This window comes from Notamacropus eugenii, chromosome 3, assembly GCF_028372415.1.
Source record: "Notamacropus eugenii isolate mMacEug1 chromosome 3, mMacEug1.pri_v2, whole genome shotgun sequence".
Taxonomy (NCBI): Eukaryota; Metazoa; Chordata; class Mammalia; order Diprotodontia; family Macropodidae; genus Notamacropus; species Notamacropus eugenii.
In genome coordinates this window covers 330,382,389-330,670,746 of record NC_092874.1, presented here as the reverse complement: position 1 = coordinate 330,670,746, position 288,358 = coordinate 330,382,389, and the positions used below count along the sequence as shown (strand labels likewise).

At 37.3% G+C, this 288,358-nt stretch overlaps 1 protein-coding gene and 1 pseudogene across 8 annotated transcripts; one reads left to right on the top strand and one right to left on the bottom strand.

The window, feature by feature from the left end:
* The first annotated feature begins 49,257 nt into the window (after positions 1-49,257).
* On the top strand, positions 49,258-281,916 carry DAPK1 (death associated protein kinase 1). 8 transcript variants are annotated; one of them, XM_072596954.1, is made up of 27 exons: positions 49,324-49,486; positions 49,824-49,926; positions 50,941-51,114; positions 169,194-169,415; positions 210,549-210,687; positions 211,378-211,507; positions 211,694-211,742; positions 211,832-211,858; positions 212,393-212,545; positions 213,153-213,198; positions 214,129-214,218; positions 215,961-216,053; positions 219,140-219,259; positions 219,758-219,856; positions 221,050-221,148; positions 222,767-222,865; positions 223,893-224,090; positions 225,688-225,885; positions 232,544-232,642; positions 239,467-239,544; positions 257,774-257,996; positions 268,875-269,063; positions 271,026-271,223; positions 273,576-273,714; positions 273,950-274,070; positions 275,409-275,597; positions 279,352-281,916. In XM_072596954.1, exons 3-27 carry the CDS (start codon positions 51,053-51,055, stop codon positions 280,576-280,578), a joined length of 4,287 nt encoding a protein of 1,428 aa, XP_072453055.1. In that variant the 5' UTR covers positions 49,324-49,486; positions 49,824-49,926; positions 50,941-51,052; the 3' UTR covers positions 280,579-281,916. The 8 variants fall into 8 exon arrangements, with proteins under 8 accessions (XP_072453057.1, XP_072453055.1, XP_072453054.1 ...); XM_072596956.1 differs by lacking the exon at positions 49,824-49,926 and having other exon boundaries at positions 49,258-49,486; XM_072596953.1 differs by lacking the exon at positions 49,324-49,486 and having other exon boundaries at positions 49,561-49,926.
* LOC140531130 (dihydropteridine reductase pseudogene) lies at positions 70,959-168,774 on the bottom strand (annotated as a pseudogene).
* Positions 281,917-288,358: the final 6,442 nt, after the last annotated feature.

Here is a 288,358-nt window from a genome sequence, read left to right as displayed (position 1 = left end):
TAATTTCTATATGGCAAGACAATATTTGTAAATCTTAAAAACATCATTACTAAAAGAGCAATTAGAAGGAATAGATGTAGATAGAGGATATAAGGTGACTGTGATGAGATGGTACCCCCCAAAACAAAATAAAGTAGTGAGAAAGAAAATTGCACTGAAAGAAGGAGGGTGGACATTGAATGGGGTAAATTGTCCCACACAATAGCATGAGAGATCTATTAGAGGGAGAAGGGGATGTTGGGCAAAGCTTAAATGTTACCATCATCAAAATTTGCTCAAAGAGGGGGTAATATACACACTCAGTTGGATATAGAAATTTATCTTGCCCTATAATGAAGTAAAAAGGTATGAGGATAATAAAGGGAGAGGAAGGGATTTCATAAAAGGACAATAGATTGGAAAAAATGATCATCAGAAGTAAAACACTTGTGAGGAGAGAAGGGGGGGTAAATGAGAAAAGTAGCATTGAAGGAAATACAGTTATAGCTATAAATGTGAATGGGATGAACTCACCCATAAAACAAATAGACGGCAGAATAGATTAAAAGCCAGAATCCTACAATATGTTGTTTATAAGAAACACATTTGAAGCAGAGAAATACACATATGATAAAGGTAAGAGGGTGGAGCAGAATCTATTATGCTTCAGCTGAAGCTAAAAAAGAAGGAGGGGTAGCAATCATGATCTAAGGCAAAGTAAAAAGAAAATTAGATATAATTAAAAAAGATAAAGAAGGAAGCTACATCTTGCTGAAAGATATCATAGATAACAAAGTCATATCAATATTAAGCATATATGCACCAAATGGTATAGCATCTAAATTTTTGAGGTGAAGTTGAACGAGTTGCAGGAGAAAATCGATAATAAAACTGTAGTAGTGGGGAATCTCAACTTTCCCCTTTCAGAACAAATCTAACTAAAAAATAAACAAGAAAGAAGTTAAGGGGATGCATATAATTCTGTAAAAGTTAGATATAATAGATCTCTGTAGAAAATTGAATGACAATAGAAAAGAATATACCTTTTCCTCAGCAGTATATGGCACCTAGACAAAAACTGACCATGTATTAGGAGATTAAAAACCTCACAACCAAATGCAGAAAAGTAGAAATAGCAAATGCATCCTTTTCAGATCGTAATGTAATAAAAATCACATTCAATAATGGACAATGGAAAGAGAGATTAAAAATTAATCGGGAATTAAATAATCTAATCCTAAAAATCAAATGGGTTAAACAACAAATCACAGAAACAATCAATAATTTCATTAAAGAAATAACAACAATGTGACTTCATACCAAAATTTATGGGAGGCAGCCAAAGCGGTATTTAGTGGAAAATTTATATCACTAATTGCTTATATCAATAAAAATTTTTTTAAAAAGTAGATCAGTGAACTGGGCATGCAACTAAAAAATACTAGAAAAAAAACAAGTTAAAAATCCCCAATTAAAAGCCAAATTGGAAATCAAAGGAGAGATTAATAAAATTGTAAGAAAACCACTGAACTAATAAATAAAAGCAAAATCTGGTTTTATGGGGAGGGGACAATAAAATAGCTGAACCATTGGTTAATTTGGTTTTTAAAAAATTAAGAAAATAGAATTACTAGTATCAAAAATGAAGGGGGTTAATTCATCACCAATGAAGAGGAAATTAAGACAATTCTTAGGAGTTATTGTGGCCAGTTATATGCCAATAAATTTGACAATCTAAATTAAATGGATGAATATCTACAAAAATATAAGTTATCCAGATTAAAAGGAAAAAAAGAAAATAACTCAATCTTAGAAAAAGAAATTGGACAAGTCATCAATGAGCTTCCTAAGAAAATAATCCCAGGACCAAATGTATTTATAAGCAAATTCTACCAAAAAATTAAAGAACATTTAATCCCAATACCAGGTAAACTATTTAGAAAAATAGGCAAAGGAGTCCTGTCAAATTCCTTGTATGACACAACTATTATGCTGATAATCAAACCTAGAAGAGCTAAAACAAAGAAAGAAAATTATAGACCAATTTTCTGAATGAATATTTATATAAAAATTTTAAATCACAAGAATCATATGCTATGACCAGGGATAATTTACAGCAGTAATTCAGGGCTGGTTCAAAATTAGGAAAACTACCAGCATAATTGACTATATCAATAACAAAATCAACAGAAATCTTATGGTTATCTCAATAGATGTAGAAAAAACCTTTGACAAAATATAGCACCCACTCTTATTAAAAGTCCTAGAGAGCTTAGGAATAAATGGAGATTACCTTAAAATGATAAGCAATATTTTATCTAAAACCATCAGCAAACATTAACTCTAATGGAGATAATGCAGACACCTTCCCAATAAAATCAGGAGAGAAGAATGGATGCCCATTAAGACCTCTATTATTTAATACTGTACTAGAAATGTTAGCTATAGCAATAAGAGAAGAAAAAGAAATTAAAGAAATTAGAATAGGCAATGAGGAAGCAAAACTATCACTCTTTGCAGATGATATGTTATAGTTGGAAAATCCTAGAGTATGAACTAAAAATCTACTTGAAATTATTAACAACTATAGAAAAGTTGCAGTATGCAGAATAAACCCACATAAATCATCAGCATTTTTATATATCACCAACAAAATCCAGCAGCAAGAGATAGAAAGAGAAATTTCATTTAAAATAACTAGAAAATATGAAATATTTGGGAGTCTATTTGCCAAGAGAAATCCAGGTACTATATGAAAATAACTGTAAAACATTTTTCAGACAAATAAAGTCAGATCTAAACAATCGAGAAAATATTAGTTGCTCATGAGTAGGCCAAGCCAATATAATAAAAATGACAGTTCTACCTAAATCTATTCAGTGCCATATCAATCAAACTATCAAAAATTATTTTACAGAGCTGGGAAAAAATAATAACGAAATTCATCTGGAAAAACAAAAGCTCAAGGATATCAAGGGAATCAATTTAAAAATGCAAAGGAAAATGTTCTATTCATATCAGATCTTAAACTATATTATAAAGCAGTAATTACCAAAACAATCTGGTACTGGCTAAGAAATAGAGTAGTACATCAATGGAATGGATTAGATAACATTACAGTACAAAAAAATGACCATAGTAATCTAATATATGATAAACCCTAAGATCCAAGCTTTTGGAACAAAACCTTAATATTTGATAAAAACTGCTGGGAAAACTGGAAAACAATATGACAGAAACTAGGTATAGAACAACATCTTTCAATTGTATACCAAGACAAGGTCAAAATGGGTACATGATTTACACATAAAGGGTGATACTACAAGCAAATTAAGATGGTATGGAGTAGTTTATCTGTCAGTTTTATGGATAAGGAAAAATTTAGGATGAAAAGATATAGAGAATGTTGCAAAATGTAAAATAAATAATTTTGATTATATAAAATTATAAAGTTTCCCTATCAACAAAACCAATGCAACTAAAATCATAAGGAAAGCAGAAAACTGGTGCAAGGGAGATTTGCAACAAATATGTCTGATAAAGGCCTCATTTCTAAACTATATAGAGAGCTGAGTCAAATTATTAAAATCATTATTAAATCATTCCCCAATTGACAATGGTCAAGGACATGAACAGGCAGTTTTCAGACAAAGTAATCAAAGCTATCTATAGTTATATAAAAAACCCTCTAAATCACTATTGATCAAAGGAATGCAAATTAATACAATTCTGAGGTACCACCTCATAACTGTCAGAGTGACTAATATGAACCAAAATATGCAAAATGTTGGGTGTTGGAGGGGAGGTGGGAAAATGGACAATAATGCACTGTTGGTAGAGTTGTGAACTGATCCAGCCATTCTGGAGAGAAATTTAGAACTATGCCCAAAGAGCTATAAAATTGTGCGTGCCCTTTGATCCAACAATACCAGTGCTAGGTCTATATCCCAAAGACATCCAAAAAAATTAAAATGGATGTTTTGTGCAAAAATATTTATAGTAGCTCTTTTTGTGGTAGCTAAGAATTGGAAATCAAAGGGATGCCCAACAGCTGAGAAAGGGCTAAACAAGCTGTGGTATATGATTGTGATGGAGTATTATTGTGATCTAAAAAATCATGAGCAGGAGGATTTCAGAAAAACTTGGAAATACTTACATGTACAGTGAAGTGAACAGAACTAGGAGAACATTGTACTCAGTAATAGCAATACTGTTCAATGAAGAATTGTGAATGACTTAGCTATTCTCTGCAACACAATGATCCAAGGCTGAATGGTGACACATATAATCTGCCTCCAGAAAAAGAACAGATATTGATTGAATACAGACTGAAGCATGCTCTTTTTCACTTTCTTTCATTTGTTTTTCTTTTATTCAAGTCTTCTTGTACAAAATGACCAACATGGAAATGTTTTACTCAACTGCACATATAAAATCTGTATCTGATTGCTTACTGGCCCCGGGAGGGGAAAGGGAAGGAAAGGATATAATTTGTGTCTCAAAACTTAAAAAAATAAAAAAGCCTAATAGGCTTTTAAAAAATTAATTGTCTTGAGAAGAAAGAAAAAAAATAATGAAGAATGAGCAGCAACCATAGTACAGATAATACTGTAACATATGGTTATCCCTCGCTGATGACACATGATCAGTCCACCTCCTTTTGTGGTCAGCCATCTCTCTAATGACATCCTTTATGCTATTTTTCTTGCCCAATTCTTGGTTGATAAAGTGTTGCAGCCGCCTCCCACCCACTGTGGGCTTCTCTGTTACCTTTTGGAAATCCCTTAACTTTTATTCTTTGGAGATTGTGGCATCCCATGACTCACAGTTATATAACATCACTGACATAAATACAGGTAATTATAATATGCATTACATAAGTGCATTAGAGATAGCAAAATGATGTGTAAAGTTGTAAAGGAGAGTTATTGCAAGGGGAAGAGAGGCTTGCTCGAAGATGTGGGGTTTGAATTGTGTTTTAAAGATGGTTCAGAATTCAAGAGAAAAAGAAGAGGAGGCAGTACATATAGAACAGAAACAGAGAACAACATGAGAAAAGGCATGTAAAGAGGAAAGCCTAGCAAATATTTAGGTGACAAAATCATAGAGTCCATGGAGAACAATGTGAAAGGAGTTTGGAAAGGGAAGGTGATGCAGGATTGTGATAGGCTCTGAATATTCAATAAATAAGTATGAACTCTACCCAAAAAACAATAGGAACCCACTGAGGACTGAACTAACCATCTCTGCTATGAAGGAGATTAGTCTAACAGTAGCAGGAAGTAAGTATTAGAGAGGAGACGTTGTGTTACCATGGCCTTAGACTGGCAAATAAAGTGGACTTTCTCTGCCCAAATCTTATGAAGATTTTCAAACATGAATAATGGGGTCCTGGTGAAAGAAAGAAAGGAAGTTTCAACTAAAATAGGTAACTGAAAGCACAAAGAAATTACAGACCTCTGTTGCTATTTACTGAGTGCTACCAGCTATGTACAAATTAATTATAACATGTTCCTGGAGCTTTCTGAATGCTTTGTAGGGGGGAACGTAGGCCTACTGCACTTCCACCTTAGAGAATCAAGACAATGTCAAAATTGGAAACCTGGATGTTATTGTTGCGTTTAAGTCTAAAATTTCCAGGAATTTTCATGTCAAATCAAATACTTTACCTAAAATGAACCTAGTTTCATATCTTTCAATGTGCCAACTAGAAATTAAATCAAAGAAGTGTGTCTGTTGTTTGGTCAAGAACCATTCTCAAATGGAATTTAAGGCCATTTTTGAAATAGAATCGTGAAAGGCTAGATCTGTAAAGAGGCTTTGAAATCATCTAGTCTGGCTCCCTCATTTTATCAATGAGGAAACCAGTTTTCAGGAGGGTAAACTGCCCAAGGTCACCAAACTACTTAGGAACAGACATAGGAATGTAACCCATGTCTTCTGATTTCCCATTCTCTTTCCACCATTTTGTACTTTGGAACAAAAGTTTTGACTTGGTCAATGAGTATAATTCACTTACTGCCATTCTTTGCACATAACACTCTGTCCTTCAACCCCAGATATTTTCATTGGCTATTCCCTATACCTGAAATTCTTTCACTTCATCTCTGCCTCCTATCAACTTCTACTTCCTATAAGTCTCCACTGAAGTCCCATTTTCCACAAGAGTCCTTTCCTCCTCCTGCTTAAACTTGATACCTTCCTTTTCCAGCGTATCTTGTTTGTGCATAGTTGTTTAGGTGTTGTCTCCATTAGACTTTGAGCTACATGAGAGCAAGGACTGTTTCTTTGCTTTCCTTTGTTATCAGCAGCGCTTAACACAGTGTCTGGCACGTAGTAGGAGCTTAATAATGACTTAATTTGAGGTAGTGAACAAATTAATATGTTTCTAATATAAAATTATATTTATTAGTCAGGTCAAATGTTCAATGAAAGTGACATAAAATGAAGTATATAAACACAGGACTGAACCAATGATGTCCTAGTTATGATGTGTGGTTGTGAATCTTAGAACACTACAATCTCTTTAAAAATCAACATTACAGATGATCCAAAGATCAAAATAACAAAAATGACAACTCTACCCAAATTAATCTGTTTACTCAGTGTGATATCAAACTATCAAAAATTATTTTATACAACTAGAAAAAATAATGAAATTCATCTGGAAGAACAAAGCTCAAAGACATCTAGAGAATCAAAGAAAAAATGCAAAAGAAGTTGGTCTAGTCATACTAGATCCCAAACTCTACTATAATACAGTAATTATCAAGAGAGTCTGGTACTGGCTAAGAAATAGAGTGGTAGATCAATGGAACAGATTAGGTACACATTACATTATAGTAGTAAGTGAATATAGTAATCTAGTATATAATAAACACAGTGATCCAAGCTTTTGGAACAAAAATTCAATATTTGACAAAAATCACCGGGAAAACTGGAAAACAGTATGACGGAAATGAGATATAGATCAAAATCTCACAATGTTTTCCAAGATAAGGTCAAAATGGGCACATGATTTACACAAAAAAGGTGATACCATAAGCAAATTAAGAGAGCATTGAATCATTTATCTGTCAGATTTATAGATAAAGGAAGAATTTCAAGCTGAGAAGTCTTTGGTACACATCTGATAATGAAATGTATATCTGCCAAAAACCCATAGAGCTAAGCGTGGAGGGAGTTATCACCAAGTTGATTACAGGGTGTTGAAACTTTATAACCACAGGAACTCTCCAAGACCTCTATGAAAACGTATAATAAACCTTGAAGTGCTATGTACAAATCTGATTTTTTTATGTGCATGAACAGATGGGATGCTTTCATTGACAGAATCACCTCTCCATGCCCCAAATATATGTATTTCTTTTTGTTCTTGCTCTCTCTACTCTGTGCAACATCCTTAATACTGAACCACCCAAGAATGAGAATCTGCTCCTGTAGCCACTCTGGGCTTTGCTAGTCTAGCTTTAGCCTTAGTTTCTTCCTTGATACCTCCAATCAATGCTGTTGCTTATTTACTTTCATGCTCCTCTCAGTTCCCATTTATGAGTCATCCTCCCCAGTTAAATGTATGCTCTCCGAAGGCAAGAACTGACTTCTTTGCTTTTATTTATATCACCAGAACTTAACACAATGTTTGGAGCATAATACTTTTTTATTGTTCAATTGTTTTTCAGTCATGTCCAATTCTTCATGTCCCCATTTGGGGTTTTCTTGGCAAAGATACTGGAATAGTTTGTGCCCTCTCCTTTTTCAGCTCATTTTACAGAGGAAGAAACTAAGGTAAACAGAGTTAAGTGACTTGCCCAGGGTCACACAACTAGTAAGTAGCTGGGGCCAGATTTGAACTCAGGAAGATGAGTCTTCCTGACTCCAGGCCTGGAACTCTATCCACTGTGCCACTGATGTACCTATTGTAAGTGATTGATAAATATACTCTATCATCTAGCTAGCTAGTTTTATTTTTAATGATAATAAGCTCTAGCATGTCTATGGCAATTTACATGTAAACTCATTTGATCCTCATGACTACTCTGTGAGGCACGTGCTATTATTATTCTCATTTTACGTATGAGGAAACTCAGGCACAGAGTAGCAAAGTGACTTGCCAAGGGTCATATAACCCACTGGCCATATAGCTGTCTGCCTAGCTATCTATCCATTCAACTCTTCCCTTTGAAAATAAAAATCTGACAAAATATATGAATTTCTTATTCATTTTAAGTCCCAATAATGCACATAATAAAGCCCTGGGTAAATGTATGTTGAATTTGAATAATGTATCCAAGTGTACCAAAGTGACTCAGTACCCCATGGCAAGTAGACCTCCTAGAGAACATTCCACCTTCTTTCAAGTAAGTTATGAAGGAAATCAAGAATCAAGACCAGGAACATAGGTGGTCCTAATTATAGGATCAGAATCAGCAGTAGGAGAAGAGGACACTATGAAGGAGATGGGAAGATACCTCCTTAAGAAAGATATCATTACTCTACTTTTTGACAGTTCTGAACTCTGAGTACAATGGACCTGTTTCCTTATGAACTGATATCAGAACTGATAAAAGCTGGTATTTGTAGAGGGAGTAACACATGGAAACCAAGTGTAGTACCAGCACATCCATTCTGAGGACCACATGGGAGTACTTATTTTTTTTTTTTAATAATTAAATTTATTTATTTAACTTTTAACATTCATTTTCACAAAATTTTGGGTTACAAATTTTCTCCCCTTTTATCCCTTCCCCCCCCAAACACCAAGCATTCTAATTGCCCCTGTGACCAATCTGCTCTCTCTTCTATCATCCCTCTCTGCCCTTGTCTCCATCTTCTCTTTTGTCCTGTAGGGCCAGATAGCTTTCTATACCCCTTTACCTGTATTTCTTATTTCCTAGTGGTAAGAACATTACAGTTGATCCTAACACTTTGAGTACCAACTTCTTTACCTCCCTCCCTCTCCACCCCTTCCCTTTGGAAGGCAAGCAATTCAATATAGGCCAAATCTGTGTAGTTTTGCAAATGACTTCCATAATAGTTGTGTTGTATACCACTAACTATATTTCCCTCCATCCTATCCTGTCCCCCATTACTTCTATTCTCTTTTGATCCTATCCCTCCCCATGAGTGTCAACCTCGAGTTGCATTCTCCTCCCCATGCCCTCCCTTCTATCATCCCCCCCACCCTGCTTGTCCCCTTGTCCCCCACTTTCCTGTATTGTGAGATAGGTTTTCCTACCAAAATGAGTGTGCATTTTATTCTTTCCTTTAGTGGAATGTGATGAGAGTAGACTTCATGTTTTTCTCTCACCTCCCCTCTTTATCCCTCCACTAATGAGTCTTTTGCTTGCCTCTTTTATGAGAGATAATTTGCCCCATTCAATTTCTCCCTTTCTCCTCCCAATATCTTTCTCTCTCACTGCTTGATTTCATTTTTTTTTAAAGATATGATCCCATCCTCTTCAATTCACTCTGTGCACTCTGTCTCTATGTATGTGTGCGTGTGTGCGTGTGTATGTGTGTACTCCCACCCAGTTCCCAGATACTGAAATGTTTCAAGAGTTACAAATATTGTCTTTCCATGTAGGAATGTAAACAGTTCAGCTTTAGTAAGTCCCTTATGACTTCTCCTTGCTGTTCACCTTTTCATGGTTCTCTTCATTCTTGTGTTTGAAAGTCAAATTTTCTTTTCAGCTCTGGTCTTTTCATCAAGAATGCTTGAAAATCCTCTATTTCATTGAAAGACCACTTTTTCTCCTGAAGTATTATACTCAGTTTTGCTGGGTAGGTGATTCTTGGTTTTAGTCCTAGTTCCTTTGACTTCTGGAATATCCTATTCCATGCCCTTCGATCCCTTAATGTAGAGGCTGCTAGATCTTGTGTTATCCTGATTGTATTTCCACAATACTTGAATTGTTTCTTTCTAGCTGCTTGCAATATTTTCTCCTTGACCTGGGAACTCTGGGATTTGGCCACAATGTTCCTAGGAGTTTCTCTTTTTGGATCTGTTTCCTGCGGTGTTCTGTGGATTCCTTGAATATTTATTTTGCCCTCTGGTTCTAGAATCTCAGGGCAGTTTTCCTTGATAATTTCATGAAAGATGATGTCTAGGCTCTTCTTTTGATCATGGCTTTCAGGTAGTCCCAAAATTTTTAAATTGTCTCTCCTGAATCTATTTTCCAGGTCTGTTGTTTTTCCAATGAGATATTTCACATTATCTTCCATTTTTCCATTCTTTTGGTTTTGTATTGTGATATCATGCTTTCTCACAAAGTCCTTAGCCTCCATCTGTGCCATTCTAGTTTTGAAAGAACTATTTTCTTCAGTGAGCTTTTGAGTCTCCTTTTCCATTTGGCTAATTCTGCTTTTGAAAGCATTCTTCTCCTCATTGGCTTTTTGAACCTCTTTTGCCAATTGAGTTAGGCTAGTTTTCAAGGTGTTAATTTCTTCAACATTTTTTTGGGTCTCCTTTAGCAGGGAGCTGCTTTGCTGTTCATGCTTTGACTTCATGTCTCTCATTTCTCTTCCCAGCTTTTCCTCTACCTCTCTAACTTGATTTTCAAAATTCTTTTTGAGCTCTTCCATGGCCTGAGCCCATTGGGTGGGCTGGGACACAGAAGCCTTGGTTTCTGTGTCTTTGCCTGATGGTAAGCATTGTTCTTCCTCATCAGAAAGGAAGGGAGGAAATGCCTGTTCTCCAAGAAAGTAGCCTTCAATAGTCTTATTTCTTTTCCCTTTTCTGGGCATTTTCCCAGCCAGTGACTTGACCTCTGAATATTCTCCTCACACCCACCTCGCCTCCTGGTCCTCCCAGCCAGAGTTTGGGGACTGAGATTCAAATGCTGCTTTCAGCCTTAGGGCTTTTGGCGGGGGCAGGGCTGCTATTCAGTGTGAGAATTAAGTTCAGATGGTCAGGTCTGGGCAGGGCCACCTCTCAGGCTCAGTTCCCTCAGGGGGTTTATGCACAGACCTTCCACAATGGATCCAGGCTCCCGCCCGCTTGGGGAGCCCCTGTCTTCAGCCGCCTCTCAGCTTCTACCTCCCGGGGGGGCCCGAATCATGGGGGCACCCCACTCCCCTCTCGACCCACCAAAGAGACTCTTTCACCGACCCCCGTCACCTGTGGGCAGAGGAACTTGTGCGGCCGCTGGAGATCCCGTCCCTGAAGCCTGCTCAGGTCTGTTTCTCTTGGTGCTGTGGCCGCAGCAGGGCTGCACTCAGCTCCCAGTCCGCAGCGCGACGGACCCTCCGTGAGAGGTTTGCAGGTCCCTCCGGAACAGAAATCTCCCTCCCTCCAATATTCCGTGGCCTCTGGGTGCAGAATTCGCCGTGAGTTACTCCCCTGTAGCCGTTCTATGGGTTGTGGGTTCGGAGCTATGTGTATGTGCATCTTTCTACTCCGCCATCTTGCCACATGGGAGTACTTAAAGAGAGTAGAAGCACAATTAAGTAAGAAGACTACTACTTTTGTAGTTCAAAGACCTCCATTGGAAGCCCAGCACCCTGAGACCTTAGACAACTCATTTCTATTTCTAGCCTCTTAATAGTTAATTAGTTAATTAATTAATAATAGTTAATTAATTAGTCTCTTAATCAGCAAATTAAGAAGATTGGGCTAAATGAACTCTAAGGTCCCTTGCATTTCTACATCTTTCATTCTCTGATAAACAACCATATGTAGCCATCCTAATGAAAGGGAGGTAGGAAATGCCAATCTGTTTAGTGTCCCTGAAGATAAGAGGCAGATTGGGAATGGAATAGGATTAGGCAAACCTACAAGTAGTGTCATATTATTAAAAATTATTGTTCAGACTTCTTCCTTAACTTGAACTAAAATGCTTACAAATGGAGAATTAATACATATTTGACATGGAAAAGGACACCAGTGGAAACAAATGTAATTAAACTCCTAAAATGTAATTCAGGACATTTGTGCTTTAAGGTATCCCTGGAATAAAAGTTATGATTCTTTTTTTTTGGTCTTTAAAAGTTTCACAGATCTCAGACTAACATGTCAACTCAATGTGTTCAGTCTGATCAAATTAATCTTTCTGAATAATTTGTCAATTGAAATTAATCAAGAAATTCAGAATAATTTTGTTAAAGTATGAAAAATCATGTGGAATAAGTAGGAAATTAAAAACAAAAAATTTTTGTTTTCTTATAAGAAACTGAACTAAAAAATGCCCAAGTATTTAGACAATAAACATAAATCCAACTAATAACATAATAAGTGCTCTCTTGGATCTTTGGGATACATTGGTTTCATTCAAAGTTTTGCATTTAGGCCTTAATTATGTTACTTTTAGATAGGAGAATTTCTCATTCAAGTTATTTCCCTGATCTTAAAGTCCTGTGCTCTTAGTTCTAAGATTCTTTTGCTAGTAAAAATATTTTTGGTTAATAAAATAAGTATAATATTAAAAAAAATATTTCTCCATATAATACATTTTCCATGCTTTTAACAATTTATATTATTTTTCTGTGGACATTCCCCAACTTATGATATTTGAAAAAAATGTAAGATCACATTTTCCAAACCCACAGTTTTTTTAGATTATACTTTCTGGATGCCTGTAGCGTTTTTTCCTTCACATGACAGTTCTGGAATTTAGCAACAATATTTCTTGGGGTTTTTAGTTTGGGATCCCTTTCAGGAGGTGAATAGTGGGTTCTTTCAATGACTACTTTGCCCTCTGGATCTAGGACTTCTGGGTAGCTTTCCTTGATGATTTCTTGGAAGATATCATCCAGATTCTTTTTTTAATCATGGCTTTCTGGTAGGCCAATAATTCTTAAATTTTCTCTCCTGGATCTATTTTCCAGGTCAGTTGTTTTTGCAGTTAGATATTTTACATTTTCTTCTATCTTTTCATTCTTTAGATTTTGTTTGACTGTTTCTTGATGTCTCATAGAGTCATTAGTTTCTACTTGCCCAATTCTAATTTTCATCAAATTGTTTTCTTCAGTTAACTTTTGCATCTCCTTTTCCATCTGTCCAATTATTCCTTTTAAGGAATTATTTTCTCCAGGTAGTTTTTGTACTTCCTTTTCCATTTATCCAATTTCCCCAGATAGGTTTTGTGTTTCCTTTTCCATTTGTTCAATTTTCCTTTTTAAAGAACTGTTCTCTTCACCAAATTCTTTTTTTCAAACTTTTAAAATCATTGCTCAGTTTTTCTTCTATTTCCTTCTTCAGCTGTTCCAGGAGAGCTGTTTAGACATGCAAACAGTTCATACTCCCTTCTGAAGTTTCAGATGGGAGTACAGTCTTAATACTGACCTCTTTGGTATTCATATTTTGGTCTTTTTCCCCATAGAAATATTCTATGTTTTTTTTCACCCTTGCTTTGCTTTTTCTTGCTCATGATGGTGAGGTTTTGTGTGTTGTGGCCTCTGGTTCTTTCAGTTAGAAGCTGAAGAGCTTGGTGTTGAGCTGACTGGTGTGAAAAAGCTAAGGGCAGGTGCCTTTTTTTCTTTTTGTTTTGTGTTTCCCTGAATCAGCCTTGGAGCTAGCTTATTAAGTGTGGGGAAGGAGTAGTCTGGTCCTGGGAGATCTCCTCAGCTGAGCTGAGGCATAGGCAAGCTCAGGAGTTGGTGATCAAGGTTGCCCTATTGTCTTCCCATTTCCCCTGGAGTGCTGAGGCAAACCTGGGTCCTAGTGAGAGTTTCCACCACCCTGGGGCCACTCTCCTTCCAGTTCACCTCTGTCACAGTAAGAGGAATCTCCCTTAGCTATTTTTCTAGCATCAGGTATTATAAGACTGTTTGCCCCTTCTGCTGCTCCCACTGATCCAGGATTTTTCTGGGGAAACATTTTATGGTTCTTTCGAGGTTGACAAGGGTGGGGGGGGGAAGACCATTTACCAATCTCCACCATTTTGGCTCCCAGAAGTTCAAATATGTGACTTACAGACGTTCAATCTGCGAGCTGAAAGTCTCAGAAGCTACTGCGGCTAATACTCAGGGCTCAGCAGCTGTTACTTGCTTGGCTCTACTGGTGTCCTGCACTGGGCTGCCACTCTGCTCTTCCATGCTGCCACTGGCTCAGGCTTTCCCAGGGCTTTCCTGCTCAGCCATGGTGTACAGGCTGCACTGTGTGCTCTGGGCTCACCCCTGAGGAACAGATCCGTCCTGCCGACCATCCAGTCTGTCCTGGGCTGTGAATCTGCCTCAGTCTGTCTCCTATTGGATTCTACACCACCAAAATTTGGTCAGATTCTCTTTTTAGAAGTATCTGAAGGAGTTTGTCTAAGAGTTTAGGTGAGTTGTTGCTCTCACTCCACCATCTTGGCTCTGCCTCCCCAACTTGTTATTCTTTCACATATGTACTTGAAGTTTCCCCTTATCCCTTTCTTCATTTAAGAAGCCTCCATTATTTTAGTTTTAATAATTATTAGTTTTAGTTAACTAAGGGATTTCCAGACCTTCCTGACAAAAAGGTCAGAACTCAATAGAAAATTCGATCTTCAAATGCAGGTCTCAAGAGAAGCATAAAAAGGTAAATGTGGGGAAAAAAACAACTTGTTACTCAATTTGGACAAACTGTTTACCTCTCTATAAGGGAAGATGATACTTGTTCATCTTGAGAATTGTACATCTATTATGAAATATAAAAAGGATATACATAGAGGGAACGAGTATAAAGTAAATGATGTGATGATAAAAACATGATTTAAGCATGCAAAGGGACTGTAACAGGAGATGTGCAAAGGAGGAAGCAGAAAATAGTAAATTACATGGCAGGAAGAAGTACAAAATTATAGTAGAGGGAAAGAGGGGAGGGAAATGAGCATTGTTTGAGAGGTACTCTCATCTGATTTGATTCAAGGAGGGAACAATAAACTTAGGTATATAAACCTAACTAGCTCTATAGGCAGTAGGAGGGGAAGAGGTAAGAAAGGAGATGGGAAGCTAAAAGGGAGGGAAGAAGTAGTAAGGGTAAAAGGGAGTAAAAGGGAGGGGGGCTGAAAGAAGGAAGGGAAGACTTCAGGAGGTGGTGATGAAAAGTGAAAACTCTATTGAGGAGGGAAAGGGAGACAGTAGAACTAAAAGCACAAACTGTGGGAAAGAGGATGGAGAGAAAGACACAGATTATAATCATAACTGTGAATGTGAATGGAATGAACTCTCCCATAAAACAGAAACAGATAACAGAATGGACTAAAAGTCACAATCCAACAATATGTTGTTTACAAGAAACACATTTGAAATAGGGGAATACAAACAGGGTAAAGGTAAAAGGTTGGAGCAGAATATATTGTCCTTCAGCTGATGTAAGAAAAGCAGGGGCAGTAATCCTAATCTCACACAAAGCAAAAGCAGAAGTGAATCTAATCAAAAGAGATAAGAAAAGAAACTATATCCTGCTAAAAGGCACCATAGACAATGAAGCAACACCATTACTAAACATGTGTGCTCCAAGTGGTATAGCATCCAAATGCTTGGAGAAGAGGTTGGGGGAGTTGATGGAAGAAATAGACAGCAAAACTATATTAGTGGGGGACCTCAACCTCTCTGAACTTGATGAACCTAACCTCAAAATAAACAAGAAAGAGGTTAAGGAGGTAATCTGGATAAGGTAGATATGATAGATCTATGGAGAAAATTGAATGAGAATAGAAAGGAATTTACCTTTTCCTCTGTAATACATGGCACATATACAAAAATTGACCATGTTGTAGGGCATAAAAACCTTACAATCCAGTGCAGAAAGGCAGAGATAGTTGATACATCCTTCTCATATCATAATGCAATAAAAATTATATGCAATAGAAGGTCATGGAAAAATAAACCAAAATTTAATTGGAAACTAAATAATCTAATCCTAAGGTAGGAGTGAGTTAAACAACAAATCATAGAAACAATTAACAATGTCATTCAAGAGAATGACAGTAATGAGACAACCTATCAAATCTTATGGGATACTGTAAAAGCAGTTCTTAGGGGAAGTTTTATGCCTTTGAATGCCTACATGAATAAAATAGAGAAAGAGAAGATCAATGACTTGGGCATGCAGCTGAAAAAACTAGAGAAAGAACAAATTGAAAATCCTCAAGTAAATAACAAATTAGAAATACTGAAAACCAAAGGACAGGTTAATAAAAATTGAAATTAAGAAAACTATTGAACTAATAAATAAAACCAAGAGGTGGTTTTATGAAAAACTAATAAAATTGATAAACTTTTGGTCAATTTGATTAAAAAAAAGAAAGAAGAAAACCAAATTACAAATATCAAAAATGAAAGGGGTGAACTCACCTCTACTGAGGGGAAATTAAAACAATAATTAGAAATTATTTTACCCAACTCTACTCCCATAAATTCGACAATCTAAATGAGATGGATGAGTATTTTAAAAAATACAAATTTCCCAGATTAACAGAAGAGGAAGTTTAATACTTAAACAACCCCATCTCAGAAAAAGAAATTGAACAAACCATCAATGAACTCCCTAGGAAAAAATCTCCAGGGCCAGATGGATTTACAAGTGAATTCCATCAAACATTCAAAGAACAGTTATTTCCAATACTATATAGACTATTTTTGAAAGTTGGGGCAGAAGGAGTCCTCCCAAATTCTTTTTATGATACAAATATGGTTTTGATACCTAAACCAGGAAGAGACAAAACAGAGAAAGAAAATTATAGAGCAATTTCTCTAATGAATATAGATGCAAAAATTTAAAATAAGATTTTAGCAAAAGAATACAGCATGTTATCACGAGAATAATTCGTTATGATCAAGTAGGATTCATACCAGGAATGCAGGGTTGGATAGCATTATCAATCATATCAAAAATATAACTAACAGGAACCATGTGATTACCACAATAGGTACAGAAAAAGTTTTTGACAAAATACAACACCCATTCCTATTAAAAACACTGGAAAACATAGGAATAAAGAGAACTTTCCATAAAATAATAAGCAGTATCTACCTATAACCTTCAGCAAGCATTACATGCAATGGAGATAAGCTAGATGCATTTCCAAGATCAGGGATGAAACAAGGATGTCCACTATTATTCAATATGGTACTAGAAATGTTAGCTGTAGCAATTAGACAAGATAAGGAAATTGAAGGAATTAGAATAAGTAAAGAAGAAACTAAGTTATCACTCTTTGCAGATGATATGATGATATACTTAGAGAATCCCAGAGATTCAAGTGAAAAACTACTTGAAATAATAAACAACTTTGGCAAAGTTGAAGGTTACAAAATAAACCCCTCACAAATCTTCTACATTCCTATATATTAGCAACAAAGTCCAACAGCAAGAGATAGAAAAAGAAATCTCATTTAAAGCTAGGGTGGACACTACAAAATATTTGGGAGTTTACTTTCCACAACAAACCCAGCGACTATATGAACATGAACACAAGACACTTTCTGCCCAAATAAATTCAGATCTAAATAGGAGGGAAATCATCAGTTGCTTGTGGGTAGGCCGAGCCAATATAACAAAAATGACAATTATATCTAAATTAATTTACTTATTTAGTGCCATACCAATTAAACTATCAGATAATTCTTTTCTAGAGCTGGATAAAATAACATCAAAATTCATCTGGAAGAACAAAAGGTCCAGGATATCAAAGGAACTAATGAAAAGAAATGCTAGGGAAGGTGGCCTAGTGCTACCAGATCTCAAATGGTATTATAAAGCAGCAATTATCAAAACCACTTGATACTGGCTAAGAGCCAGAAGGGTAGACAAGCGAAATATGCTAGGTACTCAAGACACAGTTGTCAATGAATATAGCAATGTACTGTTTGATAAACCCAAGGACCCTAGCTTCTAGGATAAGTATTCACTGTTTGACAAAAATTGCTGGGAAATACTGGATAACAGTGTGGTGGAAACTAGGCATAGACCCATGCCTGACACTGTACACAAGAATAAAGTCCAAATGGGTACAAGATCTAGGTATAAATATTGATACTATGAACAAATTGGTGGAGCAAGGAATAGCGTATTTATCAGATTTATGGAGAAGGGAGGAATTTTTGACTTAAGAAGAGATATAAAGCATTGTGAAGTGCAAGATGGATAATTTTGATTGCATTAAACTGAAAAGTTTTTGTACAACGAAACACAATGCAGCCAAAATTTGGAGGAATGTAGAAAACTGAGAAAGAATTTTTAGAGCCAAAGTCAGAGATAAAGGCCTCATTTCTAGAAAAAAATGACAAGTTGTACATAAGTTAGGCCAAATGAAAGGAAATGGACAAGTTAAAATGGAAGAGATTTTGGTAGAGCATTAACAAGAAATTCTAGGCTGTCCATCAGAGCAATAAGATACTCAAGGAAGGTTGTGGTTGTGATGTGTCAACCTTTAGAGTTGTGAAGAAAAGAATAGATAACTTATTTACCCAAATGGTTTACTCATTTTCCAATATTGTGATGGATCTGTGATTTTATGTTTTTAGGCATTCCCTTCATGAATGAACTTACTCATGCCTACCAATCCTTTGTACCTCTTCTCATCCATGTCCTCTCGTAAATTCACAATGTTTGGGGTGAGGAGAGTGTGGAAGGGAATGGAGTCTACAATGTGCAGGATGCAGCCTTCCTTAAATTTTCTTCATGTAATTTGAATATCACTGGAGCAATGGATTTTCCATCACTCTTACCATGTGATAGATCCATCACATTTGTCACTCATATAATTCTTTAAAGACATCTTTTACACCACTTTTCATTAATTCTGTTCATTCTCATCTTGTACCTCTTTTTTCCATTGTATATGCCAAAATATTCATAGTGAAACTTTTTGTGATAGTAAAAAATCTGAAACCAAGATGAGTGCCCATCCATGAGGAAATGGTTAAACAAATTGTAGTGCATGAATTGAATATCACTGAGCAGCAAGAAATAAGGAATATGGGGAATTCAGGGAAATATGAGTAGATTTGAATGAACTGATTCACAGTAAAGTGAACAGAAGTAGGATAACAACATATGTAATAACTATAATAATGTAAACCAACAAAGATATTAAAAATAAAACCTAATTCTAACTAACTGATTCTAATTGACCATCATAATCAACTTTGGCCCAGGAGAAGAGATGATGAAATGCACATTCTTCCTTTTGCTACAGCAGTAGAAGATTGTGGGCACAGAATGTTACGTACACCATTGCCATGTAAGTTAGTTTTGTTTAATAGTTATCCAATGTTAAAAGGGCTTGGGGAGGAAGGCATGTCTAGACATGCTTGGGAAGTAAAACTGCAGGACATTAACAGTACTTTTTTAAAGGATGATCTTTGTTCAGAGAGAAACTTGGGCATATTAAAAGAATTATGCAATTTCCTAAATGCAGTCTTGTCCATTCTCCTCCCCTTATTCAATTGTGTACCCAGTTCCTTGTCCAGCCATGGTGTATGTTCTAGAAATATACAATGATAGACCAATCCTAAAGGCTATCCATCCAGGTGCCTCTCACATTCAGGACACCTATTCAGCCCCACAGAGTCACCACTAGAACATTGACAGAGAACAGTAGTCATCCACACAATGGAGACCCATCCTGTAAGTACCAATATGAATTCAGGAGGTAGCCATAGAGGGGATCCTATATTTAAACATATTATATTTCAGACCTATCACCAATAGCATGGATAATATCATTTTTCATCTTTGTATGCCCAGCAACTAGCACATTGCTTTATACATAATAGTGTTTTAGAAATATTTATTCAATTCAATTAAATTCAATGAATAACATATGTCTATATGTTTTGGTTATTGATAGGAAAAAGTATATAAGCATAGCATATTCAACCTACATAACAAATAATAATATTAGTTAGCTTCTTTTAAATGAAGCATTTTCTTGGCTTCCTCCTGGCTGTATACTTGGAGTAAAAACGAAATGTATGCTCTAAACCTTACCTTCTTATTCTTACAGTAAAAAACACAAATTTTAGTCTAATTTTGAAGAGAAATTAAAAGGCTTTTTTTCTTCCCCATTCTGAGATGCTTCTACCCAACTTTATATTTACTCTCTGATGGTCATTTTTTCCACTCTGAAACCAGAGCATACAGGAAATTTGTTCTATTTTCACTTTAGGTTGAAATTTGAATTTATCTTCATTTTGCAAAACGATGTATATTATTTGCCAAATTGATAGTTGTCAATAAATGTTAAGCTTTTATTACATACCAGGCAGCTAGTGGATAAAGTGCCTGCCAGGCCCGCTGTCAGGAGTTTGACCTCAGATACTAACAAGCTATGTGACCCTGGGCAAGGGTTTGGGGGGGGAGTTGTTGTTTTTACCTCAGTTTACTTATCTATACAATGAGCTGGCAAAGGAAACAGTAGACCACTCCAGTACCTTTGCCAAGAAAACTCCTAATGAGGTTAGACATGACCAAAATGACTGACCAGTAAGAACATGTGCCAGGAACTGTGTTAAGTGCTGGGGATATAATGAAAATACGTAATGACAGTTTCTACTGTCAGAGGATCTCACCATCTAAGAGAGAGAGAGGAAGGCAGAGAGAGTTATAAACAAATGAGTACAAACAATGTATATAGAACAATAATGCCTTTTATTTTAATACTAATTCCACATATTTGCTTATCATATTTTGATCTCTCCATGAATCAATGATCTAATCAATATGTGTCCTCCTTCCAGTGTTGCAGATAAACTTCATAGAGTGTGATTCTTTCCCCCCAATTAATATTTCATTTTTTCACCAAATACATGTAAAGATAGTTTTCAACATTCACTTTTATAAGGTTTTGCGTTCCAAATTTTTTTCTCTCCCTCCCCTTCCCTTTCCCAAGACAACAAACAATTTGATATTGATTATACATGTACAAGTATGTTAAACATATTAGTCATGCAATGAAAAAAGAATCAGAACAAAAGGGGAAAAAAAAACCACAAGAAAGAAAAAAACAAAAAAACTGAAAATGGTATGCTTCCATCTGCATTCAAGACTCCATAGTTCTTTCTCTGGATGTGGTTAGCATTTTCCATCATGAGTCTTTTAGAATTGTCTCGTATCACTGTATTGCTGAGAAGAGCTAAGGCTGTCATAGTTGATCATCATACAATGTTGCTGTTACCATGTACAATGTTCTCCTGGTTCTGTTCGCTTCACTCAGCATCAGTTCATGTCAGTCTTCCCAGGTTTTTCTGAAATCATCCTGCTCATCATTTCTTATAGCACAGTAGTATTCCATCACAATTATATATCACAGTTTGTTCAGCCACTCCCCAACTGATGGGCAGTCCGTAAGTTTCTAATTCTTTGCCATCACAAAAAGAGCTGTTATGAATATTTTTGTACATGTGGGCCCTTTTTATATCTCATTGGGATACAGACATAATAGTGATATTGCTGGATCAAAGGGTATGCACAGTTTTATAACCCTGTCGGATTAGTTTCAAATTGCTCTCCAGAATGGTTGGACCATACTTTGTGATTCTTGACCAAATCCTTCCATCTGTCTTCCATGGGATCAACCAAATTTTTGTGGGGCTTCCTCTACATTGCTTGACATTTCATGAATACAGATGGAGCACAAAGAATGTCCATTTGTAATCTGTCATTCTTTCTACTTAACTAGCCCATCTCCTTTTTCAGTCATTACATCTCCTGATGATATCTTTTACACCACTTCTCTTGCACAATATTTCATGAGTAATACATTGAAGCTTATTCATCATATGCCTCTCCATTGCCCTTTGAGTGAACCACAACTTCAAAGACTATAACATTTCATCTTTCAAAGTATATTTTTATGATTTTCATATAGATATGGGAGACATTTTGTAGGAGGACAGCCCTGAGGTGTAATTTTACTCTACTATACCAATTTTTTTATACTCAGAAAGCATTAAGTACAATCAGGTGCATTCTCTATGGTGTTCATTCAATTTTTTGATCTTGAAAATGTGGTCTCAGGGTGTCAAAGGTTATTTGTGAAAGTCTGCCTATTCTCTTCCCATACCTTCATCAAGGATGTCCTCAAAGGGGTGCTTAACTTGTTTGGTTGACAAAATCAACTGTTCCCTTTTTGACTCAATCAAAGAGATTCATACTTCATAAGGAGATCACAGGGCATACACTATCTTATTTACACATTTAAAACTTCATCTTGCCCTTACTCTGAGGTAAGTGATATGAAACCACTTTGAGAGAAATGATTATTAATAACCAATGATTTGAGGGATTTAGATTTCCCTCCTTTCTTCATCCTCATTTCAAGTCCTCAGTCTCTGAAGTTATCTTTTTCCTCTATGTGGACCCCACCCAGGTGGGGTAGTCACTGTGTTCTGCTCAGACTTGGGTTGGGCATGAATTCTTTGAATAGATTGCTCCTGGCTGAGTGGGGGGAGGAGGCAATTTAAAGTGGATGACATAATAAAAGTTCAGGTCCAGTCTCTTACTGTAATATTCATTCTCTTAATAGTTGTTAACCAATCTCAGTTGATCGCCATATTGGGAAACACCTACTCTTCAAAGAGCATAAAAACTGTGAACCCACCACCACGATTATCTTTGATCTAAGAGAGAGATTGCCAAATGACCATCCTTTTATTAAAATGCTAGCATTTTTAATAAAATGATTAAATCACCCAGAAATTATCTCATATCTTTTATAATGCCACACTTTGGTGAACTTATGGGAAAAAGTGTAAAAACCATCAAACAGGATGGCCAAGGACAGATATGTGATGATTCACATCACTGGAGGAAACATCTGGTTTTGTTTATTTTGCCAATGTAATGACATTCTGGAGTATAGAGGTCATAGATAATTTTTTCTATTTCCTTATCATCTACAGCAGAGGCTGGCCCTTAAGTCACAGCCATCATCATGGTAGTCCTTTTGTTAATGCTTATTAGCCACGTAATGTGCAAAGCACTTGAATTCCCTGGATATCACTGTTCTTTTTGTAAAAAGAGGTTGACCTAAATGGCCTATGAGGTGCCCTCCAAATCTTGCTCTATGATCCTATGATCATGATGAATGAGATCAATTTGTCCCACAAAATTGTTTCTTGTTACCTTTAGATGCTTAATAAAGCTGATTCTACCACATACTCCCCCCAAGAAAGGTCCCCTGAGCTTTCTTTCCCTTTAGCTATAGCTTGCTTACGTTTTATGGTTCCATTAATAGCAAGAATGTCAATAGATCACTCAATAAACATCTATTAATTACCTAGTATGTACCAGATGTAATCCTAGGCAAAGAGAAAATATAGTAAAAAATAAGTAATCCCTGCTCTCAAGAAGTTCAGTAGAATGTGCCCGTGTGTCACTGGACAATATTCTCACACAGAGTTGTTATTGTTTCGTTGCTTCATTGTTTCAGTGGTGTCCAACTCTTCATGACCCTGTTTGGGGTATTCTTGGCAAAGATGCTGGAGAGGTTTGCCATTTCCTCCTCCAGCTCATTTTACAGATGAAAAACTGAGGCAAACAGGGTTAAGTACCCAGGATCACCTAGCTACTAAGTGTCTGAGGCCAGATTTGAACTCAGGAAGATGAGTCTTCCTGACCCCAGATCTAGCACTCTAGCCACTGTGCCATCTAGCTGCCCTCCACACATAGAGTATCAGCAACTAAATAAATGTTTATGGATGTTCAAAAAACTTTGTAATTCCTAGCATCCTCTGCTTTACTTCCTGCCATTCTGCAACTGCCAATACCCAAGTAGAAGATGCTCAGGACTAAAGGTAATCTCGAATTTTTTGTTGCATTATCAGTTGCCATGAGCAGGTAATCCATCACCAAGTGGCAAGTTTTCAGGAAACTCCTCAGAAAACACACATAAGTTCTTCTGGGTCTGTGCTCAAAGCCTTTCAAGCACAATAGATTGGAATGGGTTACATAAAAATTTTATTGAGTTTTTAGTATATTCCTGGTGCTGTGCTAAGTCCTGGGAATACAACTACAAAGGAAGGCTAGTCTCTGCCCTCAAAAAGCTTATATTCAAATGGAGGAAGACAAGACAAAAAAGGGAACTGAAAGGGAGGATGGAAGCTGTAAATGTAGTCCTGCAGAGTCAATTTAGTCCTGGCTGAGTGAGTTTAGAGGAGAGCATGTCTGGAATAAGTGCCTCTTTAAAAGGAGGTTCTGAAGAGGAACTCATCAATTGGCTGAAAAGGTTGCAGAGGGAGAAACATCTCCATGATGAGAAGGCCATGGAAGAGAGTGGGAAAAGTAATCTGGAGAGTCAGGGACTGAGATATATTAGGGGAACCTAATATTAGAGGAGCCTGACAGAGCTTGTGCTTCACTGGCCCAGCCCTTAAGACTCCAAGGTAATCTCATTGTCCCAGTGACCCATTGGAAAAAGGCTTTGTGGGTGTTCTCCATCATATGATCACAAATTTTTTTATTTATTAACAAAATGATTTTAATTTCCCTCCTGTCATCCTCTTTCATTATTATAATCTATCTCTATAATACTAAGCAGACATTCTTCATTTCATATTGCTCTTGATGGCCATGAGATAACATTTTAATAATGGAAACTCCATTTATACATTAATATTTTTAGAATCTGGATTTACAATTTCATTGGCATAAGAGCTTCCTGGTAAGGAAACTCCCTCTGCCCTTTACTAGTTGGCAGTGGTTCTGCAGCTTAAACACCTTCATTAACGTTTCAGCAAGGAACCTACCATACACAGGAGGGCCTGCTGTCCAGGTTCCCAGATCTGCTTTTCTAAAAGGAAAGCAACTTTTGAGGGGTCAGCAATCATTTTAGTAAAGCACATATATCATTCACTTAGTTCAGAGGGAAAAGTCATCACCCTGAGCTTCACAGAAAATACAGAGAAACAAAGATTGTCTGACTATAAGCAATACATACATCACAGATCAACAGACAAATAACTGTCTGACCATACATACATAGTTACCAAATAGACAAGCACCAATATTTGGGTTTTCAAAGCCAGGGGCCTCCTTAGTGGCTACCCAGAGTCTCATCTGGTCAAATTCTTCCAATGAGTAAGCCCCAAAGTAAAACCTCACCTCAGAGTATTTATATACTTTTCAGAGCCAGGGGGTATCACAACCCTTGAGAACCAGTGCCTCATTAGAAATCAAGAAAAAGTGTGGGCCTCCCCTAATCAAGCTTCCCTTAACAGGCAGGCCCATCACTGGGTGGGGAAGATCTTTAATTCTCCTTAGTATTACAATAACCTACCCTCCTCATCTTTCCTGTCTTCTTATACCTTATATTGCTGCACCCCAGATACTTTGTGACACAGTGACACTGGTCTTCTTCCTGTCTCTCACACAAGACACTCCATTACGTGACTCTGGGCTTTTTCACTGGCTGTATTCTCTACCTGGAATCCTTTCCCTCTTCATCTGTGCCTCTTCCCTGCCTTCTTTCCAGTTCCCAACTAAAACCTCATGTTCTACAAGAAGGCTTTCCCAATCTCTTTTAATTATAGTGTCTTCCCTTTGAAAGAAGTAGCTACTGTATCTTCAATTTATCCTGTCTGTATCATATTTGTAAATAGTTATATTGTCTGTGAGCTCCTCGAGGCTGGGAACTATCTTTTGACTTTCTTTGTATCCCCAGCATTTAGCACAGTGCCTGGCACATACATACTGGGCACTTACTAAATGTTTACTGACTGAATGACTGACTAAAGAATTTCTTGGGTCTTTGAGAAATTAAGTAATTAATTATTATATTATAATTATTAATTAATTAAATATTTAATTAATTTGATTATAATTGGTTATAATAATTAATAAATTAATTAGTTTTCAGACCATTACAAAGTCAGTGTCTGCCAGAGACAGGATTTGAACCCAAGTGTCCTGATTCTGAGGCTGGTCATATCTATTGCTTCATTGTGATTAAAGAATAATAACATGAATTATTAACATAGCACACTTTGTCTGGATAGCTTAAAACAAATTTATGAACTTCATCTCATTAATCCCAACAATATTCTTATGAGCCAGAATAAATGAACAGAAACATGCCAAGGAAAATATTTTAAATGCATTAGATCATTTCTTTATTTATCAATACATACTCTGGGGAACAATGAAATAAGACTTAGAAAATAATGGTAGTTTGAATAGTATGTACACCCTGGTTACAATTATGAGGGAGCAAGTGAGGTATTTAATTCAGTCCTTTAAAGGATTAAAAATAATTGTGTAACATACTAAATTGAACTTAGTGGCAAAAAGAAAAGCAGTATACTTGAAGAAGTTCTTTTTATTTATTTATTTACAATTCTTAAAAAATACAAGCGAGTTTTTCCTATATTCTCTTAACTGGAAATCTCAACTGACACTTCCTCACTTCCCTAATAAAATGATAACTGAAATTCATAATGATGAACCTAGGACACTGCAAGATTTTGAAATATCCTCTGAATCATCAAGGAAAAGAAGAGATTATGGTAAGTATAATTTTCATTTTAAATATCTTTTTTTCACAAAAGTCCTACCTTAGTTTTCAAAGGCTATGTACAGGATCTAAAAAGTTTTACCAAGCTAGAAACGCTTTGAACAAGGGCCTGACCCAAGTTGGTTGTATGTCAGTTGAGAATTAGCTTCCTTAAATTTGAGAAGTTTCGTTACCACAAGGCTAGACAATGGTATTGATTGGTTCGTTCTTGTTTCTGTTGCTGAATAGTTTCAGTCCTGTCTGACTCCTCATGACCCAATTCGGGTTTTTTTTCCCAAAGGTACAGGAGTGATTTGCCATTACCTTCTCCAGATCACTTCATGAGGAACTGAGACAAATACGGTTAAGTGACTTGCCCCAGGGTCACATAGCTAGTAAATGTCGGAGGCCAGATTTCAACTCAGGAAGATGAGCCTTCCTGACTCCAGGCCTGGCATTCAATTCACTGAACCACCTAGCTGCTCATCATCATCATCATTGCCAGAGCACTTATGAAATTGTCCACTAGAAAACGAAAAGTTGTTATTTGGAGGAGGAGGGAATACTCACTCTGGTGAAATCAGGTATCTTTGGAAGACGAATATTTTATCATATTCTAATTCTTTGGAAATTAGTAATTTTTAAAGAATCAAAATGATACCAGCTTAACTAGCTCCCAGTTCTAAGCACAATGCACAATAACACTATTTCTAGAGAACTTCTACCCAGCATAGTAAGAATATTCCTAACAACTGAATGTTCTAATTAAAAGAGAAAAACTTTATTATGGAGCTGCACCTAATCACTTAATCTCCACTCTGGTGCACAGTCATGTGTGAGCTCAGTAGCAACTAAAACATGACCTGGAAGCCCTAAATTCTCATTAACACCCCCACACCACAATGATATCACAAGGGGAGGAAACGCAGAAACAAACATGTCACACCACACCTCTTACTGTCAACTGGTGTTTCCTCCAAAGGCTCCCCACCAGCTTCACCACAGCATCCACCAGATGCTTTTTTTTTTTTTTAGTCACTAGAATTCTTATACTCAAACATGTACTGATTTGCATGATTATCAAGCCACATATACCACATACAGTTGCCTTTCTACCCTACCATATTCTAAATTTACCCTTGAAATGTTGGAGCAAACAACTTTTTCCTTTCCCATTGCTGTAGAAGTGCTTGAGGCAACTCCTTCCCCTTCATTCCTCTTCATGTCTTAGTCCCAGTCTCCTCTCACTACCAGCCATCCTCCCCCAAAAAGGCACCTGCATTAATGTCAGAATTTCCTTATGGGAGGGGTTTTTAACCACATTTCTAAAAAAGTTCATTGCCCCTAGCACTGAATTTTGTGCATAATCTTCATCTCTGAAGCTGAATAAATTATTAGTCAAATATCACTGATAACACTGAACAGTTGAGCAAACTATGTCTTTTCTCATATGATGAAAATTGTGATTTTTAAATAACAGAATGATATTTCAATTAGCTTCCAAATGATGCTTGGAGAAGTGATGTCATGGGAGCAGTGGATCAGGAGTCAGGAAACCTAGGTTCAAATCCTCACTATGACATTTACTGCTGTATAACTGGGGAACTAGTCACTTCTGATTTTTCTGAATTTCATGGAGAAAATAGAATGACCTACTTTACAGAGGTATTGGAAGGAAAATGCTTTATATGTGTTAAAGCACTAAGAAAATATGTGTGGACTTGATACAAAGAAGATGATGTCCAAGAGCTGTAGAGTGTTCTAGAATGCTAGAAAACTTTTTGTGACAAAGTAATCATGCCAAGATTTAAATAGGAAAGGATACTGGAAATTTTCATATGTCTTGTAGGAAGAAGTCTTGCTCAAGTTTGATTAAATTTCAAGTACTTTTTATCTTCAGATTGGCTCCTGTTCCTGCTCCCAGCATGGTGTCACGTCCATCCCTAATGGATCTGTTATTGCAGTATAGAGCTGTAGAGCCCTGGACATTGTCCAGAACATTGAGGAAAAAGAAAAGTCTCCTGATTCCCACTGTGCTTTTATTTTTTTTTTTCATATTTTTTTGAATTAATTGATTTGTGTTTAGTTTCCACAGGATTTTAAATTCCAAATTTTTTCCCTATCTCTTTCCTCCCCCCACCCCAAGACATCATGTATTCTGATTACCCTTCCCCCAATCTGTCCTCCCTTCTATCACATCCCTCCCTTCCTTTATCCCCATCTCCTCTATTTTCTTGGAGGGTAAGATAGATTTCTAAACCCCATTACCTGTATTTCTTGTTTCCCAGTTGAATGTAAAAGCAATTTTTAACATTTGGTTTTAAAACTTTGAGTTCCAACTTCTCTCCCTTCCTCCCTCCCCACCCATCCCCACTAAGAAGGCAAGCAATTCATTATAGGTTATACATGTGTAGTTATGCAAAAGACTTCCATAAAAGTCATGTTGTGAAAGACTTATTATATTTCCCTCTATCCTATCCTGCCCCCCATTTATTCTATTCTCTCTTTTGACCTTGTCCCTCCCTAAAAGTGGCTACTTCTAATTACCCCCTCCTCCCATTTACCCTCCCTTGTATCATCCTCCTCAAACCCACTTTTCCCCTTCTTCCCTATTTTCCTGTAGTGTAAAATAGATTTTCATACCAGATTGAATGTGCATGTTATTCCCTCCTTAAGTCAAATGTGATGAGAGTAAGCTTCACTTTTCCCCTCTCAACTTCCCCTCTGTTGAAAAAGCTTTTTCTTGCCTGTTTTATGAGAGATAATTTGCCCCATTCCATTTCACCCTTTCTCCTCCCAATATATTCCTCTCCCACCCCTTAATTTTATTTTTTTAGATATCATTCCTTCATATTCAACTCATCTGTACCTTCTGTCTATATGTATATAATCCCTCCAACTACCCAAATACTGAGAAAAGTCTTAAGAGTTACAAATATTATCTTTCCATGTAGGAATGTAAACAATTCAATTTTAGTAAGTCCCTTATGATTTCTATTTCCTGTTTACCTTTTCATGCTTCTCTTGATTCTTGTGTTTGAAAGTCAAATTTTCTTTTCAGCTCTGGTCTTTTCATCAAGAATGCTTGAAAGTCCTCTATTTCATTGAATGACTATTTTTTTCCCCTGAAGTGTTATACTCAGTTTTGCTGGGTAGGTGATTCTTGGTTTTAATCCTAGTTCCTTTGACTTCCGGAATATCATTTTCCAAGCCCTTCAATCCCTTAATGTAGAAGCTGCTAGATCTTGTGTTATCCTGATTGTATTTCCACAATACTTGAATTATTCCTTTCTAGCTGATTGCCTTTTTTTCTCCTTGACCTGGGAACTCTGAAATTTGGCTACAATATTCCTAGTTTTTCTTTTTGAATCTCTTTCAGTAGGTGATTGGTGGATTCTTTCAATATTTATTTTGCCCTCTGGTTCTAGAATATCAGGGCAGTTTTCCTTGATAATTTCATGAAAGATGACGATGTCTAGGCTCTTTTTTTTTAAATCATGGCTTTCAGGTAGTCCCATAGTTTTAAAATTGTCTCTCCTGGAACTATTTTCCAGGTCAGTTGTTTTACCAATGAGATATTTCACAATGTCTGCTATTTTTTCGTTCCTTTGGTTTTGTTTTATAATTTCTTGATTTTTCATAAAGTTGTTAGCTTCCATCTCCTCCATTCCAATCTTTGAGGAGTTATTTTTTTTAGTGAGCTTTTGGTTCTCCTTTACCATCTGGTCAATTCCGCTTTTTAGGGCATTCTTTTCCTCATTGGCTTTTTGGATCTCTTTTATCATTTGGGTTAGTCTATTTTTCAAAGTGTTATTTTCTTCAGCATTTTTTTGGGTCTCCTTTAGCAAACAATTGACTTGTATTTCATGATTTTCTTGCACCACTCTCATTTCTCTTCCCAATTTTTGCTCAACTTCTCTTACTTGATTTTCAAAATCCCTTTTGGACTCTTCCATGGCCTGAGACCAATTCGTACTTTTTCTTGGAGGCTTTGGATGGAGGTGCTTTGACTTTGTTGTCTTCTGTTTGCATGCTTTGGTCTTCCTTGTCACCAAAGTAAGATTCTATTGTCTGATTCTTTTTCTGGTTTTTGCTCATTTCCCCAGCCTTTTACTTGACTTTTGAGTTCTTTGTCAAGGTAATTCTCTGCTTCCAATGGGAGTGGGTGGTGTACTGTCAACTTCTCAATACCCCCACAATCTGTGTGCCTAGAGCTCCAGAAACAGTTACTGTCTCTGCCCCTGCTGCTCCTGTGGCTTCCTTCATCCCCTCCCCACTCTGCTGCCCTGGGGTTGGGGCCAGACCACTCCACTCTCCCACACTGGTCCCACAGGCTTTTCCCACTGACTTTCAAATTTGTCCTTGTCATTTTGGGGTCCTGAAGTCTGGAAACACAGGTGTGAGAGATTCAGTCTCCCCAAGTTCTGCTTAGGTCCTGTCTGTGCCAGCACGACACACGCTAGACTGTGTCCTGCCCCCTGCATGGTGCAACTGACACTTCCCAGGGACCTTCCAGGCTGTCTTGGCCTGAAGATTTGCTTCATTCCCTCCTCCTGTGGGTTCTGCAGCTCCAGAATTTGTTTAGAGCCATTTTTCTACAGGTACTGGCTGGGCTTGGGGGCAGCACTCTAGAAAGTGTGTGCTGTTACTCCACCATCTTGACTCCGCCCCTGTGCTTTTATTTTTCTATGAACCTCCTTCCTAGATTCTGTAAAATCAGGCTTAGCAAGTTTTCTTTTTAATAGTTACTAGAGGCATGACCAAACTTTAACCAGTCAATTCCTTTAGGAAGAACTGGCTTGCATTTTGTAAACCTTGTTTAACACACAACCCCATGAATAACTCAATCTCTCCATTACCTGCTCCCACTCTGTGGTTTTAACAAATGGATTTATGAAATACAACTGATCAAGGACAAATGGCCCAACCCTGGTAGTAATGAGTTTTATATTCTAAATGGCTGTTACCATTTAGGTGCTACATCTTTCAACTTGGGAAGGAGATCAACTGTTTGTTGACTTAGATAATTTTTCCTTATAATAATTGTCTTATATAGAATAAACTTCTGTTAGGAATGGTGATTATTATTCTGGATAACAACTTAGTACTATGCCTGAAAGACTATAAAATTGTGTAAGCCCTTTGACCCAGCTAGACCACTACTAGCTCTGTATCATGAAGAGACTTTTTTTTTTTTAAGTAAAGCTAACTTGTATATGTAAGAATATCTTTAGAAGCTCTTTTTTTGTGTGGAGTCAATGAACTGAAAATTTAAAGGATCAATTGAGGAAAAGCTGAACAAGTTGTGGTATATAATTGTGATGGAATATTATTGGGCTATAAGAAATAATAAGCAGAATGCTTTCAGAAAAAACCAGGAAAGATACATGAACTGACACAAAATGAAGTGAGCAGAACCAGGAGAACATTGTTCATAGTTACAGCAATATTGTACTATGATGAATTGTAAATGACTTAGCTATTCTCAGTAAAACAAGGATCCAAGACAATTTGGGGGGATGTATGATGAAAAATACCATCCATCTCCAGAGAAAGAATTGATGGAGTTTGAATACAGATTGAAGCATAGTTTTTTAAATTTTATTTTTCTTGGGGTTTTTTTGGTCTATATTTTATTTTGCAACATGACTAATATGTAAACATATTTTGTACGACTCCATATATACAATCGATATAAAATTGCTTGCCTTCTCAAAGAGGAGGGAGAGAAAGGAGGGAGAGATTTTGGAACCCAAATTTTTTTTTTAAATGTTAAAAATTGTTTTTACATGTAATTTGAAAAAATAAAATATATTTTTTGCAAATAAAAGAAATGGTGATAATTTGTTTAAATGTCTGTTTTATCAATTTACCATTTTTGTGTCAATATCTTTTGAAATAGCTTGAGTTGAATTGCCTCAATTGCTCTTTTTTCATCTGGTTTTGTTCATTGGTCTAACAAGTTGAAAAATCTTACTGTATGCCCTGAAAGTTGGAGAGGACCTCAGCAACCATCTAGTTCAACTTATACCTGAAAGTAATGCCCAATATTAGATAACTGATAGTCATCCAGCCTCTTCCTGAAGACCTGGAGAGGTAGGGATCGAATACCCGACATCTATCACATCAGCCCATCCCACTTTTGGATAATCTAGTTGTTAGGAAGAGTCTCTTAACATCAACTCTCAATTTAAAGCATATTACTCTTGCTTCTGCCTCCTGGGGCCAAACTGAACAAAGCTAATCCTTTCCCCACATGTTAGCTCTTGGTATATTTGAAGGCAATAATCTTGTTCCCCTTGAATCTTCTCTTTTCTTGCTAAACATCCCCCCATTCCTTCAACTGACATAAACTCAAGGCCCTTCACCATTCTAGTTCCCTTCTATAGCCATGCTCTAATACCCTTTTTGAATGGTGGCACATGAGACTGAACAAACAGTTCCAGATGAAGTTAGATCAGGGCAGAGTATCATAGAACTATCACCTAATTCAGCCCAATATGGCATTGGCTTTTTCTGACCATCATATCACACTACTAACTCCTATTGAGTTTAAGATCACTCATGAAAACATTCAGATTATTTTCAGACAAAGTACTGTCTAGCCATGCCCCCTCCAACCTTGTACTACTGAAACTGATTTTTATATTTGATGTAATATTTTGCATTTGTTGTTTTTGAATTTGATCTTACTGGATTTAGTTCAGTGATCTAACCCATCTAGATCTCTCTGACTCCTAATTCTATCATTCCACTGTGCTAGGTATCCTTTCCAGCTTAGTGTCATTTGTAAATACGATGAGCATCCTATCTCTGCCTTGATATATGTTATTGACAAAATATTAAACAATAAAAATTCAATTATGAATCCTTAGGTTAGTCTACTGGAGATTTGTCATGTGGACATTGAATCACTAACAATTACTCCATAAGGCTGGCCATCTGACCAAGTCTGAATCTATTTAGAATGTCATCATTTAGTCTATATCTCTCCATTTTCTCCATGAGAATACTGTAAGCTATTTAGTTAAAAGTATAGCAAAAATTTCATTAAACTATATTGCTGGCATTACTTTCAGCTACCAATTTAGTAACTCTATCCAAACAGGGTTAGCCTATAATGATTTATTCTTTATGCCATCATGGAATTTCTTTGTAATCATCTTACCCCTCTTATGACTTCTGGTGAGTAGAAGGACACACTCCCTGGTACTTCCTTTTATCTAATTATTTTTAATGACTAGGTGTTTAGTTCAATTTTTTTTCTATGCTGCTAAAGGGCTGCAATTGTTGTTAATACTCTCTAAATTTTGGAACCTTGGAAAAGCCCTGATTTTCTTATTTTCAATTTGGTTCATAGATCCTTGAAGTAGAAGAAAAAATAACTACAAATTTGAATACAATTATTCTAATTAAGAAGAAAAATAAATAAAAAAGTATATTAAGCACTTACCATATGGCAACTATTATGATAAGTGCTAGAAATGCAAATAATAAAGTAAAGCATTCCAAAAGTTCACATTCTTATTGGAGGAAAAAATATATATTATGAAGGTTCACCTGAAAGTTGAATGGAAGAACCCAGAGGTCCCTTTGACCCTTGAGTCAGATTGTAAGGCCTAATGGTCCTTCATCTCACCAGAAGAACTGTAATTGATGACTCTCTACTCTTTCGAGCATTGCTAGACACCACTCTGTTGGCAGGAAGTGTCTGACCTATGAATACCAGAAAATGGGAAGTAGACACAAAGGTTGGAGTAGAGTGTGTTTCTGGGTTACCTCTCATGGGGTTGGGAAAGAGCAAGGAGCATTGACATAAAATTTGGGGAGAAGAGGTTCCCACAGCAATTGATCTCTTCAGCCGTTTGGCACCCAGTGGGTTCTGGGCAGCAGCTGGGCTAAGATGGAGGAATAAAATGTTCTGATGGTCTCTCCTACTTAAAGTAGGTAGATTCTTAATATATTTCTATTCTATTGCCATGATACTTTCCCAAACTAATGCCTTCTTGTAGTGGAGAAAACTGGCACTCCATTTCTTATAACAATTAAAGGAAAGAAGGAGGGAGGGAAGTGGGAAAGAGGAAAAGCATTGATTAAGCACTTCATATGTGCAAAGCACTGTGCTAAGCACCTGGGCTACAAATAGAAAAGTAAGACAGTCCCTGCTCTCAAGGAAATGATGAAATGAGAAAGCTTTCAGCTCTGGAAAATTTTCAAATGGAAAATTTTCCGTGGTTCTTAGGGTACAATGGCAAAGCAAATGGTAATGCCTCTTCCTTAATGTCATTGCCACTGATAAAATCAGATCATTTTCTATTGCTGAAGCATTTTAAAATGCCAAGAATTTTGGTGACAACAACTTCCTTTTCTGAATTTTCAGTAGCAGTGGCTATAGGATCTATGGAAGCAGTCTCCAGACTACATCTCCTCAGGAAATCATCTTCCCAGGATGATGACTGCATGCACTGGGCTGGAAGTTTTGTGATTCCCAAGATTCTTGAGGTCAAGGTTCTGGGCTGTTTCCATCAGGGTCTAGGGAGAGGTAGTTATAGCGATAGTAGGGGTAGTGGTTTAATTCGCCTGGAATAGGCTGCCTCCCGTCTCTCCAACAGGATGCCTTTCAGCTTCAATTCTGATATGCTTCCTACTCTGTGGTGGCAATTGTGAAGATGGCCGATCCCTTCTCCACAGGAATTGTTTCCTTACATGATGGCAAGGAATGTTGGGATGGAATCAGCTGCTGCTGCTCCCAGGGTTCCTGTGCTTATCTGCCTATTAGGAGTAGTTGATCAGTAGTTGTTGCTATTGGTGAGGAAAAAGGAGAATCTCTTTTCCACAATAATCTCTCCCCTCAGTGATGGCTGCAGGAGCTGGGCTGGAATCAGGTCTGGTGGTTTGGAGAGCACTGCTACTCCCAAGGTTCTTGAGTTCGGGGTCCCAGACTGTCTCTATCACGGTGCGATAACAGTCAAATTGGAAAAGAGGGTGTTTTGACTTGCCTGGCACACACTACCTCCTCTTTCTCCCTTAGGATTTCTTTTTGCTTCAACTAGATTGGTTTGCCTGTCCTGTTGGTGACAATTCTATGACAAGTTTTTGCTAGTTAAGATTTGAAAGAGTTATTCTATTTGGAGGATTTAATGTAGGATTCTGCTGGGAAAAGTCTTCACCTGCTAGGGTAGATATCCCACTAGCTCATCAATGGGTTTAAAGACTGTAGGCTACTCTCAACCTGGGTTAAGCCCATCTGTTGAGATGGTTATACCAGAGAGTGGCTGTTGCTCATGCCACAGTTTCTTGGAGTCACAGATAAGAGTTGGGTGAAGGTGCACACCACAGGTAGATGAGCAGCCCAGAAAAGGGCTCAGGAAGCCCTCTCACCAGGGATGGTAGTCCTTCCTGAACACCTATTCAGACATTACACTCCCCTTTAGGATTGTGCATTCCATTATTTTTATGGACATTACATTCTCTTAAGGATAGATGAAAATGATTAGAAGTAGATTTTTCAAGCTATAGAAAATTTTATATTCAATTAGATGATGACTAAAGTTGAGGAAATATTATGCATATATTTTCAGAAGTAGAATATAGAGAAAAGAATAATCTATTGTTGTACTAATGTAAAATATTAGTGGTGTTAGGGTTCAGAGTAAGAATTCTTAACTACAGAACAGAAAAAGGCAAGCAACAGAAAAACGGTACTCTAAACGCAAAAATCTAAATCCGTCAAAGAACTCACTTGGCAAGGGAAAATTTAAAGTGTTTGCTTCCCCCCCTCATCCAAGAAATGTCATTAATCCTACTAAAGTACAGCTTCATAAGACTATAAATCATTTGACTGGTTTAGGTAATAGGACTTTATTTCATAATACCTTGCCAAAAACAACAAAACAAAATTAAAGGCTTTTAGTGACACTGAATTTTCAATAATACCAAGTACTTAAAAAAAAAGAAACTCAAAGAATTATTCTGTTATTGCCTGGAAAAGTTATTTACTAACTACTTGATAAGGGGAAATAAAAATAAATCAATGGCATAGAGTTTGATGGTTGAAAAAATTTATTATTCACACAGCATAGCTTCAAGTCAACAGAATTATTTTACTTAGAGCTGCATTCAGATGATACAAGGAAATAAATCTATTAATTATTCCAGAATGATTATTAATTCTACCATTCCTTGTGAATAATTTTAAATATTTTATCTTTGATGAATTTTATTCAGTTATGCTTCTGGCTTATTTGACAAACAGAAACTCTTCTGAATGTTCTACTCTGTTTCCTAACTATATCCAAATGTCGTCATAGGAAAATGTTGTGGCCCACAGTATTCCAGTATCCTGACAATAAAAAAAGAATAGCAGGTGAACCTTAAATAAAAGGAAATGTTGACATTTTCCCACTATTAAACTTTCACCCAGTAGATAACAAGAGTAGCTGAAACAGCACAGATAGAGAAAAGGCATTTAGTTTGAGACTTACTGACCTTCTGCATGAATGGAAAAGCAATTATTAAACACATAGAGCTAAACACTGGAGGTATAAATATCAAAGTGGGATAGTCCCTGCCCTTGACAAGTTAACTTACAAATGGGGATGGGGGAGCCAACACTAAGGGAGTGATAAACAGGGAGCTGAGACAAGGGAGGGAGTAGACAGAGAAGGAAGTTTCCATCTGGGGAGTCACAGAAATTGTGAGTGCAGCCATAGGAGAGTTGAGTATCACACCCTTTCCAGAAACAACAGTGGTATTAGTTTGACTAATGTTCCCAGAGCAAGACATAGAAAACAAGCAGTGGGGAAAGAGTCTGAGTTCTGCGCCAATACAGATTCCATATGAGAGACAGGTGGATGTGAAATATGATCTGGAGATGGCCAGAGATGGTGATTTAGGTGAGTTTGTACTAATTCACCAGTAGGATACTTCAAACTATGGACAGAATTTCTGACTCTGAGGCATGAGTTCCATAACTTAATAGATTAACTGGTGTACAGATAGGGGCCTGGTCCCTAGAGGAATGGTCTCCAAACCTTTTTTGATTGTATTCCTTTTTAAATTTAAAAAAAATGAGTATCAGGCCAATCCAGTGATTCTGGATCAGGATTGAAATACAACGAAACTTCCCTGGACTGTATACAATTCAAATAAAAATAAGTTTACTTAACAAATCCTCTAAAAGGATACAATCACTACTTCAAGCAAATGTTGTTCCCCATTACTCAATGCTGAGTCAGAAAGACACCACACACAGCAGTGGGAATTCTGCCAAACCTTAGGACCAGCAACTCCCCATAGACGAGATGAAAAGAAAGCCTTGTCCTGGTTCAGGCCTCCCACCAATCAAATCCTCCTTGCCGGCTTGAAGGGAACCTAGTCTATGGAAACAAATACCATTGGCGGATAAAGTGCTAGTCCTAGTGTCAAGAAAAACCTTAATTCAAATCTGGCCAAATCACTGAACTTCTGTCTGCCTCAGTGACCTAATTTGCAAAATGGAGATAATGGCGAGTATTTCCAGTGAAGGTTAAATGAGATAACATTTATGAAGTGATCTGTAAACATTTAAAGCATTATGTAGATGCTAACTATTAACAATAATAATTATGATGAAGATAAATTATACCCCTTGGTGGTAAAGTCTCCAAAATTTTCTAGGCAAACTGTCATCGTTTGAATTGCATAAGGACATTGCTAAACAAGTCTGACCTCAGGGATCAAGGAAGAAATCTAACATTGGCAAACCTGGAGGAGAAGCTAAGTAAAGATATATGAGAATTTTAAAACATCAAACCACGTATGTTATTTTTCAGTTGTTTCAGGAGTGACTTCTTCATGACCTCGTTTAGGGTTTTATTTGCAGAGACACTGGAATGGTTTGCCATTTCCTTCTCCAGTTCATTTTACAGATGAGAAAACCGGAGCAAATAAGGTTAAATGACTTGCCTAGGGTCACATAGCTAGTAAATGTCTGAGGTCACATTTGAACTGAGGTCTTTCTGACTCCAGGACCAATTTTCTATCCCCTGTGCCACTTAGCTACCTTCTACATCCTGTAAAAAGTACAATCTATACAGTGAGGGTGATATTAGGGGATCTCCACAAGAGATGTCCCAAAGTAAGACACTGATAACGAACATGATCAACACCAGGGTCACAGTACAAATAATGATACCTCGAATACAGTCACTGATTCCATTACAGGTCAGGATCATCCATAGCAAGGTAGCTAAGAAGACATTAGCCTCTTATGAGCAGTTTCTTCAAGGTACTCAGCCAATACTGAGATTTAGTCCTTAACAACCCACTCAGTGTTTTCCAGCCCATGCGTCAAAGCTCTCAACCACTGGGTGATAATATGAAATCTTTCCCTTTTTAGAGAGCAGAATTAAGGCTCTCATCATCCTCATCTAGGAACTCCAGATTTTCACTGAGTTGTCTAAGGGATCTCCTCTCTTCTAAGTGAGCTCACATTCCCTATAATTATTCAAAGACAGTTTCACCTCCCCATGCCATAAGAAAGCAAAACCTTTCCCAACAATTTCACCCCTTGGTTTCCTGAGCCATTCCAAGGAAAAGGAACCCTGACAAAAGGGGGTTAAGAAACATTTCCCTCGAACGTTTCCCCAGAACCTTCAGTGGACGAGAGTAGAAACCTTAAGGCTTAATGACTTTATGCAGGGAGTAAAATAAGGAAGAATGAGAGCCGGTCACCTAGGACTATATATATACTCATACAAATTTACATACATACATAACTTATCCTTATCAGGTAATTCGACTTGGAGGGTGAATTCAAGAAACTGCTGTACCAGAAGAACCTCCCACTACCCTTACTAGACTAGTGATGTTAGTCACAGCTAGAGGGGGAGAAAATAAGTATTTACGTAGCAGCTACTATGTGTCAGATACCATGCTAAGCTCTTTTCAAACATTATTATTTGATCTTTGCCATAATTCTGAGTTATGGTGCTTTTATTATCCCATTTTACACTTGAGGAAACAGGCAAATAGGATAAGAGGGTTAAGTGCCCATGGTCACAAAGCTAGTAGGTATCTGAGGCCAGATTTGAACTCAGGTCTTCCTGACTCTAGGCCCAACACTCTAGGAACTGCATCACCTAGCTGGAACTGTGAAATAACAAAGTTATTATTTTCAATCCGTTCCAGCATTGAACAATGCCCCTGAATAAGGACAGAGTTTTCTACCTCAATTTCCAACTTGGTAAATGTGACCTCCTTCATATCAAAATGCATACCTTGGTCAGAAAGGGTGGAACAGAGGAAGTTCATAAAGATGAAGGATATGTTCTGTGAAAGCACCGAGGATGGCTACCATCATGACAGACATGACTTACACTGCAATGCCATAGACTGAATAAATATCAGTTGTAATAAGGGTAAACCTCTTGTTCTGAGGGCCAATATGATCAATTATGAATTGGAGACAGATCAGGAACAATGAGGGATCACGATATCCTGCTCCTTCAAAAGTAGACATTGATTGGAATAAAGATCATTGTTGAATAGAAGTACCTGTCTCTTCTTCAGTTAAAGAGATCTTATGTTGCCATGTCTACTCACATAGCATCATAGCCCACATGTCCATATTGAGGATGGTCCTAGTCCCCTGTCTCTGCTATTTTCATATTGCATATCAATCTATTTATTCAGTTAAATATAGGGCATAAAATATCTCTGATGGGCATAATATATCCTACAAACTATTGTTTGTTGTAGGAGACATTAATGAAATTTCTCCACTGGGCTGCAAATACAATTACCAGAACTTTTTATTGCCCACGCCTATTCTCTGCAAGCCCTTGGCCACTCAGCCTGACCCATGATTATTATTCAGAAAACTGCACAGATGAAAATATTATCTGTCCTGTATTATAAGATTCTCTCACACACTAGTCATACAGATCATAACTTGACCCATTGGATAGGTTTGCAATTTCTCTTATTTCTCAGACATTACTGAATTGTCACAGTCTGGTTGCACATTTCTTTCTTGTAATAGGCAGAACTGTTGATGAACCAGGCAAACAGAGTTCCTCAAAGGCCAAGATTTCACAAGTAGTCTTCCATTAGTTTAATAGAAAAGACAAAGCATTGACATTGAGATTTGAAGGTTCAGATGCTAACAGAATCTTATGCCATTCAAAAGGGCATTATCACCTAAATCACCTTGGGAAAGCACCATCTTAAATATGGCATTTATGCTTCACAATGGAAGCCTCCTTTGTGCCATGCCCTTCTTGTCAAAAGATCTATTTAGCCACCCCCAATACATAATAGTGCAATACTGGATAAAGGTAGACAATTATCCTGTATCATCTGTTCAGTAGTAACAAGGTCTCAGTAACAGGCAAGTATCTACTTTTCGTAAGTCATATTATGAATGACCACTGTGGGAAGTCTGTGACTCCAGAAAATTAAAAGTCATTTAATCTGGCTAGCCCTTGGTACGTGCCAGATACTTTACTCAGTCTGACCCTTATGGATAGAGTTAGAGTCAAAGGGTGGGGAATCTATGGCCTCAAGACCCTTAAAAAAAGGATGCAGGAGGAAAGAATGCTGAATGAACTTTGTTGTTGAGTCCTTTTCAGTTCTGTCTGACGCTTTGTGACCCCATTTGACATTTTCTTGGCAAAAATACTGGAATGGTTTGCCATTTCCTTTTCCAGCTCATTTTACTGATGAGGAAACGGAGGCAAATAGGTTTAAGTAACTTGCCCAGGTTCACATAACTAGTAAGTGTCTGAGGCCAGATTTGAACTCATGAAAATGAGTCTTCCTGACTCCACACCCTATGTTCTATTTGCTGTGCCACCTAGCTGCCCTAAATGAACTACTTTAGGTCTTTCAGGGTTATGATCTGTTCCCAGTCCCATTTAGAAGAAAGGGACTTATAGATGCCTAATTAATGGGGACCATCAAAATATCCAGGTTGAGAATATGGGTTCTACAGAATCCAGAGTCCAATAAGCCTCCAAGCTTAGTTTTTAGACTATGAGGCAGTGAGTATCATTAGTTTACACTTCCAGTCTCCTAGGCCATTGTCAACTTCTCATTTCTACTTACTCCATTATTCCAATTGGTTGCCAAGTCATGTCATTTCTACATCCACAAAACCTTTCATATATGCCCCCTTCTCTCCAATCAACCACTCCAACAGCCACTGCCCTGTTGCAGACCCTCATCTCCCTGTACCTGGAAATTGCAATAGTCTTCTGGTTGACCTCCCTGCTTGAAGTCTTTCTCCACTTTAGCCCATTTCCACTCAGATGTCAAAATGATTTTCCTAAAATGTAGGTCTGCTCATGTCAACCCTCAACTAAAGGAACTCCAGCAGGTCCCTATTGGTCCCATTTGAACTTCCTAGATTAAATAGAAAATCTTCTATTTGGCTTTCAAAGCACTTCGCAACCTGGCTCCTTACCTTTCCAGTCTTCTTATACTTTACTCCCCTTCGCATACTCCATGATCCCAAAAAAATGATGTTTCAGCATAATGACCACATTACTGTTGCTCCCACAAGATACTTCACCTCCTGAATGTGCCTTTTCACTGGCTGCCTCCCATGCCTAAGATGTTCTTTCTTCTGCTTCCTAGATTCCCTGGCTTTCTTGAAATCTCCATTCAAATCCCACTTTCTTCAAGAGGCCTTTCCCGTGATGTCGGAAAAACCTGGGAAGACTTACATGAACTGAAGCAAAGTGAAGTGAGCAACACCAGGAGAACATTGTGCATTGTACAATGTAATGTAATGTACAATGTAACATTGTAATAGCAACATTGTGAGATGATCAACTGTGAATGTTCTTCTCAGCAAGACAACAATCCAAGACAATTCCAAAAGACTCATGATGAAAAATGCTATCTAGCTCTAGAAGAGAATTGATAGAGTTCAAATGCAGATGGAAGCAACAACAATAACAACAAAAACTTTATTATTCTTGTTTGTTCATTTTGGTCTGTGTTTTCTTTCACAATATGACTAATATGGAAATAAGTCTGCATGATTACACTTGTATAAACTATATCAAATTGCTTGTCTTTTCACTAAGAGGGATGGGAGGGGAGGAGAGAGAGGGAGAGACTTTGAAACTCAAAATTTTAAAAAATGTTAAAAATTGTTTTTACATGTAATTGGGGAAAATATCATTTTTTAAAAATGTGGCCTTTCCTGGTCCCCCTCAATGCTAGTGACTTTCCTCTGAGATTAATTTCATTTACATTGTATACACATTGTATGTATATGGTTATTTTCGTACAGTCTCCCCCATTAGAGTAAGAACTTCTCTCGGACAGGGACTTTGTATCAGTAGGATCTAACACATCATAACCAATGAAGAAATTTTTCTTGACTTGATTTAAGTTGTTCCTAGTACATGGTATTTCCTCTTCTAACATAATGCCTTTTCAATGGCCATTCCCCACACCAGAAATATTCTCTATCTTTGTCTTTGTTTCTTGGTTTCCCGGATCACCTTCAAGGCTTAGCTCAAATTTAACTTCTCCAAGAGGCCCTTCACTCACATCCCTACTACTGGATCTTCCCTCTAATATCACCCTCTCTTTATCTTATGTAGCATTTCATATATATATATATGTATATATATATATACACATATATATATATACTCCTACACATACATATACACATACATACACATACACACATGTATGTATACATGTATGAATATGTGTACATATACAGACACATATACATATATAGAATATAAAATGTTTTTGTATATTATATATTTTACATAATAAATCTACATCTATTAAAGGTTGTCATTAAAACAGTCTCGGCTTTTGCCCTAAGTGGACTCATACTAAGAGTTCCTGCATACTAAGACTTAGGTAGCTCATAATTACCAATGAGGAAGGTGTTCTCAGGGATGTCCTAAAATTATTTATAATGCACATACATGTACTACTATATTAATATATTTTATATTATGAAACAAATACATTAAAATAAAAAAGGATAAGATAGAAGTGAAATAAACAATATTTGTATATTTTGTATGACGGAATAAAATTCTGGAATAGTATTTCTAGTAAGGGCCATGTAATTGAATATTCTTCAATTAGTTTTCAAAAACCCCTGAGTATGTCCTGGAGAATAGGACAGAATTATGAATAATAATGTTTGGTAATTACTCTGTTAATTTGATCAGTGTAGTTAGCCAAGCAGGTAAATCTGTTTTTTGTAGTTTTAGTTTCATGGAAAGATACAAGCAAACAATAGGTCATAAGAGTGATTGAACATAACAGCTTTTCAGTAGGAGTCATGTTTCTCTTTATGTAGATAGTCATCATACACAATGCAAAAATAATGAGCAAAAGTGAATTCAATCAAGCAGAAAGTTTTCAGAATAATCCATGCCTCTTTCTTTGAGTAGTTCTTCTTAATGGATGGTATATCTCAATATCTTATGCATGCTTGGATATTTTAGTTGTGGTTTTTTGTGAGTTTGGGGAACAGGAAGAAAGCCACTTAACTGTACCTTAAAGTGCAGGAAAGAAGTAATATATAATGAGAATGGAAAATTACACTGGGGCCAGGTCATGAAGAGGACTCAAAGTCAAAAAGAGGAGCTTATTTCTGATTCTACAACCAATAGGTAGCCAGTGGAATTTGCTGGGGGGGGGGGGGGTGACATCATATGACCTATATTTTAGGCAGAGGTGGTGAGGACTTTGGCAGGTGTAGAGTATGAAAAAAGTAGGGAGAGAGTTGAAGCAAGGAATCAAGGTGTGGAGATACAGAAAAAATTCAGGTGAGAGGTGATGAGGAGCTGAATTCCTCTATCACATCCTCTGACACAGTCTATCAGTTGTGAGTAGAGGTGAGAATTGTACAAGTGGCAAAAGCAATCAGGAAAGGCTTCTTATAAGAAGTGGCATTTGAATTGAGCTTTGTTGGAAGCCAAAAATTCTAAGAAGCAGAGGTGAAAAGGGAATGCATTCCAGATTTGATGGGGAGAGACTGTGTCAGGGCACGGAAGCGGGAATTACAATATCATACATAGGGAACAGGAAGACCAGTTTAATTGTGTTGTAGAGTATGGGAAAGGGAATAATGTTTAATAAGAATGCAAAGATAGATTGCAAGAAAGTTGTGAATTGCTTTAAATGCTAAAAAGGAGCTCATATCCAATGCTGGAGGAGATAAGAAGCTACTAGAGTTTATTGGTAGGGAATATTATAGGGTCTGGATGACTTTGGCAGATCTTTGGAAGTAATGGATGGAAAGGATATTTTGGAAAGAGAAGAAACTTTACCCAGGGAGCTCAATGAGGAGACTATTACAATAGTTCAGGTGAGACATGGTGAGGACCTGGATGAGAGTGGGGGCTGTGAAATGGACAGAGGTGTGAAGAGTTATAGAAGGAGAACACAAAAAACTTGACAACTGATTGGATACGTGGGGTGTAGGAGAGTTGAGGATTATTCCAAGTTTGTGGGCATGAATATCTGAAGGAATAACAGTGATTGAATTACAGAGAATTGGATTTCAACTTAACGTTGAACAATTAGAGTGACTGGAAAATGGAATGAGTTATTTTGAGGTAGAATATTCCCTCAAAAAAAAAATACTCAAAAGGGATGAAGTGGCTACCCAATAGGGACATTATAAATAGTATTCCTGTGGCCTGAGAAGTTAGACTGAATGACTTCTTAAGCCTCTTCCATCTTCCACCTTTTTCATTTAACTTAAATGAAAGTAAGAAAATCTTTCATTTAGGATTCTATAGAAATTAGTCTAGCCTCCATAGATATGTACGTGACCTAAATGGAAGAAAGTGTACCTAAAATATAAAATCAAAATGCAACAGGCCAGCACTTTAAGATAAAGATTATTTCTGCTAGAGACAGTATGGTATAATGGTAGATGAGGAGCTGACTTCACATAGCCAAGAAGATCTGGATTCAAGTCTCATGATACATAAAGACTGTGTAATCCTGGTCAAGTCATTTAAGCTCTCAACGCTCTAGGAAACTCTAAGACTATGAATTGCAGAGAAGGTAATGACATACTGATAGAGGGAGTTTTCTTACTTAGGAGCTCCTTCAGTTCAATCATTTTTCAGTTATGTCCAACTCTTCATGACCCCATTTGGGGTTTTCTTGGCAAAGATGCTGGAGTGGTTTGCCATTTCCTTCTCTATCTCATTTTACAGATGAGGAAACTGTATCAAACAGGGTCTCACCATGATCACACAGCTGGTAAGTGTCTGAGGCCAGACCTGAACTCAGGAAAATGTCTTCCTGACTCCAGGCCTGACTCTCTCTCTCACTCCACTGTGCCTCTAGTGCCAACGAAATCATAGGTCTAATCCCTATCCTCTTATTGTATCATTAATATTTTGAATTTAAACAAAAAATGTATATCTTGAGGATCTATAGTATCTCAGAAATCTAGCTACTTCCATTATAATGTAGAACTTATGTTAACAAAGTCAAAATTAATGAATATTCCTTTTTCCCTTTTAATCATGTTTCCCTAAAAGGGTAATCCATACCGATGACACTTACGGTAGGAGGTTGAGAAACCTAGGGTGTTATTCCTCTTGTCAACCCAGTGATAGTAATGCCATATGCATAGTGATAGAGTCAACGCAGTGAAAATATGGAGCCCTTGGACATCCCAACATCAGTTCCTACTGTTCAACTTGTTTCCTAGGTTCCTTAGTTAAGAAAGAAAGCTGATAAACTGGAAGCATCAAGAGGAGGTTAACCATAATGGGACCTTGGCCCAAGTCCAGATCACATGAGGAATATTTGAAGGAACTCAGAAGGTTTAACTTGAAGGGCAGAAGTCTTAGGAAGGACACCACAACTTCGTTTAAGTATTGAAGCACTGTCTTGTGAAAGAGAAGTTAGGCTTCTTCTGTTTGATCCTAAGAGCAATAAGTAGATATTGTCAAGAGGTAAATTTAGGCTAAACATCAGGTTGCTAGGATGAAGAGGCTGAAAAGTTCTAGGAAGAATCTCATTAAGATTTTCCAGTCTAAATGAACAGACACGTGTATGGTGACTTCAATGCAAATTTGGAAAAAATTGAGTATCAAGAGAAATACATATGAAACATGGGAAAGCATAGTTCAGGGGAAAAAGGAATGAGGGAGGCCAATGGAGATTATATCATGAAGCCTTTCTTTGAGGAAAAATGGGGGGTTCCCAGACATAGCAAACACCAAATTATGTTGCAAAAACAAATGAAACAAAATCCATAATATATTCTTTTTTCACAGACAGGAAAATACTTGCCTAATACTAATATGACAGTTTTACCTGAATCATCTATGTGTAACAGATAACTAATGTACCTGAGTTGAGAGCAGAATTATTAAAAACCAAAAGAATAATGAGGGGGAAAAAAAGTATACAGTTCTAACAACTCAGTCCTAAACTCTTTAAACAAGCAATTGACCATCAAAAATAGGAGACGGACAACAGATGACTGGCACTAATTATAATATTTTTATTCAGCAGTTAACTAATAGAAATTAATTGCCACAATGAAGAAACCAAGAGAGTCCAGAGAGTGCCTACTTGGCAAATAGAGAGAAATGAATACCAAAGACATCATGGAATCCAAGCTGAAGGGACATTTCCTGTGGGTGGTGATGCCCTGATGCTCCTTTTTGTCGATGATATTGTACAAATTATATCAACCAGCAAAATATTACAGGGTCTCCTGAAGGAGAAAATGTAATTATTTAGAGAATTTGAGTCTGATCATCCACATGGAAAAGACCAAGTTGATGAATATCTATTGCCTACCCTATGACATGTATTTGAATGGCTACCCTGTAGATACTGTCATCAGCATGGATGTATACATGTATACAACCTGGGTAGACAATAGAGATGGACAATGAGCTTGGGTGAGAGTTGAAGAAGAAAACAGCAGGATTGGTTGCTTTTAGGAAAACACAAAGCTCCTTTGATCCCCAGTTGTCCTGGGAAAAGACCCATATTTTTCATATCAATATTCTACTGATGTGGTTATATGGTGGTGAAATATGGAATACAAGTTTCTGAATAATTAAAAAAGGATATCACACAATGGAAAGGTGAATGCTGTGTGTGAGGACACTGCAACGATAATTGAGAGAACTTCAAACAACAGAAATTAAAGATGTCTTCAAGGAATGCTAGAAAGAAAAGATCAGGTTACATCACAAAGGCAAAGACTGACAAGTATATGACCAAAGAGTTCCTCTGGTACCTTCATTATGTCAGGAGAAAATGAGGAAGACCTCTAGTACAGTGGGGTATATACCTCTTTGAAGAACTTGTGGGAGAACAGGGACAAAAGTCATACAAGATGCACAAATATAAATGAGATGTGATTAGAATGGTTGAAGTGAACTTCCAAACTGATGAGATCATAGATCCATTTGAGTACTTGAGTCTGGAAAATTTTTTTAATAATTGGAGTTATCCAAAAGTGGGCTGTCTGGAGAGATAGTGAATTTCAATTCATTGGAGTTCTTCTGGCAGAAGATAGATGACCACTTGAGTATAGTGGGGGATTCCTTTTGAATAATAAATTGGATTAAAAAGCTCTTTACTAAAGTTCTATGATTCAATGACTCTAGGCCTTGCCTATTTTTATATCCCAGCATCAGGGAATCTCTTCTGCTCAGGCTCAGTCAGTCTTTATTCTGTGATTCAGAGTCTATTATATCTCCTAAAAAATGCCTCTGAGTCACTGTCCACTATTGCTGTCCTAAGGTCAAATGGACTTAGCACTTCTGTATTGTGACATTCCCTCTGGGTCATATTCCCTAACCCCCTGTAAATTTGCGTGGACCCTTGTAGAAGGTACCTAGATTTCACAAAATCAGGGTGAGGCTTCTACTTTCCTGCCCTAGTTTAAAGCGGTTCCAGTGTGATGAATAAAAAAAAAAATCATTCTTTTGGGGGAACATAAAGGCACTTTGGTCCAAACCTTTAAACAGGCACTGTCTGTTGAGTTGTCTTGAAGAGCACATTCACATGTACTTTCCAAAGGCATGACCGCTTTCTTACTTTCCAACTGACTCCTAAACATCTGTGTTAGATTATTTTCCAGCAAAGTCATTTGCATTTCTCTCAGATGAATCATATTTGTTATTTTCTGCTCATGTTTCTCACCTCTTGAGATCCTTTTGTATTAGTTCTGAAACCCATTACTGATATCCACACCACCTCTCAATTTAGAACCATCAGCAGATTGCATCTACCCGGCTTCTTACAGACCATTAAACAAAGTAACTAGACCAGGCCTAACACTAGACCTGGGCTACACTTCTGTTACTTCTCCCTCAAATGGAGGAAAATGCACAGAGAAGCACCATTTCTTCAGCTTGAGGGACTTATTTCAAAATTCCAGAGTGCTCTAGTTTTCAAGGCTGAATAAGTTGAAGAAGTGCTTTCATTGTGTTTTAGAACACCAGAGATTTGCCAGTGCTGGATAGGACTGCGGGTCTGAAATCCTGAAACAGAGCCTAGCGTTTGTATCTCAGTGCCACATCCCTACACGTGAACTATGGAGTGCACCCTCTTCACTGGGGTTTGTCATCACAGCATCCTTTTCTGTTTGGGGGTATCTCTCAGTAAGGCCATGACAGACATCCATTTTCCCCCAAAGGAAATCCTTGCAATCCAGTGCAGAACTGAGATTTGTGGATGGTAGGAGTGGGAGGCAAAGGTGGTTAAGAGTGGCTCTGAAAGCAGAAATTCTGAGTGTTCAGTTGATGGAGTGATATTCACGGGAGCCCCCATACCTCCCAGACTTCACTGGGCCAGTAAGTGCCGGGCCTGGGTCTCTCCTAGTCACCCTCCCCCCGCCCCGCCCCTATTCAGGGCGATACTTTTAGGAACCTGGAGAGAAGAGCCACGAAGACAGCTAAAGTCTGCAATCGCAAGACGTGCAACCATTTCCAAGCAGCGCTCCCACGGAGCCCAGGGCGTGGGCGTCTGTGTGTGCGTGGGGATGCCTGCCTGAGTGGGTGGCTAGGAGTTGGAGAGCGAGAACAGAACAGAACCGTCCCTCCATAGGCACGGGCAGGTTCAGCACTCTGGAGCTGGAGGGGAAGGTAAGTGTGGAGGTGGGTGGGTCGCTGCAAGTGGTGTTCCCTTATTGGCTGGCTGCCGGACTCCCCCTTGTGGGAGGCTGGGCGGGCGGGGGCCCCGAGTGCTGCCGCAGCTGGCTCGGCTCGAGTCCCCGATTCCACGCCGGGGACATTGTTTGCGCCGCCGGTTCCCTTCGCCAGGACCTGGAGCCGAAGGGGAAGGGCAGCAGCTGCCGGAGCGGCCGCCGCGGCGGGAGGAGGAAGCCGTGGGGGAGGAGAGGAGGTGGCGGCGAGGGATCCTCGCTCTCCCTTTTTCTCTCCGTCCCTCCTTCTCCCCCTCCCCACCCTCTTTTCCCTCTAGTCTCTGCGCTGCCCGAGCCTATGGTTGGCTTCCGAGAGCAACTCCGGAGAATTCCGGAGGCTTCCCCCGCCCCAGGCTCCCCCTCCAGCTGCAGAGTTTGGGGGTAAGTGTTCCCTGGCCCCCGCCCTCCCCCCGCCGGCTGTTTGTTTTGCTTTGGTTGATCGGCTTGCTGGATTCTCCCGGGCAGCGCCTCCGGGGAATGGGGGAAGGCCCTGGCTTCTCGGAAACTCAGCCAGGAGAGTGGGGTCGGGCCGGCGTTGGTGGGGACGGAGCCTCCCCTACCTAGCCTGCTCCTCCTCCCCTCGGTCCCGGCGTCGGCCCGGGCTGGGTCGGAAACAGGTGGATTGGGGCGGGGGCGTGCCGAGGGGCCCGGGGAGGGAGGAGGTGGGCGTCTTGGCTGGGCTGGCCTCTTCTCTCCCCCTGCCGCGGTGCGGTGCGGTGCGTGTTTGCGGGGCCGTATTGTGTCAGTGCGATGGATGGGGCTGCTTCTGCTGCTGCCAGCTGCACGTCCTAGTTGACCCGGTAACGGAGGGGAAGGCATTGTGGAATGTGCCGCCACTGGAAATTGCCTTCCGCGGATCTGGGTTAAATGGGATCGCTGGGGAAGGAAGGTATACGGAGGGAGGGGTCACAAGGTGACCGTCGTGGCAGGGGCTTGACTAGAAACCGTACCTTCCTTAGCTGCTTTTGCCTCCGAAACATTTTCCTTCTTTGAAGAGACGCATTCCGCCCCCTGGTCCGGGTACGTTTCATTCTTAGACTGAGAATGGAGGAGACTGGTGCGTGTGCGTGTGTGGAGAGAAAGGAAAGGAGGAAGCTTGGCTGGGTCCTGTTCTCTCCCTGAGCTGATCTGGGAGGACAAAACACCTTTTAAACGAACAAACCGTCATTTAGATTCCGTGTGTACATAGCCACACACGGCAGGGATAGGTTCGGGACCAGATGTAAGTTGTTGGGTTTTTTTTTTTTTTCCAGCAGTCAGTGCTTAACAAAGGCGGTTTCTCTCCCCAGATGCAAGGTGCAAATGTTGCCCCGAAATAGCATGCAAAGCATTTTTGTTGTGTGATTGTAAAGACGATAAGGGGACAATCTGTTTCTTTTGTATTTTCTTTTAAAGGCTGGAAAAATAATGCATGAGGTGCCCACGAAGCCTTCGAAGATATGGTGATAACAGGTTTGGGAAGTGGAGCTGAAGTCGGTGGGGCTTTGGTGAGGACTGACAGCTTATCATGACGGTGTTCAGGCAGGAGAACCTGGATGATTACTATGACACGGGGGAGGAGCTTGGCAGGTACGGTAGGCACTGGGACTCCTGTTTCTCTGTTGAGGGGATGATGAGTAATACTGGGGGCCTTGGGGTTGGGAACGTGTGAGGCAGGCTAATGTAAGCTGGAGTACAATACACACCCTAGCTGAGGTTTCTCTAATAGCAGCTCTGCCCCCGTCCTTTCTAAAAGGGAGAATTGTTAGAAAAGAGATTTACTAGTCACAAAAAGGGTGGTTGGAGTTAGAGATAAGTGGCACAGTCTGCAGGAAACTGTCTAGTACAAGGTCACTCAGAAATTCATTGTTACATTTTGATGCAAAGTGTATTGACCAGTCCAGGACAAGTGCCCATCTAATTCCCAGTTTTAACATTCTGTCGTGTTTTGCCCATCTGCGACAGTAGGAAAGATTCTGAGGCAATTGCAGGTGGAGAATGCTATTATGTATGATTTAAACAGATTGCTATTAAATAATAGAGTGACTAACAAATAGTAGGTTAGCATTAAATAATTCTAATTAGTTGGATTTTTAAATATTTAATTTTATCCAGAGTTTGGACTTTGATTCCAGGAGCTGTGATTCTTCATGTAAAAATCTTTCTGGTTCAGTTTTTAAATTGCTTTCTTTTTAGGCATTTGTGTACTGGTATTTTCTTGAAGCTGATAAATCATCATCTGCATAGTAATGATGGGTGCAAACATCTGTTGATGGAGTTCGTTGATTTTTAACTTCTTCAAAGCAATTTGAAAATTCGGTTGTTGTGGTGTTTTCATTTGTCTCATTTGTGCAGCTATGTTTCAGGCAATCCAATAAAAAGCCCAATATCATCTTTTTATTCACACGCAGTTTGGATTTTGATTCACGGGGCTGTGATTCTTGATGTAAAATCTTTCTGGTTCAGTTTTTAAAATGAATTGATTTAGGGGTGTTTGTGTATGGTTATTTTTTTTTTTTTTACGTTGTTTAATCACCAGCCTTATAAGGGCCATAAGCTTTTGGGAGCTTTTGCCTTCACCTGGGTAAATAGGTAACCTTTGTATTTTGCACAAAGTTTAGGAAAGATTGTACATATTGTATCTCATTTGATCTTCACAATTACCCTGGAGGTTGGTGCAGTTTATTATTCTCATTTTACAGGTAAGGAAACTGAGGCACAGCAAGGTTAAATGATTTGCCCAGGGTCATAGAGCTAGCAGTGTCTGAGGCTAGATTTGAACTCAGGTCTTCCCAACTCCAAACCCAGCACTTTCCCACTGCATCATCTGTTGCTATCATGCATTTGGCAGAAAACCTCTTTCACCCTTTAAAATGAAGTCAAAAGAAGGTGCCAATGGTGTATGTGATGTGAGTAAAGAGAATGGAAGGAACTGTAAACTAAAAAAAAAACAAACTTGTATGTATAGTCATATATGTATTCATACACAACTCGACACTCAAAGTGAGTTTCCTTTATTTTCTGCAAGAGAATTGTAACCACACCTAGTCTAAACTACTTCAATGTAATTTCCCAAATTTACCTTTTTAATTAAAAAATGAAAAATAAAAGTAATCTATATAACCTTCCATAACCTTCTATGACTGCATGATCTGTAAATAACATGAAATTTTGTAGCCACACAATGTGGCAAACATTTATTAAGACATTCTTATATGTTTCTGAGAGTATGTTGCTAAATGTCATAAAACTTAGTGATCTAGGTTTGGAGCCTTAGACACAGGAAATCGATTTAAATAACTTTTTGTGAATACATTTATCAGTATTCTGTTCTGTGGGACTGAAGTATGCATGTGTATGGCATTGTAGGGATATGTGGTCAAAATATTTGGTTTGGCTTAAATAAAGTCATTTGATTCCTGTGGTTTTGCAGCAAGACTTGTGGTATTTTGGAGTGGTCCTTTGGGACTAAAAGGAGGTGAAAAAATGTGGCATTAGCTCATTTTGGTTAAAATGGCCTAATTTATAGGGACTTCTGTATTTGAAAGATATGACTTAAAAGCAGTTGAAAGCACAGTTTAGTAAAGATAAGTCTACTTCCACATTCTTTACGAAACCTGAATTTCCTGGAGACCTTTTGGTCATTTTTTTGAAAAAGTAAAAAAATGAGGCCCACCTATTAAGAGAAGTTTTATAATCTGTGAAAATGTATATGCTTACAGTTTTTTCTCATTTTTATGATGTGGTCATTTGTACTTCATCTTAACTCTGGAGAGTGTTTTTTGCATGTCTGCTGTGTGGGGCGTGTGGTTCAAAAGAATTTTAATTCAATAATTTTACTTTTGAGAGTAAAGTGAATGAATCTGTTGATTTACATGTACTGGATAGAATTCTGGGGCTTGGAGTCAAGAAGATGTAGACTCAAAACCTGCTTATGTTACTAGTGTCAATGAGGCAAGTAATTTAATCTTACCTTTGAAATGCAGTTAATAACTCTGGTACCTACCTCACAGACTTATTGAGAGGCTCAAATGACATCGTATGAAAATATATTTTGCTAACTTTACAATTCTATACGAATGTCAGTTAATAATAAAAATAATGACTGAAGTAGGGGGTTTAGAAAGCTATGCATTGGATCTGTTTTGGAATGGTAGACTAGCCTGGAGGTAAAGTGATGGGCCAGATGACCTTTGATGGCTCTTTCAAACCCTGTAATTTTTTATGTCTGCACTGCAAATAACTACTTGCCCAAAGCAAGAAAAGATTTATTCTAAATGTGTAAGAAAGCATATTGGTTTCATAACTGTGTACTTCAATGGAAGGCAGAAAGACATAAGTTGGGGGTAGAGGAGGCAAGGTAGAACAGTAGGAAAAAAATTACAGGTATTAGTGGATTGCTAGTGTTGGCAAGTCTGTTTTAAGTTGCATATTATGAGTTGCTTGTTCATAATCTAAACGTGAGCATGTAGCTACAATAAAGTCATGTGAACAATAATTGCCTTCAAAATGCTCTCCCTTCTTCCAGCTACATAGCTATATCTTACCTGTCTTTTGATGCTGCACTTTTACTCATAAATCCACTTGATTCTATGGTGATTTCTACATGCAGCCATGAGGTATCATTTCTGCATTATTTAATTCTTGTATTGATCAATTTTATGTGTGATCTTCTACCAAGAAGATAAATAGTTTAGGGATAAAACCTGTTTGTTTGTTTTTTTAAAGGCTAAAGGCTAGGCCAATGTAACAAGCCCTGGAAGATATTACTATGTTGAAAAGACTTTGAATATTGTTGCTCAGTTGTATTCTGTTGTATCTCTTTGTGACTCAGTTGAGTTTCTTTTGGCAAAGTTACTAGAGTGACTTGGCATTTCCTTCTCCAGCTCAATTTACAGATGAGGAAACTAAGGCAAACAGGGGTAAGTGACTTGCCCAGTATCATAGTTAGAAAGTGTCTCTGGCAGGATTTGATCTCAGGAAGATGAGCCTGACTCCAGGCTCAGCACTCTGTCAGCGCCACCTAGCTGCGCATTAACACAAGCTTTGAAAGATATTACTACCTTGAAAAGACTTTGAGTATGGACTCAGTGACACCTTCCTAACTAAGTTAGAAGGTTGGCTGACCACCAGGTAGTGGATTTCTTTGATTACAGTAATTCATGCATAGTCTACAAAACCATAGAGAACTTCTCATTTTCATCAGGGGAGGATGTTCCCTTCCCCAATAGAACTGTGCATCCTTGAAGGATTCACTGAAGTAATTTTGTATCCTTTTCTCCTCAGATATAAATTCCTCCCAAATTCTATGTTGGCATTTGCATCCTCCATCCTGTGCTTTGTACATAACTCTCACTCAGCAGATGAATGCATGGGTAAACATTGATGGATCCTGTAGTACTTTACCTTTACAAAACTCATAGATCCCTTCTTTCCAAAACTTTGGAGATAGTTGTTTTTAATGATGGTAACAAACTTAGAGAATTATCACAGCTTTACTTCTTTTCTAGATTCATTTTTCTTTTGGAGGTTATATGGTTAGACTAATGAAAATACAAAAAAAAAAGACCTTTTTAAGCAAAAGAAATTGTTTATTGACAAAAATCTTCTATTAGTGAGATATAAAACTGAAACTAATAACTCAAGTTTAAAATCTTAGTTTGACATAGATTTTATAAGCATTTTAAGTAAGTGACAGTCATTTAAGGTAGCTAGGTGGCACAGTAGATAGAATGCTGGGCCTGTGGAATTAGGAAGACCTGAGTTCAGATTTTGCCTCAGATGCTTATTAGCGGTGTGAATCTAGGAATCACTTAACTTCTGTCTGCTTTAGTTTCCTCATCTGTAAATAGGAATAAGAATAGCAGCTACATTCTAGGGTGGTTATGAATCAAATGAAATGATATTTGCAAAGCACTTTGTAAATTTTAAAGCACCATATAAGTAAAAATTTAAAGAGCTATATAAGTAGTAGTAGTTGTAGCAGTAGTAGTAGTAGTAGTAATAGTAGTAGTAGTAGTAGTATTATGGTATTATACCATGTCAGCAACTAAGTAACATTTTTCAGTTTGTTTTAAATCCTATTTCTGATACTTATTATCTGTATGACCTTGAGCAAGTTATTTAAACTTCTCTGAGCTTCTTCATCTGTAAAATGGGGATAATGAGAGCCCCTATCTCGCAGGGTTGTTTTGAGGATCAGAGGAAATAGTTGTAAAACACTTTGAAAATCTTAGGATGTCGTGCCACTTGTTAGCATTTTATGCTCAACTGACAGGATTGTAGATTTAGAGCTGAGAAGGACCTCAGAAGTAATGTATTCTATCTCTCTCCTTTTAAATATAAGAAAACTGAATCCTTCAGAAGTGTCATACAATAATGAGTGGAAGAGAGTAGGTTTGAACTCAGAGCCTCTGGTTCTTTCCATTATACTGCATTGCCCCTAAATGTACACTATTACTTGTATTAGAGGGGTGTGTGTGCATATGTGTGTGTGTGTGTGTGTGTGTGTGTGTGTGTGTGTGCAGAGTCTTCAAAGAGTTCGACTCAGATGTGTTGTCTAATCTAGGCAAATACCATTTCAATTATTTTTAAATGCTGCTAGTACCATCACACTTTAATAATAGTTTTCAGGTATGTACAAGGATAATATAAGGCTGTCAATGAATAACAGTTTTTTTGATAACCAGATGGGAAGGAACGGGCTTGAACTGTATTGGAGGAGAGGTTGTGGATCATTGAAAAGTATTTATTAAGCACCCACATACCTTTAGGCTGCACAGGGTGCTGAATAGTCTCTTCATTAGGTACTCTCTCTCCTTCATAGGAAATTAAAATCTGATGCATCATTGGGTACACATGTCAAGATGTAAAAGGATAAATAGTGCAAAAACATTGCATGAATACTTACGTTCCATAAATAAATATTTACATTTGGGAAAAATTTTTTTCTCTCACATGTTGATTTCATGTATTGTATTTTTAGCTCCTTAGGAACAGAGACTATGCCTATCAGTAATAATAATAATAATATATAGCAGATGCTCAATAAATCCCATAATCACAGAACGTCAGAATTGGAAAGGACCTCAGAGGCTATCCAGTGAGACTACTGTAACAGTAATCCCTCTCTACATTAGCCATGTCAGATGTTCATATAACCTTTTCATTAAAGAGCTTGGGTGAGGGGGAACCCATGAGCTCCTGGAGCAGCCCACTCCATTTTTGGATAATTGTTAGGAAGTATTTCATTTTGGTGAGCAAAATTTTCTCTTCAGCTTTCATTGATCATTCTTGGATGTGTTCTGATGTTAAGCAGAACAATCTAACCCTTCTTCAACATGAGTTTTTTAAATATTTGAAAAAAAGTTATTATCTGACTCTTATCCCTGGCACCCTCTCTCAAGGTTGTCACGAGAATGAATTTTGTTGTTCAGCCATTTCAGACACGTCTGACTCTTTGTGTCCCCATTTGGGCTTTTTTGGTAGAGGTACTAGAGTGGTTTGCCATTTTCTTCTCCAGCACTTTTTGCTGATGAGGATACCAAAGCAAACAGGGTTAAGTAACTTGCCCAGCATCACATAGCTAGAAAGTTTCTGAGACTGGATTTGAACTCAGGTCTTCCTAACTCTAGGATGGGTGCCTAAATGAGATAATAATTGTCAAGCATTTAGCACAGTGTCTGACACCTATTATGTGCCATGGAAATGTTTATCCTTCTCCTTCTCCTCCTCATTAACCTTATTCCCCACCCTTGCCCCCAATCTTTTCTCCTATTCCTTCAGCCAGTCCTCATATGGCATGACATTGAGCCCTTTCTGCACTGTCCTGCTCACTGCTCTCACTTTCAGTTCTACCAATTGCTATTATTTCTCCTATGATTTCACATTTTATACTTGTTAATTAAATGATGATAGTAGTAACACAAAAGCTGAGGATTCTGCATTCCGCATGTGGAGCAGTTCAATTCAGAAATGCTTGTGAAGATCCTCTAGTGGCTTTCACAGTTGTAGACTTACATTTCTAACCCCAGGTGAAAATGTGGGCTTGGTAAGACTAGATGCGAGTTCAGTTTATATTTATTCCTGTAAATATAAAAATGGATAAAAGCATATGCTGTCAATAAGGGGTCAGTGTGTTATCTTTGTAGATGAACTGCAGTTCTATCTTTTCACTTTTTGACCTGAATGTTCCATTATTCATCGAGAAACTCAACATGTCAGAAATAGAGCTCATTATCTTTTCTTCATACCCTCTCCTCATCTGAACTTCTCTGTTAATATTCAGGGCACAAACCTTTTCCATGTTTGTTGTTCAGTTGTTTCAGTCATGTCATGACCCTGTTTGGGCTTTTCTTGGCAAAGATGCTGGAGTGATTTGCCATTTCCTTCTCAAGCTCATTCTCTCTACGTTTTCCATGTTACCCAGGCTTCAAGCCTCAATGTCATCCTTAGCTCCTCGCTCCCACTTGTTCCACATATCCAATCTGTTGCCAAATCTCTTTGTTTTCTGGCATCACAATATCTTTCATATATGTATGTCACCTTCACACAATCATTTCCCTAGGTCAGGACGTCATCAACCTTTGCTTGTGTTATTGCAGCAGCCTTCTCATTACGCTCTCCTCTCTAATCCACCCTCCATTCAGATGCCAAAGTGATTTTCCTAAATCATAGGTCTGCTTATTTCAACTCACTATTCAAAAAGCTTTGGTGTCTCCCTGTTACCTCTCAGTAAAATATAAAGTCCTCATTACTACCTGTCCCCTTGCTAAACTTTTAGTCTTCTTATACTTTATTTTCCTTCACATACTGAATAATCCAGCTGTGCTTTTCTACTCTCTGTGCCTTTTACATAATGCTTCTCTCATCTCTATTTCCAAACTTGCTTTTCAGCTCCCTTAAAAATTCAGCTCAGATCCCATCTTCTGTAGGAGGCTTTTCCCAGTCCCCTCCACCTCCTAGTACCTTCCACTGTAAGATTACCTTCAGTCAATCTTGTATATAGCTATTATCTCTGCCATATTTTTTTAATCTTTATATCTCTAGCTCTTAGCATAGTGCCTTTGCATATACATAATACACATACTAGGTGTTTAATAAATGCTAGCTGACTGATTGACTTTACCAAAAAGGGAGCTTCTTGAAGGCATAGTCATTTTTGCTTTTCTTTGTATCCCTTGTACTTAGCACAGTGCCTGGAACATAGTAGGTGCTTAGTAAATGCCTCTTGATTCACTTGATGACTGAATTGTAGAACTTAAGAATTGGAAAGGATTTCAGAGATGGTCCAATCCAATCTGTTTATTTTGTGAGTGAGTAACCTCAGGACCAGAGAGATTAAGGGTCTCATCTAAAGTAACACAACTAGGTACTATAAGCAAAACCTAAAGCCAGGTCTTACGGTTTTCAACATTAGGCTCCTTTTTATTGTACTACTCTAAAAAAATTATATTCATATACATATATATGTTTAGTTTTTAAAACATATCTCCTTGCTTTTCCATAATTCTGTGATTTTTATCTTTAGTCAAAAGCCGAAATAAAATTGATCTTTCACCTAATGCAGCCCCTGATTGCCCCTGCTATGATAGTTACTGTGGGAAATAAATAGGAGCCAGCATACCTGCAGCTTTTAATTTTCTCTCTTGTTGAAGGTGGTGTGACTTGGCATTTTAAGCAGACTATTTCACAAATCCTTTACTACAATTTTGCCCTTCCTCCCTTTTCCCAAAGGGCTTGTTTCCTGCAGTTTTAAATGGTATTAGTATGCAGCATGCATTGCATGATCTGACTCCTGAAGTTAATATCTTAACTTAAAATAAAAATATGCCTTTTGTAATTATTTAACCTTTGAATACCAATAATCAGTTAGGCTTAAAATGCATAATTAGAAATGGTCTCTGCCCAACTGGCCTCTCTTCTAAATAATTAACAGTTCTCATTTTATTTTATTTTATTACAGAGACATCAGGATACATATTCTAGGCTTCATGTGAATTTTTTTTAAAAGTGGAGACTAATATCTAACTTTGCTTTGTAATGTAGTGGTAAATCATCAAAATAAGATTCAACAGATTTCTTCCCTCATAAAAATAGAGTGGGAGTGAATTTTATTACATAGCATTTTAAGTTTTTGAATTCAATTTATCACTTTATTAAAAGTCTTATTTCTAGAATCTTAGAGATGGTTAGGACCTCAGAGGCCATATGGTGCAACCAAAGTCTTCTTTATGATATGCCTGACAAGGAAGTGACTACTTGTACCCTTTTTTTGAGACCTCAGAGAAGGGGAAATCTGTAGGTAACTGAACAAGCCTTACCACTAGAAGGACTTAAGAGTGTCAATTGATGCAGCAGTTGGTTTGGTCTTTTAAGATATTTTTTAAATTCTGGCCTTTTCATTATTATCAGTCATTCATAGGAACTGCTATGGATGTGATTCTGGGGAATAAATAGGAACCACTTTATTTGCAGCTTCTCACTTTTATATCAACTGTGTGGTAGATGCAATATGTACTGGGGCCACTGTCAAGGACACTGTTACACTTCCTTTCTGTTAAATGTTATATGATTGACGTCTTTCTGATTTTGTTGCAGCCCTAAGCCTGAACAACCAGGCCAAGTAGAGACAAACTTCACCCTGAACACTAACCAGCACTTCTTAAACCCTATGGGGCTTGACCCACAGTTTAAGAAGCACCAAAGAAGTCGTGAGTGGAAAAAGTTTAAGAAGCTTTGAACTCGACCATTTTATTTTTAAATAGCTAATTGTTAGTAAAATTTTCCTTATATCAAGGTTAAATTTGTCTTTCTACAACTTATACTCCCTCTTCTTAGTTGTGACCTCTGGGGCAAAGCAGACTAAATCTGATTGTTCTTCCATATGACAGGTCTTCACAAAACTGAAGACAGATATACTATCCCTTCTATTTTCTTCCCCAGTCCAGTTTCTTTAACTTGTCCTCATGGAGTAGAAACTGAAAGCTCAGAACCATGATGATGGCTCTCTATTGAATACTCTTCAGCTTATTAGTGTCATTCCCAAAATGTCATGTCCACCATTGGACACAATCCTTCAGATGTGATCTAACAGTTACAGTATAGTGGGACTATTGTCTGAATGCTATACATCTCTCAATTTGCTATAGAATTAGCTTACTTGGGTGCCATATCATCATATCATATTGACCCACAAGATCTTTTTCAGGTGAACTTTTGTATAGCCACACCTTCCCTATCTACTACTTGAGAGTTTATGTTTTTCTTAAATCACACATGAGACTTTTTATTTATACTTGTTAATTTTTTTTCTAATTGCATATGAGCCAATAATCTAGAGTCTGAGTATATTTCTGAATCCTGACTTTATCATCCAGCTTGTGAGGTATCCCTCTAAACTTTGTGTCATCTGCAGATTTCATAAGCATCTCATTGAAGTCTTTCACCAAGTCATTGATAAGAATACTAAAGAGCACAGGGAGAAGCATGGAGTCCTGCAGCACTCACATAGAGACCTCCTTTCAAGTTAATATCCAACCATTAATGCCTATTCTGTGGATGTGACCAGTTAGGACAATTCTGAGTCCACTCAGCTGTGCATCTTTCCAACCAGTGGCATTATCCTGATCTACCAGTAGAGTAAAACTGTCAACAAAGACAATTGATTTGACATGACCTATTCATGATAAAGCTGTGCTGATTTTTGGTATCAGGTTTCCTTTTCTAGACGTCTGCTAACACTTAATAATATGTACCAGGAACTGAATTCAGCCTCATTGGTTTAGGGTGTGTACCTTCCATTTTTTTCCCCTTTCTGAAAATCAGGGCAGCATTTTCCTTTCTCCCATCCAGCAGTGTCTCTCCAATTCTCCATGATCTTTCAAAGATCAGTGACAGTGGCTCAACACTCACATGTGCCAGTTCTTTTAGTTCCTTATATTTTCTGTACTTCATCTAGGCCAGTCAATCAAATAGATTTTATTTTAATTAGGAGAGAATCTGAATGATCCTTCTAACTGTTACTTTTCAGTCATGTCTGACTCTTTGTGACTCCATGCACTGTACTATTCATGGGCTTTTCTTGGCAAAGGTACTGGAGTGTTTTGATATTTACTTCTCCAGTGGATTAAGGCAAGTAGAGTTTAAGTGACTTACCCAAGATCATACAGCTGATAAGTGTCTGAGGCTGAATTTGAACTTAGATCTTCCTGACTCCAGGCCCAGCACTCCATCTATTGTGATATGTCACTGTCTCAACTAGAATTTATTAAGTGTGTATTATGTAACAGTCAATTTGCTAAGTACCACAATTGCAAAAAAAAGGCAAAAAAACAAAACAAAACAAAAACAATACTTGTACTCACTGAACTCAGTCTAATAGAAGAGACAACGTGCAAGTAAGAAATATATAGAGTAAATTAGGTGTAATCTTAGAGGGAAGGCATTAGCATTGAAGGACCAAGAATTGCTTCTTGCAGAAGGTAGGACTTTAAATGAGACTTGAAAGAAGCCAAGGGAGCTAAGAATGAAAGCATTTCGTGCCAATGAAAATTCATGATATCAGGAGAGAGGGTGTCTTGGTCAAGAAACAACAAGGAAACCAATGTTGCTGGATCAGAGAGTCCATGGAGGAGAATCCAACGAAAGAACAAGAATGGAAAAGTTGAAAAGGGCCAGGTTATGAAGGATTTTGAAAGCCAAACAGAGGATTTAATATTTGATCTTGGAGGTGATAGGGAAGCACTGGAATTTATTGAACAGCAAAAAGGGGAGTGTGTATACGATATAGTCACATAGATTAAATCTAGGCCAGATAATCATGTATATTTAATTCTGTATTAGCCATTTTTTGTTTAGGCTTTTTCTGGATGAAAAATAGCAAAGAAAAGTTGAGCAAATATAATTTCACTCCATTCTTTGGTTAGTGTAATTCTGCATGCCAGGAACTTTAGCTGTATCCCTTTGTTTCTCCTTTTTTCTTCTGTATAATTTAAAAGCAACCCTGTCTATGTTTCTTATCCTTAGTTTTCCGTACTCAAGAGAAAGTGTGAATGGAAAGGTCAAATGCTGTAGAACTATTAAGGACACCTAAGACTTTGAAAAGTCCTCCAGATATAACAGTTTGGAGGTCATTGATGACCCTAGAAGTGATGATTTTGTGGAATAGTGGCATCAGAATTAAGATTACCAGGGGTTGAAGCAGTAAATGAGTGGTGAGAAAGCAGAGGCAATTCTAATAGCTCTGTGATGATGAGAGATATAGGATTATCGTTTTGGAGAATGGCGAGGTCAAAAGAAGAATTTTTTTAAAGAAAAGGGGATGACCTGAGCATATTTGCTGGCAGTGAGAAAGGAGATAATAGAGGTAGATTGAAGATGAGGGAGGGGGAATAATTCAAAGGGTAAACTCCTAGAGTAATGGGATGGAATAGGATCAATGGACAGTTAGTCTTCTCAAGTGGAAGGACCACAGTCATCCTCCAAGACTGGAGCAAATGAGGTGATGATTGGTGAAAAGAAAGAGGTTTTAAGATGTGAGGATTTAGAAATGAGAGATTGTGATCAACATAATGGCTTCTAAATAAAGTGGTAAGACCATGTGCTGAGGGAGTGAAAGGTGGAATTTACTCCCTTGAGAAGAGAAAAATGTACTTGTGAAATAATTTATTACAATCAATTTTTTTCCTGAATAAAATAAATATGCAGGCTCCAATCAAGTTATGCATTTATTGTAGAAAATAGGTTTTTTTATATTGGAAAAGAATTGAATCTTAAACTTAATGTCTTATTTTTTGATCTAGTCAAAACCATGTAATGTATTCATAACTTCCACTTTTATAGGTGACATTCAATAATAGTTTTCATGTTGTAAATCATACTTTTGGTGTTTTAATTTAATTTCATTTTTATTCAGACCTTAGTGGGCATTTCTGTCTGTATCATAGGAGAGGATTATATATGAAACTGCAAATATCTGTTTTAGGTAACATTTTCTTCTAAAATTTATAGTAATTTTTAAAGCTGTCTTGTCTGTGATTCCTTCTGTTCTTCCTTTTTTGTGAGTGGGGGGAGTATAACTACCTCTTTCCTTTCCCAACTCCCTTTTCAAAATGGAAAATAAAACAAAATTCTTGTAACCAATTTGCATAGTCAAGCAAAACTTATCCTTATCCAAAAATATATATCTCATTATGCATCTTTAATCTAGCAGCCCTCTGTCTGGAGATGGGTAAAATACTTTATCATTGGTACTCTGGAATTGTGGTTGGTCATTGAATTAATCAGAATTCTTAAGTCTTTAAAATTGTTTGTCTTTACAATGTTTGTTGTTATTGTATAAGTTGCTTTCTTGGATCTTCTCACATGACTGAATAATTTCATATAAAACTTGCCAGGTTTCTCTGAAGATTTTCCTTTCATACACCACAATTTATTCAACCATTCTCCACTAGATGTGTATCTCCTTTGTTTCCAATTCTCTGATTCCACAAAAATGTATTAGAAATATTTTTATATGTGAGTTCTTTTCCTCTTTCTTTGATGTCTTTGGGGTATGGATCTCGCAGTGGTGTGCTGGGTCACATTGGCATAATTTACTGCCTTTTGGAACAATTTCAAATTGCTTTGGAAGGACCAATTCACAACTCTGCCAGCAGTGCATTGATACGCCTGTTTTCCCATCACCCCTCCAACATTTGTCATTTTCCTTTTATCATCATCTCCCCCCAATAATGAAGGGTATGAGGAGGTCCTTCAGAGTTGTTTTAATTTGCATTTGATCATACTTTTTTTCTTTAAAATGAGTAAATAAAGTATTATTTCCCTTCTGCATGGAGAAAGAAGAATGAGAAGTTAGGTATGATGGCACATGCCTGTAAATCTAGCTCTGGAGTGACTGAGGGTAGTGGATCTCTTGAGCTAAAGAGTTCTGGACTATAGCGGGATAAGTTCATTGAGTGTTCAAATTAGACATTAATTAGTATGGTAAGCCTTCTGGGAACAGGGGTGGATTTTGGGGCATGGAGAGAGAGGCACCAAGTTGCCAAAAAAGCTCTTGTGCTGATTAGAGTGGGGCAGTTCCCAAAGTAACCCAGAGCATGATAGGGAGATGTAGTCTTTAAAAGGAAAAAAAAAGGAGAAAAGGAAAAGACAAGTGCTAAAAAGGGTAGTTTCTAGAGAGTTGATACAGATTTATTGCTTCATCTCCTATTCCAATCTGAGAAATGGTGCGTTTCATTTATCCATTCTATGGAAATTCAGTACCCTCTGTTTTTCCCCAATCAGTTGGGAGTACTCTGGTAAAGGGGGAGGTGGGGAGAGAAAAGAAAAAGCTTTTTTTAATTCAATATTTTATTTTCCCCAGTTACATGTAAAAACAATTTTTAACATTCATTTTTAAAACTTTGAGTTCCAAATTCACTCCCTTTCTCCCTCTTCACCCCCCTCTTTGAGAAGGCAAGAAATTTGTTAGGTTATACATGTGTAGTCATGCAAAACATTTCCATAAGTCATGTTGTGAAAGAAAACATAGGTGACCCTCCCCCAAAAATACCTCAAGAAAAATACATTTTAAAAAAGTGTGTTTCAATCTGTATTCAGACAACATCAGTTCTTTCTCTGGAGATGGATAGCATTTAAAATAAAAAGCTTTTTGAATGGAGAAAAGCAAACTTTTAGGGGAAATGCTTAATGGACTTAGAAGTTTCAAGCTGATTTTACTTTGCTGAAGGGCAAAGATGAATTGTGATTATATACATGTAGTGGAAAGGTTAGTTTGTTTTTTAATAATGATAATAGAATTTTGAAATATTTGATTATATAAGATCCAGAGTCCAGATGTCCTTGAAAATTCTGTAAACTCAAAAAGTACTCAGCAGCTGTTTCCTGAAACTGAAAACAAAACTAGCAAGTCATGAAATACCAGAGTCACAAAGGACCCATATTTTATTGGTCTCCTTTAAATTGGCATAATTAAAAGCATAGCCTGCTGGGTGTTTCCACTGTAAATGTGAGAAACTTCCATAAATTTAAGCAATTCAGGAGGTGTACCTTTAGGTAGGGATCATGCTACAGTCCTTCTCAGACACTCTAAACACAAATAACCAGTCCATGTATTAGTGTTAGCAGTCAATGGAAACCTTTCAGGCATTGGTTTCTCTAATTGCAGATAAAGACTTTATTTCCCTAAATTTGTTGTTTGTCTTCAGTTGTTTCAGTTGTATCTGACTCTTAGTGACCCCATTTGGGGTTCTCTTGCCAAAAATAATGGAATGGTATGCCATTTCCTTCTCCAGCTCATTTTTACAGTTGAGGAAACTGAGGTTATTAAGTGTCTAAGGCTGGATTTGAGCTCAGGTCTTCCTGACTCCAGGCCCTGTGTTCTATTCATTTTACCACCTAGCGTCCCATTTTTCTAAATGGTATACTTTAAAGACTATATATTCTTTTTTAAAAAATTTATTTATTTTTAGTTTTTAACATTCATTTACATAAGTTTTAAGTTTTCTCTCCCTCTCTCCCCAAGACAGCATGCAATCTGACATTGCCCTACATATACATTCCTGCTAAACACATTTTCATATTAGTCATGTTGCATAAAAGAATTATAGTGAATGGGAGAGACCATGAGAAAGAAAAAATAACACAACAAAAAAGAAAATAGTCTGCTTCAATTTGCATTCTGACTCCATAGTTCTTTCTCTGGATGTGGATGGCATTTACCATCAATGAATCCTTTGTTTGGAATTGTTTTAGGTCCTTGCATTGTTGAGAAGGGCTAAGTCTATCAAAACCAAGGAATATGTATTCTAAAGATGGCAAAACTGCTATACATAATAGAATTATAGATATAGATCTGGGCAGAGACCTTAGAGGCCATTAATTTCAACTCATTTTACAGATGAGTAAACTGAGGCTAAGAGAGGTTAAATGACCAACCACTAGACAGTCACGTAACTATTAACTGAAATAGCAAGGAATGTTGTGATTTTTAAAAGATGGCAGTTATTTTTAGTAGCAGTTAGTAATAAGTTGGAATTCTTGTCCAAAACAAATTTGAAGCTACACTTGTAAAATGGTGATATGCAATGTAATGCTCAACTGAAAAAATGTGTGTGCATGCTCATGCATACACACACACACACACACACATATGCATATGTAAATTGTAGTTACTTGACTCTACTAAAACCATACCTTGGTGTCCCTGGATTCTCAAAGGTGATAACCAACTGTGAATGTTACTTCAGATACATCCTCCCAAACTGGAAGGGTTCTGAGTATGAGCTAAGCAACAGACTCTATTTTTATTTCTTTTGTCTGAGGGCTGACTTAGCCATCCAGAATTTAGAAAAGTTCATCTATGGAAGGTTAGAGGCCAGATGATTTGAATCTTTTTAACCACATCAATTCATGTTGAACATTAAATCATTTACTAAGGTATTGGTGGGGAAAAAATGTATCCCTAGCAACAAAGTCCCCAGGTGGAAGATATTTTGAAATGCTGTCATTCAAAGTTCATGAGACACCATCATCTTATTTTCTATCCTACTTTATAAATTATATTAAGAGCACTAAAAGACAGAGGTATGAGGGAATCAACTAGGACAATGGGAATATTTTCTAGTGTGGAACGGTGCAATAGAAAGGGAAAATAGAATATGAGCTTAAATTTATTTTCCCTTGATGTTTATGAAGGCCATGAGAATCTATTAATGAATAAGGGGGACCAAAAAAATTTAGTGTAAGTGATTTCATTCTTCTAGGTTTGATTCCACCAGACATCTAAGTAGTACCATGGATAGAGTGCTGAATTTGGAGTCAGGAAAGCCTGAATTCAAATCCTGCCTCAGAAACTTTTTGGATTTGTGAACATGGGCAAGGCATTTAAAATCTCTCAACCTCAGTTTCCCTTAACTGTAAAAAGGGAAAATAATAGCACCTGCCTCACAGAATTGTTTTAAGGATCAAATGACATATAGTGCTTTGCAAATCTTAAAATACCATATGAACACTAACTCATTTATTGATCTGAAAAGGTGTTTGTACCATTTGTGAGGAATAATATTAAGATAATTTCTTGTAGGCTTAATCATTTGAGATTTGATTAGGACTCTGTTTTTAAATTATTGAACACAGAAGAGAACTTGCATCACGTGCTTTTGATTTATACTTGACATGACCATACCCACACTCAGCCCTACTACTTGGAATGCTACCCATAGCATCTCTTTTTTTAAAGTTTTCTTGATGAGTTGTTTTTACATTGTATACATGTACAGGTTACTCCCTAACAAAAAACTAGTAATGCCATGATCTTCTATGGCCTTCCTCTCCAACAATTTTCTCTCTTTGTTTTACATGAAATCAATTTTTTTTCTTCTTTCACCCCTCGCCATCTTGGAAAAAAAAGAAAAGAAAAAACACATTTCTTTTTAAACTTTGCATAGCCAAATAAAACAAATTCTCTCAGAGACTACCTACAAAATTGGGTGTCTCATCCTGCATTCTAAATGTGTCAGATCTCTTTAATGGACAGTATATTTCATCATCAGTGCCTTGTAATCACAAATGGTCATTGCATTGACCATAGTTCTTACAGCTTTCAAAGTTGTTTCTTTTTCCAGTGTTGTTGTTATATAAACTCTTTTCCTGGTTCTTTTTATTCTCATCAATTTACAGAAGTTCTCAAAATTGTTTGTTTTTATATTATTGGTGTTATAAATAGGTCTTCTGATTCTGCTTACTTCATTCTGCCTCAGTTCATTAAAGTCTTTCTGTATGTTTGTCAAATCATTTATTCCCTCATTTCTTACAGCACAGTAGTAATCCATCATATTCATATACCACAGTTTTTTCAGCCATTCCTTAATTGTTCTCTTTTCTTTCCTTTCTTTTTCCTTCCATATGTGGTGTATCCTAATAAAAGCCCCCATTTGCTTTCTCCCCCTCAAATCTGTTTGGTTTATTCTGCTAAGTACACCTACTGCTGATTTCGACTCTATCTCTTTCCTAATCTTTTGGTACATGTCCATAGAATTCAGCTCCTTTTACCTTTTGTACTCTGCCATACCTTGCATTACCCAAACTGACCCTGTTTTATAGATTATTCTTAAGTCAGCATCAATAAGAAATAATTAATTGTTTTGGCATCTTGATGGACTGTGGATTGATTCTGACACTAATTCTATTTTGGTTGCCTGTAGGGGAACTAGGTGGCTTAGTGGATAGAGAACCAAATTTGAAGTCAAATCTGGTTTAGGATCTAGAGGTTTAGGGATCTAGATATAAGGGAATGAGTTTAGAATTAACCTGCTTATCTTTCAATGAAGGCAGCTTCAGACCAGGACAGGTCTGAAGGTTGAATGGATTAGTTTCCCTAGGATTGGAGGACAGGGTCCCTGAAGGTCCAGGTTAGAAGGTTCATTGTGGGGAAAGATGGGCAGTGTCAGGACATATGAGAAGATACCCACACTATATAGAAGATGACATCTGAATTCAGCCAAGAAGGAATTAAGGATTCCAGCTTCTAAGAGGGGGAAAGGTAGGAAGGGAATACATTCTAGGAATGGAGCTAGGTGGCTCAACGGAGAGAGCTCTGGACTAAGACTCAGGAAGACCTGAGCTCAACCTTCCTCAGACATTTAGTATCTTTGTCCCTCAGCAAGTCACTTATTTTCTCTCAGCCTGAGTTTCCTCATTTATAATTGGGAGATCATAGCACTCACCTCATAGAATTGTTATGAGCATATGAGCAAATGAGATAGCATATTAAAGCACTTTGTAAGTCTAAAAGTGCTTTATAAATTCTAGATATTGTTGTGAAGAGCTTAAATATAGAAAGAATGTGAAGGTGGAAGGTAAAGTTTGATGGTGATCCCATTGGATGGACTATGTACTCTTAGTTCCTGTTTTATGTGACTTGAGGTATTTGGGAAGATATTCAGAGAAGACAATGAGACTGTTATACTAAGTTGGCTGCTTGATCCTGTGAATAATTCTTTCCAACCAATCCAGAGAAACTTCCACAATTGTGCTGCAAGCTAGCGTACCCCAAGGCACCTTGGTCTAATCATCAGGGACTGAATTTTTAATCATGGGGAGAATATAGAGGATATATTTAGGCATTACCCCTTGGTCTAGGTGTGAAACTCCCTCTATACAGTAGCAAAATCTTATTGCCCACTGATGAAAACTTTGTTCTGGCATTGATGCTGGTTTCTTAACAAAGTAGGTAATTCCATTGAAAAGCTGACTCTCTTTATCCAGGGTGTCACTCAGCTAACCTCAAGTTGATGGTAAAGTTCTTGGTTACTTACTGCCTAGTTGATACATTGTTACTGATGAAGCTAACACCTAAGCTCATCCTTGGACTTAAATTTTAAAGTGAGCGGACTCTCTGCAACTTTTTCAGGAAAGTTCTCCCAGAGGTAGGAACAATGGAGAAGAAATGGTAGTGTGATGAATGATCTCCTGCACCAGACAGGAGCCAGAGCAAAAGGATAGGACCGTGTTGTGGAAGGAGCAACATTAGACCCTGCTCTTCACTAATGTGGAGAGGTTTTTGTACCAGACTGGCCCAGAGGAGTGGTGGTTTACTCTAAGAACCCTCAAGGCATTTTCTATTTTGGGAAAAGGATTTTTAGAAAAGGACAGTATAATAAATGAAGAGGACTGTGCAGGTCATTAGGAAGGTAGGGATCACCTGAAGGAAGGATTTTTGGTTTTACTTGATTCATTAACAGCATTTAGAATTTTTTCATTACTGCAAGTCTGCAGGATTCTACACATTTGGGAAAGAGGGGTAGTTTGCAGTGTGTGTAAAATATCTAAAATCTACCTACTGACATTTTATAGATGATAGATGTTATTTTCACAGTAAATCATGCGTTCTATTCTGATGAAAGCATTCAAAATTGTAAACTAAGCATTAATTAAGGGCCAGATATGCCATGTGATGATAACTGCCACTACTTCCCTTGTAGCAAAGACATCCAGCCCTCCCTCCCTCATCCAGCAGAGATCTGCAGCCAAGAGCCATCCCTCACCTTCACTGCTAATGAACATTTAAGGCAATTTAAATCAGGACTGCAACAATTAATCCCATTACACAAATACTGGATCAAACAGTATCTTGACAATAAAAAAAATGACCAATGCACACATCACTTGGGTAGTCAAGAAGAGAAGGTACTGCAAGGAACTGGACAGAAAAGATGCAAAGCACATGTTATGACCAGAACACTAGAGGACACCAAACGGTGTCCCTGGATGACATCTCTGAGCAAACCCCATCCTTGGGGGGGGGGGGGTGTCTTTACCTAGTAATCCTCCTTTATTTCTTTCCAATGAACATTTCATACTTTTGAAAAGGATACAGAAGCACATTAAATGAATGAGAAATACTGATCACTACCTGGCACTATTAAGGGGCATTACAGGTTTACTGGAAAACATGGGGCTATAGGAAAACTGCACTGAGCACTAGGATTCTGTGCTCTTTCATCTGGTGCTGCAATCTTAGATGACTTATTAAAAGTAAGTGGTGTCAGCTCAGTCTTTCCTCCTGGGGTTACTGGATTAGGCTTCTGGAGCTTGGCCTGTTTTTTCCTGTGATCCAGTTGTGAAAGTTTTCAACAAGGAGTTCTAGTGGGTTTCAGGCACCCAAGACTGAGTCAGGCATTAGTTTCCTGTTCATTGGTATATCCAGGGTTACTGGAAGCATAGCAGTGGTGGTGGAACCTGGGGGCATGCCGCTGTTTTCCCCAGTCAGTCTCTGTGACTGCTCCTTTGGCCATGCCATAGTCAGTCATTTCTGGAGTTCCATCTAAAGCAGCCTTAGTCACAGCCAAGGTCAGAAGGCCTCCATTCTTCATTCTTGAGGTGTTTGGTTGCAAGGTGACTGGAGATGGTTGAGGTCCACAAGTTCTGTTTCTACTTCAAATCAGTTTTTATAGAGAGATGTAGCTTTGGCACTACCTCCTGCCCATCCTCCAGCCAAAAAAAAGAGTTGCATCCACCTTCTTATCGCCCAAAAGCTTCCCCACGTTAGCAGTCACCTGGTTGACTAGCTCAGTGAAGGAGTTGGTCATTTTAACTACCATACTGGCTTTAGCTTTTTCATTTTCTAACATGTCAATACTGATGACCCACCAGGTTTTGGCTTAGAAAGCCTCCATGCGTTTGATGGCCACAGTGCCTTTGCCTCCATACACCAGCACATGTGCACATCCCCCACCCCACAGCTGCCATTATTCCCATCAGCCTGCATTGCTCCTCTGGCCTGTGAGTCTGTTTTCTTCTCTGGAAGTAAAGCTAAGACATCTATCTATCTATCTTTCTATCTAAATCTATCTAGATATAGATGTATGCTAAATTCTAATGTTTCTGAGTTGAGAGTGGAGAACAAAATGAGGAAAATTCCAATATTCTTAGGAGCATGATCCAAAGAATATGATTATTGAGATTCCCCCAGCATTGATCTTGATCCATAGGGAGAAGGGAGCAGAAAGAATTTATTTACTGCTAGCCAGTCACAATGATACTCAACTATATTCCACATGTGAACCTAGAGGTATAGTTTTTTTTTATTATTTTATTTATTTTCAGTGCTTCACAATCACTTCCATATAACCTAGATTTTTTCCCCCTCCCTCTCTGCTCTCTCCCCAAGATGGCATCTATATAGGTTCTACACATACATTCTTATTAAATACATTTTCACCTTAGTCATGTTGCATGGAAGAATTAAAATGAATGGGAGAAATCATAAAACAAACCAAAATGTAATAGAAAAGCAAATGATCTGCTACACTCTGTGATTGAATTCCATAGTTCTTTCTCTGGATGTGGAAGGCATTTTTACCTTAAAAGTCCATGGGGAATTTTTTAAGCTGTTGCATTGCAATGAAGTTCTAAGTCTACCAGAAAAAATCTTGCACACTGTGGTTGTTGCTGTGTACAAAGGTCTCTTGGTTCTGCTCCTTTCATTCAGCATGAGATCATTAGAGCTGTAGTTTAAACATTTAAAAGTTTCTAACTAAGGTAGTTGATCTCTAAGGTTCTTTCTACTAGGTATAATTTTATTTTAATGGCTAGTACTACAAAAAGTCTGAAGCATTCTTTCAGTTGGGAAGTAGATTTACAATGCTGTTAACATAGCAGTGGTAAGTAAGCTTTCTGATGTCATTCATTTATAGAATCATAGATATAGAGATGGAAAGGACCTCAGAGGATTGTAGTCCACCACTCTCATTTTACAGCTGAACATGAAGATATTGTGTAGCACCATTGTGAATCTAAGTAAACACAGTCACATATACTAAGAGACTTTTTACTCAAAATCCTGCATCTAGTCTCAACCAGACTAAACCATTCCTGCTTTACTTCATAACCAGAAACTTGGTTAAGCAGCTCAATGAGAGATCCAGGGATTGAAGAGTGTTTTAAAACATTTCATTTACATCCTCTCTTTTCCCTCAGCTTTCAGTCTATAGACACTTTGCTGGCTGTCATCCATGCCTGGAAATCCCTTCTTTCTTACCTCAGCCTGCTGGCTACTCTGCTTAGCTCACAGCATCCATTCTTCAGGGAAGCCTTTCCTGGTCCCCCACTCCCACCAACCCCAGTAATAGTGCTGTCCCTCAGCGCTTGCCTTCCATTTATGCTGTATATGTCTTAGATGTACATGATTACTGCCATGTTGTTTGTCTCTATGCCTTTGAATGAGTTCTCTAAGGGTGGGTACAGTGCTTTTGCTTCTCTCTAGCCATAGTAAGTAACAAATGTTTGTTGACTGACCTATGTCAGAGCTTGGAGTCCATAGCACAGTTATATTTGTTTGAAAATGAAAGACATAAAGTGGTGTTGAGCTATTTCTGACATATACTAATTTAAGTTATAACAAAAAAAGAATATTTTGCCAAGCATTTTCGTTGGCTGGCTGACCTCAGAATTTGTGATACATGGAATGTGCTCACTTCTTGTGGGTAAATTCATGGCAACATATTTACTTGGCCAATCTTTGTTTCCTTCAGCTATAATTTAGTTTGTTGAAGGAACTCTGTCACCTGAGTGAAGTATACTTTAAAAATGTTTCATTATACTAAAGCACCTATTAGATTACTTTTTCTTAACAAATCAGACAGACATCAAAAAGTAAGCTCTGTAACAAATTCAGAAATTCAGTTTCTGTGACATTGTAGCAAGAGAAGTTGTCAGGATGAGAAAATGCTCAAAGAAGTTAGTTACAGGATTAGGGAGACTTTCATCAAGAAATAACATGATTTGATCTAGAGTATTTTATGCTCATTTCTTTTAAAAATTCTTTTGAAAATGGTTGAACTAAATGCTGTGATTTTCAAAAGATTTGTGGTTGCTTTTCAAGGGGTGAAAAAACATGATCCATGATAGACAGCTACATTACGAAAACAATAGGAGTTCATCAGTGTAATTGTTTTCCAACTTGAGGCTTAAGATACTCTTTAATTACAATGGAAAATTTTAAATTATATACTGGAATGAAAACTATAATAATTCACATTTATAGAGCATTAAAAGATTAGCAAAGCATGGCCCAGCGGGATCAGTGGATTTGGTGTGGGAAGATTTGGATTTGAATACTGCTTCTGCTGATTGCTGTTGTGTGTGACTTTGAATAAATTATTAAACTTCTGTGGCCCTCAGTTTCCTCATTATAACGTGAGGAATTTGGACCAGATGATCTTTAAGATCCCTTTCAATTCAAAGTCTATGATTCTATGAAGATAAGTATTGCAAGCAAATTCAGAATCACTGAATCACAAAACCTCAAGAGGTCTTCTAGTCCAGCCTGTGACTATAAAGGGATCCACTGTAGAACACACTTGACAGGTGGTTATCCTACAAGAGTAGTAATAATTTTATTGGTGAGTTATTTTCAGTCATGTCTGACTCTTTTGACCCTATCTGGGGTTTCCCTGGCAAAGATACTGAAGTGGTTTGGCACGTCCCTCCCTCTTCCCTTTTTTTCATCTTTGACAGATGAGGAAGCAGAAGTAAACATGATTAAGTGAGTTGCCCAGGGTCACACAGCTAGAAAATGTCAGAGTCTGAATTTGAACTCAGAAACCCTTCCTGACTCCTGGTCCTGCAATTTATCCACTGTGCCACCTAGTTGTAAGAATAATAGTATTTACTCACATAGCCCTTTAAGACCTGTAAAAAGCACTTCACAGAAATTACAGCCACAACCACCCTAGGAAGCACGTGTGGTTATCACCCCTATTTTACAGATGAGGAAACTGATACAGACATTGATGAAAGGACTTGCCCAGGATCCCATAGCTAGTAAGTGATGGAGGTTGGATTTGAACTTAGGTCTTCCTGACTTCTGGGTCCTGCACCCTGTGCGCTCTCTTGCTTTGAAGAACACCAATGAGAGAGAACTGGCTACCTCCAAAGGTAGCCCTTTGAACTTTTATATAGTTCTAATTGTTGGCAAATTCCTCCTTTTATCAAACCTAAAATTGTCTCTATGAAGTGCGTCACCCTTCTTCATAAATCAAGCTTTAATATATACATTTTGGAAAGTTTTTTCTGACTAATCCCACTTTATCTGATGACTCCTAACTACTTTAACTCCTCAATACGTATGTGAAGTTTTACATACAACCATGCGTTGCTCTCTGTATTACTGTTGTATATTTTTCATGAGTGTGTGCTTTTTTTTCCCTGTTTAATTCTGAACTCCTAAAAGATGGTTTCCTGCTTTCAGTGTCTTTTATACCTTCCTCCCTGATCCTAGTGCAGTGCTCTGTGGAAAGTTTGCTGTAAATATTTGCTGACTCAATGGGAGGTAGCAGAAAGGGTCTGAGTATGCAAGGAGGCCATGGTATGTGAAAGCAAAGATTAGCTCTAATCCTTATCGATCTATGGGCCAACTTTCACATGTGATCGTCCCCGCAGCCATTTTTCTCCATCCATAAGATTTGTAAAAGATAATTACAGATGACTAGATTTGTAGCATCTCATACTGGATGAATTCAGTACTTTGTGATGAGTCAAAAAAGTACTAGTTTTTGGTGACATGACTAAGTTTTCCTGATTCCAAGTCCAGCAGTCTTTTCACCATGCGATGCTTCTGCTCAAGAAAGTTACTCAAAATGCACTGAAGTACTTCTTCATCCAAGGCTGCAAGGTAGAGTGTTCCTCTTTTGCAGAATAGCACTAAAGAACAAGATAGGCTTTAGGAAGAAGTAGTTACTAGGGGCATCTAGGTGGTACAGTGGGTAGAGTTGTTCAGTCATATTTCAGTCATGTCCAACTCTTTGTGACCCTATTTGAAATTTTCTTGGCAAAGATACTGGATACTGGTTTACCATTTTCTTCTCCAGCTCATTTGACAGATGAGGAAACTGAGGCAAACAAGGTCAAGTGACTTGCCCAGGGTCACACAGCTAATAAGTGTCTGAGGCTGGATTTGAGCTCATGTGTGAAGGTCAGCTATTTTCGGCAAGTCAGTCACAAACTAGGACATATCCAGGAAAAATCTCAACTTTAGAACTAGGATAGTGTTGTTTTAGTAGGGGAGCAGGGTAAAGACAGCAAGGTCAAGATAAAGACCTCATCAGCATAGCACTCGCTTCCAGATATCTTCACTCCTGGGAGCAGAACTTGGGGGTCAGCAAAAAAAAGAGATGGCAGTTTTTAATTTCAAAATGAGAACAGACTGATTTTTAAAATCTTTCAAATAAACTTGAAAGATAAGCCAGGATGAAATGAATTGGTAATGAATTTCTGTACTTGAATGAGAGAAGTAAAAAAATGGAATTTACTAAGGAGAGGAACGATGATAACTTAGAGAAAATAAACGTTTTACTTTACAGGACATTAAAGAAAAGAAACCACTGTAGAATTGAAGACTCAAAGTCAAAGTCTAGCTTGTCTCAGGTGAGAAATCTTTCTCAGAAAGGAAAAGATACTTTCACCTCAGAGCTAAGCAACCCAGGTGAACAGTAAAACAACGGAATGGATGGAGGGACTTGAGTTTTTGTTCAGTCATTTCAGTCATATCCAACCCTTCATGACCCCATTTGGAGCTTTCTTGACAGAGATACTCAAGTAGTTTGTCTTTTCCTTCTCCAGCTCATTTTACAGATGAGGAAGGTGAGGCAAACAGGGTCAAGTGACTTGCCATGGGTCCCACAGTTATCCCACATAGCACAATGGGGATAGAATAACTGGTCAATGATTGACATCCCCTTTCCTCTCCATGCTCAGATTACTTTCTCTGCATGCTCTTCTTGGTGTGAGTAGATGACTTTTCACTTTATCTATTGCTAAGAGAAAAGGACTTTCCCCAAAGTCATGTTGTCACATTTTTAAAATATGAAATTCACAAAATTTAGGGTTGGAAGGGACCTCAGAAATTATCTAGTCCAAGCCCTTCTTTTTGCAGATGAGAACACTGAGGCAGAGGAGTGAAATAATTTACCCTAGGTCATAGAATATAAATTCTCTGATATACATTGAGACTTGGATAAGGAGGGGGAGTAATGTCTTTCCTCTCCCCTCATTTAGCATATCTTTTAAATAAAAGTAGTTGAGGTAAGGGAAGTATAAATTGAGTGCAGTATCCTGGAAGTAAGGCATTTTTTCAGAGGTATGAAAAGTGTTTTTAGCATTTTCCCTGTATCATGCAGATCCTAGACTACAGACATTTTTAGATTTGGAAGAAATCCCATTCTAAGAAAATATCACCAATCAACTATTGGTATTCACTGTCATGAGAGGAAATGCTGGCCAAAGAATTTTATTTTAAATAAACTGCCAAGATTGTAGAGCCCTTACTGAGGAAGTTGAGTAAGATAAACTGTTAGGAAGAAAATGGGCAGTCTTCTCTGGCACAGAAAGGAAGGTAGAGTTTATTTGTTTACACTGACCTAAGAGATATTGTTATTGCAAATCATATATTCATGCATATGTACGCATACATATTCTGTATCTATCTACATATATACATATAGGCATATGTATTTATGTGCATGATGTATATGTTCTTGGACTTGAGGATACTCTGTTTATGGATACATATACAAATGATTGATTGGTTGAAGTGGCCTCCCCTAGAACCATGGAGAATTTTCAATTTGCTGTGAATCTCTTGGTATCCATTTTGCTCTGTATTTAGTATCAAAGGAACCACTGAGTTTGCTGTAGCTCCAGATTTCCTTCTTTCTTATGTTCTCTAACTTGGGGGTGGTGGTGATGGTTAACGTGTTCCATTGATACATTCCTTTTTGATTAGACATAACAGAATGCATTGACATTGTAGTTTCGAAGTATTCTCAGGTCTAACCACCATTTATAATACTGTTTCTTCTCTATGAGGGCAAGTTCTCACTCATTTTTGTTATCTTCCATAGTATCTCATTTAGTGCTTTGTCCATAGTAGGCACTCCATTATTACTTGTTGAATAAATTAACGAATGAAAAAATTAAAATGGGCTGTGAGTTCCAAACATCAGATTTACAAGTGAACTTTTCTGAACTACTTCTTCTGTAAGTTGGGCATTGCCTGTATGTCAGTTGTTACTATAAGTAGCAAGATGAGAGTTTTAAGGATATGTTTGCACTTTAAGTGATAGTTAAAAAAAAGGTTTATGGATTAAAAAAAATCAATTTTTTGAAATGTTAAAATGAATGCTACAATGACATGGTCTGATAGATATTAAATTGTGAGTATTATTTATTTACCAACTAGTAGCTTGTAAAGTCTTAAACTTTGGCTTTTTAAAAAAGTGAGTGTCACATGAATAGTTTGGGAGAGGCATGGCTATGTAGCCATTTATCAGGACAAAAAAAAATCTGGTTTTAGTAGCCTGCATGCTCAATATAAGTCACTAGTGTGATGTGGCATCCAAAAATAGGCGATCGAAACTTAAGTTCATTAAGAGAGGCATAGTATCTAGGACTTTCAGTTGTTTCAGTCTTGCCCAACCCTCTGTGACCTCATTTTTGGGGTTTTCTTGGCAGAGATATTGGAGTGATTTACCATTTCCTTCTCCAGTTCATTTTACAGTTGAGAAAACTGAGGCAAACAGAGTTAGGTACTTGTCCAAGGTCACACATCTATCTTCTAAGTATCTGGTCTAATTTGAACTCATAAAAATGGGTCTTCCTGCCTTTAAGCCAAATGCTCTGTCCACTGCACCACCTAGCTGCCCTTGGGGTCAAGGATTGGAAGGTGATAATTCTTTTGTACTCTTCCCCTATTAGACCACATCTAGGTTATATCCTGTTCAATTTTGGGAAGGATGCTTATAAAATGGAAGGTTACTGGAATAGCAAAGGGGCTTCAGATACTTGAAGACCACATTCATGCTTTCCATAACTTCAGGCTAGATGTAATAGAAAACTTATAACAATTAAAGCTATTCAGAAATGGAGTAGACTGCCTTGGGAAATAGATATTCCTATCATGAACAGTCTTCAAGAAAAGAATGGAGGAGATTTTCTCAAGTATGTTGTAAAAGGATATTCTTGTTCACACAAGTATTGAGCTCATTGGCTAGTGCACTGTTAGTTGTGAACTGGTCTGGAAAAGCAATTCTGGAACTGATTCTGGAAAGTGATTTGGAACTGTACTCAGAAAGTTAACAGACTATGGACCTTTTGTTCTGGGATATGTTTATTTAGTAATAATGTTTTTCAGGATGAAGCGTTATTTTTGACAGTACTTAAAAAGCACCATTTATAGCAATACACTGAATAAATTCTTTTTGGTGATAGTGACAAAAAGATTTTCTCAAACGTTCCTTGGTGCTAGTAATTAATTTAGTTTTCACTTGTTTATTTCATATCAAGGGTTCTTAATCTTTCATGTGACTTGGACTTCTTTGGCAATCTGGTGAAACCTATAAAGCCTTTCTCCTTATGATGCTTATAAAAATTAAAATACATATGATTAGCAACAGAATCAATTATGTTGAAATACAGTTATTCAAAATATTTTTCAGGAAATTCACAGACATACTCCCTGAAATTTATCCACTTTCACCTTGAGATTCATTGATCCCAAGTTAAGAAGTGCTCTACAATAATTGGATAAATGTTTTTGTGTAGAGATCAATTAGAGATACAAAGATACATTCTGAAAAACTCTGGATGTTCACATGGCTAAAGGAAACCCACTAGAAGGTATTTAGATAAGAAATCCTTCCTGTTAGAATAGTAGAAAAGGGGAGGCAGATTGAGAAGAGTGCAAAAGAGATGAGAGGAGAGAGTCTGACATCTATTCTTGGTCAGAAATTGAATTGGATTTACTCCCAGTTCTATGACTGTGTAGCTTAAGGTCAATTTTAAACTACTCTATATGTTTGTTTGTTTTTTTCTCCAGTTACAGGGAGGCAGTGTGATTCAGTAGACCTGGGCTATGATAATAGCCCTGTCACTAATTAGTTCAATGACCTTGGACAAATTGCTTCAATTCAGAACCTTCCCTAATCTACAAAATGAAAGGTTTGGGTAGATGATCTCCAGAAAGAAGGTGGTATTATGCAAGGAAATGAGTGGTGGATTTGGAGGTAGAGTCCTCAGGTTCAAAACTTGTCCCTGCTGTTTTCTTATTTCTTATTTTTCTTTACACGCACACACACACATGCATATATGTGTGTATATGTGTATGTGTACAAATATGTGTATATATACACATAATTATATATATATACACATATAAGTATGCATGTGAGTATATATTGCTTTAAGTTTTTGCAAAGCATTTTACAAATATAGTTTTTTATCCTCACAACAAGTTTGAGAAGTAGGTGCTATTATTATCCATCATTTTACAGAGGAGGAAACTAAGGCAGATAGAGGTTAAGTGACTGGAAGGCTACAGAGCTAGTAAGTGTCTAAAGCTGAATTTGAACTAAAGTCTTCCTGAGTCCAGGTCCAGTGCTCCATCCACTGTTTAACCTAACTACTGCTTAGTGTCTGTGTCACCTTGGGTTAGTAACCTATACTTTCTGGGCCTCAGTTTATTTATCTGTAAAATGTTGAGTTTGGACTAGATGGGCCTCCTGGTCACTTCCAGCCACAAATCTGTTATCCCAAGGTCCTTTCCAGCTTTAAAATTGTCTGACTCAATTCTCTAAGGATATGATGACATGCTAGGCATTCTGTTCTCACTACTACCATTGGTCAGCTCACAGAGTTCAAAAATATAAAGTAGTTCACTTACAGAGTAACTATCCTATTCTTCCAAGACAGCCACTAAACAAACAGTAGTTGATCATGTGTTTGGGTTATGAGTAAAAGAGAAAGTATTGTCCCTCTTTATCCTGGGTTGGGGACAAGTAGGTTGGGGAGAGTTTTGTAATAGGTGCTGTGAACCTTAACAGGGAACTTTTCCCTCTGGGTCATGGATCAAAGGAGCTGTCCCTTCCCATCCCCCCAACCCATTCTGGACCGTTGGATTTAACTGAGACTGCCTTGGCATTTTTGTCATATATTTTTACAAAATGCATTTTCTTTTATAATGTGATTTTTAACAATCATCAGCAATCCCAGACCTTTCAGATTATAAAGGAGAACGGGAATGGTGACTGTTTAAGAAACTGTGAACCATTAAATATAGCTTATTTTTTTAAGGAAATTTGTATGTATACACTTTGTGTATGTGTGAAATTTTACAAGGTAGTAACAAAATTGCTCTACTTATGTCTCCTCATGAACTTCTTTTCCTAAGTCTTTAAAAATTATTTACTACAGATGTATGGTACTTTCTGCATTTGCAAGCAAGCTAATTGGAGCCAAACCTAATGTTTTCTTTGAATAAATTGCTGATTGTCAAATACTTCTGAATTTATCTAACGTGGTCATTCCTTGGAAGAATCTTTTCCTTATAATAAATATTTTTTAAAAAAGTTACAACGTAAAACATACATTATTAAGAGGAAAGGCTCTAAGGAAGTGCCAGAATGGCCAGATGAAAATAATCAATCTCCTCATTTTCAAACCTAGATTTTATATCATCCAGAGAAGGACATTCTATGCTTTTCTTTGGTGATGTATTCCAGTATCTTTGGAAATGGACCTCAAAACTACAAAAGCAATTATAACAACATTTATGTAGCATAAGGTTTGATACTGTTCATCTATAAATCTTTGAGCTACAGTCAAACCATATGTGTTGTTTCTAGTTTATGTAGATGATAGTTCTTTTTTATAAATATGTTATGAACAGTATCCTGTTAAAGAAACTTAATGAGTTGTCAGAATTGCTGTTCTATATCCAAATTTCTTACTCTTGTTTCTTTACATAAACTTCATTTAAAATCTTACATTGTATTTACAGAGTATCAGAAAAGAGGAATGGTTCTGAAGCAACCATGCTTGAGAATAAAAACATTTCTCTTTCTATACCCCTTCTGTTACAACTTTATTTGAATAATGTGAGACATTCTTAATGAAATTTTGATCTTTTTCCCCCAGAATATTGTGTTTATGATTTAGGAATTTTTAACATATGCACAAACACCCCCCACACATTTATCTGCCATTGTCAACTCTGAAGTTCATTGAGTTATTTTGTTAATTACAACAACTAAAGTAATTTGGTGATGAATATTTCATACAGCTAGGCCATAGGATTTAGAACGAGATGCTACCTTGTATTTTATAAATGAGGAAATTTAGGTCCAGGGAAAGGAGGTTGACTTCCTGAAGGTCACACAGGTAGATACTGTCCTATCCAAACCCAGATTTCCTGACAATTCATTTCCTTTACTACCAGTGCTTTGTAAAACATTTTAGTAGTTTGTGTATAGGTCAGACTGTGTGGAGCACACTGTCATAGAAATGAACACAGTGTCTGACATACAGTAAGCTTAGTAATAAATGCTTGTTTTTTCCTCCTACAGAACCAAAATAATTCAGGCAAATGTATTCAGCCCCAATTCAGCTCACACTGGGGGTGGGAGGGAGATGTTGAGTCAAGCTTCCTTTGACCTAGTGATAGAGAGTGTCGGAGGGTGGAATTGATTAAACCAAACTGGAATATCTTATAAATCTTGACCAATGCACCTATCCTCTGCTTAGCCTTCCTTTGTCTCTTTCTGTTGGAATCTATAACATAAGCAACTTCCTGTGTTCATTTGATGTACTAAGATCTTTTAAAAATTTCCTTATACTATTGATATGAAGAAGAACAAGAAGGATAAAGAAGATATCTTTAGAAATATGGGTGATGCCAATGCTGGTTTTGTACAATATCTATAATTTACTTGGATTTAATATTTTTTAATAAAAAATATCAAGGTCTTTTCCAACTCTAAAACTGACTGAATTCTCTGAGGATATGATGATACATAGGACATTCTACTCTCACTACTATTATTGGACAACTTGCAGAGTTCAAAAATGCTTGCAAAGTTTGTGTAGGAGATTCTACATGTCCAAGTATGGTTGACTCATTTTCTTGCATATCATAGTACAGTGCTGTGCTTTTGTTCTGTTATTTGGTATCCCCAAAACACATACACACACACACACGCACACGCACACACACACACACACACACACACACACACACACAGTCTTTCTCATTCTTGAATTTTGTCTAGCATATGTTATGTAAGCACTTAAGAGCTCTGTAATGTCATTAGAGTGAGTACTCCCTCCATTTACACCTCTTCTCCCTCCAGTAAATAGTCTTCAGTAGTTTCTGTGACCTGCTGCCCCCTGCAAATCACCTGTGTCCAATCTGGTGACAAGCATCCCTCAGCTTATCTATTCTGGTTCTTGGATAACAGAAACATAGAAAATTGTTATGCCTTTCTAGCTTGGTGGAACTGGGTGCCTGTTATTCAAGAATTAAACTGTCTAAGTTGAGAGGATTGTTAACAGATTTTGTTTTGCTATTGAAGCCACAGAGGCTCAATTCCTTGCCGTAATGAGGCATTTTCTGTAAGACTGGTGTGGAGAACATATGCCTTATACCAACAATATATATTTGTTTGAACTTGAGATCTTAGATGAAATCCTAAGGGAGTGTGTTTCCCATCTTGTCTGAAGTATATGTTAGATAATTAAATACTATTTTTAGGAATTGTGCTTTTGTATCACTTTGAATTTGTAGAGTACTTACTGCCTACCTTTGTTATTATGCTTCATCTCTATCATCTTATTCTCTATATTCTTCAGTTACCTCTTCATATAGAGGTGAGCCTGAACTCTGGAAGGTTTTTCAAGCTGACTACAGACTCAGACAAGTCTACCAAATTAGAAGGATTCTGAGTATCGACCTGGTAATGGATTGTTTATCACTTGAGGTCCAGACTACCTAATTGTGGAGAGAGAGCATCAGAACTTTGGCCACATGGAATTCATGAAAAGTGGTCCACCCTGTGTTGGTGAATGGAGTATTCACACCCAATGATATCATACATTTTTGTTGTAATGAAGAAAAATTAATCTTGACAACAAATTCTCAGGTTCATCTCTTAATTTGTGCATTTAATCATCAAAATATAGCTTTATGGTTATATACTATCACCAATAATATTCAGTCACATTTCTAATACCTGAAAGGAATGGAGATCCTATTGGATGAAAACTTGATTTCATTGAGATTGTATACAATATAGACAGTCTCCAACTTATGACCACTTTTCAGGCTTATGCATAAAAGAAACTCATATTTAACCCTGAGCAATGAATGTTTTGCTCATTTTTTTTAAATGAGGAGACAGTTAATCTGTCTAAATAAAATCCTCTTTAGTTATAGTAAATAAAACTTGATACTGGATAGAATGTGTTAATCATTTTGGTTGACTTCGTTTTGTGCTGATTCTTTTTTTCTTCTGTTTTTGGTTGGCATATATGAATAGAGTACAAAGAGGAGAGACCCCTGTGGGGGCTCTTCCAGGGTCAGTTTCGTTCAAATGACTAAGCCCCAAAGTGATAATTGTCCTGTATTGATCTCTTTTTAAAAGAACTGTCTTTTGAAAGCTGTCTGTTCCCCAGGAAGTCTAAGCAGGTATGGGCAAGGGAGTAGCACTAGGAGTATTAAAATATCAGCTGCTAAATTTGTGAAATGTATTCCCTCTGAACACTGTGCTAGGAGACCATATATATACACAGATATACATACATATAAAACTTTATATGAGGTTTTTTTAAGACTAGGTATTTTTGTAGTGTGGATCTTTCCACTACCTAGTGTGTTTTTTGTAAATATGTGTGCACACTGTGCAAAAATACTTTCCTCAGTTATCCTCTTTCAAAATTATCTTCCCTAGTTTACCCTTTGTCTGCATGACTATTCATGCTGCCAACCTTCTGCCTCTTGTTTCAGTCTGAAAGTGCTGCTTCCCACACATCTTGGCCTCCTGTCCTTCCCCATTGCAGGTGGCAGTGCTCTGGCAGTGACCGCAGAGAAAGTGGATTGAGGCTACATTGTATCATCAGTCAGTCTTTATCTAGTACTATGCTGGTCAGAGAACTTATATTCAACTCGGACCTTTTAGGTGTTAAAACCAAACTTAACTTGGTTATCTCACCTTTTCCTTTTTGTGTGTATATTCTCACGTTATATTTATGAGGCAGGAAAATTCTTTGAGTTTTAACTGAAAATGAGTATTTACACTTCTGTAGGTTTTCTGAGGTTTTTATAAGGACACATTCCATGAGTCAAATGTAATTTCTTTTTAAAAAAATGTTTTATTAATTATTTTATTTGTTTTCAGTTTTCTACAATCACTTCCAAGCATCTTAGATATTTTTCCCCCTCCCTGAGATGATGTACAATCTTATATGGGTTCCACATGTATATATATTCCTATTAAATACATTTTCACCTTAGACACGTTGCATAGAAAAATTAAAATGAATGGGAGAAACCATAAAACAAAACATAACACAAGAGAAAATGGTCTGCTTTATTCCATGAGCCAATTCCATAGTTCTTTCTCTGGATGTAGATGGCATTTTGCCTCAAGACCTGATATCCCCCCCCAAAAAAAAATTATCATGTGCAGAAACAGATCTTACCTCTTGCTAATAAAAACACTAAAGAAATACAATTAAGGGAGGGGATGTTTATATGGACTATACTCTAAGCCCTCACATGAGAATATGCCGAATACTGTGTATATTAGATGATAAACCCCTGCCAAAATATTGACACAAAAAAGAGATAATTAATTAAAAGGACAAATAAGGCACAGCAGGAAAGTAGATGGTATGAGTTAATATGAAGAAATAGATACTGAAAAAAAAATTGAACTCTCAGAAGAATCTTGTGCTTTCCTTCTCTCATGTTCTTCACTTGCCAGTTCTTGGAGAGCAAAATGTTTCTTTTTAAAACAATAATTGAGTTGTGGTAGCAAGCAGAACTTAAACCAGCACATCACTGTTAACCATAATTCAGGAAAAGAAGCTGAGAATTATAATTTATAAAAGAAGATTGTAATTTATAAGAGGAGAGATTATCTATAAAGAGAAATTCCTGTATGGTTCCCTGGGTTAATGGTATGCCTTTCCTCTGCAAACTGCACTATATTTTGCCTTTTGTATGGCAGTGATTTATTAAAATTAAAGTGTTATGCAGGATTTAGTGCTTTAGTAGGTTAGTCTCCCTGGCTTTAGCCCAATTTAGAAGAGGATTGCTGTAGGTTTGTATTAAAACATTGATCTTACTCTGTTGATAACCATGTCATTCAACAATGAATCGCTGTCAGCCACCTGCTGGAATCCAGTGGTTTACTATAATGGGATGTAGAGCAAGTGGCCATCTTCCTGTGATCCATTTGTGTTTAGTCTCAGAATTATGGTGTATCCTAATAGGGCTTATGCCTCTATGTGGGGAAATTTTTTAATTTTTAAAAGAAATGGAGAAATTTAGAAAGCTTTTGAGTTATAACTAAAGTCTGGGTTAAGAATTTTATTTTGTTTTTCTTTTGATAAAAATGAAGGGAAAGGAAACATACACATAGAAATAAAAGAAGCAAGAGAAAGTAGCCAAGCTACAGTAGGAAGCATTCAGAACTTGGAATCAGAGAACCTGGGTTCAAATCCTATCTCTGATGCTTACTACCTTGGCCTAGTGATTTAACTTTCCTGGGCCTTGGTTTCCTCATCTGTAAAATGAGAGTTGAATTAGATGTCCTCTGAGGTCCCTTCTAGTTCCTAATCTGTATGATAAGATGATCCCAAATTATCAGACTGACACTTCTTTACCTGGATCCTTGATCTCATTGATATGGACTCTTTCCTGGGATAAGATTGAACTGGATCAGATAAAGCATTTAACAAATGCTTACTATGCACCAGGGGGCAGCTAGGTGGTGCAGTGGATAGAGCATCAGTGCAGGAGTCAGGAGGACCTGAGTTCAAATCTCACCTCAGACACTTGACACTCACTAGCTGTGTGACCTTGGACAAGCCACTGAACCTCAATTGCCTCATCCTGCGTCATCTCCAGTCATCCTGATAAATATCTGGTCACTGGATTCAGATGACTCTGGAGGATAGGTGAGGCTGGTGACCTGCACAGCCCTCCCTCACTCAAAACAAAGTGCAAGTCATATCATCATTTCTCTGATGGCATGGTCTTCTTCAGCAACGAAGAACGAACACACTATGCACCAGGCACTGCACTAAGCTCTGGGAGTATAAACACAGGCAAAAAAAAAATAGTTTCTAATGGGGGAAGATAACACACAAAAGGGAACTGAAAAATTCAGAGTCATGTGTAGAGTGTGGTTAGAACTGAGCATGGGTGACCCAGGCACTTCCTCAGAGGTTCTGGGTAGAACCTCACCAATGGGAGGAGAGGGCTACAGGGCTGGGGTTATCACCAGTGTTTGAAGGCAGCTGGGAAAGGAGTGGAGAAGTCCAGAGAATCGAGAGTAGGCCTGTTCCAGTTTGTTAATATTCCATCTAAAAGGTAGCACTCAGCCTGGTTCACAGTATTCAAAATGCAGTCTATCCAGGGCAGATTGAAATTCTCCTTCCTACAAGATATTTTACTTCTATTAATGCAACCTAAGACTGAGGGTATGTGTTGTTTTTTGGGGAGGGGGGGGTCTTGGGGGAATGGCTGCCATATCTTAGTCTTGACTTAAATTGAGATTCAGGTTTACTCTTACATCTTTTTTATAGGAATTTCCTAGGCATTTTACATTTATTAATCCATATCCTATACTTAAAATTTTGAACTCAAGTGCCAGACTTTACATTTATTCTTGCTAAATTTTGTACTTCATTCTACAATCCCAAATTTTTTGGATCTCTGTTCTGTCTGAAATTTTAATAAACTCATCATGTGTATCTTCATCAAAGTCATAAATAATTCACTTCTACAAACATTAATGTGGAGCAGAATGGAACTTGGGACAAACTACAGGTTGATATCAAATACTAATTATTAATTTTGAGTATTGTCAGCTAGTTATGAGCTCATTTAACTGTACCAAGTGATTGTAATACTGTATCTTGGCCCTAAATGAACTTAAGTCAGATGGCTCTGATAAATTATAAGATGCTAGAATGTGAAGATGTCATGGGATGTGATTGCTTTATCAGAGTTGATGATCTTTAAGAGGCCAAAAAGTATGGGAAAGTAGGTGTAGGGGCCATGTGCTGGATGTGAAGAAATAGTTGATTTTCAAGAAGGGGAAGAAGGCAAGTGCTTCAGACAGCTAGGATAGCCAGGTGATTCAATGGATAAAACATAGAGCTTAGAGTCAGGAAGACCTACCTGCATTCAATTTCTGCATCAAACATTTATTAGTTGTATGACCCTGGGTAAGTCACTTCAACTTGTTTGCCTCATTTTCCTCATCTATAAAAATAAGGATGACAATAGCACCTACCTCATAGGGGTGAGGATCAAATGAGTTTACATTTGCAAAGTTTTGCAACCTTAAAGCTCCATTTAATGCTAGCATTATTATCTTCATCACCATAATTATTATTTAAATTATAGGCCAGAGATTGAGCTAGATTCTTAGCAAAAATCTAGAATAAGTTATTTAAATGATGCTGTGGGAGTTCTTAAGGGAAATGATTTTCCCCATTAGTGAGTCTGGAGATCCATTATGCTGTACTAATTTTATTATTTCCTCTTTTTTTCCTGGCCTGAGTCAACCTGGGTAGATAAATACCAAAGATATAGTGATAGCTGCAGTTCAGCAAAGTCTTTCATAGTATAGTTCAGTAAAACATGGAAACATATAGTTTGGATAATATTACAGTTTTAGGCAAAACACAATAGAACAATACAGATCTCAGAGTGAGCATTTGTTGATTGATGTTAGCATGGGAAAAGGTTTTTTCTATTGGAATATACCAGAGTTCTATCCTAGGCTGTTCTTTGGACCATGATAAGCTGGAATATGCTCAACAGAGAGCAATCACAGTGGTGAGAGCATTATTTGAAGGAACTAGGAATTTTTAATCTGGAAAAGCAAAGCCTTAAATCAGATATGATTTTAGTCTTAACATATATGAAGAGTTATGTGGAAAAGGGCTTAAACCTATTTTGCTTATCCTGAATGGGTAGAAATAGAAACAATAGGTGGACATTATCGAGAGGCAGATTTCAACTCTCATGGAAAATCTTTCTACCTATTAGAGGTTACTACAAACATCCTTGCTTCAGGAGGTAGTGACTTCCACATTCCTGCAGGTCTCTAAGTAACGGTTGACCAATGATTGGTGATGTCGGAGCATATTAACACATGCTTTAGCTTATGGTTTAATAATAATCATGACAACCAGTATTTATATAGGACCTTAAGGTTTACAAATACTTTTGATTTTTCTAAACATAGGACTCTATGATTCTACTTCCATTAAATGCTCACAGAATATCATGTGATATTTTGTAAAGTGACTGCCTGAATTCTAAAATCCAGTGTTCATGGAATTCTTTTTTTTTTTAATTTAACTTTTAACATTCATTTTCACAAAATTTTGGGTTACAAATTTTCTCCCCTTTTATCCCCTCCCCCCCCAAACACCAAGCATTCTGATTGCCCCTATGACCAATCTGCTCTCTCTTCTATCATCCCTCTCTGCCCTTGTCTCCGTCTTCTCTTTTGTCCTGTAGGGCCAGATAGCTTTCTATACCCCTTTACCTGTATTTCGTATTTCCTAGTGGCAAGAACATTACTCGACAGTTGATCCTAACACTTTGAGTTCCAACCTCCCTCCCTCTCCACCCCTTCCCTTTGGAAGGCAAGCAATTCAATATAGGCCAAATCTGTGTAGTTTTGCAAATGACTTCCATAATAGTTGTGTTGTATAGGACTAACTATATTTCCCTCCATCCTATCCTGTCCCTCATTACTTCTATTCTCTTTTGATCCTATCCCTCCCCATGAGTGTCAACCTTGAATTGCATTCTCGTCCCCATGCCCTCCCTTCTATCATCCCCCCCACCCTGCTTATCCCTATCCCCCACTTTCCTGTATTGCAAGATAGGTTTTCATACCGAAATGCATGTGCATTTTATTCTTTCCTTTAGTGGAATGTGATGAGAGTAGACTTCATGTTTTTCTCTCACCTCCCCTCTTTATCCCTCCACTAATGAGTCTTTTGCTTGCCTCTTTTATGAGAGATAATTTGCCCCATTCAATTTCTCCCTTTCTCCTCCCAATATCTTTCTCTCTCACTGCTTGATTTCATTTTTTTTAAAGATATGATCCCATACTCTTCAATTCACTCTGTGCACTCTGTCTCTTTGTATGTGTGCGTGTGTGCATGTGTGTGTGTGTGTGTGTAATCCCACCCAGTACCCAGATACTGAAATGTTTCAAGAGTTACAAATATTGTCTTTCCATGTAGGAATGTAAACAGTTCAACTTTAGTAAGTCCCTTATGACTTCTTGCTGTTCACCTTTTCATGGTTCTCTTCATTCTTGTGTTTGGAAGTCAAATTTTCTTTTCAGCTCTGGTCTTTTCATCAAGAATGCTTGAAAATCCTCTATTTCATTGAAAGACCACTTTTTCCCCTGAAGTATTATACTCAGTTTTGCTGGGTAGGTGATTCTTGGTTTTAGTCCTAGTTCCTTTGACTTCTGGAATATCCTATTCCATGCCCTTCAATCCCTTAATGTAGAAGCTGCTAGATCTTGTGTTATCCTGATTGTATTTCCACAGTATTTGAATTGTTTCTTTCTAGCTGCTTGCAATATTTTCTCCTTGACCTGGGAACTCTGGAATTTGGCCACAGTGTTCCTAGGAGTTTCTCTTTTTGGATCTGTTTCCTGCGGTGTTCTGTGGATTCCTTGAATATTTATTTTGCCCTCTGGTTCTAGAATCTCAGGGCAGTTTTCCTTGATAATTTCATGAAAGATGATGTCTAGGCTCTTCTTTTGATCATGGCTTTCAGGTAGTCCCATAATTTTTAAATTGTCTCTCCTGGATCTATTTTCCAGGTCAGTTGTTTTTCCAATGAGATATTTCACATTATCTTCCATTTTTCCATTCTTCTGGCTTTGTTCTGTGATTTCTTGCTTTCTCATAAAGTCCTTAGCCTCCATCTGTGCCATTCTAATTTTGAAAGAACTATTTTCTTCAGTGAGCTTTTGAATCTCCTTTTCCATTTGGCTAATTCTGCCTTTGAAAGCATTCTTCTCCTCATTGGCTTTTTGAACCTCTTTTGCCAATTGAGTTAGCCTATTTTTCAAGGTGTTATTTTCTTCAGCATTTTTTTGGGTCTCCTTTAGCAGGGAGCTGATTTGCTGTTCATGCTTTGACTTCATGTCTCTCATTTCTCTTCCCAGCTTTTCCTCCACCTCTCTAACTTGATTTTCAAAATTCTTTTTGAGCTCTTCCATGGCCTGAGCCCACTGAGTGGGCTGGGACACAGAAGCCTTGGTTTCTGTGTCTTTGCCTGATGGTAAGCATTGTTCTTCCTCATCAGAAAGGAAGGGAGGAAATGCCTGTTCACCAAGAAAGTAACCTTCTATAGTCTTATTTCTTTTCCCTTTTCTGGGCATTTTCCCAGCCAGTGACTTGACCTCTGCATATTCTCCTCACACCCACTTTGCCTCCTGATCCTCCCAGCCAGCGTTTGGGGTCTGAGATTCAAATGCTGCTTCCAGCCTCAGGGCTTTTGGCTGGGGCAGGGCTGCTATTCAGTGTGAGATTAAGTTCAGGTGGTCAGGTCTGGGCAGGGCCGCCTCTCAGGCTCAGTTCCCTCAGGGGGTTTATGCACAGACCTTCAACAATGGATCCAGGCTCCTGCCTGCTTGGGGAGCCCCTGTCTGCCGCGGCCCCTCAGCTTCTGTCTCCCGAGGGGGCCCGAGCCATGGGGGCACCCCACTCCCCCCTTGACCCGCCAAAGAGACTCTCTCACCGACCCCCGTCACCTGTGGGTAGAGGGACTTGTGCGGCTGCTGGAGATCCCGTCCCTGAAGCCTGCTCAGATCTGTTCATCTCGGTGCCGCGGCCGTGGCAGGGCTGTACTCAGCTCCCAGTCCCGGCGCCCAGTCCGCAGTGCAAAGGACCTTTTGTGAGAGGTTTGCAGGTCTCTCTGGAACAGAAATCTCCCTCGCTCCAATGTTCTGTGGCCTCTGGGTGCAGAATTCGCCGTGAGTTACTTCTTTGTAGTTGTTTTATGGGTTGTGGGTTCGGAGCTATGTGTATGTGCGTCTTTCTACTCCGCCATCTTGGCTCCTCCCTGTGTTCATGGAATTCTTGAAGAAAAGCATCAGAAGTTTATATTTAGCAGCTATCTTTGCCCTTCCCTTCCTCCAAGTCCCTAAAGCCCCTTCCTCCAATAGAATTCACCAGTACTTTGCTTGCATCGTTCTTTTGTGTGCAATATCAGTCAACAAGAAGTGTCTACCATGTGCCAAACATGGTTGTTATAAACACTAAGAATGAAATAGACTTTCAAGCCAAAAAAATGCATTATTTTGTATTATAGTTATTTGTGTCTGTTTTATTCCCATACCACAGTGTAAGTTCACTGCTAATTTTCCTAGTTGGTACTAGGCATCTAACTTAAATGAAGATCTAACTCTTGATTCCTTCCCTACCTCCAAGCAAAAAAGATATGGGTTAGACTAGATGGCAAGGTTCTGAAATTCTGTGAAAATCCTTTTGTTCCATCTTCTTTCAGACCTGACTAAAGCTCCCCCAGCATTTGATCCTGTTTTTTTTCCTTTTCCTCCAATCTCATAACTTTTATGTAAAACTGATTTAGAAGTATTTTATTTAATTTTTGTTGGTTTATAAAACAAGTAAAATATTTAATTCTTTTGTAATTTGAGTTAAGTGATAAGGTTTTTTTTGCTTTTTTTTGGAGGTTTATAATTTTTTAAATTTTGTTTTCATTGTTCTACAATCACTTCCATATAACTTAGATTTTTTTCACCTTCTTCCCCCTTTCCCCCCTCTACCTCTTCCCTCCCTCCCTTAGACAGCATACAGTTTTATATAGGTTCTACACATACTTTCCTATTAAATACATTTTCACCTTAGTCATGTTGCATAGGAGAATTAAAATGAATGGGAGAAATCATAAAACAAATCAAAACATAATACAAAATAAAATGTTCTGCTACCTTCTGCAATCGAATTCCATAGTTTTTTCTCTGGATGTGGAAGGCATTTTGCCTTAAGAGACCACTGGGAATTTTTTAAATCCTTGCATTGCAATGAAGTACTAAGTCTACCAGAAGAAATCCTCACACACTGTGGTTGTTGCTTTGTACAAAGTTCTCCTGATTCTTCTCCTTTCACTCAGCATCAGTTCATATACGTGTTTCCAGGACTCTCTGATGTCTTCCTGTTCATCATTATAGCACAATAGTATTCTATTACATCCATATACCACAGTTTATTCAGCCATTCCCCAACTGATGGACATCCCCTTGATTTCCAGTTTTTGGTCACCACAAAGAGAGCTGCTATAAATATTGTTGTACATGTGGGACCCTTTTCCATTTCTTTGATCTCTTTGGGATACAGTCCCAGAAGCAATATTACTGGGTTGAAGGGTATACACATTTTTGTAGCCCTTTGGGCCTAGTTCCAAATTGCCCTCCAGAATGGTTGGATCAACTCACAGCTCCACCAATAATGAATTAGTGTTCTAACTCTCCACATCTTCTCCAACATTTATCATCATCCTGTTTTGTCGTGTTAGCCAATCTGATAGATGTGATGTGATATCTCAGAGTTGTTTTGATTTGCATCTCTCTAAGCAATAGTGATTTAGAGCATTTTATAGCTTTAATTTCTTCCTCTGAAAACTGCCTGTTCGTATCCTTTGACCATTTATCAATTGGGGAATGACTTGTATTAAGTGATAACTTTTTTTTTTTTTTTTTTATTAATTTTTTTATTTTTTTTAATGTTTAACAATCACTGCCATACAATTGCGATTTTATCCCTCCCCACCCACCCCCCACTACCTCCCTCCCTCCCCACGACTGCATACAATTCTGTATAGATTCTACATATACTTTCCTATTGAGTATATTTTCACTATCGTCATGCTATGTAGTCAGACTAAGATAAATGAAAGAATCCGTATAACAAATCAGAACATGATACACAAACAGATACACATACACAAACATGATCTGCTACATTATGTGAGTGACTTCCATATTTCTCTCTCTGAGTGTGGAAGGCTTTTTGCCTTGAGGTCCACCATTGGGATTTTTTTTTTTTTCAGAAGTTCTTGTGTTATTACAAAAATCTAAGTCTACCAGAAAAAACTCTCACACACTGTGGTTGTTGCTTTGCATAAAGTTCTCCTGGTTCTGCTCCTTTCACTCAGCATCAGGTCATATAAGTCCTTCCAGGCCTCTCTGAAGTCTTCTTGTTCATCATTTCTTATGGCACAATAGTACTCCATTACATTCATATACCATAATTTATTCAGCCATTCCCCAATTGATGGACATCCCCTTGACTTCCAGTTTTTGGCAACTACATAGAGTGCTGCTATAAATATTTTTGTACATGTGGGACCCTTTCCCATTTTTATGATCTCTTGGGGATATAGTCCTAGTAGCGATATTGCTGGGTCAAAGGGTATGCACATTTTTGTGGCCCTTTGGGCATAGTTCCAAATTGCTCTCCAGAATGGTTAGATGCGCTCACAGCTCCACCAACAATGAATTAGTGTTCCAACTCTCCCACATCCTCTCCAGCATTTATCATTTTCTTGTTCTGTCATGTTTGCCAATCTTATAGGTGTGATGTGGTACCTCAGAGTTGTTTTGATTTGCATCTCTCTAACCAATAGTGATTTAGAGCATTTTTTCATATGATTATAGATAGCTTTAATTTCTTCCTCTGAAAATTGCCTGTTCATATCCTTTGACCATTTATCAATTGGGGAATGAATTAAGTGATAACTTTTTAAGCTTTGTAAAAAAATAGCTATGGCCTTTTTTTTTTTTTTGAGAACAGTACACTGGAATTATACAAAAATTCTCTGTAATTAATTTTTATAGCACCTTGGGCATTTTATAAGTTTAGACACACCTATGGAAAATCAAGCAGAGTTTAGTTAATCTCTGCTCAGAGTTGTATGTGAAGTTATCCTTTTCAAGTTGACTACTTAATTTTCTTTTAATGAATTACACTGTATATGTGGTTGGATTTTCCTTGGGGGGGGAGGGGAGAAGAGCAACGCTGTATTGTTGTTCAGGTCCATTTAAATGTCATGTAGTCTTAGAACTTTTTATTTCCCTTTCCATCAGGAAATATAGCTCAGCAGATCTTGGGAAGAAATGATTGAAGAGATAGCTAAAATATATAAACTTTTTAAAAAAAACATTTATTTTGAGAAAGTTTGCACTTTATGGAACCCACATCTCAGAAATTCCTAGAGGCAAGTCACCAACTGTGTGTGCTTTGGGATGCTCAGGTTAGGAGCTGAGTGGTTGGTTTCTGTGCAAAATATTATCTGAGTTTTGCTCATCTAATGTCTGAGAGAACTATGTCGATGTCAGTTACCATCATCATCATCATCATCGTCTTCAGTCAATAGTGTTTACTTAGCAGAATATAAAATCTCTTTGTCGTCAAAATCTTCTATAGTAAGGCTCCTTTCCTTGAGAAGACAAAGAGGAACCTTACTGCATTTTTAAACTTCTTTTCATCTTCATTTTAAAGGTGACATTATTTTTGAAAAAGATTTCCAAGTAGTGTACTTGGCCTCAAAGAACAAAGTTGTAGTTGTTACCACAGTTATATCTTAATCCTAAACCAGGGCCCCACAGAGCGAGAGAAATAACAGACACATCATTGTTTTAGAGCTTGGAAGTCAGCTTTAAATCATCAGAACCTTTTTGGTTTGTTATTAGTACCCTATAGCACAGAGAAGTTGACTTTGGGGTGTCCCTGAAAATAGACTTTCCAGGTAAGTTATGATTGAGTAGAGGGAGATTCCCCTCCCTAATGCAGAATACATATTTAATTGAGTACTTGTCATTCTTTTTGTTAAACCGTGCAAATAAGAATTTGGTTTAATTAGTTATGAATTCTGCTGGCTGAGTTTGATTAAAAAGAGAGCAAATCAACAATGCACCTCGAAGATGCAAAAAATGTTCTTTAGGCTAACGAATGAATGGGTAATGCTGGAAAAATAAAGCCCAATTTACATTTCTATCTCAGAGTAAGAGCCATATATAAAATTGTTTCTAACTTCTATTAGTAGTACTAATAATATCCTATTTATTTCTTAGTATTTCCTCACTGCTCAGGGGCTCTAGTGTAGTGGTTGGTGGGGAAGCAAAGTATTGTCCCTTGACTTCATTCTCAGATTTGTGCTTTGGACTCAAAGATTCTGATTCATTCTAGGCTAACTTTGGAGTTATTCTCATCCAGGTGAGAGCCTTGGTTCTCATGGTCTTGACTGATTTCTGAGAAACCGTCACCTGCCAAGGTGGTCATGAACTCAAAGAACAAAGGTGTCAAAGTTTATTCAAGAAATATATATTGGATAATTGTTCTTTAACCTGATTGATTTCTTCTACCGCTTCCATGCTCCTATCCCCATGTCCAGTGTAGTTATAGAAGACAAGCTTCACATAGCAAAGGTAATGAGATGTTAAAATGTTAATAAAGTGTGGATACCTTATTATCCCGTTACCTAGTAGGAACTCTTTTCCGTGTTTGAATCAGAAGAGTCAATACTATATGCTTCTGAAAACTGGCCATTCCCTTTAGCTTTAAATAGCCAAGCCTCCCAGTCAAAAAGGCAGTTTAAGAAACTCTAGGCCTTGTGGAAGAAAATGTGACTTAAACCTAAAACCTTGGTGTCCTTGGTGGGAGCTATTTGAGTTAATTGAGAGAAACAATTTCCCCTCTGCATATAATCTTAATGTCTTCATAATGAAAACATCATTATTAAATCAATTAACCAATCACAGGCATTTCACTTAGGTACAATAAGATGTCTATTGAGATTGGTAGAGCAGATGTACTCATATGTGGCGAGGCATAAATCAAACTGATAAGCTAGCTTAGAACCAGAAATTTAAGCATCTATCAGCATAAAGGTAGATTTTGACAGATTTTAAATGCTAAATAGAAGAACTATATTTTATTCTAGAGACAGTAGGGAGTTCTGGAGACTCTTGAGAAGAAGTTTTATAGGAGACTGCTTCAGTGATCCAAGTTAGAGGTGATGAAAGTCTGAACCAGAGTGGTAGTCATATGAGTAGAGAGAAAGGGACTGATAGGAAAGATGTTGCAGTAGAACTTGGTTGTTGTCCTTTGTCTTCGAAGAGGACCAAAATGACATCACCATTGTAAAGTGAAATTTCAGGGTGTCCGACTGTGGTTGATCAGACTAAAATGAGCTCAGAATGCTCTGCCACAGGTTGGGCACAGATAGTCCGTGTGAATATTTGGGGTGGATATCCCAAATTTGCGCATCCTGCATAGAATTTAGCAACTGATTAGATATGGGAAATGAGAGAATTGGGGAATCAGGAATAACTTTGGGGTTTTGCAGATGAAGGGCTGAAGGATGTGTGAGAATCCTTGAAAGGTAGAGAAAATGGGAATGTGGGTGGGGTTGAGGGAAAGGTAAGTTCTGTTTTGAATGTGTCAGATTTGAGATAACTATGGGACATCCTGTTGGAAATGACTAATAGGCATATAGGTATGTTAGGCTAGAGGTCAAAAGAGAGAGAGAATAGACTGAATATGATATTTGATTGACTTGTCAGTGATTTGGCAGGAGTGACCAGCTTCAACACACACACACACACACACACACACACACACACACACACACACACACACACACACACATACACACTCAAGGCATTAGGAAGTATTTAAACACAATTCAATGTAATTTTTTTTAAAATTCAGGTTTTTTTTTAAACATAAAATCACATCAACATGAGAAGTTCTGTGAACATTCTGCTTGAGGAACTTCTATCTGGGAAACTCACCCTACCCTTACAAACCATTTCCAACTTAATAGCTAAGTTCTTTGCAGTTGCCTAAAATGGAATTATTATACAAGCACTAATTTTTAGAAATGATTTTACTCTTCTCAGTATAATTATACACAGTTTGTTTATGGTTATCGTAGTCCTCAGCTACCTACAGCAGTCCATAAGTATTCCTTAAGCAACTAATATGCCAGCTAGGTGCTGAAAATACTTGATTAAACCAAACTCAAAAAATTATTATCCTCAGTATTTCCTCAGCTCCCAACCCATCTACTCAGTATGTTTTCCAAAGAGGCAAATTGAAACAAAATCAATTTATGTAATGGATTTCTACGAAGAAAAGCTATCTGCAAACTATGCCCCAAGTTTAGGATAGATTCAGTCAAATGTCTTAAACATGCAAGGCTATATAGTGATCTTCACAATTATTAGCCTGATTTGCTGGAAGATCATGAGTCATCAAAGATACCAAATTATATGGTATTTACTTACTGCATACAGAGCTATATACATATATATATACAGAAAATATATAATTTTATATAATAATTACTAAGAGGAAAGTATACCAATAGTTTTAGAAGGGTTGATAGCAACACTGCACCTAAATCTAAACCTTGGCTAGCTAGGAGACTGAGTTACCCAGCATATGTATATTTCCAAGTTATTCTAGTTAATTGAAGTTTTAAAAAATGTTAATTCTCTGTTAAACAATCTGATAGTGTTTGGTTCCAGTTTATTAAGTGTTATTATGCTTTGATTATTTTGAATCCTGGGCTATACTATTCTAACAAAGAGTTGGATAGTAAAATTTTCCACATTTTACTTAATAGTGGGTTTTTTTTTAAAGAATTTGTGGATCTCTGGATATATAAAAAAATTCAGAATTTTTGGTTTGGGCTTGTGGTTTCATTGACATAAGTGAATTCATTTATTGTGTATTGTGTTGTGTGTTGCTTAGTTTTGAAAGTTAAATGATTTGTTTGTCCATATATACAGACATAAGATGTATGATGTAGGTTGCAAATTGAGGTTTTCCTAGTGTAATGGGGATAATCTAGTTACTTCCCCCCTGATTCCCCATGCCTGCTCTGGCAATAGCATACTACTTTAGGTAGACTTATATGGGTATCTGGCCAGGAAGATGTTTTTGAGTCAGAAGAAATGGTGACTTTTAGGACATTCGGCCATCTGTCAAGTATGAGAAGCTCTAACTCTTCATAGGTTAGCCTTCTTCATGCCCTAGGCAAATGGAAAGCCCAAGCAATGACTTCAGCCTTAGTCTTTGCATTTATCAAGCCTCCAAGACAGCTTCCTTTTTCCTTTCTTTCTTTTCTCTCTTTCTTTCTCTCTTTTTTCCTCCCTCCCTCCCTCCCTCTTTCCCTCCCTCCCTCCTTCCCTCCCTCCTTTCCTTCCTTCCTTCCTTCCTTCCTTCCTTCCTTCCTTCCTTCCTTCCTTCCTTCCTTCCTTCCTTCCTTCCTTCCTTCCTTCCTTCCTTCCTTCCTTCCTTCCTTCCTTTCTCTAATTCAACTTAAATAGCAATGACCCTAGTACAGGTTGCCCCCTCTCATACCTGGTCATTTCAACAGATAATGGTTTTGTGATTTGATAAGTTTTAGTGATAAATGTTTCTGGTTATTAGATAAATGCATTAAGATATTTAATTCAGTAGATGAATCAAAAAACACTGTAAAGCTTATCCTTCTCAGAAAAAAATTTTTTCATACACTCATTCATTCTTAGTGTTTATATTAGTGTTTATTATTGTTTGATTAAGCAGCATTTTATCGAGGACTAAAGAATTTTGTTTGGATGAATCATTCGAAGTTAAAATGTTTAAAAGTTTGATTTTTAATTTTTTGTATCTCAGAAGAAATGCCAGGCAAGTGCTGATGTCATGAAATTGTATAGACTAGATTAGTTAGAAAATCTTATAAACTAATCTAAATTGCACTTTCATTTCTATGGGGCAATCCCTTAATTGATCTATGAGTTTCACTTATCATTCCATACAGCTTCTATTCTAAATGCTGATTTCTCTGCTCAAAGGTCTAAGTTCATTCCCTTATTTCTTGCTCTCAGCACATGCCCTTATGTATTAGATCTTTAGTTGATCAAAACCTTCAGTTGTGGGCTTCCCTTTCGACAAGTCACTTAATTTTCCCAAACATATTTCCTCATTAGTCTCTTGGAGTCATGACTAGTTATTGGATTGTTCAGAATTCTTAATTGTCTTTCTAAGTGGTTTCCCTTTACATTGTTGTAATCATTGTATAATTTTTTCTTGTCCTACTTATTTCACCTTATTTCATTTCATATAAATCTTTCTAGATTTTTCTGAATTCACCCCTTAAATTGTTGCTTCTAATCCAATAATATCTCATCTATTCAACCGATTGTATCCATTTTGTTTCTGTTTCTTTGATACAGCAAAAAAAAATGTTGCTATAAATATTTTTGTACATATGGATCCTTTCTTTTCACCTTTAATCTCTTTGGTTATTCATTGGGATAGCTAAGTGGTACAGTGGATAGAGCACTGGGCTTAAAATCATGAATACTGTTCTCTTGAGTTTAAATTTGGCCTCAGATACTTACAAGTTGTGCAAGTCACTTCACCCTGTTTGCCTCATTTTCATCAGTTCACCATTTGCCTCAGTTCCTTCACCTGTAAAATGAGCCAGAGAAGGAAATGGCAAACCACTCCAGTATCTTTGCCAAGAAAACCTCACATGGGGCCACACAAAGTAGGACATTACTTAAACAATTCTGCAACATTAACAAGTGATGTCATTGGGTAAAAAGATATGAACAGCCTAATAATTTTTAAACAGTAATTCAAATTGCTTTCCAGAATGATTGAATCAGTTCATATCTTGACCATTAGTGTATTAATGTACTTGCCCTCTAGTAGCTCCTCTAACAATTATCACTTTTAATTTTTGTTATCTTTGTCTGTTAAGGTGTGGGGAAGAGCCGCAGGATTGCCTTAATTTGAATTTCTATTAGTAGTGATTTTGAAATTTTTTTTAGTATAGTTGATTGAGGTATAGCTTGTGTTCTTATAGAGCAGACCTGCACAACTTGGCAGTAGGTAGAGGCCAGAAATAAAATAAGTTAAATCTCTCTGAGCCACAGATAGGTTTTTAGCAACTCACTTTCCAAGTAAAGGTATAATTAATGATTAAACTATTTTGCAAATAAATCATATTTTTTAAAAAGAGATTTCAGTTAATATCAATTAATTGCACTTATTACTTAAGACTTTGATTTATCATGAAATCACATTAATGTTAAAAAAAATACTTTGCTAATCAGGACAAGTTTTAATACATTTTTCAGGTTTTCTTGCTGCTTACATTTAGTAATGACACAAAACACTGAAGAGATGTAACTCTTGCTCCTCAGACTAGAGACAGACTGACAATGATTGTTTACTGCGCATCACGTAGCAAACAGGAGAGAGTGTGCAGTGGCAACTCACCACCAAGTTTCATAATGGGCACAATAGTACCTAATGGAAGGCAGGTTAAGCAGGGCATGAACAAAGTACTTGTTACATCTTTACTTTCTTTTATGTCCTCTACCTATTTCATAGGCTGCCTGAAATGCTTTGGCAGGCTGCATGTTGTACAGGCTTGTTATAGAGGAAGAGAAACTGGACTTGGGATTTCATTTGTACAGAAAACTCCCCAATAAGGAAATTCACTTTACCCTTACAGATTGCTACTTTTTCTGCAACATTATGTCTTATGGTGTTGCCTCCTACAGAAAGAACTTAAGTGCTTTGTCCTGAGTCATGTGGTATGTATCAGGCAACAACTGAACTTAGTCCTTCCTGACTAAGGTTAATTTTCTATTCACTATTCTCAATTCTCGGTATATTTTGTGTATCAGACCTTTGTTAGAGAAATTTGCTTCAGAGATGTTTTCCCAGTTGTTTCCCTTCTAATTCTAATTACATTGATTTTATGTTAAAACTTTTCAGTTTTGTGTGGTCAAAATTGTCCATTTTTATTGCACTGTGGCCAGTACAGGCAGTATTTACATTTTTTCTTTTCTACATTTGTTCATGATTTTTTGTTCTGACAAATGGTTATTTTTGTACAGGTGCCATGAACATCTGAGACATATGTATTCTTTGTTTTTCTATTTGGTGATTGGCAGAGATCTATCACATCTATCTTTTCAAAAATTCTATTCAAGTCTTTATTTCTTGTTTATTTCTGTTAATTTTTTCCAGCCCTAAAAGGGGCACAATGAAGTCCCTCTTACAGTTTGAGTATCAGTTTTTCTTGCAATTTGTTTAGCTTTTCATTTAATTATTAGGTGCCATGCCATTTGGTGCATTTTTATTAGGTATTGATATTATTTCATTGCCTAAAGTGCCTTTAAGAATATTATAATTTCCATGCTTATATCCTTTAACTATGTCTATTTTTACCATTGCCTTGTTTGTCTTAAATTTACCTGAAGTATAATAACTTCGGTTACAACCCTTTATTTCAACTCTATGAATCTTTGTTTTTCTTGTTAATGATAGATTGTTGGATTTGGCTTTCTTCCATCATTCCCTATTTTATTGCGAGATGAATCCATTCATGTCAATGGTTATGATCCTGAGTTGTGTTTTTACTTTAATTATGACCTCTTACAATTTTTCCTCTTTCCCTCCAAATTTCTTCTTTATAAACAAGAAGATAGGGAAGGACAGAATGAGATCACCATTATTAATATATAATTGAGGGAATCTGATCTTCTGTCTCTTTCCACCAAGCCTAGATTTCATCACTAATTCTTATGCTTTCTTTCTTTTCTTTTAATATACTTTCTTTACTATCTCCCCTCCAAACATGAAGTTTGTTTTGCTTTTGAGTATTGCCTTCCTAACTCTGCCCTTTCTCTTAACCCCCACCCCTACCCCATGTCGGTCTGTTTCCCTGTTTGAGTATTCAGCCTTCCTTTGCCATGTATGAGTGAAGTCCATGAAATGCCAATCCCTTTCTTACTCCACTTTAATGTTTGTATATTCTTGTACATCTCAAGTATTCACAACTGTAGTTCTTTCCCCTTCTTCCCCATTTCTTCCCTTCTATATTCTTTTTTTCCCTCTCTGTATTCTTTCCTCTTTTAAATGAAAAAAAAAAGAAGAAGAAGAAGAAGATAAACAGAACAAAACTACTGCCAGCCCTTAGTTTCTTAACTCCTTCTGGGAGCTTTGTATAGAGTGGATTTCTAAAAGGACATTGGGTTTTTTTTTCCTATTAGAATGCAAACACTTAATAGTTCTTTAGACCTTTCCAGTTGCTTAAATGTATTTCACTTTCTTGGTTTGTTTTGTTCCTATATTTATGTTTCAGAGATTTTTATCCATTTCTGGACTTCTCAACAGAAATGCTTGAAATAATACTATTTATTTTAAAACCATTTTACATGTATACAATATAATTATTCATGTATATACGTACACACACAAATAATTTCTATTAAGGTTTTTTTTCCCTTATAGTGGTATTTTCAGGATTAATTTTTCTAGATTCTTTTTCTTTTGCCTTTTGGAATTTTGTATTTCAAGATATTTTTCTCTCTTCTATAATTGTTGCACCATCATCAGGTTTGATCTTTACTCTGCTTCCTTGGGACTTGAATTCTTTGTTTTGGGTTGCTTTTCTTTGAGTTGGGAGCACTAGGTTTGGGCTACGACATTCCTGGGTATTTTCAGTTTTGAGTTTCTGTCAGGATATATTGGTAGCTTCTTTCTATTTCAGTTTGCTCTCTGAGCAATTTTCCTGAATGACTTCAATATTAGCTCTTTTTTGGATAATGAATTTTAGGGAATCTAATGATTCCTGAATCATCTTTCCTTGACCAGTTTTCCAGATCAGTTTCTTTTCTTTTAATAGTAGATGTTTCACATCTTCTAGTTTTTCAGTCTTTTGACTTTATTTTAATATTTCTTCATGTCTCCTGGAAACATTGAGTGCTATTTGCTCCACTTTGTCTTTCACAAAGTCTGTTACTTGAGTGGGGTTTTCCACTGTCAGTTGTAAGCTGTTTATTCTCCTTCCCTTTTTCTGTCCCCAAGAACTCTCATTTTACTTTTTAAAAAATCTCATATCATCCATCTATCTTTGGAGTTCTTATAACCAAGATAATTTGTTCTCCTATCTGTCCTTATTCTAGAGTTACTTGCTTATTATTTCTTCATTATATTCAGAATTTTCTTCTCTAGCTTTATTTCCTCAATTGGAAACTTTCAGACCCTACCACCCTACTTCTCCCACCCCCAAATCTCTATTCTTCTGAATGAGGTAGCAGCCTTCATTAGGTCCTGACCCCTTATGTAGTCTGGATGCTAATACCACTGTAATTTAGGTTGGTGTGGCTGAGACTGACCTTTCCCTGTTCTACAGGTATTTTTGCCTTAGTGTTCATAAACTTGATTTTCACAATTTTTTTAATAATTGTATTTCAGTATAATTGGATTCCTTTGTGATTGTATGTATTTTATTGTATACATTTAAAAACATTCTGAGAGAGGGTTTATAGGCTTTCTTAGGCTGCCAAGGAGTCCAGTCCATGAAACAAACAAAAATAGCCTGTTCTGTTGCAGTCTTTGGCTTTTACCTCAGTCTACTAGTGTGAATAAGACTTAATACAAAATGAGTTGTTTGAGTCATGTGTTCTCTATGCATATGCTTCATATTCTTAACATACTCTAAGTATGTGCCCATTTTTTCCTAAGAATTTTATGTGCATATGTGTCTACCACTTTTACGAGGAGGATATTTTTTTCTACTTACTGTTATCTATACTTATTATGCCATCCTTAATAAATGTGTTGGGTTTTTTTTTGAGATAAGTGTGTTTACTGACTGACTATGAAGATAAGCACTTAGGTGGGGGTTTGTGAACTTTAGAAGTACTGATACGTAGAATACTCTTAAACCTGTGAGTAACTGCCAGCCTTATCCCCAGTAAAGAACTTAATTGCAAACCTGTCAGTTCTGGGATGTGGAGGTAGCTCCCAGAGGGTATGCTATGTTACATTTAAAATATAGGTTCAACCATTATTTTAATGTCTTACTATGGAATATATTCTTGGCTCAGAAGTCATGCTACTTGTTCCTTTCCCCTGAAATAAAAGATTTATACGATTTTTTTAAAGACAGTAATACTAGATCTGAGTTATGTAAGTAAAATAAGAGAATCCATAGAATAAGACCTTTCATTAGTAATTAACTTCCCCTAGCACTATCAATGGGTTTTCTTGATGCATTGCTTAAAAAACAAATCTTTTTGAATCTGGCTGCTAAGCTGTATTTACTCACTTTCTCTTTCTGTCTTGCTGCCAAATAAAAACTTAGTTGAAAACAAAACTCATGTTCATACATTTAGAAATTGAAATGAATTACTCTTGGTTTTGTTCAATTTAATATTACAATTGAGAATGTACTTTCTTGGAGAAGAAAGAAACAATAATTTACATCAACATTCATAGCCTTTTGAAATAGAAAAATGCATCTTAGTTCTCCTTTTTTGTAATTTCTTTTCTAAGAGCTGTATTTCTGAGCCAATACTTATTCAAATTATTTTTTATTGCTTAACTGGGAATAATGTCATTAATTTTACTATGGCTGAAAAAATGTCCTGAAGGTTTTAATATATTCTTCAGTTGAGGGTTTTTAATAGCAGGGTTTTCCTTATTTGTGTTCAGAATTCTGTTTTGTTAATGTTGTTATCAGAATTAGAGCCCCAATCTTTTTTTTTCTATTCAGAAGGGATGTGAGTTTTATACATATCACTTCTCCCCCCCATCCCCTCCACACTCTTGAGTATAATTGATTTTTTTATATGCTGGCTGATTTTCATGAACTACACAAATGCTTAAGAATAGATGTCTGTGAAATAATAGAAAAACTACTATTGCATCCAATTTTTAGATTGAAATTTTGCTGAATATAGATACATTTTAGAAACATTTTCCAAATAAAAGTATCTATTCTCCTTAAAGTCTTAGAAAACATTTCAACGTAGTTAAAATTGCTTTTAGGGCACATTGTTAGAAACCTCTGGTTTTCCTTTTAGTACCTCTGTGGTTTGGTGGAAAGAGCACTAGGCTTCGAACTGGGAAATATTTGGACTGAATCTAATTCTCTGATTCTGACTAGTTGGGTGGCCACGTGGGCAAATTACTTTCTCTCTGAACCTCAATGTCTTCTGTAGGATAGACACAGTAATGTTTGGAAGTGCTTACTTCTATCGATTTTTATGAGATTTGAAAGACATGATGGGCAGGAAGCATTTTGGTAACCTCAAAGTACTATTTAAGTGTCAAAAATTACTATTCTGAAATAATTTTTTTAGCATTTAATTTTCATTTCAATTCAATCATAAATAATAGAGTCCTTAGGCTCTGTGGACAGCTAGGAGGTGTAGTGGAGAGAGCACTAGGCTTTGAATCAGGAAGACTCATCTTCATAAGTTCAAATCTAGCCTCAGACACTTACTAGTTGTGTGACCCTAGGCAAGTCACTTAACCCTTTTTCCTTATCTGTAAAAAATGAGCTGGAGAAGAAAATGGCAAAGTTATTCCTGTATCTCTTCCAAGAAAACTCCAAAATGGTGTCATGAAGTCAGACATGAGTGAAACAACTTAATCAATGACCCTAAACTTTAAAGAAATCAAGGTTGTGGTTAAGTTTAAAATTTTAATTAAAATTTTATAATTAGAGCATTGAATTCCAATAGAATTGTTGGTAAGTCCAGTTGGAAAAATATAAGTATTAAGTTTCATCTTTAAAGTAGTGTTAACCTTTGGCATATAAAACCCTAAAGTAACAAGATGGCAAATATGTGTACTGAAACAGTATCTTAAAAATCATATATAAATTTTAGTGACTTACCTAAAGCTACAGAGGAAGGAGTTTGTATCAGGGAAATCCAGGTCTAAAAGCCAAGTTTCCCAATTCATATTTTAGTTCCTTTTCCATCACTGCATGTTGCCGAAAACTAATCTCACCTCAAAATGATTTAAAGGGGGAAAAAGGAGGAAAAAAAACCATTAGGATTTAATAATGAATTATAATTAAAATCTAAGTAAATTCCTTTATAAAACTTAAAGCTCCATAAACGTATGACCATTTTTTTCTGTTTAGTATGTTATTTTTCTCCAGTTACACGTAAAAATAATCTTTGTGACATTCATTTTTAAAACTTTGAGTCACAAATTCTCCCCTGTCCTTCCATACTCCCTCCCCCATTGAGAAGGCAGGCAGTTCCATATAGGTTATACATGTGTAGTCATGCAAAGTCATGTTGTGAAAGAAAACATAGACAAATACCTCAAGAAAAATAAAGTTTTTGAAAAAGTATAATTCAATCTGTATTCAGACACCACCAGTTCTTTCTCTGGAGATGGATTAGCATTTTTCATCATAAGTCCTTCAGAATTGTCTTGAATCATTATATTACTGAGAATAGCTAAGTCATTCACAGCTGATCATCTTAAAATATTGCTGTTACTTTGTACACAGTACATTTCACTTTGCAGCCACTCATATAAATCTTTCCAGGTTTTTCTGAAAGCATCCTGCTCATCATTTCTCATAGTACAATAATATTCCATCACAATTACATACCACAGTTTATTCAGCTATTTCCCAATTGATATGTATCTCCTCAATTTCTATTTCTTTGCCCCAAGAAAAGAGCTGCTATAAATATATATTTTTTTACATAAAGGTCCTTTTTCTTTTTGTTTTTTTATCTCTTTCAGGATATAGATCTAACACTGGTATTGCTGAGTCAAAGGGTATATATGGTTTTACAGCCCTTTAGGCATAGTTCAAAATTGTTCTACTGAATGGTTGATTCAGTTCACAACTCCACCAACAATTCACTAATGTCTCAGTGTGATCAATTTTTATAGGACTTAAATATCCCTTGCAGTCTGGAGCATGTCCATACAAGTAAATACATCCATAATCCCCAGTGAATCCAAGCTCTGATTTGATTACAGCAAGCCAGTCTTTCTTGATCTTAAGTATGACAGTAGTGCCTTGACCTCTTCCTTTCATACTCTTTATCTTTTGTAAGAAGGGTTATAACTATATGGATTCTGGTATATTGGACAAAATGTGTGTGTGTGTGTGTGTGTGTGTGTGTGTGTGTGTGTGTGTGTGTGTGTGTGTGTGTAGACAAAGACTCCTTAAGGCTGCTGCTAAAGAGGATGGAATATGTTCCTACCATCACTGATTATAAATATCCAGTGTAGCACACAGGACCCCAGGCCTGGATGTAGAAAATGAACGTTCCATCTCAATTAGATGTAGTTATGCTGGTATAATAATGAGGTTGAGGGGGAAGAGGGAAGGGACATGATGTCTTTGAGACCCTGAGAAACTGATGGCCTTGGTGGTAAGGAAATGGGATTTGATCATGTGGGGTTGATATGGAACTGGTGGAGGACTCGGAGGCATGGAGGATCTCTTTAATGAGGAAGTGTGCTTCCCCTACTCCTCCCTCTCCCATATTGTCACGCTAGGGCAAAGCCCAGGTCAGTCCATGATAGTTTTGGTTCTTTGTAGTTTCCCAACAATGTTTGGTAAATAGTAAGTACCTTTTTTTGATGTATATATCCTTGTGTTCTGAGTTTTTGCACTGTCACTAATTGTGGTAGAGTAGTGGAGGTAAAGAGAGAGGGAAAGAAAAGCTGTAATGTGGGATGTGGATGGATTAACTGCTTTGGTTTGTCCCTGGCAAGTTGAAATACATATTATGGATTGAATAAGCTTGGATAGTGCTACTTCCAAATTTTTAGATTCCATTAAGATGTAAAAATATACAAGTAAAAATTAGGGTTGTGAGACCTTACAATATGTAGAATTATATCTTCAGTTCAATTGCATATATCCATACAAAGGTACTGGTCCAGCATGTGATATTCACATTTTTAAAACCCAGTGTGGTATTGGTATTCTGTTAAGCCAATATGAGTAAATTTAAAAGAAAACACATCAGTGTAGTGTTAGAACAGTCATTTTACACGTTTTTATTGTTATCTTGGGGTGAAGGGTTTCTATACCTCCTTCATTTTTAAAAGATTTGGGGTTATGATTAAAAAAATCATTCACTGAAAATGATTATCTCATCTGAAAGCAGCATAACATAAACATCTAGCTTATCAGAACAGAATATTAGAATAGAATAGAGCTTATCATCTTCCAGAGAAACTAGTTTAAGAAGAAATGTTTGGGACTGAGCTAAGATTTCAGGGTGACAGAGTTGAAGGGAGCGAGATTTTTCACCCTTCCAAAAAGAGTTGTTTAAAAAGCACAAAGAAAAAAAAAAGAAAGAAAATTTAAAATCAGCAAATCAAAAAAGAATATCAATAAAACTTAAAGCATACTCTAGAATAGCCAAATCAGGTGAAATATCTGAAGTAAAGCAACTAGAAAAAGAAACTGTATGAAACATCCCAAGAGAGATCCTCAGGTGGATAAATGACCCACTGAAAGAAAATTAGCAAGAACTGGCAATGCTAAGAAAATCACAAGACCAGATAAAAGAAGAGCTTGTAAGTAGAAAAATCAGGTGAGGAAATTAAATGAGGTTTCAAGACATAAGAGGAAAAAGGATGAAAGGAATTAATGAAGAAAATAACCTGTACATAGTGAGAACTCAATCTAAATCTCAGAAAATTAATAGAAGCCACAAACAGTAGCCATGCCATGGGAGTAAATTGAATAAAATATAGTGCAGACCCATTGGAAACCAACTGTTAACAAGTCCAAGAAAAGAGAGCAAGCCCAAGTAGATAAAAGAAAAAATGAGGAATGTGAGGTCCCAAGGGTGAAAAGACTTCAAGATATTTGTCTGTTATTACTGAGGTGCAGTTATTCTATACATGGTGTCCCCAAATCTTAGTGTAGTTTTAAACTCCTGAACTTTAAGCACTAGTTCACTTTGGGGACATTGTATTTTCAGAACCTAAAAGAATAGGTCATCCATCTATGCATTTGTTAGGCATCTACTATGATCTCAACATTTTGCTAAACCCTCGAGATAGAAAGGCAAAGATGAAAACAGCCCCTGCCTTCAAGGAGCTTACATTCTGTTTGGGAGGAGTAACGTGTACTCCAGTTTATCCTTTACGCCAACAGTGTCTAACTCAAATAGAAATAGATGTCTCCTGACTGAGAAAACCACAAATGAATGTTATCTGTACTCTTATTTATTTTGTTAAACATTTCCCAATTACCTTTTAATCTGCTTCAATCTCAGGAATTTTGCAGATTCTGATTTTGACACTTCTGCACTACACAAATAACAAAAAATGATTTTCCCAAAGTGCAATTCTGACCATATCATCCCTCTATTTAGTAAACTCCAGTGGCTCCCTTATTACTTCTAGAATCAAATGCAAACTTCTCTTGTCATTTAAAAGTCTTCATAACATGCAAACAAGTATGTATAAACAAGATGTGTACAGGAAAATAAACCAGGAGTAATCTCAGAGGGAAGATTTGAACCCAGGTCTTCCTGACTCCAGGCTCAGTGCTCTATCCACTATGCTGCCACCTCACTGAATAAGGTATAAAAAGACTGGAATGGTGGTGATGGTGATGATGACAATGCCATTCACGTAGTACTTACTATGTGTCAGGCACTGTGCTAAGCATTTTTACAGTTATTGTCTCATTTGATCCTCATAACAACCCTGGGAGGTAGTTGTTAATATTATCCCAGTTTTTCAGATGAAGAAATTGGGGTGAATAGAGGCTAAATGACTTTCCCATCATCACAGAAATAGTATCTGAGGTGAGATTTGAACTCTGGTGTTACTTATTCTGGGTCCAGCATTCTACGGTACTTAGCAAGCAGGTTATCAAGGGCTTTGCCCACCAAGCAGAGGATTTTATATTTGATCCTGGAGATAATGAGTCAGTGGATTTTATTGGCAGCTAGGTGCCATAGTGGATAGAGTGCCAGGCCTGGGGTCAGGAAGACCTGGGTGCAAATCCAACCTCAGACTTATTAGCTGTGTGACCTTGGGCAAGTAACTTAATCCTGTTTGCCTCAGTTTCCTGCTCTATAAAATGAGTTGGAGAAGGAAATGGCAAACCACTCTAGTGTCTTTGCCAAGAAAACTCCAAACAGGGTCACAAAGAGTCAGAAATGATTGAACAACACAACGAGGTTTGTTTAATAGAGATGGTACCATATGGTTAAAGAGAACCAGCTACTTCGTGAATCATGTGAGGAAATGTGGAAAGACACTATTATATGAGAGAATACAGATCGAAATCTTTAGATCCAGAACTGTGTACACCTTGACTCCAGCTATATTTTTTTATAAAGGAAGAAAAACAGGGCCAAAAGGAGAATAATTTTAAACAGTCCTGGAAAAGGACACAGAAGAAAAACATCTTAATTGATCGTGTAATTTAATTTTGCCTTATTAAAGCCTAGGGAAGCTAGGTAAGATTTTGTACTTTGCTTTGTATATTTGTTGTGTTTACAGTAATTCCATAATTAAAATGAAACTTTTTTGAAAAACATTTTTACAAGATATACTTATAAATTAAACAAGCCAAGATTATCAGCCATAGAAGCCTTCATTGTGAAACGTAATTATACAAGCTTGAGGAGACCATGCAGGAAACCCTTGTCTGGCCACTCCTAACTTTTTCTTTTTTGTATTTGATGAACATAAAGTTACCGAGAAACTTTCATTTCCAAAAATTGTATTTGTAAGAATGATTACAAATGAGAAGTTGTTTGGATTTTTGAGGACTACAGTGCCTGAGTTCCCCCTTTTGAATGTAGGAAACTTCCTTATTCCCAATATTTGTAGTCCCAGAAGACACAGTTCCTTATTCCTCACCACATCCTTCCCCATTGCCCCATATTTTACATTCCATATTCTTATAATTTAAATTAGGCAGAAACATTTTGCTTAATTTTTAAAAGGTTTTGCCTTAATATCTTTCACCCTTCACTAATATGCCTAATGCCTAGGGCAACTGGTACATATTCCCCCAAATTAACCTCCAAATATCTTGATACCTAATAAGTGTTGTGTACATTCATATAAATTCACACTAGTGAAAAAATTCTGTTTAACTTAGAGATTTGTAAATTACTTATCAAAATAACTAAACACTACAAGGGAAAGTCAGCAGGTGAAGAAATGGAATGACTCAAATTCAAGCTGCTGTTATGGGCAGTTTGACCATTAGAAGTCAAGTCGTACATACATATACCCCAAAATAAATAAATGAATGTATGAAATAGTTGTGGAGAGAATAAGGCAAGAGACATGAAGAACATCATAGCTAGCATTCATCACTGAGGTATCACTCACCTCATACCCACTGTTTTGTCAAAGACACCAAAAGATGGAAATAGTCCATGTTGGAGGGGCTACGTGAAGGGGAGGATGTGATGAGACGCAGTGTGAGGGGCGCTGTTGTCAACAATGTAGCAAAAACAAGAGGGAAATTAGGCTTGGGTATTTCTTATAATAATATTATTATTATTGCTAATAATAAAATCAATTTTCTGGAATTTGTAAGGGACAACTTTAAAAAATATTTAAAAACAGTACATTGTGTGGAGGATGGGGATATTGAGGAGAAGGTTATGGTTCTAAACTCAAATTAATTTCCCCTGCATCCATCTCCTCATTCCTCCTAATAGATAGGATGTAGGAGGGTAAAAGTAGAGTGAATTGTCACAGTGCTGTGGACACGGCACCCCTGCCCTGACAGCAGCTAGGTAGTAGAACAGCAGAAGAATAAGACTGAACAGGGGACAGAGATCACAGTGGACAATTTGTTCCTCATCTGGATGTAAATTTCTTGCTTGTGAAAGAAAAAAAAAGTCTCAATTTATCCTCTTTTCTGAGAAACTTTACATGTAGAGTAATTCAAGAATGCTTAGAGTTGGATTTGGCTTTTTTTTTCTTGATACGTGGGATACAGGACTGAAAGAAACCTTAGACATCTAATGGTCTAGCCCTCTTAATTTACACATGAGGAAACTGAGGCTCAGAAAAATTATGCCACTATTAAATGTCTTACATAAATTTTGAAACTGAGTCTTCTTCCTCCAAATCCAATAATATACTTTCTAAAATATCAGGATAATCAACAAAAGACTTTGTTGTTGCTGTGAAGACCATTTCTAAGAAAGAAAACTTAGGAAGTTTTTAAAAATAAGTTTTACTGATACCGTCACTGTCATTTTCAGATACAGTTTCTCTGCCCAAACTACCTCTGCCTGGAATTCAACCCTCCCTCATAAACATAGGAAAGGTTAAATAAACAATACCTGCCTTGACAAGGTCTGACAGTGTATACAACATTCTTCAACTTGTAACCTTCTGCTCTGTCAAGGGGGAGAGAATGTATTTCATTATCAGCTCTCTAGAATGTTATTTTTCAGTTACTCAAAGGTTGCCTTCCTTTCGGTGATCTTTTTCATTTGTGTTGTTATGGCCATTGGGTATGAAATCTTATAATGTTGAAGTAAAACCTGTTATAGTATCCAGTCAATGGTGTTCCTTTTGGTCAAAGTAATTTTAATAGTCCTTTAATATTAAGTTTCCTCATCTTTTTCTCACTTCCTCACTGCCTAATTACAAAAACTGGAGGGCCACATTCCAACATCTTGGCTTGCGTTAACAGAGCAGAAATCAGACTGTTTGATCTTGTTCCTCCAAAGGCAGTTTTGCTCTTAAATGTCTGTTCCTGAATTTCACAGAGGCTTGTTTCTTATCTCTGCTATGTGTTTCCTAACCTTTTAATACCCACACTCCTTGAAACGTCACAGAAAGGTATTGAAATGACCAGAAAGGATTAGCTGTGAGCTTTATCTGGTACCATGACCACTCTGTTGTGCAACATGCAAGATCATGAGTTCAACCAGAGAGAAAAATAAAATTTTTTAAAAGCTAAAAAGTCAAGGGTCATTGCAACAACCTCAAATTTGTTATGATAGCTAGCATTTACATGGTGCTTTAAGGTTTGCAAATCACTTTGCAAATGTTAACTTACTGTATTCTCATGACAACTCTGGGAGCTAGGTGCTCTTATTATCCCCATTTTATGGATGAGGAAACTTGATAGTATTTAGCACAAATACTAATCTTATCAGCATTATTGTAAATCCTGTATTTATTACTCATTTATGACCCTTTTGAGGGACACAGGTATTTCATAGGTGGCAGAGCTGATCCTTGATCCCTCCTTTTTTTAAAAATTAAAGCAGAAACATTGCTATTATCATAGAAGAAAAGCGCTGTGGTGATACCAATAGCAAGCTTCATTTTCTGAATCTTAATCATTAAGTAAATGAACAGACCAGGGATTTTAAAGTCCCCAATATACCTAAGCTGTGAGGTCACAAACCAGACTTAACCCAGCTTGGTCCCATGAGTGTTTCACTCAGTGTGCTGAAATGTCACAAGGTTTAAAACTCCCTGGAGCTGGATTGTTAATAGGCCAGTAAAGTAAGTCCCATGGGAGAAGGAACTGCTGCTGGACATTTGTTTGCTCCATTCCAGATGAAAGCTCACAGTAAACAGACAGTTCTATGGAGTGTGCTGTTTTAAGGAGAGTCATGAATCATGTCATTCTTTTATTCTTTATCCAATGAATAAATGCTTATTGAGTGATGGGTATGGTATTAGAGAAAGTAGAAGGTGGAACAGCAATCAACCTTTATTAAGCTCCTGCTGTTTGCAGCATACTGTGCAAGATCCTGGTGGAGATAATCCAAAGACCTTTCTTTCTTAGTCTTTCAAAGCCATTCTTTTAATGGTTTTCATGGCCATAGTTGAGTAGGGGGATAAGGCATACCACAGATGGCTGTGTTATACAATATTATGTGACAAGTTTATTAGAGAATTTTGAAACAAATTGTTAGATCTTAAGTTTAGAGAAGTTCATATAAAAATTAGTGCAGCAATCCTTGACTATAATGAGCTTACAGTATAGTGTGGGATAAGTACAGATATGATTATGAAACAAGGCATCAAATAAAATGATAAGTCCCACACAAGAGAGACAAGGAGAGATTACAGCTAGTTGGAGTAACAAGTAAGGCTTATAGACAAGATACCATGTGAGAAAGACCCTGAAAGATGGGTAAACTTGAATAGGCAATAGAGATGGGTGGAAGATATTCCTTTCCTCACTCAGAATTTTTAAGGTTTTATTTTGGAACTGCTTTCCCAAAAGACCTACCCTCTCTTGGTGTGGTGGTAAACAGCAATCTGGACTGCTATGCCAGTGGACCATAAGCTCTGGGATTCCCTTCCAAGCTGTCAAGTCTTTGATTAGTCGTTGTGACAGACTGTGTCTGCTGTCCAAGGACCAGGATTATTTTGGAAGATACATTATTGGTTGATTAATTTTTTTGAACATAGATAAAATAGATAAAAATAAAAATGGCCCTCAGTCTTGTACAGTTCCATCCTGCTTACAAAATAGTAACAGAATGGGGTAAAGTGAAGGGAGATAAGAATTACGGTTTTTAGTTTATATACAAATGTTAATTTAACTGTTGGTGAAATGTATAATATTTATCCAGTGATAAACTTGAAGATATACTACAATGGAAATAAAATCATATCTGCATTGACATTTTCTCTATAAATGAAAGCCCAAGACATAAAGAAGTGAGTAAATTCATTTGAGTTATTGGCTTCTTCCTGTGCACAAAGACATCAAGACACATCGTTTCATGGGACACTTGGTCATTTGACCTTGCAGTATTCTTACTGAGTTTATAATAAGGCAGAAACTCATGAAGAGCATGACACTTTTTAAAACTCTAAGGTCCATTGTAGGATATAAAGAAATTGTATAGATAACCCAACAAAATCCTCCAAACTAAGTCATGCTTTACTTTGATGTAGTGTGAAACGTCATTGTGATGATGAGTATGAGGGAGGATGATGAAAAATGTTAGAAAACATAGTAAAGGATAAAAAATGGAGGTGGCAGTAGACTTTTAGTTTTTTCAGTTTCCTCATGACTCTCTATCATGAATGCTTTCTTCAAGATGAGAGTCAGAAGGTCCTGGACGTGATATGCACAAAGCAACATTACACAGAGAGAAATTTTTATCTAAAAAGATAAGAAATGACTGCTGATTTACTTGCCTGTGTGCAATCAGATACACTGAGCAGCTGGAACAAAGAACAAATGAAAAGAAGAAATAAATGGGAGGAAAGTCACTGAATTTAATATTTTTGTTCAAGCAAAGTATTTTTTCTGAAAACTTCAAAGAAGACAAAATTAAGATTTTGATGCTGATACAGTCCCTCTAAAAAGTCTAAGTAATGTGTGATAGTTGCCACAATAAAGAGGCCAAAGAACCCATACCCCACCTCGACCAGCAAACACTTGCTTTCCTTGCCAAGTAGAGAGTTGTGGCAGCCAAAGACAATCAGAGTTGAGACGATAACATCGTTTGCAAAATATTACAGAGAAGGAAGAGTATAGATGATTATGAGAAGTATCATTACAAAATAGCAGGAAGCATTTGAGGGGGAAACAGATTTGCAGAGAAGTGAGCCTAAGATCCAGCTAAGCCAGACCACCCCCAAGCTAACACCTTCAGGTCCATGATGCTTGTAAGAGAAAGCAGGATGTAATAAAAGGAACACAAAATTTGGAGTTAGATGACCTGGGTTTAAATTCCAGGTTCTGCGATTTACCATGGCATCACTGCATCATGATTCTCATTTTTCATACCCATTTGCCAGTTTTACAGGGGTTTTTGTTGAAATTGGGCTAGTAAATTTCCATCTTCCCCTCATGTGAATTGATTTTTCTTGCAAACTAATCAGAAAGTTCCACTTTAAAATTTTTAACCATTGGCTTCAAAACTCACTGAAACTCTTCATTTGAAATATTTTTGAACAGGTTTCAAAATTCTGGTGCTAAGCTTTTTGTAAGTGTGCAGAGATGAGAGTTATGAGGGTGATACAGATGATCATTTTGGCAATAAAAGCTCACTTTTTAAAATGTCTCGCTTATCATAATGGCTTTATATTAGTAGTTAATACAAGGCAGAGGCAAAACTAGGAAGAAGTTGGTCTTTAAAGATAGTGAATATAAATCCATACTTTAAATGATCTTGATACTTTCAGGATGGGGAGGGGGGCTTGTTAGATGACCTTAGATCATCATTGTTTTGACTTCAATGTGGCTGATAAAGTGCTTGTACTAGGAGTAGAGGAAGTACTCCCTCTGCCATTTTGTTGTTGACTTATGCTCACATAGTATTTTCTTAAATCTGCTGGGTTTTTTGTAGAACACTTTTTGAGCCCTTTGTCCATATTGTGAGGTATGGTGTAGATAATATAATCTATAAATCCACTTAACCCAGCACACAGAAATTTCAGTGTGTTGTAGGACATTGAAATCCAACAAAAACAAAAAAATCCCATTGACAGCCCCCTCTGTATTGTGAATTATCTCTCTCCCTTCAGGATATGTGGCATATGATCATCTGACCCAGGGACAGAGGGAGATTACCAAAGTCAATCCAAATGTTAAATATTAGTAAAACCTTAATTCTTTTTTAAACATAAAAAATAAATATAAAGTGAAGTTCTAATAGTTTCTTCCTATGATTCAGTACCTCTGTCCTTCCCCTGGGGTTCATGTCCTCCATTTTGTAGACAAGTGTCTTATTGGATTATACAGATTTATATCTTTACTTGTGGGCCATGGATATCTTCCTTTCAATAATACTGTACATTAATTTTTTTATTTTTAATACACACCCAGGTGCTAACACGGATGCTGTGTCAAAAATCCTTTGACACATTATCCTCTAGGGTTGAGTGGGAGGAATCTGTAGTCACTTCTGTTGAAGCCCAAGAAATAAGTTCTCCTCTGGTGAAATATTATAATTGTCCCATTTACTATAGTTCCTGAAGGTTGAAAGATAAAGAAAAAAATTGTTGTTTTATTTTTAACATAAAAAGTCTTTAATCAACTACAGTTATCCTTTCCACACCTTAGGGGTTCAGGGGCATGGTGCCCCCATGATCTGGCCCTCCCTTTGTACCAGAGAAACCTGGCTTATTAGGTATTAAAAATAAAATACATTGATATTATACAATACTATACATATATTTTATGCATTTCTGAGTTTTTAAACTTTTCCTGTGTTGTCTGCTGGTCTTTGTGTGTTGTCTACAACTTCTGAAAACCTCCCCCCAAATTCCCATTTAATTTCTTATGTTGACCCACAACGTATATCAGAACCACCATGGGGAAAGTCAGGATGTGAAAGATATAACTGCAATTAACATTGGAAAGAGCATTGATGAGACGTGATGACCCTAGACTACAGCCGAAGGGCCATGGGATGTGATTTTAAAAAACAAATTAAGAGTAAAATTCAAACTCTTTTCCTTGACGTCCTAGCCTGGACCCTCTCCAGCCTGCATACTTTGTCTCCCCAGCATTATTCTTGAACTTCTGACTACTTTATGATCCAGTCCAATCAGAATGCTTGCCATTTTCTGAATGGGGCTCAGATTCTACTGCCTTTTTACTTTTGCTCAGTTTGTACTCTTTCCTGTTTTGCCTTTTTAACTTGAGTTTCTGTTTTTCCTTGAAAGTTCAACTTAAGCACCACTTGCTCCAAATAGCCTTCCGATCTCCCAAGTTAGTAATGATTCTCTCCCCCCTTTCCCTGGTAATAGTGCTTTGCTTACCTTTCACTGGTGCATTTTTCTAGTGTATTTGTCCCTTCCATGTTTTGGGGGCTGGAGGTGTAGTGTCCCCTCGATATGGAAAATCTTCCTAAAACTTTTTGACCCTCTCTTCATATCAGAAAAGAAGTTTCAATTATTGTGATATTAAAAGATAAAATGTGTTGATATTATACAATACTATGCATATATAGTATTTCTGTGTTTATGTGTTTCTGAGTTTCCAAACTTTTTCTGCCATCTGCAGCTTCCACAAAACTCCCCCCAAATTCCCATTTAATTTCTTGTGCTGACCTGCAATATATCAAAAGTCATGATGTGGATGAAATAACTATCATTTTATAGTATGGTTATTTACATGTCATAGGCTTCTACTGGGAGACTCTGGATAGAGAGTTAATTTTATTGCCAGACAGACTTAACCTCATGCTCCACCTCTGACAACTTGACTATGTGATCCTGGGCAAATAACAAACTCTTAGGGCTGTGGGCAGCTTTGTAAGACTATATTTGGTGGAGAACGTCCTGAACTGCATTGGTAGAGAGAACTTCCTCATCCAGGAGTGTTCCTACACTAGTGAAATCAAAATCCTGTGCCTCTCTGTAACAACAAGAACCATGTCTTATTCTAGAGTTTGTTTTTTTTTTTAATCTCTTCTGTTACCCTGTCTTCCATTGTGTACCCATGAGCAATTGTTGAATTTTATTGAATGTTAGAACTGGGAGGGATGTTAGAGTGATGGAATCCTAGAATTTTAAACCTTGAAGGTACATTCGAAATTAATTCAAATGCCTCATTTTGCATATGAGGGAACTAAGGCTCAGCAAAATTAGGGAACTTGTCTAAGGTCACATAGATAGTACATGGCAGAATTGGGTCTTAAATCAGGTTTCTCTGACCCCAAATCTGTGACTTTTTTACTGCTTAGTCTAACAGCCATCATTTTATGGATGAGGAAGCTAGCTCAGATTGAAATGACTGCGTAAGGTTTTGTAGCAAGTTAATGGCAGTAGGGACCAAAATCAAGGTTTTCTAACTCCTAATCTAATACTACTATTCAATGTTTCTTTTGTCTTATCTCTTTGTTTCTATTTTCATCTTTTTCTTCTTCCCTCTTCCAACAAAAAGATTCCCAGGCTTTACTATAATATGGGATGTAAATTCATTTTAACGTATTTATTCTATTTATTGCCTTAAGTTTTATGTTCCTTGATCTTAATTTTGAAATCATGTATGATGAATTTTAAGTGCTCATACAACTAATTAAAACTTTTCCCCCAAGCTAGTAGGAAAAGATTCCTCCATCTAGACACTAGATTACATACTGGGCAGCTAGGTGGTGCAGTAGATAGACCACCAGTGCAGGAGTCAAGAGGACCTGAATTCAAATCTCACCTCAGACACTTGGCACTCACTAGCTATGTGACCTTGGGCAAGTCACTTAACTCCAATTGCCTTATCCTGGGTCATTTCCAGTCATCCTGATGAATATCTGGTCATCGGATTCAGATGGCTCTGGAGGAGAAGTGAGACTGGTGACCTGCACAGTCTTCTATTACTCAAAACAGAGTCAAGTGCAAGTCATGTTGTTATTTCTCTGATGGCATGGTCTTCTTCAGCAATGAAGGACAAACACACACACACACAGATTACATACTGCTTATATGACAAAGTCTGGCTGGCAGTGAAATCATTGATGCTCAGTCTCTTGAAACAAAAATAGGGTAATGTGATGGCTGAAAGAATTTTGGGAATAGGATACTTGTCAGCCTCAAGCCATGATCACCTGGCTTGAAGTGTAATAGTGGCACTTTATAGATGAGGAGTATGTTGCAGTTTGACCCATTGTGAGGAAATTCAGTGATTTCTAAGATTTTATCCTCTCTAGCGAGATTCCCACTACTGATTACATCTCTTTTAAATCATGATAGGAAAGCATTACATTTTTATTTTATTTGTTTCTTTGCTAAGAAGTCAACTTAAAGTTTTCAGATTGTTCTCAGGATGGATAGGCTAGGGAGAATAAAAATATGCCTCCTGGGAGTGAGCCATTATATGTGTCTCCTTAGAGTTTCTCTTTTCCAGTATCTTTTATGTTGAGGAGGAAAGAGGGTAAAGGGAATCTGGCCCCTTCAAGAATGACTGGAAAACTGCCCATAAAACTGAGACTAAAAAAATGATTTGTCAGTAAGCATTTTCAAACATCACCTAACTATGTGCCCGGTCGTTCATACCAATATCTTTAAAAACTTTCCTCATAAGCATCCTTGTGGGTAGACTTGTATGTCCTTGAGATTTAAAAAAAATCACTTTCTTCCTCTATAGGCTTCTTTATATTCTGTGGTTCTTTTACACTGGCTTTGGTCAGTCATTCAACCAGCATTTATGAAGTGCTTGCTGTATGCCGGACGCTGTGCTAAGCACGGAGGACATAAAAAAAGCAAGACAACTCCTTGCTCTAAGGGAGCTCAGAGTCTAATAGGGATACAATATATAAACAACCACACACAGACAAGATTCGTACAGGGCAAATTGGGGCAGTCTTAAAGGGCAAGCATTAAGATGAAGGAGGAATAGGAAAAATTTCTTGCAGAAGAGTCACAATATTATCACTTCTAATCATTGCTTTTTCAATGGCATGATGGTATATAGCACTTAAGAGTTGATGTGGTACTTCATCACATTTGATTCTTTAACCATCTTGTGAGCTAAGCAGAAAAAGTGTGAGGGAAAAGTGTACACCTGTTATTTTATTGGTATAGGAAGAAGAGGAGGAAACCATTATTTATTAAGTGCTTGCTGTGTGCCAGATGCTGTGTTAAACTCTTTACAGATAGCATCTCATCTGATCCCCAAAACCACCATAGGAGGTACGTGCTCTCATTATCCCCATTTTACAGTTGAGGAAATGGAGACAGGTAGTGGTTAAGTGACTTGTCCAGGGTCACATAGCTAGTGCATGTCTGAGGTGCGCTTTGAATTTCCTGATTCTAAGCTCAGTGATCTAACCTCTGTGACATCTATCAGCCAAGCAATTTATTAATGCAGGTCCGTGCCCTCTCTGCAATTTATACTCCTAGAGAGTTACCGAGAGCATTGAGAGGTTAACTAACTTTCTCAAGGTTGCAAAGAAGGTATAGAACCGGAACCCAGGTTTTCCTGGCTAGTCAGGAAGGCCAGCTATCCAGTAAGCTTTGCCACCCCTCAGATGTCATCCCCATTTTTCTTCTCATTTTATTGAGTAGGAACTGGTACAGTGAAAAGAACAGTGTATCTCAACCAAAGATCTTTGCATCTATTTGTGACCTTGGACGAGTCACTCAGATTCTCTGGGCCTCAAATTTCTCACCTGTATCAGTCTGAATCAGATGGCCTCTAAGGTCGCTTCTAGCTTTGAATCTGGTGAATGTATTATCCACCTATCTGAGCCTCTTTCTTTATCTCTAAAACACACCTGAGCCTTAGAGAGGTTAAGTGACATGCTGCTTGTCCCATAGTTCCTAAGAGTCTGGGGCAAGATTTTAAACTGGGTCACTTGTTCCAAGCCTTGATTCTTTCTGCTCCACTGTACTCTTGTATTCGTTGCTGATTTATCTTTCGTCATAAGGTTAGGGTTAGAGAAAGAGGGGAGTTAGTCACTAGTTTGGATAGATACCATCATAAGATTTGTGACAGGAATGTCCCAATGTATAAATATTAAAAGAAACAAAACAAAACCATTTATCACAGAGAACAATGGGTATGACATAGAAGAACAACTGTGGTGGAAATGCCTAGTAATTCTTAGGACAAGAAAGAGGATTGGGAATAATTCTTTTGGCATCATATGGCTAATATATTCTCTGACATATGTACTGTATATGTACAGATAAACTAATACATAGCATATAGGAAATAATATGATCTTTCTAGAAACTGTGATGCAAAGAGATTAATGTGATTATGTGATTATCCTACTTGATGGGACAGAACTTACAACTAGAATGTGAAAGGTATGTCTTAGTTGCACATCTCTGTCTCTCTACTGCCAACAGAATGAAGTTTACACCTTCTGCATGATGTTCAAGGCCCTTCACAAAATAGCACCACCTTGCCTTTTCAGTCTTTTATTATTCCCCTGCCTATTTCTCATTCCTGCACTTTATTTGGTGGGTAGGGAGAAACTGAGGCACCAGAGAGGCTATAGTAGTTGTCCAAGGTTATGCTGGCCTGCCAAACAAACCAAACAAGTTAGCCCATACTCTTTTGCCAAGCATGCATTGTAGTCTCTTACCAGCATTGCCTTTTTACAGATTTTCTTATGCTTATAATCCTTTTCTGGACTCTCTGCTGCTGAAAGAATAGTTGCCCCAAGGCTAGATTGCTAGAAGTTATCTCTTTCTAACAATAAACCAATAGAGTTTTATCTACCCAGAAATATATATTCCCTACAGGACAGAGTATTCTTTCCCATTTAGTCAGAATCCTTATCCTGGTGGTTATTTTCCTCCTCTCCAGACATGGGTACCATCATTAATACCTCAGCCTTTACCTCACATGCATTAAACCATAGAGGTTTAGGCTTCTGTCTCCGTTGACCATCTGTTCTAAATCGTTACAAGAAATAATACTTTCTTCTTACTTCCCACTCCTTTTTTACGTAGTGTACCTGCATAGAGCACAGCAACAAATGTTTCCTCAGTGACCTTCAGGCTAAGTGAGACTTAAAAGACACGAATATCATCTCTTCCTTGAACAATATACACATTTATTTATTTGATCTTTTCGTACCTTTTGTTTAGGGCATTTTTGTGTCATAATTTTTGCTCTGAACTTAAGAATACCTTCATTCAAATCAGCCTGTGACACTTACTAGCTGCGATCTTAGGTGATATCTCTGTTTCCTTATCTGAAAAATGAGGGTGATGTCTGTAAAACTTTATAGGATTGTTGTGTGACTTCATTTGTGTGTAACACTTTGTAAACTTCACATCGCTGTATGAATTCCAGTTATTGTTGTTATGTAATAGAAGTGTTTCATATTCCTACATTCTACCAAAACTGTACCTTTTTCCGTGGAGGAGGTCTGCTCATATGTGTAGTATGTATCATGTTGGCTTTGCAGACTTCATTTGCATTTTGGAATATTACAGCCCAGCTTTTTCTTTCATTTCTCTTGGTTGATAGATTGTGTGATTCAAATTGTGTTCCTATTACACATGAAGGATCTCTTCCAGACTGCTTGCAACATTGTTTTTCAACAATGTTGAAGGTCTGATAGTCGGTGACTATATTTCTATATTAAACTTGAAGTTCTTTCAATTGTGTCCTTTGGATTCTTGTTGCCTCATATTTGTTTTCTATTTCCAATACTTCCAGAAGATTTTCTTGTACAACTTCCTGAAATATAATATTTAGATATTTTGTTTCATCATATAGAAAGTTTGTGAAGAAGAAGACCTGGAATTCTCATTATCTCACTGAATGTTGCTTCTAAGTCTGCTACTTTGATTGCTAGCTTAAATGTTAATTCAGATTTGAATTATTGATTATAGATTTACAGCAATTGCACAAATGAGGAAAATGGAGACACCAGAGAGATCAGCTGAGTTGCCCAAGGTTACATTAGCAGCAAATATAAAATAGGATTCTGATATAGGTCTCTTTTTTTTAACACCTATAATCTGATTTTCTGGGTTTTAAAATTTTTGTTCTAATTTCATTTTCATTTCTGAATTTTTGAGTTTTGCATTTGGCATTCTCTTTTTCACAATCGTCTTCTTGTTTCTTCCAAATTCTTTGAGAACTCTAATTTTTATTGTCATTTTGATTTTTTTTTTGCCCTTTTATTGAACTTCAGAACCAATGTAGATATATCATTGTTCTATTATCATTTTGGGGATTCTGCTTATTTCTGTAGAATTATCACATTCGTCTGGGGGCCTGTCTCATTTTAATCCATGATATTTATTTCAGTGATGCCTTTCTTTTACTTTCCTCCTCATTTTTTCTACAAGATTTCACCTCTGACAAATTCTTTCCTTCCCCCTATTTTTTGTTATTATTATTGTTTTTTTGCTTCATTTGGCATATTTCTTGCTGTTTTGAAATAATAAAGAAAGCCTGGTTTAGACATGACCACTCACTTAACCATCTTGCATAAAAGTCCGGCTTGGACACTGTATCCTTTAAATAAAGCAGTGTGGGGTTACTCCCTCCTCTGGAGAAGGAGTCAACCTCTGCCAGTGTTAGGATAAAATATATTTGAGGGGAAAGTGGTGCCTGAGGAATAAAGGAAAGGGTTCAGACAGATTTGAAAGGGTAAACAAAACGCTGTTCCAATGTCAAGCCCCAAAGTTTACTGAGGTAAACTAACCCAAAGAATTAGGAAAGAATTATGAAATCGAGACCAAAGCATTAGGGGGTGGAGCAGTGAGGGGGAGGTAACAGTGGAAAATACTACAATAGTATTGGTACAAGTTGGTAATTGTTGAGCTACAGTTTTTTGTTCTTAAATCCTGGCAAGAATTCTGTTCCAGTATTTCTAGTTCATACAGTATTCCTTTATGATCCAGTTCCCTACAAGTGACATTGGCAAAATAAAATGCAACCAGAAAAGATGGATTAGAATGGGGAAAGATGTGGAAACCTTGTCCCTAGTGGAGTTGAAGAAACTAGCTAAGCTTAGCCTGGAAAAGAGAAGGCTTCAAATAATGTGAAGAGCTATATTATGGAAAATGGATTAGACTTTGTAGCTCTAGGGGAAAAAAATGGTAGAAATGGACAGAAGCTCATTCCACCACCTGTACTTTGCATTCCAATCAACTGATCTACTTGCTGTTTTCCTAATTCTGGATCCATATCCCATCTCTGTGCCTTTGTGCTGTTTATTTTTCATGTCTAGGATGTTCCCTAGGCTTCTTTTAACCTCCTGTGGTATGTTGTACTTAATTTCTCTGGTTCTTAGTGTCCATTACCTCCTCAGTTGTGTGTATGTACTATACTTCTTGTATTTTATACCCCATGAAAGTTCATATAATTTATACATAATATATAAACATGTTTTATATTTCATGTTATAGAATTTTATATATGTATGTATAAGATACACACATTTATGTGTTTATGTGCTATATCTCCTCAATAGAGTATAAGTTTGAGGGCACAGACTGATTTTGTTCTGTCTCCACACTTCTAGCACCTAGCATAGTGTATGACATGTAGTAAGTGCTTAAATAAAGCTTGCTGTATATAAATATCAGAGTTATCTAATAAATAGGTGGATTAACTTAGGAAATAAGAAGTTAGCATTCAAGATGAGTGACCTGTGTTAGGGATATTTTAGAGAGGTTTCTTGATTTGGAGTTGGGTGTTTAACTAGATGCTTCTTAAAGGCCCCTTCCATTTCAAAACCTAGAGAGTGGTCTAGTAAAATTTCTGGAGCTAGGTAAGATATATTTAAGCCAGTGGTCTCTAATTTTTTTTATTATTCATATCACAAAAATATTTAGCAATATATGCGTATTTATAAATTATATACATATATAACTTCATCAAATTAGGTACATTGTGGGATACACAAAAATAGACATTTTAAAAACATGAAATAAAGATGAAGTAATGTTTTCAAAATAGTTATTTTGTCAGTGGCACACAACCATTTTTGTTCTTATTAAACCCTTAATATTAATAGTTTAGAGCAATACGATTAAATGTGCTCCATTCTTTTTGAAAATATAATTTCAATAATGTGATATGGGTAGCTATTTGGTTTTAGTTCTGAGTTCATTATATTTTGATATTTGGTTTTAATGGTTGTCGTGGCTAAAATGGAAACCTCACAAATAAGCACATATCCAAATGGAAGAAGTGCATGATTGGCTATGCTTATTAAATGATATTACTCTTTTTTTCCCCCACTCTACCACCAATTATTTAAAAATTTGGTTGTACTTCAGCTAGCAAATTTCTGTCTGCATTGTTATCAACTAGTTGTAGACCAGTTAGAAAGTGTTGGATTTTAATACTTTTAGTAAATAGAACATTTTTGAACAAGTTAGAAATTTCTTGTGCTTAGTTTTTTAAAGTATGCGTAGTTTTCATAGGCAGCACATTGTTTTCATCTCCAAAAGCTTAGTTTTAAATTTTTTCCAACTATGATGGTGTTATACTATCATTAGTCAATATCTTAAGGCACAATACACTCTTAAAAAAATTCTTACTTATTTTCAAACATTTTTATTTAGACATTTATTTTATTTTTTCTCAATATGTAATTTATTTTTCAGTTCTTAACATTCACTTCCGTAAGAATTTGAATTCAAAATTTTCTCCCCATCTCTCCCCATCCACCACCCCAGGGCAGCATCCACCCCATCCATACCTTCCTCCAGTCTGTCTTCCCTTCTATTACCCACCCTTCTTCCATTCCTCTTCCCCTCTATTTTCCTGTAGGGTAAAATAGATTTCTATACTCCATTGCCTGTATAGCTTAATTTCCATTTGTATGCTAAAACAATTTTTAACATTCATCCTTAAAGCTTTGAGTTCCATATTGTCACCCTCCCTCCCTACCCACTCTCATTGAAAAAACCAGCAATTCAATATGTTATACGCGTGTAACAATGCAAAGCACTTCCATAATACTTATGTTGTAAAAGACTAACCACATTTCCCTCTGTCCTATCTTGCCTTTCATTTATTCCATTCTTTCCCTTGACCTGTCCTCCCACAATAATGTTTGCTTCTGATTATCCCTTTCCCCAATTTGCTGTTCCTTCTATTATCTTCCTCTCCCATTCCCTTCCCCCTTGCCTTCCTGCAAGGTAAAATAGATTTCCATATCCAATTGAGTGTGTGTTATTGCCTCCTTAAGCTAAATCCCATGAGAGTAAGGCTCAGTTATTTCCTTTCATCTCCCTCCTGTTCTTTCTTCCCTCTTTTATGTGAGATGATTTGCTACATCCTACCTCTCCCTTTCTCTTATTTCTAGTACATTCCATTCAACAGTAAATTTTGGTTTTTTTAGATATTCTCCCTTCATATTCAGCTTACCCTATGCACTCTATGTATGTATACATATACACACACACATATATATACACATGAACACATACACCTGTGTACATATACATGCCTACACACATATAATATACACATACATATATACTCATACATACCTACATATATATATATACATACATACATACATATATATGTATGTATATATACATACCTACATATATATACATACATACATACATATATATATATGTATGTATGTATATATATACACATATATATTTTCCCTCTAACTACCCTAATACTGAAAAAGGTCTCATGAGTTTCAAATAACATCTTTCGATATAGGAATGTAAACAGTTCAATTTTAATAAGTTCCTTAGGGCTTCTATTTCTTGTTTCCTATTGATTCTTGTATTTGAAAGTCAGATCTTCTATTCAGCTTTGGTCTTTTCAACAAGAATGCTTGGAAGTCCTCTATTTCATTGAAATTCCATTTTATCCCCTGAAGTATTATACTCAGTTTTGCTGGGTGGGTGATTCTTGGTTTTAATCCCCTCTCCTTTAACTTCTGGAATATCATATTCTAAGCCCTTCAGTCCCTTAGTGTAGAAATTGCTAAATCCTGTGATTTCCTGATTGTATTTCCACAATACATGAATTGTTTCTTTCTGGCTGCTTGTAATATTTTCTCCTTGACCTGGGAAACTCTGGAATTTGGCTACAATATTCCTAGAAATTTTCCTTTGGGGATTTCTTTCAGGAGATTATTAGTAAATTCTTTCCATTTCTATTTTAGCCTCTGGTTTTAGAATATCATGGCAGTTTTCCTTGATAATTTCTTGAAAGTTGATGTCTGGGCTCTTTTCTTGATCAGAGTTTTCAGAGTGGTATCTCTCCTGAATCTATTTTCCAGGTCAGTTGTTTTTTTTTTTTTTTCCAGTGAGATATTTCACAGTCTTCTATTTTTTTTTCTTTCTTTCAGTTTTGTTTTATAATTTCTTGGTTTCTCATAAAGTCATTCGCTTCTATGTACTCCATTCTAAGTTTTAAAGAATTATTTTCTGAGTTTTTGAAAGTCCTTTTCCATTAGGCCAATTCTGCTTTTTAAAGCATTCTTCTCCTCATTGGTTTTATGAACTTATTCTGCCATTTGGGTTAGTCTATGTTTAAAGGCATTACGTTCTTGAGCATTTTTTTGGATCTCCTTTAGCAAGCTGTTGACTTGCTTTTCATGATTTTCTTGTATCTCTCTCATTTCTCTTCTCAGTTTTTCCTCCACCTCTCTTACTTGATTTTCAAAATTCTTTTTTGATCTAGGTCCGAGACCAATTAATATATTTTGGTGGGATACAGATTCTCATAGTGGTATTCTTGAATCAAGATTATGCAGGGTTTGATAGCCTTTGGGGCATAGTTCCCCCTTATTGTCTGGAATGTCTGGATCAATTCACAACTCCACCAGCAGAACATTAGTGTCCACATTTTTTCATATCCCCTCCAGCATTTTTCATTTTGCTTTTCTATAATATTAGAATCATATTCTATCAGAATAGATCTGAAGTAGTGCCTCAGAGTTGCCTTCATTCACCTTTCTCCAATCAGTAGTGATTTGGAGCATTTTTTCATATGTCATTACATAACTGATTTCTTCTTCTGTAAACTGCATATTCATATCCTATGACCATTTATCAATTGGAGAATTGTTTTTATTTTTTAAAATTTGATTAATTTCCCTTTATAATATCTTTATCAGATATGCTTGCTATTAAAAAAAAATTTCCTGTTTCTTACTTTCCATCTTATCTTGGTTGCATTGCTTTTGTTTGTGGAAAACATTTTAAATTTAATATAATCAAAATTATCCATTTCACTTTCCATGAACCTCTCTCTCATTTGGTCATATATTCTTCTCTTATCCATAGGTCTTACAGGTAAAATTTTCCATATCCCTCTAATTTGTGATATAACCATTTATGTCTAAATTATGTAATTATTTTAACCTTATCTTGGTATAAGGTATGAGATGTTAGTCTGTAACTAGTTTCTGCCAAACTTCTTTCCAGTTTTCTTAGCAATTTTTGTCAAATAGGGATTTCTTGTCCCCAAAGCTTGGATCTTTTGATTTATCAGACACTAGAATACATTTTCTACCAGGTAATGTGTACCTATTCTATTCCATCAATCTACTTCTCTACTTTTTTTGGTGGTAACCACTTTATAATATAGTTTGGAGTCTGGTACTGCTATGATGCCCTCCTTCCATTTAAAAAAAAAATGGTTCCCCTGATATTCCTGACCTCTTGTTCTTCCAGATGAATTTTATGATTTTGTTTTGGCTTTATAAAATAAATCTTTGGTAATTTGATTGATATAGCAGTTAATATGTAAATTAGGTAGAACTGTCATTTTTATTATATTGTTTTGGCCTTTCTGTGAGCAAACAATATGTTTCTAATTGTTTAGATCTGTCTTTATTTGTGTGAACAGTGTCTCATAATTGTGTCCATTAAATGTATATTTCAAATAGCTGTGATGTTTAATTTTGGGGACTCCTTGTCAGATCTAACTAGATTGCAATTTGTTTTTCCTTCTAATGTGTCAGACAAGGAGCTCATCCCAGGAGTAAAAATGCCTCCCTTCCAATTTCTTGTTCACCTGTGATCACATTTTTTTGTGAGGTTTCATTTGGTTAAACCTAGATAATATGAGAGAAGCAGGATGGTATAGTGGATAGAGCCCTGGACTTGGAATTAGGGAGATCCAAATTCAAATCCCACTCCAGATCCTTACTACCTATATCCCTGGGGGTGGAGAGTGGGAGTGGGAAAGGAGGGCATGCACATCACTTAAATCTCTGTCTTAACTTCTTAAACTGAAATGTGGATAATAATAGCATCTACTTTTAGAGGCACTGCAAAGATGAAATGAGACAGTATTTGTGAAGAGCTTAGCAAATAGTAGGCATTTAATAAATGCTTATCACCTTCATTGTTTCTTTCCTTTCTATTGTGTATTACCATATATTCTCTCTGTGGGTTTCTCAGACACACTAGCATCATGCAAGTATAAAGAACACAGGATTTATTATCAGAGGACAGATTTTAGATTGGTTAGGATTTGTATGACTTTGAGGCAATCACTTATCCACTCTGGACCTTCGTTCACTCATCTGTAAAATGTCCCTGAAAGACCCTTCTGGCTTACATCTGTGATACTTCGACCTTGTTGGAATAAAAGTGCTGGAGAGATATTTTTTCCATCAGAAGGGCCTTCTTTTCATCCTATTGTGGCCACCTGAAGTCTACTAGAGAGAGGCAGGGGACAATGGGTAGAACCTGGGCATCAGCTTAACTTCTACCCCTGTACCATCAGAGATCTTTCTTTATTAAAGACTGATTAAGGGGGAAAAAACCTCCCATATTTGAAATGAAAACTTACTTTTTACTTTGTTTTTCTTTATCAAAATCCATAAAAACTATATTGAGTTGGGAAATGACACTCCAATATATATTTCAAATCTTTGAAGTTGGCCCAGTTTTTGTTAAACACATTTGTAAAAGATGATTGTGAATTATTAGGTGTGTGTGTGTGTGTGTGTGTGTGTGTGAGAGAGAGAGAGAGAGAGAGAGAGAGAGAGAGAGAGAGAGAGAGAGAGAGAGAGAGAGAGAGAGGAGAGAGAGAGAAAAGGGGGGGAGGAAGAAGGGAGAAAGAGAGAACAGAAAGACATGCTATCCAGTGCTCTTGCGAAAATACTTAAAAGAATTTTGTCTTTGTTCCATAGGTCATGGTGGTCTGGGTTAAAAATTAGAGTCTGTAAGGGGGAAAATCATTTTAGAAACAGAAATACTGCATAACTGCATAACAAAGACTGACTTGGGCTTTTGGCAAAGTGCAATTGGGGACTGAGAGTGATGGAAATGACCAAATGTGAGGTTCTAGTTAATGATTAATATTGTTGTAACTCACTTAATTACTTAGTTTTATGTAAGAGCTTTGTTTACTCTGGGCATATGTACAGAAAAAAGTTTAGCTGACAGTTAATTAAGCTGACTTTTTTTATAACTAACAAATATGAGCATGGTAGCCCACTGCTTTACTGAGAGCTTAAGGGGAAATAGATATCTTATACTGACTTCGATTAAATCTTAAAGAGTACCATTAATAATGGATAGTTATTGATAAATCAGAGGTCAAGATAGGTAGTAACTTTGTGGAGTGAATAGTCACGGAACTGGATACTGTCATTTTCCAAGCCACTGCTGAAATGTGCTGCACAATAGTTACTGTTAAACACACCCCTTTTAAAAGATGGAACTTCCAGACCATTTGTCAAATCATTGATTCCTACCTGGCTCAGAAATCGAACACAAATTACATGATCCAGCAGCTATTAATGTAAGCCTATACACTATTGTTCTCCTTGGGTTTTCTTTCCCTAAATATTGAAATATCATACCTCTGATCAAGTGAGAGAGTTAATGAAATTTCCACTTGCATTTTTACAGAACTTAGTTTAATAAAGACATAGAATTTGATTGCTGGTCATACAGCATGTGTATTCCTAGGTTTTAAAGGTTTGGGAAAGTCTGGGAATCAGAAACAGTATTTTAAAGTGTTGATGTGATCTAATTCTTATACTTGTAATTTAGGCGTCCTCTTTGCATACCTGAGTCATTTGCCTGTAATTTTTTCCCTTGTACCTTGTGATAAGAGAATTTTAGTCAGTTGCAGTCTAGGAAAGAGAATGTAACAATACAAATCCCACTAAGCCTTTATTGACACGACCTATATTTCCCTCTTGTGCATGCCTATGGCAGACAGACATTGCTTGGAGTTTTATGGGTAAGGGACTAAAAAAAATCACCTAGTTAAAAATCATGGTTTATTAAGAGTCTTCTTTAATCCAGATATAGTTGGACATTTTTTTTTAAGGGTAGTATCTGATAGCAGATGGGACTTTCTGCTCTAGGTGTGCATGTCCTAGTTTAAAAACACTAAAGTATGTCAGGATGACTAGATACTGTCTGTTCTTTAACTAACTAGCTGACAAACCACTTAACCCTTTTAAACTCAATGCCCTCATCATCTGTAAAATGGATAGATTGGATCAATTTCAAAGATCCTTTTTGATTCTCATAAGAGTCTCTGCATCAGATCATTTTTCTTCATAAGGTTCACTCTCTAACAGTAACTTCACTTCCTATCTTGGTTTCCTAAAGTTACTCTACCCAAGAAATGTCATATAAAAATTCATTAGCAGTGGGAACAAGCGGGAGGAGAGAAAATGTTATATTATTGGAACATCAAAGTATTGGCTCAGAATGGAAATGACATAAATGGCTCTGGTGCCATTGTGGAGTTGTCAAACACTTCAATTTGTTTCAGCACTGATAATATGTTTCAATTAAACCTCATTTATTTTTCTCTTTAAAAATGGTTTATTGATTCTTTTAAAAAATATCACTTTGACTTCTGCCATAATTCCCACGCCCTGCCCCAGATTAAAGGCTTCCTTGTAACAGATTAGTATAGGAAGAAGCGTTGGCACATGTCTATACTCCCTGCTATTAGGGCCAGTGGATTGGTTGTTTTTTGAGTTGCAGTAGGCCTAATGCCAAGTGGGTGTCTACACTAAGTCTGGCCACCAAGATGGTGGGCCCACAGGACTAGGGGACCAATAGGCTGCCTTGTTGTTGTTAATATTATTTAGTTGTTTCAGTTGTGTCTGACTCTTAGTGACCCTGTTTGGGGTTTTCTTGGCAAAGAAACTAGAGTGGTTTGCCATTTTCTTTTCCAGCTCATTTTACAGATGAGGAAACTGAGGTAAACAGGGTTAAGTGACTTGCCCAGTGTCATACAGCTAGTAAATGTCTGACCGCCAATTTGAACTCAGGCTGCTCTAATAATTGCCACAAAAAAAAATTGGATTTTCCAAAAGGCTTTGGATTTATTAAAATATAAAATGTAGTGGAAATATATGTAGGAAATTATCATATTTGTAAAGATGAAATGTCAAAAGTGTCCTAGGTTTTCTAGCAGGTGATTGCAGAAAATTCTAAGATAAAAGAATATATGAACATTGTAAACGCCTAATGTTTACTACTGCATATTTCTTTAGTAGCAAGTTTTATACTCTTTGACAGGATTTATAGTTCTTATATCCAGAATTTTAGAAATTTTATACTGGCTTGTTTCTTATATTTTTATGCATTTTCTAGTTATTCTGAAAAGAATCTTTCTGTCTTCTTCCTAGTTTTGTCAGTAATATATAGAAAGGCTAATGATTTTTGTCAGTTTATTTTATAACCTACTACTTTACTTAATTACTAATTAAATTGATTATTTTTCATTGAATTACTAGGATTTACATTTCATTGGTAAGTAGAGATAATTCTGCCTTCTCTCACCTAAGGTTGTTACTTTCTTTTTTCTCCTATCTTCTTGTATTATTTCCACAACTACCATTTCTAAAATTATATTAAACTATAGTAAGGATAATGAAATTCCTGGCTTTACCTCTTGGTCTTATTAGTAATGGTTTTTAGTGTTTTTTCATTTGCTCTTGGGAAGGAGAGAAGGGAAGAGAAAAAGTATTTATATAGCACCAACTATGTTTCAGATACTGTGCTATTCTTTATATAACTTTTATTTCGTTTTATCTTTACTGCAACCTCATGAGATAAGCTGATTTTACAGTTCCATTTTACAGCTGGGGAAACCTGAGACAAAAGATGTTAACACAGCTTCACACAACTACTGTCTGATCTTGGATTTGAACTCAGGGCTACCTGATTCCAGTTCCTGTGCTATCCACTGTGCCGCTTAGCTGCTCAGTTTCTTATAAATATTTGTTAAATTAATCAAAGGACCATTTTATTTATTGAGTATATGCATTTTTCACATGAATGAATCCTGTATTTCATCAAGGGCTTTCCTCACATTTATTGATGTAATCATGTAATTTGTATTCTTTTGTTATGTTTCTTATATTTGTACTTTTCCTAATGTTGAAATAATGATTGCATTTCTGATATAAATCCAACCTGATTATTGTGAATTTTTTTAACATGTTCCTTTTGACTCTTGGCCCATTTTATTTAATATTTTCATGGCAGCAGGCATTCATTCTATTGATCTGCCCTTTTTCTTCTTTGCTGTACTTCTCCTGGGTTTGAGCATTAAGACTATATTTGTTTTATTGAAAAAATCTGGAATACCTATTTCTGAAAAAAAATATGAAGTTAATTATTCTATATATGTTAAACAGAATTCACTTCTAGGTCCATCTGAGTTGGATTTTTTTTGTTTGGGAGTTCATCTATGGTTTTGTCAGTTTGTTTTTTTTCTTGTGTAAATGGAGATGTTTCAAAATAAATATTCATCCATTTTATTTGTTTTCAATTTTATTGGCATATGATATTTTATATATACATACATAAATATATATATACACATGTATGTGTATATATATACATATAATTGGTGAATAATAGTTTCCAATAATTTTATTCATTTACTGTTCATTTGTTGTGAATTCTACTTTTTCACTTTGATAATTTGTTTTTTATTTTGGTTATCAAAATAGCTAATAATGTTTATATTTTGTCAGTTTTTTAAAAACTCAAAATATTATTCATCAACTCACCTATAAAAAATTCCAATCTTGTTTTTTTCTTCTTTGATATTCACAATGTCTATTTCTGCATATTATTTGGGGATTTGAAATGTGTTGATTGTCTAGTTTTTTTCTTGCATGATCTTGATAAAATCAGTATTTGTTTTCTTCTTTCTCATTTGCTGATAAAAATATTTCAAGATGAAAATGTTTCTGTAAAAACCGTTTTGGATTTCTCTCATTTTGATATATTGTCTCATTGTTATGATTTTTTGATAAAATTATTATTTCTGTGGATTGTCCTTTAACCTACTTTTTTTTAGCCTTACGTCATTTAGTTAAGTAATAAGAATTTATTACTTACTTAGAATTCTTTCTTCCAAATCCCTTTATTGATTACAAGATTTATTATTTAATATTTCTGCCTTTTTTCCCATTTATATGAATTTTTATGTCCTCAATATGTGGCCATTTTGTAAGTTTCCATGCAAAGCTGAACATTGCACATACTCCCATTCATTGATCACCAGACATCTATTGTAGCGAATTAAAAAAAAAAATTCTCGTAAGGACTTTTACATCTTTCTCATTTATCTTTTCATTAGACTTGTCTTACATCAAATGGGGGCACATTGAAACCTATTCTTCTTTTCCTGTTTATTTCTTGCTTATATCAATTAGCCTTTTCTTTAAGTACTTAGATTGTCTGCCATGTTTTGCATATTTTGAGTATTTGTATTATTTAAATATCTATGATGCCTTTAAACATTGTAATCTCTCCTTATTTCTTTTAACTGCCCTTTTTTTCTGTTCTTTGTTTGAACTCACAATTGGCACTTTTTTTTGTTTGTTTTTTGGTTCATCTGAGGTAAAACAGATTCTGTTCCATTTTAAATGTGCATAAGTTTTATTTCCAGTGTGTTGTTTATAATTAACATATTATTTGATTCTACTTTCTACTGCTTGTCAGCCTTAATGCCCTTGGTTAGATAATCCCATTCATATTCAGTTATAATTAGTAATTGTATTTTATCATCATATCATCATAATTTTTTCTCCTTTTCCACTCAGTTTCCTTCTTTATAAGACAAAAGATGAGAAAAAGAAATGGGATAAAATCTACAGGAATCATATATAGGTGGATTGTCTCAGAACAATTCTCTTCTCCTTTCTTCTTCACTCAAATAAAATCTAGATCCAGACTCCTTTCACTCTTCTTTTAATCACTCCCTACATAATCAACCCTTTCTTTGATCCCTTTTTTTGCTTGTGACTTTTCCCTTACTAATTCTGTTCTTTATCTTAAGCCCCCTTCCTTCCTGTCACAGTTCCCTACTTACTTGTTATATTTTCATACTGTACTTTGTTTTCCTCTGGTCTTCCCTTAACTAACGTAGGTGAGAATGACCTTGAAATATGTGCTTCTCCTTTCTCACACCCACATTTCTATGAATTTCTTCTCTTGTGCTCCAAATAAGAAAAATAGTAGATTCTTCTTTCCCTTCTCCTCCTCTCTCTCTCTCTCTCTTTTTTTTTTTTACCATCTCTTCATTTAAACACACACGCTTACATTTAAAGATGGCATTCCCCTCTTCTTAAGATACACTCAGTTGATTATTATTTGACCCTTTAAAGTTTATTTGCCCTTCCTAGACTCTTTTTTTGTCTTCTGCAATTGCAATCTGAAGGTTTGATTTTGGTTTTCTCAGTAGGAATGTGTGAACGTTTTTGAGCCTATTAAAGGTCCATTTTTTTTCACCTGTAGAATTATGCTCATCTTGACAAGATATATTTTTATTTTGCCCTTTGGTAAGTGACATTACAAGCCCTCCTTTCTTTTCTTGTATTTGCTGAAGAATCTTGTTTGATCTAAACTATAGGATCTTGAAATGTGATCTATTCATTATTTATTACTTGCGGAATTTTTTTCTTATGTAGCCTGGAAGTTCTAGTGTTTGGCGATACCTTTTGGATTCTTTTATTCTTCTAAGAGCTAAATTTCATTTGTTATCTCTTGTTTTAATTTCCATTTCACTTCTTCCAACTAGCCACCCTTGAGGTCTTTGTGGCCAATTAGTTCATCTTGGAACACGAATTGTTATGAAATTGTTTTCTTCTGGAACTGTATCATGGAGTTCTCTCAACCCAGTTTTGTTTTTTCAATGTATTAGGGTTTTCTTTTCTGTTTGCTCATATTTTCAGTTTCTCTGTTAGAAATATTGTCAAAAGTTCCCATTTATGCGGCTTCTTGAACCCTCTTTATCACTTTATAGTAAATGAAGTACTCCACTCCCTCAATGCATGATCCAGGGTAAGAGGAAAGGACAGAAATCACTCACAGCGAAGTCTTAGTTCTTTGTTTTCAGCCTGGTGGAAGGCAGCTAAGAATCCTGAAGGATAATAAATTCTTGGCCCTCTCTCTTCTTATAGCGTTGGTATGGGACACTAGGGTCAAGATTGTGTGGGATTTTGTTTTTCTTGACTATACATATTTGTTATAAGGTTTTTTTTTAATCTTTTAAACTGGGGAGAGGACTGGGAGGGAGAGAAAATAAATGTTTACTAACTGAAAAATAACATGAAAGATAGAAAAAGAAATACGTGGAATTTCAAAAAACATTTGCAGAATTAAGCCATTGGTCCTGGGCAGACATTTTCTGTGTCTCAGATGGTCTACTCTACCATATTTTAGTTTACCTATTTGGGAATTACTCAGAAATATGCACAAAGAGTGAATGCATGCCCACATAGCTGGATTAGATCCCAAAAATATTTCAAGTGGCAAAAATAATCAGAGCGTTCTGGCAGGACATGGTTTTGGAACCCACTGATCACTTGTGAGTGCTTATCACTCCTCACTTATCAGTGAATAAATAAATCACTTATCAATGCTTCATAGCCACAGTTGAGTTTTGATTATTCATGGCTAATATTTTATATTTATATCACTATGTTTTAGCTTTAGAAATATAAAATATTTAAATACAAAACATAAGATTATTGTCTAATTTGGGATGCCTAAGCGGTGCATTCTGTGGCTCTAGGCTCTGTTCCTGCACTAGAGGAAGTTCCTGAAGTTTCTTTCCATACTTCTGAATAGGTTGAAGCGTCTGGGGATTGAGATATTCAGGGAAGGGTTCTTATATTGCTTTTCCCTTGTGGGAATTGTTTCAGTGGTGTTCCTCTTCATTTATTTCTCCTCTCTTGCTGCCCTGTTTCATGTAGCTGTTTTCTACCATTTCTGAGGTGGTTTTAGACCAAGCATTCTTAGCCTGGGGTCCATGGATAGATATCATGCAGTCCCTGAACCTGGATGGAGAAAAAAAATGCATCTTTATTTTCACTAACCTTTGGTTTCTTTGTAATTCCATTTATTTTGTTTTATGTTTTTAAAAACGTTATTCAAAGAAGGGGGCAGTGGGCATCACCAGGCTACCGAAGAGTTCCATGAAACCCTTTGCTAGAGGGAGCTGTGTTTGGTTGGAACTATTCATATAATCATTTTTTTCTGGAAATCTTCCTGTTCCTTTCTATTCTACCAAAGTAGGTGTTTATAGATTAACTTGTTATGCAAATAATAATTTGCATCTCAAAGAAATAACATAAATATAACGTGATTTAATAGTTTGCCTTTTTAAAAACATTTTGAAAAAATATTTGAAACTCCTGCTACAAATCTTTGAAAGCTTACTTCAAAGTAGTTTTTCATGTTCAGAATTAATACTTCAAATTATTTTTGGGGAGAAGAATTTGTATATGGGCAGGAGCCATCACCTATAGTGGCCTTTAGAATCTTTACTTACCAAGGTTTACTCACCTGGTTCAAATTATCTCGAATATTTGGTTCCCTAGAGTTTTACAACAGGGAGAGATGGTGGGAACCTTTTCAGGAAAGGGGAGCAGAGGAATAGGTTTTTTTCATCCCAGGTGTCATAATATGTTCATTTTGTGTTCTCTGCTTACATAGAGGAACTGACCCCAAAGGTGCCGATAAGAGGAAGAATAAATCAGTAATTGCGTCCAGCCTTCTAGTCTGATATAAAAGTCAGTTGGTTTCAGTGGACCATCCAGGAACACGAGCCCTTTTGTTTGCTCTTGAAAGTTTAGCACTTGAATTTCGGGATGGGCTGTTTAGTTGGTTAGAGAAAATGTGGACGCCTCATGCCAGTGCCTGTTTACTTTAGGAAATGAGAATGAAGGGTATTGTGTGTGCTCTGGAAGAAAGTGAACAGGGACTCCATTGTGTACCCTGTGAACAGAAACTAACCAGTGACAAGATGGGAGACCCCAAGCTGCCTTCCCAGGTCCTCCCCTGAAAAGTCAAAATTCCTGGGAACTCCTTGGCAGATATCTGAACTGCTTATGGTATTTCAGTGTGTGATTTGAATCCAGGGAGTGGAAGTTTCTTCTTGCATTTAAAAATGGGCACAATGTGATATAAATGCAGCCTAAGAAATCTCAAGAGCTCTAGGGTACACGTCCTATTCTTCTTTAACCCTCCCCCCAAAAAAGAGAAAGCAGAAGTAAGGTACAAAAAAAAGGAACAGAGAAGGGGGTGGGTTCCCTCAGTCTGTGCTAGATTTTTACAACAGCTCTTGACTATTAATTCATCTGCTAATATTCCAGATTGATGGCATGTCCTGTAGTTCCCCATCTGTCTGCCAGCAGTTAAATTTTGGTTCAATAAATTTTAAAAGCCCTCCCCCACTGTTTGATTGTCTACATGTTGGGAATGCATACTTACTGGAAAATTGTGCTTGGTAGTCCATATTTTTTAGGTTGAAAACTACCTTTCTCATTTATTCAATAAAATAGTAAAATAATACTTAGTTTTAATGACAGTAATTTTATTGAATACATTTACTGAATCCTTTAAGTATCACATAGTAAGACAAATTTATCTCTTACAGGGATTAGCCAGGGTGATATTTTCCATTAAGACATAATGCTAGCAACTTGCCACCCAGGTCCAAGATACCAAGCTACTGAGTGAGGCCCAAGGAATGGCTGCCACCTTTGAGGTTCGAGGAAGGCAAAGTTTTATGGTGCTCAGATCTGCTCACTTCACTCCTTCAGAAACCCTGTGTGGCTCCCCATTGACTTTCAGATAAAGTCTACATTTCTTAGCCTGTAATTTAAGATCTTCCATAATCTGCTTCCTCTTACCTTTCTGTCTTTATCATATAATTTTCCCTCTTGTACTCAGGGTTTCTGGCCAAACTGGATGAGCTGAACACATCCCATAGTTTTCTACCTACTGTCTGCCTACTCTTTGTGATAAGGTGAAAGCAGTGCAATTCCATCTAGATCTATAAATGTAATTTTCAGTGGTCATTGTCCAATAATAAATAGTACAGACCTGCATATGTTTTGTAGCAGAATGACTTTGCCTTCCTTCTCCATCCTTATGCCTCTGCCCATGCTGTTTGCTACTCTTAGAATGTTCTTCCTTTCTCTTCCTTCCTGTTGCCATCCTACTCCTTTTTCTAGACTTGGCTCTCCTTTGTGAAGCCTTCCTTGATCTCCTGAGCTCAAAGGGATCTCACCCTAATATGCTTTCCTGGGACTTTCCACTCCTCTTGTGTACTTTTATAATCTCATAGAAATGGCTTCATTCTAATTTGTATGATGTTTGTCTCTAAACATGTTTTATTGGATTATATTATGTTGTAAATACTTTGAATACTGCAGCTCTAGCTCTCTTGATATCTTCACAGTGTTTTGCTTAGTCAAATATAAATAGCAGGTACTTAAGTTTGTTGAATAAAGGAATGTTGTTGGAGTATTGATAATATCATTAAAAAATCGGGGACATGAGGTCAACAAGTCTGACTCTTTTGTTTTATAGGTGAGAAACTGATATCCAGAGAGGCTCAGAGAAAGTTCTTGCACCACATTGGGTTTGTGAAAAGCAAATTGCTTCTGAATTTAAAACTCCTGTTCATCTGTTGACTCTTAAATGTTAGTAAAATTTTAAAATGATGGTAAGCCTACACATTGGAAGTGTTTTCTAATTTTAAAAACAAAATAAAAGTTGGGTGATTTATTTGTGTTCATTGTTAAGAAAATGTGCTCTACCTTTAGATTAGCATTTAAGATTTGGAAGGAATCTTGAAACATCATCAGCTTCCAATTCAGCATATCGACAGCTGAACTTATTATCTTCCCCTCCCCCCCAATTAAACCCCTGTGCAAACTTCCTTTTTTCTGTACAAGGTACTAGCATCTTTCCAACGACTAAGTTTCCAACTCTTCATTTTTCCTCCACACATCCGTCTGTTGCTACATATTGTGATTTCCACCTCTGTCCCCTTCCTTCTGCTCATATATTAGAAATAATTACTAGCATTTATCTAGAGGTTAAGATTTGCAAAGTGCTTTACAAATATTATTTCATTTCATCCTTACAACAACCCTGGAAGAGAGCTACTATTTTTATCCTCATTTTACTCAAGAGGAAACCAAGCAAACAGATTAAGTGACTTGTATAGGGTAACACAGGCAGTAAGTGTTTGAGGGCTGAGTTTAAGCCATTTCATCCTGACTCTAGGTCTAGCCTTTATCCGTTACACCACCTTGCTATCGCTCACCTTAGTTCAAGCCCTCATCTCCTTTCATCTTGACTATATTTTTATTGGTTGTTGTGTTGTTTTTTTTTATTTGGAGGGGGGAAGGCGAGGCAATTGGGGTTAAGTGACTTGCCCAAGGTCACACAGCTAGTCAGGTCCTCCTAACTCCAGGAGTGGTACTCTACTCACTGTGCCACCTACTTGCCTCTCATCTTGACTAATTAAGTGGTGTCTTAATTGGTTTCCCTTGCCTCAGGTTTCCTTCTTTCTAATCTTCACACAGCTGCCAAAATGATATACCTAATGTTCAGAACTGATGGTGTCACTTTTCTACTCAATAAGCTTCAGTGGCTCCCTATTACTTCTAGGGTCAAACACGAATCTCTGACCTTGCCATTTTTAAAGCCCTTTAGAATCTGGCCCTAATCTACCTTTCTACACCTATTTTTAAAAATAGTATTTTATTTTCTTCCCTAATTGCATGTAAAAACAATTTTCAGTAGTTTTTTAAATTTTGCGTTCCAAATTCTCTCCTTCCCTGAGGTGGTAAGTAACCTGATATATCTTATACATATGTAATCGTGTAAAGCATATTTCCCTTTTAGTCATTTTGTGGAAGTAAACTAGAACAACAACAATAGCAACAACAAAAAAAACCTAAAGAAAGTTAAAAATAGTATGCTTTGGTCTGCATTCAGAGTCCATCAGTTCTATCTCTGGAGGCAGGTAGTATTTTTCATCATGAATCCTTGGAGATTGTCTTGGGATCATTGCATTGCTGAGAATATCCTGTTACTGTATACAATGTTCTCTTGTTTCTCCTCGCTTTCTTTCCAGGTTTTTCTAAAATCATTCTGCTTGTCATTTCTTATAGTACAATAGTATTCCATCACATTCATATACTACAACTTGTTTAGCAGTTCCCCAGTTGATGGGCATCCCTTCAATTTCCAATTCTTTGCCACCACAAAAAGAACACCAAAAAAGATGTTAAATTTTGTACAAATGGGTCCTCCTGCCCCCACCCCCCTTTTTAAAATCTCTTTAGTATACAAACTTAGTAGTGGTATTGATGGATCAAAGAGTATACATAGGTCCAAATTGCTCTCCAGTATGGTTGGATCAGTTCACAGTTCTACCAATAGTGCAATAGTGTCCCAATTTTACCACAGTCCCTCCAGCATTTTTGTTTTCCCTTTCTGTCATGTCAGCCAACCTGATAGATGTGAAGTGATACCTCAGAATTGCTTTAATTTACATTTCTCTAGTCAGTGGTGATTTAGAGCATTTTTTTGCGTATGACTATAGATAGGTTTGATTTACTTTGTAAACGCCAGTTCATATCCTTTGACATTTGGGGAATACCTTGTATTCTTATAAATTTGGCTAAGTTCTCTGTATATTTGGGAAATGAGGCTTTTATCAGAGACATTTGTTCTAAAAATTGTTTCTCAGCTTTCTGCTTTCTTTCTAATCTTAGTTGCATGGGTTTTGTTTGTGCAAAAGCTTTTTTTTTATTTTAATATAATCAAAATTAACCATTTTATATCTCATAATTCTATCTCTTCTTTGGTCTAAATTCTTTCCTTATCCATAGATTTGACAGGCAAACTATTCCATGGTCCACTAATTCACTTATGATATCCTTTCTCTAAATCATGCAACCATGTTAACTTTATTTTAGTATACAATGTGAGATGTAGGTCTGTATCTAGTTTCAGTTTTCCCAGCAGTTTTTGTCAAATAGTGAGTTCTTGTCCCAAAAGCCTGGATCTTTGGGTTTATCATATGCTAAATTACTTTGGTCATTTACTATGTCTAGTCAACTGAGCCACCACTATTTCTTAGCTGATACCAGATTCTTTTGATGTTTATTGCTTTATAAGACAGTCTGAGATCTGGCACAGGTAGGCCACTTTCCTTCACATTTTTTTTCATCAATTCTCTTGATAATTCTTGACCTTTTGTCCATCCAGATAAATTTTATTTTTTTTTCTAGCTGTGCAAAATAATTTTTGGTAGTTTGATGACACTGAATAAGTAGATTAATTTAGGTGGAATTGTCATTTTTATTATATTGACTTGGCCTACCCATGAGCAAGTAATATTTTTCCAGTTGTTTAGATCTGACTTTATTTATGTGAAAAGTGCTTTGTAATTGTGTTCCTTTAGTTCCTGGGTTTGACTTGTCAGGTAGACTCCCATGTGTTTTAAGTATGTTGTCTACAATTACTTATGCATCACCCTTCTTCACACACTCCATAGTAGGGCAGACTGGCTTTTTTGCTCTACCTCACACATGACATTTCATCTCCCTATCTTTGCAGTGGCTCTCCCCCATGTCTGGAATACACTTTCTCTTCACCTCTTACCTCTTAGAAGTTTGGAAACTGCCACAGGTGCCAAAGATTCAGTCTGCTCCCCTTCTCTCCCTACCCATCTCCCTGCTCCAGGGCTACTCAGGTCCTATCTGTGCTGCTGATGCTCATGCTGGACTGTGCTCTGTTCCCAGTGCAATGTGATAGATGCTTCCTGTGGACCTTCCAGGCTGTTTTGGACTGGAGATGTGCATAACTCCATCATTCTATGGGTTATGCAGCTCCAGAATTTGTTTAGAGTCTTTTTTTTTTTTTTTACAGATATTTGGCTGGACTTAGGGGGAGAACTCTAGGAAGTCTCTGCTTCCACTGCACCATCTTGGCTCCCTATGTTCCCCATTTCTTTTTTCTTGTTGCCAAAACTGTGGTCTTTGTGTTCAGCCCTTTGAAGCTGTGGGTTTTACTAGTGACTGGTTCTTTTCTTGGATTTTGTCTCTTGTGAATTTATTTCTCCTGCTGTACTTGGCCCTTCATTGTAGCTACTATGGTAAGTACATTGTTCTCTCACTCTCTCTCTCTCTCTGTTTTTCTCTGTCTGTCTGCCTGTCTCTATCTCTGTCTCTCTCTCTGTCTCTCTCCCTTTCTCTCTCTCTCTCTTTCTCTCTCTCTCTCTCTCTCTCTCTCACTCTCTCTCTCTCTCTCTCTCACACACACACACACACACACACACACACACACACACACACACACACACGAACTGTTTTTCCTTCTTAGCTTCCAGTCTTTTGATTAGATTTTCAAGACACTTGACAAATACATTTTTTTCCATACTGTTAAATATTGTCCCACTCTGGAAAGGAGTCTGTCATTTCTGTATCTTAAACCATGATATAGAAATCCAAATCCCATTCTCAGATCTCATCTTTTAAACTGGCTGTTCACTTTCAAACCTATTTTTCTCTTCTCTGTTCCTTATCTTCAGTGGACAAAAGAAAGGAAAATACAACCTGTGTTCCTTTGGTCATCAATTTGTTGCCCAGAACCTTGCAATGTTTCACAGTACTTTATAAATAGTGCCACAGAATCACTGTGTTTTCAGTTTAAGGAACCTCTACAAATATTTAGTCTAACTCATACCTGAAAGGAATTCTCTATAAGAATAATAATGATTATATACTGAGAAGTTAAGCTTTTTTAATTCTACGCCATAAAAAAATTCATAAAATCATGATTGGGAATAATTTTAGATTCAGTTTCTATGACCTCTGCTATAGATTAGCAATGCAACTTTGGGCAAAGTTGTTGTATGTCTTCTGGATTTTGTGTTTCTTATTTGTAAGATGGAAGGTGGAGAGGATGAAATTAAATTATAGCTAAACCTTTTTCCATCTTCAGGACAATAATATGATATGTGATGGAAGTTTTTCAAGATCTTCTTCCTCTTCAAAATGGACAGAATATTATATAAAACTGCCTGCTTTTCTGTCATTATTAGGGTCAAGTGAGATAATTTCTGTGAACATGCCAAATGAGCAAATGCAAACTACTATTATTGTTAATAATAATTTTAACCCAGCATACTTTGAAAAAGAATCTTCAGTATCATATTGGAAAGGCACAAAATTAAAATAATCAAAGAACGATGCCTTGTCTTCCTTTCCAAATTGTATTTGATTGAAGCAGTGAGTGACTCATAATAGCTCATACTTTCTTTCAAATTGAAGACTTATTACTCAAGACTAGTATAAAGAGGAGGAAAATTCCTATATTTGCTTTAACAGCTTGCAGCTATCCCAGAGTAAGCTATTATCTTGTCAAAATGCCTCAGCTGTATAGATGGAGCCAAGACAAGTCATTGTGTAGATGTGGGATTCCTTCCTCCATGGAAAACCCCCCAGTGCTAGAAAAGGATGGAGGTCATTGTGAGTATAATGGCAATTTGCAAGCAAGTGAGTAGCTTGATGGTTTCAAAATATCCCATTTTTTCCTGATGTCTTCTCTTCTCATTGAAAAGTGTAGGTGTCTGTCTTCTTGAGTCCTGTTATTCAGTTGGAAGCAGAATGTCTTGGAAACTAGAGGTATCATCTTTCATCTCTGGAGTAAGAGCAGTGGTCTGACCAGTTATTAATACTAAGGCACTAACAGGTTTCTGAGCAGCTGTAGATTGATGAAGAGACAAGAAGGGGAAGATGTCTTTGACTCCTAAACTACTCTTGCAGTTACGATTTTTTCACATTCTTTATAGTTTATTTGAAAAGCTGTTTGTCTTTACAGTCAAGGCATATAAACTGGGTTATGTTGTAAGAAGCAAATGACGGTCTTGTCATCACCCCACAACTTGCCAGCTGTGTTTCCATGGTAGAAGATGCTATTTCTGTCTGCTGTATAGATGGCAAGTATAACTAGGACCAATTTATCCCAGAGACTGGTCCATTGTAGGGTTGTGCCCTGGGCCAAAACTTTCATTATGGGAAAATCCTTCTTCCTGCTACTTTTTATTTTGGAAATCTATAAGAACATCTTTATCTACGCTGGAAAGACAAACAAAAGCATAGGATGAGTCCTTGTTTCCTACTTTCTGTGAGGTCCTAGATAGGATGGAAATAGGAAATTGTCACAATCCAGGGATTTCTTAGTATACTTTCACGGATCAATTGGGATGTTTGTATTAGGGGAGGGGTTGGGAAAAGATTTGTATTTAATGTCATTATGGTGGGGTTTTGGGGTTTTTTTTGCCCTGCCTACCTTAAACACATCTGATTTGTTTTCTTCCAGTGGAATGTATGGGGATGTCCCATTTCGACAGTAGGAAAGAGAAATGATTACTTTTACTTCCTGTACTTTTATACTAGGGCTGTGGTTTTTTTTCTTCTTCAATGAAAGGACCATAGGATGAGGTTGTTTCTTCTGTAAGTTTTTAAAATATTTTAAACAAGTAATTATTTGCCCCAGTACTTTGCACATTTAGGTTGGGGAAGATAAAAACTGGACAAAATCATCATGAGACCACAGATTTAGAACTGACCTTAGAAGGGACCTTAGAGAGCAATCCAGTCCCCTCATTTTACAGAGGAAGAAACTGAGGCCCAAAGATAAATAAACAGCAGAGCTTGGATCAGGACTCAGCTCCTAAGTGACTTCTGCAAGTCACTGCATGTTTCTTGGTTTCCACTTCATCTATAAAATGAAGAGGATGGTCTATACCCACTAATGTCACTTTCAGCTTTAAAACTCGAAAATCTGTCAAGAAGGCTGCAATCCTCATGGAATTGTTTTTTTTTTTTTTTTAACATTCCCTTCAAATTCCTTTGTTTTCTTCCTTATCAGGTCCTGTGTTCAGGCTCCAAGGTGGCTCTTTCAGACCTTTCCCTTTTTCCTTAAATCCTTAATCCAACTTTCCCTTAGTTTCTGACTTCACAGATAGAGACAAGGTGGGAGGACCTCCCCATGTAACCCTTTTCATCTCAAGATCTATCTGTTCATCTTTTCCTCTACAGTTTCAGACAGAGATGTCCCTTTTCTCCTTCTAGTGCTCCCTCTGTGCTTTTTTTCATCATCCCTTGAGGGGCCTTTTATATTTAACTTCTCCTCAGTATCTTGAATCTCCCCCTTTCCATGGTCACCTCTTCTGTTACTTCATTCTTTTTCTCAAGTCTCCCCAACTTTAAAATAAGAATAGAGGTTTTAAAAAGCTCACTTGACCTTGCTATCCTTTGTGATTCTTCCTCTGTTAGGCAGTTTTCTCTAACTGAGCATTCTAAATTCATGACTTCTATCTACTTGTCATCTCTTCTTTCCTTAATTCTTGGTAGTCTGGCTTCTGCTCTCGCTGCCTTCCTGAATTTGCCTTCTTAAGAGTTTTCAGTGGCTTCCTTCTAGGCAAATACACCAGGCTTTTGGTAATCCTCATATGGGAGGGACCCTGGCTGGCAAACTCTTCCGGCAGAACTTTCCCACGTGTGTCAGCATCTTGATGAGATTATCAGGCTGTGGGGACCTGATTTCATAGCAATCCCTCTTATAAACTGGAATCACAATTAGTTTTGAAGGGAAGAATAACTTTCTATTGACTCGAATAGATTTGTTACCCAGTTTGCAGTCAACTCAACAAACGTTTGATTAAATACTTGCTATTTTAGGGCATTGTGCTAGGCTAGGACTAACCCTCATGGAGCTTGCAATGCACTGGGTGGATATAGTAGCTTCTGCATAAATAAATACATGGTAATTTGAGGGAGGAGAAAGCTCCAGCTACTAGGGGAGAAAGCAGTCAGGAAGATGTTCAGGTGGGAAGTGGCATCTGCCTCCTAAGCCTTGGGAGAAGCTAGGAATTCAGTTTCAAGATATCTCAGAAATATGATTAGTAGTCAAGTAATTGATTAGTGAGCACTGAAATCAAAGCAGAGGAAGTTGCATAGTCTTGAGGGATATTGCCAATCTTGTGTCTTTCCCTTGTGTAATGCTGGATAAATACTGACAGATTCTATCTCTTTAACTCACTTTTTCTAGACTGCATGCATGTCTCTGCACTTCTACTGTGATAATACTCTGGAAATGGTATAATTGATTAGTTCACAGCTTATCTTCATTAGTCACATTTTTTTTTTTTAATTCTTGAAGAAATCTAGGAAATACATGGTAAGTGGTCTGGTGGTTACGGTGCTGGTCTGAGAGTCAGGAAGACCTAGATTGCAATCCCACCTTTTATACTCACTCATTGTATGACCTTGGGCAAGCCATTTAACCTTATGCTGAACCTCAGTTTCCTCATCTGAAGAAATGGAAACCATCACACTCATAGCACCTACATCACAAGGAGAGGGAGTATAGTTGGGGCTCATAGTTGGGGCTCAAATAAGATAATGCATGTAGAGCACTTTGCAAGTTGTAAAGTCCTATAGAAATGCCACATGGTAGTGTTTTCACCCATCAAATCTGTCTAATCAATCTGATTCCATCACAATCACATACTACATCTTGCTCAGCCATGTCCCAGTGGATAGGCATCCTCTCAATTTCCAATTCTTTGACACCAAAAAAAGAGCTACCACAAATATTTTTGTACAAATAGATCTTTTTCTTTTTTTAAAAATCTCTTTGGGAACAGACCTAATAGAGGTATTGCTGAGTCAGTGGGTATACATAGTTTTATAGCCCTTTGGGTATAGTTCCAAATTGGTCTCTGGAACACTCAATTTCCCCATATCTCCTCCAACATTTATCATTTTCTTTATCTATCATATTAGCCAATCTGATAGTTAAAACAACCGTAGAGTTGTTTTAATTTGTATTTCTGTAATTAATAGTGAATTAGAGCATTTTTTCATATGACTATTGATAACTTTAATTTCTTCACCTGAAAACTGCCTGTTCATATCCTTTGACCATTTATCAATTGTAAAGTGACTCATATTCTTATAAATTTTACTTAGTTCTCTATATATATGAGAAATGATGGCCTAGGAGTTTATGCTAGGGATAGAGAAGTTTATGTGTACACCAAGAATTATCCTTTTGACCTTTAGCACCAATAAAATATGCCGTTACTCAGTAACAAATAAGCAAATATATCTTCTGTATATAGAATAAATAATGTGTCCCTAACTAGTAATGTACATAAGATCATAGATTTAGAACTGGAAAAGATGTTGAAGATAATTGAGATAATTGACCCCCTTGATTTATACATAGGGGAGGAAACTGAGCTCTAGAGTGCTTAATTGATTCATATAGGCAATAAATGGCAGAGATGAGTCTTAAATATGTGTCTTCTGACTCCAGATCTTATTCTCTCTCCATCATCAAGCCATCTCTCTACTACTTTTCAAATGTAGCTATTGTTGTAATTAATAAAATGTAAATTCATCTCAAAGCATTACAGAATCTATAATAGTTTTTGTAATAATGTGTTTTCTCAATCAACATGATACCAGTAGTTCAACACACACTCATACTCACACTCAAAAAGGTGTTGTACAACAAATTACCGGAAACCACTGCATTTTATTCATTTATGTAGCCTAGCTCATTCTCTTTCATGCCTTCAGCTTTTAGGTCTATGCTCATGACTACCAAATCTGAGTATCTCTCACTTCAGCTTAAGTGTCACGTCTCCGTCTAAAAGACCCTGACTTCCTTCAAACTCAACAGTCTCCTACCTGTTTATCTTGACATCTGGTTTTTCATTATATCATTATCATCCTGTACTCAAGAACATAAAAATGTTTCCAGTTTGCTTATTAAAAGTATAGAAATTTAGGACTTTTGATATTCCATTGTTCATACATAGAAATTGATGCTAATGGAGTTTTTATTTTCTTAAGTAACTTGAAAAGTTGGTACCAGAATCAGGAGTAGAACCCAGGAAATTCTTAAGTACTACCATGGAACTGTTTAATAATGTTTTTCATCCTAGCATAAAAGATCAAGCTGTATATGCTGCTGTGTGTGTACCGATGTGTGCTTTGTTTCTTCCTTTTATCTCACCAGTTATATGTGATTCTCCCCTCTCCCTTTCCCCCAGTTGGTTCTCATAGTATGTGAATTCTTCTTAAGCCTTTATCATACTCTAAATTTTATATCTTGTCATCTTTACTAGACAATAAACTCCTCATTCTTATCCTGACCTTGAATTCATATTCTGATGCTCAAGTGTTTTTGCCTCCCTCTACTTCCCTTTCTCCCCTCTCCTCTTCTTCCCTTTTTTCTCCCCTCTTCCCCTTCTCTCCTTCCTATATCCCTCCCTTCTGTCATCCTTTCTCTCACTCTCATTTCCCTATCCCATCTTTCCACAAACTCCCTCCCCCCATCCCCAGGACAGACTCTGGAAAAAGCAAGTTTAAGAGATTAACTGGATTCCTGTTTCTTGGGCACAAATATATCTTCAAATTTTGTACTCTTTAGGTTTATGCCTCTGATGGAATAAAATATAAAGAATGGAAGTTGTTGTTGAATTAATCCTTGCTTAGGATTAATTTCATACACCCTGAACTTCAGAGAAGTATAGTATAAGAGAACCTGGATCAAATCCCACTTTTGGTGCACCTTACCTCTTGGGAAAATATCCTCCCTGACCCTGAGTCTCCTCTAATAAAATGAGGGAGTTGAACCAGATGGTCTCTGAAATCTTTTGTGGCTATTGATCTGTGATTCTGCCACTTTAAAATAAATAGGTGGACAGCATCTGTAGGAAAAGAAACCAACATATGTTCTGGCTGAACTGTAATGAAGCAAACTGTGATTTTAAAAGATATATAGTAAGATTAGTTAATTTATAGTAAATCTTAAGATAATCTAATATGAAAATGAATTTCAACATTTTCATTATAATTATCTTGAATAATTATCATAGATACAATTAATATAATAACATAATGATAGATGATTAATAAAGAAGCTCTTTTTTCCTACGTACTTAAGTCAAGTGGTGTTATGGAGATATGACCTCTCTGACTCCAAATTCATTTCTCCTGAGTTATGTCTTCTCAACTTATAATTTAAACCAGGATGGGGAAACTACAGCCTTGAGGCCACATGTGATTTTGACTGAATTCAGCCCCACTTAAGGATCTATATGGCCACATGTGGCCCCAAGGCCACAGGTTTCACACCCCTGATCTAAATAGAGGCTTAAAACAATCAGTCCACAAGCATTTTTTAAATGCTTCCTGTGCACATGTTGGAAATACAAATACAAGCAAAAAGTAAGTTCCTGCCCTCAAGAAGCTTACATTGTAATGGGTGAAAACATCACCTTCAAGGAAGCTGAAAGGGTCATGGGGGAAGGATGGGGTCAGAAACCTGGGGGGATATGATGAAGTCCTGACCCAATGAGAAATGAAGAAATGACTGGCCTGGGTAGCCTTCTTAATGAAGGCTCTGGGAGGCTCTCTGATCAGAGGGGAAGGGCTGAAGGATGCCTGAGGGGACTTCGAAGGTATGAATCCCAGAGAGGAAATGATCTTGCAGGATGAAGAATTTCTTGGACCATGATGAAGAAGTATCACCTGGTTTGACCCCTTCATTATACAGAATTGGTCTGACATTCCATGAATACAATTTACCACAGCCTGCATTAGATGATTTATATATTTGGATAGCTAATGTAAACTCCAAGGACGTTATAGACATTTCAATGTTAAAGTTCAGTTGACTTTACCTCAAATATATTAGCACAAAGCATTTTTTTTCTGGCTTCAGGTGTTCCTCAAGTGGCCTTCTCCAGCCTGCTTACACATGCACTTATAATAGGGCTAAGAATTCAATTGCAAAAGCTCTATGGACATTCTCTTTGGTGACTATGGTAATGAGATAAACAGGAGCAAAAGAAACTCAAAATTCAAGGCCTTCGTAGTTGCATTTTTACACCTGCCTTGCCATGGCTGCACAAATAGGGTTCATGCATTTATTTTAAAAATACCTATTAAGACTTTACTGTGTCCAAAGCACTATACTAGATGACTACAACGCAGGAGGTTGTGTGTGGCAGGGGGAAGGGGAATGAAAGGGTTAAGAAGATGAATAATGAATTCACCTCTGGGAGTTTACATTCTCTTAAAGGGGATGGTATACCTTCTTCCCCCCCTCAGTGGTAGTAGAACCAGAAAAAGATTTGTGAACATAAATGAAAGAACTATAATCTGGTAGAGAAATGATTGTTTTGATGCTAAAGAAATCTGGGGATTTGGGTGGGTGTTCACATTTACTATCTACCCAGGATTATGTAATTGCTCCTGAAGAGACAACTATTAATGAAAGTTTAAAAGGGAAAGACCACAGTCTGTTCATTGCAAGGAGAAAAATTTGACCCAATTTTATATTAGTACTTTCCTCAAGGAACTTCTCTCCAACTGATGATACTCTGCCTGGGCCCCCTGCTCAATGGTTAGCAACTGCAAATTTATATCTAATCTCAACTGAGTCCTCACTATATCAAGTTAAGTATTGTATTCCTCCCTAATTGATTCTCCATGGCAGCTATTCCAAAGCCTCTCACAACCTTCCTGTCTCTCTAAAAGCCTCAAATGGCCCACTACCTCCCAAACCTTACATGTGAGACCCTCACCTCAAACTTATTGACACCATTCTTGAGGAGCTTTTTCCTCCACTTCCCCATCTCACATCATTCAGGCATCTTCCCCTATATCTCCTTCACTTGAGTGTCAGATAAAAAGATGGTACTTATCCTTTCCTAGACCAGCTGCTTTATATATGCCCTTGATCTAGTCCTCCCCCAATTTCAACTGCAAATTACCACCCTCATCCCTGTTTTCTCCACTCTTTTATTTTCGATCTTTCCCTCTCTTCTGGCTCCATCACTGATGTCTACAAACATGGCTCATGCCTCCTTCATCTTTAAAATATCCTTCACTTGGTCCAACTATCCCCACTACCTTTTGTCCTATATCCTTTCTCCCCTCCATGGCTACACTCCTTGAAAAAGGCTTCTCCTCTAGACACCTCTATTTCCTCTCCCCTCACTCTCTTTTAAACCTTCTATAATCTGAACTGTAACTGAAACTGCCCTCTACAAAGTTAACAGTTATCTGTTAATATGATCTTTCCTCAGTCCTTATGCTTCTTAACTCATATTTGACCCTGCTGATCACCTCCTCCTGGGTACTGTACTCAGTTTTCCTGGTACTGCTCTCCCCTAACTTCTTCTGTCTCTCACAACTTTCCTTCTCAATCTCCCTTGTTTATTCTTCGTGCCTAGTACAGTGTCTGGTACGTAGGAAATGCTTATTATATGTACTGATTGACATACTGATAAATATTTTACCTCCAAAAAATGTATAGCAAAAGTCACAACATCCTGTAGCCAGTCTATTCTCAGCACACATAAATTACACATGCTAGAATCTCAAGACCTTTCAGGTCTCAGAGGTCGTTGTTGATTATTTCTGTTGCCCAAGATGACTGTGGACTTAAATTTTTTTCAGCATTATGATAGTTTTTAGTTTTCTAAAGATAGATTTTATTGATGCCGTTTGTTATTTCACTACCTACATTTTCTCCTTCTTTTCCCAGTGATCCATCCCTTAGAAAAAAGTTTTTAAATAAATTCTGTTGATATCTATTGTTTTTATATCAGCTTTCTCCCTTTAATTTCTCATTCCCTTCCCCTCCCCCAGACATTTCCGTATAACAAAGAATGTTTATTACAGCAGATTTTAATAGTCAGTGGTTGTCAAGAAGCTAGTCTGTATAATTTCAGGATTTCTTTAACTGAGCTATGTGAGATGAGACTAGTCAAAAGCAGTTGCAAAGTGGGATTTCTTTTATCCCCAGCTATCACAGACTATATCTGAATGGCAACATGTTATTATTCTAAGGATGGAATCTTCATGTATTAAAATTTGTCTCCCTAATTGGTCAAAGGCATAAAGGCTCCAAAAATGGAAATCTTCCTCTTTTTCCTCATCTCCCTTTTCAGCTTTCTGAGTACTTAACTGGGACACTTAGTAAAGGCCAAACTGTGCTCAGTCACTCAAGCATCCTGATTCTAGAACTTTTAATGAATTTAAACCATCCTACCAGACTTTTTCTAAATTAATCTCTTTGGTCTGCCGTAGAGAAACTGCCACATAATTGTTTCTTTCATTTATATATTCTGTTTTAGATGGCTGGGAAATATAATTGATATTAAAGAGTCTCAAGTTAAAAGGTTGGAAGCAATTTTTTAAGCTAAGCATTACTGCTAAGTCTGCTTTTGGAATACCTGATGTGGTGTTGAATAAACCTAGTCCCCTTACTTTTCTCTTCAACTCCAAAGGAAAATATTTGTAATGGCCTCAGTGTTGTCACATGTATCTTATAGCATTTTATTTAAGTATTTCCACATGTCTGTTAGAGTCCTTTGATGGGAGTACTGAATATGAAATGTAGGAGGCATGTGCTATGGGGAAATGAATCTGACTTAATACCCTGCACCCAAGACTTTGGGATTGATGGTTACAGGATAACAGGGGCTTTTTGGTAGGAGCTAGAAAGAAAGCCACAAATCAGGCTTCCAGAGGAGCTTTCAGTGGTACTGAAATATGTCAGTGGCAAGGATGGTAGCCAGAACCTGAGATGTACTGGCCCCTGGCCTTATAGGGACAAGAGACAAGCATCCAAGTTGGAAGGAGCCAGTACTTTTAAACTCTCCCCCCAGTAACTCTGCCACCTCCAGTAACTTATATTCTTGGGTTTATCAAACACTGGGCAACTTTTTGGGATTGTTTCAGTTTTTTTGCTTATCTGTTCAGTTTCACTGATTTCCTTTTCTTGCTCAATTAAATGCAAAATAGTATGGATGACTATTGCTCTGTGATATAGTTTGAAGTCTGTAAATTCACCCTTTTCTTTGATGATTTTTCTCATTTCCCATGAGGGTCTTAGACTTTAGTTCTTTTCCAAGAGAATTTTGTTGCAATTTTGTCTAGCTCTGTAAAATATCTCAAAAATAATTTGATTGGTATAGCATTAAATACATAATTACATATGAATGTATTATCATTTTTTGTGAAATTGGTATGGTTAATCCTAAAGCAATAAATATCTTTCTACTTCTTTAAATCCTTTATTTCTGTAAAGAAAATGTTATAGTTGTGTTTATATAACTACTGTGCATGCATTGGTAACTTAATGTCTAGATTTTGTAATGGATTTTGTGGAATGGATTTTTCTTAATATTGCTTCTTCCAGGTTTTGTTGTTGCTATTATATATGAACTGATGATTTTTTTGGATCAATTTTGTATCTTCATACCTTGCTATAACAAATAATCATGTCATTTAGTTTCTTAGCTGATTCTCTGGGGTTTTCTAAGTATTCTGTCATACCATCTGTGAATGAGAATACTTTTGTCTCTCCTTTGACTTTGGTTTTATTTTTATCTTATTGCTAGAGCTGGCATTTCTAGAACTATATTATAAAATAGTAGGAAGAGGAGGACATACTACTATTCATACTAGAAACACTTTTGTTGGCTATTACAATGTAAACAATCCTTATTTTTGGTTTAAAATATATCCTTTTGATCCTTCCATGCTTATGTTTATAAGAGTGTTTTTATGTTATGTTTTCAGGGTTTCTCACAGAAGTAAGATAGGTATTTTATCATAAATTTCTGGTGTATCTCTTGAATCATATCCTTTTGTTTTCTTTGAATATATGATAAGCTATAATAACTTTTATTTTTACCCCCACATCCCTGGTATGAATCTAACTTGGTCAAAGCAAATCATTTCTTTCTGTAGTCTTCTTGTGAGGGTATTATTTTAAAATTTTCCATTAATATTAACTTGTAACATTGTTTTATAGCTCTTTTTCTACACATAGTCTTGCTCTAGTTTGGGTATTGGAATCATATTTGTACCACAAATGGAGTTTGGTAGAATGTTTTTTGTCTCTGATTTTTGATAATTTTTTTGGTGCCATTGGTATTGTGGGGTTTTTTTTAAGTTCCACCTCCAAAGTTTTGTGTTTCACTTCTTTCTCTTTTTTTTCAGATATCTTGCTTGCTCTGGAGTAAGCTTGCCCTTTTTCCCCCCTAAATTCTCTCATCTTTCATTAAAACCAGGATTTCTGCTTCAAAATTCTGATTTCTGTCCTAATTTCTTTGATATTTTCTCCTAATTCTTTGATCTTTAGACTGTTCTGAGGTTCTTGGAGTTGTTCTTTCTGATAACCTCACAAAGTTTGTCATGATACCATCAGCTTCCTCATAGGATTTTGCCTCATATTCCATAGATCTGAGATTCTTGTGCCTTTGAAATCGTTCTTTTCTTCACATTTGTCTATTTATTCTTGTTAGCTTTTTATGTTCTTTATCAGTCACTGCTAATTAAAAAAAAATTTCTAATTTTATTTGTTTGCAGAAAATTTGTTTCATATTTAAATCCATTCATTTCTGAAGACCCAGTACAGTTGTGTCCCTCCCCCAGCCCAATAGGTATAGGGTTTTGTGTGTGTGTGTGTGTGTGTGTGTGTGTGTGTGTTTAGTTTATTTACTTTTGAGTAGAAGAATTTAATGTATCTTAAAAGGTTTATTGGGCATTTTGAAAATCAACTGTTTCTCACAATTAAATAAAAATGGAAAAAGATGCACAAAATAAAGATAGCTTCTTTATGCCTCCTAGTCTGGTACCCATGAAGGCAGAGATCCTTTTTAACCAAACTTTACATATCTTAACTCAGGATTCTGCATATAAGAAACACTCAATAAATCTCAACTGAATTAAATGGATTTCTCTATCTCTTTCTGCTGGGTTGTATTGGTAACATATAGAAATGCTGATCATTTATGTGAGTGTATTTTATATCCTGTCTAACACTTTGCAGGATATAAATTTGTTAATTGTTTCAGTTAATTTTCAATGTGACTATTTGAGTTTTTCTAGATAAACAATTAAATCATCTACAGAAAGCAAAAGGTACATCTGCTTTTTTCTTAGCCTTATTTCTTCTATTTGTTTTTATTACATTGATAATTGAATTGAGTTGAATTATTTGTGTTCTAAAGTCATTGAATTGAAAGTTTAGACTTTCTCAGAAAACAAAACTGTTTTTACTTGACATCATTCCTGATTCTTGGAATTCCTTTTTCTGGCAGTAATCCACTTCACTCATAGAAACATGAGTTATTTGTATTTCCTGTACTATCTAGTTAAGTCCTGGAAATCTCATCCTCTGAGATTTCTGCATTTATTTTCCAACCATTGCCTTTGTGGTGCTTTATTGGCTCTGATAATAAAGTTCAGGATAGCAGCAACCTGCTTAGAAGAGGTCAGTCTGGATGGCAGTCATCCAGAAAGTTTTGCTTCCATTGAGGGAATACCACAGGTGGCCCAGTAGCTCTGGTTTCTTTTTGACTTATCCTCTTTCACTGTTATCTAAGTCTCTCTCTTCAGGTAACTTCAGCAGTGGATTTTCCTGCCAGCTTCATCTTGCCCTGAACTGACCCTCTGTGTTCTTACTCCAGTCCCCTACTTCACCAAATGTCCTTTCCTCTCTCTTCTAGGTGCAAGTTAACATGGCAGATCCAGGAAAATTACAGGAAAGAATTTAGTTCTGACTTTAGTGAAAAACTCTTTAATTGTCAGACAAAAACTGCTTCTTAGAGCACTATAGCCATAATTCTTGCAAAGCATAGAGGAAGAAACCACGATAAGGTGTTCTTTACTCTACCATGAATTCAGTGTCTAGACTAGGATACATCCTAGTTCATTCTATCATAACAACTGCATCAGCTGCACTGGTACCAATGATCTTCTAAGTGAAAAATGGTTAAAAAATAGGAATCTGAGTTCTTGGGAAAATGAGAGCAGTTTTTTCTCCTACTATATTTTTAATCCTTTGATGGATCTCAGATTTCATTGCTATGGATACTTCCTCAAGGGATGGTTTCCATATCATGTGGCACTTGTCCATCAAATCATCAAACCAAAATACATGATAGAATAGGATTAGACCATAGTTCTGGTACACAATGCATTAATAAGCTTAGTCAAAAGAAGAAAGGGTCAAACGCAGTTTTTTCTCATAAAATTCTTTCAAATAGCTACAATGTATTATAAATTGTTGCTTCTTTAAAAAAAAAACACACCCTCTACCCAAATTCCAGTACTTTTGCATATTTTCCAAATATTATTGCTTATGTATATGCATCATTAGACAAGATGAAACTATGGCAATGACTCCAATGAAAGAGTATTAATCAGTGAGCATTTTAAACTCTTGTGCCAGTGAGAATTTCAGTTCATAAAGTTGGAAGCAAGTTTGCAAAGGTGTAAAAAGTGAAAAGAGATGAATTTGAGGAAGCAGTTATAGACAGCTTTTTTCTAGGGGTTTGTCTGTGAAGTGAAGAGGGATAGAATGAGGACTTGAGCAGACATTATGATCTCGTGAGAAATTTTTGTATTTTTGGTTTTTGGTTTTTTTGAAGGGAGACTTAGTCATGTTTGAAGTCAATAGAAAATGGCCATCAGTAGATAGGGAGTTATTGAAGACTAAAGAGAGATGAGGAAGTATCATAGGGAGACTTCTCTGGAGAAGGAAGACAGAAGGAGATGAGATCAATAATCTGTGTAGAGGGGTTAGCCTTCACAATCAAATTTGGCATTTAAGAGATCATTGGTAAATTTGGAGAGAAAAGCTAAAGCTGAGGGAGATGGAAACCAGATTTGCAAAGGATTGACAAAGAAAGTCAGAGGAAGAGACATTGAGACAACACTGTAGGCAACTTTTTTCCCTAGACTTTTGACTAGGGATGCATGAATAAGAAAGAAAACTCTAATTTAATCAGAAACTTTATTGAAAAGTGTGTCATAAAGAACCACACTTGCCAATTTTTAAAAACATTAAAAACTCATTATCGTTCCCCTTAACCCCTGGTTTCTCTATTTCTGTTGAGGGCACTGTCATCCTTCCGGTCATTCAAGACTCACACTCTCATTGTTAGCCTTGACTTTTCCCTCCTCCTCATATCTAATCAGTTGCCAAATCCCATTTCTTCTACTTCTGCCAGATTTCACATCCCTCTCTCCTTGGCTTCACTGGCGCCTTTGTTCAGGACCTCATCATCTCTTACCTGGACTTATGAAATGGCTTCCTAATGACTTTCCCCTACTCTAGTCTTTCTCTTTTCCAACTCATCTTTGACATGGTTTCCCTTCTTTCTTTCTCTCCTCTCCAATTTATCATTCATAAAGCTGCCTAATTGACTTTTCTAAAGTACAACACTTTCCTGCCCAAGAAGCTTCCTTTCATTCTCTTTTGTCTTGGGGTAAAATCTAAAACTTTCTCTGTTTGGCATTCTGCACCCTTCCCAATCTGGCTTCAGCCTATCTTTACAATCTTTCATGTTGTTGTTCAGTCATTCCCAAATCTTTATGACCCCTTTTTGGGTTTTCTTTGCAAAGATACTAGAGTGGTTTGCCATTTCCTTCTCCAACTCATTTTACAGATGAGGAAACTGAGGCAAAGTTAAGTGACTTGCATGCAGGAGCACACTGGATATGAGTCTGGATATGAACTCAGGTCTTTCTGACTTCAGACCTGGTGCTCTATCCACTTTACCACCTAGCTGCCTTATTTGCCTTCTCTTATTCCAGCCAATTGTACCTATATGTCTTCAATGTGACATCCCAACTACTTTTTATATGCCTTTATGCAGGCTGCCCCCTCCTGTTGCTAGAATGTTCTCCTTTCTAAAGGAAATCATTCCCAGCCCCTCCCTCATTATCTTGTAAATTTAGCTTGTATGGTTTTTTTTTTCATTTACTTATCTAAGTTTTCATTGTGGTCTTGTGCCTGGTACACAGTAGGTGTTTAATAAATACTTGATGATTGGTAAGCAGATCTCTGTTTCAAGCATTTAAATATAGGTAAATTATCATCATAATTATAACAGTGAATAATTTTATAGTGTTATAAGTGTTTCAATGTCAACTTTAAGTGGCATAAATAAAAGGTAATAATTCTGGGTTTTTCTGTAAAGCAGTTACATTTCGCTGCCCAAATAGCAGACGTGACAGCAGTTACAGCCATCTGTATTCATGCTAATTATGGTTTCAGTTCTACGTATTTACAAAAGGAAATTGCAACAGAAAAGAAAAACTCTGGGGTGGGCATATGGTGGTTAGGGTTAGAGTTTCTTCTCTTTTTAACATTTTGATTTCCTTGTGTGTATCTTCGTTCGTTCTCGGAGCCATATCATTGTCACACCATGTGTGGTTAGTGGGTTTCTGGGGAGTTGAAAATACCTTTCGGAATTTTTTATTTTAATTGTTTTTTGGGGAGTGTGGAGAGGAACTGAGCATGGTCAGATGCCACTGTGAAAAATGAGTGCAAATAAAGACAGTGAAGGCAAAATGCCAATTGCTCAGCAAAGAGTGAATTTGGAGCGGTAATTAAGCAACAGTTCAACAGGAATTATGGGATCAGAAAGCAAATTACTGTGATTAGAGAAGCACTTGTTCTTCCACCAGTCTGTCACTACATCTTACTCCGGATGGGTTTGTGCTTCCGAGAAAATAATTGATGTGAGTTAGTTATATGTCTCAGAAAGCACACACAAAGACCTTTGGGGGCATGTTTGCATGTGCACATGCAAACCTCTGTACCTTTCAGTGTGGTTCAGTTTGTGACTCAAGCTTCTAAATCTGTGGGTCACATTGTGAGTATGTTTGATAGTCTTTTTCTGATTGCGTGGCAGCTCCTTTTTATAAGACAGCATTGTTCTGATATGGTGAGAAAGAAAGGGAAGCCAGTTAAAATCTAAGCCTTACTTTGCTTCTCTGTAAATTGAAGATTAGTGATGCCTAGAGCCCTTGCTTTGTGGGACCACAGCATCATAGATTTAGAAGTGGCAAGTGTCTAGGTGGTCGGGCAATTTTAAAGCATTTTATAAGATGAGGAAACACGCCTAGAAAGGTTATATGACTTGTTCAAGATGACATAGGCTTTTCCTGCCCAGGAAGAAAAGCAGGTTTCAAACTCAGGATTATTTTGAGGGTCAAATAAGATTGAAAACCTTAAAATGCTGTATAAATGTCATTTGTTTAATATCATTCCTAAGGCAGTAGTAAGAGTATATCTCAGATCCTGCTCTCAGATGTTTATAAGGTCACTGATTTAGAGATAGAAGGGAAAACCGTAGAGGTCCTTGAGCCTTGAGTTTTCATATTGCCCTCTGTGAGACAAAGATACAGAGACAAAAATAATTTGCCCAGCATTATACAGCTAGTAAGTGTCTGGGGGTATAGGGGTGGGGGGAGGGAAGAGCTCAAACCAACTTCTTCCTAATTCTGAGGGCAGTGCCTTATCCACAAGCCCATCTGGCCTAAAGTTGGCTTCACTTGGAATCATTTTTACATTGTTTGAATTTTGACCTTCTTTCCCTTACATCATTTTCCTCCTTATTAAGAATTAAATGTGTGTGTGTGTGTGTGTGTGTGTGTGTGTGTAGGGGGGGAGGTAGCCATATGATGAAAATTCAAGCAATATTATTGTTCTACTGTCAAGTTTTAATGAAGTCTTTTAAATTTGACACTTATTCTCTAAAAGGTATTCTTTCTGGTCACACCTTCCCAATGGTCATGGTCTTTGTAACCCACATCACGAATTCTCAACATCATACTTGTTCTTATCCATGCTGGTGAGGGAGGTAAGTCTTCAAGGTAACTGAGCTCTAGGATTTCTCATGCTACAGTAGTGGCCTCTGAGGGCTTCGTGGTACTTAATATATTAGAAAAGGAAGTGGTGGGAGACATTACACAAGAAACAGTCAGGTAATGCTTGCTTTCACAGGTGTGCTCGGTTCCATATTTCTCTGACTCACAAGGATTTGGGATGTTCATCCTACAGTTTGCAGTTGTTTGGGCTTTTAAGTCACTGGTGCAGCCCATAAATAAAAACAAGACATCTGACAGCGTACAAACTCCTGATTTTGTTTTCATAAGCAAGCATACACTGTTATGGAACTGGGATTTAAGGTTAAATCCTTTAATACAGCTGTTCAAAGTGCTCCAATTTTGGATTAAAAGCATCTTCAAAGTAATACATGAATAAAAGAAGAGAGATTATGATGAATAGTGTAGTGCTTCAAAATTCTAAGTGAACTTTAAAAATACCTGCGAGTCAGAAAGAGCTGGGAAAGGTAATAAGCATTTATTAAGCATCTATTATGTTAGGAGCTGTGCTAAGTGCTTTTACAATTACTATCTCATTTTGGAAAGAAGCACTGTTCCACTTCACCTCATTTGTCATGGGCAGAATTCATCCTGCACCAGGTTTTAGTTTTTAATATCATCTATGAGAAGAGGGAGGAAATGTAAATATTTGTGTTGAAAAATCCATTTCCCTGGGATATTTACTAAACTTGAGTTGTAGTCAAGCTAACATCTTCTCCCTATCACTGTCCTCTCCACCCAGAAAAAAATAAAGAAATTTTGAATTATTATAAGAGAGCAGTCACAAATCTTGTGACTATTTGAGATTATCAGGCTATTATTGTTCATATACAGAAGCATGGAATACAGTGAAGGGTAACTGGTTTTGGATTCAATAAGACTTGACTTTTACTCCTACTCTGACATTTTCTACCTATCATCCAAGATGTCTAAGCCTCACTTTACTCATCTGTAGACCCAGGAATAATGATAATATTGATAATTATATGTATTAAAAAAATCTTAAAGCTCTATATTAATGCCAGTAATTATTATGAATCTGTTAGGTGTCCTTTAGGGAGGAAAAAATTTTCGTGTTTCAAGCCCAGCACTCTATCTTCCACACCATCTAGTTGCCACTCTATATAGGCATACCTTGGAGATATTGTGGGTTTGGTTCCAGACCACCACAGTAAGACAAATATCATAATAAAGTGAGTGACATGAATATTTTCTGTTTCCCAGTACATATAAAAGTTAAATTTATACTGTATTGTAGTCTATTGTGCAATAATATTATATCTTTAAAAAATATACTTATCTTAATTAAAAAGCACTTTATCACTAAAAATGCTAACCATTATCTGAGCCTTAGTCATAATCTTTTTGCTGACAAAGGTGTCTTGCTTCAGTGTGGATAGCTGCTGACTGCTCAGGGTGATGATTGCTGAGGGTTGGAGTATCTCCAGTAATTCCTTAAAATAGAACAAGAGGTCATTGTAGGGTTATCAGTTGGACTAATTTCATTTCATTATTTATTTATTTGTTTGTTAAAGTTTTCAACATTCATTTCCACAAAATTTTGCATTCCAAATTTTCTCCCCATCTCTCCCCTCCCTCACCCCAAAACACTAAGCATTCTGATTACCCCTTTCACCAATCTGCCCTCCCTTCCCTTATCCCCATCGTCTCTCTTGTCTTGTAGGGCAAGATAAATTTCTATACCCTATTACCTGTATTTCTTATTTCCCAGTTGTATACAAAAACAGTTCTCAACATTCGTTCCTAAAACTTTGAGTTCTAACTTCTCTTCCTTCCTCTCTCCCTACCCATACCCAGACAATTCAATACAGGCTATATATGTGTAGTTTTGCAAATGACTTCCACAATAGTCATGTTGTGTAAGACTAACTATATTTCCCTCCACTCTATCCTGTCCACCATTTCTTCTGTTCTCTCTTTTGAGCTTGTCCCTCCCCAAGAGTGTTTACTTCTAATTGCTCCCTCCTCCCATTTTCCCTCCCTTCCATCATCCCCCCCACCCTGCTTATCCCCTTCTCCCCTACTTTCCTGTAGTGTAAGATAAGTTTTCATACCAGTTTGAGTGTGCATGTTATTCCTTTCTTGAGCCAAATATGATGAGAATGAACTTAACTTCACTTTTTCCCTCTTACCTCCCCTCTTTTTCCCTCCATTGAAAAAGCTTTTTCTTGCCTCCTTTATGAGACATAATTTGCCCCATTCCATTTCTCCCTTTCTCCTCCCAATATATTCCTCTTTCACCCCTTAATTTTATTTTTTTAAATATGATCCCTTCTTATTCAACTCACCCTGTGCTCTCTTTCTGTCTCTGTTTCTCTCTCTTGCTCTTTCTCTCTCTCTCTCTCGCTATGTGTGTGTGTGTGTGTGTGTATGTGTGTGCAGAAAATCCCACCAACTACCCAGATACTGAGAAAAGTTTCAAGAGTTACAAATATTATCTTTCCATTTAGGAATGTAAACAGTTCAACTTTAGTAAGTCCCTTATGATTTCTCTTTCCTGTTTACCTTTTCATGTTTCTCTTGAAGTCAAATTTTCTTTTCAGCTCTGGTCTTTTCATCAAGAATGCTTGAAAGTCCTCTATTTCATTGAATGACCATTTTTTCCCCTGAAGTATTATACTCAGTTTTGCTGGGTAGGTGATTCTTGGTTTTAATCCCAGTTCCTTTGACTTCTGAAATACATTCCATGCCCTTTAATCCCTTAATGTAGAAGCTGCTAGATCTTGTGTTATCCTGATTGAATTTCCACAATACTCGAATTCTTTCTTTCTAGCTGCTTGCAGTATTTTTCTCCTTTACCTGGGAACTCTGGAATTTGACTGCAATGTTCCTAGGAGTTTCTCTTTTTGGATCTCTTTCAGGAGGTGATTGGTGGATTCTTTCAATATTTATTTTGCCCTCTGGGTTCTAGAATATCAGGGCAGTTTTCCTTGATAATTTCATGAAATATGATGTCTAGGCCCTTTTTTTGATCATGGCTTTCAGGTAGTCCTATAATTTTAAAATTGTCTCTCTTGGATCTATTTTCCAGATCACTTGTTTTTCCAATGAGATATTTTACATTATCTTCCATTTTTCTATTCTTTTGGTTTTGTTTTATAATTTCTTGGTTTCTCATAAAGTCATTAGCTTCCAACTGTTCCATTCTAATTTTTAAGGAACTGTTTTCTTCAGTGAACTTTTGAACCTCCTTTTTCATTTGGTTAATTCTGCTTTTTAAAGCGTTCTTCTCCTCTTTTGCCAATTGAGTTAGCCTATTTTTAAAGGTGTTATTTTCTTCAGCATTTTTTGAGTCTCCTTTAGAAAGCTGTTGATTTGCTTTTCATGCTTTTCTTGCATCTCTCTCCTTTCTCTTCCCAATTTTTCCTCCACGTCTCTTACTTGATTTTCAAAATCCTTTTTCAACTGTTTCATGGTCTGAGACTATTGCATATTTATTTTGGAGGTTTTGGATGCAGAATCCTTGACATTTATGTCTTCCCCTGATGGTAAGCATTGTTCCTCCTCATCCAAAAGGATGGGAGAAGATATCTGTTCACCAAGAAAGTAACCTTCTATAGTCTTATTTTTTTCCCCATTTTGGGCATTTTCCCAACCAGTTACTTGACTTTTGGGTCCTTTGTCAAGAGTAGGATATACTCTGGCAACCTGTAAGATCTCAGTTCCTCCAAAGTGGCACAGTCAAGCCTGCACAGCAGCCTGGGAGCAACCAGAAACTTTTCTGCCAGAATCTGTGAGTAGTAGAATTCTCTCTCCACAACTGCCTCCAGTTCCACCACACCATCAGTCAGGGCTGAAATTCAGATCAGCTGCTCAATTTCCCCAGGGACTTTAAGCTGAGGACTCCAACAATGGATGCTGACTGCTCCCTGCCACAGCCACCACAGCTGCTGTCTCCCCTGCTGCTGGTGCTGCCTCTGCCACTGCCACCTGAGATTGGAGCTAGGGGGCCCCTGCTCCCTGTTGTCCAGCTGAAAAAGCCCTCTCACTGACCTTTGAAGCTGCCTTTGGCTCCTGTGGGTTGAGGGATCTGAGAACCTCCACTGCTGCTGGCGATTCCACCCCAAGGTCTGCTCTGGTCCTGCTCATCCCAATGCTGTGTGGCCAAGGCTGAGCTGCACTTCACGTCTGGTGCAACAGACCTTTCCTGTTGGCCTTCCAGGTCATCCTGGGCTGGAAATCTTCTTCATTCCATTGTTCTGTGGCTTCTGCTGCTCTAGAATTTGATGAGAGTCATTCTTTACTGGTATTTTATTGGCTGTGGGGGAAGAGCTAGAGTATGTGCATCTTTCTACTTCGCCTTCTTGGCTCTGCCCCATAATTTCAATATGTTGTGTCTCAGGGAATAGAGAAGCCTGAGGAGGGGGAGAAAGATAGAAAAGGCCAATTGGTGGAGCAGTTGGAACATACACAACATTTATTGATTATGTTGGCTGTCTTTTATAGCTGTGGTTCATGGTGCTCCCAAAAAGTTACAATAGTAACATCAAAATCGCTGATCACAGATCATTATAACAGATAGGACAAAAATGAGAAAGTTTAAAGTATTATAAGAATAACCAAAATGTGACACAGAGATGCAATATTGATCTTTTGTTATTGGAAAAAATGATGCTGATGGATTTGCTCAACACAAGGTTGCCATAAACCTTCAATTTATAAAATACACAATATCTATGAAGCACAATAAAGCAAAGTGTGATAAAATGAGGTATGCTTATATAGTGAAGATGAAAAGAGAGGTTGGGGCTAGGTTGGAAAGCCTTTCAAAGTCAAACAGAGGAATTGATAATTTATCCTAGAGATAATATGGAGACAAGGAGTGGCGGCATGGTCAGATCAAAATCATTTAGGCTGCTGTTCCCAGGATAGTTGTCTGTGGGGAGAGACCTGAGATAGGAAAATCAATTAAGAAGCCACTGCAACAGTCTAGGCAGACTAATGGTGGGTGAGTGAATAGAGAGAAGGGATTAGATGCAAATAAATGGCAGAATTTGGCTACTGAATGGATATATGGGATGAGGGAGATTTAGGAATCAAGGAAAATATTGAGTTGATGAACCTGGGAGAATGAAAAAATAAAAAAAAAGTAGGGCTCTCACAGAAATAGGGAAGTTTGGTAGAAGTTTTGTTTTGGACTTGTTGAGGTTGAGTCTGTCATATCTAATAGGCAGTGATATAGATACTGACAGTGACTGGATGCAGCATGAGTTCTTTTTAAACACCTAGTTCTTTCTAGAAAAAGTGACAGATTTGAGGACTTCCTCCAAACCTATCATTTCTATTACCTCTTTGTATTAATAGTAAAAATACTCTCCCAGGCTGTCAAATTTTGAATGGTTCCAAGTCCCTCTAATATGACTTGTTACCTGAATAAAAATCTCCACAACATACCTGACAAATATTCATCTCTCTTTTGTCTGAAGGACAATAATGAGAAGAAATTCACTGATTTTTAGATAGCAGGAATCCAGACTATTTAACTTTTCTTCACCTCTAATTATTAGGAAGCTTTTCTTTATATTGAGACTGCTTTTCTGTATTTTCTGTATTTCTGCCTTCTGGGTTGGGGAGAACTAGTTTAATCCCTTATCCATTTAATGGATAACCTCTCACAGAGTTGAAGCTAACTATCATGTCTCCCTTAAGTCATTTCTCCCCATATTAAACAAAACTCCCCTTCTTAAAAGAAGTCCTTCACCATCCTCGTCTGGATGTTCTTGGACTTGTTAATGTTCTTCCTGTAATCTAATTATTAGGGAGAAATTGTTTCCAGGTCTTTGCTATCACAAAGAAAACACAGTACTCCCTTTAGGGCAGAATTTATAGCAGTATTATCACCTACCCATACCTACTCTGCATTCACTGCCTCTTTTCATGAAATCTAGGAGTGCATTTACTATTTTTTTGTCTGCTAAATCACACTCTTAATACATAGAGCTTTTTGTCCACTAAAACCCAAGATCTTTTTCAAATAAATTAGCATTTCATTTCTCTTGAACTTTATTTTTTGAACTTATACTTATCTCTATTGAATTTCATCTTACTACATTCAGGCCAAAGTTCTAGCCTGCTAAGGTCTTTTTGAGTCCTGATGCTGTTATCCATTATGTTAGCTTTTTCTCCTAGTTTTGTGTCATCTATATACTTGATAAGTGTGGTATGTCTGCATTCATCCCAGTAACTGGTGAAAAAGTTAAACAGCACAGGGCCAACCACAAGGCTCTAGTGTGCCCTACTTGAGAAGTCCTTCCAAGTAGACAGCAAACTATTCCTGCCTACTCTGAGTTTAGCCATATGCATCTTATTATACTGTGGAGCACTTAGAGTTTAGTGAGACATCCAAGATGCCAAGGTCCTCCACTTCATTCTTGGCCATTGCCAAGCAGCTTGACTTTTATCTTGCTACCAGACTTCGATAACTCAGGAAATAAGGGAGAGGCTGACAAATTTGTGCAACTCTGCCTCATTTAAATCCAATTTCATGAACAAGATAAGACATCACCTGTGATGTCAGTGGTTCTTTTCAAAAATGGAAGACTAACAACAGCATTATTGTGGTTTAAGCCTCCATCTTTCAGTCTTGTCCATGATGCCCTGTGGCTTGTACCAAAATTTTACTTAATGTTAAGGTGTAATAAGAAGCAGTATATTACTTAATTTTTTAATATTCTGAAATTTATATTTTTTTACTCATTTACACTTATTTTCTTTCCCTCCTCCCTTTAGATCTTCTTAGAAAAGTATAAAAGTTTCATTTTTTAAGTTGTTTTTTTCTTTTTTAATTCTCTTTTTCAGTGGACAATTTGCAGTTGTGAAAAAATGCCGTGAGAAAAGTACTGGTCTCCAATATGCTGCTAAATTCATTAAGAAGAGGAGGACTAAATCCAGCCGGCGGGGAGTGAGTCGAGAAGATATTGAACGAGAGGTTAACATATTGAAAGAGATACAACATCCGAATGTGATCACTTTACATGATGTTTATGAGAACAAAACTGATGTCATTCTTATTTTGGAACTGTAAGTCATTTTTGTGTTGTGATTTCATTGGTGTTGGGTAGAAAAATCAAGTGGTTATGTTGAGAGGGTGAATGTGTGACTCTGATCTGCACTGGACTTCCTCCACAGCTGTATAAATGAAATGACATTCAAAGATGTTCTATTATCGCAGGTTAGAATTTGTATTTACCTTACACTTAAAAAACTAGGGTGTGTACTGCCTGCCAGGAAACGAGTGGATTCACATTTCAACAAATTGTACCCAACTCTTATCACATTATTTTCCCACCTGATTGTGAAGTTGGCAACAAAGTCTTTTCCAGGTTATATCATGTTCATCTCTGGTTATTATACATTCCTCTGTTTTCTCTTTTTTCCCTTTCTTGTCTTATAATTCTCCTTTTCCACGTAAACAGTTTTAGCTCACCTAAGCAGACTCCCCTGCTTTTGACCTCTTCATACTGCCTGAGCTAATTATAGAAGTAGATTTCACAGAAAGGAATTGTAAACATGACTAATATCACTTAGATATTATGATAGGACTTGAGGCTGAAAGCATTTTATTTATTTCCTCAAGCCCTACACATACAATATTGGGAACTGGTTATGGAACATACACTCCTATAATTTATTTTCTTGATTTAAACTGTCTCTTATTACCCAGTCTCCTACATGAGTGTTTCATTGCCCACTGTTCCCTTAAGCAGTCTAGAGAACAGTGCTTAATAATTGTTCTTCTGTGACTGTGAATACACATGCCCTGTATTCTCCAATGATATTCACAGAGCAAAGGATTTACAGCCAGTAGGCACCTTGGAGAGCATCACCTTCTATAACTTAACCCCTTTATGTTATCGACAAGAAACCTGAGACTCAGAAAGCTGATCCTATTCCAGGCCACACAAATGGTTAAGAGAGTAAAAAAGTAAATAAAGAGAAATATTAGATGATAAAAAAACAAAACCTTTGGAAGGAACATCAGTTCAAATCCTAGCACAGGCTAGGTAGGGATATGAATGAACATAATGCCCTGAGGAAAAGAGAATTTGTCTAAGAGGGTGAAAGAAAGGGTCTGTTATGAGATGAAAAAATCCAAGCAGGTCCTAACTAATGAGAGGGGAAATCTGGCTTTATATGAAAGCCAACTCAATTTTTGGCTAACAAGTAGTGTGGGTATTGACAGCAACAACAACAAAGGAGATTGTGTGTTGCAGTCCCCAGGTTAGAAGAAAGGAGCAGGTTTAAGATATGGTCAGCCAGGCCTGACCTCAGTAGAAGAGACTGAAGGGTGGATGAGGGGATGTGGTGTTGGATCACAAGGGAAACCTTGCAAGAGGCAGTCAAATGAGACGTGCTGGGATGCTGTGTGGAGAGTCATGTTTGCTTGATATCAGGAACTTGAGTAGAGGATTGAGATGAGTTCCACAGGGGGCAAACTTCTTTTGTCTATCTGTCTGTCTGTCTCTTCTTTTGTTTGGCTACTGTTCTTACTAAAAGAACCTTTTTTTTAAATATTTTTTTTCAATATGGGGGAAAGAGATAACAAGCTCATTCCCATGAGTTCTGTTAGTCCCAAAGGTCCAGAGCTAATATCCCCTCTAGGGAAAGAGATGTGAAAGGAAGGTTTGGATAGTTACGGAATTTGTCCCTACTTGTGTATGTGAATCAAGTATATGTCATACACTAGGATACCATATTTGAGAATCATCATGGTATAGTGGATAGAGAGTTAGCCTGAAGGCTGGGAAAACCTGTGTTCAGATCCTGCTTCTAACACATATTGTGGCTTGTGTGTCCTTGGGCAAGTCATTTGACTTCTCTGTGTTCTAAGCTCCAAGATATTGTAGAGAAAGGATGGATGAATGGAAAAAGCATTTCTGTGTGCCGGGCACTGTGCTAAGTGCTTTACTGGATCACTGGATCAAATGAGAAGGTGTCAGCTCATTGATAAAGTGTGCCCAGTGCCAATGAAATCACAGGCTTACTCTCTATCCCTTACGAAGGATATTGTGGGAAAGAATAAGAAGATTTAGACAAAAATATTTTCATGTCATAATGCTTTTTATCTACAATTGCATTATAGTTATAGCTGTTTTTTGTTTTTTCATCAGTCTTTTCCTAATATCCTCCCTCTTTTATAATATAGAAAAAAAAAAGCTCAGTCCAGTCAACCAATGTAGGGACCATAATATAGGGTTCTGCAGATGACAGAGTGCTGTGTAACCCTGGGCAGACCCTGGGCAAAAAACTTCTAGCTGCTTCAGTTGCTTCTGTTTCCTCAACTGTAAAATGGGGATAATAGCACCTACCTCTCAGCATTGCTGTAAGTATCAAACACAGTGTCCAGCACAAAGGCAGGACTTAATAGATGCTTGTTTCCCTTCTTCTATCCCTCTACCAAGAGAAGGGGAAGTATATTTTACTCTTTGTCCTCAAAGGCCAAGATTGATCATTATCATTAACTTGAGCTTAGGTGTTACTTCTTTTTACATTATCCTAGTTATTTTGTATATTTTTCTAGTTCTTGTTTCTTTTTTGCATCAACTAATTCAGGTCTTCTAGTGCTTCTATGAATTTTTAATGTCCATTTGTGGTTTAAGAATACTGTTTTGGCATAAAAATATTCCATTACGTTCACAGACCACAGTGTATTCAGCCATTTCCCAAACAAAGAGCACCTGCTTTTTTCTCGGTTTTTTTTTCTGACACAAAAAGTACTGCCATGAATATTTTTGGTGTACATGGGGCCTTCCTTTCTGTCTTAGAACTTCAGCTAGGCATTTGCTTATTATCTCTACACTGTTAATCTATAAAGCCTAGAAACACAATCATTATGCTCCTCAAATTATCCAATTTATATTCATTGATTTTAGGAAATCATTCCCCAAGTTGCCATGTTATGAGTACATTTTTTTTTTCTCATTATGTTGATCTCCAGTCCTTATTCAAACCTAAATGTGTATTCACAATTCAGTTTCAGTTATTTTTTGGTACGTTCTGTGTACAAACTGGATAGCATAATATTTTAAATGGTTAAATCTAATGAAAGTTATTTGAAGTGTTTGCCTAGAATAAACATTAAAAGGGTGTGGAGGAAGTACAGCAAGAATGCTTGCATTGGACTGAAGAATTAAACCTCAGACATGGGTTCCTATCTAGGTCTCTACAGAAAAAGTAAAGAGCATTTAGTTCTTAATGAGAACAGTCAGGCTAACATAACTTCAAATGTAGGGAGGCTCTGACAAAAGAAATCCAAAAAATATAAGCATATTTTCACCCAATCCTATAAACAGTCAAGACAGTTCACCCTTGCTTTGTACATGCCCCAGCCACCACTGTAATCCATAGGTGCTAGAGTTGAAAGCCTGCATGGACTCTAGAGAGTTGATTCTTTTTCCTTCCTGCTGTACCTGCACAGTCCAGGAAACTCACAGTATTAGGGAAAGACAAGGTCTGAATTTGTTCCTTCCCATTGTGCTGTTCCTTGTCAAATCTTAACTCTGGCTACTGTATGACCCAGAAGTTCTTTTGACTCTACCTACACACTACTCCATTGCTGCTCAAGATCCTGTAGTTCCTGGCTTGGTCCAGGATTTTATCACACATTTTATATCCTGGAAGCTCATCCAGAACTTTTTTGATCTTTTACATCCAGAGAGGAAAGCTATTATAGCAAGGGATAAGTTGGACCCCTTGACTTTGCATTCGGATAACAAAATTGTCAGGGATTTATTTTATTTGGGGGGTGGGAGGCTAAGCTTTTGCACTGGACACAGCCAAATTTAGATAGAACCTTGTGAGACAACAGAAGAGGTATGAGATTAAAGGTTCTTTATACAATATGTTGGGTTTGAGACTAAGTGATAAAGAAGACCTCTCCAGTAAAGGGAGGTTTGGACCCTCAGAAAGGAATCTTTATTTGGGAGGGGATGCCTGTGAACTGTGACAGTGTTATTTTGGTTTAATTTATAGGGACTAAAAAAGTTTTTAAAATTTAAGGTTTTTTTAAATTAACAAAATTATTTTCTCTCCACTTCTCTCCCAGTTTGGGGAGGGGGGAAGCAAAATCCTTGTAACAAATATGTATGTGAAAGTGAAATATTTTCACATTGACCTTTTTTTATGTAAGTCCTTTTTTTTTTTCTAATGAGAGATGAATATAAAGGATTCTAAGACCTCTATGTGATTTTTCCTTGACAAAATTAATTCCTTGTGAAGGGTTAAACCTCATTAATGAAGTCAACATAGATATGCCATTGTTCTGGGATTGATGATGTCTTCACAATGAAATATAAATGTTTTGCCTTGGGTAGTTGTTGGCCCTTTAATAATATAATACTTTTGAGGATGAAAAATACATGATGGCTAGTTATAACTGAGCTTGTCATACTGGCTTTTGAAAGGAGAACAAGAACTAGAGAGACATATATTGGGAGAATCAAAAATGAGATGGTCAGAGAGAAACTCATTAGGCACACACTGATTCATGTTCCCTACAGGGAAGTCTTGTATTCCTTCCAGTGAACCATGGGTATTAAGGTATCATTTGAACCCATGAGAGGAGGGAACCACATTGGCACCAAAAATGGCATCTCATAGAAGCAGTAGTGATGTGATGAGGAGTTTCTGGGTGAAGCCAGGAGTTACAGATACATTAGCTGGTAGCAGTGGGAAGGACATGACCAAGAAACAGGAGTTTTTAGACAAGAAAGTGGAGTTCCTGGATGAATGAATTCCTGGATCAAGTCCTTTCCCTTTTCACTTAGCACAAACTAATTCTGGTATTCCTAGGAAATTCTTCATTGGGAGCAAGAACTGGAGAGATATTTGCATGCAAATCCCATAAGATATGGCCATGTAAACTCAAAGCTTCTGTTCTGGGTCACCATTTATACCTTCATGTCCTTGCTGAGTCTGTGTGTAGTTTATTCCTCTCCTTTTCTTATCATGAAGATAAGGAGATCTAAAACCATACCTACATCTGATACTTTGCAGACTAACCCTTAGTGACCCCTTGTCAGAAGGATATTCTGTATCTTGGCTTGGCCTTTGTACAGAGACTCTTTGGTGTCTTATGTATTGAAATACATTTCAAGAGCTATCCTTTCAAATTTCCCCACATCTCAGAAGCAGCCATAAATGATGAGTTATTTCATTTGTTCATTAGGGGAAAAAAATCTCTATTTTTCATACCTGAGATGCTGGTTGTTGTCACTGTTTTAATTTGACCAAAGTGCTGAAATGAAGCCTGATTTTATGCCTTCTGAAATCACTGTTAGCCCCTCCCCACCAGTGTCAATATAGAAATCTTTCATTAAATCTGTATGTTTACGGGAGTAAACTAGATCATAGCTTTCTTTTTCCTCGGTAGGATAAAGTTAGTGCTTTGATTTTAAAGATGAGGAAATGGGGGGTTCAGACAGGTTAGTGACTTGCCCAAATGTATACATGTAGTCAGTGGCAGAGCTAGTATTCAAACCCTTCAAACCCTAGTATTCAAATCTCTTCTCCAAATCCAGCACTCATTTGTTGGATTACATGGTCTTGGGTTAGAGAAGAGGATTTGTATAGTAAAGGGAGAGAGTTAGAGATGTAGGATCATAAGATCATTCATCCAGAGCTGACAGATTAAATTGAATGACAGATGAAGAGATTTAGACATTATTTGGTGGGCAATAGGACGTAAGTAGACAAATATCTCAAATACAAAAATGTGTGTGAGAGTGTTCCGTGAGTTAAGTGCTAGGCAAGTAGGTATTATTATGGTCTACTTGTATTCATGATCTTTGGGATCCATGCAGTGAGACTGTTATGCAGGTGAGATTAAATGTCAGCAGCTGCCTTCTGTTAACTCTGTGCTTACCTAGACCTCTTTACTTTGGGTGTTTGATGAAGCTGCCTTAACTTGAATTCTCTTCTATAATTAGTTACTAATTGTGGCTCTGGATGCAATTGGGCCTTACCAACTGAATTTGACTCTAATGTGGGAAGAATTTTAAGAGACAGTAGTTAGTTTTGCATCCTTTTTTTTCTTCCCATTTCAGTTGAATATCCTCTCCTAATCTGATTCCTCATCTTGATATAAAGAATAGGTCCTTTTATGTTACTGAAATATGTTAAAAGGTTGGACTCTCTTAGGCAGTCTGATGAAGCTGATAGTTCTTTTCTCAGAATCATATTTTTTTAAATGTGTAAAGTAAAATACATGGGAGTTACAAAGGAAACCAATTGTACTGAAATATAGTTATCAAAGTATCTTTATTTTAAATATTTTATTCTCCCCAATTACATGTAAAAAACCCCCAATTTTTAACATTTTTTAAAAGTTTTAAGTCCCAACTTCTATCCCTCCCCTTCCCTCAGATGGTATGCAATCTGATATAGGTTATACATATGCAATTGTATTAGTCATTCAAAATATTTTCTAAGTAAGTTTATAGACCTCAGGTTAAGAATCCCTTATGTACAAACAACTTTGAAGTTCTTGAAGTTTATTTTAGTTTAAGCACTGGTAAGTCTTATGAGCTAGAAAAACTTGAACTTCCTCACTCTAGCCCACCATAGATTTTATACATATGTGTGTGTGTGTGTGTGTGTGTGTGTGTGTGTGTGTGTCCATTTTCTTTAGACCCAAGTAACTAAGTTGGAAGAGTCTCATCACTAAGTTGGTCACCAAGAAGTATATTTTTTGGCTTTCCTAATGGGCCTTCTCCTCTTCTAAGAAATCCACACAGATTATTAATTTAGGTAGAGAACAGTTTTAGTCTGCTTCATTGGAAATTATACCCACACAGATGAAATCACATTCTAAAATTCTGAATAAATGGAATTAAATAGAAAGTTTCATGTAGTAGATCCTACAGTCATGAAATGTGGGTTATGATCCCAGCTATTTTGCTAGTTAGCATTGTGACTAGATGAATTAATCTCTCAGAACCTCAGTTTCTTCATTTAAAAAAAAACCAAGGAGTTGGATTAGATAAACTTTGTGGACCTTTTCAGTACTCTAATTTAATTATAACCTTTTTCAGTCTTTTTTCCTGTCCCTTGTGTGCAGTTGAATGGGACTGAGGGCCGAGGGTGACACTGGGAATGTTTCACCAGAGTTCTGCTGTGAAATCTTAACATTTGGATATCTGCCTGGGTGTTTGTTGCTGCCTGTACAGATAAAGTTGTAGGCAGAATCTGATCCTGACTACTGTGCCAATTGTGGACATAAAACCACTACCACCACCATCCCCCAGATAAAAGGAGTTTGCCAATTCTGTGAATCTGTTTGAGCTGCTATTTGTCTAGCCTTGGCTCAGAATTGTGTAGTTGCATTAGAATACAACAGTTCTTAGACTGAAGCATCCAATTAAATAAAAAAGCAACCCATAATTGATACATGGATTGATACTATGTGGCAGGTACTTTGCAAGGCTCTGTGGCTACAATGAGGAAATTTAAACAGTTCTTGCCATCAAGAAGTTTAAAATGTATCAAGGGAGAGAGAGAGAGAGAGAGAGAGAGAGAGAGAGAGAGAGAGAGAGAGAGAGAGAGAGAGAGAGAGAGACAGAATACACACACTCATACGTACATATACACATTATGTATACATATATAAGTATATACAGTATATGTACAATATAAATACATTGTAACTTGGTGAAGCATATTTCACAATAATAACTAGTTACATTTTGTTAAACTCTACATAGTTAAACTCTACATACAAATTATACATTGATTTGCATTTGTAACTAGGGAACTCAGGAAAAAACCTTATGTAGGAAATGGCATTTCAGCTGAGTTTTGGAAGAACTTGGAGCTTCTAAGAAGTAGAAATGTGGAGAGAGTACAGGCATGGGGGACAGAAATCCGTGTATAAAGTAACGTGGAAACAAGATAGATTTCTGTATAAATGAAACAGCAGAAAGGCCAGTTTATCTGGACCACAGAACATGTGAAGGGCGGGCAGGGGTGCAGTTGGAGTAATTTATAATAAAGCTGGAAAGGTCATTTGGAGCCAGGTTATGATGGATTTGAAATGCCATAGTGGATTTTGCTTATAATCCTAGAGACAATATATAGCTACTGGAGTTTATTGACTAGCGGAAATAATATGGTCATACCTCTGCTTTTGGAAGATCACTTTGTTAGCTACATGAAGATGCTTATTGGAGATAGATTTTTGAGGGAGGGAGACAAAATTAGGAGTCTGTTATTATAGTCCAGGTCTCAGGGTAGGGGAACCTGCAGCCTCAGGACCACATATAGCCTTCTTGGTCCTCGAGAGCAGTCCTTTGACCAAATCCAAACCTCACAGAACAAATACCCTTAATAAAAGGATTTGCTCTAAAAGCTTGGACTCAGTCAAAAGGCCACAGCCAAGGACCTAGAAGGTCACATGTTCCCCAACCCTGGTCCAGGCTATATGAGTATAGAGAAGGGGGGTAGATATAAGGGTTGTTGTAGAAGTGGATTCAACAATACTTGGCAGTTAATTGGCTATGCCTAGTGTAGTAGCCCATGGCAGAAAAGTCAAAGATGTTTTGAGTCCAAGGTTAGGAACCTTTTAGCTACTCATTAAACCTCTTTCCTTTGGTTTCCCCTTCTGTCATTTACCTTAATAGCATTTGACCTCCATTCAGAATTGTTGTTGACTTATGATTTGTGAGGTATAAGTGGTGTGTATTGCCATGAAACTTAAATAAATTGACTCATTCCAATGAAGTCTGGTAAGAATTCTCAAATGAGTTCTAAATCACTTAAGTTTTCTTGTTGCTTTTTCAAAAAACATAGACAGCCAGGTGGCCTAGTGAGGAGACAAGAATTTATTAAGTACCTATCGTATACACTGGACTTTACAAATATTGTCTCATTTATTATTATTGTTGATATTTAATAATTAATATTATTATTAATTATTATTATATAATTATTACAGTAACCCTGAGAAGTTGGTGCTATTATTATTCCCATTTTACAGTCCAGTAAACTGAGACAGAGGCTGAGTGGCCTGCCCAGGGTCACACAGCTAATGAAGCCAGATTAGCTTTTCTTGAAGATCAAATGAGATTATTTTTATAAAGCATTTTGCAGACCTCAAAGTGTTAATAAATGTAGTAGTCGTAGCCATAGTCGTAGTCGTAGTCATAGTAATATGCATTAAACTATGACTTTGTGGAAAAATAATAATTTCTATCACTTGATACTCGTGGATCCCTTAATTTAATCACCTTAGTTAGCCATGGAGTTGTATTTAAATATGTGCATAGTATCAGTAAGCACAATGGTGTTCGGTATTATTAAGATGAAAGCATAAAAGTAAAGCAATCCTTGCCTTGAAGGAGCTCACATTTTCCAACAGTGATTTTGTTTTATTTTCTGAGGCCAAATCTCTATTAGTTAAGTAACGTTGGTCTTAATCCACATAACTCATGGAAATTAGTTAACCCTACTGCAATAATTCTCTCAAATTCATATAAACATATTTTGACATTATAAGTATAAGTTTTAAGGAGATCTGTAAAAGTCTTCAGCTTAATTGATTTCTACTTATTGCTTAGCAAAATATATCCTTTACAACAGACAGGCAGCATAAAAATGAATCTGTATTGTCCAGGATCTTACAAGGTGTGCTCTGCAATCTTCCCTCTAGACAGGTAGCATAGTGGATAATGCAATGGATTTAAGAATCAGAAGACTTGAATACAATTCATGCCTCAAGACACTAGCTTATTCCCCAGCATATACTCTTCTGCCAGTTACATTGGATTTCTACCAATTCCATGAATAAGACATTCTATCTCTCAGCTCCAGGCCTTCTCTCTGGCTGTCCCCCATCTCTGGAATGCTTTTCCTCTTCCACCCCAACTACTTTACTCCCTGGCTTCTTTTAAATCCCAACTAAAATCCCAGCTCCACAGGATCAAAGGAGAAAATAGAATAAGTGGGGGACGGGATAGGTTGGAGGGAAATATCTATTGACTATTATGAAAGTGTTTTGCATAACTACACATGTATAACCTATGTTGAATTGTTTGCCTTCTCAGTGAGGATGGGTGGCAAAGGAAGAAGGGAGACAATTTGTAACTCAAAATTTTAAAAACAAATGTTAAAAATTGTTTTTACATGCATCTGAGAAATGAGACATACAGGCAGTAATGTATAGAAATTTATTTTGTCCTACAAGAAAGTAAAGGGGAAGGGGATTAGAGGGGAGGGGATAGAAGGGAGGACAGGCTAGAGAAGGGATAATCAGAATGCATGCCATCTTGGGGTGGGAGGGAGGGAAGGGATGGGGAGAAAACTTGGGACTCAAAATCTTGTGGAAATGAATGTTGAAAACTCTAATAAATTAATAGAATAAATAAAATCCTACCTCTCACTTACTCCCTGGCTTTCTGTAGGAGGTGGGATTTTAGTTGGTATTTAAAAGAAACCATCCATCTTTTGATTATTTATAGATTATCATATATATATATGTACGTATATATAGAGAGAGATATCTCTCTATATATAGACATCTCTATCTGTCTATCTCTCTGTCTGTCTGTCTATCTGTGTATCTCGTTTCCTTTGTATATATTTGCTTGCAGAGTGTCCTCCCATTAGATTATAAACTCCTTGAAGGCAGGGACTGTCTTTTGCCTAGTGCTTAGCACAGTGCCTGGCACATAGTAGGTGCTTAATAAATGTTTATTGGAATTGAATGTTGGAAAGAGGGGAGTGTTGGTGACAGAGATGGAGTGGCGAAGGAAGAACATAATAATTTCTGTTTTGAGCCTGTTTATTTTTAGATTCCTGCAGGACACCCATTTAGACATGACCACTAGGAAGTTGATTATGTTGAATTCAAACTCAGGAGAGTAACTAGGAGTAGATATAGGGATATGCTTTTAAATTTTAACAACTGGTTCTTGGTGGAAAATGTATGCACAACACACTGTTAAGTTTATCTGCCTTATTATTATTTTCTCCATCACATACCTAAGTCTAAACAGTCAGTAGCACAATAATCAAGCCCTGGTTTTTATCATTTATTGAATTCTGAGATGTCAGTGCTTACACTGAAAATGTAATAATTGACTTTAATGAGCTGGTACAAGCTGCCTGTAGTGCATCATTGGCTAGATATATAGATCTAGGAGTCAGCAGCATAGAGATGAGGGTATTTACCCATGGCATCTGATGAGATCACTGAGACAGAATATGGAAGCAGAGAGATACCAGGAGAAAGAGCCCTGTGGTTCACCTACACAAGGGGGATAGGATATGAATGGTGACCCAACAAATGAAACTGCTAAGGACTAGCCAGACAAATAAGAGAAAATAAAGGATAATAATAATTGTTGTACTACAAACCTTAGAAGGACTTGCAAATAACTTGGGGAAATGGAATTCAAGATGGCCCCTGTCCACATGACAGATTAGAAACAGTCAGTACTTATTTATTCATTAATGTAGTGCTATAGAAAGAGTTCATAACCTTTTGGTATCATAAACCCTTTCGGCAATCTGGTAAAACATAGCTATGAGACTAGAGTTAGGGTTTTTTTTAAAATTCGTATTTAAAGGAAATATTAAATTTCTGTTAGTAAAATGAAAGATGTATTTTACCACTCAAGTTCACACAACCCTTGAAATCTCTCAGAGGGTTTATCCATTATACCCTTTTAGATTAAGAGCCCCTGCTCTAGAACCACCTTAATAATTAGCATGAATCAAAAGATCCTTCTAAGTATTGTATGTCTTATAGTATCTATTATCTTTTAATAAGGAAATTACAATCTTAGAGAATTCCAGACTGAATAATGCTAGATTAATTTATTTTTTATTGACTTTTCTTATTGGTCCTGTGGATATGTATTTACTTTAGTTAGTAATAAAATTGTTATGTGAGCTACAAAGCAAGAATTAATTTTCCTGACTTTTTATTGACCCTGCTTCACTTAAAGTCTTTTGTTTGACTTTACATCATTTTATGGAAGTTACTGAACCATAGATTTAGAGGTGGAAGGAACCTCAGCAGTTATAGAGTTCATTCCCCTTGTTTTATAGTTGAGCAAACTGAGGCCTACAGAGGAAAGTGACTTTCCCAGTGTCACACTACTAGGATTTATCTGAAATGGCATTTGAACCCAGGTCTTTCAGATTCTAAATTGAACCCAAGTCCACTATTCCATGCTACCTCCACCTGCATCAATAGAGGTAAACTGAACATGAACTAAATCAGAGATTGTTAGTGTTTTCAAATAATTATTATTTGCAGTGATGTAATCTAATTTCATTTTACCTCAAAAAAAATTTAAGAACCTATCATGCTCAACGTAATGTACAACACATTGATTCTCCAATTTCAGCCTTAAAACCATCAGGGTGGGTGAAAAAAAATGTTCATTGGCTATTTCTTTTGGGTAAAATGGGAGATGAGTGACATTAAGCAATAATAAAAGCAATAGTAGTTAAGCCCAGCCAATGTTAAGGTGAGGGTTGGGGTGTGGATGAGAAGAGGAGCAAGGTAAGGCTACATCAGCCAGGGCGAGGTACAGCAGGCACTTTAGGGGCCTTGAAACTGCTCTAGAAGCCTAAAAAGCCTCTGCCAGGTCAGCACTGGTCTCTAGTGATACCATTGGTTGAGGTTCACACCTTGGCCAGTATAATCACTCCTATAGATCTAAGAAATAGGCAGGATAGCATAGTTTCAGGACCTGTCCATAACTATTGTGAGGGTCAGCTTGGCATGGAAGGAAAGGGAAGGCAATGGTGTTTCTTTATGTTCCAATATCACAAACATGCAAGCTATATTAGAACACACCTGAAATACCATAATCCCACATGCTGGAAATGCTTTGTTATGCATAATGCTGACCACAAAAATGGGCAGACGATGAGTATACACGAAATAAACTGAAGATCTGAATGTTTTTTATTACCTGATAGTACCATATCATAACAGAATTGGAAACAGGTCCTAGGTTCTGGGCAATGATTTCACATTGCTTTTTGTCAGTAAGATACTCAAGTCCATGTTACACTTTTTATTACAGATCAGTGTGATAATTTCCTTCTTAAAACTAGATTAGAGGGATAGGAAGTGGTGCAGTGGATAGAGCACCAGCCCTGGAGTCAGAAGGGCCTGAGTTCAAATTTGGCCTTAGATACTTACTAACTGTGTGAACTTGGGCAAGTCACTTAACCCTGATTTTCTCAAAAAAGAACCCACTATTAGATGAAATAGGAGCAAAAATTAAGGAGTTGCTTAAATCTCAAGAGGACAAGTCCAAATAATAGACTATGCCAAAACTAAGTAATTTTGAAAAGCTGTTTTCTATTATAACTATCTGTATACTGCTCATTTTACATTTCTAGTCTATCACTTTTCTTCCAAGAAATGGAAAATATGTTTTGTTAATCCTCTGCAATTGGAATAGGTTCTTGTAGGGACTCTCATTCTTAAAGCCATCACATTTTCACTTATGTCATTGTAGTTATTGTAGAAGTAATTCTGGTTCTGCTTTCTTTACTCTGCATCAGTTCATACAAGTATTCCCAGACTTTCTAGAACTTTTTCCTTCATTATTTCTTTTTTATTATTATTATCATTAATTTATTTGTTTTCAGTTTTCTACAAATATTTCCGTAAGTCTTAGATTTTCTCCTTTTTCCTCCCTCCTTTCCCCCCTCCCTCCCTAAGAGTGGGTTCTACATATACATTCTTATTAAATGTAAGGGGCACTGACCGCCACACCATCTGGGACACCACACTGATGGACATCAGGTAAACTGAGTCTGGAGCAGGGAAGGGTGAACAAGATGGCGCTGGAAGGGACGGCCCCACCCCTGGTTTGTTGTTGTCAGTATAGTTCCAGCTTGTGTTCATTACTATAGCTTCAGTTTTGTTTATGTGTGTTACCATGGTTCACTGGGCTAGCTGGCAGAGACTATATAATCAGAGTGCTTGCTTGAATAAATCGGAGTTGCTTCACTGACCCGCTCTCCCGCCTCATTCTCTTACTCGCGAGCTCTACAGGAGGACGAGCAGCCTGCTGGCCAGGCATAAGACTTGCTCCTCTCGGTAAGCTATGCTGTAACCATAGCAACTTGGTGCCCACCAACATGGGGCCATAGCAACTTGGCGCCCACCAACATGGGGCCAATAGCAACTTGGCACCCACCAACGTGGAGCCACAAGCAGGGAGGAAGGAGCAGGAAGCTCAGCCAAGGGAAATTAGGTCCCTTAAGAAACTCAGCCGAGGGAAATTAGGTCCCTCAGGAATCTCAGCTGAGGGAATCAGGTCCCTCAGTCCCCACTAAGTGAGTCAGGCTCTCCAGAAGCCTAGACAGTGTACAGGAGCTATCAGGACAGGGTCAAAGGCCGATACCTGAGCACGACAGGAGACAGTAGCCTGTCTGCCTCACCGAGTCCTCCAGAAAGCGGATCCGAGAAGCGGACGCAGGAGAAGACGCGTGCAATTCAGCTCAGTGGGATGAGGCGTAACTGTGAGTAAGATTGAAATGGGGCAAAGCTCACAAAAGTTGAGTCAGGGTCAGTACACATTCTTTCTATATAACATGCTGAAGAATGTGTTCATAGAAGACAGTGGCAAGGCAGTGCAAATGAGAACATTCATCACATTCTCATAGACAACCCCATCAGAGTCAGAGAGTAGTACAAGGGACAATAGCCCAGAAAGGCAGCCAGCACTCATATATCTAAAGTTAGAAGAGAGATGGAAGAACAGACAATTAAACACATTTCCACATTGCTTATATTGCATAGAAGAATTAAAATGAATGGGAGAAACTGTGGGAAAAATCAAACCAAAACAAAACATAGCACAAGAGAAAATATCCTGCTTCATTTTGCGATCCAATTCCATAGTTCTTTTTCTGGATATGGAAGGCGTTTTGCCTGAAGAGTTCACTGGGAGTGTTTTAGGTCCTTGCATTGCTGTGAAGGGCTAAGTCTACCAGAAAAATTCCTTGCACACTGTAGTTTTTACTATGGGCAGTGTTCTCCTGGTTCTGCTCCTTTCACTCAGCATCAGTTCATATAAGTCTTTCCAGGCCTCTCTGAAGTCTTCCTGTTCATCATTTCTTATAGCACAATAATATTCTATTACATTCATATACCACATTATTTCTTAAGTATGTAATACTAGACCATCATATTCCTTTAGCAGTTTGTTCAGCCATTGCCAGCTGATAGATACTAACATTATTTCCGGTTCTTTGTTAAAGCAAAGAGGGGCTGCCATAAATATTTTTTGTAGGGAAAAAAAGGGTCATTTCTCTCTTTGACCTCTTTGAAGGTCATTTAAAGGCACACTATTCTTAGGTATTCTTAGTCACACTATCTCCAGAACAAAAGGTATATGGGCAGAGTTTTGGGATATAGCTCCAAATTGCCTATCGTCCCATAGATACTTCAAAGATTGTCACTTTATTTTTGGTTATCTTTGCCAGTCCAATAGTTGTTAAATAAAATTTCAGTGTTTTAATTTGTATTTCTCTTATTATCAGTAACTTTGTAGCATTTGTTTACTTTTCTTTTAAAAACTGCCTGTTAATGTCTATTTACCGTTTACTTATTTAATTTCTTTTACTGAGATTGAGCTAAGTTCTATATTGTCCTTTTAATCTTGAGCATTTTATTTTTTCCAAGCATTCATTCATTTGAATTTTTGAAATCTTGTTGATTTGGAGAAATAGTTTCCAATAATACCTTTATTTCCTCTTTTTCTGTTGTTAAATTTTTCATTTTTAAATTTTGAAAATTTTGATTTTCTCTTCTTTTTAAAGTCAGATTAATTAATAGTGTGTCTTATTTATTTGTTACCTCCTCAAGAAAAATTCTCTTTTTATTTATCAATGCTTTTCATTTTTTTTTTCAATTTTGTCTTCATTTTTAGATGCTTATTTTGGGGGTTGTTGTTCAGTCATTTTTCATCATGTCCAACTTTTCAGGACCTCTTTTGGTGTTTTCTAGACAAAGATAATTCAGTAGTTTGCTATTTCCTTGTCCAGCTCATTTTACAGATGAGAAACTGAGGCAAACAGGGCTAAGTGACTTGCCCAGGGTCATACAGCTAATATGTGCCTGAGGCCAGATCTGAACTCACAAAGGAGAGTCTTCATTCCATGCCTGGCACTCTATCCACTGTGCCCCTTTTTTTGTGATTACTACTCAGTTTTTTATTTGTTACTTTGAGATGTGGTGGGGGTGGGAGGAGATTTTTGTTTTATGGTCAATTCATTTATCTGTTCTTTCCTCTCACGTTAATGAAAATGTTTAGTGATATAAATTTTCCTGTAAGGGCTGCTTTGTCTCCATCTCAAAAATGTTGCTGTGTTGCCACATTGTACCCCAAGTATTCAGATGCTATACTGTTTGGTGCTATGGTATAGATTGCTAATTCATTATCTTTGGTGGCTATAAGCATAAGTAGTTTCCCTGCTTGTGTATTTTAACCATATCTATTTTTACTGTTACCTTGCCTGAGATCATTGTTGCTCCTACTTTTAAAAAAAAAATCACCTGTGCCATGATATATTCTTCTCTAATCTCTCATTTTTACTCTGTGTACATTTTTTATGTTGCAAGCAGGTTTCTTGCAAACAATATGTTGTTGGATTCTGCCTTGTACTTTATTCCACTTTCCTCCTCTATTTGAAGGGTGAGTTTATCTCATTTACAATTATGACAGTCATAAATGTTTTTTCAGTCTTCTTTATCTTGTTATACCTTTTCTTCTTTTTGTCCCCTGCCTCCTCTTTACAGAGAATTAGAGAATGAAGAAATAAAAAAAGAGTGTAGTCCACATTAGAATAGCCAAACGAAACAGTCATCCTACTCCTGCCCCTTTTTTCTTCACCCTGACTTGACTATTGATTGTTACTCTTTATTTCTACCCTTTACATCTCTCCTTTTGATCTACATAGGAGCAGCTAGGTGGTGCAGCGTATAATGTGTTGGACCTGGAGTGGGGCAGACCTGAGTTTAAATCTGGCCACAGACTCTTAACTAGCTGTGTGACCCTCATCTATAAAATGGGCTGGAGAAGGAAATGGCAAACCGTTCCAGTGTCTTTGCCAAGAAAACCCCAAATAGGATCACAAAGAGTCAGATGTGACTGAAACAACTGAATGGCAATGATCTATGATCTACATCTAAAATTGAAGTTTGTTTTACTTGGGATTTATTATCTCCCCAACTCTACCCTCTTTATCTTAAATCCTGTTGTTTCTTCTTCCTGTTGATAGGAGTCTTGTCCCCACCTACTTTATCCTTATTGAATTTAATGTATTCCTTCCACAGATTCTTTGTGTGTATGTGTATGTGGGTGTATCCAACCATCCTTTTCCTGTTTTAAAAAAGAGTGAGGCTCATTTCATGCCCATCTCCCTCCCTGTCTTCTTTGTATATAATTTGGTCTGAGGGTTAGTGCAAATAATAAATTGCCTGAAGTGCTTGCATTATTCAAATTCATACTTCATATTTTTAGAGATAAAATGAATATAATTATTTTATATACTCATAATTTTGAACAATATGAATTCAAGTTTTATACAGGCATCTATCTTGCAGGGTTATTGTCAGGATTAAAGGAAGTAATATTTCTGAAAATCCCCGAATACAGTCTCTAGAACATAGGCAACACTATACAGATGTTGTTCTTTTCCATTCCTCTCTTGTCTCCTATATTTAGTTTTCCTGTGTCTGGTCTTTTTTTTCCCTAGGAATGCTTAAAAGTCTTCTATAAAGGTCCATTTTTTCCCTGTAGAGGATTGTATATTATGTAGCATGAGTTATTTGTGGTTACATGTCCCCCTCTTTTAAAAATATATTACCTTTCTAAATATCATGTCAAGATTTCTGTTGCTTTGTGATAGTTTTAACAAAGTTCTGACTGTGGTTTCTTGGTACTTTTGGTGGTTCTGGGTCTTCTTTCTTTTTTGACTGCTTGCATTATTTTTGTCTTTGACCTAAATCTTGTGGATATTAGCTGGATGTTTTAGTTTTATTTTTGAAAGTGAATGTTGAATTCTTTCTATTTTCACCTTACCCTGTGATTCTAGATGATATCTAGAATTTTCTTTTTATGAATTCTTAAACTATTATATCTAGCTTTTTTTTGTCTTATGTTTTGCAGAGTGTACAGTCATGTTTTCCAAGTCATTTGTTTTTGATAATAGATACTCTACATATTTTAATTTTTTTAGTCTTTTTACTTTGTTCTAATATTTCTTGTTATTTTGTGGAATCATTAAATTCTTTATCCCCATCCTATTTTTTAAGGAGTTCATTATTTGGCTAAGGTCTTCTTCCTATTCTAAGCTATTCATTCTACTAAACATTTTTCTTTAAAGAATGGTAATTTCATTTCTATTTTCAATTTTTACCTTTTCCTTTATTTCCTTCAGCTTCTCTTAGAGTCCTTGTGGCCCAGCCTTTCTTTTCTCTGTCTCCTTATACTTATTGTGGAGTTAATCTCTTCCGGGTTTACCTTTTAGGTCTTTCTTCACACTGTGACTTCTTCAGTATATTCAGAGTTCTCATCTTTATTTTGAGTTTTTGCCATAAGATTTTGTCTCAGGGCCAGGCTCTGCCCCCTCCTAATGACTTAGATGAGATAGGCAGGAGCCATTTGATCAGCTCCCCTCTCTCTGTTCTGCTATTGCTGTTCTGGATGGAATGAATTGAACTAGTTTGAACCTTTTGCCACAATTTATGGTTTCCTCTTTTGCTCTTTGTGGTAGCCCAACCTAGGTTCTACCCTTGGTCATGGCTAACTCTGCCCCCTTCTCCTTATCCATCCCCTGTTGTGATTCTGAAGGTCCCCACTAAAATATTGGAGATGAGGGTATTGGAGGCGAACCCTCTTGGAAGCTGCGCTGTTGCACAGGCATGTAGACACAGCACTAATTCTCTTTTCTGCCATGGCAGCATTGTCTTAAGGGCTCACTGACTAGCCCCATCACGTGAGGCACACTGAATTTTCTTTGTTTTCTTCTTTGGCTTGCACAGGAGCGCTCGCTTTCAGTCTCTTGAAGTGCCCTGGGAACCTTTTCACTGTGCATTGGCCTACCATGAACTAACTCTATCCCCGATGGCTGCTCTTACAGAGCAGGGCCTAGATCTTACTGGATTCAGGCCCAGTTGATAGGAGCTCATATGGGCCCTTAATTCCTCATATGGGCCCTTACTATCTCTTCTGTTGAATAGCCAGAAACTTTTGGCAGACTTCTGGCAATTCTGGTCTAGAGAGAGGCTCTTTTTTTAAAAAAAGTTAGTTTATTTCTTTTTAGTTTTCAACATTCATTTCCATAAGTTTTAAATTTTCTGCCCCTCCCTCTTCCTTTGGAATTGTTTTGGGTTCTTGCATTGCTGGGAAGGGCTAAGTCTATCAAAGTCAGTCATAGCACACTGTGGCCATTACTGTGTACAGTGTTCTCCTAGTGCTGCTCACTTCATTCAGCATCAGTTCATAGAAGTCTTTCCAGGTTTTTCTGAAGTTCACCTATTCATTATTTCTTATAGCACAATAGTATTCCTTTACAGTCATATACTGCAACTTGTTCAGCCATTCCCCAGTTGATGGGCATCTCCTCAATTTCCAGTTCCTGGTCACTACAAAAAGAGCTGCTATAAATATTTTTGTATATGTGGGTTCTTTTCCCATTTTTCTAATCTCTTTGGGATACAACCCTTGAAGGGGTGTTACTGGGTCAAAGGGTATGCACGGTTTTATAGCCCTTTGGGCATAGTTCCAAATGGTTTTCCAGAGGGATCAAATCAATTCACAGCTCCACCAACAATGAATTAGTGTTCCAACTTTCCCACATCTCCAACATTTATCATTTTCCTGTTTTGTCATGTTTGCCAATCTGATAGGTGTGATGTGGTACCTCAGAGTTGTTTTGATTTACATCTTATTGGCATTTTTCATGTTCTCTCAGGTATTGCTCCATATGTTATTTCTTTAGATCTTTGTTGGGGTTTTTGTAGAAGACCTGGACTCATCTAATACCTTTCATGTTGCTATCTTTCCTGGATGATCCTATTCTTAACAGTGTTAACGAAACAGGGATCACCACCCCAAGGAAGCTGTGAAAAGACTACCATGCCCTCATCAAAAAGAAGGAAGCAGATTGATAGATATTCTCATTACACGTGATAAATAGGTTAAAAATTCATAGGATAATCTTAGTATAAATTTTTTCTCACTTCACAGAGTGATAGAAAAGATTGACAACCAATAATACTTCTGGTTTTTTCAAGTGGAATTGAAAGTCATTTGTCTCCAGATGGAGCCTTGAAAGGGGAAAGATCCAAGAGCAGTTTCAAAGGGCACTCCATGGGCCATATTCACATGCACTTAACCAACAATATATTGACAAAGATTTATTTTTAAAACAGAGATGTTTATGATAGTGATTCACCATCACTGCTGACAGATGTTATAGTAAGGTTATCTTCAAGGAATCCCGCCTGATCAAAGCAGATTATAAAATGAAATGTTGGAAAGGGTACAACAGATGGCATATTGCAAAAATGTAGCATCTACTGGCTATCTTGAAAGAAACTATGTGGTAGCTAGAATTATATACCAGAAGCTTGGTATCTTTTATAAACCAATAGATGACAGATTTTGCAAATATAAACTCCAAAATATCCTTGAATATTCAACAGGTAAAGTATTTGGAACTAAAGCATCATTACAGACTATTCTCCACACTCTACCCAGGTATAATATGGAGCCATTAAAAAAATATGAACTACATTTTTTCTATATACATATATAGCTTTTATTTGAGAGTATCTGTGCTTGTACTAAATGGGCCTTCCTTTTAGGCCTTCCCTCCTAGGGAGATGAGTGGAAGGTTACATATTTGTAGATTTATAAATTCTAATATGGAAATAAACATATTAATGATCTGACTTTCCTACTATCAATCTAACTTGCTTGGAGTACTTTATAAATTTGTAATTTCTAATGCTATATTAGAACTTGAGAGAATTGTACTTTGAGTATTTTTTTTTATGTTTGCATCACCCAAATGACTGTGAAATTATGCATTTTATGTGAGGTATTCCTGAAAGTTGTATGTCAGTCAAATCATTTTAGAAATAATGATGTCACCATAACAAATATTCATGTTCAACAAACTTCATGGAATGAATTGTATAACAATTTTTTCTTCCAGAAAAAATTAAAACTATAAAAACTCTATGGGAACAGGATGAAGTAAATATCCCTGTTACCCTTTGAGCTACAGAAGTTGTCCTGAATATACTTCCAGTGATTCTGTAGAAGATGAATTCACATCTTGCTTCTCTCAGGTACAAAAAGCCCTCATTTTATACAGCTGTGCAGAAGTACACGGTTCATGAAATATAAAAACATAGCAGGAAAATGACTTGTTTTTAGACTAAACCCTATCAGAAGCTAAAAACAAGAATTGTAGGTGATGTCAGTAATAGTTAAGATAGTTGGCCCTCATATGACCTTCCACACACTCTTTATCTTCTCTGGACCTGAGAGAGGTGGATTATATTGCTTCTAAGGGCTCTCCATCTTCTCTAAATCTGTGATCCTATGATGACCTCGGGATTTTTGAAGTATTTAGTGCATCTCTGTTTCACTTCATCATTACAGAAAACAAGATGAGATGTCCTTAATGCCAGTACCCAAACCAACTTTGCTCTTTATGTAGATTTGACTTGCTGTCTGTAAGATCCACACACAAAAAAATGATTAGTTTCTCACAAATACTACTAAGACCAGTTCATTAAGCCCTCTGACCTTTCTTACATTTTTATTCACAAGTGTAATTTCAGGGACTATTATGGTTATACTTGGCAGCCTCTGTGTTAAATATCTCATCTTTAACAAGGAGAAAAAGTGCCCTTAGCAATAGTTTCAGTATTTCACAATATTGTCTATTCAGGCATTGTCCTGGGAAATAAAACTCTATATATGTCTCCACCTAGTTCTTCATTCCTTGACTATTCAACTTAAAAGTGGTTCTTTGAGATTGGTAAAGTGGATATTTGTGTTGACTTAAGTGGTTTTGTTTGTCTGATACATGGAACAAGAACATTTATGACTACTGGAAGTTCCTGTAATTCTCTCTTTTGATGCTATTGAGAACATGAGTCCATAATTTTTAGCCTATATAAATTCTGAATTTTTGGCTTGAAATGTTCTCTATACAAGTTAAATATAGCCATCATGTTTTTGGATTCTGTCAAGGCCTTGCTAAAAAATATATCTCTGAAAAAGGCCGTGTTATCAAGGTTTATTGTAGCCCATCATTTGATGCTACCACCAAAAACACCTTTTTGGAATTCTGAACCATCCTCAGGGACTCCACACATTCATTCATGGAACATTGTCCTAGGCCAAGTCTTTTTGAACTGTATAATGTTGTGATACCCACCCTCATTACCTGAAGAAGCACACAATTAATATTTCTCCCATTATGTTCTTAGCCATTTTGAAATTTGAAAGCTCAGCTTTCCTAGGATAAGACCATTAGGAGAAACAAAATTCTCTTAACTATCAACATTCTTGCCCATACAAAGACTTCCTTCACCCTACCTTGTTATGTGTTTCCTCCTCTCCTCCCAGCTCTACCTGAATAGACCCCCTCAATTCGCTTTTCCCCCCATTTTGTTTTCTTTTTCTCACCCCAACCAACACCAAACACAGTATGCATTTCCACAGCAAAGCAGAACAGAAAAAGAGATTGGTACACAATACTCTGGATTACCACCAGGTGCACTTTGCCTTGACCTCTAAGTATACAACAGATTTTTAACATGTGAGTTTCAGAACTCTATGATTCGTCCATGCTTCTTTCTCCAACCCATCCTTTCAGTGATTTCCATTGCATGACTGCTTCAGCTCCAACAGTCAGTATGGGTATGGACTGCTTTATGGCAATCCCCATGAGGGTTGTAAGGGTGTACAGTGAAGACTGCTTCCTCTGGAATGAAGGCTGCCAAATCCTTTTCAAGGTTGCTTTCAACCTTTGATTTCTACCTGATTCACCCAGCTCTCACCTGTGAAGCTTTAGCATATACAGTGGCTATACCCTGGTAAGTTATTTCAGTAGACAGGCTAAACCAGGTTGAGTCAGTGAGTTGGGGAGGGGTAGGGAAGGTGTTACCCCAAGTATGGGAAGATTTTCCCCAATGAATTGAGTGAATGAGAACAGTTTTTTCCAGTAACCATGAAGGCAGCTGAAGTCATGAAGGTGTTGAGGAGAACTTAGAGCTTTGTTAGATATCAGAGATGCCAAGATTATCCACTGTACCCTGAACCATCACCAGTCATCTTGACTTTTGTCTTGCCACTGGACTTTGATAACTCTAGAATAGAGAGTGAGTCAACTGCTTTGTGCAACTCTCCCTCACTTAAAGCCACTGTAAGTAAGTCACTGATCTTTGAAAATAAAGGACAAAGCAACAGTATCCCCTATTGTATTGTTGTGTCTAATATTGAGATTTCTTGTTCCATTTTGGAACCCACCTGCCTTACTACTATGACACCCCATCAATGCCAACAAAGGTGATTTCAATGAAACTAAAACATGCCATATTCTTTCTTTTTCTTCTCAATAATATGGGAACTCTCTATTTCTGGGAAGAATTTCAGTGATTGTACATTATCTTGGGAAGGTAGTAGGAGTGAAGTCTGGAAGTACTTCTGCCAGTGGCAAGATGGAAAACAGAGTGACTCTGTCAGCTGCAGTAGATGAGGTGCCATCATCATGGCACCCTACTTCACTCTACTTCTATACTCTCAAAGCTTCTTTTACTGCCACCACTACATCATTGCAGGAACTATTTTGAGAAGCACATCTTCAGGTCGTTGATTAAGTCGTCCCCCCCCCCCTTTTTTTTTTTTTGGCATAGTAACTAAATGAGCCTTTCCTCATCCCTTTTTTTATCTACTGAGGTTTCAGGTTGTTTGAATATTACCAAAAATCACTAGAATGCAAATGGAAAAACATCAATGATCCCAACACGTAAAAGTACATGTCATCTCCCTTTACACAAATGTCAGTATCATTTTCTTCCATGACAGAAAAGTGGTACCACAACGTGTTAGATATGAAAAGGAAGAAGTGGATAAGTGAAAAAGTGATGAGCTGCTGAACTTGGAATCAGAAAGACTTGAATTTGAATCCTGCCTCAGGCACTTACTATGTGACCCTAAGCATGTGACTTAATCTCACTTTGCCTCATGTTCATCTTCTGTAAAAGGGGGATAATAATAGTATTTATCTCCAAGGGTTAGTGTTAAGATCAAATGAAATACTATAAGCAGATGCTGTATCAATGCTCACAAATATTATTGGAACTCAAGTTTCTTAAATGGCTGGAAGACTCACCTGGTCCTGCTTATTAGGAGTGAGTAGCAATATGTTTTTCATGTCATGACATCTGATATTTTGGGGGAGAAGGCAAGAATTTGAAATGAATAAAGGATAAGCATTTCTGCTTTCAAATGAAAGTTATCTTTTCTTCAAGTCAAGACAGCATTTTCCCCCTTTTTTCCTAGACCTGAAGGTACTTCACAAACAGTATTATTGCTCAAATGTCATCCTTCATAAAGACACTTATAAAGAGAGGCAGAATATTGGAAATACCTGAGAGTGGCTCAGTTGGAAGCAAGAAATAATTTTTAAAACTGACTCTCCAATAAGAAGAGTCTCCATAGACCTGTTAGATCATATTAGTACCCTGCTGTAATTCAACTTGAATTGGGATTCTTTTTCTACTCACCAGACTTGCCTCCCAAAGGATTAATTTTATTTTCTTCATGCCTTTGAACACCATGAGATTCCATGTTAAATGATTTCTCTTCAGTCTTTGCCTCTCTAATATAGTCATTTAGAAATTTTTCATTTAGAAAGAGAAATGGCTCTTCCTCTGATGATTACTACTGGTTTGACTTTGGGTAAGTTACCCTGATGGACCTGTGTCTTTTCATCTGTAAAGGTTGTACTAAGATAGCTTCTGAGGTCCCTTCTCCCTCTCCAGAGGTTTCCAAACTTATTTGGTGTACTGCCCCCTTTTCAAAAATAAATTTATTCAGGGCCCTCCACCCTGAATTCTACCTTTTTTTTTTTAGCCCTGTAACTTTTTTAATTTGCATAATTTAAAAAAATATATAAAATGCTTATTTTTAAATGATGCATCTTTTAATAATTTATTGTAAATGTGTGGAGTTTTTTTTCCTACATAGAAATTTTGATGATGCAATATTACATCATTGCATACTCATATTCTTCCCAGTGCATACTGGACTCCCTGATGATGTGGGACATGCCCACCTCCCAACACTTATCTGTTAAGACCTGTCAGTGGACTTGATCATTAATAGGTTATAACTTGCATTTTGTGTGTTTATTTGGAAAATAATGTAATCACTGTGACTTTAATTCTGTTACACTACAGATGAAATGTGTGAATGGTTTTTCAAATTTTTCTTCTTTTCTTCTGCCATCTCCTTATTTTTATTCAATACCCTCCCCACTTGCACCTGAGGCTACTACCTCATTACTCCCCATCATTCCAGTGCCCCCAATTGGGGTGGTATCTTATTGGGACCTTATGGGTCTAGATCTATAATCCATTATGCTTTATCTAAATATGGTAGTTGTCATGTAGATGTACCCAGGTCATTTCCCTTTCTTTTCTTTTCTCTCACACACTCTCTGTCCCTCTCTCCTCCCTCCCTCAGAGATGGTAACCCCAGCTAGTACATGTCTGAGGCTGGATTTGACCTCAGATCCTCCTGACTCCAAGGCCAGTGCTCTATCCACTATGTCACCTAGCTGCTCATTCCCTCTCATAGAGATGTCCAATTCCTTTACTCCTCCATACTTTCTCAGTCATGCTCTGACTTCACTTTGCTCCCCACCCAATCTTGACCCTTTAGTTAATCAATTCAACTCTATGCCATAATCTATTTGCAGGTCCCTCACTTCTTAGTCCTATTTCCATTTATCCCTTGCCAAAACTCAGTCTTCTATTACTCCCACCATCTTCCTCTGTTCCTACTAGTGAGCTGCTTAACAGAGCTTGATGAAATTACACCACAGAGTATACTAGAAATTTATGTTTTCCAATTTTAAGTCAGCAAAGCAATCTTTATTCCTCCCTAATTAATTCCTTATCTCTCTCCCCACAGAAGCTATTCTAAACTTTTCTCTTCTGTCCTCAAGCCTCTCACTAGTCCCTCTCAGCTGAAGGCCTTGCCTCTTGCTTTACTGCAAAAATTGTCATTAGCTCCTTTTTGACTGCACCTCTTTAATTTCAAACAACCCCTTCCTCTTCTCTCTTTCCCCTAGTGCCTAACAGTGAGGCAGCCCTTCTTACCATGGCTAACTCCCCTCTCTGTGTGGCTTTAATACCATCCCTTCCCATCTTCTGCAGCAGAATGCCCACTTGAATCATCTCTTTCTTCACTAATCTTCAACTTCAACACTCTTCCCATCTACTGGTTCCTACCTTCAAAAAAATGCCCCCCTTTCTTAAAAAACCTGCACTGGATCTATCTATCCTCATATTGTCATCCTATAACTCATTTTCCTTTCTCATCCAAACTCCTAGAAAATAATAATATTGGTCATAGTGGGGTGATGGTGAGGATGTTGACACTAGCATTTATGTAAATACTTTAAGGTTACAAAGTGCTTTATCATTTGATCCTCACAACAGCCTCTAAAGTAGTCTCTATTACTATCTCTATTTTACAGTTCAGGAAACTGAAGCAGACAGGTTAAATCACTAGCTAGTCACACTGCAACTAAGTGCCTGACGTCATATTTAAACTCAAGTTTTTCTGAATGCAAGCCTAGAGTTGTGTGGAGTGTGCCACCTATGAGACAAAAATGATTATATATTATATATTTATATTATATTTTATAACCCTCCTGCCTCTTGATCCTTCAGGGTGAGGTTCTGGGGTGAGCCCAGTAATCATAGATTGGGGAAAAAATGCAAGGTGAGAAAAGGTTTTAGAAAGATCAGCTATTGGGTCAGATTATGAAAGGGTCAAAAGCAAAAGAGCTTGTCTATGTAACATTTAGAAGATTTTATTTTACGTTAAATTTTCTAGATCTTAAAAGAGACACTAGAAGAGGAGAATGTGGACCTGGGGCTTTCTGGATAGATAAAAATTCCTCTTCTGGATTGATTGGTGCTCATATATCTGATGGGCAAATGGTAGAAATGAATCTTTGTCTTCCATACTCTGGGATTTCCAGGTCATGAATAACAATCAACTGCTTTCATTTTAGCTCACTTGGCTGGATAATCAGAGAAAGTTAAATGAATGCAGAGGAGTAGGAATACATGTGTACGTCTGTGTATTTACCCAGGATAATAACCTTTCATTGTTATCATCTCAACTAGACAGACTGATTTTAGAGAGAAACTCCATCCCCAGTGGTGTTCGGCTTGGTTTACGTTCTTCTTGTCTTTTGTTTTATTGCCAAATATAATTACCAAGTCTGAAGCAATGTCTGGCCAGTAGAGCTTCTCCTTTTGCCCCACTTTCACATGGCCTCCTTGTCACTATGGATCACAAAAGCTTAGACTGAGGCATTAGAATAAAAAAGCGGGGCCTGTGCTGTGCTGGTCTAGCATTTTGACTTCTTTGTTCTCCTTGTTATTAGTAGGTAGGTCAAGAACATCCCATGGGCCCACTACCATGTGTAATAAAAGTTTTTGTCTTTGTTGGCCCATCAGAGGTTGTACCCCATATAACTAATTACTATAGTCTAGAAAGCATTGTGAGATTTCACCTCAACTTAAAGGATAATTATTATATTGTAATGATTACAACATGATTTCAAGATTTTGCTTTATTCTTTAATCTGATTCTTATACTCACCTTTTGTTTTTCCATCCATTTCATTTCCAGAAAGATATTTAATAAAGACAGCTTTTTCACTGTTAGCTGCCTTCTGTGAGCTAATGTTTCCTAAGCACTAGCCCATGGAACATTTTTCTTAGTTTTCATTCCTCTCTCTGATCATAACTTCCTATTCTTCCGTCGCTCCATTTGTCTTATTTCTTCTAAAACTGTTTATCCTCACCAGTACTGCCACACCCTCTACCTACTTCTCTCTGTTCTGCTAATTCTTCATTGCTTCTCAAGCCCTTCTATGTCTTTACTGTATAGTAATTTCCTCTTTTTTTTAATCTTTGTAATAAGAGGTGTTCAATCAATATTTGTGATTTTAAAAATTCCTGAAGCTTCAAGAAGACATATATTCTCCTTCCTTGCTTATTATCCCAAATAAAAGAGAATCACTCTGGTTTTTGTTAGCATAAATAGAAGTATGTTCTGTACATTCTAGAAACGCATATGGTATATGAATTCAGATTTTCCCACCAAAGAATAGTCCATTTATCTGTTTTTCTTTAGTCTAAATAATCCCTATTTCTTACCACATAGAGCTAGCTCAGGTCTCATAATCATCAGTTTCTTTGGAATACTTTGGATACTTCTCAGAAATATCTCAGAATTCTCTACAGTTATCTTAAAAGTATGAAACCTGAATGAAACGCAGCTCTCTGGAAGAGTCTGACTGCTGTGTGCTACAGCCAAAGCTTTACCTCAGACTTCTGGCTCTTTGCATTCCTGTTTACATACCTTTATGCTGACAGCACTGCCATGATGCCATGCTTGTCTTGAACACTACTTCTTGTTAAACCATACATACAGTTCTTTTCCATTTTGCATTTGTGAGATTTTTTAGTTATATGTGTATTTTTTAATTTTTTTAAACTACATCATCATATAGCTTGAAATTCTGGGGAATAGTGATTGTTGAAACACTGAGTCACTGCTAATCAGAAAACCCCTTTTGGTGGACTTCTTTTACTCCAGCACCATTCTCTTCCAAGTCATGGCTTTTGACCTCAGGGAGATAATTTGGGGGAAAATAACTAGGGTACTTGCTAGAAATTTTTTAAAATTTACTTATTTTCTGTTTTTTCTTTTCCTTTGTTGATGGATCGAGTTTATTTTGCTTTGATTTCTACAGTGTTTAGTATTTTTTTAATAGTTTTTTTTAATTCAAAATATTGGAGGCGAATGTCTCTTGAGTATTTTTTTATTTTTGAATGTTTTATTGATTCACTTTTTAAAGTCACTGTCACTTCCCCATAACTCTCTTTACCACCCCAAAGAAAAGCCTTCCTTATAACAAACAATTATAGTCAAGGAAAATGAAGCAGCCCATTGAACTGTCTGAAAAATGTGTGCCTTATTTTCAACAATTCATCTCTCTGCTGAGAATTGGTAAAGATATGTCATTATCAGCCCTCTGAAAACACCATTGATCAGTGAATTGATTAGAATTCTAAATTCTTTTGGTGTTATTTTTCTTGAGATGGTATTGTTAAATTGTTCTGATCATTCTTATTTCATTTTGCATCATTTCACATGAATATTCTCAAATTTGTATGAATAACACAATATTCAATATTGAAATACCAACATTTGCTTTATTTTTCCAGAGTTGATGGGCACCTACTTTCCAGCCAGTTCTCTACTACTTCGAAGGATGCCGCTATAGATATATTTGTATACATTCTTCTTCTGTCCTTTATATCCCTGCCCATCTTCTGCTATAACCTAACAGCACTGTGCATCCAGTGATTCAAATCACAACCCATTGACGGTTACCCTTCTGTGTGACTCTTGTTTATGTCTTTCTGCAAATTTTTCAGGAGGGATTCACCCAACAACATACTGAAAGCCTTTCTCATGTTCTCTTTATATCATAGGGATAGGAATAGACATCTGTTTAGAGCACAGGTGTCAAATGGGCACCTAGCCCTCTTAGGTGTGGCCCCCAAACTAAACTATAATTGGGAAATAGTTAACCAAAAAAATAAAAATATAGTAGAACATAATGTTGATATGTAATTTTTAAAGTCAGTATGTGACCTGCAGGAATCCTTATGTATGGTTTTGTAGCCCACTGTTTCTATTTGAGTTTTTCTCCACTGTTTTAGAACATCATTTCATTAGAAGAATGAAGATGATGATGTTGATGGGATTTTTTTTTCAGTTAATCATTTATAAGGTCTATATTGAGACTTTCTCAGTCAGTCAATAAGCATTTATTAAATACCCACTGAGTGGCAGGCACTGTGCTAAGGTCTGGGGATACAAAAAGAAGGAAAAGATAGTCCCTTCCTTCAAGGAGCTCACAGTCTAATCTCCTGTAGGTTATAAAAGCCAACTACACAAACTATTCAGAAGTACATGATAAATCGTGAAAAAATGGCAAAGTTTACCTTTTTCCAATAAATGACTGTTTTATATACATATATATATATATCCTCACAATGAGGAGAGATTTTTCAATTGTTAATTACATTTTGTTCAGTAGAATAATTTTAAGTTTTGTTAAGGAATTAATGCTATCCATATGCAAGCTGTTTCTTCTACTAAGATCTCATAAGATCTGGAATTCTCCTCATTGTACTTCAGATATTATTTTTAAAAAACCTATGTCTATTTATTCATGCATTATCAAGGGAAGACCTGATACAAACATCCTTAGGAATCTGGATTAAAAAGAAGTCAGCTAGACTATAGTCTGAATTCCAGAGTTATCTAATACCTTTACTCAAGAATATAGTGGTATTGGAGGTATGGTAATGATAATCAGGGAGAACAATATTCTTTAAATCCTCTTTTACTTCAGAGCATAGTATCACAATATCCCATTACACTTTGCCTGTCACTACTGGTCCCTGCCATGGACTGTTGAATAAGCTTTGAGACTATGACTGTAGGTTTTTCTGTAGAAGCTCAATCACCTTCTTTCCTTTGACTAGTCTAAGTGAGCTCAGACGTGTTTAAGAAGTGAAGCTTGTTCAGCTTTCCAGCCAGTGAATGAATTGTGTTGTTGTTCAGTCATTTTTAGTTGTGTCTGACTCCGTGTGACCCCATTTGCGGTATTCTTGGCAAAGATACTAGAGTGGTTTGCCGTTTCCTTCTCTAGCTCATTTTACAAGATGAGGAAACTGGGGCAACCAGGGTTAAGTGACTTGCCCAGTATCACACAGCTCCAAAATATCTAAGGCCAAATTTGAACTCAGGAAGGTAAGTCTTCCTAACTCCAAGGTCAGCATTCTATCTACTGGGCCATCTTGCTGCCTAAGGACTGACTTCGAAAGTATTTTAATTTTCTCTAAAAATATTAGTTTTATTCAATTTTATAGGTCCCTGCTTCTAGAATATTGTTTAGACAAGGAGTTTTTGAATGGAGAAACATCTCCAATTTTTAGACGTCCTTTTGCACACCAAATATCAGGTAGGTTTAATAACCTTTTTCATGCCATGACCATATGCTAGGATGTTGCTGAGGGAATTCACATTTCAATTATAGTAGAGGTAATTTGTATTTCAGACAATGTGGTCTCTGAGATCTCTCTCAGATTCTATGAATCCACATTAGTATCTTAGCTAAGGAGAATTCTCCTTCCAGCCTGTCATAAATGCACCTCCTCCACCATTAGAATTATGAATGCTTTTAAATCTAAATCTCATGAAAGATGAAGAATTAAATGAACAGAACCAAGCTAACAATTTATGCAGTAATGACAGCGCTATAAAGACAAACAACTTTGAAAGCTATGAGAGCTGTGATCAACATAAGGAGCATCCATGACTCCAGAGGACTGGCATGAATCTTGCTATCGATTCCCTGTTGGAGAGGTGGTAGATTTAGGGTGCACACCTCATGCACAGAAACGTAGATCTATTTATAAAGAGCCAGTGAAGGAATTTGTTTTGCTTGACTATGCATATTTGTTAAAAGGACTTTTTTTCTTTTCCTTTTTGTCAGTGGTATAAGGGAGTAGGATGGAGAGAAAATAGACTTCAGTTGAACACTTAAAACACTTAAAAATTAAAATGAAAAACACTTAAAAATGAAAGATTGAGGCAAGCCACAGGTGTGAACTATTGCAGTACTTTCAAATAAAGTCACTATATTTTACTTAATTGTTTTACTTTGTTATGAGAGCTCTCATAGGGTGGAGGTAAAGCATAAACGTTTGTAATGTAAAAACAAAATGGATCACTAAAGCTTAAAAAATCTAATCAAATATTTATTTATAGAATTTTGTGTGTCAGGATTCCTGTTCAACCTTTTTAGCAAGAGAATATCCAAAAACTATTCAAGCTGTGATGAAACTGAATTTGCAGCTTAGAGGGAGAGATGAGTTTTAAAGAGATGTTATTTTGGGCAAACCTATTGTCTGGGAAAGAGGAATCAGAACTTGATTAAGGGAAAGCTCAGGCTTTAAGTATATCTGGATCTTATGAAAATATTATTTTCTCTTTTATCATTGCATAGCAGAATAAATCAAAAGACACAGAGTTTAGTCTCTGCTCTACCTTTGGAAAATAACTTTTTGAACCTCAGTTTCCCTCTTCTATAAAATGTAAGTAAAAATATTATTAGAACTTCACCTGGTAAAGCTTATGCCAATATTATCTAAATATGAATGATTACCATGAGTTTTCTAGCTTTAAGTTTCTTAGGGTAAGATGACAGGTAAATTAACCAGTTAACATTTTACATGCCCTGTATGGTATTATTTTTGTATGCTGCAAAGCTAATTTTAATACTTTTGAAGAATTCCGAGTTGGCACATGAGGCATTAGGCAGAAAATGCTAATGCAGAATGCCTGGAGCTGTCCCTTCCAGATTAAATATTCAGTATTCATAGCAAGTGTTAATGAAGTAGATAGAGTGTAGAAATTTTATTTGCAGTTCACCTTTAGAGGTGAATTTGTAATAGCTTCCACTTTTATAGGTAGAGCCACAAGTCATGTGTTTTGTTGTATGTTTCTCTCTATCCTGCTTCAGTGAACAGTAATGGATTTAATATTGCCATTGCTTCTGGAAAAGAGCACTCCAGCTGACTGTCCTGTGGCTCCCCTGGCCATGGTTGTGACCTCCCAGACCCTAGCCACCACTCCCTCATAGACTTTGTTATTCCCATTAAATTGTGCACCTTGTGGGCAGGAACTATTTGTTTTGTTTTGTTGTTTTTGTATTTGTCTCTCCAGGTTTTAGCACAATCCTTGGCACCCTAAGAGTGCTTGATAAAATCTTTTTCATTCATTCATACCATAACTATGACTTTTAAAGGAAATCAAATAACTGTACATGAAAATCGGAAAAGTTTCCAGGGGCAAAACAGGGAACCAAATAGAAATTCAATTCTCACTGCATTCGGTCACTGTGGTCTTCTCCTCGCAGTTTGATTTGTTTTTTGATTAAAGCGGTCACCCCTTGAGCAACTGCTTAAAGAATCTCACTCAAAGTGAGAATACTATAGGACCTTAGCCTGAAAGGGCCAAGGTCTCACATTGCAACCTGGGCCATCTCCAGTCATCCTGATGAATATCAGGCCACTGGGCCCAGATGGCTGTGGAGGAGAAAGTAAGGCTGGTGACCTTGCACAGCCCTCCCTTACTCAAATCAAAGTCAGCTGAAAGTCATGTCATCATCTTAATGTCATGGACCTCTGAGAATGAAGGACAAATACATCATCTACTGTTTTACCCCAACATTGTGATGTCATTGATCCTCAGAAACAAGGATGAATACAACCATGTGCCTTTTAGATTCTTTTTAACCTATTAGTGAAATCTAACTTTGTGGGAAAATACACAATTCATATTGAAAAGAAAACAGTGAAAATTCATTTATCTCTAATTGTCTACCCCTTTATTGCTGCCTGTGCTTTCATTTGTTTCTTGAAGTTGTGGTTTGGGTATTAGGAACCCCAAAATTTAAGGGTACAGGGAGTCTGCCTAGGAAGAATTCGACCACTCAAACCTTTCTTCAGTCAAAGTGGGGAGGTTTATTTGTGACACCAATAGAAGCCAGCTAGGTTCTAAAAGAATCTGCTATTGTAAAGGAGTAGACAGAGAGAGATCCCTAGTGAGTCTGCAACTTAATGGGGGTGCGGTTGGTATTTATATACAAAAGAAAAGGACTGTGAGAAGATCAGGGTGGGATTGAAGAGTGGTAAATAGCCTGGGGTGGCCAAGAGACCACAGAGAAAGGATCTAGATGGGATTCAGGAATGGTAAATGGCCTGGAGTGGGACAGATGCAGTCAATGAAAGGAGTTAAGTGGTTGGGGCTGGGTCTGAGAGCCATAGTGAAAGTACAGTTAAAAGGAATATTGAGTATCTAGGTAGGCTAGGATGGGCCAGATGCCAGACAGGAGAAATACCACTATGGGAAGGTTCAGTTGCCTTCAGAGACTGGCATTTTCCTTTTAGGTCCAGGTCCCATCACCCTATCATTAGAATTTAAGGTGCAACTTGAGTGCATCTGCCATATCTAGCTACCAATAGGTGATTTCAGGATATGCAGTGTCTTGATTTTTTTGCTATAGGTAATCTGCTATGCACTCTTTGTTGAAATATGTTTATTATTCAAAAGTAGAATGAAAGCGTGGCTCATTTTGAGATAAATGTAAGGCTCGTATATAGAATATAGGACCATTGAATTAGAGATAGAAAGAAACTTAAGAAGGCATCAAGGCCAACCCCTTTGTTTTATAGATAAAGGAACTGAGTGACTTGTCCAGGGCTACACAGCTAGTGCCTTGTCCAAGGTCACACAACTAGTAAGTATCTGAGATGGAAAATGAACCTAACTCTTTCTGACTCCAAGTCCAGGAACCTAGTTTAAAAAAATAAAATGTAGCCTTTCCAGAGTTAACCCCACTCAGGTGACATAGTGTTGTACTCTGCTTTTAGGCTATAAATCTTTAAACTATTTGTATATTTTTGCAGGAGTTCTTCATCAGAAGCTAGACTCCCACATCTGGGATAATTTGAAAATTGTTTTCTATAGCAGTCTAATCAAAATTGGTTCTTTCCATCCAAATCTTTGTGCTTTTTCCTTTATTGTCCTATGACTTTCAGGAAAGTGAATAGGGAGAAAACTCTTTGTAGTTTCACTGTAAGCATCAAGAGTTTATTAAAATGAAGCTCATGAATAACTTAAGTGCACTTCACAAAATTTACATGATAATGCCAATATTTAAATTACTTTCAATTTTGGAAGTAATAAAGGAGGTTAAACATACTTTTAGATATGCTATATGGATTACTTATCATTCCTTTCATCAATCAAATCTTTTCTTAAGCAAAATATCAAATCCAGAACAAAGAGCAGAAGCACAAGTTTCTTACTGATTCCTTTTTTTATCCTTAGTTTATTCTTCAGCTATGTCAGTTGCAAGTATTTAGTTTCTGTTTTAAATTTGTGTGTATGCGGAGAGAAATGCCCATGTAAGAAATCATCAAGTATGGTTTTCTTCCTCCTAACATTTAGGGATAAGGTCCCCCTCCAAAACAAATAAAGCAGAAACCAAGGTAAGCGTTTAAATATGAAAAACCAACCATGTGTATAGAGGGAAGGCCACTGTGTCCTGAGAAGAAAAATAATAGGTTTTTGAGGAATAGAAAGGGGGAAGCTGTTTTCTAGTCATCATTCCTCCAACACCTTTCTTTAGTTGTTTTGATTGACACAAGGGATAAGAAGTACTCTATGAGTGAATAGCTTTACTGTCCCTTTCTCCAAAAAGTGATGAAAATTGATAGAAGGCATCAAAAGGACTTAGCTGGGAAGAACAAATATGAGGTTCCTAAACATTTGAAAATATGCCTAACTCTGTACTTGACACATAGTAGGCAAACTTTGGGGGGTGGGAGAGGACACAGCCAAGAGCCACAAAATGGGAAGGCATAGATGATTTGTATCACTGGAGGGAACATCCCTATGAATGAGCTCACATCTTTTTAATTGTGCAGTGCATTGGGGATAGGCTTGGGGTCCCTCCCCAAGTTGTAGACACAAAGGGGAGAGACTGAGGAAAAATCGTGAACCCAGTATTCCATTGCCTGGGAGGAAAGGCACAAATGGTTAGGTGAGATCAAGAAAGACTTCAGGTAGAAAATAGTGCTTGAGCTCCATCTTAAGGAAGAGAGAAACCCCATAGAGTGGTGAGAAGAGAGTGCATTTCAAACATGAGGAACCACCAGTGCAAAAGCATAGAGACAGATGCCACATTTGAGAAAGATAGATAAGGCAGGTGGCATAGTAGATAGCGTACCAGGCCTAGAGTCAGGAGGACCCAAGTTCAAATCTGGCCTCAGATGCTTACTACTGTATGACCCTGGGCAAGTCACTTAAGCTTGTTTGCCTGAGTTTCCTCCTCTGTAAAATGAGCTGGACAAGGATATGGCCAGCCATATCTTGGTGAAGGAAATGCCAAATAGGGTTTTGAAGAGTCAGACATGATTAATTGAGTAAACAACAAAAGAGAAGGCTAGTTTGATTGGATCACAAAGTGGAAGAGGAGGAAGAGTGCACAATGAGGTCAAAAAGATAGGTTGGCACCAGACTGTGAAGGGTTTAAAAAGTCAAACAGAGGAGTTTCTATTTCATCCTGGGGGCAGTTGTGACTCACTAGAGTTTATTGAGGTGGGATAGTGACATGGACAGATCCACACTGAAGGAAAATTACTTCGGTGAATACGCTATTTCAGGAAGATACTTGAGGCATGGAAGGCCAACTAGGAAGCTTGTTCCAGTAATATAAGTGTGAACTAATGAAGGCCTGAATAAAGTGGTAGCTAATTGAGCAGAGACTAGAGGGCAAGGATGTGAAGATATTGTAGAGGTAGAAGAGAAGAAATTTAGCAGCTGATTTGGATATGTGGGATGAGAGAAAGTGAGAAATGAAGTTAATGTAAAGGTTATAGACCTGGGAGAATGGAGAAAAGGTAGTGACATTAAAAGAATTAGAGAGGTTTGGAAGAGGGAAGGGTTTTGGAATGAAAGAGAATGAGTTCTATTTTGAACATGTTAAGTTTGAGATGTCTCCAGGACATCCAGTTTGAAATGTCCAATAGTCGTGACATAGGATTGGGTCTCAGAGGAGAAATGCATTTAGGGTTAGTGGGACTAGATATATAGATCTGTGCATAGAGATGATAATTAAACCCTTGGGAGCTAATATGGTTACCTGAGAATGAATGTAAAGGAAGAAAAGTAGAGGGTGTGGGACTGAACCTTGGGGAACACATATAATTTTGGAGAATGATAAGGATGATCAACCTGTAAACAAGATGAGGAAACATTGATCGGTCAAGTAGGGAGCCTAGAAAAGTGTAATGTCAAAAAATCCAAACAATAGAGAATCTAGGAAGAATGGTCAGTAGCGTCATATGCAATTTCAGATGAGTGATTAAGTAAAAAACCTGATTGCTATTGGTTAAGGAGTATATAAGAAAGAGTGGAGACAGCTTTTTCTAGGAGTTCGGTTCACAAAAGGAGTCAAGATATTGAATGACAGCTTGAGGGGATGGTAGTGTAGGTCTTTAAGAATGGAAGAGATAGTCATGTTTGAAGATAGTAGAGAAGAAACCAGCAAATAGAAGTGTTGATCTTGACAAGGAGAAAGGCTACCTCACTCTCAGATTCTGAGTGAAAAAAGGAGATAGAATAGGGGATGAGGTCATTGACTTTTGAGTGGAAGAAAAAGGTGAGAAGAAGGAATTCATTGGCAAATGCCTTAAATTTTTAAGTAAAGTAAGGTGCAAGGTACTAACTGGAGTGGGGGTGAAGGAATTATGGAATGCTTAATGAGGAAAGAGCATGAATGCCTGGAATAGCTTCTGAGAAGAGTGACATAGGGAATCAACTAGAGTGTAATAAAAAAGTTTGCCTTTCTGCATGGGGGCACAGTTGACATTGGATAGCATGTATCTATAATGGATCTTTTCAGCATGGTTGTATCACTTTTTCTAGCTGTAGTCAGCAATTGACAAATAGCTGTGAAGGAGTCAGTAATCTTGAGCTAATAAAATTAAGACGAGATGAATAGCTCTTAACAGAACAAAAAGGTGATGGAATTCCTGAGCAGAGGACAGTGTAGAGGTAAGATGTAGAATATTAAGGTGGAGAATGGAAAGGGAGGAAATGAAGCTGCAGCCAGGCTAATGGTCCGAGGAACTACTGAGGGGTAGGAGGTCTCAATGAAGATGAGAAATAGGCTTAGGAGAGTGAAACTTATGGAGACATGGAATGATTGGTTATGGTCATGTAGTGAACAAAGGTTTGTATCTGAGGAAGGTAGAACACTTGTGGATGATCATTACCTCTAATATGTGAGCATCCCTATGCATAACTGAGGTAGAGTATTTTCCAGTACCTACTGTGATCCTCCTGGCTAACACTCTCCTGCCTCCTGTTTCTTTTGCTCTCCCTGTCAATCACCTACCCTGTAGGAACAAATTATCCCTAACTCCTACCTCCCATTCTGTCATCCTCATTCTCTTTAACCCTACCCCAATCATGCCTCATTCCACTTAAGTCCACCCTTTTCATTATGGCTTCTAGAACCCTTATTTCATAATGAACAAATTTCCCTTCATATTGGATGTCTTTTCTCCCTCCCTCTTTCTGTATACTGACTCTCACTAAGACCTGCCTTCCCCCTGAATACAATGTCTCCCCAATCATACCCCCTAGCAATGGCAGTTCCTATTATCACACTGCTTAATAATATACTGGTCTTTGAAAGGGAATTGAAGTACTCCTTGCTCATTACTGCCACATCCACATTCTCCCTATATTACCATTACTTACCAACTTCACCTCCTGTGAAGTCCACTCAATCAAAATTTTAGACCCAGCGCAGACCATGTTGACTAATATATACTGGAACCCAGGGCATTCTCCAGGAGTTTCTTCAGCTCTTGTCCTTAAATATTCACATTGATTGATAATCTGAATCTTCCAATTCCTTATTCACCCACTTAGTGGTTCTCAGTTACCTCATCTGCAAATGATGGGGTTGTCATATCTACTTCCCAAGCTTCCTTACTGCTTTCAATCTCAACTGTGACCTACAAATGATTCAAGGATCTTTGTCTTTATCAGTTTAGATAATTCCCTCCACTTACATGGTTCACAATCCTTTTCCATACTAATTAACTAGGCAGTTAATTGCAGTCACAAAAATAAAAATTCATCATCTTGGTTGCCAAGCCTCTGGTGATGAGCCTCACCACACTTAACTAGGCTTTTCCTTGGAGGACAGACACATAATTTGTTGCTAGGCTTAGAAGCCTTTTAAATTTGGTAGGCAGCAACACATCTCAGATAAAGAATTACATGGGAGAAGTGGTGTGAAGGATTTTATCAGAAGAGTACATGACCAGAAAACAAAATGGGCCAATCACATGGACAGCCCTCACTCACCTTAGATATCCCTATAAGGATTACATGAAAAGGGACCATAGTGAGAGAAGTGCACTCTCCATGTCAAGTTTCTGGAAGGAGAGGGAAGAATCTCTTGTAATCTGTATCCCTGAAGGGAATACCCACATTAATGAGATCCCAAATCCTTGGAGTATTAAAGGTCTCTCCTAGCTTGTGCCCTTTTACCATAGCTTTTAAGAACCCAATATTACCTCTGTGTCATGGTGAGGCATTGAAGATTAAAGATTCACATACTCACACGGCTCTGATGTTGTTTGTCTACTGCCCTAGGTGTAGGTACTGCTTCTCTCTGAGTAGAGGAGTGTTCAACCCCACTCTCATTTCCTCTCCTTAACATATTGACTGTTAGGTCCAATGTGCTGCAGAAACAACAGCAAAAGAAAACATTTATTAAGCTCCTCCTCTGTGCCTGGCATAGTGCTACATGCTGACAGTACAAAGAAAGAAAGACAAAAAGATACTCCTTGCGTTCAAGAAGGTCACGGTTTATTGGGGGAAGACAACATGGAAACGGTTAATGTTCAAACAGGACGCAGAAAGGATGAATTGGAGATAATCACAGAGGGTGAGGGCTAGCATTAAGGGGTATCAGGAAAGTTTTCTTATAAAAGACAAGATTTTGGCTTGGATTTAAAGGAGGCCAGAGAGAGGCCATTGAGTGGGGGTAGACAGATTCAGGTATTTTAGCCTCCGATATAGCTGAATATTCTCTTCTCCAGAGGTGCTGAACTCACTGGCCTCTGGCCTCATATCAATTCTTAGAGCATTTGATAGCGTGGAAGAGGTTCCCAGTGATAGGAAGTCATGTATGAATGTCTTCAAATATCAAGGGAAGCTTTTCAGGAAGGAAGATATTAGAAAAACATATACCTGGAAGTATACATGTATCCCATATATTATGGCACACAAGGGGAAAAACTCAATCTGAAATTTGCTTTTAGGAATACTGATTTTTTTCCCCTTTTAAGTTAACAAACACCAGTATCTATACAAGTGCAGACAGAGGTTATTACACACACACAGACACACACACCCTCAATAATAGTCTTCCCTAATAAAAGATTATTTATTTAACATGTGCCTTGTCTTAACTGCAGTTGAGTTATGACTTTAATTCTCTGTGTAGTTAAATTACAAAGATTATATAAAAATACTGATTAGTCAATTTTACTTTTTTGAAGAGTTCCCTGTTATACATATTTTCAGGTCATCATCAAATTCTGGAGAGGGAGATATGTCATAAATCATGCCACAAAGTTAGTTTATCTTTGTATCCATGTATTTAACATTAACACAACTACCTCCAAAGTATTCTCAATCATAATGTGATCAATGATGTAAAATTCATGTCTAAAAGTACTTATGACTTCTCGCATGTTGGCTTCGTTGTTCAGGCGTTTTTCAATCTTTTCTGACTCTTTTGGGGTTTCCTTGGCAAAGATTCCAGAGTAGTTTGCCATTTCCTTGTCCAGCTCATTTTACAGATGAGTAAACTGAGGAAAACAGAAATAAGTGACTTGCTCAGGGTCACACAGCTAGTAAGTGTTTGAAGCCAGATTTGAGCTCAGGAGGATGAGTTTTCATAAGCACAGGCCCAGTGCTCTATCTACATGCCACCTAGCTGTCCATATTGCCCCTGTGTTGTCTTCAGCAGTTCTTAATTCTTCCTTTTTTTTTTCAGGATTGAAATTTGAGCTGTCAGATAATTCTGTTATATGTCTGTGAAAGAAGCTAAGCAAAATATAAATGAATGTCATTTCAAAATATACATCAATAACTGTTTTCTTTCTCACAGTGTTGCAGGTGGAGAACTCTTTGACTTTTTAGCTGAAAAAGAATCTTTGACTGAAGAAGAAGCAACTGAATTTCTGAAACAAATCCTTAATGGTGTTTACTACCTCCATTCCCAGCACATCGCTCACTTTGATCTGAAGGTATGTTGCTATCTATAAAGCAAGGTATGTAAGTTCTTTTTTAAAAAATGGGTTTTATTGATATTTTTAAAAACTGATGGTTCAAGGAAAGCTATGGGTGAAATAGATTTCACTTAAGAACTTAACAAATAGAATTACCAAATGAAATTTTAAAAAATTGAAAATACATAAAATAGCAGTCTCACCTCTTTTTATGGAAAGGTTTGTGACCTCATGGAAAGCAGTGATTGTGTCTTATGCATCTTTGTATTAGTCTAGGACAGGTGTTTGCACATAATAGGTACACCGTACATATTAATTTGAGGAAATAACTTTGCCTCTGAGATACTAACCTTTCCTTGGGTGCAGGCTGAAAACAACAGTTCCATCTACTTAACTCATAGTTACTTTAGATGCCACAGAAATTCCTTCTACCTATACACGTGCCCATCCCAAATGGAGAATACTCTCTAAACTGAGGGATTTGGTAGCATCTATCACAACATGATGAGCCAGGTTAGACTTCTCGGTTAACTGGCTGATCACAATAGACCCCACCTACTCTCACAAGACACTGTTAGGAATATGAGGAAATATGAGGCATGATCCCAACATTCAAAAACCTTAGTTATTTTGGGAAAGGGTAAGAAATATTTTGTAGATATTTCCTCAGAATAATATATGATAGCTTTTAATTTTTCTTTTCAAAAGCCTGAAAACATAATGCTTCTGGATAGGAATGTCCCAAAACCTCGGATCAAGATAATTGACTTTGGCTTGGCACACAAAATTGACTTTGGAAATGAATTTAAAAATATCTTTGGGACCCCAGAGTTTGTTGGTGAGTGTGATGTTCCTGTAGGCATTAGATTATGGTAGAAGACTAGCCATTTTTCCATGAAAACATTTCTCATACTTCTCTGATTTTAAGAGAGTAATATTTAATTGTTTGTTTCAAATTTATGTAATAGTAGCAGTTATTGGGTCACTTCTTTCCATAACTTAATGCATGTTTGTTTTTTCTTAGCTCCTGAAATAGTAAACTATGAACCTCTTGGTCTTGAGGCAGATATGTGGTAAGTAACCTTTCCATGATTCTATTTGTTTCATTAATGATTTGTTTCATTACCCTTTTGATGTATATATGTATTTTTTTCCTTCCTAGGAGCATTGGTGTAATAACCTATATTCTGTAAGTACCCAAGTTCACAAAACAGAGGTACATATTTGTCTTTGAAAGTATCTAGATTTAGTGACCTTAACCTTGTGTTCTTCTTATTTTGTTCATTTGAGTTTGGCCACCCTACTTAATAGTAATGTAACAGAATCACACTTGTATTCTATTACAATAGAGAACATGTTTACCTTTTGTTAATTAAATTTTTACTTCTGATTCTAAATGTCATTCCCAAACTGTAACATCACAGTGGATAAAAGCTTTGCTGTTGGTCACTGCTGAGAACATTTTTAAAAGAGGGTTTTAGATGACTAGATTGTTCCAACCTGATTTTTTAAATGAATCTTTTGAATTCAGTCAAAGTTTTTGCCAGCTATAATCAACTATATAATCTCCTATCCAAATATCCTATAAAAGGTAAACCTGCTAAAGTGGTATGTCTTATACAAGAAATAATCTTTTCCCACTGTTCCCTTGTCAGTTACCAAAAACAGCTTGGTACGCAGGGAGTAATTATAAATGTCCTGCGTTCCATTTTTATTTTTACAGTCTCAGTGGTACCTCACCATTCCTTGGTGATACAAAGCAGGAAACATTGGCAAATGTGTCTGCTGTGAACTATGAATTTGAGGAAGAATTCTTCAATAATACCAGTGCTCTAGCCAAAGACTTCATAAGAAGACTTCTGGTTAAGGACCCAAAGTAAGTGTCTGTTGCCCCTGCCTGGATGGGGATGTCTATTAGCTAGTCATTATGAGTACGAGTAAACGCTTGAGCTTTTGGGATACTGGCTGCTTCTTTGTTGGCAAAGGGAAAGCTTGCATGTGAAAAGGGTTCTGAAAATGCAGTGTCCTCTACACATGCACAAGCTTTCTTATCCTGGCTGGCAAATGATTTGCAAAGATGCAGATGTAGCTTTCAGCCTTTTTCTATAAAGCCTGCCCTCCCTGTGTAGGCAGTACTTTAGAGTTTCTGTAAATGGCTTGCCAGGCAACTAGGTAAATCAGTGGTTAGAGTGCCAGGCCTAGAGTCAGGAAGACCTGAGTTTAAATCTGGTCTCAGACAATTATGTGTGACCCTTAGCAAGTCATTTAACCCTATTTGTCTCAGTTTCCTCATCTGTAAAATGAGCTGCAGAAGGAAATAGAAAACTATTCCAGTATCTTTACCAAGAAAACCCCAAATGTGTGGACACTAAGAGTTGGCCACAACTAAACAACAACAGTATGGTTTGCTGTGTCTGTCTTGAGACAACCTTAATGCTTGCCACTATAGGTAAAGTGTATTTTTTTCTTCCTCCCCCAAAAAGGAAAAGAATGACAATTCAAGACAGTTTACAGCATCCTTGGATTAAGGTAAGTGTTATATAATGTCATATTTTAAATTTTTTTAGATTTTAAAATCTTTAGTTCATATATAAAAAGCTGCAAGGTAATATTAATTTTTCTATTGTGTATCACATGAGATTACATTTGCATTAATGCATCCATTTCTCCAGATCCATATTTTCAAATTTCACATGAAAGCAATCAAAATGGTGAAAAGCCTTTATTGCAGAGGAATAGTTGAAGGAATTAAGTGTGCTTATTAATTGAGAGAAGAGAAAAAGAAGGAAAAATAGATCTTCATATATTTGAAGGTTTTACAGAACTATGACTAAACAGGGGAAGATACTAGAGGCAGATTTTGACTGAGTGAAAACATTGATTGATTTAACAGTTAAAGTTGCCATAACTACAGAATACATTGTCCATGAAGATAGTGACCTTTCTGTCACAAAAGATCATAAAGGAGAGCCTAGGTGAGCATCTTTCAGAGATGCAAAAGAAGAATTTTGATATTATAGAGATGGTTTAGATAGCTTGTCTCTAAGGCACCTTGAAACATCAAATTGTATGATTTTATCAAATGAAAAAGTATTACCCAAATCTTCACTGCATAGAAACATTAGGTAGCATTTTTCCCTTGCTAAAGTCATATAAGCATAAATTTTCCTTACAGTGAATCTTCCCATTTCTTACATACACCTCCTAAATTTTATATTGGAATTCAACTTCATCTTCATTTTCTTTTCCCCTGTTAGAATGACTCTTTTTTCCCTACTGTGATAAGCTTTTGTAAATAGCTTCCAAGTTCCCACCACCATACCATTCTTAAGTATTTTAATAAGCTACATATCTATACTAAATAATATGAGAATATAGGTATTCTTGTAAGAAGCTTAATTACAATAAAGTAATGTAGGAAGAATTCTTTTAAATTTTATGTTTTTTCACTCTGTTTAGCCTAAAGATAGTCAACAAGCACTTAGCAGGAAAGCATCAGCAGTAAATATGGAAAAATTCAAAAAGTTTGCAGCCCGAAAAAAATGGAAGGTAAGTATATTGCATACAGTAGTAGTATTAATTATTTTTATTTTTACTCTGAAATTCTATTCTGCTTTATGTTGACAACATGTAAAATGAAATTGTTTCTTACTATTTAATAATTTTTAAATTGTTCTAGTCAACATACTCAATCTCCTACTTCCAAGTGGAATTCTACATTAATTATAATAGCAAAATTACATACTTTAAACAAACTCAGAATTAATCATAAAATATTTCTAAGAACAGATAAATATTTGTTGATTTTAATTTATTTACTAATTATTTTAAGTAGCATAATACTTAAATGAAGAATGTTTGGATGATAAGCTAAAAGTGTTCCTTTTGTTGTGCAATTAGTATTTCCCTTGCTGTTGGAAGCATATTTTCAAAAAATTCAGCACTATCATAAGAACTTAGCCTCTCTTATTCCTTCAACCCACCTACTTCTTCATTTTGCTCTTCCCTTTAAGGGATAATGATTTTTTTCATTAAAACTTAAAAGAGAAAGAGAGAATAAAAGCCCTGTGTCCGCCTTTAGTTTTATAATATAACAAGTGTCATCCAGAGTCAAATCAAAAGTATAATGTATGATGGCCCTGACTCCATGCTGGGATCATAGGCTAATCGATTCAGAATTGAGAGAAATGTTAAGGATAATCTAGCCCAATCCATTTTACAAATAAGGAGAGACTCTTTAGTCTTTCCCAGGTAGTGAACAGCAAAACTGGAATTCAAATGTACACCTTTTGCTTTCAAAACCAGACCTCTTTCCATTGAACTTGAAATCTGCTTCATTTTTGCATCCTCAAAGGTAAATGCATGCTTAAGAGATCACCATGAAAGGTACTGTGTGGGCTCAAGGAAATGTACATTTCTAGCTGATATGACTTCCACCCACCTCATTGAATCTCAGCCTCATTTTGCATTGGCCTTCCTGTCAAGGTTCTGAGCATACTAAGAACATCCAAATGGTTCAGGTGCATAAAACATTTACCATGTTGCTTCTGCCTTTGTCATTAAATGCTAGAGTCTTTCTCCTACAAATCAAACAATTCTTCATCTGAAGGCAGTGTGCTGCAATGGAAACAGTCATGGGACCTGAGTTTGTGTGACCTTGAGCATGCTATTTAACCTCTATGGGTCTCAGTTTCCTCATCTGTAAAATTAGGTGGTTGTACTTGATCACCTCCAAGAGTCCCTTCAAGCTCTAGTTCAATAATCCTATGAATTCTTTCTCTGTTGGTGAATAGGTGGATTTCTTCCTTTTGCTAAAGTTTCATGATCTCCTAGTTTATTAATGCTCATGTATTGTTTTTACCTTTAATGAGCAACAACATGCTATGCTTTATTAACAAGAGGAACTCTAAAGCCTAAATTGTGGTACAGATAGCATTCATAACAAGAAATTTTCATATGTGAACTGAGAGGGAAATGGGGTTCCAACTCTATAAGGGAATGAAATACCAAGGAGAAGAGAACCCTTTGTTGCAGCAGATTTGCGTGTTTTAAATGCCCTGTAGGATTGTTTCCTAAGGGAATAGAATACTATCCACTTAATAGACCTATAGAATTCACTCCATCTAATCATGATTCACATATTCTCCCATGTCAGCAGAGCATTCAGTCCGTAGTTTATAGAGTCATTGGAGAAAGCTGTCTCAGAGTGCTCAAAATTTACATGCATAGGAACATTGTTACCTAAAATTTTCTTTCTCTCTTTCTGTGTGTGTGCATGTGACTCTTCCAAGCAATCTGTTCGATTGATATCACTGTGCCAAAGATTATCCAGGTCCTTCTTGTCTAGGAGTAACATGAGCGTTGCCAGAAGCGATGATACTCTGGTAAGCAGGAATGTTTACATTCTTATGATCCTCTTCTTAATATCATGTGTGTATAAGATTTAAGCCATACCTTTCCTCTGTAGCCTAAAATAGTTTAGAACCTGAATAGCACAGCAGTATATTACTGTTTTAGCTCTTTGTGAGGAGACAGACTACCCTTCTGCATTTTCTTCTTTGTTATGGGTGATGTTGCCCCTTCTTCTACATCCCTCCTTTTTAATAGAGTGGTTAAAGGGAGGAATCCATCCATTCTAAAAGGGCCTTATGTTTCCTGACCATTTATAGCCACTAGATCTGCTTCCATTGATAATATGGAATCTCAAATTGTAAGTAGTATTAGAGAAAGAGGAAACCACCCCAGGGGAGCAACAAAAGGTAAGAGTTACTGCCTTTATGCCCTAAGAGGAGTTATGAAGCTTTATTACCTAAGCTTTATTGCCAAAGCTACATTTGATTTATTACCAATGTACTCACTGCCCAAAGGCCATTTAGAGTGAATACAGATTTCCTCCCACCCAATCCATGAAAGCTAATCTTAGATTAGCCCTCCTGATAAAACTCTGAACATCTGAGTTAGATGAGCCTTTCCCCTGACAGTCAAACAACAAGGCTTTTTGTTCGATCTGGTGGGACAGGAACCCTACAGATATAGGCTTTCTATGGGAACTATCCTGCCTCTGGCAACCTAATATTTTCATGGTTACTGCAGAGCATTCAGGAATTCCATCCATGGCTTCTATTTTGACATTGGATTTCCCCCAACACTAACCTAAGATATTGAATATAGAGAACAGAATAAGAGGAAGCATAATAAAGAAAAGGGATTCAGAATATCAGGTGACAGAATGAATGGTGGGGAGGGGAGGAAAAAAGAGTGAGCACTAGCAGTCTATGATAAGGGTGCTAATGAGCAAAATTGTATAGATTAAAATAATAGCTAGAATTTTTAGATTTATTATTGGCAGGGTTAATGTCAACCAAAGCAGAATATAAAACAAGCATGTTGTGTATCATGTGAAACTATTTTCCGTTCAGAGATTTATTTCCTATTATGTTAGTTAAAAGAGATTCTCTAGAAGTTTCAGGTTTCCTCCTCTTTTCTTTTTATCCCTCATTTTCTTTCTTTTTCTGTCTTCTCTCTTTTTTTCTCTTCTATTTTCAACCCCATTGTTCTTGTATTTCTCATATGCAAACATTTTCAGTGAGGCATTTTTCATGGCAATGTGAGAACAGAAATGGTGGCGTATCGAAAAGTGTGTACTGTAACTAAGAGCCCACAAAAATCAGCCTTCATGCTGGCTTTATTCTTGAATAAAGTAAATAATTATATTATTAAAGCCTACATATGAATTTTTATGTCTACAGAACAGTGAAAACAGAAAAGATAGATAAAGGTGTTTTGAGCATTTTGCCCCACCCCAAAAAACCCTTTTATTAACTCTGTCTAGATGCACTCTTCAGCTTTTATACATTTGGAAGACATAAGTCACAAATTTATGTCCACAAGTTTAAGCATAGTTTTGTTTTGCTTATTTTTTCAAATTTCTGACAGTCTTTTTTAACATGTCTCACTTTCAGCATAGCCTGACTTGTAAATGTACTGGAGATAGCACATATTCATTTAAAGTGAGATGATATCTATATAGATAGTGCTTTTCAAGCCTTTAAAGTGTTATGTAAATGCCAGCTATTGTTATCATCATCATTATTATTGCTACTATTTTCAAGTATGTGGTCTTTTGCTTTGCCCTTTCCTTACTCATAAAAATATATAAACTATATAAAATTTATATAAACTATAAAAATAGTTTGAGTTGTAAAATCTTCAATGTTGAGACCTAAGAAACCTTAGAGCTCTAAGAAGCTCCCCCATTTCACAGGTGAGACAACTGAGGTCAGAGAAGTTAAGTGGCTTACCAGTTTGAATCTGGTCCTCAGACTCCATAGCACAAGTTGATTTTCCATAGTAGCAGGCTGCATCTCTAAGGTCCTATTGCATTTATCGTAGTGGTAGCTGAGGTTGGTATATTAACATGCCCTGTTATAATCAAAGCTGTAGTTGAGTTTATAAATTAGTAAATACTGCATTTATTTCCTTTCTAGCCATCTATGTAAGTTGTAACTTCTGAGGATGCTGTCAGTGTTCAGTGGAATAAGCTAATTTTCCATAGTCTTTGGCTGAGAAATCCCACTCATTTATTCCAGTGAGGTAAAAGACAGAAAGGTGCCTTATACGTCACCTAGTGAGCAAGAATTTCTCAAGTCCTACTATGTTTCAGACATTATGTTAAACACCAAGAAAGGCAAAAAACAGTCCCCACACTCAAGGAACTAGCAGCACTTTCTGTAGGGACAAAAAATAGGAAACAGAATTGATGCCCATTGACTGGAAAAATCACTAAACAGTCTATGGTATGTCAAAGTAATAGAATATCTCTGTACTGTGAAAAACAGTGAACACAAAGAATATGGAAATAGATACATAGGTAGACTTGTATAAACTGATACAAGGTGAAGGAAATAGAACCGGGAAAACAAGATACATAATTATTATCACAATATAAATTTTAAAAAAGAATCTGTATGTTACATGATTACATGATCACGCTTCATCCCAGAGAAGAGCTGAGAAAATGCATCTCCTTCCTTCTTCGCAGAACTGGGGGACTACGAGTGTGGAACATTTCATATATTGTCAGATTCCATTGCTATGTTGATTAATTTTGTCTGAAATGCTTATTTTTTTTCTTTTTTTTTTTCTTTATAATTCTTTGATAGCCCCATAGGGAGAGGAAGTAGAGAAGGATATATTAGGAAATGAAAATCATGTAAAAACGAAAGAGGACAATACTTTTGTTTTTAAAAGAAGTATATTAGTAGCTTTGGATTCATGTTTCCCTTCATAACCTGTGATATTCTTGGAATTAGAATTCTATACCTTATACTTTTCCTATAAAAAGTCCTTATATTCACATTGATTTGAAAAATATATGTATGTGCATGTGTGAGTGTATGTGTATGTATTGTGTGTGTATTCCAATTTATTCTTCTTTTTCCTTACTTTTTCCTTATCTATTTCCTTCAAGGATGAAGAAGATTCCTTTGTGATGAAAGCAGTCATTCATGCCATCAATGATGACAACCTTCCTGGGCTTCAGCACCTTCTGGGCTCCTTGACTAACTATGATGTGAATCAGCCTAACAAGGTCTGACATGATTCTCTTAGGATGTTCTGACTTCTATGTCATCTTGTAACAAAGGGCTAAACGTAGAATATACCTGAAAAGCTTGAGGTGAAAGGAGTGTAGCTGATTTCCCCTATACCCAGCTAGTGGGAGACCCTCAAACCACAGGGCAATGTCACTTTAGTTTACAAGTTGATTTGCCCTAGAACTAGAGACTTTTTTGGCACATGAGAATCAAATGATGGTGCTTCTGCCTAAAAAATTTGAAAGCCACTCATTCTTTCAAATGAAAATGTCACTTTAAATCATGAATCTAAAAGAGGAATCTGGGTCAGGGAAAGATGTGTGCATTTTTTACTTCTGTTATAAGGAAGCAGGGCTACATTGCTGTTGATTGTATAGGGAAAAGGCCCACGGGGAAAGTTATGACACTTGATACTAACATTTAAATGTGGGTTTACTCTCTTTCCTGCCAGACCTCAAGTATTTGAAAAATGTATTCCTCTTGTTTATTCTCAGCACGGGACACCACCATTACTGATTGCTGCTGGCTGTGGGAATATTCAGATGCTACAATTACTCATTAAGAGAGGGGCAAGGATAGATGTCCAGGATAAGGTGATGACTCTATTTCCTTTCAAATGAATGAATAACAAGAGGATTGAGATGTTTTGTTTTTAAGGATAGGGTCACGTTGTTTTAAAAATAAGGGAAATGTACAGCTGTACTAATTCATTTTTCAAATTTTCATAAATTAAAATATGCTACTTAAATATTCAGTAATAATCCACCTGTCGGTGAAGTTAGATGCTCTGCCTCTGGACCGTGTTTAATAATAACAGTGCTATTTATATAACCCTTCATAGCTTACAAGATGCTTTCTCTACAAAATTCCTGTTGAGGAAGTACAAGCATTTCTTACCACCATTTTCCTTACGAGGAATCTGATGCTCTGCCGTACTGGTATCAGATGTGGTGCAGTGGGAGTGTTAGACTCAGTTAAAAAAAAAAGTCCTGAGTTAGAATCCTGCTTCAGAGAAGTCATATGACCTCTGTGGATCTCAGTTTCCTCATCTGTAAAATGAGGGGGAAAGACTTGATGGCTTCTAAGCTCCTTTCCCTCTCTAAGTCTCTGATCTAATGATCAACCCCAAGTCTGTAAAACCTAAACTCTCTCTGCAATGTTATTCTGCTTGTTCCTTTTTTGTATATTGCCAGATTTTATTTCTCACTCATAATATTTCTTGAATAATGTTAAATACCAGGCTTGGGAAAGTTTCCATTATTTATTTCACATTACCAGAAATTAAATTTGCCAGCATGTTTTTAGGGCAACAGTGAAAGAGCAACATATACTATGATAGTCTTTGAAATTGTGTCTCCACAAAAACATATACTGTGCGAAGGATGTCATGGCAGTAACGTTGATGCTGCTAATTTCCTCCTGATAACTGTTACTCGTTCAAGTAATCACTTTCCATATCATTTTAGAATAATTGGATATTTTACTGGATGATCAAAAATTATCCAGTAATTGCACACTTGTTAGGGTGTGTTATTTATTGTCATACCTAGCTCTTTGGAAAGACATTCTTAAGAAATTTGGTCTTAGTTTATTAAACTAGAAATATATAACCAACAGAGTATAGTGCTTTTTTTTTTTTTACCAAAATTTAATGTGAGTCTGCTTGGAATGTCTGACTTGTTTATTTGCTGATATATTTGACAGTGACTATGGATGAGCTTAAGTTTGTATAGGAAGAGAGGCTATCAGTTATCTGGGAATGACTTTTTATATTATTTCTGAACAGGCTGGATCAAATGCAATCTACTGGGCTTCTCGACATGGTCATGTAGAGACCTTGAAATTTCTTAATGAGAACAAATGTCCTTTGGATGTTAAAGATAAGGTAAGAGTAATAATCTTCTGAAGTGTAACTAAAGGATACAATGAAAAGGTGAATATGTGGACTTTGCTTATTATTGTGTGAAAAATGATTCAAAGGATAAATGGTAAAGACTAAAATCTTGCAGAGAATTTAAATTGAATATTATTCGACGCTGATAGTTTACAATAATGTTGAAACCAGCTGACTTGGTTAAATCTGCCAAGCGGCTGTGTTATGCAGATGGTGAATAGTTCTCCCTCAGCTTGGGGGCAGAAAACATAACAATGTTCTAGTGGCCAGAACACTGGGCTGGTTCTGAGCTAAGAGAACTGGAATCCATTCGAAGTTTTCTCATTAACTCACTGTTTGCTATGGGGTAAGTATTTTCAATACTCGCTCTTTCCATTTTCTTAGTTATGTGAAGTAGTTGAAAATATTGAATTTCCTTCTAGAAGCATTTGGAAAATTAATGAGATGATACATATACACCAAGCTCTTTGGCAGGAAGGTACCAAATCACTGATTTAGTTACATTCCTATGATTTCCAGTAGTTAGGTCAACACATCAGGGACCCATGATTTTTTTTCTGCATAGGAATTCTATCCATGATCACAGATCATACACAGTCTATAACTGATAGTTTTAGAGAGTGACCTGAGGCTGAGTGGTAACATGACTCTTCCAAAGTCACACAATTAGTAAGCATCAGAGGAGATTTTGAACCCAACTCTTTATGACTCCAAATCTAGTACTTCTTCATGATAGCATTTAGAATGTTTAAATTCTAGTTAGGATTTCATTTACTCTTCATAGCAACCCTGTGAAGAAGATAGAGACAACAATATTTTATTCAGAGTTTTACAAATTAGCAAACTGAGTTAAGTGACTTGTTCTAGTGTCCCCAGGTAAAATGAAACAAAGTAGGAATTAGATTGCAGGACCCAAAAGACCTGTTTTCTGTACCCAGCTCTGTTATGTGTTTGCTATGTGCCTTTGGGCAAGTCCTTTATCTTCTCTGGGCCTCACTTTTTTTGTCTGTAAAATGAGGAAGTTTGATTTATGATTCTCTAAAGTTTATTTGGGCAGTTAGGTGGTGCAGTGGATAGAGTGCCAGGCATGGATTCAGGAAAATTCTTCTTCCTGAGTTCAAATCTGGCTTCAGACATTTACTGGCTTTGTGACCCTAGGCAAGTCACTTAAATGTTTGCCTCAGTTTCCTCATCTGTAATTTGAGCTGGAGAAAGAAATGGCAAACGACTCCAGTATCATTTTTTAAATTAGCTAATGGCCCCAGTATTTAAGGAAAGATAAAGACAGACTTTGTAAGGCTTATATTCCAAGGGCATGGTGCTACTATGATGATTATTTGCATGATAAAATGAGTGCTTATGAATGAATGGCCTTACCCACAGGATGGTAGGCTCTGTCCTTTTATTTCTGTCCCAGATGGAGAGACTAGTCTAGATGATGTAGATTAGTTTGGCTACTGATAGAACCACAGAGAATCTTCTAGAAATAGATATGTTCAGGAGTAAGTGTACAGGAAGCGTATAGTGTTATGATGCCCAAATGATGTATGGTACTCTAAATGTCAGGTTGAGGGATATTACCTTTGATTTACGTTTTCTTTTTTTCCAGTCTGGAGAAACAGCCCTTCATGTAGCAGCTCGCTATGGCCACGTTGATGTGGTTCAGCTACTCTGTAGCATTGGGTCCAATCCAGATTTTCAGGACAAGGTGGGTCATTGTTAACTGACATGCTGATATTACTATCTCACTCTGAATTTATTTACTGTTTTTGTTAATTAGACCAACCAAAAGTCCTTTTTATGTTTATTTGGCTCATGGTTCCTGTCTTGGATTGTAAGTTCCCAAAGGCCAAAAACCATGCTGATGTGCTTCTCTTTTTTATAATCTGGAGTATAGTGGTCACCTGAAGCTGTAAACTCTCTAAAAAATATTTTTTAGAGATTCATAGTGTTAATCAAAGCCTCGGCCTTTTGTATGTCCCACAACTAGCTACCTTCCTGGACATGTGTATTTATAAGTATGTAATTGCTGTCTCACAGAAAGCATGAAGAATGTTACCCAGTAATTTACACTTAGGTGACTCCATGGGTACATCAGAGAATATTGTGACCAGATACTGTTAGAAGTATAATCATCTGAGTGAAAACTCTTCTAATTTTAGGAATCTTGGGTTAAGCAAATGAGTTGGTTTTCAAGAAAAATTGCAGAAATTCACTAACTTCTAAACTTTCATTGTTCAACTGGCAATGTCAGCGGGCTCTGTCAAACCATCTGTCTCTCACATGCCAAGACAGTGGAATCAAGAGGTTCAGAAATCTGTAGAGTTGTTCTAGGTTTTTGAAAAAATAAAAATGACAAGGGAGAACCAGTCATTGTACACAATTTGGAACCTCTCTGGGGGATTTGTATTATTTCATAGTGAAATTCATCAATCAAGCATTTAATAAATTTCCACTCAGTATAAGGTGCTGTGCTAGTCTCTAGGGATAGAAAAAAACAAGATAAGAACTGTTCATGGAGCTTATTTTTGGGGCTCAAGAGGGGGAGATACAGTATTTACACAGATAAGTAAGTACTGGATAACTCGTGTACTATCCAATTATATTCAATGCAAGCTCTTATTCTTCCACATTGTCGGCTTGCTTTGCCACTGAGGAAGAAACTCTCACATAACATATGTTTCATCTTCCCTTGCCTCGTTTTCTCTCCTATTACCCTTCATCCGTTTGTGCAGGAAGAAGAAACTCCTCTGCACTGTGCTGCCTGGCATGGCTATTACTCTGTGGCCAAAGCACTTTGTGAGGCTGGTTGCAGTGTGAACATCAAAAACAGAGAAGGAGAGACTCCTCTTTTGACAGCTTCTGCCAGGGGTTATCATGATATTGTGGAATGCCTTGCAGAACATGGGGCTGACCTTGATGCAACCGACAAGGTGAGTAATGGGTGATTGAGTCACACTTAGTGGAAGATTATGTGTGGCAAATGAGAGTGGTACAGAACTCCTTGTTCTCCTAAATTACTTTTCCTAAAATAATGCACTCAAATTCAGGAAGCTATAATCTTTTAAAGAGAGTAAGGTTTTCTGCTCCAAGGAGCATGTCTGTTACCTTTCCTAAAAATAACTCATCTCTTTTTTTTATTTTGTTCTTTTTAACATTTGACATTTATTATGAAACAGACTTCCTAATTCATCAAATTTCTAGTTTTATTTTCACTTTTTTTTTAATTTTGGCACTAGAAACAATAATAAATATTCTACAAAGTGATGAATCTCACTAGACCAACAAATGACCAAATACTGTTCACTTTTAGGATGAGTAGTTCATTGACTTTAGACACTTTCTATTTCATAGATGATACATTCAGAAAAATTAAATTGAAAATAATGGAACTTTATTTTTTCATTCAGAAATTTTAACATCATTTATTTGTAGTGCACATTTCCTTAAAATGAGAACATTTTATCACTGAGTATGTAGCAAGAGTTAGGCCAGATGGTTTTAACTTTGTTATTGCCATATTATGAAGCATTTACTTGGTCCAGAGTTACAATAATCATTAAAAAAAAACCCAAGACTCCTATACATGAGAGATTTTACAGTGAAAATATTGGATCTTTTCTGATACTATGTATAGCAAGATTTATAGGGTGTTAAGCAATAATCTAGAGAATCAGACATGTTACATGACTTTTATACCCTTACATACTCTTTTGCCATACATCTTGCGATAATGGCTCGAGAAGGCTCTTAATATTACTAGAGCAATTTCTCCTGATGTTAAGTGAAAAAATCGACATCCTTTTCCCTTAGTAAAATGATGAGGATTGCTGAGTTAATATTTTATAACTTTTTAAAGATATTTGATAAGAAATTATTATTTGACTACTAAATACTACTTTTGCTGTGCTGATACAGATAGTTTTAAAATGTATATTCTAGTTATCGAAGGCCACTGCCTAGACATTACTTTTGTGGTTAACTGGATAGATCTCTTCCACTTGAGTATTCTCTCCACTGGTGTAGATCATAGCCCTTCCATACCTTTTCATCCTGTGCAATTCTCATGCATGTCTTTCCAAGAGTCCCTTATTAAAGATCTATTTCCCTAATGCACTGGAGGCCATCCTGTTGTTCTTTTAATATTTTAAGGCTACCAGTGTAAACATCAAGGTATCCTTCTAATATGTAGTTCTCATCATGTGACTGGCCAATTTCCTCTTCTAGACTTATGTTCCTTTCTCAGCACTTTTTGTGTATATGTCTTTGAATTAGTCATTTACTGCAGTCTGTGTATACCCATCATCCAAACACAATGTTAAATAAATCGGATGAGCAGCTTAACCTGCAAATATTGACAAGCTTCCTGATTTAAATTTACCACTACTCTTTTCAAAAGTTGCTCCTTAAGCCCTACAGCAGTGAGATTCTGTCCCTGATGAGACTGGGCCAATGGAGGGAAAATAATTAGTGAGAAATTTTAGCCGTATTCATTTGAAAACTTTCATTATTTGTGGTGTCTATTTTTAGGACGGACACATAGCTCTTCATCTTGCAGTAAGACGATGTCAGATGGAAGTGATCAAAACCCTCATCAGTCAGGGATGTTTTGTTGATTTCCAAGACAGACATGGAAATACTCCACTGCATGTGGCCTGCAAAGATGGCAATGTACCCATTGTGGTGGCACTGTGTGAGGCAGACTGTATTGTGGATGTCACTAACAAGGTAAAGAGGAGAGAAAATGACAATATGAGTGTTGGTTGCCATTTAAATTTAACTGATTTGGGGTTTTTGCCAACTTTCTGTTTCCTTCCATTTTGCAAAGTAAATAGAATCCATGTAAAAGCACAAAAAATGTTATAAAATTGTGAAAGAATTTTTAACTAATTAGTAATTAATGTAAATATTATAGAATAATTTTAAGTTGCTTCACTAATTTTTTTTAATTCACTGGGGATGAAAATGAAAATTCCTTACAATAGCAAGCTCTTCCAGACTTATTTTAAAATACATTGTGTGCTTCCATGAATTGATTGATTGATTAAGAAATATTTATTAAGCACTAAGTATGTGGTAAGCACAAGGAGATACAAAAAGAAAAATGAAGGCAGTCCTTGCTCTCCTTGAACTCTCACTCCATTTGACGGAGATAACAAAAGGGGTTCAGCTGCAGGAGAGATGGCAGGGCTTAGAGATCCTCAGGGTGCACCATCTGGTAAGATGACAATGCCTAGGCATCTGGAGACAGCAACAAGGACTGATGGCTGAAGTGGGAGGGCAGATGGCAAGCCCTCTTAGTCCTCCGTCTCCCAGCTTATCCAAGTACTTTGTACAGCTCTGATGCCCTTCATAGGCTTCTGCCTCGTTGGAGTCTGGGTAAGGGCAGGGTGAAGGGAAGGCAATGGAAACTGGACAACCCGATTAGAGGTTCCTCTTGGGTCTGGGCGTGGTGGTGGGGGAGAAAGTAAAGCGAAAGGAAGAAAAACAGGGTCCTAGCTGGCAGTTCATCTGACTACACGCAGTCTGGGCAAGCTTGGGGGAGTTTGGCAGTGGGAAGCCTGGTATTGTTGTTTTTAATTAGATGTTACAGCCAGCCTACTGGAATCAGGGAATGTGCTTAAGGTGGCATGTTAATACTCTAGGAATTTTAACACTACAGAGAAACTAAGTGAAAAATACAGTAGAAAAGGGTGGGGAACCTGCAGCCTTGAGGCTACATGTGGTCCTCAAGTGTGGCCCTTTAGGTTATCAAGTGTGGCCCTTTGACTGAATTCAAACTTCACAGAACAAATCTCCTTAATAAAAGCATTTGTTCTGTAAAACTTGAACTCAGTCAAAAGGCTGTACCTAAGGGCCTAGAAGGTGGCCTCAAGGCCATAGGTTTCTGAACCAGAATAAGAAGACTTGGAGACAAATACTACCTCTGCCTCTATTCGACTTCACAAACCGTGCCCCTGTCTCTGTCCTACCCTCATCTGCAAAATAAGGAAACTGGACTGATGGATTTTGAGTTCTTGTCAAGTCCTAGACCAGTAATCCCATGATCAGCCCTATTTTGATAAAGGACATAATTGTAAATCATAAGACTTAAGTTCTATCTATTATCAGCTTTCCCCACTGAGTGTTCACGTGGCCATGAGGAAATCTTATGTCTTTCCTTTGCTCCAAGTATTTTGTAAAACAAAGAAACATATTTTTTGAATAATAAAGAAAGGAAGAACAGTGAACCAGTACTAATCATAGATTATTTGAAGAGATAGGTGTAATTGCCTGGAAACATAGGCTGAGGCAGGGTTTTCAATTCCAGGTTAGAGTTTAATAGGAGTCACGGAAGGTTCTTGAGCAGTAGAATGAAGTGGTCAGACTAGTGGTCTAGAAAAGTGATTTTGGAAGGTGTATGCAGAATGAATTGAAGAGGAGAGAAGCTGGATATAGGGAGACCAAATAAGGAAGGTGTTGTAACAATCCAAATCAAAATTGGAAAGCAAATTTATCAGAAATTAAGATTAAACCAACACCTTATATATTATAATATTTTCCAAATGGATGGGTGTCCTGAAAATAAAATATATTACACCATAAATAATTAGTAGAAAACCAAATCAGATGAAAGGATAAATAGGGATATTAGTATGTGGCGGGGGGGGGGCGGTATGGAAGTATTTGTATTTTCTTTTCTTTAAAGGAAAAAAACTTGCACATTGTGTGAGTAACAGTCACAGAGAGAAGGAAATGAGAACTTCATTAAACTAAGGAATCTAAAGTACATACAGTATGAGTGAAAACAAGTAGTGAATGATAACAGAAATTTCAATTCAGAAAACTACAAAATGCCTGAAATTAATCTACCAAAACACATATAATATTTACCTAATAACAATAATAAAACATTCTCTATAGAAATAAAGACTAGCATATTTTGGAGAAATATTCACTGCTCATGCTTGGATCATGCCAATACTATGTAAATTAATTTACAGATTGAGTGCTGTACTAAAAAATGCATAATATAGTTATAGTAATTTAAATTATATAATTTTATACTCTAATGTCATAATAAAACTATAACAGATGGGTTGATTTTTTTAGAATAGGTTAGGAGTACTGACTAGATATGGACCAGAAATGTGGTTTCATTTCCTCCTGAGATCACAAACTTCCTTTACCAATGCATGTTACCACATTCCCAGTACCTTATTTTGCTTATGGCACAGAGCAATGAAGTGAATGGCCAAGGGTCATATAACCAGTGTGTGTCTCTCCGTTATGCTACACTTCCATTCCATTAGAGAAAGTAATAAGAAAGATTAGTTGGAAGAACAGAACTTCGCAGATCTGAAGGAAAAGCAAAACAAAACAAAAAAATGTATGAGAAGGAATAATAGATTTACTGTACCTCAAACTGCATTCAGTTATCATCAGTATTTAGTACTAGACAGAAAAATTCAGTGAAACAAACTAGATAAAGCAAGAAAAGGAAACAATCAGAGTAGCTCAATATTTAATAAACCCCAAAACATAAGAGAATTCCGTCTTTCACAAAAACTGCTGGAAAATTGGAAAGTAAATTTATCAGAAATTAAGATTAAACCAACATCTTATATATTACAATATTTTCCAAATGGATAGGTGTCCTGAAAATAAAATATTACACCATAAATAATTAGTAGAATACCAAATCAGATACCTTTCACAAATATGGCTGCAGGGAGAATTATGAACTCAACAAGGTAACAAGGTATAGACCATAGAGGTTATTGTGAAAGTTAAAACAGACATAACTAGCTAAACTTTTCACAGCTGATCCTCATTACAATGTTGCTGTTACTATGCACAATATTCTCCTGCTTCTGCTTATTCCACCTTGCATCGTGAACAGTCTTCTTAATAAACTCTTCGTTTGCATATCCATCCTTTTTAAAGTAAATATCTTCCACAGATAGCTACATGTAATGTTGGGCAAGTCACTTAACCTCTTTTGGCCTCAGTTTCCCCATATGTAAAATGAGAGAGTTGCACTAGAGATGACCTGTGAGATCTCTTCCAGTCTTAGATCTATGATGCTGTGGTTGATAGTTTCCCTAAGAGCTTCAATTTCTTTTCTTTTTTAAATTTCATCTTTTTTTAAAAAAATTGATTTATTTTTAGTTTTCAACATTCTTTTCCACAAGATGTTGAGTTCCAAATTTCTCCCTATCTCTCCCCTCCCCCTACCCTGAGATGGCATAAATTCTGATTATTCCTTCCCCCAATCTACCCTCACTTTTATTATTCCTCCCCCATCCTCTTCCCCTTCTTGACGGGCAAGATAGATTTCTGTACCCCATTGCCTGTATGTCTTATTTCCCAGTTGCATGTTAAAACAGTTTTTTAACATTTGTTTTGAAAACTGAGTTCCAGATTCTCTTCCTTCTTCCCTCTCCACATACCCTCATTGAGAAGGCAAGCAATTCAGTATAGGTTATAGATGTGTAGTTATGCACCTCCATAATAGTCGTGTTGTGAAAGATTAACTATATTTCTCTAGAGCTTCAGTTTCTGATCCAGGATTTTAGGCTATATAGAGATGCTTTCTAACTTCAATCTGATTGCCACAAGTGAATACTGGTTTTCAAGTTTAAGAAGTCAGACATATCTCAGATCCACACCAAGGGAGGGCAGCATGCCTCTCTATTATTAATTTCAGGTTGGCACAGATTTCGGTAATGACTCCAGGGTTCATCATCTCCTCTTCCAGTGATTGGTGCTTGATGTCATTTCTTCATAGATCCTCCTGGCATCTCTCCATCATTATTCTATGAACCATGAGATGATGCTTTCTCTTCAAAGGACTCAGTCATGCTCTTTAGAACCCATTATGTAGCTACAAACATTTAGTTCTTCCTTCCTTATGTATTGTGCAACCTTCTTCTACCCTCCAATCTCCTCATATAAGTTTAGGAGCTGCTCCTTCAGATTCTTTGCACCTTTTTTCTCCCTTGAGATATTTCTTCATTTTTTTTTCATTCAATACTTAACTCTCACTAGTAAGTCAATACCAATGTAGTGTAATAGTTAGAGGGCTGACCTCTGACATCTCTGGGCTGTATGACCATGGATGAGTCATTTCCCCTCTCAATGTCTGAAGGAACTCTCTAGGACTGAGATGAATTGCTGTATGCATCAATACAGTCAGTTTCTCAACTAGAGGTTCTCTACACAGATAAAATTACAAAATAACAACAAAAAACTAGGGAAATAGTGAGGCATCTTTGAAGCACATTTACTTCCTCTAGCAAGAAGACTCACCTACAAAATTGAAATTGAGTTTTGAAGAAACACAAATATAGTCCAATCCTTCAGGACATTAGAATGTACTCTGACCCCTTCCCTACTGAAACTCACATCCTCAGTGCTCTGCACCTCTTGCTGTTCATTCTTGCTACTGTCACAAATGTGTGTGTGTGTGTGTGTGTGTGTGTGTGTGTGTGTGTATTTCACAAATTCCTTCCTATATTGGGGCTAGGAAAAGATAGATTTATGGAGATTAATGAAGAGAATTCGCTGGGTTGAAATTAACTCCAAAGCTTGAGAAAGTAGGGTTTTAATAAAATATTGGTTTCAACAGTAGGCACAGTCTAGAGAAAGAGAAAGATGTATGTGTGTATGTATGTGCATGTGTATATGTATGTTTATGTATAGATAGTTTGCTAATTCCTTCCTTAGCTCATTTTACAGATGGCAAACTGAGGCAAGCAGGATTAAATGATTTGCCCAGGTTCACACACACATATATACACATATATATCATACATCATATATATATGCTCACATACATACACATATACAAATACACACAAAAACATGTGCATGTGTTTGTGAATGTAGACACATATTTGTGTGTATATATGCATGCACACATGCCTGTGTGTTTGTATATATACATACATATGTTGTATGTAAACATATCTATACAGGTATGTATGAGTGTGTTCATATATGTTTGCTCATCGTGCTGGGGTGCCTGTCACTGGAGGTTTCTTTATGTCCCCTGACATTTCTTTATCTTTATCCTAGAATGTATTCTAAACTTTGCAAGGCAACACACGTACTTTCAACTTGATGAAGAGACTTTTGTGCTATCAGTGTTATTCTCCTTGCCTTTGGTAGGGATTCCTACCTGCTGAATCTTACTCTCTTATTGAAAATATGAAGGCAACCATGGTACAGGCCAGTAGTGCCAAATTCAGAATAGAGGCCAGGGCTGCTAATCTGTACAGAAGGATTCCTGCGGATGGCATGCTGACTTGCTTTCAAAATGTAATGCTCTCTATACTTTATTGTATTTTTCTTTATTTTGTTAAATATTCCTCAATTACATTTTAATCTGGTACGTATTTGACACCTCGGGGAGAGAAAGAACCAGTGGCAATGGCCATGATGCCTTAAAGACCTCACCCACCTCTGATACATATTTTGACTGTGTGACTATGGATTTCTAAGACTTTAAGTTACAGAGATTTGGCTGACGTAATGTTTCTTTATTTCTCAGTAGAGAACCACTCTTGAATTACATGGTGACTCTGGTTTCACAGTCATAGTGTTCAAACTTCGATTGACTTTATTGATCAACTTGGTGCCAGTTGGGACTTTTATGGCTAGTGAGGAATCTGTGGAGTACTGAATTACGACTATAGGGAACTATGTGGGCAGCTAGGTAGCATAATAGATAGTGCTGGACCTGGCATCAAGGAAGAATCTTCCTGAGTTCCAATCCAGCCTCAAGATGCTAGATGTGTGACCCTGGGAAAGTCATTTGGCCCTGTTTGCCTCAGTTTCCTCATCTGTATAATGGGCTAAAGAAGGAACTGGTAAACCAGTTTGATATCTTTTTCAAGAAAATCCCAAGAAGGAGGTCACAGAGAGTTGGATGTGACTGAAACAACTGAACATAGGAAAATCAAAGAAGGTTGAACACAGAGAAGAGCGTGAAGACAAAGCACACATTTCATGAGTCATGCATCATTTGGTCAGAGTAGGGATCTGCATTTATCCATCCTTCTTTGTTCTGATTTGAATTAACCTATCTGTTGTAGTGTTTGTCTTTTGTTCTCAAAGAAGACGGTGACATGAGGGAGAGGATGACATGACTTGCAGTTGACTTTGATTTGAGTGAGGGGGGCTGATTAACCTGTTTAATCTGTGGAAGAAAAAACCGGAAAAAAATGTTCTCCCTGTGTTGCCTCCCTTGTTAGGTAGTGAAATCCTTCAAGACAAAAACTGCATTTTATTTATTTATTTCTAGTTCCCAAACTGTGATTTTCTATGAAGTTGCCACCCATGGTGGCTACTAAATGATCACAAGTAACCAATAAATGATTTGGATTTTTTTTCCCTTTCTTAGTATGGCCGAACCCCTCTACATCTGGCAGCCAATAACGGAATTCTAGAAGTAGTCCGATACCTTTGTCTCTCTGGTGCTAATGTGGAAGCTTTAACGTCTGTAAGTATCATCTGTGTGTCCTTGGCTCCTTTTCCTTTTGACAATGGGAAATCTTTGAAAATTCCTGATGCCTCAAGTGGGTAAGGGAAAGGCATTGCTTGGCAACTACATTCTGAAGCAGACAAGCCAATATTAAGCTTTAAACTTCTCCAATGAGTAGATAGATATCTGCCCCCACAAAACCAGTTTATTGTCTAGTTAATGTTCTATCTGCTTCACAGTTCAACAGCTTAGATCTGTTAAGAACTACTACTGTTTCTTAGTCATTTTTGCTCCACATATTAGGTGGTAACCCTTAAATTTTTATTAGCCTGGATATTTTTGTGTTTTGAATGCTTGCCTTTTACCACAATGACAATGACTGTTCAAACCCTCTTTATTTGAGTTAGTGAATGGGAAGCTCGCATGCAGGTGAACCTTGCAGCAATTATTGTATTTTACCTGCCAGACTGGTTGGTGTCATGACTCTGGCTTCAGGAGCCAACTGGCATGTGTCCCATTTTCTGTACTTGGGAAATTACAACTTTACAGTCCATAACAAAATGATAAAAACAACAACCGTCCCCTCAAAGCCACTGCACGTGTCCTGGAGCGAGGAAGGATGTAAGAGAACAGTGGGAAAGTAAGGAAGCATCGGCCATGGTGGTATATGGAAGGTGTGCTAGCTCTGTGCCCTTAACTAATACTAATTATAATAATATTTAACACTTATGTGATGCTCACTTACTTTGGGCCGGGCACTGTGCTAAAAGCTTTACAATTATTCTCTCATTTGATCCTAATAACCCTGGGAAATAATTGCCATTATTATCCTCATTTTACAGATGAAGAAACTGAGGCCAATAGACTTGTCCAAGGTCACACAGCTAGTATGTGTCTAAGATCACATTTGTACTCAGGTTTTCCTGACTCCTGGCTCCATGTTGTATCTACTGTGCCATCTAGCAATCCTAACTATGGTAGTAATGAAGTCCTGGCAGGAACCCTGAGGTAGTAGCCAGTTGAATTCTAGCAATACTATTTGATTGGGGTATCCAACCAGTCAGTATGATGACACTGTTCCTCTGAATGTAAGAAGCAGACGTGGTGGTGTGGCCCTACTGGAAACTGCCATGATGACTAGCTGGACATGAAGGACAATAAAGAAAGTAGTGAATCCTTCATGTTCTGGTACCACAACAGGATAATATACATCAAAACAAATGCCAGTGACTTACCTGCTATAAATGCTTCAGTGCAGATGATGCTTCCCCCCAAAGTTTTAAAATTTCCACACACATTAAATGTGTATCTAAATATTCACATGAAAGGATTCCTATTGCTTTTGCTTTTTTCTTAAAAATATATTTATTATTTATTATTAACTTAGTTTCTTTTTAAATTTTTGAGTTCCAAATTATCTCCCTCCCATACCTCTCCTACCAGCTTGAGAAGGCAAGCAAAATTATATCAATTATATATGTGAAATCATGCAAAACATATTTTTCTTAGCCATATCACAAAAAAGCAAGAAGAGAGAGAGAGAGAGAGAGAGAGAAAATTTTGCTTTGATTTGTATTCAGAGTTCATCTGTTCTCTCTCTGGAGGTGGATAGCATTTTTCATCATGGGTCCTTTGGAATTGTCTTGGATCATTGTATTGATCAGAGTAGCCAAGTCTTTCACAGCTGATCATCATTACAACATTGCGTATATTATGATCTCCTGATTCTTCTCACTTCATTTTGCCTCGGCTCATGTAGTTCTTTCCATGATTTTTTTTTGAAACCACCCTCCTTGTCGTTTATTAAAGCACAATAGTACTTTATCTCAGTCATATGCAACAATTCTTCAATTGATAAGTATCACCTCAATTTCCAATTTTTTGCCATCATAAAAAGAGCTGCTATAAATATTTTTGGACATACAGGTCCTTTTCCTTTTTCTTTGATCTCTTTGGGATGTAAACCTAGTGGTAGTATTGCTGGGTTAGAGGGTATGCACAGTTTTCTAGCCCTTTGGGCATGGTTCCATATTGTTCTCCAGAATGATTGGGCTCGTTCATAATTCTACCAACAGTTTATTTATTAGTGTACCCGTTTTTTTCTCAATCCCTCCAGTATTTGTCATTTCTGATAGGTGTGAGGTGGCACCTCAGGGTTGTTTTAGTTTGCATTTCTCTAATCAATAGTGATTTAGAACTCTTTTTCATGTGAGTATGATTGGTATGGTTATGTTGGTTTCTTCTTCTGAAAGCTGCCTGTTCATAAACTTTGACAGTTATCAATTGGTATTTTTATAAATTTGACTCAGTTTTATATTCAGTATTTATTTTAGAAATTAAGCCTTTCTCAGAGAACCTGCTATAAAATTTTTTGATACTACTTCATTGTCTATGGGACCTTTTAGCAAAATGTCGTTTTTCTGATTATCTCTTTTAATTGGGTCTGTTTTTGCCTTTGCTTTATCTGAAATCACCTACTGCTTTTTCAATGATGTCCTTAATTTCAAATCACAGAGCAACATTTTCCTGACCAGTGTAAGGCAGTATTAACGTAAAACTTTGTCTTTCACTCTGAATTAGACAAAGGGATGAAAGTGAGAAACTACTAGAATCAGAAGCAGGAAGACACTGGGGTCATTCATTAAAAATCTTTTGTTGGATGAAGGGAGTGATAATAGGCATCATGATGATACGCTATTTTTCCCATTTTCAGGCAGACCTTATGTAAATTCTATTCAAAATTACATTTGCTGCTTAATTTATTAAGCACCTACTTTTTACCAGGCATTGTGCTAAATGCCATATTATTTCATTCGATTAGAGACAGAGAAAAAGATGATCTTCACTTAATGCAAACTGCAGAAATGATACCTAAGAATGAAACAGATAACAGAAACAATATCTTAATTATTTTGAAAAGGAGATGAGCATACTTAGATCAGGATTCCAAAAAACCTTTAAAAAACCTTGATGGCATGAATTCAATTAGCAGACCAATTATACCAAAACAGAGTAATTCAGAAAAGCTCGTATCCTCTGTAGCCATCATCAGTGGCTCTGCCACTTCACATTGGCACATAAATCCTTCATTAACTAAGGACTTCAACTGGTTTCTCTCAGGCACAAGCCCGTTTAAGCCTTTCTTTAAAAGAAATTGAGGAATACCTGAATAAGGTGTGATACATAAATTTAATGGAATAATGTAGTTGTGTAAGAATTAATGATTTATGAATACAGCCAAGTGTTGAAACACTAAAATGAACAGATGAAAAGCAAATTAAGCAGAACCAGAAAAAAAAAGTATACACAAAGACAACAATGTAAATGGAAAGAGCAGCAAAATGATTGAAACTGAATATTGTAAATACATTGGGGAAACAGTAGTGATGTAAAGACCAGAGACATCGATACACATTTCTTTTTAAAGAAAGGTTTAGATCTCTCCTTTATTATTGTTCTTTGCTATGACAAAAAATGCAAGTATAATATTTGGGCATATGTGGATGGGACTTTTTTTTTTTAAATCATTTCCCTACTTTGCATACTAAGCATGGATATCTATTACCAAAATATGTGAAACACCAACATCCCTCCACGTATATATTTGCATAACTTATATACAGCATTCAAATCTTGTATCAATACATCTCTAAACACTTATAAGAAAACAATATGTTGGCTCAAAAGTATGCCATAAAATCCTAGGAAAAAAAGAACAACTTATTATTGATTTGATAATTTTTAGTTCCACACTCCAGGTTTGTATACCTCGTTGTGGACTTTTTATCAATGGAATTCTTCCAGATAAAGAAGCAGTGCAGACACAGGAGATGAAAATTTGGAGTGTTTTGTTTTTTCCTCTTGTCCAAAATACTCACATTATCTTAAGAAAATGATTGATGGATATATTTTATGAAGTTGAGAAAATCACTCTCCACGAGGTCCTATTTTCATGCTGCCTCACAGTGTGAAAGTGACTGTAGGGTCTAAAATGCCCACAGAGCTTGAGTTCTAGAAGGTTCTACCTTGTTAGGAAGTCTGAGAATGGGCCTGTCCTCAGGCTTACCTTTCCAAGCATCAGTTTAGTTAAGTATAGAGAAGCATATCACCAGTAGGTTAGCTATGTGGTGATCAATTCTTTAGCCATGGAAACCCATAGATAATATTCCTCAGTCCTTCATGCCCATGTCTACTTCTTAAGTGACAAGGTCAGAGTAACAGAAAAGAGGAAGGAATTAGTTTTTAAGCCATCTGTAAACCCAAACTTGGCTGTTGATACTCTAAGTGACTGCTAGGTGGCTCAGTGACAGCTGGGTAACTCAATAGATAGAGTGATGGACCTAGAGTTAGAAAGATGAGTTCAAAGATGGTCTCAGACATTTACTAGCTGTGTAACCCTGGGCAAGTCATGTAACTGCTATTTGCATTTGCCTCAGTGTCCTCAACTGTAAAATGGGAATAACTGCACCATTCTTGAAGAGTTACTGTGAGGATCAAATGAGATGATATTATCAACGTGTTTACACAGCTCCTGGCACGTAGTGTGCTATATAAATTCTTAATCACTACCTCTCTCTCACCCCTAAATGGGAGACCTTATCCAATTGTAAATGAGTAGAATTGGTACTGGAGGAACTGAATCATACCGGTCTTATCATTCCTACTGTAAGTGAAGGCAGAAGGGGCTAGGTATTGTAATGCATAAAATGCTGGACTTCAAGTCAAGAAGACCTGAGCTCAAATGCTGCCTCAGACACTTAATAGTTTTGTGACCCAGAGTAAGCCACTTAACCACTGCCTGCCCTTAGTTTCCTTATCTGTAAAATAGGAACAATAGCACCTCCTTTCCAAAGTTGTTTTGAGGATTAAGTGAGATAATCTGTATAAAATGCTTTGCAGACCTTAAAGTACTCTACAAATGTTAGCCATCATCATCATCATCATCATCATCATCATCATCATCATCATCATCATCATTCTTAACCCTATAACCAAAGGTCCAGTTCTTTAAGGAAGTGGAGTTGGATTTGTTAAAATTGAACCTAGAAGCAATTCTGGGTTGAGAAACTTAATAGCCCCACATGGTCCTGAATTATCTCTGTCCAAAGGGAACAGCTTTTGTGACTCATCTAGGAACCATAGTCCAGTCTACATGTTCCCAGGGGTAAACTAAAAGTGTTCTTTGTTCTGCCTCAATTTGTCCCTACCACCCCATCTTCCTGGAGCTCTGCTAGGCCCACTGCAAATAAATGTGGCAATTAGCTAGTGTCCAAAGTCACAAAGGTGAGTCACCATTTACCTGGCTATATTTAAGACTGTAGTTATTATGGCTAGACATTGACAGAGGAGCCAGAATAAAATCTTAGAACTAGACAATAGCTTCCTTCCTCCAAAGATAAGCTTAAAGCCCAAAGTGCAGAGAGTGTTTTGCTTTTTTTTTTAATTTTATTTGGAAGTTGCTTTATATCTTTATCTGTGTAGACATTTTCATTGATACCAGGCTATCACCATATTGAACTGTCACCCCAACCTTCTCTGTGGAAGCCTTCCAAGTCCTATACACACCCCCTCCCAGTTACTTACACTTAATGTGTCTACTAACTCCTTTTTAGGTTCCCTTTTAGTACCAAATCACTGCTCTTAAAAAATCAGTAATAACCTTGATCCAGTAAATAAACTGGTTAGTTTTTGAAGGTAGATTAATTTTGTCAGGTGGCACAAAATACCATTAGTAAAGTAGAAAAGGCAATTTAATAAATGAATCTTGTGAACTGAAATAATTCCTGAACTGATGCACAAAACCTGTGCCGGACAGAAACATTAATGTAGTCATTTAGAATAACAGAAGGGGGCTGATCTTGTGTTAAATGGCTTACTTGGGTAACTTGTTCAGTTAATGTCAGGAGCAAAGTGCTAGAGACCGCTTTATTTCTCCCTGATGCTCACTGAGGCTCCTTAACGTACAACTTTCATGAAAACTCTTTGAACTCTCAGTAATCCATGTACCACTCAATTAAATCTTCCGCATTTCATTGTCCTTTATATGCTAATGTTCCTCTGTGTGCTAACCTGGTAGCCACCTTTAGAATGGGAGCTTCTTGAGGCCAGGTAGGATCTTGTATTTGCCTTGCTTTGTGTATCTCCAGCATTTGGCACAGTGCCTGGCACATAGTAAGCACTTAATAATTGCTTGTTGATGGACTGTCATTATATCATAGTTGTATTACATTGTGTTATATTGCATTATATTACATTGTATTATGTAGCAATGTAACAGTAAATATTAATATAACATTAATTAATTAATTAATTAATATAACATTACATGTTATATAATATAGTATAGTATAGTATAGTGTAACATGTGTAACATTGGTATGTATTAGGTATTTTATACTTTATATTCTTTTGTGGTTTTTAAGGCATTTGTTTATGGTAACTAATTCTGTATCTAATGACAGTCCTTACAATGGGAGGTTTAAAACCTGGAATAATGAGCCTTCTAAAGAAAGAAATGAGCTTTGGTTAATGCTTGGAGGTCCAAACTATATTCGAGGCATTGTTTTTTCCTGTGCGCTCCTTAAGAGCAGAGTTCTTTTTGCTTTTTTCAGTGTCCCCAGCACTTAGCCCAGTACCTGGAGAGTCTAAGTTGTCCTGTCCAAGTTCAGTAAAACAGGGAATCCTGGGAGAAAAACAATCTTAGTAGCTTCCTGCCCCAAATCCATTTGTTTCTGGTGACACTTGGTCTATTAATGCCCCAGACGAGAATTGACAAGTGAAACATGTATCTTTCAGTTGCAGAGAAAAGAATAGTATTTTAGCAATTTGTTTGTATTTCACAGGATGGGAAAACTGCTGAAGACCTTGCAAGGGCAGAGCAACATGAACATGTGGTCAGTCTTCTTTCAAGACTCAGAAAGGTGGGAAATTCTCTTTATCTTCTGCAGTGATACTACACTATTACCTATCCTTACTCTTTTATCAGGGAAAACAGCTGACCAAAGTGATATTTCAAGAATACTACCAACTGCTGGGAGTCATCTCTTCCTTTTTGCTTGTCATTCCATTTGTTGTTTATTTCTTGGTTTTGATACTGATGTGTAATTTTATCAGTGTGAGGAACTCCCTGGTGCAGAATCTCATCCATTAGTTAAATTGGTTTTTTGTGGGGGAGAGGGGTGTTTAGAGGCAATTGGGGTTAAACAACTTGCCCAGGCTCACACAGCTAAGTGTTCGAGCCCAGATCTGAACTCAGGTCCTTCTAACCTCACATTAGTTAAACTGTTGACAAGGTGGCTAGGGGCCTGATAAGTTAAAAGACTTACCCATGATCCCACACTCAGGTTATGTCAAAGGCAAGATTTGAACCCAAATCTTTCTGACTCCAAAGCTGATCTGCTGCCAATACTGCCCTTTTTTGTCAGGATATTAAAAAAAGTGATTGCTGCTATGCATCTGTCCACTTATTGCGCATTCAGAGTTAAGATAGTTTTGCTACCGTTAGAAGGCTGTGTTTTGTCTTGGTGCTTAAAATTCAGAGAAGAGGAAGGGCCGAAATGGAACCTGCTTCTTTTCTTCTTTCTTCCCCTCCTCAGGGTTTGGAGTTCCCAGGTGTCACTTATGTTTCCTTCCTGGAAGAGGAGTTCTAAAACGAGCTAAAGATTCTTGCTTCAGATGACTCTATAATTTGAAATATTTTTAATTCAATAAAATTAATTGCAAATTTAAAACAGTTACCCCTTCAAAACTACCACGTAACCGACTAGAGGAACCTACTTCAAAGGTCATCAACATGAGAGAATGATATCTTGACTTTGCATTCACTGGAGAGCTTGGAAGTAAAGAGTTTTACCCTTTGGATCCATGTTCTCATGTTTGCAAAGCATATTAGAAGTCACAGAGCTGAGAGGTATCTGAGGTCATGTAGTCTGGTATACATTCCACAGGTGGGTAAACTGAGGGTTAGGGAAGGTAAATGACTTGCTCCAGTCACATAGCTAATAAAAAGCATGCCTTTTGACTCCAAAGTCAGTGTTCTTTCTACTGAATCCCTGTTGTCCTTTTACAAAAAAGATACCCCTCTCCAAAAAAAAAAAAAAAAAAAAAAACAACTTCCTCTTACAAGCCAAATTTAAGAAGATGAATGAGAATTAAATAAATAAAGATTGAGCTGGCTGAAAAATTCTCTAAAGAAGGTAAAGTACACCGTCACAAACAATACATTCAGTCTCTATCTCTAGCAGCTCTCCACACTAGCTACTAAACCTCCGACCTGCTAGTATTTAACTCACAACATAGGATGTTTACCATGAGGATGTGCTGCTAGTAGCCTTCAGCCCTTTGGTTCCCATGTGCCAGTGGCCTCCTCTTCCTACCCTCCTCAACTCTTCATCTCACTAAGGAATGAGAACGTAATACCTAGAGCCAGACACCTAGAACTGGAAATTAATGAAAGCATTTTATAGATGAAAAACCTGAGGTCCCAAAAAGATCTCTTGATCCTTACTCATGTCCCAGAATAACTTATTTAATTTTAATCTAGTTGGGAGATGTCTTGTAGCTATCTCCAGTATGCATGTGTACTTGTAAACCCTGCAGGACCACCTCCCCCACTTTTTGCTTTCTAATATAATCCCATTAGGACAATTAGGTGGCATAGTAGATCTAAAGCAGCAGGCCTGGAGTCAGGAAGAACTTTGTTTAAATCCGTCCTCAGGCTTACTAGCTGTGTGACTATAGGCAAGTCACTTAACCTTGTTTACCTCAGTTTCCTCATTTGTAAAATGAGCTGGAGAAGGAAATGGCAAATTATTCCAGTATCTTTGCCAAGAAAACCCCCAAAAAGAGGGTCTCAAGGAGTTGCACATGACTGAAACAACTGAACAACAATTATCCCATTTGAGTTTGTAGATCATTCACCTCCCCATTTCCTTCTTTTATTTATTCATTCAAAAATCATTAAGCTTAGACTGTGTGCCAGGCATTCTGCTAGGCCAGTAGGAATACAAAGACAGAGACAAGAGTCTTTGTTCTCCAGGAGCTTACATCCTGTTGGGAGAAAACGGCATATACAAAGGAAATAAAATACAAAGTGTATTAATTATACGTATTGTAATTGGTGAGGTGGAAGGAATAGGTATAGGCTTCCTGTGACCGGCCATGTGAGCTAAACCATGAAGGAAGGGAGGGATTTTATAAAGTAAAGGTGTGAAGGAAGTACATTCCAGATACAGGGGATAGAAAGCCCACGTAAAGGCAGGAAGATTGGAGTTAAAATATTGAGTGGGGAACCAGTTTGGCTGGAATGTAGAATGTATGAAGAAAAGGAATATGTAATAAACCAGAGTGTAAAAGACTTTAAAAGCCAGAGAACTTTATATCTTATTCTGAGTTCACATCTGGTCCAGACACATTAGCTGCGTGACTTTGGGCAAGTCACTTAACTTGTATTTGCCTCAGTTTCCTCATCTGTAAAATGGAGAAAATAATAGCATCTACCTTCCAGGGTGATTATGAGGAATAAATGAGTTAATCGTTGTAAAGTACTTAGTAGAGTGCACACAGTAAGCACTATATAAAGTTAGCTCTTATCTCGAAGGCAAGGGAAAGCCAGTGGAGTCTCTTGGCCAAGGGGTTGACATGGTCAGACTTATGTTTTAGAGACTGAAACTTAGTAGCTACCTGGAATACTAAAGAAGGAAGTAATTAAATGCAGAGAAATCAGTTAGCAGGCCATTGGGGAGAAGATGTATGAGGAGAATGTAAGGGGGAATATTGGGTAGAAGAAACAAAACTTGGTAATTTAGAGATGAGGGAGTGGGGACAGTGTTGAGGAAGATCCTAAAGTTGTGAACATGGACGACTAAGAGGACTTCAGCAGAAATAGTGGAAATGAAGAAGAGAGAATTTGGAAGAAATGGTAATGAATTCTGTTGGAGACATACTGAGTTGGAGAAGTCTATGGGACATCTTGGAATGGATGTCTGCTAGGTGATTAGCGGGAAATTGACATATAAATAGAAGCCTCCAAGTATAAGGGAAGAAATTTCCCTGAGGAGTAAGAGAGTAAGCCAGGTAATGAATTCCTAGAAAAAGGAGCAAATTATTGAGGGAAGTGCATGAGCATAAGGCAAATCCTTAATCTTGCCTGATGGGAAAGAGGGGGATTTGTTGGTGACTATACTGACCTGAGTCATGAAGCTTGGCTGGTTATAGAGGGATAAAGCATGGGTGAAGTACTCCCCCTCCATTCATCAGCCAGCGTTCACTCTGATGTTGACCATGACCATGACCTGCTACTTGATTTCTCTGCATCTCCTCCATCATGGGGACAGGAGTGGGATAACTCTGGAATTTCTTTAATCCTGATCTAGTGGCTGGTGCATCAGTTTATTAGACTTCCACAGAGCTTCTGTTGGAAGGATTTCAACTGAGGGGACAAGAATCCTTTCAACCATCAAAGTCTAAAATCTTGGAGAGACACTTTTGGCTGTTCACCCTCCTCTCCCCCTCTATCCAACTAGTTGCCAAGTCACGTTTATTCTATTTGCCTATCTCTCACATTTGTTCCTTTAATCAAACTCAGATAATTGGTCACTCTCTCCTAATTGGTCACTCCGCTTCCATTCTTTCCAACTCATCCATCACACAACTGCCAAACTAATATTCCTAAAACATATATCTGACCATGCCATTCCCTTCTTTAAAATTCTTCTGTGGCTCCTCGTTACCTCTAAAAGAAAATATGACAAAAGCCTGGCATTTAAAGATCTCCATCATGTGGCTCCATCTACCTGTCTAGTCCTCCTTTCATATTATTCACCTTTATGCACTTCCCATTCCTATCCGATTGGTCTGTTAACTATTCCTTATACAGGATATTGCAACTCCCACCTCACACTTTTGCATAGTTTGTCCCCCATGTCTAGAATGCATTCCCTCCTGATCTCTGCTACCCACAATATACAGTTCAGGTGCCACCCCCTACACAATAACTTTCCCTCATCCCCAATTTTTAGTCCTCTTTCCCATTTGAAAGTTGTTTGCATAATTTTTATATATTTTCTACTTACTTATTTTTCTGTATCTGCATCCTTTCCCCTACAAGTAGCATAGAAGCTCTGTGAAGGCAGAACTTATTTCACTTCAGTCTTTCTCTCCCCAGAATCTCACACAAAGCCTTGAGTTAAAAAAATGTTTGTTGAATTGAATGCAATGAGGGAGCTATGGAGAAGAGCCTAAGACTGCCCAGGGGAGTTTGGATGGGCTAATGTCTATCAGCCAGTAAGCATTTAGTAGGTGTCTGTTGTGTGCCAAGTGCTGTGTTAAGCATTGGGGATACAAAGAAAAACCAAAAAAAACCCAATAATCTTTGCTCACAAGGAGCTCAGTCTAATGGAGGAGACAAACTCCATTCAGGATAAATTGGAGCTAAAGGACAGAGCGAAGCCACTAGATCACGTCATCTGGGTTTTATGGATTGCAGAAAATGATAGGTTTCAAAGGTTCCTTTTGCCCTCCCTGCTATGTGTGCATGCCAGATGTCTACACCAGAAGTGATGTGGATTTATTTTTGACTTGGTGTGCTGTGATCCATGTGGAGAAGTGTCTTCCCACAGTATTGTATTGTTATTTATACGTTTTTATTGTCAGTGGGAATTCTGGCTTGAAATACAAAGGAGGCCTTTTATTTAAAAGCAAAGAATAAGCAAATGCTTCTCTTTAACAATCAGCTGTCATAACTCATCTGTACAATTTTCTATTTTAGACTCTAAGACGATCCATTTGTAGGGATCTCAGAATTACAAGGGACCTCTGAGGGCATCCATCCAACCACTACATGAAACAAGAATTCCTTCTGCAACTTCTGAACATATCCTCATCATATCCTTTAGTCAGAAGTGTTAGGAAACAGTAATACCTATATTCACCAAATTGACGGGCTCTTACAGAGAAAGAAATAGACTTAGTCAAAATTATAGAGCTACAAAGAAACTTAGAAAGGACCTAGTTCAGTCTTTGTATTTTCAAATGAGCAAAAAAAGAAGTCACATAAAGCCTTATATATATATATATATGTACCCCCAATGGGCAGAACTAGAACTAATTCACTGGGCATAAAGTTAAGGGGGAATAAGACCTCGTCACATAACTTGCAGCCTTGTAGGGTGGATGATGTACACAAATTACTTTAATACAGGGTCTGATGTGAAAGAAAGTGCAGTAAAAAAAGGCATTTTGTTTTATGAGACTTTGGAGGATTGGAGCTATCACATCAGACTGAGAGTGGATCAGAGAAAGCTTTGTAAAAGAGATGACATTTGAACTATATATTTCAGAAAAGCTAAAAGTTAGATAGGCAGACTTGCGAGTAACTACAGGCTCTGAAAGAGAAATATGAGTTATTATTAATTTCACATGATTCAATTTAAAAGAAGAATTCTTAGAGACTAGAGTAGATCAGTAGTGCAAAGTGATGTATCCTGATCAATAGCTGATAATTGTCTTCACTAAAAATATTCAAACAGAGATAGATGATCATCTGCCTGAGATGTTGGAGAAGGTACTCTTGCCTTGGTTAGGAAGCTGAACTAGATGACCCCCAGGGTCCTTAATAACTATGCTTTTATGGTATGTAATGCATAGAAGCTTAAGTAGCTGGAGGTCTGAGTGAAAGCAGTAACTGAAATATTCAAAATAGCTTTTTATTTATTTGTGTTGAAATCTCAACTGAAGTCAGTATGTGAAATCCAATGGTTTAAATAAGGATCACTTACCTATGGCATAATGAATATGTTCTTTAACATAGGTTTCACTATACTTCCCAGCATGCATACATTCACTCAATTCCCCCAACTCCCTCAAATAAAAGCATCGTGGAATAAAATCCTCCAGCTTCTAAAGTTCCACTAACCCCTCAAAGAGAAAATAGAAATTCACCCATGTAACCTTGTGTTTGGATAAATAAACTCCATGAAAAATAAATATAATTATTTCCCCCCAATTCTAGGTAACTTATTCTTTCCAGTGGCCAGCATTGTTTAAGAAAACTTCTCACTTTCACGTTTTGCAGCTCCATGACATCTGAGTTTCTACGCAATTCCCTTTCTTTGTGTTATGTGTACCACTTCAAAACCTTTGTGTTGGTGCATTGAACCACTGAGAGTGTTTAAGCAGAAGTGAAATAACAAAAATATTATTCCCAGAGTAGCTCCTGTCACCTAAGAGAAATGCTTCCTCTGTGATGTTGGCAAATATCTCGATTCATATGTGCTTTAAGCTTGAGTCACTAACTTCATGGGGAAACTTCTTTCAAATTCTGTCAGTTCTGTAAAGTTATGGTACTTCCCAGAGAACTATCCCCTATAGAAAAAAAAAATGTTGGGAGCAGGATGGTTCATCAAAGTAGTCAACATATTTAAAAAGTCTGACAGTTATATGCAGTTATATGAACCACAGGCTGGCCCTGTCTCTGCAAAGAAATACAATGAAGTGACTTCTCATATTTTTCCATATTTGGGGGCTAACTTGTTCATTATAATTATTGTCATTCAGTTCTGAATTTACAAAAAGAAATTCTGTCACTTTCTTGGTCTATCAATTACCAGTTCACACAATAGATTTATCTAATCTCTTCACTGTTCTATGCTGCATCAGCATCTTAGATCATTCAAAATAGTGAAATAATCCAAAAGTCACATATTCTTCCCTTGGAAATCAGTTGTCTTTCAACTTTATCTTCTAGCTTTGGTTTTCTCTGGCTAGTATTAAAATTATAATCTTCTGCTGTCTCTAAACATACAGCAATCACATACTTGGATATTTAGAATGGTTCCTAGGACTACACTCAGACATGCATGTGTGTGTGTGTGTGTGAGAGAGAGAGAGAGTGTGAATGTATGTGTGTATGTGTGTGTATGCGTGTGTGAACATATGTGTGTGTGTGAATATGTGTGTGTGTATGTGTGTGTGTGTGTGTGTGAATGTGTATGTGAGTGTGTTTGTGTGAGGGGAGGAGGAAAGAGAAAGGGGTATCCAAGATTCTAAGTGGAACACTGACAAATTCTGTGTGGATACAGAGTAGCTGTATTATGATACAGAATGTCATATTCTTCAGTTTTTGTAAGTACTTTGACATGTGGCCCATCTCTAGGCGTAGTTTTCAGATATTTAGCCATCTTTCCCAATGTGAAACTTGAATTACAAGGAAATTAAGTGTCTTCTCCCTCCATCTGTCCTCACGTAGCTACCACAGAGGTGCTAAGTCTGACTGTCAATCCTTTGCTCAGTAAACTCTAGCTCAGGGGTGGGGAACCTATGACCTCCAGGCCACACGTGGCCCTCTAGGTCCTCGAGGGCAGCCCTTTGAATCCAAACTTCACAGAACAGATCCCCTTGATGAAAGGATTTGTTCTGTAAAACTTGGACTCAGTCAGAAGGATCCAAGGACCTGAAAGGCCACATGTGGCCTCGAGGACACAGGTTCCCCACCTCTGCTCTAGAACAAAAGGAAACTCCTCTGTCTGCTGTTGAAAGCCCTTCTAATCAGGCTCTAACCTAATTTATGGATTAATTATACTTTTCTTAAACATTTCTCTTCATTTCCTCCTCAGTATCCTAATGAATAGAGTGATGGACCTGTAGTCCAGAAGACCTGAGTTCAAATCCAGCCTCAGACGTTAGCTAACTGTGTGACCCTGGGGGATCACTTAACCTCTCTACCTCAGTTTCCTCATCTATAAAATTGAAATAACAATTATTATCATTATAGTGGCTGCTCCCAGGGTTGTGGGGACAAGTGAGATCACATATGTTAAACATCTTACAAGCCTTGAAGCACTGTGCTAGCTGTATTTATTAGATTATTATATATTTATATAAATGCTAGCTATAATTATTAGAGGCAAGTAGGTGGCTCAGTAAATACAGTGGTGGACCTGAAGTCAAGAAGAGCTGAGTTTAAATGTGGCCACAGACATTGAATGGCTGGGTGACCCTGGTCAAGTCACTCTGCCTCAGTTTCCTCATCTGTAAAATAAAGATGATAATATCACCTGCCACCCATACCTCCTATGATAATTAAATGAGATATTATCTGTAAGGGGTTCTGCAAACCTTAAACCTTATGTCAATGCTAGCTCACTCAATACAGCGAAACTGTTCTCCTTACTACTTATGACCGCCTCACCCCATTGCATACCCCAACTCCATGCCTTTGCCAGGCTACTCCCCAGTGCCTAGACTGAGATCCCTTCTCACTTCTACCTCTTAGAATTCCTAATTTACTTGTAAAGTTCAGTTCAAATGCTGGCTCCAACAGGAGACATTTCCCTGTGTCCTCCTGTCCCTACTATCTTCAGGAGCAGCCTAGCATTTTTATATAGCTCAAATTGTCCATTTTTCCTCTTGCTGAGCCTGCTGGTGCCTTTCTACAATTTATACCCCTAATTAAACACAGCTGTTATGCATATGTCCCCTCCCCCTCAGTCTTCTCTAAGCTAAACATTCCCAGGTCTTTCTGTAACAGGCCAGGTGGTGTTGTAATAGTAGTATCTGCCTACCACTACCACAACCCCCATTCATTTCCCACTCTGCAAACTGCAGAAAAGCAGTGCCACTTAACCAGAAAGGGAACGTGGTATGTAATTGGGCCATCAGATGGCGATAACATCAAGCTACCAATGAAGGTAATTCATCAGGGGACAGCCAGTGCACATCTGGGCTTTTGCAAAAGGCACGATCTCCTCATTACTTACTAGAAGATGCTCATTTTACAAACCTCCCGTGCCAACATGGCACAACTAAGCATGGTGGTGGGAACACTGGTCCTGATTCAATATTTAGGAATATGGGGAGGCTGGGACAAAAGAGAAAATAATACTCTGAAATACAAAATTATGAAAATCTCTATGATCCCGTACCCACTCTACATGTGAGAAATTTTCTTTAACTATTGTTTTTTTTGTTCAGCTGTGCCCAACTCTTCATGACCCCATTTGATGTTTTCTTGGCAAAGATATTGGAGTAATTTGCCATTTCCTTCTCCAACTCATTTGACCGATGAAAAAACTGAGGCAAACAGGGTTAAGTGACTTGCTAGTAAGTGTCAGAGGCCAGATTTGAACTCAGTAAAATGAGGCTTCCTGACTCCAGGCCCAGCACTCTATCCTCTGTGCCACCTTGCATGGTATAGAGTTGGTTCTCAATAAAACCTAATTAATTAATTAATGGGGGCCATACACATTTTTATTGGATACAATAAAATTGTAAAGAAATTGTTTCACTCGATCATTTCTACCACAGACTTCCTCCTAGTTCCTAGGTGAAGAAAAAACAAGTACGTATTTAAATCTCTACCTGGTCAAGTCATCAAGAAGCTGAAGAAAATAGAGGGTTTGCCTCCCAGTGAGTCTACCCACAGCTAGGGGGTTCAGCCTAGTCCAGTCGCACTTTGGTCTTGGGCCCACCTCACTGCACCCCATTCTGCTTTCCCCATAATGTTCCTGATCTCACCGTGAGATCTCTGCTCTCACCATCACAACTCCAAGGTCTGTGCTGGCTTGCCTCTATCACTAAGCCCAGCTCAGGCTGTAGCCACAGCTGGTTACTGTCTACTCCCCACCAAGGTCTTCTAGTCTATAAAGTGTCCCTGCCCCTCATCCTCAAGAAGAGAAGGGGAGACCAGACATCTGTCTGAGAGCAAAGAAAGGGAAACAGATTCAGAAAGGTCCTTGCCATAGTACAACAGGACACCAGCTTCAACCCAGGCTGTCATTATTTCTATTTTCTCCCCATAGGAATCTTATCCTCTGAACCTGAAACTACCCTGGACTCTATAAGCATCCCTTTGTCTTAACTTACTCAGAACCAGACCTCTATCTTTTCTCCTAGCATCTAGCTCCAAACGTGACTAGTGACCCTCTGCCTTCAAATTTCCCTTTGGTCTTCTTCTCCTTCCTCCTTAAAATATAAACACTTGAAGGGCAGGGATTATCTTGCTTGCTCACACTTGAATTCCTACCACTGAGCACAGTAGATGGGACATATTAAGCCTTTCAATAATGCTTCTCTCTGTCTGCCTGTCTATCTATCTTCATTTAACATGATCCCAGCTGTCTTCCTTCTGAATGTCCTCCAGCAATTGGCATCCTTCCTAACATGCAGCACCCAAAACTGAACATAGTGCTTGACTTGGGCAGATTATATCAGGACTGTCATCTCCTTCATTCAGAATAAACAGGCCTATTCACTGAATGGGTGTTAACCTCACCCTAAGTGAGTACAGAATAGGCCTTGACCTAAAGGGGCCAAGGTCTCCCACTGCATCCTGGGCCATCTCCAGTCATCCTGAGGAATATCTGGTCACTGGGTCCAGATGACTCTGGAGGAAAAGTGAGGCTGGTGACCTGTACAGCCCTCCCTCACTCAAAACAAAGTGAAGTGCAAGTCATGTCATCATTTCTCTGATGGCATGGTCTTCTTTGGCATTGAAGGACGAACACAAAAAACAGCAATATCGTGTGTGCTAAGATCACATTCGCTTTAGGGGTCACCTTTTCAATCACACTGTTTATTCCTATTCTCTTGTTTCTGTTGAGTACACCATAATCTAGCCCCCAGTGACACCTGTCCATAACCTCACAATCACACCCTTTCCTCTCCTTTGCCCACCCTCCCCTCCAGCTTCTGTGTTTTTATCAAGGGTTTTTTGGCTCTGTGTCACCTTCTTTCCACTCCCACAGACCACTAGCCAAGTACAGGTTCCCATCATCTTTCACAGGCTACAAGATCAGCCCCTTCATTGATCTTCCTGCTTCCAGACCTTCAATCCATGCCCTCTCAATCCACTGCTGACAAGACAAAGTTTCCTACTAAAACCTTAGTCCTACACTTCACTGTGCTTATCAATTTTGTCCCCATTTTCATTTTACCTACCCTCATCTATATTTCTGTATAAACAATGAAGGCCCTGCTAGAAAAAAGGAAAGAGGGGGAGGGGAGTCAATCAATCACATAATCCTAAAGAATGCCCAACAACGTGTGGGACTGCTGTCTTAGTGTTTGCTTTTCCTTGGAGGAGGTGCTTTGCTTCATAACATTATCTACTCAGAAAAGATCCCAAAACATGAAATAAAATAAAATTTCCCTCAGTAGAATGTAAGTTCCTTGAGAATAGGCGCTGTTTTGTTTTTAATCTTTGCATCTCAGCACCTAGCAAAGGATCTTGAACTTCGTGAGCACTTAATGAATATTTGCTAAATTTAATTGAAATAATCTTAATTAAAACAAGTCAGAGTCTTGGCAGCCAGCATTTGATATAAACGGCATGTCCCCATGTTAACTAACAACACAGGATAATGATAATGATAGCTATTACGTATATAGAACTTTAAAGTCTGCAAATATTATTTTATCGTCACCACAACCCTGGGAGGTAAGTATTATTATTTTCCTCATCTTACATTTGTGGAAATTGAGGCAATCAGAAGTAAAGGAACTTGCTCAGTCACACAACTGGTCAGCATCTGAGATTGAATTTGTTACAATTAGTTGTGTGACTTTGGGCAAAATTTAAGATCTTAGCATTGTTTTGTTTTGTTTTTTAATATGGAAAATGAGGGAACTGAACTACACGGTCTTAACATCCTATGAGTCTCTGGTCTCTAAAACTGGCTTACATATAGAAATTCCTCCTGCATGTTATTTAGAATTCTTTTCACCAAATACTCATGATATTCTAGCATAGACATGACTAGAGTCTCAAAGGCTGTGTTTTGTGGGTACAGGTTCTAGCAAAATCTAGTAAACTTAAACGGTTCAAAATAAAGGTCCAGAAACAATGTAGGGATCTGGCTGTCTGAGAATGAGTCTAATTAAACTCAGAGAGACTCATTAGCAGAAATTTTGCCCTTTCAAACTAAAAATTTTGATCATACCACATGAAACAGGGAAAAATGAGAGTGTCCCCAAGCATTAAATCATAGGACCATGGAGTTGGAGCTTGAAGGGTCCTTAGAGGCCATTTACTCCCACCCTCTCATTTTACAGATGAGGAAACTGAGGGCAAGAAAAATTAGGTGTCTTGGCCAAGGTCACACAAGTAATAGATTCAGGATTTGAACCCAGGTCTAGTTTCTGTGGTGGAAATGAAAAAGTGGTAGAACTTTTAGGATTTTAAGGTTTACAAAACACTTTAAAAATATTTCATATTATCTCTACAACAATCTGGGAGGTGAATTATTATTATTATCATCATCCCCATTTTACAGATGAGAAAACACCTAGTCAGTGTCTGAGGTCATTTTTGAACTGAGGTTTTCATGACTCCAGGTTCAGTGGTCTCTCCACTGCCACCTAGGTGCCTCTCTAAATAAAATTATGAAATCAGAAGATATAAAGAAGTAATATCTAAGTGAAGGGTTCTTACCTGGAATTTATTGATAGATTTCAGGGGGTCCATCCGTCTAGATGGGGGGGAATGTTATCATTTATCTTTATGAACGTTTGATTTCCTTTTTACTCCTATGCATTTCATTGCATTTTATTTTATGCATTGAAAACATTACGCCAAGAAGGGGTCCATAGAATGGGACTCACCTCACTGCCAAATGTATCTATGACATTAAAAAGATTAAGAACTTCTGCTGTGAGTGGATGTATGACTCATTGGCCCTCCTTAGTTGGGCAAATGAATGAGTTTGCAGGGTTTATTTTGCAATATGCCCAAAGCCAACAAGATGCATGATTCTGTGGGGCGCTTAGTCACCTCACCTTGAAGTCCACATGATGAACCTGAGCAAACTGATCACAGTGAAGGTGATTGCAGTTTATGCAGTAACACCATTTGCAGAAGGAATGAAGTTGTGGGGAAATTCTAAATAACTCAACAGCATCCCCTGAGTCAACATAAACTTCGATTCTGATTGAGTGAAAAAGTAGACACAGGGAAGTACTGTGTTGGGATAGGTGAGACTAAGAAATGAAATAAGTCAAAAGAGTTTGGCTAATCAGAAGACTCACAAATGATATATGTGTCACTGATAATTTTTCAATAAAGAGTTGGGAAATTTGGGTAGTTGAGTACCAGTTAACCCATCCACATTGAGGGGCTGGGCACATGGCATCCCCATGTCAGACTTTTTGGCCTTCCCTTCATACCAAGGAAGAAGTCTGTTTTTTTTTTTCCTTTTTCTTTGATAGGGTGTTTAGAGTACTTTATTGTAAAATTTAGGTTAAGTATTTGGTTAGATATATTATATATAATACAATACACATATTTTATGCATTTCTGAATTTCTGAACTTTTTCTGTGTCATTGTTTGGCTTTTTCATGTCATCTATGGCTTCTGCCATTTAATTCCCATTTAATTTCTTATGCCAGTCCATGATATATCAAAATCATGATGGGGAAAATCACAGTGTGGAAGGGATCATGGAATATTATAATAGGCAGTAGAGGTTCTTTACCTGAGGTCCTTGAACTTTATTCTTAATATTTTGATTATTATGTTAATACAATTGGTTTCTTTTTTAACCCTAGATATAGTATTTATGCATTTAAAAATATTCTGGGAAGGTGTACATGACTTTACCAGATTGCCAAAGGGCTCTATTACATATAAAAGAATAAAAATCCCTGGGTTGGAACAAAGATCAGAATAAATACCAAATTAGAAGAAAGAAAGAAGAAAGGCTTCCTGTAGAAGATGAGATGTTAGTTAGGACTTGAAGGAAGCTAGGAAAGCCAGGAGGTAGAGGAGAATATCAGGCACAGGGGACAGGCAGCGAAAATGCCCAGAGTAGGGAGAGACAGCAAGGAAAACAGTGTCACTGGACTGGAGTAAATGGGAGTGAATATAAGAAGACTGGAAAGGTAGGAGGGGGCTAGGTGGTGAAGGGCTAAGTTACTACAGCAGTCTAGACAGGGAGAAATTATAGACTGCTCTAGAAAAGTTGCAGTGGGAATGGGAAAATGACGTTTTGATGGATTAGGGATGCCACTGATATGAGTACTTCCTCCACCAATGCAGATTGCAACCCTTTCATCCTATTTTCTCATAGATAATCCAGTGAGTATCAGATGCTTTCCTCTGGTTCTTTGTAATAACTTGAGGAGTAAAGATATACTACTTGGACTTCCTACCTGTTGTTTTTCATTTTGGCTCTAGGACCATTTCTGGCATTACATTTTCCTGAAGATGCTTATTTTGGTTGCGTGGGGGGAGTCAAGGGAAGGAGACCTGCCAGGGAGAAGGGTAGAGTCACAAAACTTTAGAAATTCACATCTCTCTTGATAACATGAGTTGGCGATTGTAAGTCAGATCCATGATAATTCTGACTTTTCACATTAGGGGAAATAGGGTTGAGAGTGGTGGTAGTTCTGAAGCAGTAAAAGGTCTGCATTTTTTTCCCCTTTTCCTTTTTTGAAGATCACTGACTCAGTAATCTTAGAGACCTAGCTGTTTATCTTCTTTGCTAGAATGAAAATGGCATTAATAGCTATGCCTAATCTCTCTTTCCAGAAGAAAGGACAAGGAGATTAAGACAGACTGGAGATGGTCCTGGACAGAGAAATTGCTAATCCAGACAATAATCCTCTTATTTTCATAAGACCAAGCTTTCTGATTATCAGCCTATAAAACATTGGAATTATGGCATACCTTCCCATTCCTCCTAGCTCAAAGAAAGAGTATATATATATATATGTGTGTGTGTGTGTGTGTGTGTGTGTGTGTGTGTGTGTGTATGTATATATTGTATGTATCATGAATCTGTATTTGTTGTGTACATATATATGAGAGTCCAGAAAATTTCATTATAATACAGTGCTGTAAACTTAGTAAAATGGTATTTCTTTATAAAAAATAGGATATCTTTAGGGTACAGCTTTAGGAGATAGTTCGTTAAATGTATTACATATATAAGCTTGAGCCAATTTTGATACTGGGTAAAGCTAAGGCAACTTAAAAGCTCATCACTAGATCTATGCTTTTGATGTGGAATTGTAAATCTTTATGGAACTTACCCACGTATAGCTTAGCTTGCTCTTCACAGAGCAAAAGATTTAACAAAAAGCAATCTAATTAAGTTGCTTAATAAACACATATGTTAGAAGAAGATGCTAAGATTAGATGTGACATTTTCTTACTGTGAGAATCCAAAGCTGAAAGGGTTCTGTCTATTTTTTATTCCTTTTTTTGTACCAAGTATTTATAAATTTCCTTTGGAATTTCCCAACCCACGCACAAGAAACCAGGCATTAACTGGGAAAGTCAGTTTGCAGTGGGATGAGCAGCAAATGATACTCCCCATGCATGCTTCAGCGATTCCCAATTCCAAGAAATCTCAACTTTGGAATTCTGCCCTTCAAGCATAAATCCTAGTTTCTTTCTTTTTTTCTCCCCTCTAGTCCTACAGTACAACTTCATCATAGAATGGAACTGACCTTAAAGTTAAAAACTAGGTCAATGAGAGAGGAGAACTCTGGGCAGTTTCTGCTGAGCTGAAAAGCCACTGGGTTATGAATCATATGAAAAGCTAACTAACTAAATTCGGAAGGGTTCATCCATGTCTAGCAGGCTGGCCACCAGTGATAATGGTTTGTTTGGGTTACACCTCCTCAAACCATCTACAAAGTATCACAGTAGTGGCTGTGATCTTTATTGACAGGGAGTACCAACAATGGGGATTCTAGAAGCAGATTTCAGGGGATTCAAGAACTTGGATTAGAAAAAAAAATTACCTCTTTATTTCAGTATAATCGATCTCCTCTGTAATTCTGCGTACTTTATTTTATGCACTTTAAAACATTATTCAAAAAAGTGATCTAAAACATCACTAGATTGCCAAAAGGATCTGATGACACAAAATAGATTAAGAATCCATATCCTACACCAAAAAAGTCAGATCTTTGAATAAAATGTAGTATTTCATTTTGAGGCCCCCTTTTTCGCATTCAGAAATGGAGTAGAAGTGATGCTGGATTCTTAGAGGTTATGCCAGTCAAGTGCCAACTTTTAAACACTCTACAAAGAAGGTGAGACAATGATTCTGGCAACAGGCTCTGAGAATCAGCCAAATTGTAGGGAAAGTCTCGTCACCAAGAGTCTGATCCCTAAGTAATGAGTTTTTTTGTTAGCCACAGCAATTCCTGACCCCATCTACTAAAAGGTATGAAGTTTGAATTCTGCTTTGGAAGAGGGAATGCTAATACTCCATTGAAATCACAGATCTTGAAATATTGAATTTAGTGTTTTGAATTTTTTTTTTTAAGTTTAGACTTTACAAAAAAGGACCCTGTGAATTAAGTTTCACAAGTAGGAATGTTTCTTGAAATTAAGTCTAAACACTCAATCTGCTACTGGGGACAACAGTGAACTGCTTTCTTCCCTCTGCCACAATCCCTCACATAACATATTCCCAGACTATCAATTTATGGTGGTCAGCAAAATCCACAGGTCTCCAGTAAAAGTCCCCCATCTAAATTCTATAGCTGTGACTCATTAGTTTCATCCTCAGAGTCATCATCCTGCCAGCCTCTACACCTTACCTCTGAATCACAGGGAACTCAAAATCAATAAACCACTTTGTTTGGAGATTCCTTCTAGCTCCAAATGTGGGGTGTCTGTTTGACATTCAGAACCCTTCCTAATCTGTCCTCACCTTTCTAGTATTCCTACACCTCCCCACCTTCTGCCACCTACTCTTTGATCCAGTGCCACTGGCCTCCTTGCTGTTCTTTGCACACAATACTCAAATCTCTGGGCATTTTCTCTAGCTCTCTCCTCATATCCACCTCCACCTGCTACAAAAAACCTTTCTTGATCTCCCTTAATTCTAGTGCCTACCTTCTGATGATTACTTCCAATTACCCTGCTTCTTTGTCCGTGATTGTTTGCATGTTGTCTCCTCCATCAGACTGTGAGCTTCTTGAGGGCAGGAATTGTCTTTTGCCTTTCTTGATATCCCCAGAACTTTGCACAGTGCCTGGCACATTAGGAGGCATTTAAATGTTTGCTGACTGACTTACTGATCCTGTGATCTTGTGACTCTGACTTTGACCTGAGTTCTGACACTTAGTAGCTCTATGACCTTGGGAAAGGTCTGAGCCCTTGGTTTCCTCATCTTTAAAATGGAAATAATAACAATGGACATTTATATATGTATTATAAATGGTCCTCTTCAAAAACAAAGGACAAACACAACAACAACGTATTTAAAGTCTGCAGAGCATTTTACATACCTCATCATTTGAACCTCGTGACAACTTTAGGGTAAGAACCTTAAGGGTTGTATCAAGAAATAATTCTGTAGAACATTTTGTGACCATACAACACTCTATCAGTGTGTTATTATTGTTATTGGAGCAAGATGTGCCCAAAATGAAGTATAATGGAAAAGATAGAAGGAAGGATCAGGGTCACACAGCTAGTAAGTGTCTGAGGCTGGCTTTGAACTCAGGAAGAGGAGTCTTCCTCACTCCAGGGTTGGTTCTTTATCAACCTAGCTGCTCTGTTTTTTTGTTTTTTTGTTTTTATTTTAATATGGGTGTATCCTTAAACTAAGTAGAAAAGTTTTAAAGCTTTTATTCTGCTATTTTTACTGAAATCTATGTCAGACATTTTTCTCTGATGCTTCTTGGTTCCTGAGTGAGAATTAGATGGTTAAGATTCTGTCTAATTGTGTGACCTTGGGTACATTGGCTTCCCCTCTTGGAGTCTCAATTTCTTTATCTATGAAATGGAGAGACCATCAATTTTAGAATCATCTCGCTGCATTCTGTCTTCAATTCTTTTCAAAGTTTATAGTTCTTCAGGGCTTCCACAAGTAATAAATTGTAGCCCCTTATTCCCTTTTGCATTTTTATGTTGTTAAGCTGTTTTCATATAATTATATACTGATAGAAGTAATTTTTAACTAATCACAAAAGGCTCAGAAGATCATCTTCAAAGAATACTTTTTAAAATCATTTTTAGGTCAGCCTAATTCGTAACTCATCAAAATACAAATGGACCATAAAAGCAGGTACCTTAGAGATTTGGCTACAAAGACCTAGAAGACAGTCAGATGCAAATTCCTTTTAAATATATTCACTGCTTTCTTTTCTCCACAAAGTGATAGAATAACAGGTGTTGGTTTTTTGATATTTAGGATGCACATAGAGGACTCTTCATCCAACAACTCCGTCCTACCCAAAATTTACAACCAAGAATAAAGCTGAAGATGTTTGGACATTCAGGATCTGGAAAAACCACTCTTGTGGAGTCTCTCAAGTGTGGACTCATCAGGAGCTTTTTCAGACGCCGAAGACCCAGACTTTCCTCCACAAATTCCACCAGGTTTCCGCCTTCTCCTTTGTCCACCAAGCCAACGGGTAAGAATTTGTGTGTGTGTGTTTGTGTATGTGTGTGGTTTCACATTATGATATCATGATCTGAGGATCATATTACTTCATAGTTCATTTGCCTGTATGTTAAAGTAGCACCCCTCTAGAAAAGACTAGAAGCTACAAAAGAGTGTAGAGCAAAGAAATACAATCTGAGTAAAAGGGAAGAATTTTGTTCGTGATAACATTTGGGGTTTTCTTGACAAATACACTAGAGTGGTTTGCTATGTCCTTTTCCAGCTTATTTTAAAAATAAGGAAACTGAGGCAGACAGAGTTAAATGACTTGCCCAGAGTCACACAACTACTACTAAGTGTCTGAGGCCAAATTTGAACTCATGTCATCCTGACTGCAGTCCTGACACTCTATCCCCTGTACTACCTAGCTGCCCTTTGTGGAGAATAGCAGGAGTAAATAGCCTAATGCTAGCAAAAAAAAAACCCAAAAAAACAAAAAAATCAGAAGGAGTTGCCTAAGAGGACCATCATTCAGATTCAAGGCTGGATAAATGATCAATTTCTCTTGTCCATTTAATAGCAAATTCTCTCTGAGCATGCAAGTCTCCCAGCATGCCAGAGAAATGAAACAATAACCTCTCTCCCAGACTTACATATCTAAGAAGTGTACAATTGTGCAGCTGGCTAGGTCTTATCACAAGAAGAGAAAGATGCTGGAATAAAGCTTTCAGTGTTCTTCCTAGACGTGATTAATCTTGAGATTTCCATTATCACATTGAGCTCCCACATGAAGCAAGTAGCTAATGAGATGCCCCAGTCTGGGCTTCTGTAACTTAGGAAGCCACCTTCTCATTTTCTTCCTACTTATCTAGGATATGTGTCTGAAGGTAATAATCAGCTAAAACAGGACTGGCTGGACTCAGCATTAGAATACTTGTCCCTTATTGCTTAACAGCCTTTATGAAGGGATTACAAGTTCCCCTTGTCTGCATCTACCAAGAACAAAATACCCCTCTGCCTAGTATGTTGGCTGTTGTTGGTAGGTCTGTATTTCATAAGAGTAGAAACTTAGACTTGGAGACCCCACTCACTGCATTGAATATATCTAACTGTTTGGGAATTTGGATAAGGAGCTTCGCAACTCAGGAATAGTTGCAACACTGTTCAATAAAAAAAGAATGTTAGATTTGGAGTCAAAGCACCAAAGTATGAATTCCAGATTCAGAACATACTAGCTGTGTGACCTTGGGTAATTATGTAATCTTTCTAGACCTCAGTACCTCTCAATCTACCTACATACACACATACGTATTCATATATAGAGAGATACACACATATGAATACACATGTGTATATATGGAGAGGAGGAGAGGGAAAGGTGGGGGCGGAGGCAGGGCAATAGGTATTGCATGGTATGTGTAATATTTCTTTCTCTGTGAAATGATCTTATGCAAAAGCCACTTAGTTGCTTTTGGAGGATTTCTCTATCTGCCTTAACAACTTCTAAAGGAACTGATTCAGGCTTGAATTTTATATAAAGGATATGGACCCAAGCAGATACATGAGAGGAAACCATAGAGGATACCCATAACAGTCTTCCTACTGGGAGCGTTGCTGAGCCTTACTGGAATCCTGGAGGCCTGGATAGAGGTTGGAGACTCTGCCCACCTTACCATCAGAGTCCCCACCTTACCATCAGAGTCCCCACAAAAGCCATGCCAGACCTCTCTCCTAACACTCGTAGAATGATCTTCTTATAACCTGTGTAGATTCAAGCATAGTTGGAGCAAGCATTTTAATAGCTTCCATACATAGTCCTACCTCAGTTCCTTTAGGAGAGAGAGGTTGGCTAGAAAATAGTATATTTAGGTGGATTTGAAAATAAGATGGGAAGATTTTTCAAGGTAATCATTAATGGTTCAGTGTCAACTTGAAAAGCCATGAGCTATTTAAAAATTTCATCAAAGACTTAGGTAAAGGTATGGATAACATTTATCAAATTTAATAAAGTTATTAAAAATAACTAACATGCTAACACTATACAGTAGATCACAGTCATGATTCAAAAAGATCTTGACAGTGTAGACTATTGAAGAGAATCTAGTGAGGTGAAATTAATAAAGACAAATATTAAATCTTACATTTGGGATCCAAAAGTCAACCCCCAAAGTACAATTTGAAGGAGAGGTGGTTAGACAGCAGTTAATCTGAAAAACATCTAGAGATGTGATCAGACCACAAGCTCACTGTACTTAAACAGTTTAAAATACAGTATGTTGTAAGGCACAGAGTGTTGGATGTAAAGTCAGGAAGAACTGAAATCCAATCTTGCCCCTGACATTTAAGGTAACCTTGGTCAAAGTTCCCTGTTATGAGACTCAAATGAGTCTCATACAGCCTAGTGTATGGAAAGCACTTTGCAAACTCTGAAGCCTCATCAAAATATTTAGAAATTATTATAACAGCCCAAAAGTCTAATATTATCTTAGCCTGTGTTAAAAAAAAAAAGACATAGGGTCCAGGAAATGATCATCTCATATTCTGTCCCCAGGCACACCCCAATTAGTGCTTGAGGTAATCACATGTATTCAAACTTGGACTATTCAAAATTATAGTTATATAAAGTATGATCATTGGCTCCAGTCCAGTGGAAAGAGGCCCTATGAATTTGCATAAAGCAGCTGCTCCAGGAGTTCTGTTATTCACACAAATTAGGACATTGTTGTCTTTAGTTTGGCAAAGGGGCTCCAGGTGGCACCTTGGAGAAACTAGGGATGCTTAGTCTGGAGAACAGAAGAGTCATGTGGGAAGACCAGCTGTCTTCAGCTCTCTTCATTTGAAGGTCTTTCGTGGGGGAAAAGAGTTGGGACTTGTTCACTTTGATTGAATGGAGGGCAGAACTAGGGGGAATGAGAGATAACAATAAAGAAGTAGAATAGGGCTTGGCATAAGGGAGAAAACTTCCTTATCATTAGAATCATTTAAGAATGGACTAGGCTGCCTTGAAAGGAAGTAGGCTTCCCCTCATTGGAGGAGCTCAAGGCAAAGTCTTGATGACAACTTGGGAGGTGTCTCAATGGAAGGGATTCTTTCTTGCTCAGGTATAGATTGGCACTTCAGGTCCCATTACTGGCATTTCATCATCTTGAGATTCTGTGATGAGGTGATCTGAGGTGGTCATATGCCAACACTGAATGGCCTCCCCCAGGGTTGAAACCCCTACATTGAGTAAAAGAGGGTATTGTTTCTTTAAATTCCCATCCAGAGACAAGGAATTGATGCTAAATAACAATTAAGATTTTCAAACATTTTCATGACCAGTGACAATTTGGTAGTTTTATTTCTTCAAATCCTGTCTTCCATATGGAGTATTACAGAAGATTCTTATATCTTGTCAGGCCTAAAATTAATAATAAAATACAGAAAATTTACAAAGTGCTTTCATCACAACAAACCAGTAAGGCAGTTTAAATATTACTATCTCCAGTGGTCTGCTGGTAAATATTTAACAATAACTCGGAGGAAAATTTTTGTTAATATATTCATTGCACATTTTAAATTTTAATCTTCATTATTAACATTTCTTCTATCACCATCCAATCAACAAAGCCAGGAAACAAGCCCTGATTTGTTGCATTTGCTGATTTCTGATATGTAAATGCAGCAGGCTCCCAACACACCTTTAGTTATAAACTTTTTTGCAAATGGGAAAGCTGAGGTTTCCCTTCCCCCCCAAAAATGTGTCTTCCCCAAGAATAATCAGTAAGTCTGTTGCAGAGCTAGAACTGAAACTCGGGTCTTCTTTTTCTCACCCTAGGACTCTTTTTTTTCCACATTTCACTATAGTTCTCTCTAGCACCACCTCTTCAAAACAATGATGATTTTAAAGGGAGGGGAGCAGCTAGGTGGTGAAGTAGATAGAGCATGGGTCCTGGAGTCAGGAGGACCTGAGTTCAAATCCATCCTGAGACCAGACACTTGACACTTACTAGCTGTGTGACCCTGAGCAAGTCACTTAATGTCAGTTGCCTCACCAAAAATAAATAAAAAGTTGAGGGGGGGGGGGGGGGGGGAGTGGTGGCACAAGAAATAGACTAAGGCAAACAACCCCTCCAGCTTCTTTCTCATGAGGCTACTCTGGTGATAGACCCTTCCACTGATGTTTATTAAACCTTGAATCTAAAAGAATAAAACTTCCAAAGGTCAGCCTGAAAAATACAATCTTGATACCAGTTGTTGGAAATGAATGTGTCTTTGCTCTGTGTGCTCACTTAGTGATTGAAGATCTATCAGTCAGTGAGCCTCTGAGCCAGCCAGAAGCTGCCCCCACATAACAGCCAAGATGGGGCCTTAAGGTTGGAGGTATGCACACATATAGATCTGTATTACTTTCCTCAACTACTTCCCCCTCAAAAGAATGAACTAGAATAGTCCTTTGTGCCTTCTGATTTGAGATGTCTGCCTGAGATGATGACCTTCAACTAGGTTCCTTACAAAATATGACACAGAAGTTGTAGTTTGTCAGTGAGTACCACAGAAAGTAACAAGCCCCTTCAGGAGGTATCTAAATACACCCAGGTCATCAAGTTTCATGGTGTCTAAATTCTCTTAGGAGAAACTGTACAGTAAACTAAGTGATCCACCTCAAGATGTCTTGGATACTCAGGAACAGCCTTTCTGAGAAGCTTCTTCCACCTTTTCCTTTCTTCCAATGCAAGAATGATTATGTCTAGCTACTCTTTAAGTTTTTCCTTCATGCCTTTTCGTTGGTTAGTTGTTCCCCCCAAAGGGAAGGGTTGATAAGAAGACAGAGCATTTGTATTTGCATTTGCATTTGATCAAATTATTTGTAAGCTTTCAGAGTTTCCTTCTGTTCAGCATCTCACTCCAGATCTGCCTATCACTTACGCTGTGAAATCTGGAATGCCTGATGCATAATTAACAAACCTCCTTTCATCCTAAACCTTTTCCTTTCTCATTCCTTCCATCTTCCAGTGTGCACTGAAATCTTGCACTTTCTGATGACACTGCACACTTGACCACACTTTCCAATATTGTCTTTTTCACTCCTACACCACCCAGCCACTCAAATCCCGCTGGTCATGGTTGAGAAGTTAGAATATTCCTTCTTCCTTGTGGCCACTTTTAGGCTCTCCCTCTACTACCATCATTCGGCTACATCTCCTTTTGAGGTCCGTGTTATTTTCTGTTGACCCACACGACATTATTCATCCTTCTTCAATGAATTTACCACATGATTCAGAGAATTTCAGTTCACTTCATACCAGGCGACTTCAGCATACATTTTGACATTCTCCCCAACTTCCAAATTCATAATTCTACTCAATTCCCATCACTTATTTCTTATTCTACCTCAGTCATATATAAAGATAGTCACATACTGGATCTGACCATTATTCATGTATTCCATTTCCTTTAAAATGATGACATTGCACTATTTAATCATAACTGAATAATTCCATATTATATGCCTCAGCCCTCCTAAAACCATTCTTCACCCTGTTCAAGACCCCCAATCCATTGTCTTCTCAATATTTTTTTTCAGGTTCTTACTTTACCCCATTCTGAATTTACTTCTCTCTCTACTAACTCTATAGTTAGCCAATTCACTTCTCAATCCAGTACTTACTTAGAAGTCCCTTGACTTCTTGTCCTGTCACTGAACATGATTTGCTAAACCCTGACCCTGAATTACCTTTGCCATCACCTTCCTTTGTTCTTCTGATTCACATACTGCTGAATGGAGCTCATGAAATAGGTTGGTCCACTACAGATTTTCTATATGACCTCACCTGGGCTAACAAGGTAATCTTTCTTTACCTCTCTGATCAATTGACTCTCCCATATCAATAATGGCTAATCCAGGCCTTTTCATCTCTCTTCAAGTTTTTTATTCCACTCTGTCATCAAGGACCTTGCCTTATACTTCACCAAAATCACCATGTCCAAAACAGAATTCATTTTTATCCCCAATCCTCCCCTCTTCCCAAATTTCCTTTTACTGTAGTAGGCATCACCATCCTACTAGGAACCCAGGTTCACAACCTGTATCATCCACAACATTTTTGTCACATTGTGTTGTTTCCACCCTCACAGTGTCTTTAGCATATGCCCTCTTCTCTTCTCTCTCACTGCCACCACCTCAGTTTAGGTCCTCATTATCTTCCATCTGGACTATTACAATAGCCTGCCTCAAGTCTTTCCCCACTCCAGTGCATTCTCCACTCATCTGACAGTGATTTTCCTAAGGCCCAAGTCTGACTATATCACCCCACCCCATGCTACTCAATCTGCAGTCCTCGGCATGACACTTGAGGCTTTTCATGACTTTGCCATTCTTACACTTTACTGTCCTCCATGTACTGTCTGCTCCAACTGTGTCAACTTCCTTACTGTTCCTTGAAGTCCATCTTCCCAGTCCATACCTCTGTGCTATCTGTTCCCAATGTCTGGGATGCTCTGCTTTCTCACCTCCATCTCTTGACTTCTATGACTTTCTCTAAAACACAATTCAAATCCCACTTTCTGCTAGAAGCCTTTCATGGTCTATCTGTTCCTTCCTTTCCCTGCCTCCTCCCCAGCTTTAGTGCTTTCCCTCTGATACTTTACTTCTATACATATCTTCTGTGAACCTAGCTCTCTCCTCCATTAGGAATGTGAGCTCCTTTAGAGCAGGGAGAGTGTTTTTGCCTTTCTTTGTATCCCTTAGTGTTTAATTATCATAGTGCTTGGCACATTTTAAGCACTTACAAATGCTTACTGATTGACTGACCTACTGACTGATTGATAAAGTACATTGGTTTTTCACCATAAAGAAGAGCAAGCATGGAAACTTTAATAAAAGATTTCCCCTTTCCTTATTCTCTCAGGTAATTCAGGTAAATCTGTTCTTGATGTTAATCACCAAAACAGAAATGACATAGGTTTAGCTTATGAAGGAAGTGCCAGAATACTCCACCACACCTAGTTCGGAAAGGAGGATGTAAGAAAGAAAAGCAGAAATAGAAATCTTAGTCTTAAAACGAAAAGGAGAAAAACAAATCAGTAATCCAAGAAGCTCTAGCGGGTTTCTTGGTAGGGGACCTAAACCAATAAGGAAATAATATCTTCAAGATGGGTATCATATTGACTAAGTAGTTGGACTCTTCCTTCACCACCCTTCCCCCAATCTAAGAGCAATAAGCCAGGGTGTAGAGTGGTGTGAAAGTTTTGTCATGTCAAGAGAAAAACAATCTAAAGTACATTTTAAGAACTCCAAACTAATCAAGGTTTGTTTTTAATCTGGCTTTGTAATTAAACAGTTGCCTGAGGGAGTTAGCAAGTATGTGTGATTTAGCCATTAATGCCTCGCCAGGGTGACCAGCCCCAGTATGTGGCCAAAGCCAGGTACTCATTCTCTTACCTATCTGCGTCAGGTTCCTTATTTGTAAAATGTGCATAGCAATGCCTTTTACACTTATCTCACACGTTGTAATGAGAAGCCAAAGCATGAATTAAATTTCCTTATTAACAATAGCCACATTTCTATTTTAAATGTTGATGCTCTTAAAAAATTGGTGTCACTTACCAATGACTCCTAAATAAAATCCTCTTTGTAATAAAAAAAAATTACATTTGGGAAAAAACAATTCAGCCCATTGACCACATCTGAAAATGTGTGTCTCATTCCATACTTATCATTTACCTGTTCTCAGTAAAATGAGAGGAATGCTTCCTCATCAGCCCTCTGAAGTCATAACTAGTCACTGCATCAGTTGGGGTCCTGAAGACTTTCTGATGAGCTTCTTGGACCCCAGCTCTAGAATCACATCTCTCTCCAGCCCAAAGATCCTATCTCTGACAATGACTCATGAGTGGGTCCCAGTCAGGCAATCCATCTTTTCCTTTTTCCAAGAAAAACCTGACCTCTGTAGAATTTCCCTTGTGTGAACAGCACGATCCTGTACCAACAGAACAATCATGTTCTGCTTCCCAGAATTACTGTATACTTGGTGCATCACTCACTGAAATTTTCCAATTTCAGCTTTAGTATCACCCCCATTAAGCTGCAAATTCCCTAAGGACGTCTGCCCACTTTATTAGTATTATAATAAACATTTTGCCTCTTGACTGGAAGACTGCTTGAACTGGCAAGTTCTTTCCAGGCAAGTCTGCCCTGAAACTCAGTATTTTGGGATGCCTGCACCCCTAAAATCCATCATTTCAATTATATTTTCCTTTATATTTTGTGGTCACCATGTAAATTGCTCTCAGGCTTTGGTTCCTTCACTCTGTGTCACTGCATGTAAGTCTTGCCAAGATCATCTGAATTCTTCATATTAGTTGAATGTTATGGTGTAGTAATATTTCAGTATATTCATATACCACAGTTTGTTTTCTTGGAAGCCCATTTTCATTTCACTTCCTTACTACAACAAAGTGTTATCATAAATTTTTTTTATTATGGAGAGGACCATATCCCGTGTGTGCAATCTCCTTTGTGTGTATGCCTAGTGATAATATTCCCAGGTCAAGGGGTTTGTACAGTTTATTGAATTTTCTAGTGTACTTCAAAGTAGTTTGGAATTATACTAAAGATTTTATTCCACATTTCCAAATGTGTCACTTTGGCAGGAATAGACTGACCAGTGAACAGAAGAGTTAAGAAAGGTCCCTTACAGCTCCAGTGGCACAAAAGGGTCACAGCACTGCTTTGAAGAATGGGAGGTCCAGGCTTCTAGGAACATTGCCTTAGGTTGTATAGTAAGGAGAGCGTCAGCAGGTATAAACCTGTGTGTGTGTTCGTCCTTCGTTGCCAAAGAAGACCATGCCATCAGACAAATAATGACATGACTTGCACTTGACTTTGTTTTTTTGAGTGAGGGAGAGCTGTGCAGGTCACCAGCCTCACTTCTCCTCCAGAGTCATCTGAATCCAGTGACCAGATATTCATCAGGATGACTGGAGATGACCCAGGATGAGGCAGCTGGGGTTAAGTGACTTGCCCAAGGTCACACAGCTAGTGAGTGTCAAGTGTCTGAGGTAACATTTGAACTCAGGTCTTCCTGACTCCTGCACTGGTGCTCTATCCACTGCACCACCTAGCTGCCCCCAAGTATAAACCTATTCCTAAAATAAATATAAATGCAGTGATTGGGAAATAGTTGATAAACTTGTGGTATAGAAGTGCTATATAATGCAATTTGACAAACAACAATATTACTCTTTCATGAAGTTAGGCTAGTTTTTCCTTAAAAGATATTGAAACTGCACCTGAAATTAGACATACTCTGGAAATAATTTCAGGCCCTTGATAGGGCTTTCTTGCCTCTTGGGTACAAAATAGCTAGGAGGTAAGGAGCTGAAAGCCCTCTCTGAGGTTTTCAAGACCCAAGATCAGTAGCATGATGAGGAAGCTGTGTTCAATCTTATCAGTGCCTCATCCTAGATGACTATGCCTTCCCTTGCAATGACTAAGTAGATTTCCTTTTATTTTCTGTTAGGTAGATTACAAATATAAAAATTCATTCCAGTTTTGGACCTGAGCTACCAGGGGTCTGCATATCCATATCTATATCTACGGATATACACAATACTACAAAATAGGGAACATTTCCTGTGATGTGATGAAAAATGAAGAAAGCAGAATCAAAACATATCACAGGATCACAGAATCTCCAAATGGGAAGGGGCCACAGAAGCCATCCAGTACCACTTACAACTGAGCAAGGATCCCATCTACAGACTACCCAACATGGAGTCATCCAGACTTTGCTCAGAGACAACAAGTAATGGGATGAGAGAGATTTATAAAATCGGGCAAAGGTCTAAAACATATATATGTGTATGTGTATGAATATGCAAGTACATATATAACAGACCTCTTGTATGTTGATTTATACATATACATACATGTGTATGTATATCTGTGTACATATATACATATGCATGTAATTACACACATTATACGTCTTTAAACCACTATCCTAAGTAGGTAATAACATCTTGTTTTAAAGATGAAGAAGCTAAGACTCAATTAGACTTTCCCAAAGTTTCATAGGAAGGAAAAGGGGTTGTGAAACTCCCCTTTTCCTTTCTTTCCATGATCACCATTGCCATGTGTCCCATTTATTCTTAAGACGAGAAAGAGAACTTTATAGGTTCTAGCTTAATCCTGGGGTACTGACATCAGTTACTCCACTCAAATTGGAGTTCAAATAAAGTTCAACATTTTTTTTTTTTTACTGGAGTCACTAATATAAGTACTCCAGGATTGTAAATTAAGTACTCCAGGATTATAGAAAACATACAAAATGTCCCCTTCTCCCTGCAGCCTTGATTATGGCTCACCACCTCTCACTGGAAAGGAATTATTTTCTGCAGATACAAGAGGACTCAGGGTTTCTAATCCTAGCCCGGCTACTAAGTAGCTCTGAGGCCTTGAACAAGACATTCCCTAATATGCCTTAGTTTCCTTATCTATTGAATGAGGGGCTTGGAATAACTTCTAATGTTGCAGATTAGATATAATATTCTAAACTCTGTACCCTGTCCCTTTATTCCTTTTGTGGTACCCAAAACTGCCCTCGGAATTTAACTGTTTTCTCCTTATTACTTCCCTTTGGGAGTTCCTCTTAAGACAGTGTCATTTGGATATCGATTTAGGAAAGTCAGTCAGCTACAAGGTTGCCCAGGGGAAGAACAGGAGACTCTTTCCCAAGAACATCTAATCTGGTATCAATTTTACAGATGTGGAAATTGGTATCTTTTTTTTTCTTTCCATGTACCAAAGATATTAATGTTTACAGCATATTCTTTGAGAGATCTTTTCCAACAAAATGCTCTCCTGGTTGAGATTTGCTTTCACTTGTGTTAAGTGACCAACCTCCTTTTTTCTTGTGCACCCTAGTATCAGTGAGTATCAACAACCTGTACCCTGGCTGTGAAAACGTAAGCGTGAGGAGCCGTAGCATGATGTTTGAGCCAGGTCTCACCAAAGGGATGCTTGAAGTGTTTGTGTCTCCTTCCCACCATTCGCACTGCTCAGCCGATGACCAGTCAACCAAAGCGATCGATATCCAGAATGCCTATTTGAATGGTAAGTTCCACTTATGGTTCCCATGAAGCAGGGCTATTCTTTCCTAAAGGGTACTGAACGCCTGGACTTTTTATTTAAAATTTTAATCTGCTAGAGAGAGATATTCCCGAATGTTATCACACTTGTTAGTGATAGGTAAAAAGGCAAAAGAATAAAATTAGACAATGGACTAAGTCTAGGGGAACAAAGGTCTTGTAAAGGACCCAGGGAGGGAGTATCTCCATCAACAAAAATTGCCAGCTGAATGATCGTCCTTTAGAAGATGGTTTACAAAGCACCCTACGTTTGTTCCTCACAACAACCCAGTGAAGTGGTTCCTAATTTTGTCCTCACATGAGGAATCTGAGGCTCAGAGACTGAGTGACTTGCCCTGGGTCCCACAGCTGACGCCTGAGAGAGGAGCCAAACCCAGGTCTTCCCGTATTTCAGGTTCAGCCCTCTGTCTACTATGCTGCGTTTCCTTAGCAGCCTGATACCACTGACTGTTGTATGTATTGAACTATATGTATATATTGAACAAATCATTTAACTTTCAAAAGTGAATTTATTGACCGTGTCCTGAAATTCCATAAAAGCAATTCTTAACCTACTCATGTTCTGTCAGGACCAAACTAAGGGCTGCGAAGAGGAGTCCATAACATATTGTAGTAGATAAGGTATTCATCCTATCAATTGGAGTTTAAATTATGGGTTCAACGCTTTAGTATCTATAAAATCATTTGTTGTTATTCAGTGGTTTTTTCTGTCATGTCCAACTCTCTACGATCCCATTTTGTTTTGGGGTTTTTTTTGGAGGGGGGCAAAGAGAGTGAAGTGGTTGGTCATTTCCTTTTCCAGTTCTTTTGACAGATCAGGAATCTGAGGTGAACAGAGCTAAATGACTTGCCCAGAGACACACAGTTAATAAGTGTCTGAGGCCAGATTTGATCTCAGGAAGATGAATCCTCCCAATTCCAGGCCTGGCACTATTCACTAGCTGCCCCATGAAATCATAACAAGGACATTTAACCACCTTGTGGCTCAGTTTCTTTATCCAATAACATGGGAATTATAATAATATTTGTGCCACCTACTTCACAGGGTTGTTGTGAGGAAGGTACTTTACTAACCTTTAAGCATTATGTAAATATAGGTTATTATGTATACATATGATTTAGTAATAGCAACTAACATTTTTGTAGCATTATAAAGTATGCAAAATACTTTATGTACATTTGATCCTGGGAAATAGATCCTCATGTTACAAATGAGGAAACTAAGGCTAACTCGCTTAAGGAAACATAGGTAGTCACTGACACAGGATTTGAACATAGATCTTCCCAGCTCCCAAATCCAGCTCTCTGCCCTCCTATTAAATGTATTTCTGCAGTGCCTAAAATGACCCATGGTTTCATTAGCGTGGGTACCCACAACCAACACAGATCATACCCCTTCTACATGTTTAATGACTGTTTAAGGAATTAATATGGCCAAAAAATTAATCATAACAAACCCTCTGAGGATGAGTTGCTCCAAAGTTAATTGCACCTGTCCTTGGCCAGTACTCATGCTGTCCATCATCAGATTCATATTTAAAACCTTTCCTGCTTGAAAGAAACAGCCCAACATTCTGTTTCCTTACTGGAACCTCTCACATGAGTTTTCTTTTATGCCACAATGGAGTAACTAAATAGGGCTTAATGGGAATTTTTAATTGCTTTATTGGGCATGTAATTTCCATGTAAATTACATATAGGTGTGCATGTACATGCAAGTATAAATGCACTTTTATAAGTGGTCTGGTATTGATGTTTATTAATGTTAATAATTTCTATGATTTTATATACTTGGAATAGCAGTTTAGGTATATGAAAAAATGCTGCCTCAAATTCTAGTCGCCTAGATCATTTTGGGGCAAACTGAATGAAATTTAGCCTTTTGCTATTTGAAGACACACAATCGCTCTTATTTCTCTCTCTGCAGGAGTTGGTGATTTCAGCGTTTGGGAGTTCTCTGGGAATCCTATTTATTTCTGCTGCTATGATTATTTTGCAGCAAATGATCCTACTTCAATTCACATAGTGCTGTTCAGTCTTGAAGAACCTTATGAGATCCAGCTAAATCAAGTGATTTTCTGGCTTAGCTTCTTAAAGTCACTTGTCCCTGTTGAAGAGCCCATAGGTAAGCCACAGGAAATATGTGGCTTTCAGAAGAGTGTTGTGCTTTCTTCTTGTTGAATTTTTTCCTGGATGTGCTCCTAGCACTCTTGATTCCAGAAGGCATTTAGCATACAGGTAGCATTTCTTGGATCCTGCCAGTAGTTTGAGCTGACAGGTTGGATATTTCTGTACATCTTTATACGTTCAGCTTTTCTAATCTCATGTACAGTTTGTGCTGAGTGTCTGATAAAATGTTTTTGTTCTCTGAATTGTTAAAAAGCAATAGACTTGTGGAATTTATTGTTTTTTTTCTTTTTCTAGAAACACTTCTCAGTTCTTCTCAAATATTAAATTGATAACTGTTCATTTCTCACTGTCACTTGGATCGTATTAGCTGGTCAACTTTTTTATCTTGGAGCTATTGTTTCTGTTTGGTAGAAATCTAAAAGCCTGCTCTGAAGTATAAGCCAATATTTCTCAAAGAAAAAAAAACCATTGGAACAATGGGGAGCCAGGCAGAAATACTAAAAGTAATATTTGCCACCAGTTTGTTAATGTTCAATTGTGTTCAACTCTCTGTGACTCTATTTGGAGTTTTCTTGGCAAAGATACTGGACTGGTTTGCCATTTTCTTTTCTATCTCATTTTACAGATGAGGAAACTGAGGCTTGCCCAGGGTCACACAGCTCATAACTGTCTGGGGCCAGATTTGAACTCAGGAGAAGGAGTCTTCCTGATTCCAAGCCCAGTGCTCTATCTACTGCACCATCTAGCTGCCCTTGATGCCAGTATCAGACCCCTTATATTTTATGAGCCAGAGCAATTATATTTTCTGCCTCCAGAGGTCATGCTCCATTTCAGAATTTATCTTCTGTGAAGCAATGAAATGTGGAGTGGTGTGATCTGGTTGATATTGTTAAAGTAGGGATAAGGAATATTCTGGCAAGGACGACTGACCCAGTGGGAAAAGGGAGCTATATAAATTTTAAAAATCTATTTTATTTTCTTTTTCTTCATCTTCTTTATAAACTTAGAACTGAGGACATAAAACACTATAATAGGAAATAGAACAAATTTAAACAATGACTGTGGAGAGAGGAGAAAAGGAGGGAAGAGGAGAAAAAAGAGATGGACAAAGAAATACTGAAAAAAAGGCAGAAACAACTACATGGGGAAGAGAGAATTTTATGCAGTAACACTTCCGCCTTAAGGATATTTAAGATATTGCCTTTAAAGACTTTTCTTGCATACTCCATGTTTAGAATGATCTGCATCATGATATAACTACTCATTTATTTAGAATTTTAAGATTTGCAAAGTGTTTTTTTTGCAATTGATATTGATTCTTTGGTATTTGTCTAATGGCTAAATGGAATTAAATTATAGGCCAGATTGAGTCTAAAGATTACCACATTCTCCAGCCTGTTTATTAAATGCAAAATTGCAAAAGTGAGCCCTCCTTCTTTCTTTAATTCTGTCATAGAAAAGTTAAAAGCAAATAAGTTTGAGAGTAGTGGCCAATTTAACAAAAATAGATTGTCTAAATATGTTAATGAGGAGAGGGAATGAATTGAAATACGAGTCCCTATTGTTTTTTCAATTAATGGGAGAACCATTCTTCACCAGTAAAAAAAATCTATGTAAAATTCCATTCTTACAAGAAAATAGTAAGAAAACCTTTAAGTTTAAAAAGCTACAGTAGGTTTAAATTTGTAAATGTATGTTTAGTATTATGATCTCATTCATATTGCCATATTGTGTCTTTCTCTTTCTCATTCTTTTTCATGGTATCTTCCAGGCTTTCCTACTTAAACTCTCCCCTAAGTGAGAGTTCATTGTTTGTGTAAGTACTGTACAGTTACATTCATACCAAAGTATGAATGTTGTGGACCATTAATCATCATTGTCATTTCTGTAGTATTATGGGGTATCCAAAGAAATTTTCATAGATCTTTTAAAAGGAGTCATCATTGGTGGTTACCTCTCCTCCCAAAAGATAGATAGGTACTGAATGGTCATTTCTTATATAGGTCTTTTATCTGGTATCCAAAAGAATAGCGTTTCTTGAAATAAAACCTTCTTATTGGAAAGAGTAGCTATTAGAACTAGATCCACCCATCTTACTTCCATTTCCAGGGTGATACCAAGATTCTGAAGAGAGTCCTATAGATAATATTAGGACAGTGAGTTTAGCATCCTTGAGGTCCACAGACATAATTGTAAGTTTTCTTAGTCTATACTCACCTACACTTGGGAAAATCCGGAACGTTACCTATCTATGAAATGAACTCTGATTTAGCTGAATGTGGAAAAAAAGAGACAAAGGAAGAAATGTCACTTTCCTAAAGTTTTCCTTTTTTGTTCTCTCCACCAGCTTTTGGCGGAAAGCTGAAAAACCCACTTCGAGTGGTCCTGGTGGCGACCCATGCTGACATCATGAATGTTCCCCGACCTGCTGGAGGCGAGTTTGGTTATGACAAAGATATGTCATTGCTGAAAGAAATCAGGAACAGGTAAGGAACTATGTCTTCAAGACAAACCCATACATATACTTGCTTCAAAGCAAACACTGTTTACATGAGAAACAATTAAAAAAAAAATACCCTGAGTTGACCTTTTTAGGGAGACAGGGGACTGGGTCTCCTTAGCTCACCTAAGCTGAAAGTTAACAGTATCTTGAACAAAATGATGTCCATCTCTGTTTTAAATAGATTTTCCATCCATTTGTCTACTACTCTTTTCTCTTAGATTTGGGAATGATCTTCAGATTTCTGACAAGCTGTTTGTTTTGGATGCTGGTGCTTCTGGATCTAAAGACATGAAACTACTGCGAAATCATTTACAAGATATAAGAAGTCAGATTGTTTCTGTAAGTAGGACCTCCCAATGAAGACTCTCACCTCTTTAGGTTAAAGCCCATTTAGGGGATATTGGCGATGGATGCCCCTTTAGTGCCTTCAGACGTGGTACTTCTGAAATGTGAGCCCCTCTTTTTTATCCTTTCTTCATTTTAGTTCTACAGGTCAGTTAAGTAAGTATTAAGATTCTGTGCAAAACCAACAAACATTATTTAAGCACTTATACGTGCCAGGTATTGGTAAGAAACACAAATACAGCAGGCAGGAAGGACCGGCCCCTTACAGTAGACACATATTGCACATTTACTGATTGATTCGAATGGGGTGAGACAACAGATGAGAGGGAGCTGAAAAGAAGAGGGGAGGTGAAGAGGAAGAGAGGAAGAGTGTGCTAGATCCTGTGGTGACAAAATAGTGAAGTGCCCACCCTCAAGGACCTTGAATTCTACCAGGGAAAAGATATGGACAAAGATAATTAAATGCATGAGACCAGTAGGTGGTATACTGGGATAGAGTTCTGGAGCTAGAGTCAGACCCGAGGCCAAATCTAATCTCAAGCACTAACTAGTTTTATAACTCTGGGTGAATCGTTTAATCTACATCTGCCTCAGTTTCCTTCTCTCTAAAATGAGCATAACGATAGCACCTTCCTCCCACATTTGTTGTTTGAGTAGAACAAGATATTTATTTGTTTTGTGATCCTTAAAGCACTACATGAGTGCTAGCTCTTATTATTGGCTGTTACATATGAAGCACATATAACGTAAATGCAAAATAATTCCATGAGGGGGAATATTACATACATACATACATTACATACAACATAATAATTGGGAGACAGGAGGGGAAGATTGCAAAAGGCTCATAAAAAAATGGCACAAGAGTCAAGTATCAAAGAAAGCTAAAAAGTTGAAGTGAGCAGTGAGTACGTTCCAGAAAAGAAAAATCTTTACATGCAAAGTTGAAGAGAAGGAATGCCATGTATTGGGCAGCTAGCTGGCACAGTGGAGTCTTTGCCTCTCCCCCCAAAAAAGTATGAGTGAATAAAAATGATTATCACTGAAAGCGTACCTTCAGCACTTCCCAGACTCCTTTGCAGAAGTGAAAGGTCCACTTTTTTCAATGGCTTTTTTCAATGTATGGATTGGTTCTTCTGATATTTTTTTCTCTTCCTCTCATTTTTTCTTTAAAAAAACATTCTCTGATATAAGGAATGGCTCTCTGGGAGGAGGGAAGGAAGAACTTAGTCCATGTCAAAACACAAGATCAATTTTAAAAATTTTAAAATTAAAGAAAGTACATACTCAGTGTGTAGACAACAATTAGTTACAGAAATGGATGTTCATTAGGTTTGTCCTCCAATGACACAACTGTGTGAGAAGATCATCTCCACTCTGCCCTCCTGGAGAAAACTGAATGGGCCCAACCAGCTGATGTCTCTTCAGCAGTTTGTATTCGATGTGCAGGACCAGTTGAACCCACTGGCAAATGAAGAGGATTTAAGGCATATTGCTCAGCAGCTCCACAGCACAGGAGAAGTAAGCAGTCCACAGTGTGGTGATTAAAGACGTCTAAGAAACCCTAACTTTTCTGTTCGGTGACATGGTTGTTTACTTCTCTTGAAAAGTCTGTACTTGGAGATGTGAGAAGGGAATAATTAGTCTTTAAAAGGTCCTGAATATGAAGTAGTGAGCATGAAAAGCAGTGAGGGTGGACAGAACATAGAGAAGGGAGGAAGGAAAGAGAGAAAAAAATATGTATTTATACACATATATATATATTTACATGTAATATATAAATAATAAACATTTACTTATATAATATTCATATATTTATTATTAATACTATTAAAGTTCTTAATATTATATAAATTACATTTATATGATAGTGCTATTTAATAAATGCTTGGTTTTTATATGATGTTTATAAATATTTTATACATATAAATAAGTAAATGAATAGAAATTACACTTATAAGTAAAAAGAATACCTCTTGAAATATATATATGTATATAGATATACACATATCACCAGAAATAGCATAATCTTAACTGATTTTTTAAAACTTAAGCAAATTGTTCATTGGAACATTAAAGTGCTTGTATTGTGATTTTCTTTTTAAATTCATTTTGCCCTTTGTTGCAGTGCAGAACAACTTCCAGTGACTGCTGAGCTGTACCTCTGCCTAGTTATGAACTTGTCTCTTTGCCTCTCGCTCTCAAAACACAGACTATTGGTCTTCTCTACATAATTTTCCTGTCTTATAGATTCCGTAGTTGAATGTCTGATGAGCCTGGATTCACCTCATTCTCCAGGAACCATGTATTTTTACTGAGCTGTTAAAAGGGCTAATACCTTGGACAACGTGTTATAAGTTTGACCAGATCACTCAAGCTCACCCTTGAGACCAAAGCAATGGTATTTTGTGACAGAGACATTGTAAGATAAGAAGCAATATACTATAATGAGAATTTAAAAAGAAAAAAAAAGTACATTTCAGTTTGAAATTTAGTTTGACCTGGTACCTACAACTCCTTCAGAAAGAATTTGTACCCAGAACTGCATTGGAAATGACAAATTATTTTAAGTCTTAAATATGTAATATTTGCAACTTGGATTGTCCAGTTCTGGTTGCATCATTGTTACATCCCATATTATTTATCTATACTTATGAATATGTGTTGACATATGGATAAGTTGAATAAGTTATGAATAAGTTGACATGATTAATTCTTAGGGTTACTACTACAAATAACTCTTATGGATGTTTATATAATGCTTTCAGATTTGCAAAACACTTTTATATCTTTTTGTTTTTTGAATTTCCCCCTTGCACACAAGGAAGTTCTGGCTTAGAGTTGCCAGTAATAATAATTGAGAAGATATGGTTCCACAGCTCGCAACTGAGACGGGATCTGAATTCAGGTCTCCATCCAGGTTCAGTAGTCTTTCCATCATACCTTACTAGCTGACAACAAAGTTACTCCTTCATGCTACCCTCCAGTTTTTTAGACCACTTTCTAATTCAGAATACACACACACACACACACACACACACACACACACACACTTTTTCATATAAACAATATTCTAATTGAGAATATAGATAGATAGACAGACAGACAGATAGCTCAGCTATCTTAACACCCTCTTCTTAACCAGCACTGAGCAAATTAAGATCACAAAGGAAGTGAAGAAGTATTCAGTCCAGTGACAGTAGCTTCATTCATGTCTGCCTTTTTGCATGTCAGGAAAATTCAGACTAGGGAATCTTAACCTTTCTTGTGGCATAAACTCCTTTTGTAATCTGGTCAAACCCATGGACCCCTTCTCAGAATAATATTTTTAAACATACAAAGTAAAATACAGAAGATTACTGAGAAATTTTTTATAATTATGTTTTATTATTATTTTTAATTATTGTTAAAGGATTATTTTTAAATCCTTTTTTTTCAAGTTCATGGAACCAAGGCAAAGAATCCCTGATAGTAGGTGTAATTTTCCTCTCTTTTCATTAAAAGGACAGTTCCTATGCTTGTGCTAACCTGACTCATTCCCAGGCAAAGGATTTCTAGTTTTAGAAAAAGAAAAGAAAACTGCTGATGATAGCACCGATTTCATGTTAGCTTTTACATCCTTTAGCAAACATCTTCTGAACTGAGGTGATTGTTTCCTGGCATGACCCAGCATCGTGACCCAAGGAGTTACAGGGCTGTGACTGATTTCTCCACAGCGTTCTTAGGCCAAGGGAAAATTGAGCTGCAATGTTTGGAATGGGGAGTATTTTGAGGAAAAGTTCCCCAAGTTTCGGGTGGTTAATTTAGAACCCTCCAACCTAGAGGATTTGACAAGGGAACTCAAATAACTTCATTTTCTTATGTCTCATTAAAAAAAAATTAAAGGAGTTTCAGTTTAAAATATACTTTGAATTTTCAGAATAAAGCATTCCTCTACAATTGTCAGTAATAAAAATGGAAAGGTGACTATGTTTCAAAGCGTATTAAGTGACAATTCATAAATCCTCCCCAATTTTTTAAATGACAGCATCAATTAAATGAGAAAAAAGAAACATTAGAAAATATTTAAGGAAGCTGAATTTTAAATGGTGATTTTCCAAGGATTACAAAGATTCTGGTGCCATGCTATATTATAGTATGACCTAAGAGATGCACAATTGATTTATCATAAACAGATGACCTCAGCAAGGTACATATAAAGTGATCATAATGTCTATGGATGAGCAAGTGAATGATGTATACCTGCTTGGTCAACATCTGTCTCACAATTGAATGCATTTGTTAGGAGTCTTGATGGCTGTACCTGAAGGGTCTTATAAGAGATATTCAAGGAACTATTATTCACTTATGTTAAGCAGTAGAAATAAAAATTCTGAGCAGAAATTTATGTGAGAAGGAGATGGCAAAAAGGCCTTGAGTGGCATCATAAATAAGCTGCTGGAGAAATATCAGCTTGTCGGGTGAATTGCCGAGGCATTATTCACAGCACTGGTGGTGACTATGAATATGGCAGCATAATTCTCAATCGCAAAATATAAAAGACTCTCCATATAGAAGGCAGAAGAAAAACATTTATTTAAATACCAGAAAGCCAAATCCGTCATGGTGACCAAGAAATTAATAAATAAGATCACAGCAGGGGGCAAAGCCATTCTCAAACCTCCTCTCCCTCAGCCAGGGCCTTCTCACTATCAACTGTTACAATGTATCAGTCTCAAACCTCCTCTCCCTCAGTCAGGGCCTTCTAACTATCAACTGTCACAATGTATCAGTTGGCCTGTGTTCTTTGCCTGCGTTCTTTTCCCTGTGACCTGACTCTACTCACTCACTTCCTCCTGGTTCTACTTCACCCTTCCTGTTCTGCCTCTTCAGCAAGCTCCTCTCACTACATGTGACCCAGGCTTCCAGGTGATCTAAGCAGATTATATGGAGCTATTAATTAATGAGAAAGATTTTTGCATTTAAATTACTATTTCACTGGATCTGTTCATTTTTCTCTAGGCAGCAAAGAACGTACACAAATGAGTCACTGAAGGGCAATCCTAATGAATATAATAGAGATCAATATCTGTATTCTGGGGGTGAGAGACAAGAGTAGGTTGATAACTGGTTAGAGATCCTGGACAGTAGCTACTGGAATTTGTTTTGTTCTATAGCAAAGGGCAAGATGACTTTCTTTTTCTCCCTGATAGAAGCATTTCAGTGTCCTAAGATAAAACCTACCATGTACGTATTTATTTCCCAGTAAACAACTACTCGTTGTTCCCTCTGGCAGATTAACATAATGCAGAGTGAGACTGTACAAGACGTCATACTCCTAGACCCAAGATGGCTCTGCACCAATGTTTTGGGAAAGCTCCTCTCTGTGGAGACTCCCAAAGCTCTACACCATTACAGGGGGCGGTACACCATGGAGGACATTCAGCGTCTAGTACCAGACAGTGACATAGAAGAATTAATCCAGATCCTGGATGCCATGGACATCTGTGCCCGGGACTTGAGCAGTGGGACCATGGTAGATATCCCTGCCCTCATCAAGACTGACAACTTGCACCGGTCCTGGACTGATGAAGAAGATGAAGTAATGATATATGGAGGGGTGCGAATTGTTCCCGTGGAACACCTCACCCCTTTCCCTTGTGGGATCTTTCACAAGGTACAGGTGAATCTCTGTCGATGGATTCACCAACAGAGCATTGAAGGGGATGCAGACATTCGATTGTGGTTGAATGGCTCCAAAATTGCTCACCGTGGGGCAGAGTTGCTTGTTCTGTTGGTCAACCATGGGCAGGGCATTGAGGTGCAGGTCAGGGGGCTGGAAAGTGAGAAGATCAAATGTTGTCTTCTTCTGGATTCTGTGTGTAGTACCATTGAGAATGTCATGACCACCACTTTACCAGGCCTGTTGACAGTGAAACATTATCTAAGCCCCCAGCAACTGAGAGAACATCACGAGCCTGTCATGATCTACCAGCCACGGGACTTTTTCCGGGCACAGACACTTAAAGAGACCTCATTGACTAACACCATGGGTGGCTATAAGGAAAGTTTCAGTAGCATTATGTGCTTTGGATGTCTTGATGTCTACTCTCAGGGTAGCCTTGGAATGGATATTCATGCTTCAGATCTGAACCTCCTAACTCGGAGAAAACTGAGTCGCTTGTTGGACCCACCTGATCCTATGGGGAAGGACTGGTGTCTTCTCGCCATGAACCTGGGTCTCCCTGAACTCGTGGCAAAGTATAATCATGGAACTCATAAGGACTTTCTTCCAAGCCCAGTCCATGCTCTCCTCCAGGAATGGTGCAGTTATCCTGAAAGCACTGTTGGCATCTTAATGTCCAAACTGAGAGAACTAGGTCGCCGTGATGCAGCCGACTTTTTACTGAGGGCATCCTCTGTTTTCAAAATAAATCTAGATGCCAATGGCCAAGAAGCCTATGCCTCAAGCTGTAATAGTGGAACATCCTATAATTCAATTAGCTCAGTTGTGTCACGATGAGAACAGCCATAGGTATGAGTAGACGCTCTTCCCACTGCAGAAGGGAGAGGAGCACAGTATCACAATGGATTCTGAATGTGCTCATTTACGTGCTTATATACAATCTTATTTCCAAGGTCTCCCTTCCCCTTTTCAGCTCCTCCACTGCCTCCCTCCTCATGCCTTCTGTTTTATGTGAATCATCTTTCAACCTTGACAGCAGTGTTGCTTTTACTTTGGCCATTGAAAAGAGCTGGTCTACGTTCCGTGTTTCCAATTCCATATCTAGTCCACCAATGTACTCCTTCCTATTGCTATTTAAATTGGAATAGCCAACTTTTCAGTGAAATTTTTCAAAAGCTATCTTGTTGACTTTTTTTTAACTGTGCATGTATCAAAAATGTGCATTTCTTAAGCCAGTTTTATTCCTTAAATCATCTTCTTGGTTTAACTTTTTTTTATAAACCATAAACTGTTTCATATTAAGCAGTCTGTGGTCAGTATAGTATAATACCACTGTATAATTTATAAATAGGAATTTTGTGAGTGCCTTTTGCAGAAGAGGATGTGTTTGGAATCATCAGAGCTGGCCAGGAAATGTCATGAAGAAAATGCTACCTCTATATCCCTAACTGCACGGTGATCATTACAAGTGGTGCTTCACCTCTGGTTTCCTTCCAGTTTTGAAGTGTTTTGTTTGACAATAAACAGGGAGAGAGAAAAAAATACTTTCCTAGGAAAGTATCACGTGTGACACTTGTTGCTACACAGAGTTGTGTGTTACCAATTTTGCTTTTGTTTAAAACTTATTGTGAAGTTCCCCATGAGCCTCAAAATTGTCATGCTTCATTAGTTCCTCTCATGTCAGGTCAAAGGTCCATATAGTTGTGGGATAACCAAAAGTCATGTAAATTACGTCATCCCACAGTGATCTTTTAGAGCTGTCCGTCATTACTGGTGCATAGAAGACGGTTTTCAGCAGTCAGACCCTGGTTTGCTTATTTCCAGTACTTGAAGTGTGAAGTAACCACAAGAACAATAAGGAAGTTTTCCTGCAGTAATTTTAAATTGTGATCCATAGCTTTTAAATTAATATCAAGAATATGTCCTATTCTGTCCTGAAAAGCATGTAATGTTAATTAATGGCACAATATATATGTGTATATACATATATACATGCAATATGTGTGTATATATATGTGTATGTATATATTAATACAGGTATTTTTTCTTAAATTTAAAAATGTAGTAAATTTTAAATTTTGTCCTAAGAAGTTTTTGTTTTGTTGGGGTAATTTTTTTGTTTGTTTATTTGTTTGGGGATTTTTTAAAATAAATAAACTGTTGCCTGTTGCATTATTTTTGTTAGACTTTGTTCCAGAAATAATTATTTCTTGGAGTTGTGTATTCCTCAACACTACTCGAGATATGAGTTTTCCTTTTCTGATTTCAGGTTGTATAGATGTCAATTTTGGGGTATTCTTAATTGGGTCTCCTAAAATATCCCTATGGGGAAGGAGGAAGAGGGAAGAACAAAACTTATTTTTCTTTGTGTTCTCATTTTAAAGGGAATGGGCTCCATCTGTGTTCCTTTGGCAGACTAAAAAGACATGGACCTGATTACATATCTGCCGTACCTCATAAAATTGTGAGAATCAAATGACGTAATGTATGGAAAAGTGCCTTGTAAACCATATGCCAATATTCAAGTATTGTTTTATATGAAATGAATGGGGGAAAATATGGAGGGAATCTTTAACAAAAAGAAACTGAAGACACCCACAGCAACTGGCCAATATATCCGTAAAATCAGCATGTGCTAGAATGATCTAAATAACCTCAAAGATCTCCAGGATAAGAACAAGAGAAGATGATAGGAAAACTTTTGTAAATGATTTTTGACAGTACATCACTTCAGTCTCATAATTGAGAGGGCCCACTGTCCTTGGCTGGAATAAAAAAGTGAATTTGGCCCAGTAGAGCCGAAATTCCTAACCTTTCTGTATCATGACCCTTTGGCAGTTGAGACCTATGGACCCCTTCTCAGAATACATTTAAATGTATAAAATGAAACGTAAAAGACTGTAAAGTAAATTCTACTGAAATGCAGTTATCAAAATATTTTTAAAAGTTCACAGATACCATCAGATTAAGCAACCCTGCAGTGGAATAAAATGCAGGCTACACACACACACACACACACACACACACACACACACACACACACACACACACGATCTTTAAGAGATGTAATCAGAGAGAACCTTGTTTAACACCCCTCAGGTTGCTAAGATAAGGAATAAAATAGGAATTTTCTTGACAACTTTGTCATAACTTATGTCCTATGTAGGTTCACAGTCAAAGAGAGATCCTTTATAAATGGTGTATTCTCCTAGATGCTCCTGCTTGTGGATAATTACAGTTCTCCTTCATATCTCCACTTTCCTTATGGTGGTTTCAATATATCACAGGTCAGCATAAGAAATTAAATGGGAATTTTGCAGAAGTCACAGAGGATACCCGAAGACCAGCACATGACACAGAAAAGGTTCAGAAACTTAGAAATCTATAAAATGTTTGTGTAGTATTATATGAGCATATTTTATCTTTTAATATAAATATATACAATTTCCTTTTCAAGTTAAAATAAGGAAAAAATTAAAGTTTTTGACAAGAATGCAAAAGCCAGCAGAAGACACACAATTTTATGCAGATTTTCCAGGTGGTGGGGACACCCTACCCCTACACCCCTAACCCCTAGGATGTGACAGAGATAACTGTATCCTGTCAGAATACTGCGGGTCCTCTTCAATTAATACCATGCCTCTTCAAATGATAGCCAATAACTCATGCAAAAAAAGCCAAACAAACAAGTAGATGAAGGATGCCATTTACCCATAGTATGACATGCACATGGATGGGTCAATCCACACGTGGACTGAAACTACAGATGAACAACAAGCTGGTGCTGGAGTCAAATAGGAAGAAGAAAATGAACCAGATTTCAATTGGGAAATGTGGGGATTTTTCAATCATTTCAAGTTTCTCCCTGATTCTAAAAGCCATCTCTCTTTTTTTTTAAGTTTCCGTCATCTTCCAATGCTGTATGGCTGCTGATCATGATACTCCACTGAAAAGAAACAGTAACAGGTGTATCAAAGGGCCATGCAAAGACATGTGTTAATAAATAGATTACAATATATTAATGATCGTAACTTCTGCCTGGGATGGGGATTGGGTGACCTAAAAATATATAATCCAGGAAATGTATGATCAGAAAAAGAGCCCTAGTGAGAGCAAAGTAGAACTGAAGAACAAACTGAGTGTTGCGTTAGTACCATGAAATGTAAAAAACAACACCCTGTAGAGGAAGCCCTCTCTAGCATGTGGCCTGGGTGGTTCATGGAAGATTGTGGAAGGACGTGAACAAGAATTACCCAGAAGGCCAGAATGGCTTGTGCTCTGCCCCCCTAGAAGAAGTATCTATGTGGGTAAGGTCCTAGATCCATGTAAGCTTATGAAACTTTATTAAAGTCTTACTTTAATGCCCCATTGTGGGTAGCTAGGTGGCAAAATGGATAGAGTGCTTCCTGAGTTCACATTTAGCCTCAGATTCTAGCTGTATGGCCCTAGAGGAGTCAATCCTATTTCCCTCAGTTTCCTCACCTGTAAAATGAGCTGGCAAAGGACAAACTACTCCAGTATCTTTGCCAAGAAAACCCCAAATGGAGTCCTGAAGAGTGGGATACAACCAAAACAACTGAATAACAACAAGGCCTCATTGGGGCATGTGAGGGAATGAAAATTAACAGAGCTCACAGATGGGTGGGCCTTCCCTCCAATCAAAAAAGGCAGCAGCTTAAGTTGTCTGCAGAGGGTCGACCCATCTAAGTATAGAAGTGTTCATCAGCAGTTTGCCCCTACATGATGAACTTGATCAGGATGGTTGGGAAGTGTTGGGAGGAAGGGGTGACACTACAGCAATTCATAAGCCATGTCTGATTATCAGGAAGATATGTGATAGGATTACTATCAACACCAGCAAAGAGCAATATCCTCAGATTCTTGACACACTGGAGTATACAAAAATTATTCCCCAGCTAGAGACTAGGACTCCCTCACCCATTACCACTACATACAAAAAGTTGTAATTCACTTGTCATTTGACTCTTTGTGACCCCATTTGGGGTTTTCTTAGCAATGATACGAGAGCGATTTGCTATTTCCTTCTCCAGCTCATTTAACAGATGAGGAAACTGAGGTAAACCAGGTTCAATGACTTAACCAGGGTCATACAGTTGGTAAGTGTTTGAGGCTGGATTTGAACTCAGGTCTTTTCTGGCTCTCTTTCCACTGTACCACCTAGCTACACTATTGCCACTTGAAACCAGCTACTTAAAAATTTACTTACCATACTGACTAGAAGTGGGCAAAGGGGGACAAGGGAACCAGAACAAGACACAATTTTAACACACCTTCCAATTAATCTACCTATCTTACATCTCTACCTCTTCCAACTCATCTAATCAGCTAATAAAACACAAGTCTGATCATGTCATCTCCTTATTCAATGAACTCCAGTGACTTCCTATTTTAACTAAGATCAGATATAAAAGTCCTCTCTTTGTCACTGAAGCCCTTCACAGCCTGGCCCCTTCCTATCTTTCCAGCCTTCTTATATTACACTCTCTTGTAGTCACTCTGCAATCCAGCTACACTGGCCTGCTTCATCCCCCACCTCTTTTGCAATGACTATTTTTCATGCATGGAATACTCTCGTGTATTCCCACCTGTATAGACCCACCTGAGATTTCTTTTAAGACTGAGCTCAAATCCTACCTTCAGCAGAAAACCTTTCCCAGCACCCTCTAGCTCCCAGCTCTTTCAGTCTTCCCTCTGGAATCACCTCCCATGCTAGCTGAGTACATCTTGTATGTACATAGCTGTTTATATGCTGTCTCCCCAATTCCATCGTGAGCTCCTTGAGGGCAAGAACAGTAGTTTTGCTTTTCTTTCTATCACTGTTTTTTAAATAAATGTGTGACTGAGTAACTGACTGATTAATGTAGTTAGTGGTTGGAGTTGGTCCAACCATCGTGAAAAACCAATTTGGAATTATGCTAAGCGATCCTCTTTGACTCAGAGATTCTACTGCTAGACACATAATATATGACAAAAAGAAAAGGCCCCATGGACTTCCAAATATTTCTAGCCACCCTTTTCGTAGTAGCAAAGAACTGGAAACGCCATGGATTGGGGTTGGCTAAACAAGGAACGTAATAGGATATTATGCCATCTCATCATCATGTCAAATATTTCACCAGAATCAAGATATCTGTGGCATTCATCCTATCTACAACTCTACTGTTGTTGTTTGCTCATTTTTCAGTTGTCTGTCTCTTCATGACCCCATTTGGGGTTTTCTTGGCAAAGATACTGACATGATTGGCATTTCCTTCTCCAACTCATTTTCATGAGTTGGAGCCAAGCAGGGTGAAGTCTTGCCCAAGGTCACACATATGGTCAATGTCTTTGACCAAATTTGAACTGTGGAAGGTGAGTCTTCTTAACTCCAGGCCCAGCAATCCATCCACCTGGTTGTCAGATACTTACTAACTGTGGGACCATAGATATGTCATTTTACCCCATTTGCCTCAATTTCCTCATCTGTCAAATGGGAATAATAGCACCTGCCTCTCAGGGTTGTTGTGAGATCAAATGAGATAATTGTCAATCACTAAGCAGAGTGCCTGGCACACAGTAAGGACTACAATAGCTTTTATTATTATCAGAGTTTCCTTAGAGCAGTAAGAGATTAAGAAGTCACACATATAGTTCATGCTGGGGCTGGATTCAAACCCATCCTTCCTGTGCTCAGAGCTACCTCTCTATCCACCCTTCTCTATTCCAGACCAAGTTTCACCAAATCGAGGCAATTGTTGTCATAAGATAATTCCTTTCTAATAGTTTTAGCTGCTTGCCTTTCAATAAAATGTTGATATCTTCCAAACAATTTCCCTTTTAAATAGGCCAGATAGGCATGCTACAAGATTTGTTCAGCTAATTCTTTCTTCACACTCGTGCAAATATACACTCTAGCTCTGATCAGGTCAAATGATCAGAGATTATAGAGTTATTCAATCTATTCAGTCATGTCCAACTCTTTCAGACTCCATTTGGGGTTTTCTTGGCAAAGATACTAGAGTATTTGCCATTCTCTTCTCCAGCTCATGTTGAAGATGAGGTAACTGAGGCAAACAGGCTTAAGTGACTTGCCGAGGGGCACACAATCTAGTAAGTGTCTGAGAGCAGATTGAAACTCAGGAAAATGAGTCTTCCTCACTCCAGGCCTGGCACTCTATCCACTGTGCCACCCAGCTGCCCCAAAATTACATAGTAGCAGACTCCAAATGCGTTTAAATTTGAAAAACAACACCTCAATTTTCCCATCTTTAACATGCTCAGAGTGCAGGGAGGCCAGAGGGAATGGACATTCTCATTAACCAGAAATGCAGCCTTAAGCATTATGACTCAAACTCTGGGTGGTTTAGTTCTGCTTTAGCTCTATTTTGAACGTATATTCAGTAAGTATTCAGTTCAATGAAATGTGGTCTCCAGGCCACATTTGGCCCTCTAGGTTCTCAAGTGCAGCCTTCTGACTGAATTCAAACTTTGCAGAGCAAATCCACTTCATAAAAGGATTTATTCTCTAAAACTTGGACTCAGTCAAAAGGCTGTTCCCAAGAACCTTAGAAAGCCACAGTTTCCCTATCCCTGCTTTTTAGACACTGGCTGTCTGACCCCTGCCATTTCATTTCACTTCTGTCTACAGAGGAATAATCACAACTACCTCCCTCATAGCTACGTCCCAGGGTTGTTGTGAGGATAAAATGAATTAACATTTATAAAATACAAGTCCCCAGAGTGTTCATATGTTTTCAGATTCATGCTATTCCAAGCCTGTTGTTCAGTCATTCAGTTTCATCCAGCTCTTCATGACCCCATGGACCATAGTACACTAAGCCCTTCTATCCTGAGCTATATCCCAAAGTCTGTCCAAGCTCATGTTGTTATTTTCATAACCCTATCCATCTTATTCTAACATCCCTTCTCCTTTTGCCTTCAATTTTCCCATGACATCAGAGTCTTTTCCAATGAGTCCCATCTTCTCATTATGTGGCCAAAGTAGTCAAACTTCAGCTTCATTATTTGTCTTTCCAATGAACAGTGTGAATTCCTTTTGGTCTTGACTGACTTGATCTCCTTGCTGTCCTAGGGACCCTCAAAAGTCTTCTCCAGCTCCACAATTGGACAGCATCATTTCTAGGCACTGGGGCTTTCCTTCCAATGCAATTCTCACAGTCATACATTACTACTGGAGAAACCATAGCTACCCAAGTTGTAATGATGGAAAGTATGATCATTGGTCCCAGCCCAATGAAAACATGCAGTGAGAACTCAACAATGAAACCACTTTTGGGGATTGACTGTTCACTCTTACTGGGATCTGGCTAAATTCAACTTGAAGAATAATAGGCATGTGAAGAAAGTGAGAAGCCAAATGTGAAATCCCTTTCCCTTCATCTCTGTAAAAAGAGCGATCTTGGGAGGGGGGAGCACCCTCAGGTTGGTTTATTCTTTTGGGTTTGGTTGGTGCTGGACTTTCTCTGACCACATCATTTACTCCTCCATTATTTCACGAGTGGAGTACAAGTTAAATCCAGCAATTGAACCAATGTATTTGGGAGATGGATGAGTCCTTGAAGGAAGCCTGCAGGATGCCTGAGGAGTACTTACAGAA

Coding starts and splice junctions, on each gene's coding strand:
- DAPK1 (XM_072596956.1), top strand. CDS start 51,053: ATGACGGTGTTCAGGCAGGAGAACCTGGATGATTACTATGACACGGGG. Junction 271,224..273,575: donor CCCTGTTGAAGAGCCCATAG/GTAAGCCACAGG, acceptor TCTCTCCACCAG/CTTTTGGCGGAAAGCTGAAA. Junction 273,715..273,949: donor CTGAAAGAAATCAGGAACAG/GTAAGGAACTAT, acceptor CTTTTCTCTTAG/ATTTGGGAATGATCTTCAGA.